The sequence below is a fragment of the Hypanus sabinus genome, chromosome 6 (genome assembly GCF_030144855.1).
Source record: "Hypanus sabinus isolate sHypSab1 chromosome 6, sHypSab1.hap1, whole genome shotgun sequence".
Classification (NCBI taxonomy): Eukaryota; Metazoa; Chordata; class Chondrichthyes; order Myliobatiformes; family Dasyatidae; genus Hypanus; species Hypanus sabinus.
The window spans coordinates 49,848,547-50,052,812 of NC_082711.1; the positions used below are offsets into that span (position 1 = coordinate 49,848,547).

A 204,266-nucleotide genomic window follows, 5' to 3' on the forward strand; every position below is an offset into this window, starting at 1 on the left:
CATTTAAAACGTGTTTTTGTGAGTTAGTCACATTTTAGCTTTTAATTTGAGCAAACACACTGCAATTCTGTAACATAGCCGTCAACTAACTTTTTCAAGCATTTTAATGGGGATTTCTTTGCATATTGGGATATTTTAAAAACACGTGTGTTGAACTGTGTGTTTTAGAGAAAACTTGGGACACTGGTAATAAGGTAACAGAATGACGACCAGAACTGACTGCCCGTAAACTAACAAAACTGCAATAATAGGCAGTTTTCCCAGTAGAATTTCTGGGTATCCAAACCTTTCCACGAAGCACCAGCTATCTCTTCTTTCTTTCAGTTCACTATTTTTTAAAGTAAACATTTCCATTTGATGTATTTAACAAAGTTACTTGTTTGTTTATAATTAAAAAGAGCCAATTGTAGGTGTAATCAGTAAGTGAAAGAGAAACTGTCATTTTCAAAGATCAAATTTAAAAGCACTTGGTAAGGCAAGACATGAGAGTGACAAGATAGAGACTTTGGTGTTTTACATGTGGAGACCTAGTCTTCCGCTTGATCTACACAATACTAAAGGATGCGCTGGGGCATTGTGTTCACACAAACAGAGGAAAGCAAATGAAAAGGTGTTTCCTAAACAAGTGATGTAAAGCTTTATAAATGCATTATCACAGAGCAAAATCAGTTTCAAGTGTGCACTGTCTGCAAAATGTAGAAATCGAATTACTACTTTCAAATGTTTAATTGAGTTGACATGGGTTTGAGAATATTTGTTAATGCAGGAATACAATGAAACCAGATTCATTGAATATAATTAGTTAACCCTTTTAGTTGTTTTATTTTACTGTTGATAACATTAAAATTATATTAGTTACATATTTAATGTAATTAAGATTATAAAAGGTTTTGATATTTATACTTTTATTATTTATTGCAAAAGATTTATTAAATGGGAAATCTGAAGTAAACAGACATAGTAAAGTGATATATCAAGGTTAACTACCTAAGCTGTTTTAAAGGTCAAAGTAGCAATTTGTTCAAACTGCTGTTCGAATATGTTTAATATGTAAGAATAACTATATGTTTGGCTATAGTGGTGGTTCCCATCCGCTTTTGCAAACTGTTTCCCAGATCTGTTGGGATCATTGCATTGGCAATGTGCATGTGCAGGTCGAAGCAGGGCATCTGCCTGGGCTCCTGCTATCACTTTAACCCCTGAGCTGCTGCCGCTCTGACGTCAGAGCCGCAGTAGAAGCTGGGACACAGGCTGAGTGCCGCGGGAAATTTTCCTTCTGAAACACCTGCAGAGTACAGCACCAAGCAAGATTGCAAGTAAATGGGAACGAGGTTTTGTCATGGTTCTCTTAGGACTTTATTCGTCTTCTAATAAAGCAAAATGACAAACTGGTCCTACAGCGTAGTGTAATAATGACACAAAAAGTCGCCATGCTCTCTTCATTACACAAGGGGATGAATCCGATTGTAAAGTGTATACAAAAGGATTTATTGGCATTTAAACCTGCAGAATTTATTGTCATTCAAACCATTAGAAAATGTACTCTGAAAAACAAAAATGAAAACTGGCGCGTGAATTATGTAATCGTACTGAACCAATATGTTTTTTTAATAATTTTGCTCCCTGGGTTTCATAATCTGGAGGTTTTAAGCATAATTCATCTTAAGTATTACATGTGGCAAACTAATTAAACAACTTCATGCACCATTTTATTTTCATTTTGCTGTTTTTTTTAGAATAATAATTCTGGTATCTTGATAGCCTAATTTAAGAACTGTTTTAGCTCTTATGACATCAAGAGTGTATTCCAAATTAGGTATGCTTAATGAAATCGTCTATAATTGTGGTAATGTAATTCTATATTTGTAGAATAGAGTTATAGTTCAGATGCTCATGAAACATATACTCTTAGTATTTAAAATAATAGATATGTAAATAGGAACAGATTGCAATGTCTCAGGAATGATTAGTTATAGTGCAGCAACTTAGCAATCTTATGAACTGGTTCTATTTATAAGGATAGATATGTAGAAAAGGAATAGAGTGCTATTTCTCAGAATTGATAGAAAAAGGACATTGAGATATGTTAAACTATGATATTCTTTTGTGACTAGTTAATTGTTGATCTGTGCCTGGATCACAAACAATCTATTAATTGCAACGAGCAGTTCATATAATTATAGTGTACTGAGACTGTAATAATACTTGAGTTTATTCAGCACTTGTTAGCAGGCTATATAAATATAGTACTTCAGATTATAATTTGGAATCATATCAAGTGGCAGAGGTATTTTACAGTTACGACACTAACGTCAATGTGACTTGAGCACGTTTCCAAACCACCTGATACCAAGAAACGTTTTTCGTATTTTATCTGAGGATTTATTTTGCACCATAAAGAAGTAGAAGATATATATTACAATAAATTAACTGTCATGTGTAGAAAATATTTAATAGAAAATCCCAGACAATTATGTACCATTAAACATTATTGAAAATGTAAACATTAGGAAGTTAATTCGCATTTGATTTGATAAATTAGCCATTCCGCAGTGTATTTTGTGCAGAAATATTTCAAATAATAAATATATAAATTAATGTTTCGTTGGCTTAAATATTAAAATAATCTTGATCTAATATCAACAATTGCTTGTAATAATATATTAATTTTCATTAAATATACATGATTGATCATCAAACTCCCTGCAGCGAATTGCAAATTTTTTGCACTTTATGAGGCAATGTCAAAAGGTGGTTCATTTTCAATGTTATTTACAAAACATTTGCTATTTGATTTTCTGGGATCTTCCGGAGTCCAGACTTTAGCAGTCCTGATGATATTTTGTTCCTTAAGCTGCTTCTCATCAGTCCACGACAAAGAGTGCCCTGCCAGAGGAGGCAAGCCGTAGTCTGGATCATTTGGAGATGGCGATCCTGGAGGAATAAGCAAAATAATCATAAACAACACTTTACAAAATACCTAAACATTTAAGGATGTAGTCCAGCAATATATTTGAGAAGCATTTTAGCCAAAGGAATCATGTGACAACCGCATTTATAGAATTGAACTTGCTTTGGAAGATCTGATGATATGTCAGCAAATACAGAAACCTGCTACAAAATTAAACTGTCACTTTACTTACTTGCACCCCTATGACAGATAATGACTTTTTTAGGTTGGATTGCAGGGTCGTTGTTTGGGTTTCTCAAAGGCATGTCGGATTGAACAAGTTCGGTTAAGAAGTTGATGTAACCGATTGCCAGTCGGAGAGTATCAACTTTTGAAAGTCGTTTTTCATAAGGTAGTGTTGGTATGTGAGTCCGGAGACCCTCAAATGCGTCGTTAATGGACTGCATGCGTCTGCGCTCCCGGACGTTTGCAGCTTGCCGAAGGTGCTGCATTTCAATTTCCGAACGGATCCTTCTGCGTCTCTTTACTGCGCCCTCGATTCCTTTAAGCTGCGGGGACACCTCTGAAGTGCTGTCGGGGCAATCGAAAGAAAAGGGGGATGAGGACGACGTAAAAGACAGGATGCCCGAGTCACAGTGCTCAACATCCTGCGCCAGCCTGCTCTCCTTGTAATACTCGCTCATCTGGCTGCTCAGGAAATCCACATCATGCTCCAGAAACTCGTCTGCGTCCAGGTGATCCCTGGGCGACTGATCTGTGAACAAGTCGTCATTGTCGAAGTAGGCGGCGGCAGAAAAGGTGTCGAGCCCGGCGAGCTGCTCGAGCACAGTATCCATGGTGTTGCCCGGTAACGGGAGCTGGGACCCGAGGAGGCGCAATGCTCGTGAGTGACCCGCCAGGACGGCACGCGAGGGCTCTTATAGTACACAGAGCGGCGCGTGCCGCCAGCCAGCGGCCACAGCCAATCAGCGCGCGAGCGCTCGCGCACCGCGTGCGGGGAGAGAGGGGCAGGGAGGAGGGAGGTAAGGGGCAGGGAAGGTGGGGAGGTGAGAAGAGAGGGGAGGTGAGGAAAGAGGATAAGGACTGAGAGGCGATAAGAGAGATGTAAGGGAGGAAGGGATGAGTAAGGGAGAGAAATGAAGAAGAGAAAAAGTGAGAGAGGGTGAGGAAGTAAGAGGGGAGATGGAAAGACCCATCAAGTCTACTGTACTATTTGATTATGGCTTATTTATTTTCCTTCTCTACTCCATTCTCCTGCCTTCTCCTACTTAACCTTAGAAACTCTTACTAACCTATCAACCTCCGAGTTAAATATACCCTCCGCAGCTGTCTGTGGTAATGCAATCCCCACAGTAACCCCCCTCTGGCTAAATGAATTCCACCTCATCTCTGTTCTGAAGAGTCATCCTTCTTATCTGATGTTGTGACTCTCCCACTACTGGAAATCTTCTCTCCACATCTACCCTTTCCAAGCCGTTCAATATTCGCAAGTTTCAATGACATCGCCCTCACTCTTGGCAACAAGTGGTAACACTTGTGGGCTACCCTGCGCACATCCTTAGGTTGTGTTCGTTTAGTACCGCAACGATGTATTTCCTTGTATGTTTCTATGTACGTGCGATGAATAAATCTGAATCTGCGAGAAAATGAGTAAAGGAGCAGGCGAAGAAGAATAGTAGGAAACGAAGGGAGTGTGGATAAAGGAAAAAGAGAACATAGGAAGGTTGGAAGAAGGGTGAGACAAGTAAAAGAGGAGGCGTGACTGCTAGGATGAGGAAATAAAATGAAGAATGAAAAGAGAAGAAATGAGAGAGAAATGGACGCAGACGAGTTGCCTTACAAGCCTGATTGATTTTTTTTGAGGATGTGACTGAACACATTGATGAAGGTAGAGCCGTACATGTGGTGTATATGGATTTTAGCAAGGCATTTGATATGGTACCCCATGCAAGGCTTATTGAGAAAGTAAGGAGGCATGGGATCCAAGTGGACATTGCTTTGTGGATCCAGAACTGGCTTGCCCACAGAAGGCAAAAAGTGGTTGTAGATGGGTCATATTCTGCATGGAGGTCAGTCACCAGTGGTGTGCCTCAGGAATCTGTCTGGGATCCCTATTCTTTGTGATTTTTATAAATGACCTGGATGAGGAGGTGGAGGGATGGGTTAGTAAATTTGCTGATGACACAAAGGTTGGGAGTGTTGTGGATAGTGTGGAGGGCTGTCAGAGACCTAACAATGGGACATTGATAGGATGCAAAACTGGGCTGAGAAGTGGCAGATGGAGTTCAACCCAGATAAGTGTAAAGTGGTTCATTTTGGTAGGTCAAATAAGATGGCAGAATATAGCATTAATAGTAAGACTGTTGGCATTGTGGAGGATCAGAGAGATCTTGGGGTCAGAGTCCATAGGACACTCAAAGCTGCTGTGCAGGTTGACTCTGTGGTTAAGAAGGCATACAGTGCATTGGTCTTCATCAACTGTGGGATTGAGTTTAAGAGCCAAGAGATAATGTTGCAGCTACATAGGACCCTGGTCAGAGCCCACTTGGAGTCCTGTGCTCAGTTCTGGTTGCCTCACCACAGAAAGGACGTGCAAGCCATAGAAAGGGTGCAGAGGAGATTTACAAGGAAGTTGCCTGGATTGGGGAGCATGCCTTATGAAAATAGGTTGAGTGAACTTGGCCTCTTCTCCTTGCAGTGATGGAGGATGAGAGGTGACCTGATAGTGGTGTACAAGATAATGGGAGGCATTAATCATGTGGATAGTCAGAGGCTTTTTCCCAGAGCTGAAATGGCTAGCATGAGAGGGCATAGTTTTAAGGTGCTTGGAAGTAGGTACAGAGGAGATGTCAAGGGTAAGATTTTTTATGCAGAGAACGGTGAGTTTGTGAAATGGGCTGCTGGTGGCTGTGGTGCAGGCGGAAATGATAGGGTCTTTACCGCTCAGAAAAATAGAGGGCTATGGGTAACCCTAGGTAGTTCTAAAATAAGGACATGTTCTGCACAACTTTGTGGGACAAAGGGCCTGTACTGTGCTGTAGGTTTTCTATGTTCTAAATAAGGAAGAGATAAGATTTTTGAATGGACAGAAGGAAGGAAAGAGAAAGGGAGCTTAAAAAGTGTGGGGGTGGTAGTGAGAAAAAGAAGTTTAAGGAAAAAAGGAAGGAGTGAGGGAAGAAAAGAAGATCAATGCTGAGCATTGGGGAATTGGGCACAGTAAGGTAGATGAAAGAAGGGCAAGGGTGAAATAAGTGTAGTTTGGTCGGCAAGAGAAAGAAATGCATGTGAGAGGGACAGTTATAGAGGATTATGGGATGAAAGGTGGGCAGATGATAGAAGAGAATGTGGGAGAGTGGAATGAGGGATAAAAAGAGATGATATGGGGACTGAGAAGAGCAGGAACGGGGAGGGAAGATTGGGAAGAGAGGACTAAGGGTGACTAAGGGTGGAGCTGGTGGAGGGTGTAGGAAATGGAGGTAATAACAGCAGATATGAAGGTGCAGAGGACTGTGAGAGGGAAGGAGATTAATGGGGAGAAATGTGAGGGAGGGAAGAAGGAAGAGAAGCGAGAGGAATGAATTAAATAAATTAACAGGAGGACTGAATAGATTCACAGTCAAGGGAAAGGCAATGAAGATTGAGGAGGAGAGAGAACTGTTGGAAGGGAAGTAGTGAGAGAAGATTGGGAGTAAATAGAGATAGATTGAAGGAAGAGCAAGGCCAAAGAAAAGAGAAGGTAAAAGAAGAAAAATGCCAGTAAGTGTGAAATGAGAAAAACTGGGAGAAAGAATGTGGAGAGGGGAAAAAAAGAGTGTGAGAAGGTAGGAAGAGAGATATGAGGGAGAGTAACAAAGCAGGAAGCTAAGTGAGGGAACTGTAAAAGATGTAAGGAGGGAGATTAAGGGAGGAAAGAGGTATAGAAATTGTAATGGAGGAAAGGTGAATAATGGATGTTAAAGAGGAAAGAATGGAGAAGGAGTCAGAGAAAAGATTAGGGGAATTTGAGGGAGGAAGGAGGGAAGGGAAGGAAGATGAAATGATAAAGAAACAAGTGAGGCAATTGGGAGGGATAGTGGTGTGAATAAATGACAAAGAATGAGGTGCTGGTGGGAGGAGTGAGGAAAAGCTGGGTGGAAGGATGAGTATAAGAGAAAAGTAATACATTGGGATTGAATGATAGAAGTAGAGTTGGGAGAAGATAATTTGAAAAGTGGAAAAGATGTGACTGAGTGAAGAAATAAAGTTTTTTGGTTGCCTCACCACAGGAAGGATGTGCAAACCATAGAAAGGGTTCAGAGGAGATTTACAAGGAAGTTGCCTGGATTGGGGAGCATGCCTTATGAGAATAGGTTGAGTGAACTTGGCCTAAAGTGAAGTGAAATAAAGTAAAAAAATAAAGTGAAGAAATAAATTTCCCAATGCTTTCTTCTTTTGGTAGAAGAAATAAATGAGCAAAGTATTATTTAAATGGGGAGGAGAGAATTCAAAGTTCTGAGATGCAACAGGACTTGGGAGTCCTTGTGCAGGATACCCTTAAGGTTAATCTCCAGGTTGAGTCGGTGGTGAAGAAGGCAAATGCAATGTTGGCATTCACTTCTAGAGGAATAGAGTATAGGAGCAGGGATGTGATATTGAGGCTCTGTAAGGCACTGGTAAGACCTCACTTGGAATACTGTCTGCAGTTTTGGGCTCCTTATTTAAGAAAGGATCTGCTGACATTGGAGAGGGTTCAGAGAAGATTCACTAGAATGATTCTGGGAATGAGAGGGTTAACATATGAGGAATGTTTGACCGCCCTTGGACTGTACTCCTTGGAGTTTAGAAGAATGAGGGGGGACCTCATGGAAACATTTCGAATGTTGAAAGGCATGGACAGAGTGGATGTGGCAAAGTTGTTTCTCATGGTGGGGGAGTCTAGTACGAAAGTATATGATTTGAGGATTGCAGGGCGCCCATTCAGAACAGAGATGCAAAAAAAAATTTTTAGCCAGAGGGTGGTGAATCTATGGAATTTGTTGCCACGGGCGGCAGTGGAGGCCAAGTCATTGGGTGTATTTAAGGCAGAGATTGATAGGTATCTGAGTAGTCGGCATGGATATGGTGAGAAGGCGGGGGAATGGGACTAAAGGGGAAATTGGATCAGCTCATGATGAAATGGCAGAGCAGACTCGATGGGCCGAATGACCGACTTCTGCTCCTTTATCTTATGGTCTTATGGTTTAATGGAGTGAAAGAACAAGGAAGGATGGAGAAGGGAAAGAGAAGGAGAGGATGTAAAAAGGAAAGAAGAGGATGAGAAGAAATCAGTTGGGTGGTGTGGGAAAACAATAAAAGGAGGAAGAAATAAGACAAGGAAAGAGGAATGAGGAGAGCAGGAAATGAGTATGTGAAGGACTTGTGAAGCAAGGTGGAATTAGGAGAAGGGTAAAGGAGAATGTTATGTAGAAGGAGGAATGGATAGATAGGAAAGTAGAACAGGGTAAGGAGGAATGAGCAGTTGCTGGAGGGGAAGACAAGTAAGATGGGAAGGTTATAGAGTAAGAATTGAGATGAAAAGATGGATTTGAAAAGAATTCAGAGCTGGGGAAGATATAACACTAGGAGAGAGGTTAGAGAAAGGAAAAATACTGGGACAAAATTGAAATAGGGTGTGTTACACATGGAAAGGGAGAGAGATAAAGAGAGAGGCTGGAAAATAGTAGAGAAAAGAGCAGTACTTAGAAAGAAGGAGAGAGATAATGACAAAGCATAAAGAGAGAGAAGGAGCGAGGGAATGAGATGAATAGAGAGCAATTGGAAGTGTGATGGAGATGGTATAAGAAGAAAACAACAGCATGAAAGAACAGAGTGAGAACATAAGAGGCAAGGACAAAGAGAGAATGTATATCAGAGATATAACAGATGTCAGAAAAGGAAGTTACTAGTGATAAAGAAAGAAAATGACCAAGGGTGAACAGCAATAAGAAGAAAATGATGAAAAGGTGAGGGGACAGGGAATAAGACAATGGGATGATAATGGAAGATGTTATTTGTGGGTTAATTGAGAAGAAAATATACAGTAATTTTTTTTATTCATTCAAGGAATGTGGGCCATCCATAATTGCTGTTGAGAAGATGGTGGTGAACTGCCTTCTTAGTATTGCTGATAAAAGGAGACAAAGGTAAAATGGGAATGCAAAGAAAGATACAAAACAGTGGATGAATAAAAAATAAGTTGGATAGAACTCTTCAACTGTCCTATTGTCATAGGACAATAAGAATTGGAAAAGGATCTAGTGCTTTCCCAGTGTATATGATGAATAAACTCTTCTCAGGCTTCACAATGACCATAGGATTGACCTCGATGGCACAAAACTACTGTGCCAAACCAATGGCTTTTGGGATGGCCTGGTGAAGGAAGCCATTAAAATAAACCTAGAGGAAAAGAATTTGAACAAAGATGAAGGTCTCGCTCTAAGTACGAATTGGAATTTGATTGTAAACAAGGTGGGAGAGTGGAACCTGATGGGATGAGGACTAACCACTCAGGAGGGACCAACTACAGGGGTATAAATACCACTGGACTAGACATGCTGAGGCATCATTCCTGATGAAGGTGGCCAAGTTTGTCAATGAAACATCAGTTATAATCAATACTAGTACCCGGCTGGAAGCCCAAGAAGAGTTTATTCAGAATAAGAATTGTTGCAACACAGGAGCAGCCCATTTTCGCTTTATGTCCATGCCAATTCTTTGTAGAGATAGAGAGGGATGGTGACAGAGAAAGACAGAATAACATAGATGATGAAGACAGTGACTGAAGGCACTCTTATAATTTCTTTTTTATTTTCTGACTACCTCAGTGTCTTCTAAGTCTGGATGAACTGCAGCACCATAAAAATTTAGAATAGTACAGTGCAGGAAAGGGGCTTTGGGCCACTGTGTCTGTGCCAAATTAAGCTAATTCAATCTGCCTGCAGAAGGTCTATATATATATCTTCTTTCCTGTCCTTTCATATGCCTGTCTATAGGCCCTTAAATATTGTAATTGTTTCTGCTTCCATCACCTCACTTGGCAATGTGTTCCAGGCATTTTACATTCTCCATGTAAAGTAGAGCCTCATAAATCTCCTTTACACTTTCCTTCTCTCACCTTAAAGCTATGTCCTTTAGTATTTGGCATTTCCATCCTGGGAAACAGATTGATTATCTAACTTATCTATACTTCTCATTAGTTTATATAGCTCTATCAGGCCAACCCTCAGCCTCTAAAACTTCAGAGAAAAGAATCCAAATTTGCCCAACCTTTCCTGATAGGTAACATCCTGATGAACTTTCTCTGACCATCTCCAATGCATCCACACCCTTCATGTAATATATGGCCAAAACTGGCCACAGTTAGGGTATATACACATAGTCTTTTACCATTGACACATACTATTGGGAAAATAAGTATCAGCTCATCCTCATTGGCATATCCTCATATAAAGTAGTGCCAGGTCTTATAATGAAGTGAGGATTAAGGAAGTAAGGAGGAAAAGACAATCTTGAAAATTTAGAACCACAGATGCTGCAGCATTTCTATACACCAGGCACCTGTACCAAAGGAATTTTAGAGCTCAGATTGGTCTAATCAGCATCTCTTTTCACAACATAATATTCTACCTGCTATGGTCTTCTCAAGAATGAATGACAAACAAATGCAGCAACTCAATGCCCCAATCAATGAAGGCAAACATACAATTTGTTATCTTTCCACCCTATTCATGCATTTCCATTTTCAGGGTGCTACTAAGGACCTTGTCATCTACTCTGTACTTTCCTCTTACATTTGATCTTCCAAATCAGGATTAAACTCCATCTGCCGTTTCTCCACTGATATTTCCTTCTACTTAAACAAAGAAAATCAAATCCATTGTTTTATACCAAGTACAAAGTCTGTTCACTCGCAACCAATTCCATTACTCAGCCACTACAGTTCCTCCCTTGAAATGGACCCTTAGTCAATCCCATTCCCCATCAACAACCATCATCTTAAAAACTGATAGAGTCACATAACATAGAAATAGGCCCCTCAGCCTACTTCTTCATGCTCATCTACCCTAATACCATTTACTGTGGTAAATTCTACTGTGGATCACATTTCTTCACCATTCTGATGTTTGATCTGAACAACAGTTGATCATGTCTGCATGTGTTTATGCATTGAGTTGCTGCCAGGTGATTGGCTGATTAGATATTTGCATTAATGAGCAGGTGTACTGGTGTACCTACTAAAATGGCCTCTGAGTGTATTACTCCGAAGTATGCCAACCAGAAATGCACACAATGTTCAAGGTGAGATCTTTTGCAATATTATGTCCCAACTCTTATATTCTATTACAAGTAATCATGACATATACATTCTCCACCACCCAATCAACCCATGTTTCTACTTTCAGAGAACTACAGTAAGAATGGCCCTGGACCCCATGGTCTTTCTGTTCATCAACATTCCTTAGTATCCTTGCTAGTTGCTCTGTATGTCTGACTCCTATTTGACATCCCAAAATGCATCATCTCACACTTCTCAGGACTAGATTCCATCTACCAATGCTTCACCCCTTTTCATCTGAGGTTTTCCTGCAGTAGTCTTAGACAACTTTCAAGTTCAATTTAACGTCATTCAACCATATATGAATACCCATGAATACAGCCAAATGAAACAACATTTCTCTAGGGTCTTGCTATCTGTAACACCAATATATAGCACAGATGTGCTATAAGTCATTCACAGACTTACTAATCATTCTTCCTACATTGATATCCAAATCATTAATATATATCATAAACAGGAAAGGCCCTAGCACTGATCCCTGCAGTACACCATTAGTTATTGACTTACATAGATCCCCTATGCATTAGCCTTCTAAACAGCCTACCATTGCAGGACCTTATTAAATGCCTTACTAAAGGTTCACATAGACTGTATGAACTACACTATATTGACTGCACTACCTCCTTGCAATAAAAACACCCTCAGTATCCCCAATCAGCTTTTGCCATTCCAATCTTCCCTGTCATTGGCATAAGGCCCATCTTGTGTGCTTTAAGACTTCATCAGGTGATGCCAGTTCAGGGTCACTCAGACTGTTCCTTCCAGGCTAGCTTCTAATATTCCAATTGCCAGTATTCCATCTTTCACACTGCAAACATGGAAGCTTATCCAAATCTGTGCTGGCCATGCCCTCTATATATACCTTCTCTTCCAATATATGCCTTTCTTTCTTTTGTTATTCACTGCTTTCATTTTCATCCCATTTATCTGTCCGTACTTGCTCAGATTATTTGCTCCAAGACAAGCAAAACTCTGATATGAAAATTTGAATTCTTCAAATTCTACAATGATCTTGACAATCCCTACCTTTCCAAACTACAGCTCTGGGAAATTTGCATTCCTCCAACTTTAGCTTTTCACTTTCTCCATTGTTGCTGTGCCTTCAGCCATTTAGACTTCCTTATTAGAAATTTCTTCCTAAATCACTCCTCCTTGCTAGTCTTTCATCCTTTATGATTTTCTTTAAAACCAACTTCTATGGTCAAGTTTTAATTCATAATGCCATTTACAAACAATCAGCTGAATAAACTCTAGGTCAAGCAGCATCTATGGAGAAAAAGAACTGTTGATACTTTGAGTCAAAACTCTGCATCAGAACATGTAACTCTAATATGACTTTGCTTGTGTCGAGTTCAATATGTGTATGATCCCTTGATGCAATATGGGACATTTTATTACACTTACTATATTATTTCAAATTGTCAATTTAGTACAAATTGAAGTATTCTAATTTCTATTGTTAAAGTCCTCACTTGTATAATGCCCAGACTTGGTTCCTTTGTCAGTGAGCTGGAAAAAAGCTATAAAATTGATTTCTACCCTAATATACCCGTCTAGAAAAAATGACTGTTTAAGCATGTTAGAAGAGTTTATTTGTGATGGGTTAATGAATACTTTGAGGGAGTTCTGTAAGGCATCAGGTACTACTCAAAAGACTTACTCATCCATAGGCCTTTAATTGGCACTCTCCTTTGTCAAACTGAAGAAGTTTGCGGTAGAGTTGGAATGGAAGGATTGCATAAGGACCAGAGAGCAGTCTATGGTCATCTGTGGATAGAGGAATCAGGGTCAAATCAGTAGATAGAGAGTTAGAGATTAAATTATTTGATAGAAGGATATGGCAAAATAGTCAGCCAGAAATGTTGGCAGCAACAGTATCGTAGTTTTGAGAATAGGTTTAGTAGGAGATTGCAGTCAGGGATGGTGTAGCGAGGTTTGACATCAGGGAGAAGAATAATCACCTGATTGAAGATCAAATGATTTGTGTGAGGCTTACAAACGGAGGAGATGATGCTGAGTGGAAGTTTAATGACCACATTACTTAGAGGGAACCAACCTGAAGTTCCCAAATGCTGAACTGCCTGGACCAGGGGACACTTAGGCAGGACTCTAAAGATTTCTCATAAGTAGTAAGAAGATCTGATTCTATGGGATTTGCAAATGGATAGTGGATAAACTGATAAAGAGAGAAGGTGTCCATTATGCTGCTGGCATTTAGGGCAGCAATAAAGGTCCTCTGTTTGTTTTTGGCCATCAAAAACCAATTTTGATCTCGATCTTGGCAGTGTTCAGAGCATCCTTCATCATACCAGTAGCTTCTACTAGGTTTTCACTACTGTCAGTCATGCCAGGATCAGAAATATTGTTGCACACAGATCTAGACAGATTCTTCATTGTTTTTTCTGTAACAATTTTGTTTTACCAGTCAGGGCACCCTCTCTCTTTACCGGTGAGGATTGTTAGTCCTGAACTGAACCCCCAAATCTGGAGGACTGATGGACCACTCTTAGCCTGACCTCTAACCTTTGACCTGTTTGCATGGGTGAGCTTAGCAAGAGTCAAAGCACAAAGCCCTTACTCCAGCCAATAGAGCTCTCTGGGTCATTGAGGCACACAAGCCTCCAAACCCCAACAGAAGGTTGTGATCTCCTTGGAGGAGACTGGTAAAAAAGGTTGAACAGAAATGTTGTCAAAGGGCTATAAAAGAGGTTGCTAGGGGATTGCAGTCAAGGATGTGGTAACCATCTTTGATAGCAGGAAAGAGAAGGGTGTATAAAAATCCTGGTGGTAACATCTAAGTGAGCATGTCCTAGCTTCTCTGTGTATTAACATAACTGAAGCACAGATAACTCCAAATAATGTGTTCCACTTCAGGGAATTTCCTGATTTTCCATTTAAATTTTATTTTTCAAACAAAATACAGTATGTTGCTATGTTATCTAGTTTCTACACAGATGGAAGAAAGGTTGTGTCTGCTCATTCTAGACAATCTAGTTACAGAGGCAATGTTGGAACAGGCTCTTCCTTGTTGATACCATTGGGCATCGATCGATGCTTTTTCCATTTATCAGCATTTGGGCAATCATCTTCTATACCTTGGTGATCTAAGTGTTTGTCTAGGTACTTCTTAAGTGTTGGAAGAGTACTTGCCTCCACCACCTACTCAGACAGTGCTTTCTAGGTTCCAACCACCTCTGGCTGAAAAAGTTCTTTCTCAGATCCCCTCTAAATTACTTGCACCTTCTCCTAAATCTAGTGTTAGATACTTTTCCTATGGGGAGAAGTGCCTACCTACCTTATCTATGTCCCTCAATATTGCAAGCCTCTATCAGTTTCCCACTTCAGTCATTTCCACTCTACAGAAAAGAAACCCAGCCTATCCACTCTCTCCACCTAAGAAATTCTTTATCACAGGCAACATCATGATGAATCTCCTCTATACCATCTCAAATGCAATCGTATCTTCCCTTTTAAGTGGTGACTAGAGCTTCAGTTTTAAATAGTAAATAACAGACCAATTTAATCCAAAGTGTTTACAAAATAGCATTATAACTAAACCATATTTACAGGGATTGCATAGTTAACACGTAATGCAATGGTAGAACATATCAGATGTTGGAATTATGAACCTGTACAAAAGGTGTCAGTTCAACTGGAGAACACTGATTCATCCTTCTCTCAAAATATCATCAAACTGAAATATTAACTTTTTTCTGTTCCCAAAAGTGCAGCCTGATCTGTAGAGAATTTACAATAGGTTCAGTTTTTTGTTCAGATTTCAGTCAGTGTTACTTTGTTTTTGGACTGATTCTCTGTATCCCTTTTGGACTTGTTTCCAGCGCATTTAAAAACAGTTCCAGCAGAGATGCTTTTTTTTTGTATATAGCTGCCCCAGTCATTTCCACCTTGCTGGACCATTCACCATAACTCTGCTACTCTGTTGCACCTGTATCTCATTCTATCCTCGCAGAGCTTTCTCACCAATAGAGCTAGTCCTGGTTTAAACCTGGATCTGGACCTGAGTCTGGATTTGGGCCCAGAATTTTGAACTAGGACTAACTCAGTCCCCTGGTTTACTGTAATTCCTGACCAATATCCAATCAGGAAGCCCATTAAGGAAGGCCTCCAGGCCTGGTTTTGGGAAGGCCCTGAAGCTTGGCATCAGGTGCTCCTTGTGCACCTGGTCTTGCTTCAGGCACACTCCATAGATGGCTCCCTGGAACCTGACAGAACCTGGGAAATCATGTCCTACCTTGCATCTCCAGCCACAGAATCCTTCTGGTCTTCATAAGCCTCCCCGATGATATCACGGAATTCCTTTCAATGGGTCGGATCTGTTCTCTGGATTCCAGGGGATTGTTAATAATCTTACTGATGGTGAGATAGAACTGAGGTTGGGGTGTGAGGACAGTGATTACAGGCTAGATAGGTCCAGCCTTTGCAAATGGAAGTAACCTGAGAGTTGTGTGTTGTTTAGCAATGGTTTAAAGATCTTACTGCAGTCGTTTCTCCTTTTCCCTGAGAATTTGACTCACCTGAATTCAGATACCATTCTTCCCAGCAACTTTTATCTCTATATTAAGCTTTAAGTCTCCATTTCTGTGGCATGATCTGTCTTTCTTCTACCATCCAAGACCCTCAAATCTGTGGTAAATGTTGAGGGATTGCACTGTTGATAATAATCCAGCATCAGTGGGAGAAGAGAAACTGTCCATATTTCAAATCAAGACACCGCATCAGAACTGAAAATGGAAAGAGAAGATAGACAGTATAAAGAGGAGCAGGGAGGGCAACACAGCAGCCAGTAGAACATTGGTGAACCAAGGAGGCATGTGGAATGTCAAGCAAAAGGTCAGGGTGGAGGAGAGGTAAGAGTGGAGTTGAGACAGGGGCAAGTAGGTGATAAGCAGACACACAAAGGCTGCTTGTGCTAGAATCTGTTAAGTAAGGAAGATAATAATGGATACCAGGCAGATGGAACCAGATGGAGAAGATAATCTGGGGGGCAAAGTGTGCGGAGAGAGGAATTAAAAATGGTGATAGGTGAGAGTGATTTGGGAAAGGGAACAAGAATGGGAGAGCTAGAGGTGAACATGAAGGAGAGAGAAAGGAGGAAACATAAGAGATAAAGGTTACCTGAAACTAGAAAATTCAGTGTTTCTGCCAGTGCATTGTAGACTACTCAAACAGAATATGTGTTGTTCTTCCAGGTTAGTGAGGATATGCATCTTGGACATCAAGATTTTATTCTTAAGGATCCTAAGCAATGGCAGCTATTTCAGTATCCTTTGTTCCCCTCCAATTTTTGATGATACTGCTGATTATCACCTCCTACCATTTCTCATCCAATGAATCAGCACTTCTCAGTGCTGAAAACTCATCAGATCCTGCACCATAAATTTCTGGGCATTAGCATCAGAAAGAAAATTAGCCAGAACAGCTATTACCTTCTACAGGGCAATTAAGGAAGGCAATAAAATCTGGCAGCACTACTGGGAAGATAATCCTGTGAATCATTTAAAAATATTGTTCTGTGACACACCTGCTAATTTTTCTTCCACCTCACAAGTGACTTCATTCTGAATTGGTGTACCTATAAGAATTACACAGATTAATTAATCAGAAACTATAATGAAATAGTAACTGGAATCCTTTCAAAGTTATCAGTAAATATGCTGACAGGAACAGCTTATAGGTGTATAATTGTCCCACAACTGACGCTCATCCAGACATTATCTCTTCTTGATTTCCCACAATGTTGGGCCTAAATTTACAGAGCTTTCTGTGCCGCCGAGTGACCTGTTGTTTATGGTTCCACCTGCAGCAACATATAAATTGATTTTTGCACATAAATAATACAGAAGACCAGACCCACTACGAAGTTCCATTCTTTTGTGAGTTATGTGGTTTTCTTTACTCATTCCTCTAATACGGCATATAAATATAATCATAGAAGCAAGTACAGGCTATTCAGCCTCTCAAGGTCATTCTATCATTCATTAGACCCGAAGAGGGGTGTTGGCTTGAAACATCGATTGTTTATTCATTTCCATAGATGCTGCCTTATCTGCTGAATTCCTCCAGCATTTTGTGTGTGCTGCTATCACTCAGCAAGGTCTCATTTCAGTCCTCTCCCAACAACCCTTGCCTCCTTTAATTTCTGAAAATCATCTGATTTATTTTTCAAACACAATCAAAGACTGAGGTTCCACAGTCTCCCCAGGAAGAGGAATCTGAGGATTAACCACATCTGAATGAAGAAATGTCTTCTAATCACAGTCCTAAATGGCTTACTATGAGACTGTGACTCATACTTACGGTAACCAAAGAAAACATTTTTAACTCATCTAGCCTGTCCAGCCCTCCGAGAATGTTGCATGTTATTGTGAGTTTGTTTGGAATTCATCTAAATTCCAGGTGATAGCAGCTTAGCCAACACAATCTTCCACATTCATATGATAGGCCTAGCATCCCAGGATCCAGTCCGGTGACTCACCCTCTCACCAAGTGTCTTGTAAATGCAGAGAGACATATTCACTCTAGTAATCAAATTCTCTACTGAAAACCAAACTACTACAAACCTCAGAAATTCAAAGTAAGAAGCAAAAATGCCGGAAGCATTCATAAAGTCAGGCAGCATCACTAAAAATTAAAAGAAAGAGCTCGGGTTTTAGGTGAGAGGGACTTTGTCAGAACGGGAAAGAGAAAGAACAAATGTGGATTTCCCAATTTTTCTGTTGAAGTATATAACCTCAATATTACTTTTCTCCACACAGTTCAGTACAATTTATAATTTTATGTAATGTAATGTGAAACAAAGTGTATAGCTTCATATTGTTTCACATTACACTCCATTTGCCAAGTGATTATCAACTCATTTAACTTGTCTACATCTCATTGAAATCTCCTTGCATCCTCAACACTACCTACATTCTCCGTAACTTTACATTATCAGCAAACATGATCTTTGGTCCCCTCAGCCAAATCATCATTTTGCAGAATCACCGACCTACAGCACATTAGTGCACCATTTGGCCCATCAGGTCCATACTGGCTCAATGTAAGAATGAACCATTTCATCCCAATCTCATATTCTCTCTCTATGGCCCTGAAATTTATTCATTTTATACAAGTTTCTTCTGAATATTGGAACTGAATCTTTCTCCAGAACTAACCTTGGCAATTTATAACCTGTCATTGTATTTTAAAAATGTATATTAATTTTGATTCCTTTGCCATGATTTTCATTATATGCCCCTTTGTTCTTCAACCATCATAAATGAGAATGACTTCTATTTATCTATTCTGTCAATGTCCTTCACTAGTTTAATTGCCTCTACCAGATCATCTATCTCTTATTCTGAAGAAAACAAGCCCAATTTCTTCTGTGTGTACATATCATTCAAATTCATTCTCTTCAAATCATTTTACCAAATTTTTTCTGCTCCCTCATGGAAGTCTTTACAATTTTTCCTAAAATTTGGACCCCAGTACTGGACACAATGCTCAAATCATGACCAAGCAGTGTTTCATATAAGTCTATTATAATTTCTTTGCTGTGACACATTATGCCTCCGTTTATAAAACCCAGGATCCTGCATGTTTTTGAATTACTTTCCTATCTTGTCTCAGCTCTTTAAATAAACTCTGCATAAACACTCAATATTTATTTCCATTTGTACACCTTTTAAACAATTCCTTCTTATTCTTCTGACCAAGGTATAATTCTATTTCTCACCATTAGCTTCAATCCACAACCTATCTGTCCTGCTAGTCTATCCCTTTGCAGTCTATTACCATCCTCCTCATAGTTCATTACGGTTTGTAATTTTGTAATGTAGCATCCCAAGACACTACATGACAGCACCATCAAACAAAATTAGACATCAAATCTCCTAGGATAGTTTGGAAGAGCTTAAGAATTGAGCTTCTGTCTTGATGATGAACATAAGGAATAAAATAGTTCAAATCCCATGAAGGTATTTGGTGAACAAATTCAGGAAACAGGATATCAATTTATTTAATGAGACATGGGTAATTAGTCACATCGGAGTAAAAGATCCTCTGAAGTATAATGATAGTAATGCACAAAGTCTGAGAGTGGTATAGTTCAACTGCAAATTCAATCTTAAATAAAGCCAATCGTGTAAGAATGAAGGGTGCATTGGCAAAGGTGATTGCAGAGTTCAATTAAATAGCTTGACTGTTAACAGGTAATGACAAGGGTTTAGAGAAACGCTACTTCATTTCCTGTAAATGCTTCTGTTGGAGTCCAAGGCAGCAATTCCAATATCCATATGTTATGCTGGGATTTTCCCCATTGAATATGATGCAAATACTGTAGTCACATTAAAATTAATGGGATTATCTGCAGGGTGTGGAGTAGAGTTTACTAGATTTAATTAAGTTAATTTGAATGTTTCTTAATTATTTTATTTATTTTAGAAAATGATTAGTGCTTATAATTTTATTTTAACAGGTTATTTTATATCTTAGCACATACTAAGAGATTTTGAACATTTGTGACTGTCGAAGCCGTTCATGTTGTTGGTGGTGGAAAGGTAAAAGATGTTTGCAAACACCATCTGCAACTTGCAAGTCATGGGACATCTTGGTATGTGAGCAAAGTGAGTAAGGAGGAACAAGTACAAGTATATTGTCACCACCAACAATCTCTTTGTGGCATGTAAGTGCTGAGAAGTGAACGATATTAGGCCGGGTTGCATTTATCCTGGTGGTCACTGTTTACACCAGACCTTCAGAATATTTTTGAGCTCTATGATTCCCCATTCACTCTCGACATCACCACTAAGTCATACGTGGAGACGTGGTAATGGGACCTCAGGCACTGGGAACTATGGACTATCCAGGTGACTTGCTGACAGTTCATTATTTCAGAATGTCCCCCAAGAGAAGCTTATAAGTAAAAAATGTAAAGAAAATTACGTTATCAATTTATTTTAAAACAGACAAAGCTATTGCTAATTAATTAAATGTAAATATACATTGAGGAGAAAAGGAAATAAAAACAAAACTCATCTAAGCTTACATTTTAATTAAAAGTTTCAAATTATGTGGCCACACCTTAGGTTGCCATTAAACCAGAGTTCCATGCTAAACATGTATTAGGCCTGTGAGCACAGCAACTCATGGAAGGCCCAACCCTCCAGGGATCTGACACAGCTTACTAAACACCACCTGCTTGCAGTGCTTCATAATGGAATCAGAGGTCATTAAGGCATTTCTCCACTTTTGGTCTGACCTCACAAAACTGGTGCCTAGTCCCATACCTCCATCGCCTTGGCTTCCACCTAATGTTCAAATCTGTGAAGTAACATTACCAGTAGTTGCAGGCAATGACTTAATTCAGCACCAATTACATCCAGCCAGTGCAAACAGCTCCTGAGTCACATCAGGAGGGTACATGCCACAGCTCTAAACTGCAGAGTCGACACTGATTGAATGCTGCTCTCATAGTGATGCAGGGGAAACCTGAATTCCCAGTGGTGCTGCACCCGGTGAGGCTTAGTTAAGCAGCATAATTCCAAACACATTTTACAGTGCAGTCCAATTTCTCCCCTTTATGTCTTCATGTTGGGCAATCTGCTTGCAGTCATAGCAACTGATATGGGTTCTGAGATAGAAACAGCAAATACGAGGTCATTTAGTAAATCAAATAGCACTTATGAAGAGAGAAAGTTCTATTGTTTTTAGTTTATTCTGCAATGATGGTAATGTGATAACTTTTGGTGTTTTTCATCAATCATATACTGAAGTTGACTTTTTGCTTAATTACTCAGGACAGTAGCATGCAGGCTGTGATGGCTCTCTTTGGTTCCAGACCATTGAGTTCTGGACTCAACAGATTTTGTCACAGAGGGCATTGGCAGGGTGAGAGGATGAGTGGTTTAGTAGGTGGTGTACTCCTCCCACTAAAGGGCCCAATATTCTCATTGTCATTCCTGGGTCTTATTCTCCACTCTTTTCCCAAGAGCCAGTGGGGATATTGCAATTTATTTTTAAGGAGGTTTTGAGAACATCCTTGAATTCACGGTCCAATTAATAATTTCTTGCCTTGACAGGCCTGAGAATAGAGTGTTTGTTTCAGGCGAGTATGAGATAGGGCCTTCCACTGGAGCTGAATGAATGTAATATGGACCTCAGTACTGGGAATGTTGGCTCAGCTGAGGGCACTGCTATTGATTTGTTTATCCAATGGATTTTGATGCTTTTGTAGAAATAGCACTTTGGTATCACTCTAGTGCTTTGAGGTGCTCACTACAGGTAGTCCAAGCCTCAGAAGCACATTGAAAGGCAGGTATACGCTACTGCTTTGTGGTCAATGCATTTTGTACCAAGGTTGAGGTCTGGATCTATTTTCCTTAAATGTCTAAAGACCGTACAGTTGCACTAAAGGTGCAATCATTACATCAAGGTAGGTTTAATCATTGATAAATATCTTCACAAATATATAGCCTATAAGCTGTGGAACATGGTCCTCATTTTCCAGAATCATAATACACCAAGGAATTGAGCATGGGAACAAAAAAAAACCCTTTTGCCTAACTTGACCATAGCAAACAAGATGTTTTCCTGAGCTGTCTCTTTTTGGTCTTCCTGAACTAGTCCCATTTCCTTAACAAAAATATTCAACCTCAAACTTTAAATAAATAATTTGCCAATCATCAATTAATACTTGCCAACAACAACCCCAAATTCTTCTACCCTTTTGAGACTAATATTTCCTAATTTCATTCCTGAAAATACAGGCACTAGTCTGTTTCAGCCTAGTCCCAGTCTTGGAGTGAACCTTTATTATTGAAGGTTTATCAAAAAGCTCAGATTTAGGATGGGGAAAACAAATAAAACATTGCATTCAGTGCCTTAATTATAAACAAGGTGCCTTTGACCAGGACAACCAGCATAGTGCTGACTGGTAGAAACAATAATACGCATTCGTATAGTTCACTGATGATAAAAACTATAAACGTTTACCATTGCAACGTTATTGCTCACTCCCTCCTGCCAAGTACAGATTAGCAGCAGCCACTTCTTCACAGAGCTGTCAGTCAATTGAAGTTAAAATCGTTAATGGTACTTAGTACTTAGCCAGTATAGAACATCAGGCATGATTATATATTACTCACTTCACTGTGATTGATCTCCTCTCATTCCTACTTCGACATCGGAATTACTTTTTTGCATTCTTAGGGAGAAAACCACGTGAACAAAAAGTGAATGTAATAAATTAATTGGCAAATTATAAACACAAGAGGTTCTGCAGATGCTGGAAATCTAAAATAACACATACGAAATGATGGAGGAACTCGGCAGGTCAGGCAGCATCTACGGAAAGGTCCACGTTTCCGGCCGAGACCCTACGTCAGTCTTCCTTTCCATAGATGCTGCCTGACCTGCTGAATCCCCCAAAATTTTCCTGGTGGCAAATTAGACGTCTGTACGTTTCCAACATAAAATCATAAACTACAGGGAAGTTAATTTATCTTTATGAGTTTGTACATTTTTTATGGAAGGGTAATTCAGAGAGTGGGGTTCTAAAGCTCGTTCTATCTTCTCACGATATGCAGAACCAAATTAGGACCGACTATGTTTTGACTTGTATTTGTTCTTATAATGTAGGAAATTCACGACACTGGAAATAATCCTTTGTTTAGATGTAGTTGTGAATGTGTTTTTCCCCCAACGGATCAGTTGCATTTGCAGCTGACTTCTACAACGCGAGATCCGCTATCTGTATCTGAGAGCGTGTTAAGAAAGTCATGATTAATATTTGTGCCTTTGTTAGTCTCAAAACACGTCCAGTCGATATTCGACACCTATAACCCCTGTGCGCTAGATGGGCAATGTACCCGGACGAAGTCTGTGTTTGAAGGTGTTCTTTTCCTTTCAATAATTTCCTCCTTTGTGAATTTCAACCTTTTCCCTCGAATAATCATTTGTTCGCACATTCACGGTGATAGCAACGAGTACACCCAGACCTCTACAGTCCTCTTGCCAGCGTTTGCTTTCAACAAAACCAACCGCGATGCGCTTACTCTGGTGACCTGTGCCAACGGGAGGATATGACCTCGAATTAATTGCTGGTAGTTTCCACCTATTTAACGCTACCCAGGGTACATATATTTTACAACAAACATTTGTAACCTACTGACCCCAATGAACTGTAAAGTTTTCATAGAAGGGCACAGATAACAGAAGCAAGACAATCAATCACGGTGACCACGGCTCGGATCAATACTGTGGCGGTGATGGCAAACAGTCAATGAGACTTCACGCAGTAATGGGCATAGAATGGGTATGCATTGCATTGACAAAGAAGGGCGTTCTTCGTCTTTCAAACGGAACTAGTTTCCAACCCGAAACATCTTTTTACAAAATGAGATATCCTCCCTTTCCCATTAAAATGTTGATGTAACATATGTAGAGATTTAACAAGAGGCAAAGCCGAGAATCTGGACAGATGGTCAGAAATGAAAAGCCGAGTCAGATCCTACTAAAAAAGTGGAGCATTCTTTGGGATACTGGTTAACCCTTTATCGTTGTAACTGGGCACTCCGTGATCAGATTCGGTTAATCACTGTGTCCAGGTTCTCTTCACCAAACTAGTTTATTTACAGTTGAATACACACCTTGCACATGACGGACAAGTAATTTGCCAACTTCTTTATTGGTCTCTGGACGAAATAATCTATTTTACGTTGGAACTGTTTTAAAGTACACACGTTACAGTGAATTACAGGATTATTTGTAAATGTTTTTATAAATTATTGTATTGCAAACCAAGGTTAACAGTACGCCTGTATTTCGTCCGTGACGGACGCTCCTTTACGGGAACTTAAATTTGTTTCTAGGACAGAGCAACACAAAACAAATGAAGTCGTTTTCCGATGCAGTTTAAAAGTAATGCTTCAGGCTGGAACCTACCTGGCCTGACATTAAATAAATCTTGCAGAATAGTTAACAAACTTTCAAACAAAAATTACAGTGTGAAGTTTACTAATCACATAATGGGTTTACCCAGTGATTACTCAGCGGTTCGCAGATAGGTTTAACACACACAAAACGCTGGAGGAACCCAGCAAGTCAGCCAGCGCCTATGGGTGGTAGGTGGTGGGTGATGGGGGATGGGGGGATGGAGATAAGCAGTCGGCATTTCGGGCAAAGGCCCTTAATCGGGAAGTTAAGTAGTTGCCTTAATATTTAAAATAATTTCCCAGTTCTTCATTGCTGTTCTGTCTCATGCCGTATCTCCGAATCCCTTCTTTAGGAAAATTTTATATTTATGCTTTCCTTCAATTAGTAGTTAAGTTTTACATTGACCGGGTTTGCAGCGTACATTTATTCTAGCCTCTGCTGCCCAATTGCCTTCCTTCTCACGTTTCCTTCCCACAACCCCTCATCAACCTCAGCCTCCCGCTGCACTTCCCGATTTCCCATCTCTCAGCTCCACCATTGCAGCTCCCTCTCCTCACCCCTTCCAAGAAAGTTTTCCAACACAGGATTGCGACTACACACTCAGTTTTTAAAGTACCCATTTGAATTATGCACTAGGTGACGTTATATCGAACTGGATAGATGATGGCTGGCGTCTGACTGGTTTGGATAGTGTTAAGATAGCAACTATTATGAGAAGAATTTATCAGAGAAATGTTCGAAAGGCAGAGTATCCAAGAAGATTTAGCATTGGAAATTGTCAATATACACCAAAAAGGGGAATGAAGGGATTAGAATCCAACAAGTTTACAGAGAAGAATACTTTGGTAACTGATCCACTGGCCTAGAGTAATAGGGAAGAGTGAGCAATCTTATCTGGTGGAGGGTGTAAGGAAAAGGGTAGATAATTATAAGCTTTGGCAGCAAACATAGAGACTAGAGAGAGACAAGAAGGTGTGGAATGTGGAGAAGAAAAGAACCACCAGTCTATGGAAATCCAGAAGAAAATCTTACGATAGGATTGTTGAGGAAAGGCATAACCAGAAGTGAGAATGTAAAGAATGCATGAGAAAATACCTTTCTAATTCATAAGAGTACAGAAAGTTGGAGACTCAGCTGGGTATTGAAGTAATGATGCAAGTGGAGTGAGAAGTCAAAAGGATGGAGAAATAAGGGACAGTGTGAAGGGAAAGAAAGAAATTGCTCTTGGCCTGAAATATCAACTCTTTATTCCTCTACACAGATGCTGTCTGACCTGCTGAATTCATCTAGCATTTTGTGTGTGTTGCTCTGGATCTCCAGCATTTGCAGAATCACTTGTGTTTATGAAAATGGCATAAGGATGCTCTTGGAGCGCTGCGTACAGTTTTGATCACCTGGTTGCAGGAAAGACATGGCTAAACTGGAAAGAGTGCTGAAAAGACTTATGACAATGTTGCTAGGACGAGCGGGCCTGTGTTATAGGGAGAGGTTGACCAGGCTAGGCTTTTATTCCTTGGAAAGTACTAGGAGAATGAGGGGTGACCTTATTTAAAATTATGAGAGGTGTAGATAAGGTGGATGATAACAATCTATTCCCCAGGATACAAGGATCCAAAGCTTGTGGGCATAAATTTAGGATGAAAGGGGAAAGGAAGCTGAAGGGCAACTTGTTTCATGCTTGAGGTGGAGTATATGGAATGAACTGCCAAAAGTGATTCAGGGAGTTAAAATAGTATCATTAAAGAACATAAGAATATATGAAATAGGAGCAGGAGTAGGCCATCTGGCCCATCAAGCCTCCTTCGCCATTCAGCAAGATCATGGCTGATCTGGCCATGGATTTATCTCCACCTACCTGCCTTTTCTCCATAACCCTTAATTCCCCTACAATGCAAAACTCTAACCAACCTTGTCTTAACTATACTTACTGAGGTAGACTCCACTGCTTTATTAAATATATTTAAGACAACATGAATAAGTACAAAGAAACATGAATAAGTACATCAAGGGGAAGGGCTTCAATATATGACCAGGAAATTGGGAATAGCTGAGTGAGCACCATGGTCAGCATGAACTTGTGGAGCTGAAAGGCATGTATCTGTGATGTATTGCTCTGTCACTACTGTGTTAGAGGAATGAAAATTGACAATATTTATGAAGAAAGTAGAAACAGTGAAGAGGTCTACAAAATTAGACAGCGTGATGTTGGTGTTGTTGTATCTCAAGAGATTCTCACTTTACAGCAGGCTGTTCCTTATTTCTCTCACCTTCAGGCAGCACAAAAATGTGTGTTATCTAAATGACCATCACATGGGAACAAGGGACAGGTGTGGTGTACATCAACTAGGTATAGACATGTAATATCAGGAAGTACAGATCATGAAGAGGCTCTGCCATTGTCCAGGTGACTCATCTGCTGGGGTTGTCATTTCAGACTTCATAATGTATGTTACTTTGTATATCAAAAGAATCGTGTGGGACTAGAGTATCAGGTACCGAGGGAGTGAGATTATATGCATTTGTTAACAGCCGTGTAGCTTCCCCTAAATGCTGTTTTCCCTCTTCAGGATGAAGAACAGCCAATCCCTCTCCCTTCATAAATCTTACACAAAACTTCTCACAACCCTACACCAGGCTCTACTAGATATATCATGAAATATTCCTCCAGGTCAGACCAGAGCTATGAATTTTACCTTGTTTTTTTACAGTTTGTAGATCAATGGTCATTTGTCCAATGTATTGGGTTCCTCAGCTACTCTTTCAGTTCTCTCAGTGTTAGCATGCAGCTCCAGAAGTTCCAAGCACAAATGCATTGTGGCAGCTTCCAGCAGTTCTGTAGCTCTGGTTTGGGTAAAACAAATGAACAGAATTCTGAACATGCTACCATCTTCTGTTCTATTTTAGTGGCTAAGCATATAAAAATACAATGATCTGGATGATGGGGTGGTAAATTGAATTAGTAAGTATGCAGATGATACTAAGATCGGTGGTGTTGTGGATAATGAAGTAGGTTTTCAAAGCATGCAGTGAGATTTAGGCCAGTTAGAAGAGTGGGCTGAAAGATGGCAGATGGAGTTTAATGCTGTTAAGTGTGAGGTGCTACACTTTGGTAGGACTAATCAAAACAGGACATACATAGTAAATGGTAGGGCATTGAGGAATGCAGAGGAACAGAGAGATCTAGGAATAATGGTGCATAGTTCCCTGAAGGTGGAATCTCATGTGGATAGGATGGTGAAGAAAGCTTTTGGTATGCTGGCCTTTATAAATCAGAGCATTGAGTATAGGAGTTGCGATGTAATGTTAAAATTGTACAAGGCATTGGTGAGGCCAAATTTAGAGTATTGTGTACAGTTCTGGTCACCGAATTATAGGAAAGATGTCAACAAAATAGAGAGTACAGAGGAGATTTACTAGAATGTTACCTGGGTTTCAGCACCTAAGTTACAGAGAAGGGTTGAACAAGTTAGGTCTTTATTCTTTGGAGAGTAGAAGGTTGTGGGGGGGGGGGGGTTGATAGAGGTATTTAAAATTATGAGGGGGATAAATAGAGTTGACATGGATAGGCTTTTTCCATTGAGTAGGGGACATTCAAACAAGAGGACATGAGTTGAGAGTTAAAGGGCAGAAGTTTAGGGGTAACACGAGGGGGAACTTCTTTACTCAGGGAGTGGTAGCTGTGTGGAACGAGCTTCCAGTAGAAGTAGTAGAGGCAGGTTTGATGTAGTCATTTAAAAAAAATTGGTTAGATATATGGACAGGAAAGGAATGGAGGGTTATGGGCTGAGTGCAGGTCGTTGGACTAGGTGGGAGTAAGTGTTTGGCATGGACTAGAAGGGCCAAGGTGGCCTATTTCCATGCTGTAATTGTTATATAGTTATATACTATTATAAAATATCCTCATAAATGCTTAAGACAGAATTCCTGATATTTCTTCCTTTCTATCCCTAAGGATCAGCAAGTGAGATGTGTTTTTCTTACACTAGCATAGATTGGCAGCTATATTGAAATAACGTGAATAGCTGGAACTTGCTTCAGATCCTCTTTTATTTTCATTCTTGATCCAGTAAGTTACAACTTCTTTATAAAACTGAGGCATAACATTTAACAGTTATTGTATCATCAGCTGTTATGCTGTTACAATACTATATTTAGCAGGCCCATATTATCTCCTTTTAAAAGTTTCTATAAGCATTCATCTTTTTTTATTCCTCTTGTGATTTTCTATTCAAATACAGTATTTGTTTGCCCACTTGAAATTTCTTTCACTCCTGTACTGTACTTTTTGTTCATTCTGTTCAATTTCATACAATTTTCTTTCAAGGCATTTTTCTAAAATCATCCATAATGAATCCTACTCAATCGGCCTTTAATCAGATATACGTACAGTACACAGGCCTTTGTTAACAGAATAACCTCGCTGATGGAAAGTCATCATTGCTCCACTCTCAGACAAGAGAAAAGCTGCAGATGCTGAAAATTCAAGCAACACATACAAAATGCAGAAACCGGCATAAGCACTGGCTCAGGACAGACTTTAACTTTTAATACACAAAATGCTGGAGGAATTCAGCAGGCCAGGCAGCATCTACGGAAAAGAGTACAGTCAATGTTTCGGGCTAGGGCCCTTCAGCAGCATATTGTTCCACTCCCCCTGACTCTGGTGGTAGATTACTGCCTGAGCAATAAAAAGGGAAACTATCCTTTTCGCCAATTACAACACCAATTTGCATTTACATTGAAGCAGGAAAATTTGCCAAGAAACTTCATTGGAACATTGTTGGTCAAAACTAGACAAATCAATTAGGAGAGGTGACCAAAAACATGACCGAAGGTTTGGATTTAAGAAGTGAAGAGAAAAAAAGGTAGAGAGACAGAGTGCTTAGGAAGAGAATTCTTGAGTTTAGACATATTCAGCTGGAGATCTGATTTTTTTAAATGTTGAACTGAATAAAGTTGGTGACAATTTAGCGACCAGGTGTGGAAAGAGCAGAAATTTGACATTCTCATAATAGGAAGAAAGTGATAGAGAGGAAAATAGAGGAGCTGCTGGAGAGGCAATTAACACAGGTCAGTGAGTATAGGGGTGAAAAGGATGTTGGAAATATTCTGCATATTCTCTTGGCCATTGTGGTTGATAGGTGTGAGGGCAACCAGGAGAGCATTGGGTTAATTGAGACTGGAGCTATGTTGGTGGACTTGAGGAGGGAAGCCTGTAAATATAATGAGAATTTTTAGATTAGAAGCACCCAGAACTGGGAAGCATAGGTGAGTACAGACGTCATAATGCAAGTCTGGGTATGGGATATGAAACAAGCAGCTGAGTTTTAAATGGAGCAAAGGTTCTAGAAGATATAATATGGAAACTAGGTGTAAGTGTTGGAAGAGTCAGATCTGCAGATGACAATACAATGGAGTATCAGCAAGTGGTTGAAACAGGGATGGAAACAAGGACATTTCAGAGATGTAAGTAAGTAGTTTTGGAAATGGAGAGGATATGCAGATGCAGGTGCCCAGGGACAAATGGGACTGCAGTATAGCGAAAGTTTTAGGTCAGACTCAGTAGTGGCCACAGGGCAGGATTAGAGGGGAAATGGTGACTAAGAAACGATTTTGTAACCGTGTTGAAAACAGTGTGTTTTAATTTAACCGCTCTCTAAAACTGGATATCAAGAAAGTTGCTTAGGAAATCACAGTTAGTCACAGGTGTCAGATAATGCCAGCTTGGACGTGTGTTTTTCTGTAAGGTGCTGGGTTTTATTTACCGTGTTCTTTTATTGTATGCGCTCTGTGGAAGGCAAATTACTGCCACATTCCAACCGCAACATCCAAATGAGGTCCATGGCTTGGATAGTTTTGTAGAGCATACAAAAAACATCAATATAATAAATTGCTATAATTACCCATCACAATGCAAGTCTCGGCATTAAAGTGATTTGGTTTCTGGCACCGGGAATCGTCCAACAGGAGTACAGGTCAGAATCTAACCTGCACAATTCCTGCGCGCAAGACATTCCATTAAAAGTTAGCAGCCGCTATTCACCAACGCCGAATGATTTACACTGTCTCCTTCTAAGGTGCAAAGCCTAGGGCAAAAATACTACAATATTAAAACCGAAATATTGCTACAAATTTTCGTGGCAGGGATTGTACAGTACTGTGTGTAAGTCTTAGCCACGTAAGACTTTTGCATGTACCGTATATTGGTTAAAATAGAAAAGTGGTTGGGGAACAGAAATAAGAGTACATTGTGTTAGCTTCGTAGTAGTAAGTGTTATTTGGCAACTGCAAAAAAAAATCAGTACTGTGCAAAGGTCTTTAGGCACCTTAGCTATATATATGCGGTTCAGACTTTTACACAGAACCACCTTCTTCAAATCTTAGACTCAAACGACCTGTGCTCAACACTTAGACTAATCCCCATAAGTTAGACTTGCATGTCGTATCCACTTGGTTACTTTCAGTGAGGGAGTCAGGGTAACAGAGTTTTTGAGAGTTAAATTCGGCTTTGTGTGGTCCGAGCCGGCGGGGCCTACGGGCGACACCTGCCGGAGGCACTGACAGATTGTACAGTGCCGAAAGCTGGTACCCAGCTTCTTCTGCCGGTTCTCACAGCCAATGGCGTGCTTCTCCACTCCGATCTGTCCAGAATCATGAAGGTCACGTTGTTAAAAACATGAAAACCCCTTTCAACCCAGCACGGCAGTGCCTGGAGAGAGAAAGGGAAAAGGCGCTGGGAACCCCAACACATGCGCTCTTTCAAACCAGCAAGGGGGCTGGACGCTATTCACATACGGAAAACCGGGACCTTCATCTGAATATTATGAATTATGCAGTCATTTCATATCGCTTCAGAGAGCGCTCAGCAATTAAATTAAATGTAAGATGGCATGATTTCCACGCTGTGCAATCTTTAGAAGATAACATGTTTAAAACTGTGCACAATTAACTTCGATTTCTTGGCATCTTTCAGTTATTAGGTTTAAGCGTTGTCCAGGGAATTCCCCTTTTACACCGATTTTTTTTTTTGCAGCATTGCATTTGTCTAGCCTGGATATACATGATAACACTGAATCTCTGCTTTACGCAAGTGCTCAATGCGGGCTGGAACTATATCATATGATCGTTGTTTTCTTGTCCAAATAAAATTTAAGTATCACGTTTAACATAAAATAATAGAGAAATCTATTATTTATAAATCTATTATTTGAGGGTTCACAATTCTAGAAATATAAAATTACGCTATATATCCACCACTATATATTTTGTACTGCTGACCACAACAACACAGACAATACGCTTGCTGTTGCTTCATTAAAGTTACAATTTTAAAAAATACTGAAAATGCATACACTAACCTGTGACATCATACAATATCGTAATGCCGTCAATTTTGTGTTTGCTGCTAATGACTTAATTGTTTCACAACTTTTCACCCAGTTTCTTGCATCTATCGGTCTCGATTATTTAATAAGCTCTGCGGTGTTGATAGGACAGATTTACTGCAAGTCGATCCCAAAAAAAGATACACGGGAACAAAAGAGAGCAGGCCAGGTAGTATTGGTGAAGAGTGAGCAGAGTTAACTTTTCAGCTTGAAGATATTTAATCAGGGGGATAATTATTAGGAACAAGATAATGTTCATTGATAACTTGTGAAATTTATGATTAATTTACCTTCAGACACTTTTGAAAATTCTGTTTTGTAATTTTCTCTGAATCAAATTAATGCTATAATGTATTAAATGGAGCTTTGAATAATATTCTCAAAAGATCAACAGTTGCATTCAATTAAAGTGCTTATGGGCACCGATTTCGAACTAAGAAAAAAACATTCAGAACGTCATCACAGAATAACCCTGTTAAAGGTCACTATAGCTTAGGCGATCAAAACATCATTAAAAGTCCAATGAAAGCAAGAAGAGGAATATATATATATATCTATATGTATATGTGTGTATATTTGCTCCTAACAAAGCATTGTACAAGTGTCGATGAAGCTTAAAACAAGTATTTGTTGCGCATTTCACAGTGAGAGTCGCTTTAATTATTTGTATAATAGAAACCACTATAATGATGCTTTTAAATAAAGGCTACGTCGTGAAGCATACATATGTATTTTTCCTTTTCAGGATATTGGTGGCTGAAAGAAAGTTCAGCTGTGGCATGTGTCTCCCTCTAGCGAACTGCCCAGAGACATACAAAAAAAAACAAAGCCAGTGATTACTCTGCGCAAATCTCTTACTTACGTTGTAAACCCAAACAGTCATACATAAACATAAACACACTTAGAGGGACATTTTACCCAACCGCAGGTATTTGTGAATAAAATAGATGTATTGAAGAAAATATAGTATAAGAAAATATTTGTCAGTACTATTTAATAAAAACTATTGTGTTACTCAAACTTTTGAGTATACTTCACGCTCAAGGCATATTTAATTAACTAAAAAGGTCAATTCTTTATGCTGTTAGTGGGTGATGCAGAAATAATATATGCTGTAGAGAACTGACATAATTGGATTGGGACTGTAAATTCGAGAATCAAATAAATATTTTAATTTTGCTGCATATTGTCAGCTTTGCAGCAACTCCATTATACTGATAAAAAAGAATTGATAATTTCAACAGGATTTCCGCAAACAAATTCAAAGAACCATCTATCTAAGTGTGAAAAAGATTCACATTTATGTGGCATCTTCCATGTCATTAAAATGCCTTTATAGTAAAAGTAAATATATTCTAAAGGATGTAGACATTCTGGAAGGGGTGCAAAAAGCTTTAACAGGATTGTCCCAAGAATGTGAAATTACATCAATGAGAAAAATAATCTGGTGCTCTTTTCTCTTATAGAGAAGATTGAAAGGAGGACAAATAAAGTTATTTAAATCTTTGTTTTTTTATGAATAAGCAGAAAAGTGTTCCCATTTGTTTGAAGAGACAAACTAGAAGTCATCAATTTCTGATTAGCAACAATTATTCAGGCCATGCCCTCTTCTCCTTGCTACCATCAGGCAGGAGATGCAGAAGCTTCAGGGCCCACACCACCAGGTTGGGGAACTGTTATTACCCTACAACTATCAGGCTCCTGAACCAGCGTGGAAAACTTCATTCACCACAACTCTGAACTGTTTCTATGACCTAGACTCACTTTCAAGGACTCTTTACAATTTATGTTCTAGCATTATTTCTAATTGTAGTTTATCTTCTCATGCACATTGGTTACTTGTCAGTCTTTGTTTACGTATAGTTTTTCATAAATTCTATTGCATTTCTTTTTTCCTCTGAATGCCTGCAAGTAAATGAATCTTAAGAAAGTACGTGGTAACATACATATAATTTGAATTTCAAAATAATATCAATAATCTTAGTGTAATAAACTAAAATAATAGGAGTAACAAATAATAGGAAATAATGAGAAATAACTTTACCCAGAGAGCAGTGAGAATAAAAAGCCTAAGCCCATAGGAAATGGTGGGTCTAAATAGTGTAGGCCAGAGGTGAAACTATGGCATGTGTGCCCAAGATTTCACACACAAACATTCTGTTGTCACTCAACATGCAGTGTTCGCCTCAATTCTTTACATGCCACCCACAATATAAGGATACATAATGACTATTTTTAATGCCAAACGAATCAGTGAATGAAAATTTACAACCAGGAACAATGAGATGCTTTCATAAGAAACGTCTTAAACCAGCTTGATACCAGCTAGACGGTTGCAAGAATATGTGATGAAGTTTGGATAGTAAAAGGCTACAATAACAATACTATTTAGAAAATATGTTATTTTTCAATTTTGTTTAAAATGAATAATTTTGAAGGTTTTCTAAAATGCTTCATTTATTTTCATCTGCCTCTGTTTCAATCCCTCCTACTTGCAAAGGGTCCATATCCCTCCATTCTCTGCACATTCATGTGTCTATTTAATAGCCTCTTAAAAGCCTCTTTCACATCTGCCTCCTACTACCCTTGGTGGAGTGTTTCAGATACCTGCCACTCTGTGTAAAAAATCTTGCCCGCTCATCTCCTCTGAACTATATAATCGCAGATAAGCATATTATAATAAAGTTACATAACATAACATCGGAGCAAAACTTGATCAGCCTGCTTGGATACTTCACAATTTTTGGCGATGTGTTATTAATTAAGAGTTGGTGTATTTGATCTGCAGTTTTCGAATATTGCCAATTTGTTTCCAGTTCTGTTCTGATCATATCGGTGTGTGGCGGCCTCTGGTGGAATATAGGCAGCACTGCAGAATGAACAGAACCCTGCCTCAAACTGAAAATCCAAGCATCATACACAAAATGCTGGAGGAACTCAGCAGGCTAGGCAGCATCTATGGAAGAGTACAATCGACGTTTTGGGCTGAGATACTTCATCAGGACTCATCAATCCCGTCTCAGCATGAATATGTTACAGCATGAAAAAAATCACAAAAGATACATACACAACTGCAAATAATCGCCCCAATCATTTTCAGTGCAAACAATTGAAAAGTTCAATTTCAATTTAATTTATTGAATGTCATGTTTATATAATATGTTCCCTTTTCCAGAATCTAACTTAATCTTAGTTAATTATCCCAGGAAGAGTATTATCAAAGTAAAATTTTATATACTTGCTACACACCTTTGGCAAGCTGTAGCAAGATTATGGAACATTACATGCGGACATCGAAATTCATGTTAAAAATGGCTCATTGGCAGATCTTGGATCATCTTCCAATTCCAAGTCCTTCCAGCCCTTTCCAGTCCTTCCAGCAATTTCCAGCCCTTCACATTTATTACCATGTTGGCTAGTCATGCTCATGATGGAGCCACTAGTGTGTAGATTTCAGATTGTTCTGAAGATTCATTGTTAGAACAATATAAGGAATATGGATGATATATGGGCCTTTTGGCCTAACTTGCCTATACTAAGATCATACCTTCATTTGACACTTACACCTTACCCATACCTCCATACACCTTGATTTGACCCTTATCTCTCTCACCCTTTCCCATCCATGATCCTGTCCAGATGTCTTTTAAATGATACCGGTCTCCACTACTTGCTCTTCCAGCTTATTGCACATCTCCACTGCCCTCTGTGTGAAAATGTTGCCCCCTCCGATCCTCTTTAAATCTTTCTTTCTCATCTTAAACCTATGCCCCTAGTATTACACATCCATAAACTTTGCAAAAAGGCGGTGGCTATTGACCTTAGATATGCTATTCGTAATTATATATTAGTTGAGATCACCAACCACCAGGTTCATGGACAGCTTCTGTACCTTTTGCATGGTTGCCTACCAAAATAAGATGGACTCCTTACATCGTACCTCATTATGACCTTTCACTTTATTGTCTGCCTGCACTGCATTTCTTTGCAGCGTTTAAACGCTGTTCTGCATCTGTTTCAGTTTTCCCTTACACTTACACTGATGTATGAAATGATCCGTAGGCATGTCATGGAAAACGATGTATTTTTTCCACGTGCACGTGTGGGTGGCGGTGCGCAGATACGTCTCTATCAAAGGAGGTTTCTATCATACTCCCTCCGCCAGTCTGCAGGCCACCCGTGGGACAAGGTGTAGCGTCTGCTCAGCTCCCCCTTCCAGGCTAGAGAACCCAGCGACGAAGTAATTGGAGGTTGAGTATAAAACGCTGGCGAGAGTTTATTCACTGAAGAATTGACGAAGATACACAGATCACTCGAAACGGAAAGAGCCTAACTTAAATAGTATAAGGGCGCCCGAGAGTTAGAGATAATCAGCACGAAAAAAAAAGCTTCAGGGACCGATTAACAGGTGAAACAGCCCACAATTAGGTACATTAATGGTATTCAGGTGAAATAGAGCGCTGAGGGCTGAGACATCAGACCTGGGGAGGGGGGCACCCGCTGATCCAAATGGTTCATGACAGGACCTCGCCTCCCAGCTGCACAAGACGTTTAGAAAGGCGATTGTGAAAGTCCATTATCAGTACAGGGTCCTAAATGGCCCGAGAAAGAACCCAGCACCTCTCCTCAAGACCATATCCTTCCCAGACCACCAGATATTGCATCTTGCCTTGTACCACACGGGAGTCCAACTACCATCAGAAATGCGGGAAGGCGGAGAAAGCTTGGATACTGCAGTTAGGGGGCGAAAACATGCAGGTTTAAGACTGGGCGCGTGAATGCGCATGGTTCGTGGTAGCTTCAGGCGGAGAGCAACGTTGTTGATCGGGGGAATGGACTGATATAACCGCGAGCTAACTTCCGGGATTCGGCGCTGTTAAGGATCTTTTCCTGCACAGTGTACTATCTCATTTGTCCTACCTTGGGTTGATAGCCGCCCACGCTGTCCAGAATAAAACGATAGACCTTGCTGTTCCCGGCAGTTAGCACGGGGTCGTCGGCCTTCGACAATTCGCATCTTTGATCGGCTGACGGAACTCTCACCTCACGCTGCAGCTCCGGAAACTATGCTGGAGAGTATTGTGAGCGAACGCCGCTCTAAGGTGCAGGATTCCCCGAAACCAGACATTGAAAGGTTCTCTCCAAATCCTGGTTCACGCTCTCTGACCGTCCATTGGCCTGCGGGTGGAAGCTGGAGGTGAGCCACCCTGGCTGGCGCCGGTGGACCAATTGATGGGAGGGCTGTGGATGAGTGCAACCTCAGGGGAGTGGGTAGAGAAAACGGAACAGACTCCACATGCCGGCCGATAGCAAGCTTGAGAGGAGGTATGAAAACAAAACTGTCCTCTTTCATTCCTCCTCTCTGATAGTCGGTTATCAATCCGGATTTCCGGGTCTCTGAGACTCTCCAAATGTCCAGCTGGATGTCCGGAAGGTCGTTATTGAGACCCTGATCAAATAAGGCGCTCGGCGCCTTCACGTTGCAGCCGCTCTCCGCCGCGGAAGTGCAGAATTCCAGTGAAGAGATCTACACCCACATCGGGCAGGGTAGGGCGCTGGATGTTGTCTACATGGATCTTAGTAAGGCGTTTGACGAAGTTCCTCATGATCCTGACGCTTGGAGTCCTTGGCGAATTTGCTGTTTGGATTCAGAACTGGCCTGCGCATAGAAGGCAGAACAGTGGTTGAAGGAACTAATGGGAGCTGGAGGCCGGTAGTTGATGGTGTGCCGGGAACTCAGCTGTTTGTGATATATATAAATGACCTGGATGAAAATGTAGATGAGTGGGTTAGTAAATTTGCAGATGATACCGAGATTGGAGCAGTAGTCAGGCTGGCAGAGAGATAGAACAGCGGCAGTTACGCGCTGAGAAATAACAAATTCAAGGAGACAGTGCACTGTCACGGCCAAGATCCTGAAGAGTGTCGCTGAGCAGAGAGACCTTGTGACCTCAGTTCATTGCTCCGCAGGTCAGAGGTGGCTTTTTCAATGCTCGCTTTTATTATTTGAGGCACTGAATTCAAAAGTGAAGAAGTCGTGTTGCAACTTCATAAAACTGGTCAGGCCACATGTGGAGTGTTGCGTACAGTTCTGGTCGCCCTGCTATAGGAAGGATGTTGGTGCCTTGGAGAGAGTGTAGAAGAGGTTTACCAGGATGCTGCCTGGTTTAGAGGGCGTGGGCTGTCATGAGAGATTGGATAAACCTGGGTTGTTTTCTCTGAAGCGCCGGAGGCTGACAGACCAGGAGAGGAGTAGGCACACCGGGAGTATTTGTTTCCTGGGCATTAAAGCTGAGAGGGGGTATGCTCAAGGGGGTTGTGAGGGGTAATTTCTTTATTTAGAGTCGTGGACACCTGCAATACGCTGCCTCGTACGGTGGTTGAGACTGTTTAGAGATGTTTGGATAAGCACATGCGTGCAAGAGAAATGGAGGGATATGGACGTTGTGTGTGTGGGGGCGGTGAAATTAGTGTTTTGGTGTTTGTGATTTGGTTTTTTAGCAGGTTCGACACGGCATTGCGAGCCGAATGGCTTGTTCCCGTGCTGTACTGTTCTATGTTGTTCTGTGAAGCGGTGGGCGGATCCTCCCATTGTACCGTTGTCCGAAAGAGGACCCTCCCGAAAGGAGCGAGGTGGTGTATGCAACATTAATTCGATTTGAAAGTAATTTGGAAGGATGTACCTCAAACGCTAGGGAGCATTGTATCAGAAAGAAACAGCTCGGAGACCGGTAGGTTTAATGATCCTTCGCGGGACTTGTGGAAATCCGTGGCAGGACGCAGAGCGACTGCTCGGAACTAGAACCAATCTCAGAAGGACGTAAAACTCGCCCACCGGACTCGGAGAACCTCTGTAGTGAGGTTAGCATTTCTTCTTGACAGGCTTTTCACACACCGCTGGGTCCATGACGGCTCAGTCCAGCTGTCAGGTGAACCCCGGCTAGCGAACCGAGCGAGGCGCGTAGTAACTGGACACGCGTGTATAAAACTCCGGCGAGAGTTCATGCGCAGAATCAGTGAAGATGCACCAGTCATTTTGACTAGGCCAGTTCAAGACTGGGCGATGAGAGCTAGGCGCACGTAACTTAAATATTACAAGGTCGCGCGAGAAACCCTCCGTTATTAACAAACAGTATTGGGGGGGGGGTGGAATTCCAGGGAGCAATTAACAGGTAAAAACAAGACTCAAATGAGTAAATTAACGATATTCATGTGAAGCCGAGTGCCGTTTCGGGGGCGAAGCGACTCCCGCTGATCCAAAGGGGTCGCGACAGCGCCTGTTCAGTCTCGTAATATCTTCAAGGTCTCCAGTCTGAGCAACAATCTTGTGAATCTTCTCTGCATTCCTTCCAGCTCAACCACATACCTCGTAAAGCTTGACAACCAGAAGATCTTTTAAGTGGCCTAACGTTTGTACAAAATCTTGCATAAAAACTTTAAAAGTATATTGTTGGCAGACTTTCTAACTAGCCTGCTGCTAGCTTAATTGACGATTCGAACATCTTCACAGTGAAGGATAACCAACCAACACATAATTCCTTCTTTCCGTTTGCATTTTTTTTGTACAGGAATGTTACATTCATGACCTGGCAAATTTTGGCTGACTATGATCAACACGTCCACTGTTCTTCAAACACCCGGGATACAGTCCATCAGCACCAGGGGACGGTTTAGCCTTTATTTACATTGGTTTGCCTAGTTATTGGTTTTTCTCTTGTGAGAGTGGTTTTTTTTTTGGTTCACCCTTCACCTTCCCCCTGAATTTTGAACAATTTTTAATGCTACAATGCATTAAAGCAATTTTTAATGCTTGATGCAAAAGAATCAAGGAAAATGAAGTTTCACAATCGGCAGAGATGGAATACCAGAGGAATATTTAGAGTAGTGGTTCTCAGGCCCCCTCGCTCGATGGTATTGGTCCAGGGCATTAAAAGTTATGGAATTCCGGGCTTGGAGACAGAGATTCATGGAGTAAAACAGCAATAAAATGGGCGCCTCAGACCATCATGTTCATCTACAATAAATCCATTGTCCCACTGGGAGGCAACTACCACAAGCTGGTCTTGCCTGACTGAGCTATGTGTAAAAGAATGATTAGATTAGAAATGCTGTGTGTGTAGAATTGTAAATCTAACCTTTAAATGATGGGAGCCTCAGTGCTAGTAAAGGAAACTTTAGTTATAAAGGAAGCAAACTGGGGAGACAACACAAATGGAATGTGGGAAAATCAGGATGAATTAGAAAGAATAGAACTGGATCTTAAGTATACCGTAATTACAAAGTTCCTGGATTGAAACTAGTTCTCAAGATGAAAATCATTTAAGTTAATTTCCATTACTCCCAACACACGCCATGCAAGATTCATCAAAATGTCAGTATTTCAAATCTCTGGATTTCCTCACCTCCCCAACACCAGCTCAACCCACCCAGGCTCTCAAATCTTACCTTCATTCTTTTCACAATCCTTGGTCTTTTTAAAGCTAAACAGTGCAAACAATTTATCTTGGTTTTGTTTTAGGCCTTGCCAAAGGAAAAACATAATTAAAGCTGATTTTCTACATTTCCTTACATTTGAATTGTGGATATGGCTGCAGCACCTGAGGCATGCAGTAAAGTACAAAGGCGACAGAAGCTTTGTACCATCCAAAGTTGCCTCCAGTTCATGAGGGACTAGGCGAGCAGTTGTCTTCTGTAAAACAGTCAGCAACTGTTGGCTTTGCCTCAAATTGTCATACATCTCCCCAAGTCAGTAGACCTTTTGTTCAAGCCCAAACACAGCACCTCAATATGTGTGCTGAACCTCCAGTGCAGTACTGCAGGACAGCTGCTAAGTTGGAGAGGCCATCCTTGGTTTTAAAAAAAAGCAAATCTGTCATATCACATAGACCAAATTAAATCTCGTAGTGCAGTTTGGAGAGGAAGAGGCCAGCTCATGATCTGTCTGTTATCTTTTCTTCAATCAATAGCTGACCTTGGGATCTTGGTGTGCACAGAGTGGACGCTGCATTTCCATCTTTTACAACCGTGACCACATTCAAGCTTGCATTCAGTGGCCACTTTATTAGGTACAGGTGTGGAACTCAGTATTGTATCCTGCTGCTGAGCCTTTCCAATTGCAGGTTCGACCTGTTGTGCATTCAGAGATACTCTTCTGCATACCACTGTTGTAACACGTGGTTATTTGGGTTACTGTCATCTTCATATCAGCTTGAACCAATCTGGCCATTCTCACCTGACCTCTCTCATTAACAAGGTGCTTTAACCCACAGAAAGGCTGCTCACTGGATGCTTCTTGTTTTGTTTCTCACTCCATTCGTTGTAAACTCTGAAGGTCATGATGTGTGAAAATCATAGCAGATCAGCAGTTGCTGAGATACACAAACCACCCCATCTGGCACCATCATTCCACAGTCAAAGTCACTTTGATCACATTTCATCCTCATTCTGTTGTTTGGTAGAAACAACAACAGAACCTCTTGACCAAGTCTGCATGCTCTTATACATTGAGATGCTGTCACGTGATTGGCCAATTAGATGTTTGCATCAATGAGCAGATATACATGCATACCTAATAAAGTAGCTATGGCTACTGAATGTATTTCACTGGCTTTGAAGCTCTTTGATGCCCCTTAGTGTTTGACAATGATAGTTCAGTCTTACTTTCTGTTTTTGCTTTAGTTGAGTATCCATATTAAACTGTGGAGATTACAGAGTTAAGGAATGCTACAAAAATAGAAGATTGTGTGCAGTCAGTGTTGCTTGAAACAGAACGCTGCCAACAGGATAGTGAGTCCAAATTGATAGAAGATACCATGCTAAGACTGCTCTAAAATACAGGTAATTTGCAGAATATTTAGTTACCGGACAAAAGTTCAAACAGGTGAAGGATTCCTGCATTTTTGAGTTACTTCAGTCTGATGAAGAACCCTGAACCAGAATAGCTTTACAACAGGCACTTTGGAAGGGTATAACAGAGGCTGGATTGTTCCCAATGCAGCAGGCATGGGGATAGGGCAGGGAAGAGGGTTTCAATCTAAGCAGGTTTGTAGCATGATATTGACACGCTCTAACTCTGATAAATCAGCGTATAGGAGGGGAATTTGAAAACCTGGTTGAATGGCCTCAATGTTGGCCAAACCATGGGGCTGATTATCAACTACAGGCAGGAGAACTGGTTATATCACAGTCTAGAATGGAAACACTAATGCCCAGGAAATGAATCGGCTACAGACTGAGGTGGATACAAAATACTCTGCAGATGCTGGGGTCAAATCAACCCGCTGGAGGAACTCAGCAGGTCGGGCAGCATCCGTGGAAACGAGCAGTCAACGTTTCGGACTGAGACCCTTCGTCAGGACTGAAGAGGGAGGGGGCAGGGGCCCTATCAAGAAGGTAGGGGAGGGTGGGAAGGCAAAGGCTGGTAGGTGTCAGGTGAAGAAGGGGAAAGATCAAGAGGTGAGGAGGGGAACCAGGGAGGGGATAGGCAGGAAAGGTGAAGAAGGAATGTAAGGGAAAAGCACAAAGGGTAGTAGAAGAAGGCGGAACCATGAGGGAGGTGATAGGCAGCTGGAGGAGGAGGCAGAGTGAAACTGGGAGGGGGGAGGGAATTACTGGAAGTCGGAGACTGAGGCGGACAGCCCAGTCCTTCACAGGAAATTTCTCCCCACCACTAAGTACATTTACATGGAACGCTACCACTGAAATCACATCCATCGTCGAAGAAAACCTTCATCTAACCAGACCCCCTTCTCATTACTAACATCGGGCAGGAGGTACAGAAGCCTTGGGTCCCACACCACCAAGTTCAGGAACAGTTTTTATTACCCTGCAAGCTCCTGAACCAGCGTGGATAACTTCATTTACCACTGCTCTGAACCGATTCTACAGCTTATAGACTCACTTTCAAAGACTCCACAACTCACGGTCTCAGTATTTTGTTTACAGTTTTTACTTCTTTTGCACAGAGATTGTATGTCTGTCTTTGCCTGTTAATGTACCCCTCCCAACGTAAAACCATTGTATTTCTTTTATTTCCGTAAATGTCCGCAGGAAAATGAATCTCAAGATACACCTAGTTTGGTTATTAATTTACTTTTAACTTCGAACTTGCGGAAAATATCAGCGGACTGTTTCCTGGGACACAGATGTACAGGGAAAATTGACCAAACCTGGGCGCGTTATACGCCTCGGGGATTAGGTTTGTGCAGTGTGCCGTGTCGGGTACTTCAGCAGTGTCACCCATTTAAGCGTCTACGTTCACATTTTTGTCGATAGAGAATCGCCACAAAGGAGACATTTTACAATATAAATGAGACTCCAATCTGCTTCATTTCAGATCGGACGGTTTTGAGTCAGGAATTTTTGTTGTTGTCCATGCTGAACCATTAAATACGCTGAAAGGACCATCCGTGTTTCGGGTCGAAACGCCGCTTCAAGACTGCCGCAAAACCCGAAATATGGGGCAGTGTGCCCCCACAGATGCTGCTCGGCTCGCTGAGTTTTTCGGCTAATTGATTTTTATTTCCTAATGTGTCGGTTTACTAGCCTGTTCTATACCTGTTTCTAGAGCAACACCAACAAAACAGGTTTGTTCCCAATGCAGAATCGTTTCTAAGAAACCCAATTCCGCGCCTTTGTCAATCCCGTGTCGGAGATTGTTCCATGAAACAGATCGCCAGCTTCTCCCCAGGTCAGTCCTGTGTCGGAGACAAGGACGATGAAACTCCCAGGGCGCCTTGGCCGCTTCGCCCCCTCTCCCCCGGTCGAAGAGCAGCGGCGGAGGGAGAAGGCTTTCCTGCTGGACTGCGTGGCCGTGAGCTCCATCTCCAGGGAACACTGCCGCTCAGGAACCATTATCCCTCCGTACAACCCGCAAAGGGATCTGCACTCGGCCGCCTATTTTAGGACGAGACCTCTCCTCCCACTGCTGAAAAAGACCGGCCAGGTAAGTGGACCAGATTGTCCATTCTGCACTCGAACACACTCCGCCATTCAACAGCAAGCGAGCAAACCTGCAGATGCTGGAAATCTGAGCAACAAACACTTGGACTATTTACTCTTTTCCATAGATGCTGCCTGACCCGCTGAGCCTCCCCCAGCTCCGTCTGCGGGTGTTGCTCGTGGCTGATCCGATGTTTCTCCGGTCTGTTCTCCTCCCAGATTTCTTTGTTGGTTGGAAACCCATCTCAGCTTTGAATCTATCTGTTCCATTTTGATAATCGCCCTGATGTCTGCTCGTCCGGGGCTGCAACCGGCAGTTAGACTGCAGCAAATTATCACTCTGGAGTGTCAGGATTGAGTTCATTTCATCGCAGTTCCGATCGCGATCTCATTCAAATTCCAACATTTTCCCCGGACATTACGAAAAGACCATTGAAACAGATCACAAATGTTAATTACGGTCTACGGAAGCACGCTGTGTGATAGTTCTGTGGTTATATTTTGCTAGTGTTCCAGCAATAGATTAAGGAAGCGCCGGTGTAAATATTAATGAAGTATTTGATCTATCCCGAGGTGGCCGGTGGGACCCCGGTCCCCGGCGTGGTGGCCGATCGATCCCAGCTTTCTGGAGCTGCTGCCTGTTACCTGAGAGAAAGAAACAAAAACGGAGCAGGTAAAGAATGGAAGGGGGGGGGCATTTGGCGTTTCTTCGGTTCAGCAACACCCATTGGTTTGGGGGTGGGGGGACTCTATCAGTGGGGGAGGGCGTTTCCGCTTTGAGTCACACAGAATCTTCCAGCAAGGGCAAGGAATAGGGGGCCGAACATGTAACAGCCGATTCGGATTAAGGGCGATAGTGATCCAAAAAAAAATTCTGAAAATGGCGAGACAAAATCATACGATATCCGAAAAACTAAAATGTAGGAATAATGCTGGAGACGAGACGGCAAAATGGGAGAGAATGTTTATTGTGTAAGGGGCCGAATTCGCCCGCGTCGCGTAGAGATTAATTCTGCACCAGGATATGTGTACCGTGTGCACCCTCCCGAGCTCCTGGTAGCCAATGAATTATCTCCAAATAATCATTTCTTGAGCAGAACAGCTCTTCGTCTTCATCGGTAAAAAAAAATAAGTTTTTGACGTCCTTCAGAAAAAGTAATGCTTTGTTTTAAAAGAATCACGAGGAGTCTCTCTCGCACAGGTCACTCGGCAAGTCAAGTGAAAGGCCACTCTCTCTTTCTCACTGAAATTAAGCCAGTATTTGGATACAACGGGCTCTATGGGTACAGGAGGAACACACCGACGCTGCGAAGACTCCCGTCCTCTTTCGGTATCACCACCCGATCGCCCATTCACTGATCGTAACGCAGTCGCCGCTCCGTCAGTCTGCTCCAGCTCGGCTCTCATTAGTGCTTGGCTTGCTCTGGTTGATAGGTCTAAACCACGAATAGATGAAACTGCTAGCATCTCTCTCAATGTTCACACAAGCCGTTGCTAAATTGCATTTCTTTGTCATTTTGCCAAAATCTACCAAATATTTCTTTTAAAATGTAGTTGAGATTGAAACGAGTAAATGTTAAACTGCAATTGGAAATGTCTATAATTTTAACCGTCAATCTACAAAGGTTTTGTTTCGGTTGCACCGTGTACGACTTCAATTGTTGTATTCTGCATACGAATCCGGCGCCTGATCCTTGACCATGCCTGGCTTTGCCAGAAAACGTTATCATTACTAGAATTCTTTTGAAAATATACTTGCATTCGAACCTAAGGCCATCTAACTCCTTACTAACTGCGTAGCTTAACGTTTAGCATTTCTTTGACGTTCATGCAATAATGGTTGGAAAACAAAATTAAGAATGGATGATAGTATTTTTCTGTCTTCACGTTATCTGTGCTGGGAAGCAGTTAAAGCCGAGTCTAAGGAAACATGCCGCACAGCTTTTGTGAGGTTTAACAAGGTCCACAAGGTATATTTACAATTTTATCAATGCCGATTATAATTAATCAATGCATCCATTTCCTGTGTATGCACTCAGATTGGAAGTAGACGCTTCCAACAACATCCCTCTCTATTAGTGTGTGTGCGTGCGTTTGTGTTTTTTGAAAGATTAGAACCGTCATTAGAACTGTCAAGGACAGCTCCCGCTTTTTTAGAGTAGTAGTGTCACGGCTTTTTTAAATCAAGAAGATTGTACCTTCTGAACTAGATAATGTACAGTATGTATTAATAAAATCCCGACACGGGTGTCAGTCTGTACTGTTGTGCTTATAGTTGGACCTGAAGCCACAATCTTGAGTCCTAGTACATGAGCTACGACTGACATAGCAGATGGTAATGAAACCTCAGCAATGTATATCGTCTACTTATGGAAAAATTATATATAACGTCCACTATAACTTCTTTGCTGAAGAGGGAATGGTTTTATCTGACCCCATTCCTGCAGAAAGGAGGTGACTACACAGGAAGGCTGGAGAAGAGGATAGACTGGTCCACAGGAAACCTTCCCAGATAATCTCCAGTTGATAGGCAATGGGAATTCTAGCCAGAGTCAGTAGAATGGACAGTGTCAGACAACATAGATTTGAAAGTACTTTAATAGAAGTACTAAGACTGGAATAGGAGATGTTTTTTCTTCAGCTGGAGAATAATACAGCAGAACCCCTCATCACATTTAAGCAATTTTTGTAATGAACTTAAAAAGCTGTTAGCTGTAGGGCCACACAAATAATGCTGGAACTAGGGGATAGCTTCTTTTCAGTTCATGAATGTATACACTTGTAGAATCAGAGAAAATAATCTACTAAAACAAATATTAGTAATAAATATTATGTCTTGTTCTGGTTTTAGATTCCAGATTAAAAACACTCCAAATAAAGCAATGAAATTAATATACAGATCATTCACAGTTCAAGGTAACCACCTTGTATTAAATGATATTCCTGAATCATGGAAATATATATGTATAGTCAACCAAAACTGCTTTTTAAATTATACTTATTCTCATTACAAATTGTAAAATTATCTTTTAGCAATTGATTTGCAGCTCTCAAAATTGATGGTCCTCCAGAACCAGGACAAGACATGCAGATAAATGTGTTTGGATACACGAAATCTAACTAATGTTTGGCCTTTTGAATAGTGCAAGGAAATGTGGTTATATCAACAAATGTCAATGCATGAATAACACCTGCATTTACATGATTTATGAAAGTTGGGTCATTGCAGCTGAATAACTAGTGGTAAATCACAACAGAAAATAAAGGAAATATTTTTTTAAATCCAGGAACAAAAAGAAACTAGAACCACCCAAACAGAGAAAAGTTAGCATTCTACATGGGAATGGATTTCAAAAGATAGATTATTATGTGTGTGTGTTTAAAATCTGTGAACTTTAAATAATTTTGCAGAAACCAATCAATAATATTAACTTAACATTAATTTCTTACATAAAAATGGGTGGGTCTTTGCTTGAACTTTATAGAATAGACAATATATGGGTAAAAGCACTGTAGAATTTGCTCTTCAAATACAATGAAAATTTGAGTAAATACAGCAAACAGATGATTTGCAATGAAAACACTTCTGCATCCATTTATATATCATGGAACTAGAAACTCAACCCAAGTTAAACAAAGTATTATGTAACAACAGTAACTTATTGCTTTGGAAATCACTGTGTTTTCTCGGGCTTGAAATTTAATGCCACACTGTTGATGCAAAATCGATGTCCTGTGGGTTCCGGTCCGTCATCAAACACATGGCCCAAGTGTGCATCACACTACATAATAAAGACAAAACAGTTAATTGTACAGAAAGAATAATTTCATATTTAAATATTAAACTTCTGCTAGGTGCTTACCCAGTTTAAATGTACACAATCCTGTGGAGTGAGTTTACCAGCAAAATCCACGCCCTTATATATGCAGGGACATGAGCTGATGTAGCAAACATTCAGAATCACTCTCAAGTAAGCTGTCTGCTGTTATTCATACAGTTTTGGAACTTGCAGTATAGCATTTCAATATACTCCAATGAACATGCTGTCCTTTCAAAAGTTAATAATTGTGACCTTGACTACTTGATACTTTTATTCAGTAAACACTGAGGCAGTCTTTGAAACAAAAAAAATACTACAGCATACCTCCTTTTTAAAAACAGTTTCCTTCCTAGAATCAACTCAGAACAATTACCCATTATTTCGGTGGAGTGGAAACAAAACATAGTGCAGCACAGAAACAGGCTCTTCAGTCCAAGATGTCCGTGCTGGCCACGATGCCAATCCAAACCACTGCCTTCTGCTTGCACGTAGACTGCGTCTCTCCACTCCCTGCCTATAGATGTGCCTACCTAAATTCCTCTTAAATATTGCAATTGCATATGCTGCCACCACCTCCCTCAGCAGTGTGCTCCAGCCACCTTCCACTCACTGTGTAAAAAAAAACTTACCCCATAAATCTTTAACTTTCCCCCTCACCTTAATCCGACAACCTCTAGCATTTCACATTTACACTCTGGGGAAACAGACTATCTATGCCACACATAATGTCAGCACTCAGCCTGCAGAGCTCCAAAGAAAATAATCCAATTCTGTCCAATCTCTCTTCATAGTTGATATTCTCTAATCCTGGTGAACCTCTCCAGCACCCTCTCTAAAGCCTTTATATCCTTCCTATATTGTACCATCCAGAACTACACACACTACTCCAGAGTTGTCAAACCAAAGTCTTACACAACTGCAACAAGATTTCACAACTTTTATACTCAAAAAATGAGCTATTCAACTTTTCAAGTAATTCCATCATGGCTGATTTATTATCCCCCTCAACCCTATTTTCTGCCTTCTTCCCCATAACCTTTGATGCCCTAATTAAACAAGGCCATACTACCCTGAAAACACCCAGTTTTGGAGGCTAACCTATCATCCTCTGCTTTAAGTATACTCAATGGCTTGGCCTCCACAGCTTTCTTCTGAATTCCAAAGGTTCACCACACTCTGACTAAAGAGGTTCCTCCTCATCTCCATTCTGAATGGGATCCTTCCAGTCTGGGGCTGTGCCAGACATCCCCACTATAAGAAACATCATCTCCATGTCCACTCATTTATGCATACCTTTTTGCAAATAACTTCAGTTCCAGTTGATCCCATGGAGTTGTCTGGGCGACACAGTGCATTCGCATTGGATTCATCATCACCCACTGTGCTATGGATTTGCCAGAATGAAGGCCAACCGGTGCCAGAATTGTACTTGGTTTCAGAGCTATTGTTAACCATTTAAAGTACAACAAATTAATTAACACAATAAAGAACCTATTTTTTCCACCCAAACATATAAAGCTAAAGGAAAAACAAGTACCAAATGTGCTAGAAATTAATTCGAATTACAAGTAATTTTTGTATCAGGCCATGATATGCAAATCCAAATTATATTAAAAAATGGCAGATGCTGAAGATCTAAAATAAAAAACAGGAAATGCTGGAAATTACAAGTATTTCCAGCATTTCATGTTTTTAACTGTTACTGGACATACAATTATAAATCCTAGACTAAAAATCGGAAAGAATGAAAATCCAGCTTGCCCTGGTCGTTTGTGAATTTGAGCTCAGTTTAAGAAGTTTAGATGTAGAGGCTGCTGTTTGTGAGAATATCTATGAAACTGTTCAATTATTATTTAAACCCCACTCATTCAAGCTGTTTATATTTGTTTCCAACTCTATTCCAAGTTTGATGAAACTGACTTAACAAGCTACTCAGTTCTATTTTATAGTCCTACCATCATCCTCATCAACAATTCACTTACACTAATCCTACATTAATCTCATGTTTTATTCTCCCCCAATCTATCACTTATCTATATACCAGGGGGCAATTTACAATGGTCTATTAACTTACCAACCTGCATGTCTTTGGGATATGGAAGCATCCAGCGGGAACATGCAGTCACGGTAAAAACTGTGAAAATCCACAAAGACAGCACCCAAGGTCAAGTTTGAACCCTGGACTCTTGTGCTGTGAGGCAGCAGCTTCTTCTAGGAGAAAGAATTAATAATACAGCACCAGGGGCACTACATACATGTGTAATACTTCAAGATCTATTTTGGATATTTAATGCAATTTTATAGCAGAAAAGAAAATCAATCAAGCCCGTGTGCCTGCCAGGCGTCTTGGGGGGAGAAAAGTCCTTTTATCTGCAATTCCATTATCTTCCTTTATAATGGTGAATTATTTATATTTCAAATATTTATCCACTGCTGATCTAGATTAGTAACTTTGCTTACAAAATGGTTTACATTTAGACAGCCATTTATCAGCTAGTTGCACAAATACATTTCAGCCTCTTCTGGCATAGATCTTATAGTAACCCCTTTGTCACCTGGATCAGATGGACTACACCCCAGGGTTCTGAAAGAGGAAGATGAAGAAATTGTGGAGACATTAGTAATGATCTTTCAAGAATCACTAGATTATGGAATGGTTCTGTAGGACTGGAAAGTTGCAAATACAGTTGGCCCTCCTCATCCGTGGGTTCCACGTGCGTGGATTCAAATAACCGCGGATTGGGAAAATGCGGAAGTTCTCTCTCCAGCACTCATTGTTTGAGTATTGTTCGCCTTGTGTCCCATTCATTTGCTACTTGTATTGTGAGCGAGAGGAAGGAGTTTAAGGCTAGTAATGGATGGCTGGCTAGGTATGTAAAGCGCTACAGCCTCAAGAACTTAAAGATCATGGGAGAATCAGAATCGGCTGATGCTGAGGCAGCATCAGCATTCCCAGAAGAGCTATGATGGTCGTGTCTGTACTGAACATGTATGGACATTTTTTCTTGTCATTATTCCCTAAACAATACAACATAACAACTGTTTACCTAGTATTTACATTGTATTATTAATTATAATTAATCTAGAGATGATTTAAAGTATACGGGAGGTTGTACGTAAGTTATACGCAAATACTACGCCATTTTATATGAGGGACTTGAGCATCTGCGTTTTTTGGTATCCACGATGGGGGGGGAGGGGTCCCAGAACCAATCCCCCGTGGATAAGGAGAGCAGACTGTATCACTCCAGTCTTTTAAGGGAGGAAGGCAGGAGAAAGAAAATCGTAGGCTGGTTAGCCTGGCTTCAGTGTTTGGGAAATTGTTGGGAGTCCATTACTAAGACTGAGGTCTCAGGGTACTTGGAGGCACATGATAAAATAGGCTGAAGTCAGCATGGTTTCCTTAAGGGGGAACCTTGCCTGACAAATCTATTGGAATTCTTGAGGAAATAACAAGCAAATAGAAAAAGAAGAGATAGTGGTAGTTCACTTGGATTTTCTGAAGGCCTATGACAAGGTCCCATACATAAGGCTGCTTAACAAGATAAGAGACCATGGTATTCAAGGAGTTACTTTCATGGATAGTAGATTAGTTAGCTGATAGGAAGCATAGATTGGGAATAAAGGGGGCCTTTTTTTGATGGCTGCTGGTAACTAGTGATGGTTATGTGTTACTGTTGGGACCGCTTCTTTTCTCCCTTTATGTCAATTATATGGATGATGGAAAGATGGCTTTATGGCCAAGTCTGTACATGTAATGAGCCTAGGTGGAGGGCAGGTAGTGTTTAGGAAGCAGGGAGTCTGCATAAGGACTTAGATTAGGAGAACGAGCAAAGTGGTGACAGATGAAATATAGTGTAGAGAAGTGCACGGTCATGCACTTTGGTAGAAATAAAGGTCTAAACTATTTTCTAAACAGGGAGAAAATTCAAGAATCAGAGCTGCAAAGGGACCTGGGGAGTCCTCGTGCAGGATTCCCTAAAGTTTAACTTGCAGGAGGGCAAGGAAGACAAATGTACTGTTACAAACATTTTGAGAGAACTAGAATACAAAAGCAAGGATGCAAAGCTGAGGTTTTATAAGGCACTGGAAGGATTGCACATGGGAGCATTAAGAGCAGCTTTTGGCCCCTTATCTAAGGAAAGATATGATGGGTATGGAGAAGGTCCAGAGGAGATCCGTGAGAATTATTCTGGGAATGAAAGGGTTAATATACAAGTAACGTTGGATGGCTCTGGGCCTATACGCACTGGAGTTTAGAAGAATGATGAGGGGATCTCATTGGAACCTATCAAATATTGAAAGGACTGCACAGAGTGGCTGTAGAGAGAATGTTTCCTATAGACAGGGAGCCTAGGATCAGAGGATACAGCCTGAGAATACAGGGATGTCCATTTAAAGATGAGGAGGAATTTCTTTAGCCAGAGGGTAGTGAATCTATGGAATTCATTGCCACAACAGCAGTGGAGGCCAAGTAATTGGGTACATTTAAAGTGAAGGTTGATAGGTTCTTGCTTAATCAGTCAAAGGAGAAGGAAGGAGAATGAGGTCAGCCATTTTGGAATGGGGTGGTACAGACTTAACGGACTGAATGTCATAATTCTGGTTCCATGTCTTATGGCTACTAACTCAGCAACTGTTTGGTTTAGAGATTTTTTTTTTACTGCAGTCCGAGAGAATCATATTCAGTACAGTTGGAAAGCAGTCTGAGTTTCAAAGTGTTGTTACTCCCTTCCAGGGGAACTTTAAGTAAACTTTTTTTTTAAAAAAAAGATAGATCAGCACATAGTTTTTAAAATAAGAGTACCAGAGGGTACATTTCCTCATGAGTGATTCAAATACATCATGACACAGGGCTGCAATAATGTACTACTGATCAATTAACAAAAAAAAATCCAAACCATTTCCATAAAGATAACAGGACCACAACACGTGAAGAACTCGCGGAAATGAAAATGACAGTTTCATCAGTTGGAGGAGTGGTACTGATGAGGAGGGCGAGTTTTTAAAATGATGGCCTTGAGGAAATCTGGTGGAAAGATACTGCAGCAAATTCCAGAGTGAATTGGTCAGGCAGCTAAAGCCATGGCAAGACATAAACAGCAGCTGCATTTTTCTGCGTCTTATTTTTAAATTCGGGTCAGTAACACTTGACAGTTCATAAAATATCTCACCAAGGAATGTGAAGTAAGATTCATTTGTGAAATTTGCTCTTCTTTATTCATATGGAAATGTGTGCAGACCATGAATCTACCTATGACGATGTCCAGGTAATTAATGACCATGGACCGCCAAAGCTCGCATCTTTATACAGCTTTGACTTCCCCAAAGATTCCCAATTCTTCTTCATCCCCCATTTCCTCTCACCCACATCTCACCATTTATCAACTACTAGCTTTTACGATGTCCAATTTGTATTTGTATTCATTTTCTCTATATCAGCTTAGAATTAGCAGCAAGTCAATGGAAAGCTCCAAGAACAGGAGACATCCAAGAAAATTCTCAACTATACCTAAATAATAAATTAATGGTAATAATAATTAATGACATTTCCTTTATAAGAAGTTCAAAAAAAGTTGTTTATCTTTGGATATTGCAGAAGGTTTGAATTGGGGAGAATATATATAGTAGTTTATAAATAAAAAGAGTCAAATTGGAGAATGTAAAGACTGGACATTACAACATAAAAGGAAGTTTGGAGACTGTAGATTACAATCCAGTGTGAGTATAACCACCTGATTGATCAGGGTCCTGCTGATTTTCAAGTTGACTTATTTTAGTTTGAAACAACTTTAAACAAATAATACAATTAAATGAAGCAAGCCACTGAAAGGAAATTAGATGAACTGGACTTATTTTTTTTTAAATGTATGCATCCATGAATACGATTTCCTTTCATGCCAAGCACTGATTCTGAAAATGGAGAGAAACTGTCAGAAAACACAGGCTGCCAAATATTACTGCCAAAAATAAAATAAAGTATTTGCAACAGTACTGCAAATTGGTAACCCTGAATTGTGAGCCTTTATTAATTTTTGTCTTTTGAGATTCTATTCATTCCACCATGGAGTAATAGACTTGATCATTTATTACAGTCAGAGTGACATGGGAAACTGGGCAACATAACTCAATCTTATGTACTTATATATCATATTCACTGGCTTATCTTGTTCATATTTCATCGACCTAGAGCTTTAGACAGGGCTCTTCTCATCATTATTGCCTCATTAAATACTACCTCCAAGTGCTATTAATATTTATAGACCGAAATACATCCATGCCAGCTGGAACACAGATTTTAACATTATATGTGACCCATGAGACACTAATATGAGACACTTAAATTGCTTGCAAGGACAAAAATCTGACTTACTATTCCCAGTTTTCAAAGACTCACTTCAATAAAAATACACAAACAAACCAGTCACTTTGAAAGGTCTGAGATGCTGTAGAGAAGGTATAAGAATTCGCTTTGTTCTGGAGTCTAACCTGAAAAGCACAGCATCACAGCATACGCAATGGTACATGCCTTGTTCGGTATTATTCAGATAGATTCCACTGAAAGGCTGCAAAGCAATTCAAAACAAAAAGACATTTAATAATTAAAAAAAATACAAACCACAGGTGAAAAATAAATTTAAGATTGCATTTTCAGTCAGCCAGTTGTCAGGTATGTGTGGCTTATAGACTGCAAAGCTCAGTGGAGTATATATTGGTTGCTAATTATTCAGCTGATTTAAAGAATGCATGTGCTCTCCATTAAAACTCACTCCACATGTCCAAATTCAAATTGGCACAGCTGCAGGCTGGCAAATTGAAGGGTGCGACATGTCAGTGCTGGAAGATAACCAACGCAAATGCAGAATTTCAAACTGTGAGTAATCTAGGTTATCGAAACCTCAACATCAAAGAGCAGCTACATTTCTCAAGCTTCCTGTAAATCAGTCTGGCTTTCATCACAAAGAGTATTCTGGAAACCAGCCCACCTGCTTAGCTCAGCCATCAGATTAGAATCTGACACAGGACATAAAGAAACTTTTGTTTATTCCCCTCTTTACCCATGAATAGAGTTCCTGGCTGATGGTTGGTGAAAAATATAACAAACGTGAATATCAATCCAAGTCTCAGGTGGGTAAGAGTAACAGCACATAACACATACACTTTGGTGCACAATGATGCACCGATCTTTTAACCTACCCAAAGATCAATCTAACCCTTCCATCCCACATTGCTCTCCATTTTTCCTTAATTCACGTGCCTTTCTAAGAGTTTCTGAAATGCCTCTGCCAGCATCCTTGGCAGCGTATTCCACACACCACCCTCTGTCAAAACCTTACCTCTGACATTCCCCCCTATACTTCCCTCCAATCATCCTAAAATTATGCTCCCTCATATTTAGCCGTTTCCACTCTGGGTGAAAGTCTCAGGTGATCCATTTGAACAATGCCTCTCATCATCCTGTATAACCCTACAGACTCACCACTCATCCTCTTCACTCCAAAGAGAAACATCCTAGCTCACTCAACTTATCCCCAGAAGGCATGCTCTCCAATCCAGGGAGCATTCTGGTAAATTTCCTCTGCACCTTCTCTAAAGCTTCCATATCTGTCCTATAATGAGACAACCAGAAATGAGCACAACGTTCCAGGTGTGGTCTAACCAGAAGTTTATAGATCTGCAACATTACCTCACAACTCTTGAGCTCAGTCTCCCGACTAATGAAATGAAAGACTAATGAAAATGACTAATGTATACCTTCTTAACAACTCATCAATTTGCGCGACAACTTTAAGGATCCATGGAAGTGACCCCAAGATCCTACACACTGCTGAAAATCCTGTCGTTAACCTGTATTCTGCCTTCTGGTTCGATCTTCACACTTCGCTGGATTGAACTCCATCTGCCGTTTCTCCGCCCAGCTTATTCTTATCAATGATCTGTTGTAACGCTCAACAATCCTCTGCACAATCTATATCACCAATCTTCGTATCATCTGCAAACTTACTCACCCACTCTTCCACTTCCGCATCCAAGTCAATTATAAATATCACAAAGAGCAGGAGTCTCAGAACAGCTCCCTGTCGCTGGTCACCAACCTCCACCTTCTGTAGTCAAGCCACTTGGTAGTCCACACAGCCAACTTTTAATGAATTCTTTGCCATAGAAAGCTGTGGAGGCCAAGTCTTTGTGTATATTTAAGGCAGAGGTTGATGGATTCTTGACTGGTCAGGGTATGAAGGGATATGGGGAGAAGGCAGGAGATTGGGGCTGAGAGGGAAATTATGTCAGCCATGAAGTGGCAGAGCAGGCTCAATGGGCCAAATGGCCCAATTCTACTCCTATATCTTATGGTCTTAGGCCTCCTGACTTTCTGAATGAGCCTAGCATGTGGAACCTTTTCAAACACCTTACTAAACTCTATTTATACCACATCCACAGCTCTACCTTCACCAATTTGTTTTGTCACTTCCTTAAAGAATTCAATCAGCCTCCTGAAGCATGACCTGCCATCCACTGCGGGCTATCCCTATACTTAACCAAGCACTCATAAATCCTGTCCCCAAGAACCCTCTCTAATAATTTTGCCCATCATCAATGCAGGACTCACTAGTCAATAATGGGACCACGAAGTTGCTGAAATCCAATCTAGTCGAAAATAGGGTCAGACTCAGCTGTGATACCTTAAGGTCAAGTAACTTGCTGATGTATACTGCCTAGATCAATACACGAAGTGCTTGGGTTCAGTACCAGGATGCTCCAGAATGAGGTGCTTTTAGCAAACTGAAAATACACCAGTCACTGACGTGTGACAGCAGCTGAAGAACCTCAAATTAGGGGTAGTCAAAGAGGAACTGATCAGAGTATTAGAGCTGCCTGAGTAACAGAGATAAACCATACCCATCAGAACAAGATTCTATGAATGTTGACATTTGATAGTAGTTCCAGGGTAATGACAGATTCAAAATGACTGAGGGGAAACAAAGTGAAACTCTGTGCATAAAGTACTAACACTGAATGAATCCTCATCACTTATCTAAACATGAAATCTAAGATTGTTTGGCAGCTTGAAGGAAAACACCAATTAAAACTGGAGGTATCTGTATAAATCCAATTGCAAGTTGCTGCCAATTATAAGCTTACAACACTGGTATGTTAAATGATAAATAACGAAAAGGCATTTTCACTGTGGAATTCACACACAGTGCCTGCTTTATACAAGCGTCAATGCAAATTTTAACCAAGGTAACTGGCACTGTCAGGATAACAAGAAACTCAGATGAATCCCACCAAAAGTACTCATCCAGTTTTCCTGATGTTCTTTACTTCCAACATTCTTGGTTCCAAATTCAGTTTTCCCTAACCTGCAACGAGTAACTGTTATGGACTGAGAAATCTAAATCGACAATGCTATGCTGTGAAAATTCTGTTGCATTTCAATCTTTACGTTGAACAACAATTTGCATTAATGTAGCAGATTTAATGTGGAACAAGCATAGCACAGTTCAGAGGCAGAATTTGAAATTGATCAAACTTTCAGTGAATGAAGGAGGATAAAAGTGAAAGCATTATTTGCAGAATGCTAAACTCAGAAGTTTATAAGAAAGATGCCATATAATCCCCAGTAGTTAAAAAACATAAAAACAAAATAAATAAGAATAGTGCAAGAGGGGGAGTATTTCAGCATAAGACATTAGTACTGAGTCACACTGAGTTGCAAAATTCTCTGCAGGCAGCAGAGCATGAAACTTATTTCTGATTATTATCAAAATTATTGGGAAGCCAGTCCAGAAGTAGCTCAGTGTATTTAGAAACAAAAAGCAGAAAATACTGAAAGCATTCAGCAGGCCAGACAGCAGACAGGAAGGCTGTATGACAGATAGTCAAAACTGCCCAAAGCACCTCCGACATTAGGCTATCTGCCATCAAGGACAGGAAAGGTGCCGGGAAAGGGCCAGTAACATCCTGAAAGATGCCACCCACCTTCATGGACTGTTTGTCCCACGCCCATCAGGAAGGAGGCTACGTAGCGTACACACCAGGACACCACATTCAAAGACAGTTACTCTCCCCAAGCAGCAAGGATGATCAACACCTCCCTCCACTAACTCCACCACTACTTTATTATTTCCCGTCAGCCAAGCATCACTTTATGGACATACAATCAATCTATGCATATAAGCTATCCAATATATTTATATTTATTTTGTTATTATTATTATTATTGTGTTCTTTATCTTTTATGGCTTTTTTCTGCTACACCAGATCTGGAGTACCAATTATTTCATTCTCCTTTACACTTGTGTGCAAGAAATTACATTAAACAATCTTGAATCTGCAGAAAGCAAAACAGAAACCACTTTATCAGAACTGGGTATGAGAGATGAGCTCATATTTGGTAGCAGGATTGAGTAGAGAAAAAGAGAATTCTCCAGTGGGGTGAGACCAAATGAGTCAATGAAGCAGTTAGAGAGACAGTCAGCAGAACTTTTTGCTTCTTTGTCTGGGCAATTTAATAGCTAAACCATGTGACATTACCACCAGGCCAAACTACTTGGGCAAAAAAAAAGACATTAAGTCAAAATGATGAGAAGCAGGTAAGACCAATTCTGACTGAGACAGAAAGGAAGAGTGAACTACCTAAAGCTGGAGAATTCAATACTGAGCCTCTAAGGCAGCAAAGTGCCCAAACAGAAGTTGAGGAACAGTTTCTCAAGTTTGTTTTGGGTGTCATTGCAACGCTGCAGGAGTCCTCAAACTGATACATTAGAGTGGGAGTGCAATAGGAAAGAGGTTGCAAAACAGAAGCTCAATGTTCACTCCTGCAGAAAGAACACAGATGTTCTGCAAAATGAATACACCAATCAGTATTCTGATATAGATAAACTGTAAACACTGAATTCAGAACTCCAGTGCAAGTGAATCACTAACTTACTCAAAGACTGTTTGGGCTCCTGGATGGTGGAAAGGCAAGGGAAAGGAAGAGTTAAAACAGATAGATGTTGCATCTCCTGTGATTGCAACACGGTGAGGAATGGTTGCTGGGGGACCAGAGGGTCACAAAGGGAACATTCCCTGCAAAAGGTTAAAAGGGAGGGAAAGGGAGATGTGTGTCTGGTGCTGGTTTTGTTGGAGCTGACACTGAAATTGTGAGAGATGACCCGTTGAATGCGAAAACTGATGGGATGGGGAACTCTGTTCTTGCTCTGTCGAGGTGAGGGGTGGAGTGCAGAGGTGCAGGAAATAGATGAGATTTAAGATGACCCAGTTTAGATTCACACAAATCGCCAGTTTGGATCAAGGAAGGAGACATTGTACTTGCAGAAGGGTACTGACACATGGGAAAAGTTCAAAGTGTGGATTGTCACAAGGTGGCTCTTCACTGCATTTAGCTTAACAAGTTTTATTTGAGAGAAAATTAAGATGCACGTATGACCATGACTTTAATTTATCTGTTAAAATTATTATATTATTTCACTCAGATAAAGGAGAGGTGGTGTTTAATTAGATGGGGAAGATGATATAATAAGAGCTCGTAGAAGATGAAGTTACTTGGCTGCTCATGCTTGTTCTGCCTTTCAATATAATTATGTCTGATTTGCCTCTCACTGTCAGAATCCTGTATTAACCCCATATACCTAGATTCCCTCAGCATCTAAAAAAACCTAGTCAATTACTTTGAGAGATTGATTTGCAGTGTGGGATAAGTAGCGGTGATTTCCCAATTTTTTTTTACCCCAAAAGAAAACCCTTTTTAAAGTTTGCCTGTAAAAGTTGGCAAAACATCTGAAAAAATTATGTAGGAAAATCAAACTCACTCAGTGGCAGGTAATTTTACAAATTTAAAAACATAGATGTTGAGTCATTTTCATTCTAGTCAGTCTCTAATAGTTGCCATGCATGCACATAATTTAGGGCCTTGTGGAGAGGTGATTAATATTTAAATATGGCTGCTGCTAACTACGAATATAAGGAAGCAAGAATTTATTTCTTCTGAATATCTCATGTGACTTAAACGATTTTGTTGAATACACACATGGAATTCAGGTCTGTCAGTGAGGTTCAACACAGCACAATGTGGTCGACAGTCCTGACATTGCAGATTGAAGAATGATTGGACAAGGCATTAGGACAACTGTAGTCTTTTAATTATTGCCATGAGTATTGTATCAGAAAGCCAGACTGGAAAATTACAGAACACAACTGGCAATGGACTAAAGTAGTTTGAAGAAAGACCGGATAATCTCAGAATCTCAGAAGTGTGGAAGTTAAGAAGAAATATAATTGAGGGCATAAAATAGAAGAAACTTGGATAGGTTGACAATGAAGGTCCTTTTACACACAATGTTATTCCATCATATCACCAACAATTGGAAATTAGGCAGAAAAAAAAACGGTGAAATTATAATAAAAGGACCATCACTTAGGGAGTAACAGGTTGAGTGATGGAATGGGAGGACCAATCAGGGTAGGTTTTACATGGCGAGCAGCAGGACTCTGAGGAGTGTTGTTCAACAGAAGGATTGGCACCACAGGTAGATAGGATCACAAAGAAAGTACATTGACACACTGGCCTTCATATATCAATGTATTGAATACAGGAGTTGGGATGTTAAGTTGAAATTGTATAAGACATTGGTGAGGTCTAATTTGGAGTATTGTGTCCAGTTTTGGTCATCTACCTACAGAAAACATGTAAATAAGATTGAAAAAGTACAGTGAAAATTTAAAAGGATGTTATCGGGACTTGAGGATTGGAGTTACAGGGAGAGATTAAATAGGTGAGGACTTTGTTTCCTTGAACATCGAGGATTGAAGGGGGATTTGATAGAGGTATACAAATTTAAGAGGGGTATAGAGAGGGTAAATGCAAGCATACCTTTTCCACTGAGGTTGGGGGAGACTACAACTAGAGGACACGAGTCACTGGTGAAAGGTGAAATGTTTAAGGGGAACTCCTTCACTCAGAGTGTGGTGAGAGCGTGGAACGAGCTGCCAGCATAAGTGGTGGATGTGGGGTCGATTTCAATATTGAAGAGAAATTTGTATAGGTACATGGATGGGAGAAGTATGATATGGGTACAGCTCAATGGGGCGAGGCAGATTACTAGATCAGCACATACTAGGTAGGCTGATATTTCCATTTCTGTGCTGTAGTATTCTATAACTCTATGACACTAAACTTAGAATTTAAATTTTTTGTTCCATAAAGAATTAGGTAGAATATTCTTACCAATTTGAAAGGCATTATTATTACTACAAAGAAACTGAATGAAAGTAAATGTTGAAACAGCACACTTAATCTTCACCTCCTGATATCTGAACACCCGAATCTGAGGTGATATTCCTAGCTGCATAGCTGGAAGTGTCATTTTGCATTAAACATTAAAACAGATATCCCACCAGCTCAACACTATTTAAATGTTGGCCAGTGGAGTTTTCCAGTCTCCTCAATATTTATCACTGAATGATCAGCAATGTAAACTTAAATCACTTGCTTAGTATTACATTGATTTCTGTGGGATATGACTCCCTGCAAACTGTCTGATATAGTTCTTGCATTAGAACATTAATTACACTTCAAAAGTACTTAACTCACTGCACAACATGCTGTGCTGAAAGGAATGAAAGAATTGTAAGTCTTTTTGTAACTTTAGAATATTTTTGGTTCTTAACTGAAGTTCTGTTTAAAAATACAGCAGTTTATTTGATAATATAAATCTCTCAATGACACGATCAATAATATGCATTTGACTATGGGACAAGAACACTAAAATGTTTAATCTAGACTTTTATTACTCTTACAAATGTAGAATTACATGAGGAACCTTTTTTGTTGCAGTAGCCAATAAACTTTCAGCTTTATTTTTTTCTGTTTTTATATGGCAGTACCTTGCTTAGAGCTCAGGATACATTCCAAGAAATGAGCATGCTAATAGAATCAGCACTAAAGTGGTCATTATAGCATCATACGCACAGTATATAGAGATCTCCTAGCAACAGCCTTGCTGTGCTGGGAACCTGGTGTGAATCTTGCAACAAATTGCTCCATGCTTGGCATGAAAAGGTTGCCTGTGAAGGCAGGTATTGGGTGGGCTGGGGTGAGCGGTGTAACTATTCAGGCGTGGGTTTCAGGACAGCACCCTTGCTGGCAAGGTGAAGTGTGGACTGTTGCAGGACACTGGCACCACTGGCTCCATATGTTGGCAGATCGTTCAGATGCTCTTGACTCCCTCATCATTTTCTGTCTGACGTATTAGAAGCTGCTGTCTCTTTGTTTGGCTGCACAACCTTCCCCAGTTTGGTGAATTCCCTGCAGTAACACACTTTAAGACAATCAGTCCACACAGGCAGTCTCTTCACACCAAGCTACAAGGCGATTAATTGCTGGGTCAATAACAACAGGTGCCAGGGATTCACACCAAGTTGCTGACACATGGCCTGAGCAACTGTTTTTTTTAAAAAAAACAGTTGGGGGTATGTACCTGTGAATATATGAACTGGAGAACCAAGACAGTTATAACAAATCAGCATTCTGCAAGATAGAGTGATGTGAGAAATCAGTGACCAAACAAAAACTTCAGACCTCCACCAACTCGAAACTGTCAGTGTTTAATGGTTTTAGCAGCATTTCTTTTTTAGAAAAACAGAGTTAAAGCTGGTCTAGTGCTTAAGAAACACACTCACCAGTTCTGTTCCCTTTTCTCGAGTGACGAAGTATTGCTCTGGGGTGAGCTTCTTTTGCCAATCAACATTTACAGTTGTTTCATCGTATCGGGTCAGTGACCTCAAACCTACATAAAAATGAACAATGAATAAATGCTATTCTCTGTACTTGATAAAAAGCAAAGCAGCAACAATGCTTGTAACGTGATTTAACCTTCAGAATCAGGTTTATTATCACCGCCATGTTACGTGAAATTTGTTAACTTAGTTCAATGCCATACATAATCTAGCAAAGTGAGGAAAAAAATAACATAATAAACAAAAAAATCAATTATGTGTATTGAATATATTTTTTTAAAATATGCAAAAAACAGAAATACTGTATGTTAAAAAGAAAGTGAGGTAGTATCCAAAGCTTCAAAGTCGGATGGTAGAGGGGAAGAAGCTGTTCCTGAATCACTGAGTGTGTGCCTTCAGGCTTCTGTACCTCCTACCTGATGGTAACAGTGAGAAAAGGGCATGACCTGGGTGCTGGAGGTCCTTAATAATGGATACTGCCTTTCTGAGACACCACTCCCTAAAGATATCCTGGGTACTTTGTAGGCTAGTGCCCAAGATGCAGCCGACTAGATTTACAACCTTCTGCAGCTTCTTTCGGTCCTGTGCAATAGCCCCTCCATACCAGACAGTGATGCAGCCTGTCAGAATGCTCTCCATGGTACAACTACAGAAGTTTTTGAGTGTATTTGTTGACATGATAAATCTCTTCAAACTCCTAATGAAGAATAGTTCTTGTCTTGCCTTCTTTATGACCACATCAATATGCTGGGACCAGGTTAGATCCTCAGAGATCTTGACACCCAGGAACTTGAAGCTGCTCACTCTCTCCACTTCTGATCCCTCTCTGAGGATTGGTATGTGTTCCTTTATCTTACCCTTCCTGAAGTCCATAATCATCTCTTTCATCTTACTGACATTGAGTGCCAGGTTGTTGCTGTAACACCATTCCACTAGTTGACATACCTGTACACCCTCTCGTCACCACCTCAAATTCTACCAATGGCTGTACTGTCAGCAAATTTGTAGATGGTATTTGAGCTATGCCTAGCCACACAATCATATGTATACAGAGAGCAGAGCAGTGGGCTAAGCACACACCTACTCGTCAGCAAGGAGGATATGTTATCACCAATCTGCACAGACTGTGGTCTTCCAATCAGGAAGTTGAGGATCCAATTGCAGAGGGAGGTACAGAGGCCCAGGTTCTGCAACTTCTCAATCAGGACTGTGGGAATGATGTTATTAAATGCTGAGCTATAGCCAATGAACAGCACCCTTATGTAGGTGTTTGTGTTGTCTAGGTGGTCTAAAGCCATGTGGAGAGCCATTGAGATTGCGTATGCTGTTAACCTATTGTAGCAATAGGCAAATTGCAATGGGCCCAGGTCCTTGCTGAGGCAGGAGTTCAGTCTCGTCATAACCAATCTCTCAAAGCATTTCATCACTGTCGATGTGAGTGCTACCGGGTGATAGTCATTAAGGCAGCCCACATTATTATTCTTAGGCACTGGTATAATTGTTGCCTTTTTGAAGCAAGGGGGAACTTCTGCCCATAGCAGTGAGAGATAGAAAGTGTCCTTGTGTACTCCCACAAATTGGTTGGCACAGGTTTTCAGAGCCTTACCAGGTACTCCATTGGGACCTTCTGCCTTGCAAGGGTTCACTCTTTTTAAAGACAGTCTTAACATACAGATTATTCAAATTTCAAATCTATGTCCCATTGCTGACAGTAGCAAAAGGGACTGAATAAAATAGAAGTTAACATTGCTGGCAAATACAAGAAAATTGTTTTATAGATCTCAGTGATTACACATCTTATTCATTGCCATTGAAATGTGCAGATTCTTCTGCGCTGTCAATGCCATACTGTGTATTCCCAAACATGCAAGACAATGGAGCAGCACCGATGGAGGTGAATCAAGGTTGGAGAGGCAGTTCTGTCATGCGAAGAAGCAAGGAAGACTTCCACAACTATCATATTTCAAGGGCTCTTTTGACTCCTTCAAACAGCCAACTATACTTTTCAGCAATGACAACCAGAGAGCATACCAACAATATTGTTTAAATAAAAGGTCTAAAAAAGGATTAAGTGATTGGGCAAACCTCTTTCAAGTGGATACCAATACAATTATATGCAAGGTCACTCATGTTTGACCTCAAATAGATTGGTGAGAGTACTTTCTGAAAGACAAAAGTAGAATGTTGAAACTCGGGGATCCAGGCACAGGAATCACCAGCTGCAAGTATTAACTAGAATGGTTAATGGAACATTAGCATTTATAACCAGAGGTTCAGAGTACAAGAGGCTGGAACTCATGCAACAACATACACAGCTCTAACTTTAGCATAACTGAACTATCATGCCCAATTCCAGGCACCTTCTGCTGGAAGAATTCTGCCCTTGGAAGGAGGTCAATATATACAGTATTTGTTAGAACGATACCTCACTTGTAAGGATAAAACTATGAAAAGCATAACATTCATAAAAAGATTAAAATGTGAATTGATTACTTTTTTTCTAAATTGGTCAGGGAGGTAAATGAAGAGAATCTCAGGAATGTACGACTAAAGGAAATAGCTCAATAATTACAGCCAGAGTTTTTGGAAGTGTAGTCAGGAACCTACACAGAAAAGCTAGTAGAAAAATCTGCAGATGCTGAAATTCCAAGCAACACACACAAAATGCTGGAGGAACTCAGCAGGCCAGGCAGCATCTACGGAAAAAAGTACAGTCAACGTTTCGAGCTGAGACCCTTTGGCGGGACTGGAGAAAAAAAGATGAGGAGTAGATTTAAAAGTTGGGAGAGGGGACAGAAAAACACAAGGTGATAGGTGAAACCAGGAAGGGGAGAGATGAAGAAAAGAGCCAGGAAAGAGATACAGGTCTGGAGAAGAGGGAGTCTGATAGGTGAGGATAGAAGGCCATTAAGGAAAGACAAGGGGTAAGAACACCAGAGGGAGTCATTCTGATAAAGATCCACACTTCTATGTTGATATTCCACAGAGCAGGAAACACTTGGCTGTCTTCTTTATTAAGTACATCAATTACTTAGTGTACATGTTGGTGGATGGCAAGCATTTAGAGGTACAGATAGATACTGTACAAAGTTCAAAGTAAAATTATCATCAAAGTAGATATGTCACCATATACAAACCTGAGATTCATTTATTGTGGGCATACTCAATAAATCCAATAATCCTAACAGAATCAATGAAAGACTGCACTAACAGTGTGTAAAAGACAAACATTACAAATACAGAAAGAAAAAATGATAATAAATATTGAGAACATGAAATGATGTAGTGAATTGTAACCTGATTTGGGCAGTTGCGGCTCCGTGGTTGGTAGCTGATTTAGAAGGAAAGCTCTGATTTTAAACCTCCCATTGCCTTGCACTATACCCAGACATGGGAAAGGATTTGGGAGTAAATCCGGAGGAAAAGTCTGGAGCTGGGGTCCCTAAGGCAGTCCTACATTGAATTCAATGCTGACCGCCAACTCCTGTGACTCCGCTGGTGCCAAACTGTATCGGTCTCTGCCGTTCCTTTGGATTCATCAGCTGTGTGGCGAGAGCAGTTTGCTGCATGGGCCACCGCTTGCTCTCCGAATTGTACTGCCCTGACTTGTACACTGGTTTGCATATCACATAGAAAGCTGGGATGCAACATCCACGGTTGTCAGCAACCAACAGAGGGTCTCAGCCTGATCACCTGGGTATCCATCCTGATACAAATAAAATGTACATATGAGGAACTCTGTGCTTATGCTTTCAACCTATGTGGAAAAAACTGCTCACACTGTGTCAGTTTTTTTAAAAAAGCTTAATCCATGAAAACGTCTTGCTTAAAAGTAATTGCAGATTAATAACACAACGGGTTTGTCAGATACTGGAAATCTTGAGCAATCCACACAAAATGCTGGAGGAACAGTCCAGCAGCATCTATGAGACCCTGCATCAAAACTGGAAAGGGGCAGAAGCTAGAATGAGAAGGTGGGTGGGGGGGGGGAAGAGTAATACAAGCTGGCATGTGATAGGTGAGTTGAGGTGAGGGGGGAGATGGGTGGGCAGGGTGAGGGGACGAGGTAAAGGGCCGAAGAAGAAATATCATCATAGAGCATGCTGAAACATGGAGGAAGGAAGAGATGAACCTGAGGCAGATGACAGGCAAGTGAGCAGACAATTAAGCCAATAGGATGCCCACACTTCCTTCATACTTACCACAATGTTACACTCCTGTTTTCAGTAAGGTTCTTTTGCACCAAGATCATTCTGGATAAGTTGCTGTAATTGAAACTTCACCTCAACTTCCACAGAACTTTAACTTACCATCACGTGCAAATCTGTTTAAAATCTTAGAGAATTTAGAACTCCTACTCCCAGTTAAATGAATCTGCATGCATCTCACTGTGCGCTCCCAATTTTAATGACACCAACCTTTTCCAGAGTAGGGACATGTCAATGAAACCAAACAGCATAAACTGAGTCTGTTTGGCACAAAAGGTGGTCCCAGGTCTTACCTTTTTGATGGTGTTGCCTTTTTCAGTCAATGAATTGCAGGCAAAGTGAGGTTGTATGGAAAGGTGGCAGCTAACGAGCACAAGACAAATCGTTTGAACTCAATTAAATGGCACACTTGAGAGAGGAGTTCAGTTTGTATTTATAGTGTGTCTATAATGCGTTAGAATGTCGCAAGGTTCAGAACAGACGCGGCCAGTATGATGTTTCACAGCACCTGCGATGTGCTACCATTGACCAGGAACTTAAATTTCCACCATGCTAATTAAACGTCAAACAATAATCCACACTTACAATTAAAGCACATGATGGCTGTAAGTACCTTCTGTGTTTGTTGTTCCCGTATTTCTGACCGTAGTGACGGTTTCTACGCAACAACAGAAGTATCACGTTGAACGAGAAACGGTACTCTGACCTTTCTGGATCAATGTCTGTGCTTCATACGTCAAATGCAGATTCTTGCTTTCTTCGCAAAGAACTCCGGTAATTCAAATTGGACTCCTGTCACTGGCAGCGTAAATTTTCCGTTCGGGGGCAACAAAATCCCAAATCCTCCCCGAAGGTGGTGCCGTGGCATCCCAGCCTGCCACTTTGGGCGGCAGAACAAGCAGGTGCACGATCACGTTACGGACCTTGAAATGATACATTGCACCGATCTCTGGTTTCTATTTGGGCATTTAAACTTTATGTATGACCAGTAACATCTCAAAAAGACGGAACACCGCGATACTAGAGCAACCACATTCTCAATCTCGGGATCATCATTATCTATACCGAGCTTTCATGGCAACATGCTGCCCTGACGTTTTTTTCACTTACCCCCTGGAGCAAATCGCCCGGAAACACTAGATGCGCATACTGAGCACCGTGGAAATTTCCACTCAGACCAACCATGCAGCTCCGAGACACCGATGGTCATCACCGTGAAACTCAAGCACTGTTTCACTTACCCGCCTTCACATGGACACGTCGTGACCACTGAAAACTCTGCGGCGCAATGACGCCCTTGGCAAAGTTTTCCCTGAAGAAGACTTTGGAGAAACGAGCGACAAACCGAGCCATGGTTTACTCCCTTGATCGATACTGCGGCGCAGCCGGGAGACCTCCCTCTCAACGCTTCCTTCTGGCTGCCTGACGTCGGCGGCTTATTAGCATATTTTACCATATTTGGCAGCGTGACAAAACAGGAAAACAGAAAAATACTAACACCGGATTAAAACGACATTGATACCTTACAAATATGTTACAGTTTTGTAGTATTTAAAGCAATGTGTTTTAAGCCTTGTTCTGTCACCATTTCAATGAGTTTATACAGAGAAAAAGTTGGAAATACTAAGTGTTCGATAGCATCTGTGGAAAGGTTAATGACCTTTAATCTGATTGACTTCCAATCAACATTCACCGATGCCACGTGAGTAGCTGAATGTGTGGAAATGTATAGAATGTAATGGTAATACTGTATCTGTAAAGGATTCCCAGACATTAAATGTAAATAATTTTATTATCAATAAAGTATATTTTGTTTTTTTTTAAAAATCAACATTCATCGACCAAAATGTTTGGAGAACAGTGACAGGAGAAAAATCTCAGACGCAGAAACAGAACAAAAAGAAAAGTCTACAGTTCGAAAGTGACATGTTTCAAAAGTCCATATATTTCTCCATATTCCAGCAGGAATGGTGGAATATTCATATACATTATTTTTGACAGTCATAATTGTCTAGAAATCTGTCCATTATTGTTGATGCAGCATAGGATGGGTGCTAGCTAGTAATTACTCTGCCCAAGATTGCACTAAATTACAGAGAGTTAAGGACACAGCTTAGTACACCATGGTCTCTGACTATGTTTGTCACTACATCCGTAACCATCTAATGTCATTCTTCTAGTATCTTGGGTAACATTGCCAGTATTATATTCTGGCAAATACAACAATTAATTTTAAGAAAGCACCTGAATATACAAAGCATCCCTAGATACTACACCAGAGCATTTCCAAACAAAATTCAAGATTTTGAGATATTAGATGTCCAAGAGGTTGATAAGGAGAGGGGTAAAGTGCATCCCTCTCTGAATTACAAGGAAAGGAAAGAGAGGAGATGGCAAGATAGAGGAGATGGAGAGATATTGGAGCTTAGGGGGCTGGCTGCTGAAGGCAGGCCAACAGTGATGGAGCAATTCCATTTTGTGATAATAAAGAGGTTAGATTCTGCAGGAACACAGTTTAATTTTAATAAAATATAATTCTATGATAACAATATTACTATTTGGTGTAACATTATAAAACAGAATGCAATTCATTCACAACTTTTTGGAGCACTAAAAGAATATTTCTCTTTATGGAATCCAGCAGCATCAAGGCATGTCAGTTACATTCAAGTATTCTTATTCAGAAATAAGTCAGGAACACAAAGAACTAATATAAAAAATAAGTAAAAGAACCAAATAAATCTGAATGGTAAATTTATTACTTTTTCAAATATGTTTTTAAGATAGTTCAGCAACAATTTTAATGTGAATTATTTTTAAGGACAGTAAATTTAAATATATAACTACTCATTTTGTTTGCTCAAGGTGTTCACATTGACAAGACATTTGTTTGCAACATTTACAGTGCCTATGGCTACAACCTGTGCAAACTTTATAGTGTGCTGCTTCAGCACCGTCAGTCTTCATTAACTGGCCGACTTGGTGCATGAGATCCACAATGTATGCCTTTGGAGGAATGAGAAGTCCAACAGTATCTAGAGGAGGGTGATCAATTAGCATGACTTCATTCCAGGCTCGGTTATACTCTCCCCGAACAAGACTACAATTGATTCCTATTCTATCAGCTAAAGCCTGAAGAAAGATGGGATATCAACCATGTTATAACAGATATTTAAATGTTCACTTTGGAAACTTTATAATTACTTATAAATAGCACTAACTGTTACCTTGAATAGAAGTGCTCTGTGATAGTAGATTCCTTTCCGAATTTTACCAATAGGAATAATGTTAGATCTTAATTCATGTTTCAGTTCAGCAATGTGAAGTTCCCAAGTGAACTCATGAAACATTTCCTTGTCTACAGGTCCACCCATTTTATCAGAAACAAAGCTAGAAATGAAAATTGAACAAAGTTTAAAAAGATGGTTGCAGACAATAAGAGCAAAGCATAGCACAAACACCGAAAAGGAAATGCAATGGGGAATTTTGAGAACTTCGAATTAAAGGCAGGAGGGGAAGCATTCATATTATTGCAAAACAAGTCTGGATAAATTTACTGATAAAGACTTAAAGCACAATTCAAATAATGATTTTTCTAGTTATGATTTTGTAATAATTACTTGATCTCAACATCACTTTTAACATTTATTGTACAATTCTTAAAAGAACAACAACAAAAATATAATTTGTTCAAGTGCAAAAAATGGAAAATATATAACTGCTTGTGAAACTGATAAAAAAAAATTGGTGAAATGTTCCCAGGGACTTTTAAATATAACTAAAGACATCTAAAAACTGGATGACCAAGACAACTGCAGCTTCTCAAGCTTCAGACATCTGGAGGAGATGAGAATAAAAAAAACCATAGTACTGCTAAAGCATTTAGAGCTTCGGGCATTGGAAGAGGGTGGTTGCAGGAAGGGGAATGTACCTGTAACTAAATTGTTAGAGCCTAAAAAAGCTATTTGCAATAAGTTAACTTTGCCTGTCTAATTTCTACCGAGCAGACACTTTCCCAATTTGCCTCACCATTCACCAGCAAAAGGTCATCTGGAATTAAACTCAGGGCACTTATCTCTTAGTGGGTTTTCTCTTAAAGCTAGTGAACATCTATCTGAAGGAGATCCTTGCCTTTTAAATTCAGAGCAATGAACATATGGTAAACCTTTATAAAATACAAGATGGGCCTCGATGTTAAATTTTAGACACCTTAATTTAAAGGCATTGTCAAGGCCTTTTAGAGATTGCACAACCAGTGTACTTGAAGAAAACCTAGGAAATGGAGCAACCTTAGTTGTCCTTAAAGTAGAGAAGGTGAATAAAATAACTTTGTATAGGTGTTCAAAGTAATAAGTTTTAATTGGAAAGGAAAAACTTTTATTTGGTAGAATAGTCAACAGTCATCCAACATAGATAAGAAGTTACTGTCAAAAGCAAGAACAAGTGACACTATTTTACAAATGCTGCTATAGTTTTGAACGTACTGCTTGAAGAAGTTCAGGAAATATTCAATAATGGCATTCAAAAGAGAACTGGATAACTATACCAAAAGGAAAAAAAAACTGGATTATAGGATAAGTGGACAGGACAGTCACACTGTTCCCTCTAAGTTGTGTGCAAGGCCGTGCAGTAACTGAAATGTTCCCACACACTTCGCTTTTGTTGCCATGCAACTTGAATTTTCTTATATATAATGTTAACATTAGCATTTAAAGAACTGTGCAGGTGTCAGGCTGTGTAAAAATTTCCCTGCTCAGAGCAATGGTTGGTCCACACAGCTGTAAAAAAAATAGTTGGAACATTGGACATGCAGCATACTGGTCTAGCGGTTAGCACAAGATCGATTCTTGATTCCACCGTCATCTGTAAAGGGTTTGTATGCTCGTACTGGAGTTCCCTCTGGGTGTTCCAGTCTCCTCACACATTCCAAAGACATACAGTTAGATTTAGTAAGTTGTGGGTATGCTATGCTGGTGCTAGAAGTGTGGCGACACTTGCGGACTGCCTGGCACAATCCTTGCTGATTTGATTTGATGCAAATGATGCATTTCACTATATGTTTCAATGTACATGTGACAAATAAAGCTTAAGTATTTTGAAAGTGCAAAGTATAGGATTAATTGATAATACACAGTCAATTGTCATTTTTATCAAAATAGTGGCAGCAAAGTTTTACATGATTTCATGCTAATGGAGAAGGATGGAGGCCAGCTGGGGGACCACAAAAAGGAAAAAAAATATATATAGGGGAGGCTGTCAGCAACAGATAAACTAAGATTAAAAAAAGGGAATTGGAGTTAGGTGATGTGAAAATAGTGGAAGTTCACTGTCATGATGATGATGATGATATAGATGGGTAGTCCAAAACTTAATCCAGAATTACCTTATGATACTTCCAATCTGCAAGCTTTATCAGCAAAGGAGCAGTCTCATAGGAACATGTTCACCCGAAGGATTCCCATCCAAGAGTCAAACAGATGAAGGATAAACAATAAACACTGGTCTTTCTAGCAATGCCCACAACCCAAAAAAATGAGTAAATGGAAAAGATAAATGATTGTAGTGATTCAAACAAGAAGTCACTGGTTAGAAAAGTATGAATTTGGGAGGCTAGATCTTCAGCAAGAACTTTGGTGAAGGAAAAAAGACTGGAACTAGGGCAGTAGTAGGCAAAGCTGGATCAGATGAGAGTATTTCTTTTCAGGGCAGGAGTGACATCAGATTTGATAGATAAGGAAACAGTAGAGAGGACAATCTGTAAACATTATTGCCAACATAGTAGGAAAGAATGGTGGTTATCAGATGACAAGAGAGTAGGAGGAAGTGGTTCTCGTGTTCAAGATTATTTCAGAGATCAAAAAGGGAAATAGTGAGAGATAGAGCTGAGGCTGGGAAGTAAAATTAGTTGGACTGATGAGGGTTAAACTGCAACAGGTCTACAATAGATCTAATCTTACTAGCTCCCTACTCTGCTTTGGAACATCCAGACAACAGCAACATGAGGCTACTGTTTATCTATTATGGCTCACTATTTAATACCTTCATTCCCTCAGTATTAATCACCAAGTTTTTAAACTTGGGTCTCTGTACCTTCCTCTGCATCTGGATTCCTGACTTACTCATCAGGAGATGACAGCTAGTATGGAACAGCTGCTTCCCCTCTGTTATCAAATTTCTGAACAGCCTATGAACCCATCAGCTCTACCTCATTATTCCTTTTTTGCACTATTTATTTACTTTGTAATTTATAGTAATTTTGTCTTTACATTGTACTGCTGTCAGAAAGCAACAGATTTCTTGATAGTGATAATGAACCTAATTCTGATTATGAAAAGGACACAGCAGAATCAATGGACCTTAGTGTAGTAAAATACTTACAGTGCAAGGGATACCACTTGATCTCTCAGATTGGGGAGTGGTAAAATACTACTTGTAACTTCACTGATAAAAGAATCAAAAAGCACATCATAAGGTGGTTCCCATTGTTTGTTTTTCTCTTTCTCCTCAGCCTTGGTTTGCAGAGTTTCTCCTTCTTTAAATTTTTCTTCTTCTTTTTTTCCTCTGCCTTTTCCTTTGCTGTATGTTATGAAATAAAATCGAGCTAATTAAGATGAGGACAAAGATAGAGTCAGAGTTATAGAGCTAAGCAGCATGGAATCAAATTCTTCTCCTTAATTCATCTATGCCAACCAAGATTTCTAACTGAGCAAATCCCATTTACTTTTCCTATCCAACTGTCCAATGCCAATGGATCTACAGTAAACAATCTCTTAAGAAGGCTGGAGTCAAAACAAAGCTCTGTCATTACCACAACACTTCTCTCAATTTTCCTCTAACAAACTTCCAGAAGGAGTGGAGCTAATCTTCAGAAGTAATGGGAAATATTGATATCTCTGATGACAGCCCAATGGTTAATCCTGATCTAAGGTATTTGTTGTCTTGAGAAATGTTTTGAGTCCTATCTTTACAGTTCAAAATTCATTTAAAATTTAAAATTCAAAGTTGTCTTTCATTGATATGATACAGAAGTTTGTTTTATTTATTAATTTCTCAGGTTCCGTGCATCACTGGCAAGAGTTGGAATTCATTACCAACTCTCTATTGCCTCTTAACCAAGTGAGTGGCTTGCTAGGCTATTTCAGATGACTTTAATAGTCAAATATATTGCTGTGAGTCCAGAGTCACATACTGATCAGGCTGTATAAGAATGGCAGATTTTCTCCCCTGAGGAATGTCTGTTTTTTGCTTAGACCATTGTAATGTACATGGATTCCTGTGTTTGTCATCTAATCTCTAACTGAGCGGCCCATGAAAATTCTGTAGGTGAACTTAATAGGATTAACTACAAATATCACTGCTAATTCAAATTAAAAGTCAATTTATTGTCAAAGTACATATATACATCACCCCATAAAACTCTGAGATTCATTTCCTTGTGGACAATCACAGTAAATACAAGAAATACAATAGAATCAATGAAAGGCCTTACCAGCAGGACTGTCAAACAATCAATGTGCAAAGGACAACAAGCTATGCAAATACAAGAGAGAGATAAATAAATAAATAGATAGATAGATAGATAGATAGATAAATAAGCAATAAACATTGAGAACATGATATGAACCGTCTTTGAAAGTGAGCCTGTAGGTTGTGGGATCAGTTCATTGATGGGGCAAGTGATGTTGTTTCCTCTGGTTCAATAGCCTGGTGGTTGAGGAGTAATGACTGTTCCTGAACCTGGTGGTCTGGGTTCTGAGGCTCCTGTACCTTCTTCCTGAAGGCAGTAGTGAGAAGAGAGCATGGACTGGGTGGCGGAATCCTTGATAGTGGATGCTGCTTTCCTCAACAGTGCTCCATGTCAATGTACTAAATGGTGGAGAGGACTTTACCTGAGATGGACTGGACCATATCCACCACTTCTGTAGGCTTTTCCTTTCAAGGGCATTGGTGTTTCCATATTAGGCAATCAGTCAATATCATTCCTACCACACATCTGTAGAAGTTGAAATGAACTTGCTCTCATTAGATGAATAATCACTTTGCAATGAAACATTTGGCCATTAAAAAGTCAGGACAAGGAATTATCTAAATTATTCCTGTGGAACTGAATAGCACTATTGCATTTCACTATATGTTTATAATTGCTATTGATGAAGCTAGTATTTTTGTAAGGCAGGCATTTATTTTCTCTCCATTGTTGCCCTGACAAAATGGTGATCTCTTTTCTAAAATGCTGTGGTTTTGAGTTGTAAAGGTCCTGTCATAACATGACTAAATGGGCGTTACAAGATTATAATACCAAAATGACAAAAGATTGATCAGATTATGACTTAACATTTATACCAAGGCCTTCTAACTGACTGAAGGCAGAAGCTTGGTGGGAGTGAGGGAGTGATTATTACAGATTCTTCATTAGGTTGCTGATACACAACACATAGATGGTAAACACAGCAGCTACGATAGGCTGGTGGTGAATGGTAGTACATTCAGGAAATGGATGAATGATGTTGAGATTCTAGAATGTTTTTGAATGATTTTGAGGTTCTAGAATGTGTTTGCAACTTCACCCACCTAAGCATACACAAGGTAGTTCATCACACTTAGGAAAGATAGAAAAGGCATGTAAAAAGGGCAATGTTACGATAGTCATGGGGAGTTTCAATATGCAGGTAGATTGAGAAAAAAGGTTGGTTCTACATCCCAGCACAGGGAATTTGTAGAATGCCTATGAGATAGCTTTTTAGTGCAGTCCACGAGAGAAAAAAAACAATCGTGGATGGGGTTTTGTGTAATGAATCAGATTTGATTTGGGAGTCTAAGATAAAGGAACACATAGGAGACGGTGACCATAATGTAATAGAATTCACCCTGCAGTTTAAGGAGGAGAAGATAAAATCAGATGTATCAGTATTATAGTGGAGTAAAGAGAATTACAGAGGCATAAGGGAGGAACTAGCCAAAGTTGATTGGAAGGGACCACTACCAAGGATGATAATGAAACAGAATGGCTGGAGTTTTTTGGAGAAATTTGGAAGCTACAGGATAGATACATCCCTAAGAGGAATTATTCTAAGGGATGCAACCGTGTCTGACACGGGAAGGCATATAATAAAGTTTAAATTAGTGGGAAATTTGAGGATTGGGAAGCCTTTAAAAACCAACAGAAGGCAACTAAAAGAGTCATAAGGAGAGAAAAGATTTAATATGGTAGGCTAGCTAATAATATAAAAGATATGCCAAAAGTCTTTTCAGATATATAAAGAGCAAAAGAGAGGCAAAAGTAGATATTGGACCACTAAAAAATGATACTGGAGAGGTAGTAATGGAGGAGGGAGGGGATAAAGAAGTAGTGGGTGAAATTAATAAGTACTTTGCATCAGTCTTCATTGTGGAAGGCACTAGTAGTATGCCAGAAATATGAGAAATATGTCGGGGGGGGGGGGCGCAGAAGTGAGTATAGTTGCTATTACTAAGAAGAAGGTGCTTGTGAAGCTGAAAGGTTTGAGGTAGATAAATCACCTAGACCAGATGAACTGCACCTCGGGATACTGAAAGACATGGTGAAGAGATTGTGGAGGCATGAGCAATAACCTTACAAGAATCACTATATTCAGGAACAGTTCTGGAGGACTGGAAAATTGCAAATGTCACTCCACTCTTCCAAAAGGGAGGGAGGAAGAAGAAAGGAAATTATTGACAGTTAGCCTAACTTCAGTGGTTGGGAAGATGTTGGAGTCCATTATTAGGATGAGGTTTTGGTGTACTTGGAGGCACATGTTAAACTAGGCCAAACTCAGCACAGTTTCCTTCAGGGGAAGGTTTGCCTGACAAATCTGTTGGAACTCTTTGATGAAGTACAAACATAATAGGTAGGATAGACACAGGACAGTCGGTGGATGTTACTTATTTGGATTTCCAGAAGGCCTTTGACAAGGGTCCGTGCATGAGGCTGCTTAACAAGGTAAGCGCACCAGGCATTACAGTAAAGATACTAGCATGGGCAGAAGATTGGCTGACTGGCAGGAGGCAAAGAGTGGGAATAAACGGGCCTTTTCTAGTTGGCTGCTGGTGACTAATGGTGTTCAGTAGGGGAGAGTAATGGGACAGCTTCTTTTCCCATTATATGTCAACAATTTGAATGAAGGAATTGATGGGTTTGTGGCCAAGTTTGTAGACGATATGAAGGTAGGTGGAGGGGCAGATTGTGTTGAGGAAGCAGAGTCTGCAGAATGACTTTGACAGATTGGCAAAAAAGTGACAGATGGAATATAGTGTACGGAAGTTTATGGTCATGCATTTCAGTAGAAGGAATAAAGGCAATGACCATCTTCGAAATAGAGAAAAAATTCAAAACTCAGGGGTGCAAAGGGACTTATGAGTCCTTTGCAAGATTCCCTAAAGGTTAACTTGCAGGTTGAGTCAGTGGTAAGTAAGGAAAATGCAATGTTATCACTTATTTCAGGGAAGTATAAAAGCAAAGATGTTTTGCTGAGACTTTGTAAGACATTAGTGAGACATAACTTGGGAGTCTTGGGAGCTGTTTGGGACCTCTTGTCCAAGAAAAGATGTGCAGGCATTGAAGAGGGTCCAGAAGAGGTTCACAAGAACAATGCTAGGAATGAAAGGGTTAATGTTTGAGGTCCATTTGAAGGCTCTGGGCCTATACTTGCTGTAGTTTAAGAGTGGTTGGGGGGGGGAATTTGATTGAAACCTATCAAATATTGAAAGGCCTCGGTAGAATGGATTTGGAGAGGATGTTTCCAATAGTGGAGGAGTCTAGGAACAAAGGGCACCAGCTTCAGAACAGAGGAACATCCATTTAGAATGGAGATGAGGAACTATTTTTTTAGCCAGTGGTGGTGAATCTGTAGAATTCATTGCCACAGATAGCTGTGGAGGCCTTGTCACTGAGTAAATTTAAAGTGGTGGTTGATCATTTCCTGATTAGTCAGGGTGTCAAAGGTTATGGGGAAAAGACAGAAGAATGGGGTTGAGAGGGAAATTAAATCAGCCATGATAGAATGGCATAATCCTGCTCCTATATCTTATGGCCTTATAGGTGATACTAAGATTTTGGGGAGTTGTGAGGTAACCCACTCCCAGAGGAAACCCAGGTCTCTAAAAGCCACAGAGTACTATCTTATGAGACTGGTGCAGTAGAGCTTAAGGGCAGAGGTAATGATCCAGAATACTGAAGACGGAAGAAGGGTTTAGTAATGCCAAAGCTTTTAGGCTGATTGATAACTCTTCATGTTAGGGGCAAACATTACTTGTGACAACCACCTCAAGCCTGGATGTTACCTAATAGCAGTGGGCTGGCTGCTTCATTATCAGAGGAAAGCCAGTGTTGTACAATATCTTGAATAGAAGGTATCTTCTTGTTCAGGTAGGTACTAAAGTCTTTCTGCTAGTTGAAAAAGAGTATGGAACTCTCAACATAACTTGCCATTTTCTCCTCCTCAGCCAATTATTATCAGCATGTATATAACCAAACCAATGTACATCTGGAAGGATAAAATAAAATACTGGAAATAATCAGAAGCTCAGGTAAACTGCTGAGAACAAGAGTCAGTGTTTCTGGTCAATGCCTGATGTGCTTACTATTCCCAGCATTTTCAAGTTTTGTATCAGTAGGAAGGATTTGTTTGCTGTTTTGAAATATTTTACTATGGAAAGATTTTGCTCATATCTGTTTTAATAAAAAGTGAACTTTAAAACAACAATACAACTCACAAAGTCTTTCAAGCAACATCTTTTAGTGTAAATTGCAGTCTACTGATACTAAAACAAGCACACTTTCTGTTTCATGGCCGAAGGTATGGTAGTTTCCAGAAAGATAGTGATTCATTCGATTGTAGTGGCTTCCACAGGGTCAAGAGAAGATATTATTGATGTAATTTTTACGATTGTAAGGCCCTGCTGGTCATTAACAACTTAAAGTACTGCAGGACTATGCCATCAGTGAGTTGCTCGTTGGTCAAGAAACTGAGGAGCTGGACCTGGTTTGGATTGTGCTGCTGCCTGCATCAGAGAGGCATCATAGGGGTCAGTGTGCAGTCTTACAATGGGTGATCATTTTACTCACTTTTACTGTGATTGCAACATCCTGCTGGACAACGCTGCAAGTTCCATTTACTGATTTATTGGGAAATGGCAGGAGGGCTGCGTGGCCTCGGTTGTAGCAAGGACTAGGCCTCTAACCCTGGTGTGGCCTGGTTACATGCAACCAGGAGAGAGGCATCAGAGTCTGAGTGCTCCACCAGAGGCAGTGCGGCATGGCACCCAAGTGGAGTTGGTGCTGATTTCCAGCATTTGCTCAGCAGAAGACAAGTCCTATTGTGTTCAATGGCAAATTACTGCAACATTCACAGACTATATATATATATATATATATATATATATATATATATATTGTGCGACTGTATTTTACTGATATCTTATATGTGCTACATGTGCCTTGTGCCTTGTATGACTGTTGGTATTGTGTTTTGCATCTTGGCCCTGGAGTAACATTGTTTCATTTGGCTGTGTTCAGTAATATTCATGTATATGGTTGAATGACAATTAAACTTGAACTTGAACTACATAACCTTACATCCACAATCTCTATACTTCAACTGCTCCACCAACCCCATTATCTTTAGCAACAACCCTCTGCATCTCACATCACCAATCTTCAGAAAAGAGGAAGAGTTGGGAATAGACTAATAGTATTATTTTAAAAATTAATGTTAATTTTTTTATAGCAAAGATTTTTTTTTATAGTCTGACCCAGAAATTATATTCACATCGCACTAGATCTGCAAATGGTACCAGCTTAGAATGGTATCTTGCTTTGTAGCTAATGGGACCAACTTAGATGAGCGCCTTGGTGAATACGAGGTGCAGCAGCTTAGGAGGATTGATGGTGCCTAATGGAGAGCCCTCACTTGCATCTTCAGAAACAGCTCTACTTCCATCTTTAATATCTCCATTTTTCCCTTTCGGGGTTCTTTTGAAGATGCTGACCTGGAATTGCATGCTGACTTCGGTTCTTTGCAGGAATGGGACTCACTCTTGGGGTTTCACGACTGGCCATTATTCGGCACACCAAGGGCTCACCTGAGAGCTCAGCTTGCCTTTGGAGGGCCAAGACTAATGGCTCTGGAGACAGGCAGATTGAATGTCAGTGTCCGAGCAGGAGATCAGTGAGTCGTGGGAGATGGAAGATCTGGGGCTATGTGCCCAAACACCTGAGATCTTCAGGCATAGAGGTTGAAAAAGAGGCGCAACGGACCTTTAAAATCGTAAACCAGCGAGTTGTTATGTCTCCCCTCTTGCTGTGAAACACAGACTCCCTTATTAGGGAGAGAAAGAGCCTTTGGTATGTCAAATACCGGGTGAACAAGTAGTCTTTGGAGTACTGTAAGTCTGTGCCTTTGCTGTTGCTATGCTTACACTTGAATGCTCGGTGGTGGGTGTCAATACTTTTCTTTTGCCATTGGGAGGAGGGGGGGGATCCTGCTTACGTGCGGGAAGGAGGGGAGAAGTAGGGGGGACTTTGGTGTTCTAACACTTAATTGTCATTCATTCTTTGGGGCAGTCCTCTGTTTTTGTGGATAGTTGCGAAGAAAATGTATTTCAGGCTGTATATTGTATACATTTCTCTGACATTAAATGTACCTTTGAAACCTTTGAACCAAATGGGCCAATGGTCCTGTTTCATTGCTGTGTTATTCTAAAACTCAATGACTCTAAATCTCATATTGTGAACAATTGTAAACCTATCAGGACCATTGAATTAGGAAATTATTTTATCTGACTAACAAAATGGATAAAATAAATGACATTCTTGTCAAACACACTTAATTAAGACAAACCCAACTTCTTTGGTATGTTTTGTTGGAAAATGACACCAAGATGAATCACTGCTGTTACAATTTATCTGTTGCTTATCTCGAAAGTCTATCACTTTCTTAAATTACTATGACTAAAAATCCTCCAATTGATTTCTGTTTCATATAATATATTTTACTTTTATAATGTATAACTTTATACAGTTTGTATAGAAATAAAGCTGACTGCTGAATAAGCCTAAAGCTGAGAACCATGAAACTGGCACGGTAACATAGTGGTTACAGTACCCGGGTTCAATTCCTGCTGCTGCCTGTGAGTTCATATGTTCTCCCTGTGACCACATGGGTTTCCTCCAGGTGTTCCAGTTTCCTCCCACAGGCCAAAGACATAGCGGTTTGTTGGTTATTTCATCATTGTAAATTGCCCCGTGATTAGGCGTGGGCTAAATTGAGGGACTGCTGGGCAGTGCAGCTCAAAGGGCTGGAAAGGCCTATTTCACGCTGTATCTCAATAAATAAATAGACAAAACATTGTAGATTAACTACTGTTGGAAATATATAATTACAGTATTATGTTTACATGGGGAACGTCTATTATAAATGTAGAATGTGGAATTTATAATGGACATGTAACACTATAACGATTTAAAAAAATCAACAAATAAAAGCAGTATTGTAGAAGATGTTTCCCGACTTAAAACATTTTGCACCGTAGTATCTGCCTATTTTGACCTTCATATCATCACTGTCTTTGCTGTAATGGAGGTCACTCATCTCCTCTTGAAACACTTGTCCAGTCCTTAACTATCAGTAGGCTCTAGTCCAATTTCTCATCTCACACCATCCAAAAGTTTGATACTATTAAAACTGCTGCTTGATCTCAATTAAGTGTTCATCCAACACCCTGCTGCTTTCCAGGCTTCAGTGGAATTCAATCCACCAGCAGATATATTTAAAAATTCAACACCTGTTCAAATGTGTTCATGGCTTCCCATGCTACCTCTGCAAATATACCCATCCCTATATCCTTTTGAGCATTTTACACTCCAATGCTGGCCTTTTCGAAACCACCCCGACCCCTGCTTCCGAGGACCCATAATTTGTAGATGTTTGATTGGTCTCAAACTCTGAAATTCTTTTATAAATGTTCTACCACTTTCCTTTAAGAAGATTTAAAATTTAGCTCTGACCAATATTTTAGTCTTTCAACTGATGCTTTGCAACAATATTCCCAGTAACAGAAAAAATAAGTATTATATACAGGGCAAGTAATGCTGAAGGGCCAAAAGTGTTCTTTTTGCCATATTTGAATGATTATATGCATCTAATTATTTTAAGGTAGATAGGAAACACTTAATTACTCTCAATATTTCCATTGAATATCAATCAAAACCTGAAAATACCACTGCATTATGTTGCGATCTCATTTTGCAAAGCTTTACAGAACTGCTACAGATGCATCTAAATCGAATGAGCTAGATAAAACAATGAGTAATGGAACATACTTTAGTCCGTTTTTAAATTTTGGTTACACATCAGTATCTCTTCAATTTAATCTAACTGGAGCATATTTTAGTTCATTTCTAATAAGCTGGCAGATCATTTTCTGATTATCCCTTCCTACTAGCCATTGCAGATTGACGTCGACAAGTACCTTGGCACTGATAGTGTTAAAGAGAAGATTTATGATTAGTACTATAATTAGTTGCATGCAAAAGCTAAAGCCTAACTAGTCAGTAATCTGCGAGGTTGAGGTACTGAGTTGGTACTGAAATTGAGGGGCTTGGATCTGGATACAGAGAAATGTTTGCAAGCGGGTTGGTAAATTCACACAGCTGGTGGAACTACTGTTTCTCAGCTCCAATGAGGTGGATTCAATCTTGACCTCCAGTGCTGACTGTCAAATTTGCATATTTCTTTGTGATCACATGAATTTCCTCAAGTGCTGCAGTTTCCTCCCAAGACCCAAAGATTTTAGTGTGTAAGTGAGAAATTGAATCTGGGGGAATTGGTAGAAATGTGGAAAGAATAAAATAGGCTTGCTGAAAGATTATTCTAATAGCCACCTGAGAGTTGGCACAAAGTCAGTGGGCAAATGGCATATTCCATGCTGTATGACTCTATGACAACTTGCTTTGAAAATCTTGAAAGGAGTGATATGACCACTGATTACTGTGCACACATTCAGCAGTACTGGACAAATGACTAAGAGAAAAAATTCTGGTTAATTAGATGAGTGAGATTTTGTCCCCAGTGTCAAACAGCGAAAACCAGGTGGAAGGGAAGATATGCTTCATGATAGGATGCCATTGTAGATGGTGTAAGTTATGGAGAATGATGTGCAGGATATGAAGGCCCAGAGTGGTAGATAGACACTATGACCAAGAAAACGCTCTAATGCCTTTCCCTCCACAGAACTCTAAGGAAATAGACTGTAGTTAGCATGGTTTCTTGCCTGACAAAACTCTTGGAATTCTTTTAAGAAATAACAAGCAGGCTTTTGACAAGGTCCCACACATGAGGCTGTTTAACAAGCTACAAGCCCATGGTATTACAAAAAAGATTCTAGCATGGATAAAACAGTAGCTGATTGGCAGGAGGCAAAGAGTGGGAATAAAGGGAGCCTTTTCTGGTTGGCTGCCAGTGACTAGTGGTGTTCCACACAGGTCTGTGTTGGGACCAATTCTTTTTACGTTATATGTCAATGATTTTGATGATGGAATTGATTGCTTTGTTGTAAAGTTTGAAGACAATATGAAGGTAGGTGGAGGAGCAGGTAGTACAAAGTACAAGGAAATGGGCTACAGAAGGACATAGACAGATTAGGCAAGTGGGCAAAGAGGTGGCAAATGGACTACAGTGTCAGGAATTGTATGATCATGCACTTTGGTAGAAGAAATGAAAAGGTTGGCTATTTCCTAAATGGGGAGAAAATACAAAAATCTGAGGTGCAAAGGGATTTAGAGCCCTTGTGCAAGATTCCCTAAAGGTAAATCTGCAGGGTGAGTCTGTGGTGAGGAATGCAAATGCCATATTAGCATTTATTTCAAGAGGACAATTGATCAGCTAATCCAGTTTGGTAGCTATGACTTTTTGATGCTAGGTACTAGAATTTTAGATTAACTTCCAATAAAGCTGAGAAGATTACAGTTTCACATTCATTCACTTAAAGGTAGTTTACTTCAAAATCTGCAGGAAAAAGAAATAGAATGAGGGAAGACAGACCTGGATGATTTATCTCTGACACCCATTCTGCTAGAAATATTGCGACCACTGCTTGCTGCTGGAACGTCGAGAAATTTGTCATCAGTTGATGTTGCTTCCACCTGGGGTCTACAAAGTAAGATACAAATTCAGTAATGTTTATATACATACCGAAAAGCAGCAAATATTATATTTGTTTTCAAAAATACTGAGAATTTTGAGGAAATCCATTTCAGAAGATTTCATATCTTTTGTAAAAATTTCACAAGTTTTCCAGCAATCAGAATGAATTTCATTTCTAATATTTAACATTAACTATCAAGGTATGTCTAACCAATCTTACTGAGCTTTTCAAGGAAATTACCAGGAAAGAAGATGAAGGGAAGGCAGTCTACATAGTCTTTAGTAAGGTATTTGACAAGGTCCCGCATGGGAAGCTGGTCAGGAAAGTTCAGTTGCTCAGCATTCAGGGCGAGGTAGTAAATTGGATTAGACATTGGCTTTGTGGGAGAAGCCAGTGAGAGGGAGTAGAAGGTTGCCTCACTGGAGGCCTGTGATTAGTGGTGTGCCACAGGGATCAGTGCTGGGTCTTTTTGTTGTTTATCATCTATATCAATGATCTGGATGATAATGTAGTTAACCAGATCAGGAAATTTACAGATGGCACCAAGATTGGGGGTGTAGTGGACAGCGAGGAAGGCTATCATGGCTTGCAGAGGGATCTGCATCAGCTGGAAAAATGGGGTGAAAAATGGCAGATGGAATTTAATGCAGACAAGGTTGAGATTTTGCACTTCAGTAGGATCAACCAGGGTAGGTCTTACACAGTGAAAGGTAAGACACTGAGGAATGCAGTAGAACAAAGGGATCTTGGAATAAAGGTACATAATTCATTGAAAGTGGTGTCACAGGTAGATAGGGTCAGAAAGAAAGCTTTTGGTACATTGGCCTTCATAAATCACTGTACTGAGTACAGAAGATGGGATATTATGTTGAAGTTGTGTAAGATGGTAGCTAAGTCTAAGCAACACACAAAAATTGTTGGAGGCACTCAGCAGGCCAGCTGTCATCTATGGAAAAAAGTATAGCCGATGTTTCGGGCCACAACTCTTCGGCAGGACTGGATTAAAATTGATAGAGAACTTGAATGGATAGCTGTCCTTACATTAATCAACTGGCTTAGAAGGAATCCAAATATTTACTGATTCAGGAGCTGTGGATAAGTACAGGAAAATTGCAGAAGTTAAACCCCAACGTACAAAAGTATATTAGGATAAACCAAATACCTTAAATACTCTCTGATACCAGCAAATAAAGACCCAAGCCCCAATTCAGACAAACAATGAACAAAGGCTGGCTGAAAACAGCACCAAGCATACCCAAGAACGATGAGCTGCAATTCAGAACTACTCGCATGCTAAAGAACAAAAGAAGCATGCAATAGAGAATGTAGAAAATCTGTTTACACCAAACAGGACAAATCCAACGTGGTTAATTACTACTCAGTCACCTCTCAATCATCAGCAAAATGATGGAAGCCGTCGTTGACACTTAGCTACAGACATTCAGACCCTGTCATTGATGTTTCCAGTCAGAGCTATGATTCGATATTTTAGTTGTGATGCAATTTAACTCTATTACATGCTTCTTCATTTGGGTTACAAGTAATCTTGTATTGCAGCTTCACTAAGCAGCACCTCATCTACTTAAGGATGTAGAAGTAACTGTGCCGACATCAAGGCAGCATTTAACAAAATATGCCATCAATGCATTCCGGTAAAACTGAAGTCGTGGGAAAATATTTCAGTGATTGGAATCTACCTCACACAGGAAAAGGATGGTTGTGATTGTTGGAGATGAATCATCCCAGCCCCAGAATGTTACTGCAGGGGTTTGGTCCTGGGGCAGAGTAAAATGTTACAGTTACAGAGAAAGTGCCATGCAGGTAGATGGTAAGATGCTGGTCACAGTGAGGTAGAAAGAGAAGTCAAGAGTCTATCTTATTGTACTGAATGGCAATATGATCAAATTTTGCTGCCACAGCAATTTGATTATTCTGTGGTGACTTCAAAAATCAAAGTCATAGCTGAAACTTCCCAATGAAAAAGCTCCTTTCCCACCCTCCCACACACCCAACAACAGACCCATACAGTTAAGGCTCCAACCCCAGGATAGGTCGACTTTGCACCCCTGACCACCAGTCCTTGGCCCTGGATTCTCAGACAATGAGCTTCCAACCTCCAGTTCCTGGCCTAGACTCACAGACCTCTAACTTACCGGTTTCATCAACCTCTAGGTATCAATCCCCGGACTCATCAATCACGGGACTTTGACCTTTGGGCCTTGACCTCCTGACCACACAGACCTTTGATCCCAGGACTCATTGACCTGGAGTTACTCACCAAACTGAAGACTCACCAGCCCTCATCCTTGAGCCAGCTGACCTCAGTCACTGACCACAAGGATCACTCGTCTTCACCCACATGCCTGCCAATCCAATGTCTGTGGGTGGAGTTTGTTGGCTTTCAACCATGGAGTACTCTGAATCCACAGCTCCTGCCCCTGAATCATCATTTACTGCCCTTGAGCTCTAACTCTTCATCATTCCTGACTCTAAACCTTATCGTATTCCCAAACTCCCTACACTACCCTCAAAACCATCCCTACAAAAAAGCAACTAAATCAGAACGACGACCTTGATGGACATCGCAGTTCTGCACCATCTTGACCAGAAGCTTGATATTTTAAATATTAAACAACAATTTAGCCTATGTAAAGTACTAGTAAATGTACGTAACTTACTCATTTGTTCTTTTTGCATTAATTAGAAGTATTGGCCGATGCTGGTTCAAGTCATGATTACTGAATTCTTCAAGAGTCAAGACTTTCTTGCCCAGTTTTACCTAAAAATAAGTGTTTCAGTTAGCTAAGTCTTGGTAAGAAAAAGATTTGCATACCAAACACAGTTTGTCCTTTTTATATTGGTTAGGGGAGACATCACCTTGTCCGAACTTGAGGATTTCTCCAAGATAGCAAATTAATGAAAGAAAAAGTGAAAAGTTTAGGTTTAATTACTAGTCACTTAATACAAATCATGAGATCCATATGAACTATTTCAACATTAAATGTTTATAACTATTTAACATGGAGAAGATATAAAAGGTTTGTTTACAATTCAATTCCATAGAACCCAGGTTCTGACATACAACTATAAAAGTGAAAAAGTTATTTTCTACAGGATCCACATATCATCGACCTCAAGTCATAGCAGAAAACAGGGCACTTGCTCACCCATTATACATTGACATAATTATTTATTAATCAAAGTGAGATCGATATACTAAATGAATAGACTTTTTTTTACCCGACCGGGATCATAGAAACCATCAGTGATGATGTCATTGGATGACAAATATCCAGTCAGTGTATATTTGAGAGATGTATTGTGGTCAAGTAGTCTGCTAACAGCTACTTCACTAAAATTGTTCCGACGACGTGAAGACATGTTTATTTCTTGTAGAATTTCCAATGCACTGTGGAATAAAAAGAAACAATTTTTTTATAGGCACTCCGATGAATTGATTATTAAAGCTTTTCATAACTGACTATACCTGCAGTCTCCCTAATTTAAAATATAAATGAAAGATTTATAGGATTAATATTAAGAATTGAGCCTAATGAACCTGGGAATATCAAACCATGTGAATAAACAATCCGAGTTATTTTGTTTTAAATTTCATCATCGTCCTCTGATGACTTCACCAAACAAGCTATTACAAATTCATTTTAGGTCCCTTTAATTAATTCAAGTAGTTCCAAGTGCCTGTTAATTCTTCTTTCTGATTATTGCTTCTAAAATGTTACCTACAACCAAAGTGATTGACCTGTAGTGATAGGATGTCCTTACACCATTTTCAGAACAAGTAAATGATACTTGAAATTTTCCACATCTTTGGCACCTTCTCCTTCTATGGGTAATATTGGAAGGTGATGTCCAGCTCTACCAACTTCCCTTAGCAACCCAGGATCAATGCCTCCTGAACTATACTTCACATACAGTAGCTAGTCTTTCTAATATGGCCTCTCTAACAGTATTTACCTGAGCCATTATTCCTAATATATACTGTACGATCTTACCGCCATTTTCTTAATAGGCACCAAAACAAAATATTCATTAACTATTCTCAAACTTCTCACCGCTTTAGCCATATATCACCTTCTTTCTTCCTAAAAGGCCCCACCTTGCCTCTTAATACCCACATACTATTTAAATCCTGGCAGAAAATTCTTGGCAAATCTAGAAGAACTCAACAGGTTAGGCAGCATCTATGGAAAAGAGTAAACAGTCAGTGCTCGGGCTGAGATGAGAAGATGAGAAGTCAGAGTAAAAAGACCAGTTCCGTTTATGTGAACTACCTGTCTATTCTATTATTAGTACTAACATACATGGTTAGGTATTAAATACCATTGTCACTTATTGGATATTAGGCAAAACAATAAAGTTAAGGGCTATAAGTGCACATTTTTTACTTCCATGTATATTAAAAGAAATAGGGATGGAAGTAATCTGATTTAATAGAGCCAACATGAGCTCAACAAAAAGAAAGTCATTTCCAAGAAAATCAGAGTTCTTTGAGGCAGTATCAACCATACAGGATAGAGGGGAAATAGTAGGTAATATATTTGGATGCTCAAAAGACATCAAACACAGTGTCACATTAAGTATAATATTGTTGTAAAAGCTGGAGCTCTGGTAAAGATTTCTGCATCTTCATTAGCCATAGATGAGTTACAAGGTCATAAGTATAACTAATGTTGTCCTCTTGTTCATAAAGGGCATTACAGATAAGCCTGCAAAATGCAGGCTGGTGAGCCTTATATTAGGGGTGGGAAGTTGTTGGAGAAGACTTTGACGGGCAGGATTTATATTCACTTTTAAAAATAAGAACTAATTAGGAGCGGTCTGCATGGTTTTGTGCCAGGGGAATTATGTCTCACAAATCTGATTGAGTTTTTGAGACTTCTCCCAACCATGATTCACCTCTCTCTGCTCCCTTCCCGTGATCAGTCCACAATAGAGACCCATATCAGAATCAGGTTTATCATCACTCTCATATGTCATGAAATATGCTTTTCTTCAGCAGCAGTAGTGCAATACATAAACTTACTACAGTTCTGTGCAAAGGTCTTAGGCACTCTAGCTATATATATATGTGCCTAAAACTTTTGTACAGTACTGTATGTGGTCTGATTAATAAGTTGGTTGATGACACAGAAATTAGTAAAGTTGCAGATAGCAAAGAAAATTGTTTAAGGATACAGCAAGACATGGATCAGCTGGAAAGTTAGACAAAGTGGTTAGGACATTATCTGGAATGGAGGGCTGCAGTTATTATGAAAGATTGGAAAGGATGGGCTTATTCTCATTGGAACAAAAGGTATTGAGAGGGGGCCTGATAGAGGTTTGTAAATTGATGAGGATCATAAATATAGTGGATTCCGTTTAACTGGACCATTGGTTAATCAGGGCAGCCACTTATTTGGGACAACTCTTAAACAACAAAATATAATCAAGAAAATAGCTGGAATTCTCCTTGTTTATTTTGGACTCTATGCCGCTTGGGACAGCAGACTGTTGCTGAACAGTTTCCAACTAGTGTCAGTTACATAAACTTGTGTAGCCTCTAAGACACTACACCGTGCTTAGAGTGAACAGTTTTTAAGTAGTGTCAATTGCATGTGTTTGTGTTCAAAGATATAGTTGGCGAGAAATAAGTAGTAATATAATTCAGAACTGTTTTGCTTGCTGCAGTTTCAAGCATTCAAACTTGGGAGATGCCAGAAATGGCCAGGAATGAAAATAAAACAATTTCACTACTTCAACAGGTCAGAGGCTATGGAAAATCTGAAGGTATTTGCAAACATCTTGAATGTTACAATTAAAATGAAGATTTGGAAGATGCAATCATGGACAGCATTGTTTGAAGACAGTCCACTATCTGCATTAAGTATCAGCACTGATTTTGTTAATTTACAGTCAAAAGAATGAAACACAGATGAATTCCTCCATCAATAAGCGTTAAGAACCAATACAGAATAGGTTGTGCTCTGATTTGTTCTGTTTCTTTTAAATACGTAATTTGTTACTCAGTTCAGTGGTATTTTGTCTTTTTTATACTTTTTTATAAAACTATTTCCTAAAACTGGCCAATTGGGGTAGCCACTTAATTGGGCTAATGTATTGGTCCAGATATGTTCTTATTAACCAGAATCCACTGTAGATAGAGTTGTTCTTTTCCCAAAGCAGGTGAGTACAGAACTAGAAAGTCAGGGCTTAAAGTAAGAGGGGAGAAATTTAAATGAAATCTGAGGGGTAAGCTTTTCATGGAGAGGGTGTTGGTTATCTGCTATAGGAGGTGGTTGAGACTGAAACAATTGCAACATTTAAAAGTAACTGGAGAGGCACATACTTACATGGATAAGGCTCGGAAGATAGAGAAGTTATGTAAGTGAGTGGGATTATTCTGGGGAGGCACAATAGTCAGCATAGATGAGAGGAGCCAAAAAGCTCTGCTTCTGTGCAGTGCTATGATTCTACTTCAAGGTTACTTAACAGGATAAGAACTTAAGTATAGTATTAGAGACAGATTTCATTATGACCTTCAAGAAGGAACTAGATAAATATATGGTGAGCAAAAACATGTGAGGCTTTGGAGAAGAAGTTGTGGGGAGAAAACAGTGAGTGGCTCACATAAGACCATAAGCATAGAAGCAGAATTATGCCAATTGGCCCACTGAGTCAGTTCCACCATTCAACCATGAATGGTTTATTATCCCTCTCAAACCCACTCTCTTTACTTCCCCCATAACCTTTGAAGCCCTTACTAATCAAAAACCTATCAACCTCTGCTTTTAAATATAGCCAATGACTTGGTCTTCAGAGTTATCTGTGGCACCTCTGATTTTTTAATTTTCTCCCTTTTTTAAAAATAGACTATCCCTTTATTCTTTCTACCAAAGTGAATAACCATACTCTTCCCTACGCTATTTTCCATTTGCCACATCTTTTCCCGTTCTCTTAATCTATCAGTCATTCTGCAGACTCCCTGCTTCCTCAATACTACCTGCTCCTCCACCTATCTTTGTAATCTAAGTACACAATATCCACTAACTCTCCTTCATCTATTCTACCTGTTATTTCCTCAAAGAATTCCAACAGATTTATCAGGCAAGTTTTCCCTTCAAGGAAACCATGCTGACTTCAGCCTATTTTAATCAAGTTTTTCCAAGTATCCCTAATAGAGGCACAACAGACATGATGTAATTTACAAAGATTTTATGCAGGAAATGAGTGTGCATATATGTCCATGAGTGTTCAATAAGCAATAGTGTTCACGTTTCAAAAATCAAACAAATACACCGAAAGCAATTGTATATGGCAGAGCAGATGAGACAATGCAGCTGTGTCACCCATTTTCTTCAATTTAGAAATTTCTGCAAAAACTTAAGCTTTTAATGTTATCTGTAAATAATGTGAACAATCCCAATGTTCTTAAGGCATATGATTACCCCACTTGTTGTTAGGGTGCAGGTGTCATGGGAAAGGGCAAGGTTTCTAAGAAATGCTAAAGGTTTAAAGACATTAGAGTTGAGCTTTATTTTTCCCACGTACATCGAATCATACAGTGAAATGCACTGTTTGTGTCAAATCAAATCAGTGAGGACTGTGCTGAGCAGCCCACAAGTATCACCATGCTTCTGGCACCAATATAGCATGCTCACAACTTGCTAACCCTAACCGTACCTCTTTGGAATGAGTGGTCATGGGGAGAACACAGAAACTCCTTACGGGCAGTGGTGGATGTTGAACCCTGATGAGTGATCACTGGTGCTGTAATAGTATTACACTATTGCACTAACTACTATGCTACCAAACATCTTCAAGGGGAAAAGACTTCCTTCCTCTTTGGAAGTATGGAAAATTAAAGAATCATAGAGTTCCAGTCTGGTTCTATGTTGTAGCATAACCAGAGGCTTGAGAGCTGATCGTGCATCCCAGATTTTGTTCTAGTGATATAGCTTATGGCTACCAAAAGGATAAGAAAACAAATGACAAAAGAGTAAAAACATTTTTGAAAAATTATGGTATCAGTTTTCATTCAGTACACATTTTATCTCAAGCATTGATTATGATGGACTGATGAGCATCTCTTAGTGAATGCTATAATAAATTTAATTTGATATTACAGTACAACTCATGTTGCATTAGTACAGACTGCTCTGTCAGAAATTATTATGAGCATTACCACCTGCATGTAGTGCCATTAAAATAAATGAAACTGATGCTGTTTTATAGCTCTTAGTACAGAATAACAGTGTGCATGCTTTGCAAAATAAAAACAAACATTCAGTCCACTCATAAAGAGATTCATTTAAATGTCTAACGGCTTAAATAAATTTATTTACTGGAAGGTATGAAGAACTATTTAAATACATTTTCCTGGGAAAGAAAACTTGCACTGAAATCAATAAAAGACACCCAAAAGGTATTTGTAATCTATGTTGTACATTATAATTTACTTCCTCTCATAGTATCATAGATAATCACTTCTATCTCATGTTTGTTAAGCTTCTTTTCTAAATAGCAGCTATCATTTGAAAGGTCACAAACAGGTGTAAGTAAACTTTCAACTATATTGCTTTGTTTAACTTCTGGTTGTAAATGGAAGTCAGTCTTTAGTTCTTAAAATGTAAATGGAATAGGACTTCCAGCCCTGCGAGCTATGCTGCCCAGCAATCCCCCGATTTAATCCCAGCCTAATCACAGGACAACTTACAATGACCAATTAACCTGCCAGCCAGTACCTCTTTGGATTGTGGGAGGAAACTAGAGCACCCAGAGGAAACCCACAGCTACCACCTTGAACTTCTTCCTCCACTACACCCATCTTCTTATTCTGACCTTTCCCCTTCCTGACACGCTGAGTTCCTCCAGCATTTTGTGTGTGTTATGTTCAATGACTAATGTGTTTATAGTTGAGAGGTTTGTGTACTCAGAAGTTAGCTTTACAGCATTAACGGTAGTTAGCTAAGAATCGTATCTCTGAAAATACCTTTAAACTGTTTGTGTTAAAAGGATATCTGAGGAAACGTCACACACTTGTGAAGTGACTGGAAATGGTGTCAATGTAGAGAGCAATTCAGGCTTATTGAGAATGGGGAAGGGCCATTAAGAAACATGGAAGAACTACTGTAGAACTTATCCCTCCATCGTCGGTTTTTGTGATGGACAACTTGCTTGTCTGCGTCTTTGGTACATCTTTTAGTATATAGGAATTGTACCTGTGTTTTGGAAATCCTTAATCCTTTATGTTCTAAAGGAAAGATGACATAACCACAGCTAAGAAAAGACAAAGCCAATATAGAAGCCAAAGAGAGGCCATATAATAGAGCAAAATAAGTGATAAGTTAGAGGATTGGGAATAGAGGGATGTCCTTTTAGAACGGAGATGAGAAGTAATTTCTTTAGCCAGGGAGTGATGAATCTGTGGAATTCTTTGCCACAGGCAACTGTGGAGGCCAAGTCTTTATGTATATTTAAGGCAGAGGTTGATACATTCTTGAATAGTCAGGGAATGAAAGGGTACGGGGAGAAGGCAGGAGACTGGGGCTGAGAAGAAAATTGTATCAGCTATGATGAAATGGGAGAGCAGTTGTGATGGGCCAAATCACCTAATTCTGTTCCTGTATCTTATGTTTAAGAAATGCTTTGTGCTGTGGAAATGTTTTGCAATTAGGAAATGATTAATATAGAAATTCTCTGAGATTTAAATGTGTTATAAGAGTGGATTTAAACGTGTATCGCTGTAAATAAATGAAATGTGTTTTAAAGTACTTTTGTTAACAGGAAGTATCTTCTCCTTGGTCAGGAGAGGGGATCCGACACTCAAATAGTGGGTATAATATGTGGAGAATATACAGGGAAGTAAACTAGTCTGAAGATTGGGTAGTTACAATATAACCTCCCTTTAGTGAGAGTACTCCTGGATATTTATATTTATATCTGATAGGGCTTAAAATCTTAGTTTGAGTTTAGAACTTCATGGTCAGCAAACTCAATACTAGTACAATATAAGACCTCAAGGATATTTGGATGTGTGTTGCAAATCTTTTTTTTTTGTTTCCTGATAACTTAAATTCAATTATAAGCTGTGTATTGATCTGCATACATACCCTAATTTACAAAGTTCATGTGTTGTGGGCTCATCTTTCCCACAGACAAGAACAGCCCAACAAGCATTGCGCCTCACTTCATCATTATCCGAATGTAACAGTTCAACAAGTGGTTCCAGTCCTCCAGCATTTCTCAGCTGTGGAAGTTAGAAATGTATCATTTCAATACAACACTCATTCATTGCCCATAAACATTAGTTTAAAATACCACATAGCTAGATGGTAACAAACACTAGTTAAATATCAGTGAATAAACAGAGCTCAAGTCACCTGACATTCAAAAGACATTGACCTCAACCTTCTGCAGTTCCAAATCCAAAATAAGACAATCTTGTAGTCAATTGATAAATAGCTTTATATGTTGATTTGACTCCTAAAACTCATATCTCAAGAACTACTTGTATAACATTAATAACCTAAATCACAGGCTTATACAGTAGAGTTAATTTGGTGATTTTTGCAAAATGAAACTCAGTTGGATCTTGGACCCAAATTATTTTCAAGTTTCATCCATTGAATAATGCTAATAAGCTACTAGCATGTATCTGGCCTTGCATGGTTAGATATTTACTTGTGGAACAGTAAGAATGAAGGTGGAAAGCCTGGAATAAACATACGGATGCTTTTTACATTTTTTCATTGTTTTAAATATAGGCTCAAAATAGATATTTTCAATAAAGAAAATGACTCGACAAAATCATATGTTATCTAAAATGAAGAGGCAGTGTATTAAAAATGATGGTATACTGCATTCCCTGTTTAATGAGGAACAAAGTAAATGTACCAGCACAAGGAGTTTTGTACTTTATTGAACTCTGAACCATGTGGACAGAAAACTGCATGAAAGAACACCTGTAAGATGGTGGAAGTCAAGATTGTGTTTTTTCTATGATTCTGTTTCAAGTACCTAGAAAATACAATGCTTATCTTTACAGAAATCTAAGTGAGAAATATATTTTTCTTTGCCAACTGAAACCGCATCACTTTCTGATGTACCTCAATTCACAATTCAGCCTTTAGCATTTGATAAAACCACGAACAGTAGCAGCCTCAATTGTGAAGAGAAAATGTTGACAGCCGGGATCTATTGTACTAAGTTAAGAAGTGTTAAGTTCAACTATGACTTTAATATAGTGCTTATAAAAAAGTATTTCCCCCGTCGGAAGTTTAAATGTTTTATAGTATTGAATCACAGTGGATTTAATGACTTCACAAAGTGATCAACGGAAAAATGTTGACTCCAATAAAGTACATATTCCTTGTGCTAGTACATTTACTTTGTTCCTCATTAAACAGGGAATGCACTATACCATCATTTCTAATACAAAGTACATTTACTTTGTTCCTCATTAAACAGGGAATGCACTATACCATCATTTCTAATACAAAGTGATCTAAATTAATTACATACATCAAATAAAATAATTGATTGTTTAAGTATTCACCCTTTTAATATGACACACCAAATCATCACTGGTGCAGCCAATTTGTTTTAGAAGTCACATAATTAGTTAAATGGAGATCACCTTTGTGCAGTCAAGATGTGTCATTTGATTGTAGTAAAAATACACCTGTATCTGGAAGGGCCATCTGCCAGTGACCCAATACCATGAAGACAAAAGAACACTCCAAGCAACGCCATGAAAAGCAGGTCAGGAGATGGATAAAAGAAAATTTACAAGTCACTGAATATCCCTTGAAGTGCAGTTAAACCAATCATCAAGGAATGGAAAGAATATGGCACAGCTGTGAATCTCCCTAGAGCAGGCCATACTCTAAAACTGAATGACCTTGCAAGAAGGGGACAAGTGAGGGAGGCCACCAAGAGATTTGTGACAACTCTGGAGGAGTTACAAGCTTCAGTGGCTGAGATGGGAGAGACTGTGCATACAACTACTGTTGTCCACGTGCTTCACCAGTTGTGGCTATATGGGAGAGTGACAAAGAAAAGGCCACTGTTGGCCACAATGTTCCAAAGAATAAAGCTAAAGCTACACAGGAATGGCTTAAAAACAACAAAGTTAATGTCCTAGAATGGCCAAGTCAGAGTCCAGGCCACAATCCAGTTGGGAATTTCTGGCTGGACTTGAAAAGGGCTGTTCACTCATCATCCCCATGGAATCTGACAGAGCTTGAGCAATCTTGTAAAGAATAATGGGACATTATCAGTTTTACACATCCGAACACAGCAGAGACCTATCCACACAGACTTAAGGCTGTAATTGGTGCCAAAGGTGCATCTATTAAATACTGACTTGAAATGGATGAGTAATTGTGAAATCAATTATTCTGTTTAATAACTGTAACACATTTAGACCAATTTGTAAAAATTTGTCTTCACTTTGACATGAAAGAGTCTTTTCTGTTGATCAGTGTCAAAAAAGCCAAATTAAATCCTCTGTGACTCCATGTTGTAAAACAATAAAACATAACTTTCGGGGGGGGGGGGTGAATACTTTTTATAGACACTGTGCGTATGCGCAGTAAATACAGAAATCCTAAAGATTAAAAATTTGTGCATTTGTGACAGATGCAAAATTAAATCTACTTTTTGAATTTCCATAAGCAATGCTGCTCCGTCTCTTCCTAATCCAGATCAATGGAACCTCCAAAAGAACTCTATATTCATTCACAAACAAGAGAAAATCTGCAGATGCTGGAAATCCAAGCAACATACACAAAATGCTGGAGGAACTCAGCAGACCAGGCAGCATCTATGAAAAAAGATTAAATAGTTGATGTTTCGGCCAGAGACCTTTCATTAGAACAATTCTGATGAAGGGTCTCAGCCCAAAACATCGACTGTTTACTCCTCTCCATTGTCGCTGCCTAGCCTGGTGAGTTCCTCCAGCATTTTTTTTTAATGTATCTCCCACTGGAGTTGCCTGTTGTGGCAAAAATGAAGCATTTTGTCAGTTGTGTTAAGTATCATATTATTCATGCTGATTACACTACATAGTTAACAATGCATTTATTTATAATTAATTTTAAACTCTCACTTCTCTCACCATTTAGTATATTATACTTCAACTTACTATTTACCTCAGTCCTTCCATTAACATCACAAGCCAATGAAGCCACAACAATTGCAGCCTTGCTCTGCACAAGGGTATTGCTTGACTTCAGTGGTTCCACAATCATTGTCATAGTCCCATAACTCTGAATACTGTTTCGAATAGGTTCCTGTAGAGCTAGGTTAGTAATTGTAGTAGCAGCACTGGCAACAATGGAATCTCTTGAATCAAGCAGTGATTTCACCAACGGCTCCACTCCTTCAGCATCAAAGACAGCACTGTTTCAAATGAAACACATATCAGAAACAAGTTTCTCTTTCTAAGCATGGTCTTTGGAAGAATTGTTTACCTTCATTTATGTTTACTTGGATACCTCACTATATGAAAATAATTATATCCAAAGTTTTATCTGGTCATTACAGTATATGCTCTCCATTTCTCTGTATTATATATGTTTAATTACCCAGTTAGAATTGTTTAAATATTCAAACACACAGGTTGTACTGTCATCACATCAAACCTTCCTCATTGTTATACTGCACGTCATCTTCAGCAAGCTTTCTGCTGTAGTGGAGCATGTCTGAAGAATGGAAGAATCCTAGATGTTTAGTTGATTAGCACATACAAACCTCAGGGGTCTTGACAGGGTGGATATGGAGAGGATTTTTCATCAGGCAGGAAAATCTATTGTTTTTATTGTCACGGGAATACATACCTAGGGCATAAATGCTACGAAAATTACTCCATGTCAGAGCAGCCATCTAGAATATATGTACCATGTGTAAATAAGAGGTCACTGCTTTAAAAGAGAGTTGACGTGATTTGTTTTCTCTCAGGGGATCGTAATCTCTCTTCTTCAAGAGTCAGTAAAAGCAGAGGATTTGAATATTTTTAAGGCAGGTGTGCAGGGATTTAAAAGTCGGTGAGCAGAAATTCAGAGTTGAGGTTACAATCAGATTAGCTGTGGTCTTTTTGAATGATGGTGCACACACAAGGGAAAAGTAGCCTACTCCTGCCCCTAATTTGTAAATTCATGTCTATTTCCATGAAGGCAAAAAGGCAGCTTTCACAGATCTACCAGCAGATGGCAAGTTAACACAAACACAGATAAAAATTGAGGCATCATTTTTCAAAAAGAGGAGGATCAAGTACCTGACGGAACTTCCAAAGAAGCTTTTAAAAACATTAGAAAAACCCAGGATTTTTCCTGAAGTTAGATGCACAAATGTTTTATTTTCTGATAGTAATTTGGGAGGATAGCATTCAGAAATTTACAAATACTAGAAGGTACTACAGAATGCAACCATTTTTTTCATAAATTGCTATTTTATACCTTTTTCTACTTCAGGAATCTCTGCATGTGAGCACAACTTATATGATGACAATAATTCATGATAAACTTCACCTTGAAATTGTGTGCCAATTTTAGCCAAATGTCATTTGCTAAAAATTTTTAAAAGTGTATCAAATGAATGTTTACTTCATTCCATAACACAGATATTCTTAATGAATAGGGAAAAGTATTCAAGATAGATGTGAGTATCAAATAGATACATCACTAATAATAAAAAGAACATACTTAGCATTGTTGGAGTTAGCCGTTGTCAGATTTGCTAGAGCTAGATTAACAGCCTCTCTCAGTTCCACATTGTTGCTCATCAGCAATGGAACCAGGCGAAAAATACCTTTGCAAACAATATTTTAGAAATCCAGTTAAACTGTGTACTCATTCAAATATCTATCAGAGTACTTACTACATAAAGAAAAGCAGTTTATTATTTCAATAATGTTATATCAATCATGATTACCTTCAGCTCTGAAAGTCTCTTTACTAGCTTCATCTTTACACATTACTGCTATGGCTTCAGAAGCAGCCTCTCTGATTTCATCATTATTGACTCCCAAAAGTAACACCAAAGCTTTTTCCACACCTTCTTGATGTAAAATATGCCTTGTTTCACCTTTATCATTAAGAGACAAATCAATGCAAAAGAGATTACAAAACAAAAATGCCTTCTAAGGGAAAACTCTTAAATTCATTAATAGATGAAAAAAAATCAAATGTTAATGAGGTATACGGAGAAGATAAATCTTTGAGAATTCATATTCTTAGTTTTATATATATATATTTATATATAAACATTTATATCATTAATTAACAGTAGTGTACACTGTACAAGCCTGCCAAAAGTAAATAAACTAAATGATTTTGAGAAACTGTAACAGGTAACATTCTCCCAGACACCTACTATATACTTGCGGCTAGCAAACTTCATGCTGATTTCTACTGCTCTTAAGTTTTTGCAGACTTCACTAATATGATTATATTGTCAACCAGTACAATTCTCTTATTGAATGATTCCAAAGAAATTAAAATGCACATCATACAAAACACAGTAAGAAAGATAATTGCTGGAATTACTCAGCAGGTGAGGTAGCATCTTTGCAGAGGGAAATAGAGTTAATGAGTCATGACAACGACTGTCCATCAGAACCAGAAAAAGATAAAAACAAGCATGTTTTATGTTGCAGAAAAGGTAGGAGTTGGAGCTTTTGGAGAGAACTGAAGTTCCAATTAGGTGGAGAGTAACAGAAACAGAATGACACAGATGCTGCTGTACTCCAAGAAAGGATGTTACTTGTAAGTGTTCTGCTTGGAGGTAATGAATATTTAAGATGAATGAAAACATTGGAGAAAAAGCACAACTTCTAAACTGCAAGATACAAAAAGCTGAAAGAAAACTGAAATTTAAATAGTGCTGGAAGTAACCTATAGGTTGAGCAACACCTATGAAAAGAGAAAGCTGAATTAACAATAGAGGTTGATGGTCTTATGTTAGAACTGGCTTGTTCTGACACACACAAGAAAGCTAGTTATTTGAAATCATAATCTAATATTGAATCTCGACGGCTTTAATAAGTCAGGATGCTGACCCTTGTGCCAATGTTGAGCTTTGCTAGACAGAACTTGAAGCCAAAAACAGAGAGGATAGAGTGGGAAAGGGGTGAAAGGCAGGCAACTGGATGCTCATAATTAAATTGGTTGCCTGACATAGATGTTCTGCAAAGTGTTATCCACTCCTCATTTAGCTTCTCCAAATTCTCCACAATGGTAGTATAAATGCAGTACATTGAATTAAGAGCTATGCATGTGGATCACTGATATCAATCACTGCTAGACCTTGATTCAATATAATCCAAAATTCTACTTCAGCCATGAATATATTCAATGACTCAGCCTCCACAGTCCCCCAGGTTCCAAAGATTTTCATTCATCGTAGAAAAGTTTTAACCCATCTCAGTCTTGTAGCCAACTTCTTATTCAAAACTATGTATCCTGGTTTTAGAAACCTGCATCCCAGTGAATATCTACACAATACCCATCCTAACTAATCCATTCAGAACCTTATTGTTTCAGTGATGTTCTTCAAAGCTTGAATGAATGTAGGGCAACTCTGTTCAATCATTCTTCAAATGACAATCCCTAGAAATTAATCTGAATACATCATTGATATATTGCCTCTGAAGCAGGTTATCCTCTCTTAAAAAGCCCAAAAATTATGGAAAATTATGGTCTCACCAAAAAACAGTATTCCTTACTCTTTGCACTCTTGCCCCTTTGCATTGAAGCCAATATTGTGCTTGCCTTCTTAATTACTTACATCTTCTGTATGGAAACATTGAATTTTGTGAATACCAGTTCTTAAATCTCATTAGTAATAATTATGGATTCTGTCCTTTCTATCAAAGCAGGTAAGCTGACAATTTTCCATATTATACTTCATCTGCTGGGTCACCTCGGGGAAGGTGTCTAATGATTAAAGACCCGAAACACACTTACTTATTTCTCTTGCGTCTTCTTTGCATCTCCTATTAATTTACTTCCTCGTTTATATTTATATTATTAGCAAATTTAGATATAATATACTTGGAATTTTCATCTAAGCTGTTGTAACCAACTGAAACATAGAAAACCATAGCACACACTTCAGCCTACAATGCTGCACTGAACATGTACTTACTTTAGAAATTATCTAGGGTTACTCATAGCCCTCCATTCTTCTAACCTATCCAAAAGTCTCTTAAAAGACTCTAGTGTATCAACCTTCACCACCATCGCCAGCAGCCCATTCCACACACTCACCAATCTCTGCGTAAAAATCTTACCCTTGGTATCTCCTCTGTACCCACTTCCAAGCACCTTAAAACTGTGCTTTCTCATGTTAGCCATTTCAGTCTTGGGGAAAAAGCCTCTGACTATCCACTTGATCAATGCCTTTCATCATCTTGTATGTCTCTATCAGGTCACCTCTCATTCTCCGTTACTCCAAGAAGAAAAGGCCAAGTTCACTCAATCTATTCTCATAAGGCATGCTTCCCAATCCAGGCAACATCCTTGTAAATCTCCTCTGCACCCTTTCCATGGCTTCCACATCCTTCCTGTAGTGAGGTGACCAGAACCAAACACAGTACTCCAAGTGGGGTCTGACCAGGGTCCTAAATAGCTGTAACATTACCTCTTGGCTCTTGAACTCAATTCCACGGTTGATGAAGGCCAATACACCATATGCCTTTTTAACCACACAGTCAACCTATGCAGCAGCTTTGAGTGTCCTATGGACTCTGACCCCAAGATACCTCTGATCCTCCACACTACCGAGAGTCTTACCATTAATACTATATTCTGCCATCATATTTGACCTTCCAAAATGAACCACTTCACACTTATCGGGTTGAACTCCATACGCCACTTCTCAGCCCAGTTTTGCATCCTATTGATGTCCCGCTGTAACCTCTGACAGCCCTCCACACTATCCACAACACACCCAACCTTTGTGTCATCAACAAATTTACTAACCCATCCGTCCACTTCCTCATCCAGGTCATTTATAAAAATCACGAAGAGAAGGAGCCCCAGAACAGATCCCTGAGGCACACCACTGTTCATCGACCACCATGCAGAATATAACCCATCTACAACCACTCTTTGCCTTCTGTGGGCAAGCCAGTTCTAGATCCACAAAGCAAGGTCCCCTTGGATCCCATGCTTCCTTACTTTCTCAATAAGCCTTCCATGGGGTACCTTACCAAATGCCTTGCTGAAATCCATATAACACTACATCTACTGCTCTTCCTTCATCAATGTGTTTAGTCACATCCTCAAAAAATGCAATCAGGCTCGTAAGGCACAATCTGCCTTTGACAAAGCCATGCTGACTATTCCCAATCATATTATGCCTCTCCAAATGTTTATAAATCCTGCTTCTCAGAATCTTCTCCATCAACTTACTAACCATTGAAGTAAGACTCACTGGCCTATAATTTTTAGGGCTATCTCTACTCTCTTTCTTGAAAAAAGAAACAACATCTACAACCCTCCAGAACTTCTCCCATCCCCATTGATGATGCAAAGATCATTGCCAGAGGCTCAGCAATCTCCTCCCTGACCTCCCACAGTAGCCTGGGGTATATCTCGTCCAGTCCCGGTGACTTATCCAACTTGATGCTTTCCAAAAGCTCCAGCACATCCCCTTTCTTAATGTCTATGTGCTCAAGCTTTACAGTCTGCTGTAAGTCATCCCTATGAATGCCAAGATCCTTTTCCATCGAGAATACTGAAACAAAGTATTCATTTTGTACCTTCGCTACCTCTACTGGTTCCATACATATGTTTCCACTGTCATACTTGATTGGTCCTATTCTCTCATATCTTATCCTCTTGCTCTTCACATACTTGTAGAATACTTTGGGGTTTTCCTTAATCCTGCTCACCAAAGCCTTCTCATGGCCCCTCCTGGATCTCCTAATTTCATTCTTCTGCTCCTTCCTGCTAGCATTATAATATTCTAGATCTCTATTATTACAGTACTTAGTTTTTTTTTACCTGCTGAAATCTCTGCACCAATTCCCAAAGTGCACAGCTAGTTTTGGGCTATTAAACTGAAAATGACCTGTTTTCTCCCTGCCTAATTTTACATCCATTCATCAATCCTATTCCCTTTTACCGAACACCTTTAACACCACACCTTAGATTGAAAGGGGAAATGTGCCAAATGCAGGGAAGTGAAACTAACGCAAGTAGACAAGATGGTCTGAAGAGCCTGGTTCCTTGCCCTGCAATTCTTTGACTCAAATATTTTTGGAAACTGAACTACATTCATTCACTCATTACCTAGAATTTTTGTTAATTCCTCAAAGAACTCTCAAAGTTGACAATAATAATTTCAAGTTAATTAATTTGATTCTGATTATTAATGCTATGCTTTTCTAAGTACTTTATTATGCCAGAACATTTTAAAGTATCATCAAATCAATAATAAATATACTTTGGTTCCTTGCAGAAGTTGAAGAAATTGATTTCAATCCTGCAGTCTCCTGGCTAATACAGTATACTGCATCTTTCCTAATGTATTATGTCCAAATGGTGACACATAATTCCATCTGTAATCAAATAAGAGCTCTGCACCACCTTTTTCATTTTGAACCTGAATTCACTGATATAAAGGCAAACATACTGTTGGAGATTTTGGATACTTTTTTTTTTACTTCTGTATTAACTGCATTGTTCCTTACAACTTGATTTAAGAAACACATTGTTCCTGGACTATTGCTGCACTTGCATTGCTAACATCTTCAATTGCTCCTGAGTAGGAATGGACAATGTCGTATATCACCACACAGAACTCCACCTTTGCCTATTTACTTGTACAACTATTCTCTATTGCAACTTTCTCTGTGTATCTGCACTGTTTACTCTGATCTTAAGATTTCAAAGTCGATAGGTTACTTCTCAGCAAGACTCAAACTATTATCCTCTTGGCAAAGATGTTCTAGTGCTTTTTGGGGATGGTTTAAATGAATTTTGCAAGATCATGAGATCCTGAAGAGGAACTTGGGTGAAGTAAAAAGCAGAAAATAAAAGATAGAAAAATAGCAAGTGAAGTGAATAAGCCAAGGAAAGGACAGTAGTAAACCAAGGTTTCTCAGCCACGGTTCCAAGCTTCTATTAGTTTCTGCCTAAGTTTTTATGTGTTTTTATACCTTGCCTTCATTGTATGCACAAAATCTGTTGAATTAGATAATGTTATAGCAGAGATGTACAAATAATTTTGAAATTTACTACACATTAAATACCTGTAAGAATTGTCTGTTTTTGCAAAATTATTTTAATATCTAATTTGTAAAATACAATTCTCTGACATACTGTTAAGAGCTGATTTTGCTATTGCTTTTGCTGCATGCTTCTGGGCTTCTGAATGAGTTGATGAGGTTACAAATAGTAAGAACTTTTCTAGGGCTCCTGATTCGCGGATATACATTACATTATCTGGCTCTTCCAGACAATTCGCCAGCACAAGCAAAGCCTCTGCATGAAGATCACTAAATTCCTAAAGAAATAAGAAAAAATGAATGCAATCACATACAATTAAATACGAAAATAAGCTGTGCAAAAGCAAAGCCTCTGCATGAAGATCACTAAATTCCTAAAGAAATAAGAAAAAATGAATGCAATCACATACAATTAAATAAGAAAATAAGCTGTGCAAAATTGTGAAATGTAAAAGTTGTTTATTTATAACTTTGCATTTTTTATTGGTTTCCAAATAATAAAACATTAAATTCCATTGAATTAGAATAAATTCCAGCAAAAAAAAATCTGTAAATGAAAATGAATTGGAATTGCATGACTAAGTAAATATTGTACTAATGTAAAAATGTAGCCAGTGAGCTGGCTACAGCAAATAAATAGACCCATGGGCTATTTGTAAATACTTCAAAGGCATGGTACGCACACCCAGGTGACAAAAATATTTCGTTTTATATAGATTGGCTAACTTCCAGAACCTAACGTATCCAGTGGATGTTTTCAAAATCAAGTGCCTCTCTTTAAAGGATGGAACCACTGAGATTTCAGTGTATTTATAGAAAAACACACAAGTGAAATGGTGTAAGCAAAATTAAAATGCTGTTCACAGAAAATATTCAAAGGTAACAGCATATACTAAACAATCTAAGTTTGTGATAGAATAAGTGAATGTCTACCCATGTCACAGAGTCAAATACCACAAAAGTAGTCATTTTGGCTCACTATGTCCATGCTGCTAGTAATATTCATCAATGGTAATCTCATGGTCTTGCATTTTCTGTAACCTTCTAATCTAGCAAAGCCTTGCTCTAATCGCACCTGTCCAGCCATTCTACCAGTCTGCATCTATCTCTTTGAAGACTACTGGTACACTCACTGTACCCCCAAGTTTGGTGTTACAGCTCTCTGTCATTACTGACTTTAGAGGACTTAACTTCTGGGAGTATTGCTTGAGGAAGGAACTTTTTTATGATATTTATCTGTATACTTATTTCAAGTCAAGTCAAGTCACTTTTATTGTTATTTCAACCATAACTGCTGGTAGAGTACATAGTAAAAATGAGATGTTTTTCAGGACCATGGTGTTACATGATACAGTACAAAAACTAGACTGAACTACATAAAAAAAAAAGAGAAAGCTACACTAGACTACAGACCTAAACAGGACTACATAAAGTGCACAAAAACTGTGCAGACATTACAATAAATAATAAACAGGACAATAGGGCAAGGTGTCAGTCCAGGCTTTGGGTATTGAGGAGTCTGATAGCTTGGGGGAAGAAACTGTTACATAGTCTGGTTGTGAGGGCCCGAATGCTTCGGAGCCTTTTCCCAGATGGCAGGAGGGAGAAGAGATTGTATAAGGGGTGCATGGGGTCCTTCAGAATGCTGTTTCCTTTGCAGATGCAGGGTGTAGTGTAAATGTCCATGATGGTGGGAAGAGAGGTCCCGATGATCTTCTCAGCTGACCTCACTATCCGCTGCAGGGTCTTGCAATCCGAGATGGTGCAATTTCCAAACCAGGCAGTGATGCAGCTGCTCAGGATGCTCTCAATACAACCTCTGTAGAATGTGATGAGAATGGGGGGTGGGAAATGGACTTTCCTTAGCCTTTGCAGAAAGTAAAGACGCTGCTGGGCTTTCTTTGCTATGGAGCTGGTGTTGAGGGACCAGGTGAGATTCTACGTCAGGTGAACACCAAGAACTCTGGTGCTCTTTACGATCTCTACCGAGGAGCCATCGATGTTCAGCAGGGAGTGGTCGCTCTGTGCCCTCCTGAAGTCAACAACCATCTCTTTTGTTTAGTTCACATTAAGAGACAGGTTGTTGGCTCTGCACCAGTCCATTAGCCACTGCACCTCCTCTCTGTAAGCTGACTCATCGTTCTTGCTGATGAGACCCACCACAGTCATGTCATCAGCGAACCCGATGATATGGTTCGAGCTGTGTGTTGCAGCACAGTCATGGATCAGCAGAGTGAACAGCAGTGGACTGAGCATGCAACCCTGGGGAGCCCCCGTGCTCAGTATAATGGTGTTGGAGATGCTGCTTCCGATCTGAACTGACTGAGGTCTCCCAGTCAGGAAGTCTAGGATCCAGTTGCAGAGGGAGGTGTTCAGGCCCAGTAGGCTCAGCTTTCCAATCAGTTTCTGAAGGATGATTGTGTTGAATGCTGAACTGAAGTCTATGAACCGCATCCGAACGTACGTGTCTTTTTTGTCCAGGTGGGTTAGGGCCGGTTGGAGGGTGGTGGCAAAAGCGTCATCTGTTGAGCAGTTGGGACTTATTGTACAAATTAAGTATATATATTTATAAACACCTACTCTTAAGCAGATACCAGTAAAATTTCCAGGATTGGATTAATTTATTTATTTTTGTCACATGTACTGAGATGCTTTTGTTTTGCATGCCATCCAGACAAATCACGTGATACAAAATGACATTGAGGGTTTAAAAAAATTGAAATTTAAAAGAAAATAACAATTATAATAAATGTGATGAATGGATCTGCTGAACCAGCTCACAAAGAGTTACTACACTCTAGCACTAAAGGGTTTATTGCTCTCTCTCAAACTGATTTTTATTTTAAATATAAAAATCAACTAAAATAAAAATCAAATCAAAACAATATTTTCAATGGAATTGAAACATATGTTTTACATGATTGTAAAAAGGATTACAATCTGGCAATCTTAACAAAGCTTCCCCTTACAGAAGGAAAAAAAAGTGTGCTGTGCAGTTGAATTTGGTGTAAAGGAAATAGCTTTGGAAAGAACTAAAAAAAAACAAACAGTACCTAAATATCATTGAACTAAATTAGTTTTCTGTTTTCTTGTGAAAACAGGTGGCATGAATAGGAGAACAAATTGAAATCAACGGAGAAGCCAGGAAATACTGATAATCCTTGTTTCTGGCTGATAGTTTGTTTGCTTGGCGAGAAAGACAGATCTTCAGAACTCCTCATATGTCACCACATGGTTACCAGCAGAATAAGTTTACAAAGGTTCAAAAGAATGCTCAGTCATAAATACTCATCTGATGGTTCCAATACAACTGATTTCCATTTGGGACAAAATCAAGTCCAGGAATATTCCAGAGGGCAGTGGATAATTTGGTGCTTCATGCTTCCAAAATGATATCACACTGTTTGGAAGTTCAGATGCAGAACATATCTGCTCTTGGATAATGGAATCTGCCTTTTGTCATAGAGTTATACATCATGGAAACAGGCCCTTAAGCCCAACTTGTCTGTACCAAACAAGTTGTCTAACTGAGCTAATCCTATTTGACTGCACCTGGCCCATATCTCTCTAATTTTTTCCTGTCTTTTAAATTTGCTAATTGTAGGCTAAATTCCTCAAAAGAAATAAAATCAAGCAAATGTGCACAGCTCTAGATATAGTCCAGCCTCCAATGGTTGAGTGGGAAGCAAGTTCTGAAGATGAAAGATAATCTGCAAAATATGATTAGAGAAAGAAACTGCTAGGTAGACCAAGTTTGTGAACAGGGAACTGTTGTTAACAATGTGAATTTTTGATAGTAATTTAAATAAAAGGGAAAAGATACAATAGGCATTAGAATACACTTGTGTAGAAACTAAACAGGACTAGCCGTGGAGTTACAAGAGCAGATCAGAGGCTAGGAATCCTCTGGCAAGTAAATCACCTCCTAAGTCCCCAAAGCTTTTCCACCATCAACAAATGTCAAGTCAGGAATGGAATGGAATGCTCTACACTTAACTGGATGAGTATGACTTCAACAATAATATAAAGGTTTGGTACCAACCAGGACATAGCAGCTGCCCGATAGGCATCCCATCAAGAACCAGTTATTCACTCCACTACCAATACACAGTAGCAGTAAAAGTTCATACAATCTACAGAATGCACTATGGCAGCTCATTGGACAATACATCCCAAACCAATAACCTCTGACTGCCAGAAGGACAACTGCAGTAAAAGCAAGGAAACATGACATCTGGAAGCCACACACCATCCTGACTTGTAAATATATTGCAGTTCCTTCACTGTCGCTGGGCCAGCTCACTAACACCTCTTCAAGGGCAATCAAGAATGGGCATTTAAATACTGGCTCAGCCTGTGAAGCTCATATCATTGAAATGAATAATAAATTAAAATAATGTGTTGTGATCTTATTATCAGGGCCCACTAGGAGATGAGCAGGAAAAATAAAAATGCCTTTTTACATAGCTGCGCGTGTAACTACTAAACCTTGAGTGTTATATTTAATTGATATTTAAGTATATTAACCAATAAATTATGATAGACAGACAGGAAATAGCTACTGTGTCTTTCCTTTACCCCTCTCTTCAACTTAAGCTCCTGAAGACATTGACTATACAATTATGACAGCAGCCCTGGGACAACAGAGAGATTGTTTAAATATGCTTTTAGGCCCATAAGGACAGTTGCCATTGCTGCACTCTCTAAGATGGACAAATGGTTTTGTTATCTGTAGGACACGTCACATTCTAATCAAAATTTCCTTTCCACCACAATGCAGTGGATGGGATGAAGGTGAAGGGAGAGCAACGTTTGGACAGCCAGCAATAAAGGAAGGTAATGCTAGGTTCTTCCCAAGGATCCCAAGATTCACTTGAGGCCACTTGCCTAGGGAATTAAATGGGACTAGCAACAGATAGCTGTTAATTGGATCTGGAACAAAAAACATCATGTTACCATCACGTCATTCTAATTTCTGACAACAAATATTTTTACCAACTGGAATTCTCACTGTTTCACCTTATCATTTAACACCAATTCATATTTCTCCCAGTTAGTGATACCTTGGGAATACTAAACAGTAAAATATCTGAACCAAGCAAGTAAATGTTGCAGCTACAAGAAAATATGAGGCAATCTTTTCTGAAGTGAGGGAACAAATTCCTTATTTCACAAACCCATTTGTTAAGAGTTTTGAGAAAGATGCTCTACAGCTGTAAAAAAAAAATATTTGACTCTACAAGTTTAGCTCCAATGGAATTGAAGACATCTCTCTCTCATTTAGAACACTTGTTCATTTTGGCAATAACCATCATGTGATACATTAATTTTTAAATCAAGAAATGAAACTACTTTCATGACATCATATTGTTAATAGTTGGATCAGATATTACATATTTAACTAAAAAAAAAGCTTACAAAAAGAATTACTGCAGCTTTATTTACCGGATTGTCAAGAACTCTGAGGAGGTTCTCATGACCTTCATTCTGAAACAGTCCTGTTCTGCTGTCTGCATCATTGGACATGGTTATTAGGGTCTGCAATGCCAAGTGCTGAATAACAGGATATTCAGAGTTCAAAAGGTTCAGAAGAGGAGTAATTTCAGTCATTTCAGCAAATGCAGAACGAGGTAAAACATCCTAAAATATATAATCAAATGTTAAATATTTATAAATGGATTTAAGCTTACAAAAAACACATTAGTCTTTTCCAGGTGTAAACATAACTCCTTAATAGTAATCATTAATCTTTATTATATTTAAGTGTTATTCAATGCCATATTACTTTATGGATTAATAAACCAAGAGCCTTGAATAATTATCAGGAAGTTGAATTTAGTTCCCCAGTCGTAATATGAATTTAAGTAAGCATGAACTGAAGATTAACACAAGAGTTTCTGTTGTATATCTAGAGTAACACACACATAGATGTTGTCTGACCCACTGAGTTCCTCCAGCAATTTTTATGTGTTTGTTACTATGGAATGAAGATAACAGCTTTATTCCACAATCATAAAATTAGTGGGCAAGTTTCTTGAGAGCTTGAAAACCTGAACAGAAGGTAGGCCTTTCACACAACAATATTGTGCCAATTTTTGAACATACTCCATGATCGATCTAATGCTTCCATTCCACATAGCCCTCCATTTTTCAATCATCCATGCATCTAAATGATTAATATATCTCCCTAATGTATCTACCTCTACCACCACTTCTAGCTGTGCTTTCCAGGCACTTACCACTCTGTGTAAAAAAAAACAACAAACAACTACCTCTGACATGCTCCCATAACTTCCAATCACCTTGAAATTATCATCTTGTATTAGCCATTTCCAGTCTGAGAAAAGGGCTGTTCATTCAATTGATGCTTCTTATCATACACAGCTCAATAAGGAAGGGAGTTGGGGGGAAAATTCAAGAAAATCTATGAATAAGCTAACTGATCAAAGTTTAAAATAAATATTATCAAAGTACATATACTATATGTCACTATATACCACCCTGAGATTCATTTTCTTGCGGGCAATCAGAGTAAATGCGAGAAATGCAACAGAATCAATGAAATATTGCACCCAAAACGACAGACAACAACCAAAGTCCAAAAAAAACCCTAAGAAACTGGGCAAATACAAAAAGGGAGAAAAAGAAAGAATAATAATAAATGAATAAGCAATATCAGAACAAGAGTCCTTGGAAATGAGTCCATAGGTTGTGGGAACAGTTTGGTGATGGAGTGAGTGAAATTATCCCTTCTGTTCAAGAGGCTGGTGGTTGAGGAATAATAGGTTCCTGAACTTGGTGCTGCAGTCCTGAGTCTCTTGTACATTCTTTCTTATAGCAGCAGTGAGAAGAGAGCTTGGCCTGGATGGTGGGGTTCCTTGATGATGGATACTGCTTTCCTGTGACAGCACTCTATATAGATGTGCTCAAATGTGGGGAGGACTTTAGAATGATGGACTGGGTCATACCACTACCCTTTCTAGGCTTATCTTTACAAGGTTTCCATACCAGGTTATGAAACAACCAGTCAATAAACTGTATCTTCTGCCAAATATCTACGAATCTTCACAAACTTCTAAGGAAGTAGAGGCACTGCTGTGCTTTCTTCATAATTTCACTTACAATCTGGGCTCCGGGCAGGTCCTCTGAAATGATAACACTGAAGAATTTAAAGTTGCTGACTTTTGATTCAGCATCTGATGAGGACTGGCCTGTGGACCTCCAGTTTCTTCCTCCTAAGGTCAATAATCAGCTCCTTGGTCTTGCTGACATTGAGTAAGAGGTTGTTGTTATAGCACCACTCAGCCTCATTTTCAACCTCCCTCCTATATGCTGACTTAACAGCACCTTAGATTCAGCCAACTGCAATGGTGTCATTGGCATTGTGCTTGTGTTGCAGGCTGCTTACAAACTGATCATCAATATATAATTTTTAAAAATCGTTCTTCACTACTGCATGTAACTCCAGGCCCCATAGCTATGTTGTTTTGATTCTTAACTGATCTTGAAATGGATTTGCTAAATTCTTAGTTATCCCAAACTACCATGAGAAAGAAGAATTTAAAAAGAAAATCAGACATACCCCAGCAACAGCTTGGGCACTGAATTCAGACACCATCAATGCACAATCACCCCAGCTAAAATTGTGAACATAATGGGTGAGCAATTCTGAGAAATTAACAACAAATCCCTGACTTTTACCATGGCCTTGGACAGGATTGTAGCAGACAGTATGCCCAAGTACTTAATTGGGGGAACGCAACTTATGATGCTATTAGGCAGGAACTTGGGAGCAACTTAGGAGCGCAATTTGGAAACAGATATAATCAGGGAAATGAACAACAGAACTGTGAGGTTATTTAGGGCATTCTTGCATGGGGTTCTGTATAGTTGTCCTATTGAGGCAGGGAAAGGATGGTAGGATGAAGGAACCATGATTCACAAGCTGTGGTACATCTGGTCAAGAGGAAGAAAGCAGCATATATAAGGTTTAGGAAGCAAGGATCAGACAGTTTTTGAGCATTATAAGGTAACCAGGAAGGAGCCTAAAAATAGGAGTGCTAGAAGAATTAAGGAATTAAGGAAAACTCCAAGGCATTCTACCTACTTGAACATAAAGAACAGGAGAATGACTAGAGTGAGGGTGGGACCTATCAGGCATAAAAGAGGAAACAATTGCTTGGAGTCAGAGGAGACAAGTAAAGGAGGTCCTTAGTGAACACTTTGCTTCAGTATTCGGTGGTGAGAAGGACTTGACGAACATGAGGACAGCGTAGAACAGGCTAATATGCTGGAACATGTCCTACAAGTTGATAAGGTAGTTATGAGACTTATGGTGTGTTGGCCTTCATTAGTTCAGGGATTGAGTTCAAGAACTGTGAGGTAACGTTGCAACTCCAAAATACTGGCTTGAACACAATTGGAAAACAGTATTGTGTTCAGTTCTGGTCACCTCATTATAGGAAGAATGTGGATGCTTTAGAGAGGGTGCACAGAATATTTACCAGGTTGTTGCTCAGAGTGGAGAGCATTTCTTATGAGGAAAGGCTGAGTGAGCTAGGGCTTTTCTCTTTGGAGTGAAGGAGGATAAGAGATGACATGATAGAGGTGTATAAAACAATGTGAGAAAGTGGACAACCAAAGTCTTTTTCCCTGGGGCAAAAATGACTACTTACAAGAGGAGATAATTTTAATGTGATTGGAGTAATATATAGGAGGGGATGTCAGAGATAGTTTTTTTTAAACCCAGATTATGGTGGGTTCATGGAACATGCTGCCAGGAGTGATGGTAGAAGCAGATGCATTAGTGACGTTTAAGAGACACTTTGATAGGCACATGAAAGGAAGAAAAATGAAGGCCATTGTGGGAGGGAAGTGTTAGATTGGTCCTGGATTAAGTTAAAAGGTTGGCACAACGTTGTGGACTGAAGGACCTGTACTGTGCTGTACTGTTCTACGTTCTATAATGGTAAATCAAAGAGTACAGGCAACCTACTGAGGAAGGAGTTTAAAAAGGGTATAGTAGACTGTGTTGGGATGTGTTAGATGATGCAAATTTAAGAGTAAATCAGCAGTTGAAGCAAGAGGTTACCAAAATAATAAAATGACAACACTAAATGCTCTATATCTGAATTCATGTCACATTCGATACAAAAGCTCTTTTATTTCATGATATATTTAACACAATGGAAAGGGCTGATTTAAGTTTATGGAACAGATAAATGAAGTCAAGTTATTTGTAGCTGTGTTATAGAAGCTCACTGAACAACAACCACTTGGTCAAATAGTATAAAGGAAGGAGCTTGACAAAAACTTGCAACAATAATCATGGTAGATTTTAATCTATGGAGACTGGGAAAAGCAGATTCAGCATAGTTTCGCAGAATGACATGTTCTGCAGCCAAGCAGACAGCAGGCTATACTGGACTTGGTAATGTGCACCCAGACTAGACTAATTAATTAATTACATCATTGTGAAATAGTCCTTGGGTGACACCAATCACACTATAATTGAATTTTGCATTCAGTTTGAAGGAAAAGAGACTCTAGACTAGCATTTTAATCTTTAAAAAGCGCAATGATGAGAATATGAAATCAAAACTAATTAAGGTGAACTGGCAAATTTGATTCACGTATTGGTCAATCAAAATGCATTATCCAACATTTATGGGGATGTTTCAGAATACACAGAATAGATATATTCCAAGAAGAAGAAAATTTCCAAATGAGGGACCAATCGTCTGTGGTTAATATGGTTAAAGAGAGCATTTAAAGAAAAAGTAAACAATTGCACAAAGAAGAGCAGCTGGTTGTAGTAATAAAAACAAAGAAAAAATGACTAAAGATTCATAATGAAGTAAAACAACTAAGTACAAGACAAAGCTAGAATGAAATGCCAAAAGGTATATACTTTCTCTAGATAGTTGAAAAACATTGGACCAATAGAAAGCAAATCAGGAGAATTAATAACGTACATTAAGAAGTCTGTAGATAAATGAAGCAATATAATTTGCATTGGTCTTCACCATACTAGCAGGAAGGAAAGAACACAAGAAAATTACAGTCACTGAGGTATTTACTGGAATTTAGGAAAGTGTTCAAGTTATGAGTTGACAAGTTCCCAAGTACCAAAGTTCAAGGGTTTTCAAATAAATTTCTACTGACTTACTTAATAAATCAGTTTCAATTTCTATTTCTCTTTCTACAGATACTGCTTGATCCACTGAATTTGCTCTGCATTTTCCTTGTACTGGTATTAAAAACACAGCAACACATACAGGCAAAAATCAATATTGTTCTGTAAATTCTGTCCAATTTATTTTCCAATTAAGTTCTTCACATGAGTAACATAAATACCTGTTATCCACATTTACTATGCAGAAGGACTTGGAAGCAAGGAAATTCTGGGAAGACAACACTGTTTTTGCTGGGGTCCAAGACAGAGACTTTTTAAAAAAAATCTTACCTAACTAAGCACAAGGTGCAGGAGACTGGATGGTGACTAATATTGTGCCTTTATTTAAGAAGGCCTGCAAGAACAAACTGGGAAACTACAAGCTGGTGACCCTAAAATCAGTGGTAGGTAAATTACTGGAGATTATTCTGAGGGAGAACTTCTATATGCATTTGGAAAGGTAAAGAGTGATTAGTGTGCCAGCATGGCTTTCTATGTAGGAAATCATATCTCACAAAATTGAATTATTTGAAGAGGTGATCAAGAAGATAGACGAGAACAGGGCATAGGTATTGTCACCATGGATTTTAGCAATGCTTTTGACAAGGCCCCACATGGTTGATTGGTTCACAAGGTGAAATTATATGGAATCCAGGGTAAGCCAACTAACTGGGTCCATATTTGGTTTGGTGGAAGGAAAGAGGGTGATAGGAAAGGATCAGGGCTTAGTTAAGTTTTTTCTCATTTACTGTATATTATTGATTTGGATGAAAATCTAAGTGACAGGATTATAAGGCTGCTGATGACACCAAAGTTGGTGGGGGGGGGGGGTGAACAATGAAGAAGGTTGTCTAAGAATAAACAGCAAGATCTAGTACAACTGGGGAAGTGGGCCAAGAAATACCAGATGGAAATCAACTCAGAAGTGTGAGGTGATGCACTTGAGAATTTAAACCAGGGTAGTTATCATGTAGTTAAAGGCAGATCCCTGGGGAGTGTTATGGAATAGCGGGATCTAGGTGACAGCAAGTACATAGTTTCCTGAAATCAACACAGGGTAGGCAAGGTAGTGAAAGCATGAGGCACGCTTGCAATTAATGGATGAGGCATTGATTAAAAGAGTTGGGACATCATGTTATAGCTGTGCAAAGCATTGGTAATACTGTATGCAGTTTTGGTCACTGTACTATACAAAGAATGTGATTAAGCTACAGTGGGTAAAAGAAAAAGATTTACATGGATGTTGCTGGAACAAGTGGTCATGACTTTTAAGGAGAGACTGGAAAAGGCTGGTACTGTTTATGTGGAGCAAAAAAGAGAAACCTTAGAGGTTTCTAAAATCATAAGGAGCATAGATCGGGTAGATGGTCATAGTTTATCCTCCCAGATTAGGACTCTAAAACCAGAAAGTATAGGTTTAAAGTGAAAGGGGGAAGATTTAAAAGGGACCCAAGAGGCAAGATTTTCACACAGGGGTGGGTACACTAAATGCAATGTGAGCGCATGTGGTAAAAACAGGTACAATTACAACAAGTAAAAAAAAGTTTAAAAAAAAATTCTTTTACAAGTTCAGGAAAGGTTTAGAGGGACATGGGCCCAATGCAGACAAATGGAACTCACTCAGGAAGGCACCATGATTGGCTTGTTTCCATGCTACATAAATTTTTGACTGTTATGCAGAGCTGGATTTAGTATACTTAAGATTTACTGAGACATTTAATAAATTGCCACATCATAAGTCATTGTAGAAAATAAGATCTCATGATTTAAGAAATAACATACTGATGTGGGATAAAAGGTTGGCTGGCTTGGGGAATATGCATAAATGAGATGCTTTCAGGTTGATCAGATACAACAAGTAGCATGACACTTGAGTAAAAAAATGGATGAAAGCACTAAAGGCATGCTTGTTAGTCCTGCTAATGATAAATCGATAGGTAAGAAGCAAACTGAAGATGACATTAGGAGGCTACAAAGAGGTATAGATACATTGAGTGGACAAAGCTCTTGTAAATGATGTATAATATAAAACATAAAATTGTTGATTTTAATCAGTAAAATTAAAATAGAGCTGAGTTGCAGAGAGATTTAGGTATCCTGGTCCATGACTTCATAAAATCTAATATGTAGATAGCACAAATAACTAGAAAAGGTAACAGAAATAATGTGTTTTATTGCAAGAGAGATTGAATGTAAAAGGATTTTGCCCTCTTATTTACAAAAGGATACAAATCCATTTAAAGTTCAGTGAATATATACTAGATCGGGTACTGCAATGGGAATGTTGTATTATAAGGTTGTAAGGTTGTATTATAAGGTTGAGGATGGTGAGTCTTTGGAACACAAAGGACAATGGAAGTAGACTAACTTGAGTATTTTTAACCGAGGGCTTGACATATATTCGGTGGGCAAGAGGACACAAGATTACACAGGGTAGGTGGGAAAGTGGAGCTGAGGTTTATTTTGTTTTTATTTATTTAAAGATACAGTGCAGAATGCGTCCTTTCAGCTCTTCAAGCCTCTGATTTTAACTTTAGCCTAATCACAGGACAATTTACAATGACCAATTAACCTACATCTTTAAACTGTGGCAGGAAACTCACATATTCCACGGGGAGGATGTAAAAATTTCTTACAGAGGACACCAGGATTGAACTCTGAACTTCACGTCCTGAGCTAACCACTACACCATCATGCTGTCCATCAGTTACGATCAGATCAGCCATAAATTTATTAAATAGCAGAGACTAAGTAGCCAACTTGTTCTCCTAATTCTTATCTTCATATGTTCACGTGGCATCTGCCAGAAGACCAGTAAACCAACTTTTAATGTAACCTCTTACCTTCTGCCCTATCTCTCCTAACTAGTGATTGTATTATCAGGTTCCCTGTCCCTGCCTTTTCCATTTTAAGCTCCTCCTATGATCCACTGTAACCTACATAGCAGTGTACTTTCATCTCCAAGGCACAGCAGTGAAAATATTAATTGATAGAAGCTCTCTAATTTCTTGGAAAAATGCAGTTCCAGTAACACTCAAAAATTCCAACATCCACAGCAAAGCAGTTATCAATTTATATAAACATTCATTTTAAACCTGCATTGGAGCAGCAAGGCCACACCATGTACCATCTACAAGATGAATTATTGCAAGTCACCAAGTGTTTTCAATCTGGCTCACAAACCCATAACATACATAACCTCGATCAAGAATAACAAGTATATGGGAAGATTAATACCTGCACATTACCTACCATCCTAACTTAGAATTACACTACCATCTTCTTTATAGGACAAGATTGTATATTTCTACAGTTGCAGACAAGACAGATGAGATATTAACAGAAAGTCCATGTTATCTCAGTGATGATATTATGTTTGAAATTTTGAGGCAGGAAATCAGAATAAAACTTAAATTTGTGGCTCGGTAGAATGCTTCAGTTCAGGTACCATCATACTCCAAGTGAAAGCAGGGTACAATATTAGAAATAAATAGTATGCCATACAATAGTGAATTTGAGACTATTAACTACCGTTTGTACAAACTAGGTTTCTTATGCATTATCTGCATAAAATGAATAAAATTGTTGCATTTTAAGCCTATATTTGAAAACTTAATAGAAACTGATAATTAATAAACCCATAATATTTCATAAATTAGTTGATTTCTGATTGCTTTTTTGAAACTACACTCAGCGTATGTTGCTCCTATAGCTCATCCACTTCACGGTTCAATATGTTGTGCATTCAGATTTACTCTTCTGTACATCACTAGTAACTCATGATTAATTGAGTTACTGTCACCTTTCTGTTACCTTGAACCACTCTGGCCATCCTCCTCTGACTTCTCTCATCAGCAAGGCAATTTCCCCCACACAACCACTGCTCAATAGAGGTTTTCTTGGGATTTTTTGCAGCATTTTCTGTAAACTCTAGAGACTATTGTGCATCAAAATCCCAGGGATCAGCAGATTCTGGGATACTCAAACCATCCCACCTTGCACCAACAATCATTCCAAGTTCAAGTTCAATTATCATTTAACCATATATGAATACAGCTTGATGAGACATTGTTCCTCTTACATAGCATACTTCACATAACACATATGGTTACAATTTCAGGAAAACATACAGTACGGTCCCCTGAATGACCTGACTGTAGATTTGATACAAGTTGTCCTGGTTCAGCTTGCTCTTCCTCCAAGCGAACAGCAGAGGGCAGCCACCCACCCGTGCAGATTGCAGTGTGCCCCTAAGAGGCTCTCCCACATCACCTGGGTGTCTCCCTTCTTGGACAACTGCCACAGGCAAGCCCAACACGTGGGCATAGTCCTTGCACAATTGAAGCGACGCAGCTCTCCTGCCATTGGACTTGCCAGTGAACAAGACTTGCAGTATTCTACATTACCAATATCCAACAGGGTCTTGTGATAACAATAAAAGCATCCAAGACAATCACTCACACTGCACAACACCCAATGGTACACTAGTCCAGGTGACAACATAACTATTGTATGGAACATGTCCAGCTCCTTCACTATCAAGCAACTTCCTGCTGGGACAGTCACGCAGGACTTGATGTTCTTAGTATCTGGCAGTGACTTGCAATATAAAAAAGACATACAAGATGAACAAATACACCTTTGATTGGACCTGGAGTGCCCACTGCATCCGAGCATGCTGCCTTCTTTCTGGAAAGCCATTTCCATGGTCAAGGTCATTTAGATAAAATTTTCTTCCCCATTCTGCTGTCTAAACAACAACTGAACCTCTCGACTATGTCTGCAAGCTTCTATGCACCAAGTTGCCTCCACATGAATGGAAGATTCGATATTTGCATTAGCAAACATGAGTACAGTTGTACCGAATAACTTGGCCATTGAACATATGTTTAGAACAAGAACCTTATTCAAAGTTGCATTTTCAAAATGATTTGATTTGTCAATTACACTTGATCAATTAAAAGGCTCAGTAATGCAGCATTAAGTCTCAGAATGTATGTCAATTACAAATAGAAAAACAGAGAAAGTACCTTAATTAAGTTTGAAATGCACTCAATGGAGTTCTTCTGAACATCAGGATCAGGACTTGAAAGAAGACTAATGAGTGGTTTCAACCCCCCTTTTTCATAAATTTCTACTTTACTCGTGAAATCGATAGACATGGAAGCTAGGCACAGTGTAGCAAGCTCGTGAACAACAACATCCTCTGTGATGAAGGGAAAAAAAACAAAATTCTCATAGTTTCTCTCTTCTCGTTTGTCTCCCATAATTCAAAGTGCTGCAATTAGTAAAAGATACAAAACATAAAAATTAGGGGAAAAAATAAGAACAGCAGTCATATGATGGTTTCTGCTAAAAGCAGTTAAAATTTCCTTCTGTTTGACTTCAAGATTTTAAACGCAGGTAAAATTGAAAATTGACTGCATTGGCTTTTAGGTCACCTTTCCACATAGCAATGCCTTTGGGTGAGGCAAAAAAAAATCTCACACCCATAATCCAAACTCAGGTTACCTGTGAATACTGGCAAGGGCATTGTCACAAGTTGAATTCTGGACTCAGAAAGAGTTATGTCAGGATTGGAGAAAGATAAATTTCCCATACAGAAACAAAGCAACAGCATCTAATATTTCAACCTCTAAAACTGATGTTAAATACAAGGGGCTTAATGTTGAGAAAAAAATTCTACTGGCAGTTTCCAAACAAGTTGAGGAGAAAACAGGCATAGATTTAAATACAAATGATCACCATGTTTGGGAGGGGGGTGGAATGAGGTTCACTGCAAAATGGTCCATATTCTGAAATTTGGCTAATAGAAACCATGTCATCTCTACGTGTACCAGGAAAAACAAGTTGAAAAAAAATCACATTTATTTATTCATTTACCCCTCCCCACCACACACACACACACACCCTCCCCCCCCCCCCGCTCCACATGAAGTACATGAGAATTTCTGGGTAATGATTTGTGAATTCTGTTAGGCAAATTTCAGTTACCTGAACACCCATAACACTGGAGTTACATGTACTGCTACAAGTTCTAAATTTAAGGATTTTGGGGATTTGAAGCTATTACAAGTTTTTTTTGGGGGGGGAGGAGAAATGTTGTTGCATGGCCAGAGTGGGCCGATGGATGGCCCATGTTACAGAATAGGGTATTAAGAGCATTACCATCAAATCTCAGGACCATAGTAATAAATTTATTTTATTGTTTATGAGCCTACTCCTGAAAAATCCAGATGTTGACTTTGTCACTGATTCCATCAGAAGAAATGTTTAATTTTATCTACCTGTCAAATCCTTTCAAATATGGAGAGGCCAAAATGGAATGAAGTACTCCCAACAACTGTCAGCTTGTTCTTATATTTATTATGTCTAAATTTTACAGTCTCATACTTGTTCATATTAATAGAGAATAGGGCACAAGTGAAAATTGAAACATTGAAAGTGAAAACAACTTTGGAGTAAGATTAGGTTTCCATGGCATCTGGTTGAACAAGACATTAAAGTTGCAAAATATCTGATTTAGACCTTAACAATGCACAATAATCAGTGGCAAGAGAGCAGAATTTTTGGCAGAGGCAAAAGATAATGAATAATGACCACCTAATAATTACCTGAAGAAATTAAGACTTAACTCATACAACAAAGAAACATAGTGAACCAAATTTCACACATTCTATACATCTGCTAGTCACATGAAAAACAGTAAGAAAATTATTGATTATCAGGTAATTAAATCCAATAAATACAGCAAATCCAGATATGAGATGAAAAAAAACTTTTTGTGAAAAGCTTTAGTAACAGAGCCCAAACTTCTCAACTCTTTCCCAGTATTTCAAATCTACTAAGTCATATTTCAAGTTACTCACATATTCATGACAAATATTTCTCGAAAATAGATGGATGGGAGGGGTATGAAGGGCAATGGCCCAGGTGCTGGGTGATGGGACTAGGCAGAATAATAGCTCAGCATGGACCTGATGGACCGAGAGGCCTCTTTCCCTGCTGTAGTTCTCACTCTCTATAAGAAATCTAACAAAAAAAAAGATTTACTAGAATAAATGCAAGAGATTCTGCAGATGCTGGAAATACAGACAAAAAGTGCTGGAGGAATTCAGCAGGTCAGGCAACTTCTATCGGAATGAATAAACAGTCAACGTTTCAGGTGAGACCCTTCATCAGGATATTGCCTGGATTAGAGGACATTAGTATGTGAAATAATGGACAGGCTGAGCTTGTTTTCCCAAAGGAAACTGAGAGGCACCTAGATAGAAATAAATAAAATTATGGAACCTCAGATACAATAGGCAAATTACTTTTCCAACTAAGAGTATTAAAATCTAGGAGAGAAAGGTTTAAGCTGAGAGGAAGGGGATCTGAGTAATAATGTTTGCTTTATTTTTGTTCTAATATGGGAAAATGGAATTTTTGTTGATAGGTTAAAAAGGTTAGCATGGACATGGTGGTTTGACGGGCCTGTTTCTGCACTGTGCTACTGCATGACTCTTGTACACGTCCTTCCACCAAAACACTAGAAAACCAGTTCCTTTGGTTACACTATTTGGCACAAGATGGAATATTTAATTCATTCCGTTTCTTTAGAAACCCACATACCAAGAAATCATTCTGGATGTAAATTCTGAGATCATGTAATTCATAATTGGTATTTTAGACTATTAACAAAGGGCAATTTACTTGCAAGGAAATCAACTCGGGTTGGTCAAACATGAGCATGTGGGGTGGGTGTACAAAATGGGCCACGTATGACAAAATTATCAGAATTCTTTGAGGATATAATGAGCAGTTGGATAAGGGGAAAGCAGTAAATGTAATGTCCCTGGATTTCATAAAGGCTTTCAACAGATGTCACATAACAGGTTATGTGTTTCCACAAAACAAGAGCTCAAGACATTTGAGCTTTAACATGGATAAGAAATGACTAAGAAAAAAAAGGGACATATGGCACACTCTTAGGCTAAAGAATATAGTGTCACAGAGATCAGTGAGTGTCAGGGATGTTAATAATACATATAAAAATAGCTTATTTTAAAAATAATTTAATATGTCTTAAAATCAGAATCAGGTTTATTATCACCGGCATGTAACGTGAAATTTGTTAACTTAGCAGCAGCAGTTCAACACAATACATAATCTAGCAGAGAGAGAGAAAAAAATAATAAATAAAACACAATAAACAAACAAGTAAAACAATTATGTATATTGAATAGGTTTAAATAAAAATGTGTAAAAACATAAATACTGTATATTGAAAAAAGTGAGGTAGTGTCCAAAGCTTCAATATCCATTTAGGAATCGAATGGCAGAGGGGAAGAAGCTGTTCCTGAATCGCTGAGTGTGTGCCTTCAGGCTTCTGTACCTCCTACCTGATGGTAACAGTGAGAAAAGGGCATGCCCTGGGTGCCGGAGGTCCTTAATAATGGACACTGCCAAAAGTCACTTATTTCATTAAAAGTGTATTAATTAATAACACCATCAGCCACAAATAGTTGTAGTAACTGTCAATGTGTTTTGTGTTAGCAAAGTAATAGGTGATTTAATAAAAGCAATCACTTGTATAGAACTCACTCTTCCATTAGAAAATGGTGGTAAGTGTCTACTTAGTTGTATAAGAGTAAGGGTGTATACAAATTCTTAGTATCAAAAACAGAATTTATTATTACCTTCAGGAGCTAGACATGTAATTATTGATGGTAGAAAATCCAACTGTCTCATTGATTTTCTAACTTCACCTGAAAAGCATCAACATTAAGAAAAACAACATGAAAATATGAAATAGAAATAGGAATTGGCCATTCCACCCCTTGGAAGTTGAGAGGGTATCATAAGACAGCCATGATCGAATGGCAGAGCAGATGCAATGGGTCAAATAACCTAATTCTGCTCCTATGTCTTATGTGTTAATTCAGTCAAGTCATTGAGTTGACCAGGACTGACAGAACTAGCATCAATCAAGTAAGGATAATGGCAAATCATACAAATTTCATTAAAAACTTTTTTGTATTCATAGCAAAGTTTTAAACTACTAGTAGGTAAGTATTTGCTCACTCATAAAGGGGAGTTATTTTCTACACCATGGAGATTTTGTGACTTAGGCTACATCCACACTAGACTGGATAATTTTGAAAACGCTGGTTTCGAGCGATAACGAAAAATAATAGGCATCCACACTATGCGTATTTGGAAATATTTCTATCCACACTGAAACAGAGATTTCGGTGAATCTCTTCCTCCTGCGCATGCATAGGACACATCTACTTACAACAAGTGACATGTTTGGTGTTGAATCTTGCCGTAAAAGTGCACGTTTGTGTAGTTACAGACTAGAAAAACTTAAAACGACAGACAGCAGTTGGCTATCATGCAGGAGAACTTAAAACTAAAAAAAACAAATACTGGAGCATACGGCGGCAGCAATCCGGGACAGATTGACCCGGCTGACGACGAACATTGAAAAACTGACCAACTCTGTTGCATTAATAAAGCACCTTGTTAAATGTATAAAACATGTCTGCATCAGTGTTATCTTGTATTTCCATAAAATGTTACATTAAGCTGTTACACATCTATTGTCAGAGCAGTACTTGCATAAATAGGTAAACCACCTTCATACCAGCAAGGACAGAAAACAGGGCAAAGTGAGTACAGTATATTTATTTATTCAGTAAGTTATGGGTCAAAGTATTTGTAGAGTACATTTCTAACTCTTCTGGTTTCAGTCTAGTTGCCATCTGTTCTGAAATTGTTAGGTTGCGTTCAGGAAAACAATGAAATAGCTCGCTGCCATCTGACAGCGTTTTCAGATTTCTCCGGTTACGCTGTCCACACTGATCTGCCCGAGCAGTGTTTTCAAAAATAATCCACCCTGGAAAGCATTTCTGAAAAGCTCCATTTTCGGGGGATGAAAACACCGTTTTAGTGTGGATGGAGGGTAAAAACGAAGAGAAAAAGCTTTGGTTATGGATTTATCTGGCATAGTGTGGAGGTAGCCTTAGGTCAGGATAGAAACAGTTTGCCTACAGCTACAGAAACATTAGCAAGAGAATGCTTGCAAAATGCAATCCTTTCTTAACAGTGTACAAAACTCAGCTTCACACATCTCTCCTAACACCATTGTTTCTAAAGGATGAGATTGTATCAATTTTTATGGGGACCTGCCATCCTCTGGGAGATCTATTTTGTACTGTAATGGTCAAGCATTAGCAGCGGCTATAAAAGTGACATTTATATTCAATGTTTTTGTTTCTGAGTACAACAGTGAAATAACTAACTTCCTAGTCAACTGCATAAAAGCAGCTGAGCTATTTGCTAATAGTGCCAATTATTTTACACTTCAATGTAATATGAGTATCTGGGTTTCAACTTTCACATGTTTTTCATAGATACAGAGTGTAAACAACTGAACACAAGGCTCTCTGCAACATAAAGGCAAAACACAGGACTATTTGTACAGAACATTCAGAAACATTGTTCTTTGGAGGTCTTGGGGCAAATGGAACCTTTGCATTTATATTATATGCAGAGTGCATTCTGTAAGTAATCTCCTAACACCCTGCATAGTGCTTGCAGGACATTTTGTCATTGGATTTCTGATCATTATTCTGCTCTTTTTCCGAACCTTACTTAGGAGACAACTATTCCTATTCTGATCTAAACCAATAAGTCCCTATTACGTTGTGCAAATCCTTTCCTAATTGCAGTTAAGATATCAAGAAGTACACTGAGTATGGATTGCCACTGTACATGCCTTTATTTCCATTAATCCCTAGTATGGAAAAGCCGACAATAAATAGTGGATACGGCCCAGACCGTCACCAGTAAAAACTCACCACACTGAGCGCATCTATAAAGTGCATTGTCACAGGAAAGCAGCTTCCATCATCAAGGATCCCCACCATCCAGGTCATGCTATCTTCTCGCTGCTGCCATCAGGATGGTGGTACGGGAGCCTCAGGACCCACACCACCAAGTTCAGGAGCAGTTACTACTCTTGAATAAGGCTGATAAGCCAGGGGGAATAACTTCAATTAATTTTACTTGCCCCATCTCTGAAGTGTTCCCACTGAACTCTATGCTCTCGATATTTATTGCTTATTTATGTATTATTAATATTATTGTTTATTTTTCCCCTTTTTGTATTTTCAGTTTGTTTTTTTTTTGGAAGTTGGTTGTTGTCTGCCCTGTTGGGTGTGGTCTTTCATTGATTGTATAATGTTTCTCATACTTACTGAGACTGCTTGCGAGAAAAGGAATCTCAGGAATGTATATGGTGACATATATATACTTCAATAATAAATTTACTTTGAACTTGGAAATCCAAAATTCTTTATCATATACTTCCCCAACCCCAAATTGCAATTCTAATTATCTACCCATTTAATCTATTACTGTGCTCCCTGTAGACTTCCAGTACGATAAGTTGCATTATCAAATTGCATTGCATAATTCAAAGTATTGGTACTTCTTTATCAATAATAATTTTTCGTGAAACTGCCTTCTCTTTTTGTCAACTCATGTTTTGGCTGCATTCATTTCTCTGACTTCAAACAAATCTCCAATATCTCCTCCTAGTGCGTCCAAGCATATCAATTTTCTTTTGATATCAAATTCTGCTCAATTTGAAGTGGATAAACTTCTGTTCATCAAGTAAGGCCCGCTGTTGATCACAAAGTTTGGAGTTATAAAAGTGACATTATACTTCTCTTTTACCCTTTTCAGTCTTGGGCTTTGACTCTTATTTTGCAAAAGATTACCACTCATTATATATACTTACTGTGAGTGGACATCACCCCAAATGCCATAGTAGCATACTTGTGGATTTGTTTATCTTCATGAGCTATTAATTTAGCCAATTTTGGAATTGCTCCAAGTCCAAGCAGGTTTAATTGGTTTTCATCTCCTATGACAAAAAATACACCAACTTCAGCCATAAATCTTTTCAGTAAGGCCTCAACTATGAAAGTTATGAACAACTCAATTTTACCAATTTAAAATGACCTCAAACTCTGGATGAGGCCCACAACTTCCATATGATGTCTGCAGTTCTCATTCCCATAAACTGACCTACCCAGCAACTGAATGAGTAATTTTGCTCACAGCAAATCCCCGAATGCCCACAATATATGGACAACATAATAGTATATTCTATGCCCAACTCACGAAAATCTATGGAACCTCTGAAAGATGATGAAGTGACATGCCAGTATGGCTGTCTGTTAAACCAGGTAAAGATTTTCTATGGCACGGATATTCTGAAACATTCAAAAACTATACAAAATTAAATAAAGTCAAAAGTTTGCTATTTATAAAATTAACAATAAACACACTTCAAAAATTTTAAATGAAACGTTCTCAATTAAGATACCCAAACTAGAGAAAGTACTTGAGTTTCATTCCATAAAAAACACTGCAAAAATAACATACTGTAGCGGTGTGCTACATGCAGCGCTAAAATTACGACACGGAGTCGGTAACTGCAGTCTAAGGAAAAACTTTATTCGAAATCCTCAGCCTCACTTTTAAGCCTCCCTCAACCTGCCCCCCGTGGCGCAGAGGCTCCAAAGCTCTGTGCTCGCAAACCCCCATAGGCTATCTCCCTTAGCCGGAAAGCTGGCTAATTGTGAACCGGTTCAGATGTGCCAGGAAATGGGTCGCCACATAACCCCCCACCCCCCCCCAGAACCGGCGATACACCCCCCAATGTCCACAGTCTGGGCCGGAACCTGCTTGGGAGGTCGGCCTCTGCGCCGAGGTGCCGGAAACTCGACTGGTTGTGCCAGGTACACATGGGCCGGTTTGAGTTGGTCCACCGTGAAAACCTCCTCTTTCCCCCCAACGTCCAGCACAAACGTGGACCCGTTGTTCCGGAGCACCATAAACGGCCCCTCGTATGGCCACTGCTGCGGTGGCCGATGCCCGCCCCTTCGTACAAACACAAACTTACAGTTCTGCAGGTCTTTGGGTACGCAGGTCGGGTTCCGCCCGTGCTGTGAAGTGGGTATGGGGGCCAGGTTACTGAGCTTCTCGCGTAGTCTGCCCAGGACTGCTGCGGGATCTTCCTCTTGCCCCCGTGGGGCTGGTAGGAACTCCCCGGGGACGACCAGGGGCGCGCCGTATACCAACTCGGCCAATGAGGCATGCAGGTCGTCCTTGGGTCCTGTGCGGATGCCGAGTAGGACCCAGGGAAGCTCGTCCGCCCAGTTGGCTCCTCGCAGGTGGGCCATGAGGGCCGACTTCAGGTGACGGTGGAAACGCTCCACTAGCCCTTTCGACTGTGGGTGGTAGGCAGTTGTGTGGTGCAGCTGAGTCCCCAAAAGGCTGGCCATAGCTGAGCACAGGCTGGAGGTGAACTGGGCGCCTCTGTCGGAGGTAATGTGGGCCGGTACATCAAAGCAAAATATCCAGGTGGTGATCAGGGCTCAGGCGCAAGATTCGGAGATGGTGGCAGTGAGCGGGACCGCCTCTGGCCATCTTGTGAACCGGTCCACGATAGTCAGGAGGTGCCGCGCTCCGCACGACACTGGCAGGGGGCCCACGATATCCACATGAATGTGGTCGAAACGCTGGTGGGCGGGATGGAACTGCTGCGGTGGGGCTTTGCTGTGCCGCTGCACCTTGGCCGTCTGGCAGTGCATGCACGTTTTGGCCCATTCACTGACCTGTTTGCGGAATCCGTGCCAAACGAACCTGCTGGAAACCATCCGGACAGTCGTCCGGATGGAGGGATGCGCCAAGTTATGAATGGAGTCGAAAACACGGTGCCGCCAGGCTGTCGGGACGACGGGACGGGGCTGGCCGGTGGCGACGTCACAGAGTAGGGTCCTCTCACCCAGGCCTACGGGGAGGTCCTGGAGCTGCAAACCGGAGACTGTGGTTCTGTAACTCGGAATCTCCTCATCTGCCTGCTGTGCCTCTGCCAGTGCCTCAAAGTCTACCCTTTGGGAAAAGGCATGAATGGTAGGGCGAGAGAGTGCATCCGCCACGACATTGTCCTTACCCGAGACGTGCCGGACATCCGTCGTGTATTCAGAGATGTAGGACAGGTGGCATTGCTGCCGGGACGACCAGGGGTCGGACGCTTTCGTAAACGCAAAGGTAAGCAGTTTGTGGTCCGTGAACACGGTGAAGGGCGGACCTTCTAGGAAGTACCTGAAATGCCGGATTGCCAGGTAGAGCGCCAACAGTTCCCGGTCGAAAGCACTGTACTTGAGCTCGGGTGGCCGCAGGTGTTTGCTGAAAAACGCCAGGGGTTGCCAGCGACCTGCGATGAGTTGCTCCAGCACCCCACCGACTGCTGTGTTAGATGCGTCCACTGTGAGGGCGGTAGGGGCGTCCATTCTGGGATGTACTAGCATTGCGGCGTTCGCCAAAGCTTCCTTCGTTTGAACGAAAGCGGTGGCGGACTCCTCGTCCCAGGTAATGTCCTCGCTCGGACCCGACATCAGGGCGAACAGGGGGCGCATGATCCGGGCAGCTGAAGGGAGGAAGCGGTGGTAGAAATTGACCATACCTACGAATTCCTGAAGGCCTTTGATCGTGGTGGGTCGAGGGAAGTGGCGGACCGCATCTACCTTAGCGGGCAGAGGGGTTGCCCCGTCTTTAGTAATCCTGTGGCCCAGGAAGTCAATGGTATCGAGTCCGAACTGGCATTTGGCAGGGTTGATTGTAAGACCATACTCACTCAGTCGGGCGTAGAGTTGACGGAGGTGGGACAGATGCTCCTGACGACTGCTGCTGGCTATGAGGATGTCATCCAAATAGATGAATGCGAAGTCCAGGTCCCGTCCCACCGCGTCTATTAACCGATGGAACGTCTGTGCGGCATTCTTCAGGCCGAACGGCATGCGGAGGAACTCGAAAAGGCCAAACGGGGTGATGAGAGCCGTTTTGGGGATGTCGTCAGGTTGCATCGGGATTTGATGGTACCCTCGGACGAGGTCTACCTTGGAGAAGATCCGTGCGCCGTGCAGGTTTGCTGCAAAGTCCTAAATGTGCAGCACAGGGTAGCAGTCCGGTGTGGTAGCCTCGTTCAGCCTTCGGTAGTCGCTGCACGGTCTCCACCCTCCCGTCGCTTTGGGCACCATGTGCAGGGGGGAGGCCCATGGGCTGTCAGACCGCCGGATGATCCCCAATTCCTCCATCCTCTAGAGCTCCTCCTTCGCCAGTTGGAGCTTGCCCGGGGGAAGCCGCCGAGTGCGGGCGTGGAGGGGTGGTCCCTGGGTCGGGATGTGGTGCTGTATGCCGTGTCGGGGCATGGCCGCTGTGAACTGCGGTGCCAGAACCGATGGGAAATCCGCCAGGACCCTGGTGAAGTCGTTGTCGGACAGCGTGATGGAGCCGAGGTGAGGGGCTGGCAACTGGGCTGCACCCAGGGAGAACGTCTGAAAGGTCTCGGCGTGTACCAGTCTCTTTCTGGGCAGGTCGACCAGTAGGCTGTGAGCCCGCAAAAAATCCGCACCCAGAAGCGGTTGGGCTACGACGGCCAGTGTAATGTCTCACGTGAACTGGCTGGAGCCAAACTGTAGCTGCGCCTGACGGGTGCCATAGGTCCTTACTGTGCTGCCGTTCACGGCCCTCAGGGGGGGCCCCGGTGCCCCGCTGCGGGTGTCGTAACTCGTCGGAGGTAAAACGCTGATCTTGGCACCAATGTCGACAAAAGCCAGCGTCCCGACCTTCTGTCCCACACATACAGGAGGCTATCCCGATGGCCAGCCGCCGTAGCCATCAGCGGCGGCTGGCCCTGGCCTTTCCCAGGAACTTGCAGGGCGGGCGACAACGGCGGGCTTCTGCGCCCCACCGCTGGTGGTAGAAGCACCAGTGTTCATTGGGCCGGGGGTTGGCAGGCTCTGCGGCCGGGCCTGGACTGGTTTGCTGCTGGGAGCGTGGCTGGGAGATCTGTGCGATGGACGCCCCGCTCACCTTTTTGGCGTTCCACAGCAAGTCCGCCCGGGCTGCCACCTTCCGGGGGTCACTGAAATCCGCGTCGGACAGCAGCAGGCGTATGTCCTCGGGCAGCTGCTCCAGGAATGCCTGCTCAAACATGAGGCAGGGTGTGTGTCCGTCGGCCAGAGACAACATCTCATTCATTAAAGCCGAAGGAGGTCTGTCGCCCAAGCCATCCAGGTGCAGTAAACAGGCAGCCCGCTCGCGCCGTGAGAGTCCGAAAGTCCTGAGGAGCTGGGCTTTGAATTCCGTGTACTTGCCATCTGCCGGGGGGTGACTGTATGAACTCCGCGACCTGGGCCGCTGTGTCCTGGTCGAGGGAGCTCACCATGTAGTAGTAGCGGGTGTCTTCTGAGGTGATCTGGCGAACGTGGAATTGGCTTCGGCTTGCTGGAACCATAGGTTCGGTCGGTGTGTCCAGAAACCCGGCAGTTTCAACGAAACTGCATGAACAGAGGCCGCGTCAGTCATTTCTGGTCCAAAAATTGTTTGGACCGTCGGGGTCACCAATTGTAGCGGTGTGCTACATGCAGCGCTAAAATTACGACGGAGTCGGTAACTGCAGTCTCAGGAAAAACTTTATTCGAAATCCTCAGCCTCACTTTTAAGCCTCCCTCAACCTGCCCCCCGTGGCGCAGAGGCTCCAAAGCTCTGTGCTCGCAAACCCCCGTAGGCTATCTCCCTTAGCCGGAAAGCTGGCTAATTGTGAGCCAGTTCGGATGTGCCAGGAAATGGGTCGCCACAATACCACGATAAACCAGGTATTCAAAATGGTAAGAAAACAAATGAGAGAAATATCAATTAAAATAAACTCACCTTTTTCTGCAAATTTGTATATAGCTTCACAGGCTTTAAGCAAGATTTCATCCTCTGGTGAATCCAGCATAAGTACCACTGTCTGTAGATTTTTGCTCTCAATAATAAGTGAATTAAAGTGCTGAAGAGAGAAAGTACATTTTTTGTATATTTTAATATTCAGCATTTAAAGCAAATATATATCTTGCTGGAACATTATCATCAATCAATATCATAATAATAATAAAACTGACATTCAAAGCATATGTTTGAAGAAAATGCTGGTTTAGCTGCTACATATGTTGAAATTATGGAAAGGTAACATTTAGAGACTGTATCCTGCGAATTTAACAAATAAATGTGTCTAAAGTAGAATTCTTGAGCAAATATTTAATCTAAAATCCATTGTTGCTCTGAGATAACACTGACTCCTTTAGAATTTTTATAACAATTTTCAAGACCTTTGAAGTTTTTAACTGAATCTTGGTCTTTCATTTTATATCAAACCAAAACAGAGAATGAAATATTTTGTTCTGTTTTCTGCACAGACATTGAAATATAGCTGCATTTGTACATTTAAAGTAAATTACTTTGCCAACAGGAAATATAAAATTAAATATTTGCAATTTAAAAATTTACTCAATTTAAACATATTTATGTTTTGATAATGTAAACAGCATTAAGGCCCATATTTGAAGAGAAAGCCAACTTAAAAATATGCAGCTTGCAACTAGGCATTTTGGAGTCTGTTCTTGGATTGAAGATATATTTAAAACAAGCATCCTTAGCTGGAAATCCTCAGAAAATGCAAACACTCAGTCATGATGATAAAACCTTTCGCACTCACTTTGAAAGGTATATCCTCTCGTATCTGACATTTCCACCCTTGGGAAAAGACACTGTTAATGCTTCTATAACAATCCAAACTGGTTCTACCTCTCCTAATAATCCCTAATCCAGGCAACATCCTGGTGCACCTCTTCTGAGCCCACTCTAAAACTTGTGTGCTCTCTCTGCGATATGATGACAAGAAATGGACACAATACACCAAATAAAAGCTAAAGACAGTTTTATGTAGCTGCAATGTAACACTCCAACCTCTATACACAGCACTGCAACAGAATGTTCTGTAGTCTTTCTTTATTACCTGATCTACTTGCATTGCTACTTTGGAGGAACAATGGACTTGCACCCCATAATCCCTCTATACTTCACTCTCCTAAATGTCCTGTCATGTGCTGTATACTTTTCTCTTACATTTGACCTACCAAAGTCCAACACCTCACACTTTCCCAGGTTAAACTCCATCTGCCATTTCTCTGCCCACATTTTCAATGGTCTACGTCCTCTGACAACCTTCCTCACTATCCAGAATTCTGCCAATTTTAATGTTGTCTGCAAACTTACTAATCAGCACACTTAAAAGTCCCAAATCAGAAGCTAGGAAATTGTAGCACAGTGAGTCTGACATCAGTTGTGGGAAAGTTATTGGGAGGTATTCTAATTATTTAGATAAACATGGGCTGATTAGGGAGAGTCAGCAGGGCTTTGTGTGTGGTAGGTCATGTCTAACCAATTTTGTACTATGTCAAGCCACACAGTCATGTGCACATAGAGACTAGAGCAGTGGGCTAAGCACACACCCGAGCTGTGCCAGTGTTGATCATCTGCGAGGAGGATATGTTATCACCAGTTCGCTCAGATTGTGGTCTTCTGGTTAGGAAGTTGAGACTACAATTGCAGAGAGAGGTACAGAGGCCCAGGTTCTGCAACTTCTCAATCAGGATTGTGGGAATGATGGTATTAAATGTTGAGCTTTAGTCGATGAACAGTATCCTGACATAGGTGTTCATGTTGCCCAGGTGGTCTAAAGCTATGTGGAGAGCCATTGAGATTGCATCTGCCATTGACCTATTATGGCGATAGGCAAAATGCAATGGGTCCAGGTCTTTGCTGAGGCAGGAGTTCAGTCTAGTCGTGACAAACCTCTCAAAGCATTTCAACACTGTCGATGTGAGTGCTACCAGGCGATAGTCATGAAGGCGGCTCACATTATTCTTTATCGGCACTGGTATAATTGTTGCCTTTTTGAAGCAAGTGGGAACTTCCACCCATAGCAGTGAGAGGTTGAAAATGTCCTTGAATACTCCTGCTAGTTGGTTGGCACAGGTTTTCAGAGCCTTACCAGGTACTCTATTGGGACTTTCCCCCTTGCAAGGATTCACTCACTTTAAAGACGGCCTAACTTTGGCCTCTGAGACAGAGATCCCAGGGTTATCAGGTGCAGTTGGGATCTTCACAGCTGTAGTTGTGTTCTCCCTTTCAAAATGGGCATAGAAGGCATTGAGTTTATCCGGTAGTGAAGTATCGCTGCCATTCATGCTATTGGGTTTCGCTTCGTCTTGCAAACTCTGCCAGAGTTGCTGAGCATCTGATGTTGCCTCCAACTTCATTCAAAATTGTCTCTTCGCCCTTGAAATAGCTCTCTGCAAATCATACCTAGTTTTCTGATACAGGCCTGGGTCACCAGACTTGAATGCCACAGACCTAGCCTTCAGCAGACGACATACCTCCTGGTTCATCCACGGCTTCTGGTTTGGGATTGTACCATAAGTCTTTGTAGGCATGCACTCATCCACACAGGTTTTAATGAAATCAGTAACAATTGCAGCATACTCATCCAAGTTTGAAGATGAATCCCTGAATACAGTCCAATCCACCAACTCAAAGCAGTCCTGTAGGCGCTACTGTGTTTCCCTTGTCCATACCTTCTTGGCCTCACTTCTGGTGCTGCAGTCTTCAGTCTCTGCTTACACTCAGGGAGCATAAGTACATATAAGGTAGAAGTACCAGCCAGGTGAATCTATCTGATTTGGCATCCTAGCTGAGATCATCAATTTTATTCACCAGAGACTGCATGCTTGCCAGCAAGATAGTCGGTATAGGGAATTTAAAATCCCGTTTCCTTAAACACACTTGCTTCCTCTCTACACCCGTGCTTCCTCCGAGGTATCCTACATGGGCACTTCCAACCACAATCAGTGTTGTTTCTGTCAGTTTTTAGCAACGATAGTTTGTTTAAATGCATTAAGACATCTTTGGTGACCGTACTGACCTTGGAAGCAGTTGTACTTTTTAGCTGTAACAAGCTGAAATGGGAATATTTAATTGTATCAATTGAGAGTACTGCTGCTACTCAAGTCACGCCTAGGTGCCCCTGAAACCTCCATTTATCTGCGAATACAGGTACATTATTTGATGCAGGTAAATAGGGTCATGAAGAAAGCTTTTGGCATATTAGCCTTCATAAATTAATGTATTGAGTGCAGAAGATGGGATGTTATGTTGAAGTTGTACAAGACATTAGTTAGGCCTAATTTGGAATATTGTGTGCAGTTTTGATCACCTACCTACAGGAAAGATGTAAACAAGGTTCAAAGAGTGCATTACAAATTTCCAAGGATGTTGCCTGGATTGGAGGGTGTACCTTATGAGAATAGGTTGAGTGTACTTGGCCTTTTCTCCTTGGAGCAACGAGGGATGAGAGGATGAGTCCTGATGAAGGGTCTCGGCCTGAAAAATTGACTGCTCATTTCAACGGATGCTGCCTGACCGGCTGAGTTCATCCAGCTTGTTTGTACGTGTTGAGGATGAGAGGTGGCCTCATAGAGGTGTATAAGATGATGAGGGGCATTTATTGTGTGGATAGCCAGAGGCTTTTCCCCAGGGCTGAAATGGTTGACACAAGGGAGCATAGTTTTAAGGAGCTTGGAAGTAGGTACAAGGGGGATGCCAAAAGGTAGGTTTTTCATTCAGAGAGTGGTGGTGTGTGGAATGCACTGCCCGTGATGGTGGTGGAGGCGGATAAAATAGGGTCTTTAAAGAAACTCTAAAATAGGTACATGGAGCTCATAAGAATAGAGGGCTATGTGCTAGGGAAATTCTAGACAATCTCTAGAGTAGGTTACGTGGTCGGCACAATATTGTGGGCCGAAGGGCCTGTAACGTGCTGTAGATTTCTATGTTCTATGATTCAGGGGAGATTTGATAGAGCTATACAAAATAACAAGGAGTATAGATAGAGTAAATGAAAGCAGGCTTTTTCCACTGAGGTTGGTGGAACTGTAACTAGAGGTCATGGGTTAAGGGTGAAAGGTGAGAAGTTTAAAGGGAACAAGGGGAAACTCTTTACTCAGAGGGTTGTAAAAGTGTGGAATGAGCTGCCAGCATAAGCAGTGCATGGAAGCTTGATTTCAACATTCAAGAGAAGGTTGGATAGGTACAAGGATAGTAGGGATTGGGTCCCGGTGCAGGTTGATGGGAGTAGGCAGATTAAATGGCTTGGCATGGACAAGATAGGCCAAAGGGCCTGTTTCTGTGCTACTCTTCTCTATAACTTACATTTTTGCAAAACTCATTTATATATTTTAAGAACTACAGGGGTCCCAATACTGCAGAACACCACTGGTCACAGTCCACCTGTCAAGAGTAACACCCATCTCCGACTACCCTTTATCTTCTATTGCCAAGCCAATTATGAATCTGATTTACTAAATCTCTATGAATTCCATCAATCTTAATCTTCCAAATCAAACCCCCATGAGGGACCTTATCAAAAGCTACCCTCATCAATCACCTTCTACGAAGAATCAAGTTGTAAGACACAATCTCCCCCATACAAAGGCATGTTGACTGGCCCAAACAGTATATGCTTTTTTTCTAACATGTGTAGCACTATCCATGTTGAGACTCTTCGGCAAGACCTCAGCCCAAAACGTCAACTGTACTTTATTTTCCATAGATGCTGCCTGACTTGCTGAGTTTCTCCAGCATTTTGTGTGTGTTGCATGGGCTGATGTTAGGGCAAAATTGCAGTCAACGGGATGAGTTGCAATGTAAAAGGCAGACTACATCGTAAATGGTGAATACAGGACTGAAGGTGTTATATTTGAATGCCCACAGTATATGGAATAAAGTAGATGAACTTGCACCACAGTTACAGATTAGCAGATATGATGTAGCATCACTGAATCATGGCTGAAATAAGTTTATAGCTGGGAGCTTAACGTCCAAGGATACACATTGTGTCGAAAGGACAGGCAGGAAGGCAAAGGGGGCAGTGTTGCTCTATTGGTAAAAAATGAAATCAAATCATTAGAAAGAGGTGATGTATGTGTTGAATCATTCTGGATTAAGCTAAGGAACTGCAAGTGTAAAAAGAGGCTGATGGGAGTTGGATACAGACCCACAAGCAGTAGAAAGGATGTGGCCTACAAATTATAATGGGAATGGATACAGCATGCCAAAAAGGCAATGTTATAATTGTCATGGGGAATTTCAATATGCAGGTAGATTGGGAAAATTAGTTTGGTGCTGGATTCCAGGAGGTGGAATTTCTAGAGTGGGTATGAGACATCTATGAGATTTCTAGCGTGCCTATGAGGGAGGGAGGCAAAAGAGGAGGCGGTGTGGCACTGTTGATCAGAGATAGTGTCATGGCTACAGAAAAGGAAGTCACGGAGGGAATGTCTACGGAGTCTCTGTGGGTGGAAGTTAGGAACAGGAAGGGGTCAATAACTCTACTGGGTGTTTTTTTTTAAATAGACCACCCAATAGTAACAGGGACATTAAGGAGCAGATAGGGAGACAGATTCAGGAAAGGTGTAATAATAACAGGGTTGTCATGGTGGGAAATTTTAATTTCCCAAATATCGATTGGCATCTCCCTAGAGCAAGGGGTTTAGATGGGGTAGAGTTTGTTAGGTGTATTCAGGAAGGTTTCTTGACACAATATGTAGATAAGCCTACAAGAGGAGAGACTGTAATTAATCTAGTATCGGGAAATGAACCTGGTCAGGTGTCAGATCTCTCTGTGGGAGAGCATTTTGGAGATAGTGATCACAGTTCTATCTCCTTTACCATAGCATTGGAAAGGGATAGGAACAGACAAGTTAGGAAAGCGTTTAATTGGAATAAGGGGAAATATGAGACTATCAGGCAGGAACGTGGAAGATTAAATTGGGTACAGATGTTCTCAGGGAAATGTATGGAAGAAATGGGCAAATGTTCAGGCGATATCTGCGTGAAGTTATGCATAGGTATGTTCCAATGAGACAGGGAAAGGATGGTAGGTTTCAGGAATCGTGGTGTACAAAGACTGTTGTAAATCTAGTCAAGAAGAAAAGAAAAACTTATGAAAGGTTAAAAAAAAACTAGGTAATGATAGAGATCTAGAAGATTATAAGGCTAGCAGGAAGGAGCTTAAGAATGAAATTAGGAGGGCCAGAAGGGGTCATGAGAAGGCCTTGGCGGACAGGATTAAGGAAAACCCCAAGGCATTCTACTAGTATGTGAAGGATAAGACCAATCAAGTGTGACAGTAAAAAGTGTGTATGGACCTGGAGAAGATAGCAGAGGTACTTAATGAGTACTTTGCTTCAGTATTTACTATGGAAATGATCTTGGCAATTGTAGGGATGACTTACAGCAGACAGAAAAGCTTAAGCATGTATATATTAAGAAAGAGGATGTGCTGGAGCTTTTGGAAAGCATCAAGTTCAATAAGTCATCAGGAGCAGACGAGATGTACCCTAGGCTAGAGTGGGAGGCGAGGGAGGAGATTGCTGAGCCTCTGGCAATGATCTTTGCATCCTCAATGGGGCCGGGAGAGGTTCTGGAGGATTAGAGGGTTGCAGACGTTATTGCCGTATTCAAGAAAGAGAACAGAGATAGCCCAGGAAATTATAGACCAGGAGTCTTACTTCAGTGGTTGGTAAGTTGATGGAGAAGATCCTGAGAGGCAGGATTTATGAAAACTTGGAGAAGCATATGATTAGGAATAGTCAGAATGACTTTGTCAAAGGCAGGTTGTGCCTTACAAGCCTGAATGAATTCTTTGAGGATGTGACTAAACACATTGATGAAGGTAGAGCAGTGGATCTAGTGTATATGGATTTCAGCAAGACATCTGACAAGGTACCCCATGCAAGACTTATTGAGAAAGAAAGGAGGCATGGGATCCAAGGGAACATTGATTTGTGGATCCAGAACTGGCTTGCCAACAGAAGGCAAAGAGTGGTTATAGATGGGTCATATTCTGCATGGAGGTCAGTGACCAGTGGTGTGCCTCAGGGATCTGCTCTGGGGACCCTATTCTTCATGATTTTTATAAATGACCTGGATGAGGAAGTGGAGCAATGGGTTAATGAATTGCCTGATGACACAAAGGTTGGGAGTGTTGTGGATAGTGTGGAGGGCTGTCAGAGGTTACAGTGGGACATTGATAGGATGCAAAACTGGGCTGAGAAGTGGCAGATGGAGTTCAACCCAGATAAGTGTGAAGTGGTTCATTTTGGTAGGTCAAATATGATGGCAGAATATAGTATTAATGGTAAGACACTTGGCAGTGTGGAAGATCAGAGGGATCTTGGGGTCAGAATCCATAAGACACTCAAAGATGCTGCGCAGATTGACTCTGTGGTTAAGAAGGCATACGGTGCATTGGCTTTCAATCCTAAACTCAATTCCAGGAGCCGAGAGGTAATGTTGCAGCTGTATAGGACTCTGGTCAGACCCAACTTGGAGTACTGTGTTCAGTCCTGGTTGTCTCACTGCAGGAAGGATGTGGAAACCATAGAAAGGGTGCAGATGAGATTTACAAGGATGTTGCCTGGATTGGGGGAGCATGCCTTATGAGAATAGGATGAGTGAACTCTGCCTTTTCTCCGTGTAGCAATGGAGGACAAGAGGTGACCTGACCTGATAGAGGTGTACAAGATGATGAAAGGTATTGATTGTGTGGACAGTCAGAGGCTTTTTCCAGGGCTGAAATGGCTAGCACAAGAGGACACAGTTTTAAAGTGCTTGGAAGTAGGTACAGAGGAGATGGCAGGGGCAAGTTGTTTTTTTTAAACACAGACACGTGGTGAGTGTGTGGAATGGGTTGCTGGCGACGGTGGTGGAGGTGGATACGATTGGGTCTTTTGAGAGACTCCTGGATAGGTACATGGAGCTTAGAAAAATAGAGGGCTATGGGTAAATCTGCGTAATTTCTAAGGTAAAGACATGTTTGGCACAGCTTTGTGGGCCGAAGAAACTGTACTGGGTTGTAGGGTTTCTATATATTACTTTTTGGAGCAGCTCATGGTTGAGCCCACTAGGAGACCAGCTATTCTGGATTGGGTGTTGTAGAATGAACCAGAATTTGTTGGAGACCTTGAGGTAAAAGAACCCTTAGAGGCAAGTGATCACACTACAATTAAATTCAACCTGCAATTTGAGAAGGACAACTCAAAGTCAGATCTATTATTTTTGCAGTGGAGTAAAGGGAATTACAGAGACATGAGGAAGGAGCTGGCTAGAATTGATTGGAAAAGAGCACAGGCAGGGATGATGGCAGAGCAGCAATGGCTGGAATTTATGGAAGCAATTGGGAAGACACAGGATATACAAGTCCCAAAGAGGAAGAAGTATTCTAAAGGAAAGATGACACAACCTTAGTTAACAAGATTTTATGTTAACAAAGCCAACATAAAAAACAAAAACAGGGGATATAATGGAGCAAAAATTAGTCAGATGTTAGTGGATTGGGAAGCTTTTAAAAGGCAACAAGAAGGTCTTTAAGAAGGTAAAGATGGAATACAAAACTAAGCTAGCCAATCATATTAAAGGGGATACCAAAAGTTTCTTCAGATATGGTACATAAAGTGTATGAGAGAGGTAATAATGGGGAACAAGGAAATGGTGGACAAACTGAATAAGTATTTTGCATCAGTCTTCACTTGGAAGACACTTGCAGTATGCCGGAGTGTTCCAGGTGTCGGGGACATGAAGTGTGTGAAGTTACCATAACTAGAGAGAAGGTTCTTGGGAAATTGAAAGGTCTGACAGTAGATAAGTCACCTGGGCCAGATGGTGTAGATTTCAGGGTTCTGAAAGAGGTGGCTGAAAAGATTATGGAGGCATTAGTAATGAGCTTTCAGGAATCTTGAGATTCTGGAATGGTTCTGAAAGACTGGAATATTGCAAATGTCACTCCAAGAAGAAAGAGAGGCAGAAGAATTGAAACTCTAGGCCAGTTAGTCTGACCTCAGTGGTTGGGAAGATGTTGGAGTCAATTATTAAGGGCGAAATCTCAGGGTACTTGGAGGCACATGATAAAATAGGCCAAAGTCAGCATGGTTTCCGCAAGAGAAAATCTTGCCAAACAAATCTGTAGGAATTCTTTGAAGACTTAACAAGCAGGATAGACAAAGGAGAATTAGTTGATGTTGTGTACCTGGATTTTCAAAAGACCTTTAATGAGGTGCCACACGAGTCTGCTTAATCAGCTACGAGTCCATGGTATTACACAAAAGATTCTTGCGGTTGATTGGCAGGAGGCAAAGAGTGGGAATAAAGTGAGCTTTTTCTGGTTGGCTGCCAGTGACTAGTGGTGTTCCACAGTGGTCTGTGTTGAGACCAACACATTTTATATTGTATGTAAATGATTTGGATGATGGAACTGTTGACTTTGTTGCTTTGGGTAGAGGGACAGGTAGTTTTAAGGAAGTAGAGAGGCTACAAAAGGGTTTTGGCCAATTAGGAGAATGAGCAAAGAAATGGCAAATGGAAAACAGTGTGGTGAAATGTACGTCATGAACTTTGGTAGAAGAAATGAAAGAGTTGACTATTTTCTAAATGGAGAGAAAATATAAAAGACTGAGGTTGAAAGGGACTTGAAAGTCCTTGGGTACAATTCCCTAAAGGGTAATTTGCAGGTTGAGTCACTGATAAGGAAGGGAAATGCAATGCTAGCTTTCCTTTCAAGAGGATTAGAATAAAAAAAACATTAATGTAATATTGAGACTTTATAAAGCACTGGTAAGGCCTCACTTGGAGTTTTAAGAGCAGTTTTGGGCCCCTCATTTTAGAAAGGATGTGTTGAAACTGGAGAAGGTTCAAAGGAGGCTCATGAAAATTATTCTAGGATTGAATGACTTGTCATTAAAAAGAACCTTTGAGGGCTTTGGGCCTATATCCACTAAATTCAGAAGAATAAGGGGTGACTCTTTGAAAACTATCGAATGGTGAAAGGCCTTGATAGAGTGGATGTAGAGAGGATGTTCCCTATGGTGAGAGAATCTGACTAGAGGACACAGCCTCAGAATAAAGGGCCGTCCTTTTAGAACAGAAATGAGGAGGAATTTCTTTAGTTAGAGATTGGTGATTCTGTGGAATTCTTTGCCACAGGCAGCTGTGAAGGCCAAGTTTTGATAGATTCTTAATTGGTCTGGGCATAAAGGATACAGGGAGAAAGCCTGAGATTGTGGCTGTGAGGAAAATTTTATTAGCGATGATGAAATGGTGGAGTAGGTATGATGGGCCAAATGGCCTAATTCTGCCCCTATATCCTATGGCCTTAAACAGGCAGAGACAGAGGACATTCATTGCTGCCCTAAACACCAGTGGCATAACAGGCAGTTAGTAAGTAAGTCTCCTTCCTTGGTGAATACCAAACTGGAGAATTGGTTTAGTACCTCACCCATTTCCTCTGCCTCAAGGCATAAACTTCCACCTTTACCACTGAATGGTCCTACAAGCTACCTCATGATTATTTTGTTTGTAACTTATGCAAAAAAAATGCCTTGGAATTTTCCTCCATCCTATTCGCCAAGGACTTTCCACAATCAGCTAACATAACAATTTCTCTATCTCTTACTGGCTATTCAGAGGCCTGTAGTATAACACCATCATAGTGAACACAGAACAATGAAGTATAGGAATATGCCCTTTGGCCCATTAGTAATTAAATGCCTAAATGAACTAATCCCTTCTACATACACAGTGTCCCTATCCCTCCATTCTCTCCACATTCATGTTTCCATGCAAGAGTCTCTTAAAGGTCTCCATCATATTTAAATCTACTATCACACTTTGACAGCAGTCCATTAAAAATAAACTGGCCCTGCAATACTCTTTTGAGTCTATCACTCTCATCTTAAATTTATACCCTCTGGCACTGGACCTTCGCCATCAATGCCTCTCATAAACTTATAAACTTCCATTAGGTCTCCTCAATCTCGGCTGCTCCAGTAAAAAACAACACAAGCCAAAATCCAAACTCTCCTCATAGCACATGGCCTCTAATCCAGAGAGCATCCTGGTAAATCTCTTCAGTGCCTTCCCCAAAAACTTCCACATCCTTCTATAATGGGATGACCAGAACTAAATACAATACTCCAAATGCAGGCTAACTAAACTTCCATATAGCTACAAAATAGCTTCCTGATTCTTCAACTCAATGTCTCAACTAATAAAGGCAATAACCTACCTCTTCTTTAATGCCCTATCAACCTGCATAGCCACTTCAAGAAGCTACCTTGATCTAGGAAGCTGCAATCAATGATTGAGCTTTTCTTAATTCTGACCCCTACTCATCTGGACAACACAAACACCTATGTCAGGATGCTGTTCATCAACTATAGCTCAGCATTCATATAACTCACCATTCCCACAATCCTGATTGCCAACTTGCAGAACTTGGGCCTCTGTACCTATCTCTGCAATTCGATCCTCGACTTCCTAACCAGAAGACCACAACCTGTGTGGATTGGTGATAACATATCCTCCTTGTTGACAATCAACACTGGCACACCTCAGAGGTGTGTGCCCACTGCTCTGTGCGCTATATACCCATGACCGTGTGGCTAGGCATAGCTCAAATACCATCTATAAATTTGGTGATGATAGTATTGTTGGTAGAATCTCAAGTGGTGACAAGAGGGCGTACAGGAGTGAGATATGCCAACTAGTGGAGTGGTGCCACAGTAACAACCTAACACTCAACGTCATTAAGACGAAAGTGCTGATTGTGGACTTCAGGAAGAGTAAGACAAACGAACACATACCAATCCTCATAGAGGGATCAGAAGTGGAGAGAGTGAGCAGCTTCAAGTTCCTGGGTGTCACGATCTCGGAGGATCTAACCTGGCCCCAACATTTTGATGTAGTTATAAAGAAGGCAAGACAGCGGCTATTCTTTATTAGGAGTTTGAAGAGATTTGGCCTGTCAACAAATACACTCCAAAACTACTATAGTTGTACCGTGGAGAGCATTCTGACAGGCTGCATCACTGTCTGGCATGGAAGGGCTATTGCACAGGACCGAAAGGAGCTGTAGAGGGTTGTAAATCTAGTCAGCTCCATCTTGGGTACTAACCTATGAAGTACCCAGGACATCTTCAGAGACCAGTGTCTCAGAAAGGCAGCGTCCATTATTAAGGACCTCCAACACCCAGGGCATGCCCTTTTCTCACTGTTACCATCAGGTAGGAGGTACAGAAGCCTGAAAGCACACACTCACTGATTCAGGAACAGTTTCTTCCCCTCTGCCATCCAATTCCTAAATAGACATTAAATCATAGAAACATAGAAAAAAGACTGCACAATACAGGTCCTTCGGCCCACAAAGCTGTGCCGAACATGTCCCTACCTTAGAACTACCTAGGCTTTACCCATAGCCCTCTATTTTTCTAAGCTCCATGTACCCATCCAGGAGTCTCTTAAAAGACCCTATCATTTCTGCCTCCACCACTGCTGCCGGCAGCCCATTCCATGCACTCACCACTCTCTGCGTAAAAAACTTACCCGACATATTCTCCGTACCTACTTCCAAGCACCTTAAAACTAGTACCTCTCGTGCTAGCCATTTCAACCCTGGGGAAAAGCCTCGACTATCCACACGATCAATGCCCCTCATTGTCTTGTCACTCCAAAGAGAAAAGGCCAAGTTCACTCAACCTATTCTCATAAGGCACGCTCTCCAAACCAGGCAACATCCTTGTAAATCTCCTCTTTACCCTTTCTATGATTTCTGCATCCTTCCTATAGTGAGGTGACCAGAACTGAGCACAGTACTCCAAGTGGGGTCTAACCAGGGTCCTATATAGTTGCAACATTACCTCTTGGCTCTTAAATTCAATCCCACGATTGATGAAGGCCAATACACTGCCTTCAATACCCATCCCTCCACTTCCTCATCCAGGTCATTTATAAAAATTACAAAGAGTAAGGGTCCCAGAACAGATCCCCAAGGCACACCACTGGTCACCAGCCTCCATGCAGAATATGGCCTGTCTACAACCACTCTTTGCCTTCTGTGGGGCAAGCCAGTTCTGGATCCACAAATCAATTTCCCTTGGATCTCATGCCTCCTTACTTTCTCAATAAGCCTTGCATGGGGTACCTTATCAAATGCCTTGCTGAAATCCATACACACTACATCTACGGCTCTACCTTCATCAATGTGTATAGTCACATCCTCAAAAAATTCAATCAGGCTCGTAAGGCAAAACCTGCCTTTGACAAAGCCATGCTGACTATTCCTAATCATATTATGCCTCTCCAAATGTTCATAAATCATGCCTCTCAGGATCTTCATCAACTTACCAACCACTGAAATAAGACTCATTGGCCTATAATTTCCTGGGCTATCCCTACCCCCTTTCTTGAAAAAGGGAGCAACATCCGCAACCCTCCAATCATCCAGCACCTCTCCCGTCCTCATTGATGATGAAAAGATCATTGCCAGAGGCTCAGCAATCTTCTCCCATGCTTCCCACAGTAGCCTGGGGTACTTCCTGTCTGGTCCCGGTGACTTATCCAACTTGATGCTTTCCAAAAGCTCCAGCACATCTTTGGACAGTACCAAACTTTTTAAAAAATATACAGTATTTCTATTTTGCACATTTTTAAAAAATCTATTCAATATACATAAACTGTAATTGATTTACTTGTTTATTATTATTTTTACTTTATTTTTTTTCTCTGCTAGATTATGTATTGCATTGAACTGCTGCTGCTAAGTTAACAAATTTCACCTCACATGCTGGTGATAATAAACCTGATTTTGCCTCATTCTCTTTCCCTAAAACCAGGTATGTGAGATCTCTGTGTATTATCTGTAAAATTATTCTACTGCCTTTCATTTCTCTATCCTAAAGTCATCATTTCTCTGATTGCAAATTCTTATGCTTTCCTATGATCTCTGCTCCATTTTTCCAACCAACAATTATTATCTCAATATTCAACCATCTTACTCTTTGGAATTCCAACATTAAATGTTTTATTCCTCTTTATACATCTCCTCACAGTTATCATTGTTCTCAGGAGGAAGAGGAGGATGCTCACAATGACCACTTACTATTCATCTTCATTGATCCAGAAAAAGTGTTGCTTAAATAAACGAACAGTATGTGGCATTAATGGTTTTATATAGGTATTGTATGGAGAATTCCAGGATTCTAATCCAAAATCAATGAAGCAACAGTGTGGAAGTTGTACAACTTAAAAGTTTGTAAGTGATGATTTGCCCTAACTGAGTTATTATTTCTCTTGGTGGTGGGTGCCACAGTGTTAACAAAATTTTGCAAAATTGATACATTCCACTCTGAAAAATATACATTGCATTTGTGCAGATGCAGAGAATATGGATATTGATTCTAATAGCAGCGCCCCTACCCAGACTTCTGGCTCTTCTATTGGTGGTAATCAAGATCTTCGACTGCAGGTGCAGCCAAGGTCATGGAAGCAAGTAATGAATTACTCTCCTGATGCTCTTTGTGGAAGAGTTCAGAAAGGATCACTTCCTAAACCCAGGGCACCAAAACTATACTCTGCTCTTGCTTGTTGATGTGCCTAGCCCAGTAAGACTTTTGTTAAACTTTGATCCCTCATTTGCCTTGGGTGAATATGGTGGAGAAAGCAGAGATGTTGGTACAAATGGAATTAGTGGAATTTTACTTATTTGATGCCATAATGTTATCTGCTATTTGAGTGTGTGTGATTGTGGATCACATTCAGTTTGATTCATATGCTGTCATTAGGTGTTGTAAATGGAATCAAATCCTGAAATCATAAGCAAAAATGCTATTACTTGAAGTAATATCTGAGGACACAGATAAAGCCAGCTGAATAGGATATTTTGCCAAGGAAATCATAAAATAATTTCTTGAGATTGTGATGATTGTGATGATTACATGTGATCATGTATGGAATCACTCTTTAAGTGCCTGCACTAACTGTTCTCTAGCAATGTATTTATGTCGGGGGGGGGGGGGGGGTACTATGGTAGCATAACAGTTAGCTCAATGCTATTACAGCTTGGAGTTTAGAGTTCAATCCCAGTGTCCTCTATAAGGACTTTGTACATCCTCTCTGTGGAATTCGTGGGTTTCCTCCAGGTGCTCCAGTTTCCTCCTACAGTCCAAAGATGTATCATCTAGTAGGTTAATTGGTCATTGTAAATTGTCCTGTGATTTGGCTAGAGTGAAATCAGGGGTTGCTGGTGGCATGGCTTGAAGGGCCTATTCCTCACTGTATCTTTAAATAAAAATTAAATAAATTAATCATAAGTTCTGGGACCAAAAATCCCAATTAAGATCTTAGCCTTTTCAATAGAATGGGTTAGAGAATTCAGACACCATTCTGTAAAGTGATTTGACATACTTTATGATAAAAGCATTAAAAACACCCAAGTTAGAGGAAGTACTGTTAATTAGTATTAAGCTGATGGATTCTTTCGTGAATTGATCGAGAATATAAACCTCATTAATAATTTGTAAGGATACTAATAGCGTAAATCTAAGAGACTCTTCTTGGCTATTAGGAAACTAGTTTAGAATAAAAAAGGCGTATTGCATGAATTATTTGAAACAATTACCAAGGAACAGAATTAAGGCAATTTTAAGACATTTAATAATATTCCACTTGAGGCTTTTTAAAAAGATAATAAACAATGCATGTAAAATTGGCTTGGCAATAGAAACAAAACTGAGAACAATTGAGAGAAATAGGATTTTCAGCTGGAAGATGAATCATGGATTCCTTAGCTAGTGAGTCTCCTGCTGCTATGATGCTGATGCTGTCTGGTATGGACAGTCTCCTGCTGCTATGATGCTGCACTTTTGCCCAATTCTCTAAATAATAACTGCAAACATATGCTTTCTGGTTTCCCCAGAAAGATTACCTTGTACTAGGTGGTAAATTAAAACAAAAATTCAAACATATTGCAAATTTGTGTTTATCATATCTCAATCTCAAGTAACAAACAGCCAATTTAGTGTTCACTGAGGAGAAAGGCATTGTGGCTGCAGATTTCAGGGAAGGGAGGGGGGACAAGATATTCTAGAGCATCTTGACACTGAAAAGGACGATGTTTTAGTGCAGATGATGGTGGCTAAATCCCCAAGGCCTGGGCTGCTATGGTAGACAATTGCTTAAGTCTTAATGGAGATGTTTAAAACTGACCATAGATGGAGGACCACAAGTTCTCGCGTCTTTATTCAAAGGCGACAGCAGAGATAAGATAATTAATTACAAGCTAGTGATTCTAACTTCATGGGTAAGGAAGATACTGCAAAAAGTTCTGAGGGATTAGTTGATTGGGGTAGTCAGCACAACTTTTTTGTTAAGATATGTTATCTGACTCATTTGACTCAGCTTTTCAAATTAAGTAACAAAATAAGGACAGTGTGGCTGATGTAGCCTCTATGGACCATTAAAACCTTGGTCAAGGACCCACACTGAAGGCAAGTCCAAAAAGTTAAAGCCCATAGAGCCAAGGCAAGTTAGCAAATTGGGTCCAAAGTTGGCTTGGTAAATAGAGGCAGATGATTATGGTGGAAGGTTATTGTTATGATTTTATAAGCCTTGAGCAGTGATGTACACAGGGGTCAGTGTTGGGACCCTTACTGTGGTTTACATACATTGCTGACTTGGATGTGAACTAGGAGATATGATTAATAAGTTTGCAGATGGCACAAAAATTGGTGGTGCTGTTCAGAATGAGAAGGGTAGGCTTAAGCTACAGAACAAGATTGATAAGCTGTTTAAGCAGAACAATGACAGATGGAATTTAATCCAGAGAACTGCAAGGCGATATATTCTGGGAGATACAAATAAAGATGTACGATGGTTGCTTTCAGTAACTAGAGCATAGAACATAAGGTAATCTAGATCATGGTGCCAAAGCTGGAATATTATGTGAAGTTCTAATGACCAAACTATATAAAGAATATGATTGATTTTGAAAAAATGCAGAAGAAATTAGAAATTGCCTGGGATAGAATGTTTCAAACATGAAGTGAAACTACATAGGCTGGGATTATTTTCCTTGTAGCAGAGGAGACTGAATAGGGGCTTAGTCAAGGTGTTCAAAATTGTGCAGGGCATTGATAGAGTAGATAGTAAGAAGCCTTTCCCCAAAAACAGGGATCTATAAAGTCAGGGGGCAAAGGTTTAGAGATGATGCAAGGAAATTTTTTTCCCTAATCAAGCAGGTAGTTGCAATCTGGGTTGCACTAGACAAGTACTCTCACAACATTTAAGTATCTGAATATGCAGTTAGATTTTTAAGGCAAAGCAAGCTACTGAACAAGTGCTGGAAAATGGGATTAGGACAGATGAGTATTAGATTCTGTCAACATGGAAATGGATATGGATATGGTGAGTTGAATTCTTCTTTCTGTGCTGTATGACTCTGATTCTAAGGTTTTAAACAAAATAGTCACCACATGAAAAATTTTACTCAGTAGTTTATGGTCATTTGCAGATTTTGTGTTTAAAACTGTAACTTACTGTATCTTTGGGAGATTGTTCCACTTCCTTCTTCTGCTTCTTACCCATCCTATGTATAATCAATAATAAAGATATATTTTATAAAAGAAATACACAAATAAGTTGATATGGATGCATTATGTTTTACAAAGTAAATGTTTAAACTATTTGATAAATTTCAAGTATCAGAAAGTCCCCAAAAGCTAATTGTAAAATCACAGTTTGGAAAGATTGGACAATGACTCAATCTAATGTTTGCTACCTTTGCTCTTATTACAGTCACAAAATCTAGGCTACCTTTTTTTCTCTTTTTTGTCTATTTGTAATGCTGTGCCTAGAAATGTAGCTTTCAACACACATGAATTTTGTGCACACAAAGTTAAGATGGTGCTAAATTGATAGATAGATAGATAGATACTTTATTCATCCCCAAGGGGAAATTCAACATTTTTCCAGTGTCCCATACACTTATTGTAGCAAAACTAATTACATACAGTATTTAGCTCAGTATAAATATGATATGCATCTAAAATCACCCTCCCAAAAAGCATTAATAAATAGCTTTTAAAAGTTCTTAAATAGTTTACTAAAGTGGTGACCCCTTTGCTTGCATCTTCAGAAACAGTTCAATTTCCATCTTTAATATCTGTATTTTTCCCTTTCAGGGTTCTTTTGAAGACCCTGACCTGGAGTTACACGCTGACTTCAGTTCCTTGTGGGAATGGGACCCGTTCTCGGGGTTTCAGTTCTGGCCTTGTTTGGCACACCAAAGGTTCAGCCTGAAAGTCCGGCTCAAATTCAGAAGCCTAAGATCTTGGGGCTCTGGAGATGGGCAGATCGAAGGTTGGTGTCATGGCAGGAGACCCGTGTGCTGCTGGGGGAATGGGGGTATCAACTGTGGGCCCAAAGTCCCGGAGTCTTTGCGATCTTCAGGCACCAAGTTTGAAAAAGCGATGCAATGGACCTTTAACATCAAAGCCAGCAAGTAGTTTGATATGTCTCCCCGCTTGCTGGGAAAATGGAGACAGCTTTTTCTCCCTTATTAGGAGAGAGAAAATCTGCGGTATGTCGAACGCCGGGTGTAACGTGAAGTCTTTGAAGTAACTGCAAGTCTGTGTCTTTGCCATTGCTTTGCTCATTTTGAGTGCTTGGTGACAGTGCTGGAGCTTGCTTTTTTTTGCCAGTCGGGGCAGGGGGGGATTGCTGCTCACTGCCACTTATGCACGGGAGGGAAGGGAGCTGGGGGGATACTCTGGGGTTCTTATGTTTATCTGTCGTTCATTCTTTGGGGCACCTCTCTGTTTTTGTGGTGGATGCTTGCAAAGAAAAAGCATTTCAGGATGTATATTGTATTCATTTCTCTGACATTAAATTGGACCTTTTTGTCTCCAATCAGAATGGAAGTAGGTGGGTGATTAGTCAAGATTATTAATTGTACTGTTGTTAAGTATCTGAGATTAGAGTTTCATGTATACAACATATGTAAGTATTTCAAACATGAGAAAATCTGCAAGTGGTGGAAATCCAAATCAACAAACACAAAATGCAGTTGAAACTCAGGTGGTCAGGTAGCATCTATGGAAAAGAATAAACTGTTTATGTTTTAGGCTAGAACCTTCTTTAGGACTGAGGAGGTCCTTCTTCAGTCTGAAGAAGGGTCTCAGCCCAAAACATTTACTGTTTACTCTTTCCTATGGACGCTACCTGACCTGCTGAATTCCTCCAGCATTTTGTGTATGTTGCTATAAATGTATTTTATTCTTTGAACAAATGACTCATCCTTATTGGGAGAAGCTGCTATAGTTTCTACTCCCCTACTCTTACTGAATACACACTTTTCTGAATATGTTTACAGCTTGTTGTTCAGAGGATTGTTTGCTGGGAGACCAATCAATGCAAGCATCCAAATCATTATCACAGATCTACAAGTTGACAAAACACAGCACACAAATTGACAAAAGAAAGAAGATGCCCTGATTTTGCAATTGTAATGACAGTGAACATATGGCCAATGCCAGCATTAAAATGCAAACTAACAGCAACCTCCTGAGTTAAGTTCAGAAATGCAGAACTTGCTGTAGTGCTATCCTGATCCTCTTTTGGAAGTCCTGACCTATGAAAATCTTTTTTGAAACTCATTATTCAATAAGAATTTCAACAAAGAAACATGTTCTTCTTGCTGAAAAACCTTTGAAGTGATTAAACTCCTTGAATAAACTGTCTCCTTATGTAATCCCTTGCGATCAAGGATGATTTCCTCCATTCTATTCCAGTTGTGTGGGTCCTGAGGTTACTAATGAGGCAAACATGGGAACTACAGTCTCTTTCAGTAGATGGAGCAGATAGTGATGGTTAGGCAGCTTACATTTCCAGTGAGTTTGGAGTATTTTTACAGATACAAGGAAGTGGTATTTTTCTCGTGCCTCGAGATGCTTGCTGCAGGTAATCAAGTCTCAGCAGCATTTCAGAGGGCAGGGATCACAGCTACTGAATACATAGGCAGCCATCGATCCCAGGGGATGATGGGTTTGCGGCTCTGGTGGACTGTGTCCTCTCCAGGGCATAAGCCTGGGCGGGAAGATTTGAAGAACTGGCTGTTGCCCGTGCAGAAGGATCCCCCTCTCCACGTCACTGATGTAGTCCAAGGGAAGGGCAAGCACCGATACAGCTTGGCACCAGTGTCACCCCAGTATATGCAGTCTGTGTTTATACCTCAATGCTGCAATCCTTGCAAGCAATAAAAGTTGTAAATCTTTTCTGCACCATCTCTAGCTTAAATCACATGATAATCAGAACTGCACCCAATACTCCATGTGTGGTCTCATCAATGTCTTCCCAAGCAGTAACATGTTGTCCCAACTTTTATACGCAACACCACAGCTGCTGAAGCTATGTGCCATTTTCTCTTTGAACCTCTTCCTTAAAAACAAAGAGTAAGTACCTTTACCATATTGACTGCAGTGAATCAAAATAGCAGATCACCACAAATTTAAAAGGGCATTTAGAAATAGGCCATAAGTGTAGCTTTATCTGTGCCATTCAGTTTCTCAAAAAAACATGAACAGAAAAATAAACTTTCACTTTCAGCGTTAAGGCCTGTGAAAAATCATATGGACTTGTGGTAAAATGGCATGTTCCGATGCAACAATCTCTCTGGGTCCAAACAAATATGTAATTGTTCATCCTTGATGTATTTTTCATGATTGCAAGACACTGCTGGATATTAACACCAGGTATTGCAGGTCTACTCCACTAGCCAGTTGCTGGATATGAGTGGAGCTAAACTTGTTCTGCACCATTTCAAGTCTGCTTCAGCCACCCAGGAAAGAAGGTGTTAGAGCTGTGCATGGAGTTGGTGCACAATCTAAATGCAGGTTATTCTTTCAGATGTTTTTGTTGAGATCACAAGACCCTGTTGGACATTGGCAATGTAGATTAATCTGATTCATTGGTGAAACTGATGGTAGAGGAGATGTGTTGCCTTGGTTGTTGCACAGACTAGGCCCTCGCACCTCAGGGTTGTCCTTTGAATTCTATTGGCTCACGTTTCATTGGCTCTTAGGGGTTCACAGATGGTGTGTATTTCAATATATTTGTTTACTGTTGGTATTGTATCTTGCACCTAGGCCCCAGAGGAACACAGTTTCATTTGGCTGTATTCATATTTATAGTCCATACATCAGCTCAGCATTAAATACCGTCATTCCCTCAAAACTAATAAGCCTCAACACCTTCGCCACAATACCTCCTTGTGCAATTGGATCCTCGATTTCCTCACTTGCAGACCCCAGTCAATTCAGATTGGCAAGAACATCTCCTCCATGATCTCTATCAGCACAAGTGCACCACAAGGCTATATGCTTAACCCCCTGATCTACAGCTCCAATGCCATACTCAAGTTTGCTGATGACAGCACTGCCACAGGCCAAATCAAGAGTGGTGATGAATCAGCATATCTGAGGGAGACTGGAAAATCTGGCTGAGTTGTGTTGTAACAACAGCCCTTTACTCAATGTCAGCAAGACCAAGGAGCTGATTATTGACTTCAGGAGAAGGAAACCAGAGGTCAATGAATCAGTCCTCGGCAGAGGTGGAGAGGTACAATTGTAAGCACGCAAGTACAATTATGAGGAAGGCAAGGCAGAGCCTCTACTTCCTTAGGAGTTTGGAAAAATTTGGCATGACATCTGAAACGCTGACAAATTTCTATAGATGTGTAGTGGAGAGCATATTGATTGGCTGCATCACAGCCTGGTAATGGAAATGCCAATGCTCTTGAATGGAAAATTCTACCAATGTAGGGAATATAGCCCAGTTCATCACTGGTAAAGCCCTCCCCAGCATTGAGCACATCTACATGAAACACTTTTGCAGGAAAGCAGCATCCATCATCAGAGACTCCCATCACCCAGGACATGCCCTCTTCCCAATGCCTGGGGACTTATACAATCAGGAACAGTCATTACCCTCAACCATCAGGCTCTTAAACTAAGAGGATAACTTCACTAGCCCCATCGTTGAAATGTTCCCTCAACCTATGGACTCACTTTCAAGGACTCTTCATCTTACATTCTTGATATTTGTTGCTTATTTATTATTATTACTTTCTTTTTGTATTTGCACAGTTTGTTGTCTTTTGCATACTGGTTGAATGCCCAAGTTATTGTGGTCTTTCATTGATTCTGTTATGGTTATTATTCTATAGATTTATTATTGAGTATGCCTGCAAGACAATGAACTTCAGGATTATGTATGGTGACATTCATGTACTTTGATAATAAATTTACTTTGAACAATTAAACTTTAACTTTGAACTTTGTTACTTGTTCATTCACTCTACTTTCATTCAACCATTATAAGCTACCATATTGACAGGCTTTTGAAAATCTAGATTAGCTACATCTAGTTTATTAGTTTGTTATCTCATCAAACATTTTAATAAAGTCCATAAACTGAAATATTTCCTCCAGAAATCCATGGGATTAAGTTCATTTCCACACGTTAGTTAAGCTAGTGAGGATATTACTCTTCTTCCTGCATTGCATCCTGGCCCACAAAGGTTACTCCATGCATTTATTTTCTTCTATTGTCACTTCACCTCAGCAAACGGAATGCCTTCGGGGACACTTAGGATGAAGGATTTTGCTACTTACTTTTTGTATAAAATCACCCCTTGTTCTCCTACACTCATATGAAAAATGCCCCAACCTGCTCAATCTCTCTCCATAACTTGTATCCAAGTCCCAGCAAGATTGTCATAAATTTCTTCTGCACTTTTCCAGTTTAATAGCATCATTTCTACAGCGGGGTGACCAAAATATTCCAAGTGCGGCATGACTTTCCAACTCTTAGATCCAATGCCCTGACTTATGAGGAATAGTATGCTGATAGACTTTTTCACCACTCGTCTACCTGTGCACTTTAATTGAAACAATATCATTGTCCGTTGAATTCTATTGGCTCAAGTTTCATTGGCTCTTAGGGGTTCACAGATGGTGTCTACTCTGCACATTAACTGAAACCATGTAGTTGCTACTCCAAATCCATGACTTTCACTGTGAAACTCCTACTTTATCTGTCTTCTCAAAATGCCACTCCTCAAACTTATCCAGTGACAATATGGTATATTGGGTCATGTCTCCCATCCAGCACTATTTTAGCACTTTAAGGATGACTTAACTACTAATCCATTGTTTTATGTTTGAAATTTCTCAGCAATTTCTGTGGAATAGGGATTACAGTATATTTTACTGGAATCTGAAATGGTAACTCACTGTAGTCTCTCTTTCTGTCTCCACGTATGCAATTTGATCCAAGCATTTCAAGGAATCGATTTGATTTCCATCGTATACAGTGTTTTGCTTGCCTCTATTTTATATTTCGCACCGTTAATTATTCCCCCTGGGTACAACTAGGCTAATCTCTATTGGTCTATATTAAAAGGAGATTTATTTGCATGGTTATAGCTTAATTTAGATTAATTTCAGTAAAAGAAATCGGTTACACATTAACACCAATAGTCCTTCATAATGTTCTATGCATCAATTTAATTGAACAAGATATAATCTTGGAGTAAACAAGTATTTGCATTGCTAATTGGCTCACCTTCGAATTATTGGCTATCTTTTGAGTAAAATCAAGGACTTTTTCCAGCGACAGTAAAATAAGTTTATGACGAGTCATGCACGACCTTGTTCATCCGCAGCTCCTCCGGCACCAGTCCGCAACTGTGCAGCACAATAGCCGAAGGCTTCACCGAAACACCAGGCCCAGGACTCGGGAACGTAACCAACGGTAAACTAAGTGCTGCAGAAACAAATCCCACATCAAATTAATCACTGACTGTATTGCGGAAACAGAACGGGCTCAGCAGGTCCGAATCAGTTCTTCAGACACCGACAGATTCCCCGAAGGAGCAGGTGGTTGCTAGGCGACAGGTAAACAGGGCCGATCGATCACGTGATCTACATTTCCCTGGCTCGCCGATGGGCGAACTGAAAAGCGAGACGTGCAACCAGATAGCATTGAAAAGCATTTGCAAAACCGACTGCTTGCTTGTCGCGTATTTATGGACTGTGAAGGGCAATTACGAAATGCAACATTACTACAACTTTGCAAGTCGTGTTCAGAGTTTGAGTCACATAATTTGTGTTTAAGCGAGCAAAAAATCTGTTTTCACCTGGCCCAGATGGAGTTGGTGATCATTTCCAGGTGAGATCACGCCAATTACAAAATTGCAGTTTGTGAGCGATCCGCATTAGCACGTCTAACTTTTGCCTGTCATTGGTTGAACATTTGATTTCGTACTTGCATCTCACCCATAGCTGGAACTATGATCACGGAATAGGTTCTACTCAGACTGGAGTACATCAAACTAGTTTATCGTTTTTATTTATTTCGGTACAGTAAGACACCAGCCGCCCTTTAAGGCTATAACAACTCTAAAAACAGTACTCGTATAATTTCTAATCCCGCTCTTTATTTCCCTGTAGCCTGCCAACTCACCCTTGATTGTTTTTGCCATGACCCTACAATGAGGGGTAATTTGACCTTCTAGCTGCTTTTGAGACGAGGCAGAAAACCAGAACATCAGGCAGAAACCCACGTCGTTGGACACCAAACATCAGCTGATATGAAACCGGTGCGCAGTTAGATCGGACTGGAGCAGAGGACCGAACCTGCTTTTCGAAGTTCTCTCTCAGGTGCGGGTCGAAGAGATGGCCGGAAGTGACGGAGGTAGCCAACGAGAGGTGGAATTGGGTGATTGGAGTTGTATGGAGGAAGGTGAATGGCAGGTTTCTGGGAAACGGGAAAAATAAACGGCTGATTGAGGACTAGTGGTTTATCATCCAGTGAAGAAGGCAATAGGCAGCATTTAAATGAAGGAAGGAAGAGTTTAAGGTTTGGCTGAGCTTTCAATATGGATCTTTTCTAAGGATTTTAAAAAAGTATTTGGAGATATTGTGGGTGCAAAACCTTTAAGAAGTGAGGCACTGTTAGTATTTTGTAAAGATAGTAAGCAATGTGAGAAAGTTTGGGGGTAAAAAGCTGTTGGGAGGAAGGAAAATTACACAAAGCAGTTATATTGAATGACAGTGGCTTTGGGGAGCAATTTCTGGAGTGCCCCGAGATGTATCCCTGGACCAAGTTAAAAATAATTTAATGGGGGGGGGCGGTAAGTTGTAGATGCCAAATGTTTAAATGGGTTTTATGGTGGAGTTAGAACAGGTAGTTTATTGGTGTTGATTAAATTTGATGGGAAAAATTTGCCAGTTAGGGTCAAGTTAGGTGATATGAGTGCAATGGTTTGAGTCTATGTGCTGCCCCCTCAGATGTGTTCACTGCCAGAAGTTTGGTCATGTAGTAGTTGTGTGTAAAGTAAAAGGTGGTGTGATAGATGTGGAGAATATCCCACCCTGCAAAAACTCATTTCAGGGAGGTAGCACCAACACCATTGCCCCCTGCAACCTCATATCCACCCCCCTCCAGTTGACCTCCAAGGGTGTATGAATACAGGATATTTGATTATGAAAGAACACGACAATTTATTTGATCATATATTGAAACTATTTACACACACACTCACACTCCTAGTTCAGTATTTTGTTGGCAGTTTCAATGCCAATAGCTAAATGCTAATGCAAATAGCTTTTCTATTTCTTTTGCAAACTTCGCTTGAACTGTGATGTGGCTTGCTTGGCAGATTTGAGCATTTTGCCAGAAGTCTCAACCTCACAGCAGTCTGTGTCAATGAATTTGTTAACTTTGCAAGACATCAGATTCACAAGTGTTTTGTGAGACAGGTGACTTCTGAATTCTGTCTTAATGTGATGCACCATGCTGAATGCCCTTTTTACATCACAATTAGAATTTGGTTTTGCTAATGAACAAATGACGTCTGTTAAACTCACCTCAATATGTCTTTTACAGTCATTTACCCACCATGGACAATAGAAAAGTCACTGTTGCAAACAGTGCAACGAGCAATACTGTCCTTATTTTTGACCCCTGTTAGGCAGGGGTACACTTTAGTGTAGTCTGGGGTGAAGTACATTTTAAATTTTCTTTTTTTGGAACACTCTGCTGTGGCGCAGCAGGACACTAAACTGAACTGATGGACAATGAAAGAGAGAGAGGTTGACTAAAGCCCACCCACAGGGAAAACTGATAGGTCTACTTAGCACAAAGAGAGACCAATCAGGATGCTCTCTCTTTCATTCTTTCGCTATGTCTGTCGCTCTCTCACTCTCTCTTACAATATCCTGGAAATCGATTTTTTTTGTATCCAACTTGCACACGTCAGGGAGTCGATATCAATCTGCGGCAGACTCCCAGAACTTCCGGGAGAGGTGGATGTCTGTTATGGTAATTGTGGAGAAGGTATAAGGCTAAAATGTAGCAACTGTGGTGGAGAACATAACTGTGCCCTTGCAGGCTGTTCTGTTTATAAGAAAGCTGTAGAAGTACAATGTGTTCAAGTGGAAATGGGCGTATCATATGCAGATGCCCTGAGGAAAGTACAGAAGTCAGGGTCAATATTAACATCCAGAATACAGATAGTTTGAAGGCGATGTGCAAAGTGCATGATTGTATGTCAAAGGATTCTCTAATTGTTGATAAACTAAAGTTTTGTCACTTCCGTGGCAAATGTGGTAAATTGTACAGCACAAACTAAAAGTAGGACAGAAAAATTAAAATTATGTTAAAAGATGCAGAAAACATTTGAAGATAAAAGACTTGCATCTAAAAGTTATTAATGGTGCCTTGCATGGAGGAGAAAATAATTAGACTTCAAAGGAGGGTTGTTAGTGTTTTTTTTCTAATCTTACACTGGAATGCTAAAAGCCTGTTAGCTCATGGTCAAGAATTTAAGACATTTATTGAAGATAAATAAACCTGATGTTGTATACATACAGAAAACCGGCTTGAAATCTCATCTAAGTTTTAAGATACCAGGTTATGTCGATGTAAGAGTGTTGGGGGGAAATGGGCAAGGGAGATGGGGCGACTACCTTTGTCAAAAATGGGAAAACACATCATTTTGGAGATTGGGGCTGTTTATGAGCCAATGGTTGAAATTTTGGAAAAATAGTAAAGTACATCTAATACATTTTTAGAACCCTTGTGAAAAGTGTAATACCTGATATATCAGAAAGTGTGGGTGGAAATGGGAAAAGTAAATTGATATGGTGTGGGAATTTTAATGTTCATAGTACTATGTGGTGTTGTGACATAAACGTGAGTGAGGTGGTGGAAGACTTTCCGGAAGAAAAATGTTTGGTGTGCTTCAGTGATGGTAGGAGTACAAGGATAAATCTGTTTAGCAACACTGTTTCTGCTATAGACCTTATGCTGGTATCTAAGGATATAGCAATTGTGTGCAACTGTCTCTTTATGCTGATGACTAATTACTCTTTCTCTCAAATCTGTCTACATCCTTACCTCCAATGTTTTCACTTCTTGACCAGTTTAGCCAGATCTCTGGCTATAAACTTAATTTACATAAGAGTGAACTTTTCCCAATTAATAAAGAAGCACAAGAATTAACATTTCTTGATCTCCCTTTTAAAGTAGTCCACAATCAATTTACTTATCTTGGAATTACAGTCATAAGGAAGTTTAAAGATCTCTTTCGTGAAAACTTTGCCAATCTTTCATATACTATAAAACAGACTCTGGTACAATGGTCACCTCTATCTATGTCTTTGGTAGGTCGTTTTAATGTTAAAATGTATGTTCTCCCCAAATTTTTATACTTATTTCAATCTATCCCAATTTTTATTCCTAAATCTTTTTTTGACTCCTTAGACTCTATTATTTTGTCATATCTGTGGAAGAATAAGCGCTCTAGAATTAGTAAAATCCATCTCCAAAAACCTAAAAAAGAGGGTGGCATGGTTTTACCTAAATTTCGTTTATATTATTGGGCAGCTAATATACATTGTGCTACCTTTTGGTCTTTTTTCCATGGCCAACCCGAGTGCCCTAATTGGGTGGCAATGGAGTTGAGCTCCACGAAAGAATTATCTATCTCTGCACTTCTTGGCTTTGCACTCCCTAGTAGTCTGTCCAGATTAACAGCTAATCCTCTTGTTAGACACACTTTGCGTATATGGGCTCAGTTTAGGAAATGCTATGGTTTCCATGGTTTTTCCGTTTCCAGCCCTGTCGTACATAATCACCTTTTTCTACCTACTACGTACGATTCAGCATTCCATGTTTGGTTTAGGAAGGGCATTAGGCATTTTGAAGATCTTTTCATTGATAATCACTTCGCTTCTTTTCAGCAGCTCAATCTGCCCAATGCTCATTTTTTTAGATATCTCCAAATTAGACACTTTATTGCTCCTTTAATGCCTAACTTTCCTGAAAAGCCTGCGAAAAATGCTCTGGACTTATTTCTTTCTATTAATCCACTAGGTAAAGGTTTAATATCAATTATTCGAGATAAGTTAGCAGCCTTACGACGGGCCCCTGTGGATAAAATTAAAATGGCATGGGAGCAGGATTTAAATACCTCCTTATCTGATGAGAGTTGGGACTCAATTCTCAAATCGGTTAACTCAACCTCTCTTTGTGCTCGCCACTGTCTTTTACAGTTTAAGATTGTTCATAGAGCCCATATGCCTAAATCTAAACTATCTCGATTCTACCCTAACATTAGTCCGCTCTGTGATAAATGCAAGAGGGGCGAGGCCTCTCTCATTCATATGTACTGGTTCTGTCCTAGCATGGAGAAATTTTGGAAAGATGTCTTCACTACGTTATCGTATATTCTGAATCAGCACCTCGAACCAAACCCCTTAATTGCTTTGTTCGGTTTCTGGGGCGAGACAGATTTACGTCTGAGTCTGACCAAATGCCGAATATTGTCCTTTGCCTCTCTCCTGGCTAGACGCTTGATCCTCCTTAGATGGAGAGATGTTGCCCCGCCCACTCATGCTCAATGGCTTAATGACATTATGGCCTGCTTGGACCTTGAAAAAATCTATTATTCAGTTCTTAATTCGGATTTAAAGTTCCACAAGGTCTGGGGACCTTTTATCAAGTACTTTCATAACCTTCCTCTTGACTAGGGTTTTTTTTTCTTTTTTTCGGTCCCTTGCTTTCAGCTCTCTTTTTTTTCTGGTAGTAGGCATTATTATCCTCTGTTGCTAAGTGTATTCACAGTCTGGGAGTTTGATTGTCCTGATTTATATTCTCTATACTGTGTTGTGGTTGGTCTGGAGTTTTTTTTATTGTGTTGTGGGGCTGGGGGAGGATACTAAGTTGTCTTCAATTTAGGTGCTTTTTTTAAATTCTCTTTCTTTGTATCATATTGTCATTGTATGCTTAATTTTGCACTGTATTAATGTTCCTCATTTTGATTTGGGGTTTCTTTAATTTGTAAAATGTATAAAAAAACTAATTTAAAAAAATTGTGTGCAACTGAGAAATGTATAATGATACAACAGAGGGGTGGGATCATTTCCCCATTATCTGTACAATGGGAATAGATGTGTATCAGAGGAAAGGTTCTCATCCCCAGCTGGAATTTTAAAAAGGCAAATTGGAATGCATTTGATAATTTATATAAAAGTAGATTTGCTGATCATTTAGTTTTGGAGGAAATCGAGTTAAGTAATAACAGCTTATGCTCTGTACTCAAGTCAATAGCTGAGGAATCAATTCCCAGATCATTAAGAGTAATAAAATGAAAGTTGTTCCTGGATTTGAAGGAGTGGAATAAAACTTATAGGAAAGTTGGGCAGTGTTACTCCTATTCATCTTTCATACAATATAAAAGAGCTCAAACTATGGTTAGAAAAGTAGTGAGAAGAGCACTTGGGGGCAGCATAGTAGCATAGTGGTTGGCACAACACTTTACAGTACCAGTGATCTGTGTCCAATTCCCGCAGCTGCCTGTAAGGAGTTTGTATGCTCTTCCCATCACTGTGTCGGTTTCCTCCCACAGTCCGAAAACATACCAATTGATAGGTTAATCGGTCATTGTAAATTGTTCCATGATTAGGCTAACATTAAATCAGGGGATTTGCTTGCAGCACAGCTCAAAGAGCCGCAGGGGCCTAATTTGCTCTGTATCTCAGTAAAGAAATAAAATATGTTGGAGAATGTACTGTGATAGCATTGGAAAGAGATTCAGGTTGGGAAGATTTGTGGTATGATACAGAAAATAGGGAGAGTTAGAAAACTTGATGCGTTACCAGTTTTGTTTGGTGGGGATAAGGTTGCAGTTACTGACTCTGAAAAAGCAGAATTATTAGCAAAAACATATGTCAGTGTGTGTAGTTCAGCCAATTTAACTAAAGAAGAGAGGTTTTGTAGAGAAACAGTTTTGGCAAGCAATCCTCATATTGCCAAGAAAAAAGAATGTTCCAGTTCCTGCTTGGATATCAAATTTACATTGTCTGAACTTAAAAGGGCTAATAATGGTGCTGGTCAGACATCACCTGGGAAAGATTATATTTGTTATAGTAAATTTACTAGGTTATTGGATTGGAAACTTACATTGGATTAGAAATTCTTTAATATGGGTTGAAGGGCAACTTTCTGCAAACTGAAAATTAGTGGCTGTTATCCCTATATTGAAACTTGGTAAGGATCAATCAGGTCCTTCCAGTTATAGACCTCTTTCGCTAACTTCACACGTATGTAAGATAATGGAATGAATGGTTAGAGCAAGGTTTTCTTGTTTTGTGTAAAGTACTGTACACTAATCTGGATTTTGTAAAGGAGGAATGACTGTTAACTTTTCCAAGGAGTATTATATAGACAATGGGACTCCACAGGGGAGTGTGTGTAGCCCATTCCTTTTTAGTACTATGATTAATCCTATTTTCTCAAATGTTGGCTCAGACATTTCCAAATTGTTGCATGGTGCTGATGGTATAGTGTGGATGAGAGGCAGGAATAAAGTGATATAGAAGTACAGCACAGAAACAGGCCCTCAGACCATCTAGTTCATGCCAAAACCATTTAAGCTACTACTCCCAACGACCTGCACATGGACCACAACCCTACATGTCCCTACTATCCATGTACCTATCCGAGCTTCTCTTAAACATTAAAGTAGAGCTCACATGGACCACTTCTACTGGCAGCTTCTTCCACACTCTCTGGACCCTCTGAGTGAAGAAGTTCCCCTTGAACTTCTCACCTATCGCCTTTAAGCCACGACCTCTGGTTGTCGTCCCACCCAAACTCTGGAAAAAGCCTGCTTGCATTTATCCTATCTATACCCCTCATAATTTTGTATACCTCGATTAAAATCTCTTTTCAATTTTCTACAATCTAAAGAATACAGTCCTGACCTGTTCAAAATTTCCTTGTAACTCAGGTCCTTCAGACCCGGCAAAATCCTTGTAAATTTTCTCTGTACTCTTTCAACCTTGTTTGCATCTTCCCTGTAGGTAGGTGACCAAAACTGCACACAATGCTCCAAATTAGGCCTCACCGATATCTTGTACAACTTCAAGATAGCATCCCATCTTCTATACTTAATGCATTGATTTATGAAGGCCAATGTGCCAAAAGCTTTCTTTACAACCCTATCTAAATGAGATGCCACTTTCAATGAATGTACTTGTATTCCCTGATCCCATTGTTCCAACCACACTCCTCAGTGCCCTACTATTCACTGTGTAAGACACAACCTGCTTGGTCCGAAGGAAGGGCAAAACCTTGTACTTGTCTGCATTAAATTCCATCTGCCATTTTCAGCCCATTTTGCCAGCAGATGCAGATCCCTCTGCAAGCCATCATAGCCTTCCTCTACACTACACCCCCCAATCTTGGTATCATCCACAAAGTTGCTGATCCACTTAATCATTGATTATAGATGACAAACAGCAAAGGACCCAGACTAATCCCTGTGGCACACTACTAGTCACAGGCCTCCAATCCAAGTGGCAACCCTCTACTACCACTCACTGGCTTCTCCCCACAATGCCAACGTCAAGTCCATTTCACTAAATCATCCTGAATGCTGAGCGACTAAACCTTCTTGACCAGCCTCCTGTGTGGGACCTCATCAAATACCTTATTAAAGCCCATATAGACCACATCCACTTGCTTGCCTTCATCCACTTTCCTGGTAATTTTCTCAAAAAACTCTACAAGATTGAGTAGACATGACCTACCACGCACAAAGCCATACTGACTATCCTTAATCGGTCCATGTCTATCCAAGTACTCATATGTCTGGTCCTTTGGAATACCTCCCGATAACTTTCGCACTACTGATGTCAGACTCATTGGCCTATAGTTTTCTGGTTTCTATTTAGAACATTTTTTAAACAGTGGAACAGCGCTGGCTGTCCTCCAGTCTTCTGGTACCTCTCCTGTTGCGAAGGTTTCGCAATTTCGGCACTTACTTTCATAAGGTCCAAGGGAACACCTGTCAGGCCCTGGGGATTTATCCACCTCAGTAGCAAACACCTCCTCCTCTATCATTTGCCAGAGTCCATGAGGTTGATGCTACTTTGTCTCACTTTTATAGACTCTGTATCCATCTCTTGAGTAAACACAGGTGCAAGGAATGCATTAAAGATTTTCCCCCATCTGTTTTGTCTCCACATGTGAATTACCATTCTGGTCTTTCAGAGGACGTTTTTGTCCTTAGCAATCCTTTCGCTCTTAACATATCTGTAGATTCCTCTAGGAATCTCCTTCAACTTGTCTGTGAGAGCAACTTCATGCCTTCTTTTAGTCTTTCTAATTACTTAGGTGTTCTCTTGCATTTCTTGTGCTCCATAAGCACCTCATTTGTTCCTAATTGCCTATACCTGTTATGCAAATCCATTTTTCTTTTAACCAGTGCCTTCCTATCTCTTGAAAACCAAGGTTACCTACAGGTTACCATTTCCCTTTATTCTGAACAGCATATACAAGCTTTGTTCTCTCAAAATGTAGTTTTCAAAGGCCTCCCACTTTCCAGGTACACCTTTGCCAGAAAACAGCCTGTTCCAATCCACACGCCAGTTCATTTCTGATACCTTCAAAACTGGCCTTTTTCCAATTTAGGATCTCAACCCGAGAACCAGATCTATCTCTTTATATATTTACATTGAAACTAATTTCATTGTGGTCACTGGATGCAAAGTGGTCCCCTACACAAACTTCTGTCACCTGCAACTCTGGTTTGAACCCCACTATGATATAGTTCGTATAGTTAGGAAGATGCAGGCAGCTACTAATAAAGTAGAGGAATGGGGACATTGGTGTGTGTTTATATTTTCTGTTGCAAGGACTCAACGTTATTTGTTTTTCTAAAAGGAGCATTGCATCCACTATTCAATTCAAGTTATATGATAAATCTCTTAAACAAGTGTCAGTGGTAAAGTTTCCAGGTATGTGGATGGACAACTGGCTAACATGGAAGGTGCATGGATAAAATTCTGGGGAAGAGTACAGAAAGTTTAAACATTCACGTGCTTAGTTGGGTATGATTTAGGTGTGAGTAGCTCACTTAAACAAATGTACATTGCTTTAATCAGATCTGGATGATCATGGATGTGTTGCTTATGGGCCAGCCTCACCAGTGGTCTTAAAGCCCCTAGATAAAGTTCAAGCTCAGGCATTGAGATTTAGGTTTTGGTGCTATTATATCATTCCCCATTTCAGCATTTCTGGTAGAAATAGGTGAAGTACCTTTGCATCTTTGTAAGTTACAGCTAACAGTGGTTTATTGAGTTAATGCAAGAGGCTATAAAGTTGATCATGCAATATTAGATTGTTGGGAGCATTGTATTCATAAGGTCTCCAGCTTTGGGTGGATGGGCAATGAATGGGCACAAAATCTTAATGAGAATTATGATCCATTGTACTCCCTTCTGTCACTCATCCATGGTTTTACCCTTTGAGTGTGGTTGATTTGGGCCTTCAAGAAAAGATCAAGACAAGAAGTGATTGTTCATCAGTGGCACAGGAACTTTAGCAATATACAGTATTATGGAATCTTACATATCTACACCAGATGGTTCGAACGATCCATTAATAGGTTGTTCAGTTGCTTCTGTTTATGTTCCAAACATTCAGGTGACTATTAAGAAAAGATGATCAGAAAATGTGTCAGTATTCACATCTGAGATGTTCTTTTCACTCCTTGTGACACATCGGGCAGTATTCGTTGCCGATTCCTTAGCCTTTGTCTGCTTTTTTGAGGCTGAGTTGCAAGCTTGACACTCAACCATAGAAACATAGAAAATAGGTGCAGGAGTAGGCCATTTGGCCCTTTGAGCCTGCGCCACCATTCAGTATGATCATGGCTGATCATCCAACTCAGAACCCTGTACCTGCTTTGTCTCCATACCCCCGATCCCTTTAGCCACAAGGGCCATATCTAACTTCCTCTTAAATATAACCAATGAACCGGCTTCAACTGTTTCCTGTGGCAGAGAATTCCACAGATTCACCACTCTCTGTGTGAAGAAGTTTTTCCTCATCTCGTTCCTAAAAGGCTTCCCCTTTATCCTTAAACTGTGACCCCTCATTCTCGACTTCCCCAACATCAGAAACAATCTTCCTGCATCTAGCCTGTCCAATCCCTTTAGAATTTTATACGTTTCAATAAGATCCCCCCTCAATCTTCTAAATTCCAGTGAGTATAAGCCTAGTCGATCCAGTCTTTCTTCATATGAAAGACCTGCCATCCCAGGAATCAATCTGGTGAACCTTCTCTGTACTCCCTCTATGGCAAGAATGTCTTTCCTCAGATTAGGGGATCAAAACTGCACACAATATTCTAGGTGCGGTCTCACCAAGGCCTTGTACAACTGCAGTAGAACCTCCCTGCTCCTGTACTCAAATCCTCTTGCTATGAATGCCAACATACCATTTGCCTTTTTCACCGCCTGCTGTACCTGCATGCCCACCTTCAATGACTGGTGTACAATGACACCCAGGTCTCGTTGCATCTCCCCTTTTCCTAATCAGCCACCGTTCAGATAATAATCTGTTTTCCTGTGTTTGCAACCAAAGTGGATAACCTCACATTTATCCACATTAAATTGCATCTGCCATGAATTTGCCCACTCACCTAACCTATCCAAGTCACCCTGCATCCTCTTAGCATCCTCCTCACAGCTAACACCGCCGCCCAGCTTCGTGTCATCCGCAAACTTGGAGATGCCGCATTTAATTCCCTTGTCTAAATCATTAATATATATTGTAAACAACTGGGGTCCCAGCACTGAGCCTTGTGGTACCCCACTAGTCACTGCCTGCCATTCTGAAAAGGTCCCGTTTACTCCCACTCTTTGCTTCCTGTCTGCCAACCAACTCTCTATCCACATCAATACCATACCCCCAATACCGTGTGCACAAATCTCCTGTGTGGGATCTTGTCAAAAGCCTTTTGAAAATCTAAATATACCACATCCACTGGCTCTCCCCAATCCACTCTACTAGTTACATTTTCAAAAAATTCTATAAGATTAGCCAGACATGATTTTCCTTTCACAATTCCATGCTGACTTTGTCCGATGATTTCACCTCTTTCCAAATGTGCTGTTATCACATCTTTGATAACCGACTCTAGCATTTTCCCCACCACCGATATCAGACTAACCTGTCTATAATTCCCCGGTTTCTCTCTCCCTCCTTTTTTAAAAAGTGGGGTTACATTAGCCACCCTCCAATCCTTAGGAACTAATCCAGAATCTAAGGAGTTTTGAAAAAATTTCACTAATGCATCCACTGTTTCTTGGGCTACTTCCTTAAGCTCTCTGGGATGCAGACCATCTGGCCCTGGGGATTTATCTGCCTTTAATCCCTTCAATTTACCTAACACCACTTCCCTACTAACATGTATTTCCCTCAGTTCCTCCATTAGACCCTCGGTCCCTTACTATTTCCAGAAGATTGTTTATGTCCTCCTTAGTGAAGACAGAACCAAAGTAGTTATTCAATTGGTCTGCCATGTCTTTGTTCCCTATGATCAATTCACCTGTTTCTGACTGTAAAGGACCTACATTTGTCTTGACCAATCTTTTTCTTTTCACATATCTATAAAAGCTTTTACAGTCAGTTTTTATGTTCCCTGCCAGCTTTCTCTCATAATCTTTTTTCCCTTTCCTAATTAAGCCCTTTGTCCTCCTCTGCTGGTCTCTGAATTTCTCCCAGTCCTCAGGTGTGCTGCTTTTTTTTTGCTAATTTATATGTTTCTTCTTTGGACTTGATAGTATCCCTAATTTCCCTTGTCAGTCACGGGTGCATTACCTTCCCTGGTTTATTCTTTTGCCAAACTGGGATGAACAATTGTTGTAGTTCATCCATGTGATCTTTAAATGCTTGCCATTGCACGTCCACTGTCAACCCTTTAAGTATCACTTGCCAGTCTATCTTAGCTAATTCACGTCTCATACCTTCAAAGTTACCCTTCTTTAAGTTCAGAACCTTCGTTTCTGAATTAACTATGTCACTCTCCATCTTAATGAAGAATTCCACCATATTATGGTCACTCTTACCCAAGGGGCCTCGCACGACAAAATTGCTAACCAACCCTTCCTTATTGCTCAATACCCAATTTAGAATGGCCTGCTCTCTAGTTGGTTCCTCAACATGTTGGTTCAGAAAACCATCCTGCATACATTCCAAGAAATCCTCTTCCTCAGCTCCCTTACCAATTTGGTTCACCCAATCTATATGTAGATTGAAGTCACCCATTATAACTACTGTTCCTTTATTGCACGCGTTTCTAATTTCCTGTTTAATGCCATCCCCAACCTCACTACTACTGTACACAACTCCCACCAGCGTTTTCTGCCCCTTATTGTTATGCAGCTCTACCCATATTGATTCCACATCCTCCAGGCTAATGTCCTTCTTTTCTATTGAGTTAATCTCCTCTCTAACCAGCAATGCTACCCCACCTCCTTTTCTTTCCTGTCTATCCCTACTGAATATTGAATATCTCTGGATGTTGAGCTCCCATCCTTGGTCACCCTGGAGCCATGTCTCTGTGATCCCAACTATATCATATTCATTAATAACTATCTGCACATTCAATTCATCCACCTTGTTACGAATGCTCCTCGCATTGACACACAAAGCCTTCAGGCTTGTTTTTACAACATTCTTAGCCCTTATACAATTATGTTGAAAAGTGGCCCTTTTTGCATTTTGCCCTGGATTTGCCTGCCTGCCACTTTTACTTTTCACCTTACTACTTTTTGCTTCTACCCTCATTTTACACCCCTCTGTCTCTCTGCACTTCTTCCCATCCCCCTGCCACATTAGTTTAAAGCCTCCTGAACAGCAGTAGCAAACGCTCCCCCTAGGACTTTGTTTCCAGTCCAGCCCAGGTGCAGTCCGTCCTGTTTCTACCAGTCCCACCTCCCCCAGAACTGGTTCCAATGCCCCAGAAACTTGAATCCCTCCCCCTTGCACCATTTTTCAAGCCATGTATTCATCTGAAACATCCTCCTATTTCTACTTTGACTAGTACGTGGCACTGGTAGTAATCCAGAGATTATTACCTTTGTGGTCCTACTTTTTAGTTTATCTCCTAACTCCCTAAATTCACCTTGTAGGACCTCATCCCGTTTTTTACCGATATCATTGGTACCTATGTACACCGCGACCACTGGCTGTTCACCCTCCCATTCCAAAATGTCCTGCAGCCGCTCAGAGACATCCTTGACCCTTGCACCAGGGAGGCAACATACCATCCTGGAGTCTCATTTGTGGCCGCAAAAACGCCTATCTATTCCCTTTACAATCGAATCCCCTTTCACTATAGCTCTCCCACTCCTTTTCCTTCCCTCCTGTGCCGCAGAGCCACCCATGGTGCAATGAACTCGGCTGCTGCTGCCTTCCCCTGATGAGACATCTCCCCCAACAGTATCCAAAACAGTTTATCTGTTTAGGAGGGAGATGACCTCAGGGGACTCCTGCAGTACCTGCCTACTGCTACGCTGTCTAGTGGCCACCCCTTCCCTGTCTGCCTGTGTAACCTTTACCTGCGGTGTGGCCAACTCACTGAACATGCTATTCACAACTTTCTCAGCATCGCGGATGCTCCAGTATGAATCCAATCGCAGCTCCAGACGCTCAATGCGGTCTGCCAGAAGCTGCAGTTGGACACACTTCCTGCACACATAGTCGTCAGGGACACTGGAAGTATCCCTGATTTCCCACATCCTGCAGGATGAACAAACTGCGGGGCCGATCTCAGCTGCCATGACCTACCCAATGCTTGCCTCAACTTTTGAAACTTTCTTCTTTGAAAGGAACTTACCAGGCCTTACCTCACTTGGAGTGAAGCTCGTCCTCAGCCTCTTCTCGTTGAAGCCTCTCGAGTCAAAGCCTCAAATCTCCACTCCTTCACTGGCCCACTCACTCACTGGCCACTTTCCAGAACAGAGGGAAGCCTACCAGCTAGATTCAAACCTGAGATCATTTGCCACAAAGTTTGCTGTTGTTACACCATGGCCCGGCTACACCTGAGAAGGCTGCTATCATTTTAGCCTTGCAATGGGTTGCAGAAGTATGCCCTGATTATGTACTTACGTGCTTTGATTTGTTCTTTGTCTTGACATTTTTTAGAATGGGCATTTCAAATTGTGGGCCAGACGTTCTTCTGGAGATTCGAAGGCTGCAGGCTTTAGGCTTGTGCTTTTCATGTGGGTACCTGCCCATGTTTGGGTTGCAGGAGATGAGGTGGCAGACATTCTTGCCAGGTGATCACTTAAAATTAAGAATATAAATATAGTGGTGCCTTTGCATAAGGGGGAAATGAAAGCCATAATTTAAAAGTTCATTCTATCCCTGTGGCAACAGTGTTGGGATCAGGAAAGGAAAAGACGGCATTTACATAAAATTCAGAGGAAGATGGGAACTCATCTGGAAGAAGGGTGTAAAAGGAGGGAAGATGTTATACTTGCATGTTTACATATTGGACATACTATTGGATATACTTGGAAATAATCTGTATGATACAGTTATTTGTAGATGAAGCACATGTCAAGAAATGATGCATCATGTATTGTTTGAATGTAGTTCCTAAGGTGCAAAGGAAATATCTAATTGCCAAATTGAGATCCTTGGGACAGTTACAATTTAACATGTAAAGTTTGATAAGATTTCACTGCTATTGTAATATATATATAACTGCGTATTTGACTTTCTGAATAGCATTAGGCTTTTTAATATTATTTGAGTTTTTTGGTGGGTGGTGGAATATAGTGGGTACACTTCCTGTATCTTTGCTCCACATTCCATTTCAGTAAGTGACGGTAGTGCACCTTATGTTGGTCTGCCAACTGCCATTAAACTTTACAAGAAGAAGAAGAAACCTCACTGTCAAAGGAGGAGCATGAAACTACCAACAGGCAGCAGCTGAGGGTAGGATCGAACATGGATGCTGAACCGGTGAAACATTATTGTTAACTGCTGAACCACCATGTTATCCATTCTCTCTGTACAAAGGGACACTACTGACTGGTAAAGATCTTATTAGGTTCAGGCTGGTAATCATCTTCTGATATCTATGTGTCTTTAGACTAAAAGGGTGTACATTTGGTTACTGTGAAACTCAATCCCGAGTCTTGGTGCAATTGGGGGACAGTTCGGAGTGTTATGATTTAAGGAATCAAACACCTCAGTTGGGTCCATTAAGGCAAGGACCACTCTTGATTTTGTTTTTGATACTTGTTGGATCTATCTGGCAGTAGAGACCATAGGTCTACTTGGTGTTGAGACAATTGAGCTTTGACCAGCGACCCATTCTGGACAGCAAATGTGTTGGAGGAGGGGATTTCACTCGGGTCTACTGCCGGAGTAGAAAAGCCAGCAGCAGATTGCTGAAATGCAATTGAGCTCTGACCAGTGACCAGTCCTCATTTGGGATTGATTAGCAAGAGCAAATGAAGGTGGGGGCAAGCGCAGTGGCTGTTGTCTGAGTGGACAGGGTCAGAGTGGTGACCTTCAGGCTTTTAGCTCTTCGAGGTTTCAGTGAATAGCGGCTTTAGTTTGAGAAAGCAAAGGAAAGAAAAGTTAAGTTGTTTTTCCCCCTTCTTTATATCTGCTGCGTTAGGACAGTAGGGATGCCAGGCAAGATAGTTGAATGCTGCTCTTGCAGGATGTGGGAAGGCAGGGAGAACTGCGAGAAGTGCATCCAGCTGCAGCTTCCAACAATTCACGTTAAGGAGTTGGAGCTGGAACTGGATGAACTCCAGGAGACTAAAGGGGTGAAAAGTGGGACCTAGAGAAAGGCAGTTACACTCAAGGTGGAGGACCCAGGAAACTGGGTGAAAAGTCTGGAAGGGGAAAGGGTTAAGGAGTGTGCTGAGTACCCCTGTGGCCATCCAAATCAACAACAGGTATATTGCTTTGGATACTGTTTGGGGGGGAGGGGGCATTGACCCAATAGAGGAGACTCACAGGGTCTCTGGCACGGAGTCTGGCTTTGTTAGTTAGAAGGAAAATGGGGAGAGGAGGCATACTGTACTGATAGGGGATTCATAACTTAGGGGGACGGACAGGAGGTTCTGTGGGTGAGAATGAGATTCCCAGATGGTATGTTGCCCACCAGGTGCCAGGGTCTGGAACATCTCAGATGGAGTCCTCAGCATTCTTAAGTGGTTGGGAGAACAGCCAGAGGTCGTGGTCCAGGTAGGTACCGATGACATGGGTAGGACGAGTGATGAGGTTAGGGAGTTCGGTGCTAAACTGAAGACCTCTGGGTTTGTGATCTCTGGGTTTTTCTCCATGCCACGTGCTAATGAGGCCAGAACTAGGAAGATTGTACAGTTTATTACGTGGCTAAGGAGTTGTTATAGGAGAGAAGCCATAAGATCTTTGTATCATTGGGCTCTCTTCCAGGGAAGGTAGGACCTATACAGAAGGAACCATTTGCACTTGAACTGGAGAGGGACTAATATCGTAGTGGGAAGGTTTGTTAATGCTGCATGGCGGGGTTTAAACTGGAGTTGCAGGGCAGTGGAAACCATAGTGCCAGAACAGTTAGAGGAGAGGTTGTAGAAGCAGAAGTTGGTGAGACTTCAGACAAAGTCAGGAATCAAAAGGTTGAGCATGGTGCGACTTGTGCACTGAACTGCGTGTGGAAGACGTATTGTAGGAAAGGCACATGAGCTCAGGGCATGGATCAACGCCTGGAATTATTACATTGCAGCCATTACTGAGATTTGGTTGCAGGAGGAGCAGGACTGGCAGTTCAGTATTCCGGGGGTTCCGTTGTTTTATATGTGACCGAGCAGGAGGGGTTGAAGGAGGAGGGGAGGCGTTGCTAGTCAGTGGGGGGGGGGGGGGAAATGAAGCTTAACTATTGAGGCATTATGGATGGAACTGAGAAATAAGAAAGGTTTGTAATATAGCCCAGTGGTCGCTGGTACCGGGCCGCAAAGCATGTGCTACCGGGCTGCGAGGAAACAATATGATTTGGCGATATGAAACGATACGAGTCAGCTGCACCTTTCCTCATTCTCTGCCACGCCCACTGTTGAATTTGAATACACACGAGGTCATTACTCACGCAAGGTCATCAGTCAGTCATCAACCTACAACTACTCGATGAGTAAAATAAATGTCGCTTGAGAGTTTCTTTGGAAGAGGTGGTAGGGGACATAATCCAAGCCCCCTGTGTGTGATATGTGGAGACAGGCTGTCTAATGAGGCAATGAAGCCCTCAAAACTGCTTCGGCACCTGGAGTCCAAGCACCCAGCACTTAAAGACAAACCTGTTGAGTTTTCTGAGTGGGAAAAGCGTGAGCAAGCGGGACAGAAGAAAGCGCTGAGAGCCACCACCTCCACAAATGCTGATGTTCTGACAACACGTACTTGGTGGCTAGCCGTACTGCTAAAGGCTAAGAAGCCTTTCACTGTTGGTGAAGAACTGATTCTGTCTGCTGCCAAGGACATGTGCTGTGCACTGTTGGGAGAAGCTGCAGCTAACAAGATGGCACAGGTTTCTCTTTCAGCTACCACAGTTTCAAGCAGAATCGAAGATGTAGCGGAGGACATCGAAGCACAGCTGTTGGAACGGCTCAGTGAGTCACCATGGTATGTTACCCAGGTCAACGAGTCTACCGATGTCGACAACATGGCAATACTGCTGGTTTATGTGCGATATATATCTTTCAAGACGATGTGCATGAGGATATGTTGTGCGCACTGCTGCTGCCAACTAACACAACTGGGCTAGAACTATTCAAGTCTTTGAATGACAACATATCAAGCAAACTGGACTGGTCATTCTGTGTTGGAATATGCACAGACGGGGCTGCAGCTTTGACTGGACGTCTGTCTGGTTTCACTACCCGAGTCAGAGGTTGCTCCTGAATGCCAGTCTACACACTGCGTCATACACAGGGAAATGCTGAATAGCCAAAACATGTCATCTGATCTTAACAGCACATTGAGTGACATTGTTGAAGGTATCAACCACATCAAAGCAAAAACCCTTTACTCATGTCTGTTTGAGCAGCTTTGTGAGGAAATGGATGCAGAGCACAAACACCTTCTCTTACACATTGAGGTCAGGTGGCTATCAAGGGGGAGAGCCCTGGCCAGGGATTTTGAGTTAAGAGAGCCACTACAGAGATTTCTTTCAGGAAAAAAGTCACCACTGGCAGCATACTTCAGTGACGAGGAGTGGATAGCAAAACACGCTTATCTGTGTGACATCTTCAACCTGCTCAATGAACTCAATTTGTCACTTCAGGGGAGAATGTCAACTGTCTTCAAGTTGGCAGATCAAGTGTCTGCTTTCAAACCCAAACTGGAACTGAGGGGACGGCGAGTGGACAGGGGCATATATGACATGTTCCCGACATTAGCTGGGATTTTGGGAGAGACTGAGACTGCACCGTCCTTCTCACAGCTGGTGCGCGATCACCCATCTTCGCTGTCGACAGAATTCGAGCGTTACTTCCCAACCGCAAATGACCCAAGATGTGCAAAGGAATGGGTCTGTGACCCATTTGTGAATGTCCCCGGTGAATCATCTGTGTCTTGCAAATGACAGTGGGCTGAAAAGTATGTTTGACATAACATCTCTGCCACATTCTGGATCAAAGTCAAGGCTGAATATAGATAGCCACTAAAGCACTGAAAACATTATAGCCCCATGATAATGGGGATATATTACAATCCAGCCAATAGACATAGGGATTTGGAGGAACAAATTTCCAAGGAGATAGTAGACTGTTGCAAGAAGCATAAGATCGTTATAATAGTTGATTTTAACTTTCCACATATTGACTGGGAATCCCATACTGTAAAAGGACTAGATTGTGTGTGTTGCTTGGATTTACAGCATCTGCAGATTTTCTCTTGTTTGTAGATGGGATAGAGTTTGACAAATGTTTTCAGGAAAGTTTCCTTCAAGTATATAGAAGTCCCAGAGAGAGTATGCAAGCTGGATCTGTTTTGGGGAATGAGACAGGGCAGGTGATATAAGCTTGTGTAGGGGAACATTTTGCATCCAGTGACCACAATGCCATTAGTTTCAAAGTAAATATGCAAAAAGATAGGTCTGATCCATAGATTGAGATTTTAAATTGAAGAAAGGTCAGCATTGATGGTATCAGAAATGATCTGGCAAGTCTAGATTGGAACAGGCTGCTTTCTGGCAAAGGTGTACTTGGAAAGTGGGAGGCCTTCAAAAAAACTAAACTTTGCGAGTACAAAGCTTGTATGTGCCTGTTGGAATACGAGGTAAAGGTAACAAGTGAGGGAAACCTTGGTTTTTAAGAGATATTGAGGTTCTGGTTAGGAGGTAAAAGGAAGTGCATAGCAGGTAAAGGCAAGTAGGAATAAATGAGATGCTTGTGGAGTACAAGAAATGCAAGAGAACGCTTGAGAAAGAAATCAGGAAGACTAAAAGAAGGCATGAAGTTGTTCTAGCAGACAAGGGGAAGGAGAATCCTATATGATTCTACTGGTATGTTAAAGAGCAAAAGGATTGCAAGGGACAAAATTGGTCCCTGGAAGACCAGAATGGTAATTTGTGCGTGGAGCCAAAACAGATGGGGGAGATCTTAAATGTATTCCTTGCATCTGTATTTATTTGGGAGGCGGTTACTTAATTAATAATAATAATAATTAATTGAAATGGCAACACTGGTAGATGGGATCGTAAAAAAACCTTTTGGCATATTGGCCTTCAAAAATCAGGTATTGAGTACAGAAGGTGGGATATTATGTTGAAGTTGTATAAGACCTAATTTGGAGTATTGTGTGCAGATTTGGTCACCTACCTATAGGAAAGATGTAAACAAGGTTGAAAGAGTACAGATAAAATTTACAAGGATATTACAAGGTTTAGAGGACCTGAGATATAAAGAAAGATTGAATACATTAGGACTGTATTCTTTAGAATGTAAAGGATTGAGAGGAGACTTTATAGAGTTCTGCAGAATTATGAGGGCAATAGATAGGGTCAACACAAGCAGGCTTTTTCTGTTGAGCTTGGGTGGGACTATATCCAGAGGTCATGACATAAGGGTGAAAGGTGAGAAGTTTAAGGGGAACATGAGGGGAAACTTATACACTCAGAGGGTCCTGGAATGAGCTGCCAGCACAAGTGACACGTGAGCTTGATTTCAACATTTAAAATATGTTTGGATAGGTAAATAGTTAGTCGGGATATGGAGGGCTGTGGTCCAGGTGCTGGTTAATGGCTGTTGGCAGTTTGTTTCTGGCATGGACTAGATGGGCCAAAGGGCCTGTTTTTGTGCTGTACTTCTTGGTGAGTCTCTGGCTCTATGGTGACAGTCTGATTTTTCCTTTCCAGAAGAAAGTGCATCTTCTGCTGACCTCCTTCCCTTGTCCCTCCCTGGCAAGACAAGTTTTGCTGAAGGCAGCAATGTCAATCGTAGATTCCGAGACCATAATCACGGTTATTTGTGTTGTCAATGAGGTTTCTAACAATCCAGGTTCCAGAGTTTAGTTTTTTTCATGTTTTAAATGTAGTGATAATGATCCTTTCCAGTGTAATCTTCTTTCACCTTTGCAGCCATTAGAAACACCTTCTCTGCCATTGAGGTCTTTTTGAATCTTTCTTTGTCTGGAGCTTCTTTCTTCTACTTGAAAGTCTCACCAGGATTATATGCTTCACATGGTGTTGCTCTTCAAGTCATTATGACATGCAATGCTCGCCATCTCATCGAGATGTTAATCCTTGGAGAGGAGACATGTCATTGGACCTTGCTGATGTATTCATGCAGTTAGGTTTTCGAAAGCTCTCCCAATTTAGAAACATTATATTCTGTGCAGTAACTTTGGTCGTGCATTTGAGCCTCAACTGTATACACAAGTTTATAATGACCCTCAGTGTCATTGAAGACCTACATAACCAATTTGCTGCGAGTTCCTGCAGGGATTTTCAAATAAATTACTTTATCCACTTCGATTTCAGAAAAGTACCGATATTGGGAATTCTCAGCATTATTATCAAAGGTCCAAAAAGTTTTGGACCTTTAAGTGTTTTGCATTTTTTGTACACCATCTTTTGGGAAAAGCAATGAGAAACAAGGGTACTACATAAAGAAGGCAGCTGACTCAATTACCTGTATATTGTTCATTAGTTGTTTATAACTTATTTGCTGTTTCTACTTTAATGAAATAAGGTCTTGAATCAAGTTTTATCCTATAACGCAAGGTTTTAATTTCTTGATCCATTTTGTGGTTTCTAAGCAAGGATTTTATTTTAACAGTTGATGCTAATTGGGATTACTCATCTTATCTTAAGCAGTTTCCATATCAAACATTCAAAATCACCTTCATGGCCTCCACATATCCCATTTAAACAGTGTGTAGCTGTCAAAAACTTTCTTCCATATCTTCACAGTCTGACTTCCTTAGTGTATCCTCTCTGTCCATATTACTTCATCCCTGTGCCTTTAGCAATTTCAGTTCTATATGCCAGAATTTACTTAGAAGCTCCTTGCAGCCTTGAAACTTACTTATATATTTATGTTGCCACTGCTCAGTCCGTCCTTCTCTCCAATTAAAGATGCATGTGCAAGTTAATTTCATTAAATAGTTAAGTAATGAAAATCTTCTTACTTGTACCTTTTTGTTTGATTCCACATTTCTTGTGTTACAGCAATGAATACACTTCAGAATCAGAATCAGGTTTATTATCACTGGCATGTGTCATGAAATTTGTTAGCTTAGCAGCAGCAGTTCAATGCAATACAGGCAGTCCCCGGGCTACGTACGAGTTCCGTTCCTGAGTCCGTCTTTAAGTTGGATTTGTACGTAAGTTGGAACAGGTACATCCGGTATTATTTAACGTCAGTTAATCAAACGTTTGTCTTAGTATATAGTATATATTTTATCTTTCTATGCATATAAAACACTTAAGAAACGTATGTATTTCAATAATTAAACCACTGAGTTGCTTAGTAATTATTTTTGCTTTCATCAGTGCAGGGCCTTTCACATGCTCCATTATTCTCACTTTATCCGTTATCCTTTAAAATTGTTCCGATCGTTGACCAACTGTAGCCTAACGCGTTTCTAATGGCCGATGGCATTTCACCTCTTTCCAAATGCTTTATTATTTCCACTTTATTTTCAATCACGATCGCTTCCCATCAATGGAACAGAAACACTGCAGGTGGTGGGTCCTGACCTGCACCGGCTCCTGAGGTCCGCTGGGTCCTAAGACAGCGCTAAATTCCCCGGGTCCTAAACTGCACCGCACTGTGACAGGTTAAACGGGACAAGTGGGAGCTGTGCTGGGTTTGGGTATTTGATCCTCCACAATATTCCACGTGGGAATTTAAACTGGAGGTGGCAGTGTTTTTTTTTCCCAGAAGGTTGAGTTACGAGCTCAACATCAAACCGGCATGGATGGTGTGGGAGTCACTGGATCAACATCAACCTGGCACAGGAGTGCTCTGTCATTAAATCGAACTCGGGAACCTCCTTTCTTTAGCCTGGTGCTGATCTGACTGCACCACCAGCCGACTGGAACCGGGGAGCGGGATCAGGGTGAATCTTACTAAGAAAAATTTAAGCCAAATACAAAGTTAAACACTCAACACAGTGTCAACAGCAACGACTTAAAATGGCGGATGGCATCATAATCATAAGTACAAGTTGTCCGTAAGTCGGACGTTTGTGACTCGGGGACTACCTGTGCGTAATATAGAAGAAAGAAAAAAAAGAATGATAAGTCAATCAATTACAGTATACATATATTGAATAGATTAAAAAATCACGCAAAAAACAGAAATAATAGATATTAAAAAAGTGAGTTAGTGTTCAAGAATTCAATGTTCATTTAGGAATCGGACAGCAGAGGGGAAGAAGTTGTTCCTGAATTGTTGAGTATGTGCTTCAGGCTTCTGTACTTCCTACCTGATGGTAACAGTGAGAAAAGGGCATGACCTGGGTGCTGGAGGTCCTTAATAATGGACGCTGCATTTCTGAGACACCACTTTTTGAAGATTTTTGGGTACTTTGTAGGCTAGTACCCAAGCTGGAGCTGACTAAATTTTCAACCCTCTGCAAATTCTGTTCCTGTGCAGTAGCGCCCCCCCCCCCCCCCCATAATAGACAGTGACACAGCCTGTCAGAATGTTCTCCACGGTACATCTATCGGAGTTTTTGAGTGTATTTGATGACATACAAAATCTGTTCAAACTCCTAATAAAGTCTAGCGCTGTCTTGCCTTCTTTATAACTATATCGATATGTTGGGACTAGGCTAGATCCTCAGAGATCTTGACACCCAGGAACTTGAGGCTGCTCACTCTCTCCACTTCTGATCCCTCTATGAGGATTGGTATGTGTTCCTACATCTTGCCCTTCCTGAAGTCCATAATTGTCTCTTTCATCTTACTAACATTTGAGTGCCAGCTAGTTGCTGAGACACCACTCCACTGGTTAGCATAACTCGCTCCTGTACGCCCTCTCATCACCATCTGAGATTCTACCAACAATGGCTGTTTCATCAGCAAATTTCTAGATGGTATTTGAGCTATGCCTAGCCACACAGTCATGGTACAGAGTAGAGCAGTGGGCTAACCTCACACCACTGAGGTGCACCTGTGTTGATTGTCAGCGAGGAGATGTTATTACCAATCTGCACAGATTGCGGTATTGTGGTTAGAAAGTAGAGGATCCAATTGCAGAGGGAGGTACAGAGGCCCAGGCTCTGTAACTTCTGAATTCAGGATAGTGGGAATGATGGCATTAAATGCTGAGCTGTAGTCAATGAACAGCATCCTGACGTAGGAGTTTGTGTTGTTCAGGTGGTCTAAAGCAGTGTGGAGAGTCACTGAGATTGCACTGCTGTTGCTCTATTGTGGTGATAGGCAAATTGCTATAGGTCTAGGTCCTTGCTGAGGCAGGAGTCATGACCAACTTCTCAAAGCATTTCATCACTGTAGACTTAATCGTATCCATTGAGAGTACTGCTGCTACTCGAGTCGCACTTAGGTGCCCCAGAAGACGAAAGAGCTGATTGTGGACTTCAGGAAGGGTAAGATGAAGGAACTCTTGCCAATCCTCATAGAGGGATCAGAAGTGCAGAGAGTGAGCAGCTTCAAGTTCCTGGGTGTCAAGATCTCTGAGGATCTAACCTGGTTTCAACATATTGATGTAATCATAAAGAAGGCAAGACAGCGGCTATATTTTATCAGGAGTTTGAAGAGATTATGAATGTCATCAAATACACTCAAAAACTTCTATAGTTGCACTGTGGAGAGCATTCTGACAGGCTGCATCGCTGTCTGATATGGAGGGGCTACTGCACAGGACGGAAAGAAGCTGCAGAGGGTTGTAAATCTAGTCAGCTGCATCTTGCGCACTAGCCTACAAAGTACCCAGGACATCTTCAGGGAGAGGTGTTTCAGACAGGCAGCATCCATTATTAAAGAACTCCAGCACCCAGGGCATGCCCTTTTCTCACTGTTACCATCAGGTAGGAGATACAGAAGCCTGAAGGCACACACTCAGTGATTCAGGAACAGCTTCATCTCTGTCATCTGATTCCTAAATGGACATTGAGGGTTTGGACACTACCTCACTTCTTCTAATATATAGTATTTCTGTTTTTGCATATTTCAAACATCTATTCAATATATATAATTGATTTGTTTATTTATTATTATGTTTTATTTTAATTAGTATTTTTTTTCTCTCTCTCTGCTAGATTATGTATTGCAATGAACTGCTGCTGCTGCTAAGTTAACAAATTTCTCCTTGTATGCCGGTGATAATAAACCTGATTCTGATAGATGTGAGTGCTACCGGGTGATAATCATTAAGGCAGCTCTCATTATTCTTCTTGGGCACTGGTATAATTGTTGCCTTTTTGAAGCAAATGGGAACTTCTGCCTGTAGCAGTGAGAGGTTGAAAATGTCCTTGAATACTCCCACCAGTTGGTTGGCCCAGATTTTCAAAGCCTTACCAAATACTCCATTGGCACCTTCCACCTTGAGAGGGTTCACCCTCTTTAAAGACAGCCTAACCTCGACTCTGAGACAGAGATCACAGGGTCATCAGGTGCAGCAGGGATCTTCACAGCTGTGGTTATATTCGGCATTGAAGGTGTTGAGTTCATCTGGTAGTGAAGCATTGCTGCCATTCATGCATGGGTTTTGCTTTGTAGGAAGTAATATCTTGCAAACTCTGCCAGAGTTGACGTGCATCCGATGTCACCTCCAACCTCGTTCGAAATTGTCTCTTTGCCCTTGAAATCGAAGTCAACGTCCTGTCCTGAGCCTTTGTGGCTCATCAGGCCAGTGCTTATGCCAGTTTCTGTAGCATGAAGCGACTGAGAGTACGAGACTCCTCCCCCTGATAGGATACCAGTCTATTGCGAGGTTGACTCCCAGCATTTTTTGCCAGTACCCATTTTTCAGGTGGGTGGACTGGAGCATTGTGTAGTTAAATGCCTTGCTCAAGGACACTCATGCTGCCTAGGATGGGCTCGAACCACTTGGCCATGCACCACATGTCTTGGAATTGCTCTCTGCAAATCATACCTGGTTTTCTGGAACAGGCCTGGGTTGAATGCCACAAATCTAGCCTTCAGCAGATGACGTACCTCCTGGTTCATCCACAGCTTTTGGTTTGAGAATGTACAGTAAGTCTCTGTAGGCACACACTCATCCACACAGGTTTTAATGAAGTTGGTAACAACTGCAGCATACTCAACCAGGTTCGAAGATGAATCCCTGAATACAGTCCAGTCCACCGATTCAAAGCAGTCCTGTAGGTGCTCCTGTGCTTCCCTTGTCCATACCTTGGTCCTCACTGCAGGTGCTGCAGTCTTCAGTCTCTGCCTATACTCAGGGAGCAGAAGTACAGCCAGGTACAGATCAGACTTCCCGAAATGAGGGCGTGGAATAGCACTTCAGGTATTCTTGATGGTGGAGGAACAATGGTCCAGTGTGTTTGTTTTCTCTGGTATTGGAAGTGATCTGTTGATGGTAATTGCTTAGTGATTTTTTTTTCAGACTGGCCTGGTTAAAATCCCCCAAAATGATGGTGAAGGTATTAGGGTGTGCTGTTCAAAGTCCTGTGAACTGCTTAAGGACATCCCAAGATCATGCTGAATTTCTTTTTTTAATATTTTAATTCCAACAAAGATAAATGTCAAATTTATCATTTAATAAAATCAATTTAAATTGGCTCAGAAAGGCAAAACAACTGGAAATGTGGGTGGGAGATGAGGTAGAGAAGGAGGGAGGCTACATTGGATAGCTTCTGTAAATATGCACAGAATGCACAGCTGTTCGTGTTACAGGTAACTTGCCAACTTTGTGCTGCCTGTATATTTACATAACTGCTACATTCAGCCAGCATTGACCAGCAGGTGACTAGATTTCCAAAGAGGTCAGCATCAACTAAAGCTCGTCTGCATTGATCAGTAATAGCTTGCAGATTGGCATTCTGGATTCAGAAAGTTCCAGCAAAAGTGTTGATGGAAAATATGCAAATTAGGACATACAAGCTGTGGTATTTGTAAAAAGGAATTGGGTGTGTTGGAGCTTTAGTCATTCACGGAGATTCTGAATAAAAGGTTTCTAGTTTGTCTCTTCCCTGTTCAAGTTATCATTCAGCCATCCATGAACACAGTCAAACAAATTGGCATTCCTCCGGGGCCAAGGTGTATAACACAGTAACAACCATCATACACAGCACAAGGCACGTACACAGTTACACAAAAAAATTATGATACAGCCCAAGTCCCTGACTGACACAAAGTGCAGTTTGATAGTGAATGGCAATTGCTGGCAAGAATAGCACACAATCCACTTTGTCTTCTACCGAGCAAACACTGGCTGCCCCAACCCATCGTAGACGGCCGCGGCACAAGACCTACTCCATACTACAGCCGAGGCCATGCAACTCCCCTGACTTTGATCTCAACAAAAGCCTGTGAACTGGAGTTGCAGTTTTCTACATTACCAATGATCATTTCTTTAATAAATATGCTTGGTGAGTCATTATGAATTTTCAAGGATTGTAAAGTTTAGAAGAAACAAGACACAACTTCATGGCTGTGTAGCCAACTTTTAATTCTACTTAAGTTTGTCATATCCTCTTTCTTTCCACTTCCTGTATCTGCTCTGGAACCAATCTTTCTTTTTGGCCGAGTCCTCGTGTTGGGGAAGGTATGCAGTCCAAAGAGCCCTGCAGTAGTCGAGAGCACAGAACTTGTAGTGTTTAGTGCAGCAGGATATCATTGTTTCAGTTTGTGTGAATGGTCTTGTCTATCACATTTTAGATGGCAATTTGATATTCATTAAAAGCATGTTGCCCACGTGTCTGTGGATTGTAAACTGATCGAAAGCCATGTCACATTGTAGCTGCTATCTCTTGTGAAGGCTCTGATGTAGGTGCAATAAGATACTGTGTAATCAGATAAACGTCCTAATGTTTTCTGTTTGTTTTCTCCGGCTATTACTTCGTCTAATTTCAACTGTAACCCTGTTTTGTGCATCTCTGTTACATTTGTCCTTCGCCTCTCCTTTCCAAAGAAAAGGGGGAATTTTAAAGGGGATGTACAAGGTGTGTTTTTTTTCTTTACACACAATGCTTGAAACATACTTACCAGGAGAGGTGATGGAAGCTGATACAATGCCAGGGTTTAAGCGGCACTTAGGCTGGTGCAGGGCTAACCCTGACATTGTGGGCTGAATGGCCTGTTCCTCTGATATATTCAAACCCCAGGCAGCCAGTCTTTTGAATATAGAAATATTTAAGGTAATCGAGCAAAATCAGCATGATTTTGTGAAAGAAAAGTCATGTTTGACAAATATATTAGAGTAACAAAGAGAATTAGATAAATGAGTGAGCAAAGTTCTGGTAAATGGAGCAGAAGATGGAAAAATTTGGGGTTCCGGTGACATCATTGTTCAGAATGGCAAACTAAAATAATAGCTGCTCCGGAAAAGCACTTATTTCGCCCTGTTAATCTGTCAAGTACGAGATCTCTCGAAAATATCTGAACTGGTTAAGAGGGGCAAGAATAGGGAAAAAGAATAGAGATTAAAAAAGGCATCACTGCGGAGCTTTTGGACGAGGGGTTGCAGCAAGTGGCCTTCCTACATGAGCATGTGGCAGCGAGGCTGATGCTGGGCCTCGTTCAGGCGAAGAGGCAAATTTAGTAAAAATTCTGGAAGGGATACAGGAATTCCAAAAAGACATAAAATGCTATCAAGTCAGAGCTCACCAACGCTAATCAAAAAATAGTGGTGGCGGAGACACGAATTGAAAAGGTGGAAGATCGCGTTCAAAATGTGGAACAGACGCTAAGTGAGATGATAAAAATGTTAAATCAACAAGAAAATAAATTACTCGACCAAGAAGGAAAGTCACGACGAAAGAACATCAGGATATATAATGCTCCCGAAGGAGCAGTGGAGTTGTCAATGGCGGAGTTTGTAGAAAACTTGCTACAGGACACACTGGAGCTTCCCCCGACCATGACATTGAGAGAGCACACCGCGCGCTCATCCTGAGGCCTTCTGGAGACAGGGAAAATAAGCCACGGTCAATAGTAATCAGGTTCCTTTGGTACAAAACCAAAGCAGAGATTCTGCGCAAGGCCTGGGGAAAGAAGGTGGTATTTTTGAATGGGAAATTGATATATTTTGAACAAAATTGCTCCCCACTGATCCTGCAGAAACTTAAGGAATATTCTGAAGTGAAGCGAGTATTAAAGCAAAGAGATTAGCTTCCAGACTCCATACCCTGCTAAACTGCGAGTGTTTTATGAAGACGGGAGGCAAATGTATCAGACAGTGGAAGAGGCGACTGCAGACATGAAGGCCAAAGGGTTGCCTGGCAGCATGATCAGACAGAGGGAAAGCCTGGCTGAGCAGCTATCCTGCTCTCTTGGGAAATAGTGAGAGAATCGAGAAAGCAGGGGACGGGAGGAGGGCGAGAGAAGAATATCAGGAAGAGACTGAGTTTTCAGAAGTCTGCCCTCACCCCTCCAGAGGAGCCATAAGGTCTGACTAATTTCAAAAGTGTTGATGAGCAAAACAGAAGCAAAAATAGACGGTGCTATACTTCTTTCAAGAAATACATATTATAATGTGGACTTTATATTACTCAATTATTCTATTTTTTATTCATTCATTCAGTCCTTTTTCCCCACCTAAATGAGAATATATACATGGGAGGAATACACAGGGAAGTCTTTTCTGTGTAATGGACATAGATTTTTTCACTTACTTTTATGGGAACTGCAGTGGGGGCCTTCAACTCACAGGTAGGAGAGGCTGTCCCCCACAGCTAGACGTTTCCTCTAGCTTAACCCAGGGTCATCTACTAGAGACCTCAGCCTTGGAATCACACCTTCGGTACCTTTTTCATTCGCGTCTCTTGGTTCTTATTTGTTCAGGGAATAGATCGATTAAGTTCTATTTTTCTAATTTTAATAATATACAGACAGATAAGTACACATGGCTAAGGACAAAGTAAAATTCATTTCTTTTAATGTCAATGGGCTGTTAAATTCAATAAAACACGGTAAAATTCTATCAAAAATGAAGAAAAAACAAGCCCATGTAGTATATTTACAGGAAACTCACTTAAGTGATTATGAGCATGGAAAACTAAAGAGAATGGGCTTCATTAATTTGTTTTTCTCCTTATATAAATCAGAACATAGGAGAGGAGTTGCTACTCTCATCTCAATCAAGCTAAATTTTGAAAAAGTATTCGAAATGGGAGATAAAGAGGGCAGATATATTCTGGTAAGGGGAATATAGACGGCAATTCAGACTGAATATATACGCACGCCCAGGAAGTGATATTAATTTCTTCCAGAAAATTACTGATATTATGGTAATAGAAACAGAAGTTCTCTTGCTATGTGGGGGAGACTTAAATTTACAATTACAACCAAGGTTAGACTCTCCCAACAGAAAAACCTATGAAACAAAATCCTTACATAAGGAAGTTAATACACTTTTTGAGGATGTGGGTCTAATTGATATATGGAGGGCCTTTTTCCCCGACAGAACAGATTACACTCATTATTCTGCCCCCCCCCCCCAGTTCTGTATATACAAGAATAGACTATTTCATAACATTTGGAAAAGATAAAGACAAAATAAACACCTGTGGAATTGGGCCAATAGATGTAAGTGACCATGCACCTATATATTTATCTGTTGATTTTGACCTACAACCAAACAATACTATTTGGAAACTAAATTCCAGTCTACTCAATGATCCCTATTTTAAGGAACTAATTAAAAAAAAAGTTGGTCTTTCCTTAGAATTCAATGATAATGGAGAGGTTTCACCTCCCATTCTATGGAATAGTCTGAAGGCTGTCTTAAGAGGGAAAATTATAGCGATATCTTCATCTAAGAAAAGAAGGGAATAAAACATTAGAGGAATTACAAAGTAAGTTGAAGGAACTGGGAAAAAAACACATTGAGTTTGGCACAGGATACATTAGAGGAAATTTTTAAAAAATAATGAATTAAGTTAATAGTTTGGCTACACAAGAAATCAGGAAAAATCTAATGTTTCTGAAACCGACACTATGAAAGTGGATGTAAATCTATGAAAATACTGGTGTGGAAACTAATAAAAGATAGCAGAAAATACAATTCATAGAATTTGAGATCCAAGAACAGAAGTGATTTAAAAAAATAAGCTAAGTGAAATTAAAAAAGCTTTTGAAGTGTTTTATAAAACTATATATTCCAAAGTTCCAGGGGGAAGCATAACCATATAACAATTACAGCATGGAAACTGGCCATCTCGGCCATTCTAGTCCATGCCGAACACTTACTCTCACCTAGTTCCACTGGCCCGGACTCAGCCCATAACCCTCCATTCCTTTCCTGTCCATATACCTATCCAATTTTACTTTAAATAACAATTCCGAACCTGCCTTGACCACTTCTACTAGAAACTCGTTCCATACAGCTACCACTCCCTGAGTAAAGAAATTCCCCCTTGTATTACCCTTAAACTTTTGCCCCCTAACTCTAAACTCATGTCCTCCTGGCGTTTGAATCTCCCTACTCTCAATGGAAAAAGCCTATCCACGTCAACTCTATCTATCCCCCTCATAATTTTAAATACCTCTATCAAATCCCCCCTCAACCTTCTACGCTCCAAAGAATAAAGACCTAACTTGTTCAACCTTTCCCTCTAACTTAGGTGCTGAAACCCAGGCAACATTCTAGTAAATCTCCTCTGTACTCTCTCTATTTTGTTGACATCTTTCCTATAATTCAGTGACCAGAACTGTACACAATACTCCAAATTTGGCCTTACCAATGCCTTGTAGAATTTTAACATTACATCCCAATCCTATACTCAATGCTCTGATTTATAAAGGCCAGCATACCAAAAGCTGTCTTCACCACCCTATCCACATGAGATTCCACCTTCAGGGAACTATGCACCATTATTCCTAGATCGCTCTGTTCTACTACATTCTTCAATGCCCTACCATTTACCATGTATGTCCTATTTTGATTATTCGCAACAAAATGTAGCACCTCACACTTATCAGCATTAAACTCCATCTGCCATCCTTCAGCCCACTCTTCTAACTGGCCTAAATCTCTCTGCAAGCTTTGAAAACCTACTTCATTATCCACAACGCCACCTATCTTAGTATCATCTGCATACTTACTAATCCAATTTACCACCCCATCATCCAGAACATTAATGTATATGACAAACAACACTGGACCCAGTACAGACCCTTGAGGCACACCACTAGTCACCGGCCTCCAACCTGACAAACAGTTATCCACCACAACTCTCTGGCATCTCCTTTGCTCTCCTGACAGTCACCCAACTACCTGTCTCATGACTCCTAGGGGTGACTATCTCCCTGAAACTCCTGTCTATTTCTGCCTCCCGAATGATCCAAAGTTCATCCAGCTCCAGCTCCAGTTCCCTAACACAGTTTGTCAGGAGGAGCTGCAGCTGGACGCACCTTTCGCAGGTGGTATCATCAGGGACAACAGTGCTCACCCTGACTTCCCACATACTGCAAACGGAGCACTCGACTGCCCTAACCTACCTCCATTACCTACTCCTAAGCTAATTAGAATAATTAAAGGAGCTTACCCAGCCTTACCTCACCTGGAGTGAAGCTCGTACTCAGCCTCTGCTCGCTTTTTAAATTCCCCCGCTGATCTCTGAGGCTGACTTTCACGTGCTTCCACTTTGTGTCCCGTTCAACCTCGCCTCTGCCTGTTCTCGCTGAAGCTTGATTGAGCCAAAGCCATCCCACTCTGCCTCAGTCCACTCCGGCGATGGCCGCTATATATGGCGGTCTTTCTTTTAAACCTTCAGCGCGCTACATCACGCGCCTGTGCAGTCTAGCCTCATTGCCCCGATCAGTTTTTAAAAAAACAGTTTCTCTCCGAGCTTCTTTTACCTCTTCCCTCTCCGCCTCTTGCTTTGATTTAAAATTTTATCCCAATTTTAAAGTTTTAACTTTAAAGTTAAAAGATTTTAAAGTTTTAACCCAAACTGCCACCTTCCTGAATTCCCTAGAGTTATGCGAAGAACAAAATAGAACGATTACTACTGACATAACTGAAATTGAACTAAAAACTGTAATTAGTAGGCTTAAATTAAGCAAGTTACCAGGATCAGATGGATATACCGCAGAGTGGTATAAGCAATATAAGATGAGTTAATTCCTGTTTTACTCCCCACACTGAACTGGGCTCTAAAAAAGGCGCAAATGCCACCCAGCTGGAAGGAGGCGATAATCTCAGCTATAACGAAAGAAGGCAAGGATAAAATGGAATGTGGGTCATTTAGACCAATATCTGTTCTTAATGTAGATGATAGATTATTTATCTCTATCATGGCCAAAGGATTAGTAGAGTTTCTACCCACACTGATACATAATGATCAGACAGGTCACATTATGGACCATATGCAAAAAAATAAAATTGAAGCAATAGTGATAAACGTGGATGCTGAAAAGGCATTTGATTCGGTTAATCAGAATTTTCTTTACAGAGTTTTACCTGGAGTGCCTGGAATGACTTGCCAGGGATGGTGGTGGAGGCTAAAACATTAGGGGTATTTAAGAACCTCTTGGATAGGCATATGTATGAAGAAAAATAGAGGGATATGGGGTAGTCTGTGTTTAGTAATTTTTTTAAGGATTATATGGGTCGGCACAACATGGAGGGCTGAAGGGCCTGTACTGTGCTGTAGTGTTCTTTGGCTCTATGGTAGATTTGGTTTACATGACACAATTATTAAAACTATACCATCACTATATGACAATCCTACTGCTAGGATTAAAATTAATGAATATTTATCAAATAGTTTTACCCTAGAAAGGGGCACAAGACCACTAGCTCAATACATCAGACAAAATGAACTATAACCCACCAAGATAAATTTAAAGTAGATATCCCTGGGCATGGCAAACAGTCTTTCAAATATCTGGATATCATTGTGCCAAAAGATTTGGCAAAATTATCAGAATTCTTTTTATATGTAGGCGGATAATTGCATTAAGGAAATAACAAGATGGAACCTAATTCCTTTTTTTAGTCTCAGTTCAAGGATTGAATCTATTAAAATGAATATATTGCCCTGACTATTATATCTCTTTTAGACCCTACCAATAGAGATTAACCAAAATCAATTCAATGAATGGAACAAGATGTTATCAAGATATATATGACAAGGTAAAAGGCCTAGAGTTTGTCTCAAAACTTTGCAATTAGCCAGGGAAAAAGGGGGAAGGGGCCTACCTTCTCTTAGAGATTATTATTTTGCAGCACAGTTGAGAGCTGTGATATGCTGGTGTAACCCATCATATGATGCTCAATGGAAAAACATTGAGGAGAGGATACTTTCCACCCCCATACAGGCAATTTTGGCTGATAACAACCTACATAGTTACATAAATACTATTGCTAACCCATGGGTGAAATGGACTCTTAAAATATGAAAATATATAAAATATGAAATATAAAAGAATATAAACTAGAGGGAGATATTGCAGTTCTTAAATGGTGTGCATATGACTTGGATTTTACGTTGAATAAGCTGGATGCTAGATTTAAGGACTGGAAAACTAAAGGAATAACAGTTCTTTGCAATATAATGAAAGAAGGAACACTGTTCAGTTTTGGAATGCTTAAAGAGAAACACTTATTAGAAAAATGACTTTTATCGGTATTTGCAGATGTGACAGTATGTTAATAGGAGGGTTAAAAATGTAACCAAGGCAAGCACATGCTTGATAGAGCTAATTAGAAAAGCATATAATTCAGATAATGGTAGTAGGATCATTTCAAGTGTGCATAAGGGTTTGTCAAATCTTAAAACACATTCGACTTCATACATTAAAACGAAATGGGAGAAGGAAGGAGGGATAATCATATCTGAGGAAGAATGAACAATAATATAGAGGTATCAATGGAAGTGTACCAGTTCACAGAAATGGAGGGAGTTCAGATGGAAAAACTTGATAAGATATTTTATTACACCCTCTCAGAAATCCCAATATTGATACTGTGGTAAACTATGTATACCTATCTGGACATGCCCCTCTGCTGACTGCTCCTGTGGCTCCTCCCACAGACCCCTGTATAAAGGCGATTGGAGGCACTGTTCCCCCCTCAGTGTCTGAGGTGCTGTGCTCCATTTTGCTGCTAATAAAAGCCTATCGTTCACCTCCCGTCTCCGAGAGTTATTGATGGTGCATCAGATACTAACCTCCCTGTTTGCTGGAGAAATTGTGCAAATCAAAATGCAAACAATTACCATATTTTCTGGGAATGCCCTGTTATCAAAGACTATTGGAGTGGAATACACAATGCCCTATAAGACATTTTCAAATGTGAAATATCCTTAAAGAGTAAGACCATATATTTTGGATATATACCTCAAGAATGGTTGAAAAGAGACAAATATTTAATGAATATACTGCTGATGGCTGGTAAAAAGACTCTTACCAGGAAATGGTTATCACAGGAGAGCCCAACCTTAAATGCATGGGTGGAAATTACAATGGACATTTACAAAAAGGAGAAGATAACAACATCTGTTAATCATAAGTTGGCACAATTTGATTCATTCTGGGAAAAATGGTTGAACTACATAACACCTCGTAGACCTGATTTTATTCTCACAAATCAATGAATATGTTGTAAAAAAAAGATTACTCCCTACTTGTACATAGTTTTCTCCTTTTGCTTGTTCTTTCTTTCTTCTTTTCTATAAGTGTATACCTCAGATAAATATTATGTGAAGATTTGTGGCAAATATGAATATATGATATACAAACATTTGTATATGTATAGTACAGTATCTGAAATACATCTTGCGGAAATGTTTAGTGATGTACTTCAATAAAAAATAAATTACAAAAAAAGGGAATATTTAGAATTGTCCACTTTGCCAGGAAAAATTAAAGCAAGAATCACTAAATGGTGAAAGATTACAGAGCTTTGAGATGCAGCAGGGACTAGATTTTCCAGTAGATGATTTACAAAAGGCTGGTATGCAGTTTCAATGAGTCATTAAGAAACCAACAGAATGAATAAATACTAAAGTAGGAAGGTTATGCTTCAGGGCATTGGTGCTACTCCTGTACACACTGATTTCTTTATTTAAGAAAGGACGTGAAAGCATTGTACAGTACTAATGAGATTTACTGGAACAGAGAGTTTAGAACAGAAACTATTTCAGGACAGTGATATGCTAATTGTTTGACATATGAGATACTTGGAGATCTCTGGAAAGGAATTTTCCTTCTGTGGAAAAAGAGGCACTGTTTTAAAAATAAGAGACCACCTGGTCAAATTAGTCAAATGTTTTTGTCTGAGGGTGGTCTTTGAAACCTTCGAAGAGCAATAGAAGCAAAATTTGAATACTTGTAGACAGGGGTAGAAGCTGTACATTAGAACAAAGGGTGAATAAAGCACTTCTTGCAGATGGTGATATGCAAGCAGATCAGCCATGAATTTATGAATTGGCAGAGCAGGTTTGAGGGCCTGAGGCTACATCCACACTACACTGGATAAATCCTTAACCGAAGCTTTTTCTCTCCGTTTTTATCCTCTGTCCACACTAAAACAGCGTTTTCATCCCCTGAAACCAGAACTTCTCAGAAATGCTCTCCAAAGTGTGTATTTTTGAAAACGCCAGATTGGCCAGAGCAGTGTGGACGGGGTAACCAGAGACTTCTGAAAATGCTGTCAGATGGCAGCTCGCCATTTCATTGTTTTCTTGAACGCAACCTAACAATTTCAGAACAGATGGCAATGAAACTGATGCCAGAAGAGTTAGAAATGTACTCACCAAATACTTTGACCCATAACTTAATGAATAAATGAGTATACTCACTTTGCCCTGTTTTCTGTCCTTGCTTGTATGAAGGTGGTTTACCTATTTATGCAAGTACTTCTCTGACAATAGATGTGTAACAGCCTAATGTAACATTGTATGGAAATATAAGATAATACTGATGCAGACATGTTTTATACATTTAACAAGGGGCTTTATTAATGCAAATATAATAATCTTGATGACGAACAGCCGGGTCATACAGTCTATGAACTCCCTGTCGGTTGCCTCCGTACGCTCCAGTGTTTGTATTTTTTTTACTTTTAAGTTCTCCTGCACGAGAGCCAACAGCTGCCTGTCATTTTAAGTTTTTTTTTCTAGTCTGTAGCTGCACAAATGCGCACTTTCACAGTGAGATTCAACACCAAACATGTTGCTTGTTTTCGGTAGATGTGTCCTGCGCGTGCACAGTAGGAGGAGATTGGCCGAAATCTTTGTTTCAATGTGGTGAGAGATATTTTTTAAAACACATAGTGTGGACACCTACCGTTTTTACGCGAAACCGGCTTTTTCAAAATTATCCGGTTTAGGGTGAATGTAGCCTGAGTGGCCTGCTCCTACTCATTATTTGCATGTTTGCATGATATTTGATTGGCTTAATCTCCCAGCCCGAATTCCATCAAATGTCACACTGTACTTCATAATCATATGGAATCCACACACTAAACTGAATTGAGTATGAATCACCAACTACTTTGACTCCACCCATGCTCTTCTTAAATCCACACTAATCCTGTATGTGTATGTGAATCTGACTTTCCTGGGCTATAAGGAGTCAGACCACAAAGGATACTGCGACCTCAGTTGCATCTTTTTTTTAAATTGCCAGTGAACTACCTCTAGTCCCTGTCCCTAGAATGTCATGACAGCCTTTGACTGGAGGCACGACTGGGCGGAGGGCCGAGGCCTGTCTGCCTGAGAGACCTTGTATGAGCATTTCTAACATGCAGATACATTTGAAACAGGAATCCCTTTAAACAGTAACTTTCTTTTTAAAATTTATATGCATTAAACCTCATTAAAGGAGGGAGGGATAAACTGAATAATTGTGCTAAATGATTATTTTAAAAGCATCATAATTTAGAACCAAGGTAGTTTCTAGCAGTAATGTAAAGCTGAGGCCAGGATCAGATTTGCCATTGAATAATGAAAACAGACTTGAGGAGTTTTGGGACCAATGCTGACTCCTGTTTTATATGTAATCGTACTTTTGTTGATTTTATCAGTTTTGACTTCTAAACAGCAGAGAAGATTAGTATTCTTTGTGCAGTTCTAGGGTACTAGACTGATTTTTTGATAATTCTGTGGCTTCCTGAAATGGTTTAATGTAACAGACGTGTGAAGTTTTATACTAAGTTGCATCAAACTAACAAGCAAGTATAGGTTCTTGGCAGCTGTAATAATTTAAAAGTTTGGTATCATATGGTAATAACTTCATCATAAAGGTACTACACTGCCTCCTAGAATGATGTGATCCTTGCATTTTTTTGGTCACTTTTTAGAGAAATTTTCCATAATGCCCCATAGAATAGGAGTGCTCCAAAATGTGAATGAATGTTACTTGATGAAATCAATAATCTAAGTAAACATAAAAGAAATCAAATGTATTTGCACTTTAAGATGGAATGCTAATTTCCTCTAATTTCACTATTTGACAGTGGATAAAAGTTACATGGATTGGATCAGTGCCTTTGTGTCAGGAGACTGAAGATTTTCTCATAGACAAATTAGTATAAGTTGTATCATACTTCTGAAGATACAAGGTTTCTTATAAATTAGCAATAGGTGTTTCTTGAATTACAACAGTAACAATTAGTTAAGTACTCCATTTGCTGTAAAGTATTTTCAGGTGTCTTAACATCAGGGAAAATTATGCATACATTAATATAATTTTATTCTTAAATGCCAATGTAAGCTCTGTGTTCTCATTAAATGTTGGAGATAAATCTTCTTGCTTATCATCTGTTCTTCTTATGAAGCACCATGTGTTGCAAAAATCTAGTTGCAATATGATTTGGGTCCAATCAACATATTGCAGACAATTTTACAGTTAGTAACAAACAAATTACTCTGTTAAAGTGAATGTTACTCTCATACCCCCTTTTCTGGTGGACTGGCACAGCAAATTTAAGTCTATAATAAAGTTCAACGAAGTACATATATGTCACCATACTCAACCCTGAGATTTGTTTTCTTGCAGGCATACTCAGTAAATCCAGTAACCATGACAGAACCAGTGAAAGACCGCACCCAACAGGACAGATGACCACTGTGCAGAAGACAACAAACTTTGCAAATACAAAAGAAAAAAAATATCAAGAACATGAGATGAAGTGTCCTTGAAAGTGAGTCCATAGTTTGTGGGAACAATTCAGTGACAAGCAAGTGAAGTTATCCCCACTAGTTCAAGAGCCTGATGGTTGATGGGGTAATGACTGTTCCTGAACCTAGTGATGAGACCACCTTCCTGATGACAGCAATGAGGCAAGAGTATAACCTGGTAAGGAGGGGTGGGGCAGTGGTGATCCCTTAATATGGATGCTGTTTTCCTGTGACAGTGTTCCATGAAGATGTGCTCATTGGTGTGGCTGCCTTTACCAATAATGAACTGCTCTGCATCCTCTACTTTTTGTAGGATTTTCCATTCTATTGTTTTGATTCCATACCAGGCTATGGCCATACCAGTTAATATACACTCTACAGAAGTTGTCAAAGTTTTAGATGTCATGCCCAATCTTCCCAAATTTCTAAGGAAGTAGAGCTGTTGTTGTGCTTTATTTGTCAATGCACTTGCATGTTGGGCCCAGGAGTGGTCCTCTGAAATGATGGAAGAAATTTGAAGTTGCTAGCCCTCTCCACACCTGATCCTCCAATGGGGACTGGCTCACGGACCTCCACTTGCCACAATGATTGAAAAGGGGAGTCCTCTAAAGTAATTTAAGAAACAGAGGTAATTAAGCAAAACTTCTCAGATTTCTTCTGCTGATCTGGGGCCCTTGCCAACAATGAATTAAAGAGGATCTTGTTTGTTTATTGTCATTGACACTAAATATAACCCCAGTCTAAAGGAGAATTGTAGTTGAAATGTCCCTTCTTTAATACACATGATAAACAACAATGTCATGATAAATCACTTTAGCAGCCAGTTTTAATCAAGCCCTTTACCATATTTTTGACCTCTGACTTTTTATCAATGGTTTTCACAATGTTAGTTGAACATTTCATAAATTATAGTCAGATTCAATGCAGGGTTAAAATTCCCAACCTTTTGAATAGGAAATCTTGATCTACAAATTGTTATTTATTTTTCTTTCTTTAATGTTTCTATTTTGCAGTCATAGAAAATATGATACAAAAGATTATTAAGCCCACTCTTGTACGGGTTGGAATGCTGGTGTGTGACAGAAAATGACCTTGCCAAGCTGTCATCTTCCCACACCACGATCCTCCGGAAAATCCTCCATATTTTTTTGGCCAAGGGAGATCTCTAACCACGTCTTCCTCCTCCAGTGTCACCAAGAGGACATGGCCACCATCATTATGAGTAAATGTTGAAGATGAATTAGGCACATGATGAGAAGAGAGGCCAACTCTATCATCAAGACAGCACTTCATTGGATCCCTGAAGGACAGAGAGAGATCAAAGGGAGCTTAGTGCTGAACAGGAAGGCAGAAATGAGGATATATGAATCATATCTCAGACACAATAGAGAAGATGGCCAAGGACAGACAAAGATGGAGGACCTCCACTGCTGCCCTAAATGCTAGCAGTGAAGCAGGCAAGGACAACCTCTGGCCAAACCCCATCATTGTGAGAAGAGAAAGATCTATCTCACCTTCTGGCATTTTGTCTACTATCCCACAGATTACAGAAAGTACCCTTTCAAGAACCTTTGGAATGTGAGGGCGTTTGCCTCGACCATCCATTCAGTTCTGATTCAGATGTATCTATCTCATTTACATCAGAACATACAGTGAAATACATCATTTGTGTTAACAACCAACGTTCCCAGGGATGTGCTGGGGAAGCCCGCACTGTCATCACACATTCCACACCAGCATAGTATGCCTACAATTTTCAGCAGAACAACACTCAAGCAGCGGCAACAACAACAAACAAAACAAGGAAACAGCAGAAAAACGCGTCTCTTCCCCATCCACTGAATCACAGTCACAGACAGCCCTCCAATCCCAGGATAGGCCACTGCCAGGCCTCTGGTCCTTGGCCCCAGATTCTTTGGCTCTCAGTCATTGGGTCTCCAACCTTGGGCTGTCTACCCCCAGACTCGTCAATGTTGGTGTTTGAGCTTTGGGCTTCTACCTCTGGATTTGCTGAGCTCTGGACTTCATCCTTTGACTTTGCCGACATTTGGCTGTTGCCCCCAGGATTTGCCAGTCATGAGTTTGACCTTTTGAGCCCAGACCTGAGGACTCACCAATCACAGGTTTGACCTTCAGGCCTCAAATTCCAGACTTGCGTGGACCTCTGACGATGTTGACCTGAGGGAGGGAACTTGGGTCCTCGTGACTCCCACCCACATGGGCTTGCCAACCTGAGGATCACTGGTCTCATCAGCACTGGCTGACCCACCCCCAGGATTGTTAACCTTTGACCTAGACTCCAAACACCAGCTCCTCGCCCTGACTCTTCATTTTCTGCCCCTGACACCTATCTGTCCCACATCCTTGTCTTTAAATCCCAACCTGACCCCTATCTCTTCTGTGCTGTCTCCAAAGCTATCCCTCTGAACCTAAAAAAAAACTAAGCCTGACCCAGGACATCGCAGCTCAACATCATCTTGACTGGATCAGTTAGTAAGTTCCAGATAACCAGCCGCGGGGACACATCAAACACTACAGTCACTCCAGGGTGGAGTCTCCTATTGCAAAGAACACCATAAACAGGCATGGCTTAAAAACTTGTGAAAATAAACCCAAACAATGGTCAGCAGCTGTGAATGTACAACAGCTGCAATGCATCATTCAAGGATTTACAGCAACATTTCTGTTTCTGCTGAGTCTCGAGTCCATATCTCCCCTCTTATCCTGTAGACTACAGATTAAATGCATGCACTCCTGTTTGTTGAGTCCTCTGCTAGAACAAATGCATCCTTTTTATTAACCCCCATATATATATCTAGGTAAGCCCCTCACATTTGATATATCTCAATTAAATCTCTCTTTAACATGGAAGCTTGTATGATGTATAGCTCTGGGATTGTGCTCCCAATGCTCTTTTTCCAGTTAGTAGGGTTTTTTCCCCTCCTTTTTCTTTCAAAAAATATTCTTAACACTTTATTTTCTCATTATTATTGATATATTGCTTAGCTTTGTTAATCAGTTATTTGCTAATTTAATTCTTTATTGTACACAATGACATTGACTTAACGTATCTTTCTTTGTTAATCTTCAATAATAATTAATAAAAATATTTTTAAATGAAATAAATCTCCCTTTAACTTCCTCTGTTCCAGATCTAAAACAGCTGTTCACTGAGTGGTTCTAAAATGTATTATTCTAAAAGAGCAATACGTTCTGTGATCCTGTTTTCATGGCCACCTTTGCCAATTTCATTTACCGTATAAAGTCACCCATTAACTTTGCAGTACTCGCATATCTCTTTGATAGACTGTATCCTTTGTGCTAGGGCCCATAGACTACTCCTATTAGTGACTTCATTGTACTTTTTTTATCTACTGTATTTCTGTATCAATTTTCTGTACATTTAGATAAATCATCCACATTAATTTTTCACAAAGAGATGTTAAAGCTTTTGGGAATTTGAAATGCTCAGCACATCAGGAAGGGGGAAATGCCTCCGGAAATACTGAATCCAGATAATTCTCCCCCTTGCTGAAGTATCTTTAAAATGGGGATTGTTCAGGAACAGGACAATAGAACAGACAGTTAGAGGCCACATCCTTGTCCAACTGGCATGTGGTTCTCACTCCCTGTGGGGATAAGAGTGGGTGCTGCAGGGAAGATGTTTAACCTGTTCTTGCCACAATGGCACAGGGAGCTGTTCTGTGGGGAGATAATAGTCTAGTGGATATCAGAGCAAGGGGAACAAACACTGTTCTCTGCTCCACTCTTCTGAGCTGGAGAAAAACTTGGAGTGAGAGGGGAAGAAACCAATTGTGTTCCACATTGACACTAATGACCAGGAGACTGTTTGGAGGGATTATGAGGAGTTAGAGGAAAACGAAAGCAGAACCATATGCTGATGATTTCCAGGGTATTAGCTGAGTCATATGCAAATTGGTATAAGGTAAAAGGAGTAGAGAAGTAAATGCATTGCACAAAGCATGGTCAAGAAGTGGGTTCCTGTCACTGGAAGACTGACACCAGTACAGGGGAAGCAGTCAGCAGTTCTGTTGGGATTAAGTGGCCTGCTTCTTCTGCTAATTCATATGAGTAGCTGACTAATAAACTTCCTTCATTTTTGATAGTTTTTGAGTTGTTTTGAATGCCAGGGTGATTAAGAAACATCTAAAAATGCATGACAGTTCTAACAGCAGGAGCCATTCAGAGGAAAACCTGTTCGATCACATTATTGGATATTGATCAATTACAGAAAAAGGAGGAGAAATTACAGATGGAGTATGATCCAAACAAGAGGCAAATGTAAGGGAGAATATACAGTTAATGGCAGGACAGTTCTCTCTGTAAGTGGTTAAAAAGGCTTGCCCTCATTGGCTGGGATCATGAGTGCAGTATAAGAGAAAGTAATTCATTCAGGGGTTAATTCCTTTTTCCGCGTTCTTAGAGGCCCTGCTTTTGCTCACGGGTCCACAAATAAGAAATTAAACTTATTATATAAGTAAGTCATTAAACATAAAAGGATGCTTGTGTACAGGTATCAATCCATTGATTGAAGGTGACAAAAAATCGATGCTGTATGTCAGGGTAACCACGAGAGTTTTGGGAGCATATTGTACAAAGAAGCAAGTTGAACATGTTTCATTCAATTGTAGAGATTTGGATTCAATCCTGACTTTCAGTGCTGTCAAAGATTTTACATTATCTTTGTGACTGTGTGGGTTTTCTCCAGGTGCTCTGGTTTCCTCCCGAGGGCCAAAGCCATGCTGGTTCAGTTAGCCACTGTAACTTGTAGCTGGGGCGGGGCAGGGAATAGAAGAAGTATATGGACTAGTACGGGTGGGTGCTTGATGGTTGGTGGGCTTTTAGGGCCTACTTCCACGCTGTACAACTCTAGGGTCTATTTATAGTGATCTTACCAGAATTTTTAGTCCATCCAGTAAACGTAAGTAATGTAGCAGCAAAACTAATCCAAAATAAAACAGAACAATTGCTGCTTTCCTGTGACTGTACTTGCATGACACACCTACAGCTCCAATGATTGCTCCAAAAGTCGAACTATTCGATCCCTTATTAGCCATTAGCAAACATACAATTAAGCTTTATTGAGCAGTATCTCAGTGGTCAGCAAAAGATGTGACCTCCACCGGTCCCAAGCTACAAACTGCCACAAAATAAGCAAGAATATGTAACTTACTCCCTTCACTGTTACCACGCCCCCACTAATGTGACTCGTTACCATAGTAAGCATGCAACACAATACAAAGCAGATAATGAACAGATACGTCTCCTACATTCCAGTCGTCTAATAATTACACCTGCATACTACCAAAACACAGGAGTTGTGACATCTCACCATATGCACAAATGTCCTCTATAGGTAAGCAGTCTATCCTGGATTGTCATCTGCTGCTGCCAAACCAAGTTGTCCCTTTGATTGCATTCAGGAAAATCTGTCTTCAATCGCTGCTGCCAAAACTCAGCCAAACACAAAACTGAAGTTCTCCCTGTGACTATGTGGGTTTCCTCCAGGTGCTCTGGTTTCCTTCCGCAATCCAAAGATGTAGTGGTTGGTAGGTTAATTGGTCGTTGTAAATTGTCCCATGATTTGGCGAGGATTAAATCAGAGGTTGCTGGGTGGCATGTCTCAAAGGGTCAGAAGGGCCTGTTCCACGTGCATCTCAACAAATTAATTAATGCACTGCCAGCTCTGGCCCAGCATAGTCTCTTTCGCAATTTCCTTTCAATGGTCCATCAACAGTTCAACCCAGCGTTGTTCTGATGGCATAGGGTCCAACATTAACACTGTGAACCACTTGCAACGGCTCCAATGTGTTAGGCATTAGCAGTTCAATTTCTGACAAATAAACATGCTTCAAGTGAGACCATTCTCTCTGAGGAGGAATGTTTCCTTTATGGACAGACATATGTTCCTGTGTTTTACTGTTAGGCAGTTCACTATAGTTTTCACTATCTAACCCAGTTCAAATCCTCAATCTGCCTTGCTACTCACAATGTTCTCTTGACCCACGGTGCATAAGGGAATGTGTGTTCTTTTTCCTGTCAGGTTGAGCTTGTTCATGAGACTCTTTGTGCAGAACACTTCCTTCTGCTTTCCTAGATTAAGTAACCACTTTCTTGTTCCTCTTCCTAGACTTCAACTGAACTGGAATTAGAGGAACTTTACAATCATGATCACCAGCCCCTGTAAGACTATTAGGTTCCAGAGTGGTACTCTCTGCTATGTTTGCTTCATTCATGGCTTATTTCAAATCTGCATCCTTTTCATCAGTTCCGGGCTCAGTTCCAGCTTCACTTTCTGCAGTAGCAACGGTGGTGGCAAAGTTGCTTCTTTTAGCTTGAGAATGAATTTGTGATCCAGTTTTGTTCACACCTTTGCTTACTGCCAGTAAGCATTGTATTTCTTTACAAACACTGAGTGTGTAGCAATCTTTACTTGTCTTTCAATAAAATTAACAAGTCTGTGAAAGTAACCTTACGGTTGTGCCTCCCTTGCAGTTCATACACTGCCGACCTCCATTCCTTCCAAAGTTCATTGAGCAATTTATTTACGACAATCCGCATGTTAGCAGGCATGTTCAACTCACCAATGTCCTGAATGTCTTCCGTGGCATTGCAACAAACTCTAAGAAAAAGACTGTAATCTTGATGAGCTTTTACATCTTCTGATTTGATATGTGGCCAAGAAAGAGCCTTTTCCATGTAGGCCACAGCAATTTTGTGCTCATCACCAAAATGTTCCTGTAGTATAGCATGGGCTTCTAGATATCATTGTTCCAGTCCATCCTGCTGGTAAGTTTCAACATGCTCTCTAAGATAATCTTCAGTAAACTGTTCAAGAAAATAGAGACTGTCACCATAATTATCAGTCTTGCCTTCAATGCTGTTGTTGAAAGCCCTCATAAATGAATGAAACTGCAATGGATCACCATCGAGAGATTTGAATCTCTCTTTTAGGCAGAGATGCAACATGTTGTTGCATCACTATGCTTGTCATTTCCTTTCATGTTCTTATGGTCTCCAGGACGCCATTTAGACCTTTATCATCTGAAACATGAATGTCTGCATACTGTAAATCGAAGTCATTAGAAGCACCTTATGCTATTGAATATGGCACAAGTTCAGAGGACCTCCTTGGTACAGGCTGAAAGTGAAAACCCTGAACTACCCCTTGGGGTTCAAACTCATGACTCAGAGACATTTGTTCCTTAAATGTATCAATGTTGACATCGAGTAAGCTGGATTTTCTCTATCCCATGTCAACATAGGAACTCTTATCGTAGAACTACTCAGCTCTCACAGTACTTGAAGCCTTAACAGTTTAACTCTGGCCATTTTGGCTGCAATTTCTTCCTGCAACATAAGCTCTTCCATCTTCTTCCTAAACTTCTCTTTGAGGCTGTTCCAGTTTTTTTCTTCCAAAGGGTGTTTATCCCACAACACCTGTTGTTTTGTGTATAACTTAGCTAAATCAGGCTCCATACTAATGCGTGCTGATGTGGTATCATTGGCACAGGATGTTTTGCTCGTGGGTGGAGAATGTGCTGCATGCACCTTCGACATGCTGTCTTCAACTTTACATGTAGTCACAGTCTCCTCTTCGTCTTTGTAAATATTTTCATACTGACTTTCAACATTGCATGTTTGTTTAATTTTTGTCTTAGTCTTGTCTTCAAGTTCACTGCTTCCAGCTGAACTCATTTTGTCTTCCAAGTGTGCAAACCCAGACCAAAAAAAAAATGGCAGTTTCATTCAGCTTTTCAACAGTGGAAGCAATATTTCAAATCATCAGCTTTTCAACAGAATCAAGGGCTGAACACTTGAGGCAAACACCACCATACAGCTTTCCAGTCCTATCCAGATGGACACAGCAGTGATGACCATTTAGACAGTGTTTCAAATCAAAAATACACAGCATGAATTAATATAAGGTTGTTACTTGCCACAAGTTGCTCCAAGCTGTGGTTCTTCTAAATTCTGACAAATCTGAGGTGCTGATGTTCATTTGGTATTACTGTTGAAAACTTTTGCTCACAAGAATGTAGTGCAAAACCAATCCAAAATCAAAACAAGAAAGTTGCCATTTGCCTGTGACCGTACGAACAGTTTCACATGTGTGATGCACCCACGGCTCCAATAATTGCTTCTATAGTCGAACCCTTTATTTGATCATTTATTAGCAATTGGCAAATACAATTAAGTATTATTGTGTGTTATTTCAGCGGTCTGCAAAACATGTGACCTCTGCTACAAACCGCCATGAAATAAGCAAGCGTACGCAACACATTCCCTTCGCTCTTACCATGCCCCTACTAATGTGACTAGTTACCATAATAAATGTGCTACAGAATGCAAAGCAGATAGAAAACAGATACATGGTTCCTACTAATAATTTAAGGTCAAAAGAAATAGAAGCAGGAATAAACCATTTGTCCTGTTATTCATGCTGTGCCATTTAAGAAAATATGATTGATCATTTATTTCCATGTCAGTTTCCCGAAAAATCCCAAATTCTTTGTTTCTCTTACTATGCAAAGATTTATCAAACTCAGCCTTGAATATACTCAAGTCTTCTTCGGTGAAGATCTTGGCAGATCCAATCTAGTTCTTAACACTGCTTTTGATCTTTCTCCTGATATACAAATATCTGTTAATCTTCACATTGAATACATTCAGTGACTTCACCTCCAGAACTCTCTGACTTAAAGAATTCCATAATAGTCTGAGAGAAGATATTCCTCTCATCTGCTGTTTAACATGCATCCTTGAATAAGAAGACAAATATTTACACAGTATGACTTTAGAAAGGCCTTTGACAAGGTCCCACATTGCAAACTGATTTGGAAAATTAAATTGCTTGGGATTCAGGGGAACGAGGCTGATAGATGAAGGTCGATTCTATGACTGGACACCTCCTGTGACTTTTAGGGTTCCCCAGAGGTCAGTGTTGGGACTTGTGTTATTCTTTAAGTACGTAAATGATTTGAGTGTAAATGTACATGGTGTGATTAGCAGGTTGGCTGATGATACTGAATTGGAGGATCTGAATAGGGAAGCAGGTTACAATGAATTACAAAAGTGATATTGATCATTTAAGGAGATGGGCTGAGAAATGACAAATGGATTTCAACTTGGGTAAGGCAATGCATTTCGGACATTCAAACCATAGAATGACCTATACTGTGAATGGCAGGATAATTGTGAGTGTTGTGGAACAGAGAGACCTGGGAGTATGAGGGCACAGATTGCTGAAAGAGGCTGCACAAGTAGGGTGATGAAGACGTTCAGTGTGCTGGTCTCATCAATCAGGGCATCAAGTTTAAGAACAGTCCCCATCCTTCTTTCCCTTTCACCTCTTCTCCTTTCTTTAGTTATTCATTTACGGGATGCAGGCATTGCCAGCTAGAAGCCAGCATTAATTGCCCATCCGTAGGTGCCCTTGAGAAGGTGGTGATGATAAGCTGCCTTCTTGACCTCTGCATTCACTGAGGTATAGGTACACCCACAGTGCTGTCAGGGAGGGATTTCCATGATTTTGACCCAGTAATAATGAAGGAACAGTGATATGTTTCCAAGTCAGGATGGTGACTGACTTGGAGGGGGATTTCCAAGTGGTGGTGTTCCCAGGTATCTGCTGTTCTCGTCCTTCTAGATGGTGGTGGTTGTGGGTCTGGAAGGTGCTGACTTAGGAACTTTGGTGTGTTGTTGCAGTGCATCTTGTAGATAGTACACACTGCTGCAATTGTTCGTTGATGATGAAGGGATTGGATGCAGCTGGAAGGGGTACCAATCAAGTGGGCTGCCTTGTACCAGATGGTGTCAAGCTTCTTGAGTGTTGATGGAGCGGCACTCATCCAGGCAAGTGGCGAGTATTCTATTACACTCCTGACCTGAGACCAGTTCAGTTTCCTGTCAATGATGACACCCCCCCGCCCCCCATGATGTTGATAGTAGGGAATTCAGTGATGGTGATGCCACTGAATGTCAAGGGACGATGATTAGAGCCTCTCTTGTTGGAGATGGTCATTGCCTGGCACTTGTGTGGCTTGAATGTTACTTGTCACTTGTCAGCCCAAGCCTGGATATTGTCCACGTCTTGCTGCGTTTGGGTATAAATTGCTTCTCTACCTGAGGAGTCACAAATGGTGCAGAACATATTGCAGTCATCTGCAAACAACCCCACTTCTGACCTTATGACAGAAGGAAGATCATTGATGAAGCAGCTGAAGATGATTGGTCCTAGGACTCGTTTCTGAGGAAGTCCTGCAGTGATGTCCTTACCTGTCCATCACCTCCCTCTGATGCTCCCCCACCTTTTGTCTCTTCCATGGCCTTCTGTTTCATCCTATCAGACTCCCCCTTCTCCAGCTCAGTATTTCTTTTGCCAATCAACTTCCCCGCTCTTTAC

General features: G+C 40.4%; 4 protein-coding genes and 1 long non-coding RNA gene across 16 annotated transcripts; 2 read left to right on the top strand and 3 right to left on the bottom strand.

Annotated features, from left to right (window-relative positions):
• Nucleotides 1–2,731: 2,731 nt before the first annotated feature.
• On the bottom strand, nucleotides 2,732–3,747 carry ptf1a (pancreas associated transcription factor 1a). The gene is made up of 2 exons (XM_059971336.1): nucleotides 3,144–3,747; nucleotides 2,732–2,934 (listed from the first exon to the last, which is right to left on the bottom strand). The coding sequence occupies exons 1-2, from the start codon at nucleotides 3,745–3,747 to the stop codon at nucleotides 2,732–2,734; spliced, it is 807 nt and encodes a 268-aa protein (XP_059827319.1).
• A 38,881-nt stretch (nucleotides 3,748–42,628) lies between these two features.
• LOC132395453 (uncharacterized protein C17orf98-like) lies at nucleotides 42,629–45,961 on the top strand. The gene is made up of 3 exons (XM_059972098.1): nucleotides 42,629–43,532; nucleotides 44,102–44,201; nucleotides 44,730–45,961. Exons 1-3 carry the CDS (start codon nucleotides 43,305–43,307, stop codon nucleotides 44,885–44,887), a joined length of 486 nt encoding a protein of 161 aa, XP_059828081.1. The 5' UTR covers nucleotides 42,629–43,304; the 3' UTR covers nucleotides 44,888–45,961.
• A 147-nt stretch (nucleotides 45,962–46,108) lies between these two features.
• Nucleotides 46,109–67,811, bottom strand: msrb2 (methionine sulfoxide reductase B2). 6 transcript variants are annotated; one of them, XM_059972091.1, is made up of 5 exons: nucleotides 67,541–67,811; nucleotides 62,035–62,141; nucleotides 49,424–49,560; nucleotides 48,643–48,790; nucleotides 46,109–47,310 (listed from the first exon to the last, which is right to left on the bottom strand). In XM_059972091.1, the coding sequence occupies exons 1-5, from the start codon at nucleotides 67,650–67,652 to the stop codon at nucleotides 47,203–47,205; spliced, it is 612 nt and encodes a 203-aa protein (XP_059828074.1). In that variant the 5' UTR covers nucleotides 67,653–67,811; the 3' UTR covers nucleotides 46,109–47,202. The 6 variants fall into 6 exon arrangements, with proteins under 6 accessions (XP_059828074.1, XP_059828075.1, XP_059828076.1 ...); XM_059972092.1 differs by having other exon boundaries at nucleotides 49,428–49,560; nucleotides 67,541–67,805; XM_059972093.1 differs by lacking the exon at nucleotides 49,424–49,560 and adding an exon at nucleotides 53,839–53,915 and having other exon boundaries at nucleotides 67,541–67,775.
• A 261-nt stretch (nucleotides 67,812–68,072) lies between these two features.
• Nucleotides 68,073–154,619, bottom strand: armc3 (armadillo repeat containing 3). Of its 4 annotated transcripts, none has more exons than XM_059972087.1 (18): nucleotides 154,325–154,619; nucleotides 148,241–148,289; nucleotides 130,646–130,766; nucleotides 125,661–125,786; nucleotides 122,551–122,619; nucleotides 118,900–119,075; nucleotides 109,141–109,335; nucleotides 103,790–103,973; nucleotides 98,394–98,546; nucleotides 98,165–98,270; nucleotides 96,614–96,863; nucleotides 93,572–93,708; nucleotides 86,703–86,871; nucleotides 86,141–86,241; nucleotides 83,360–83,467; nucleotides 72,678–72,875; nucleotides 69,527–69,689; nucleotides 68,073–69,431 (listed from the first exon to the last, which is right to left on the bottom strand). In XM_059972087.1, the coding sequence occupies exons 2-18, from the start codon at nucleotides 148,286–148,288 to the stop codon at nucleotides 69,147–69,149; spliced, it is 2,589 nt and encodes an 862-aa protein (XP_059828070.1). In that variant the 5' UTR covers nucleotide 148,289; nucleotides 154,325–154,619; the 3' UTR covers nucleotides 68,073–69,146. The 4 variants fall into 4 exon arrangements, with proteins under 4 accessions (XP_059828070.1, XP_059828071.1, XP_059828072.1 ...); XM_059972088.1 differs by having other exon boundaries at nucleotides 109,141–109,248; nucleotides 154,325–154,464; XM_059972089.1 differs by lacking the exon at nucleotides 125,661–125,786 and having other exon boundaries at nucleotides 154,325–154,464.
• Nucleotides 154,620–154,710: 91 nt separating this feature from the next.
• On the top strand, nucleotides 154,711–196,882 carry LOC132395454 (uncharacterized). Of its 4 annotated transcripts, XR_009512611.1 has the most exons (6): nucleotides 154,711–154,930; nucleotides 155,212–155,455; nucleotides 184,824–184,908; nucleotides 188,778–188,850; nucleotides 193,719–194,018; nucleotides 194,854–196,882. It is a non-coding gene; the product is annotated as an uncharacterized LOC132395454 (long non-coding RNA). The 4 variants fall into 4 exon arrangements; XR_009512614.1 differs by lacking the exons at nucleotides 184,824–184,908; nucleotides 188,778–188,850 and having other exon boundaries at nucleotides 154,721–154,930; nucleotides 155,212–155,421; XR_009512613.1 differs by lacking the exons at nucleotides 155,212–155,455; nucleotides 184,824–184,908; nucleotides 188,778–188,850 and having other exon boundaries at nucleotides 154,713–154,930.
• The last annotated feature ends 7,384 nt before the right edge of the window (nucleotides 196,883–204,266 follow it).

What these genes read in the sequence shown, in the direction of transcription:
- ptf1a (XM_059971336.1), bottom strand. Translation starts at nt 3,747, where the DNA reads ATGGATACTGTGCTCGAGCAGCTCGCCGGGCTCGACACCTTTTCTGCC. An exon ending in TATCTGTCATAGGGGTGCAA is followed by an intron (nt 2,935 to 3,143) that starts GTAAGTAAAGTG and finishes TTATTCCTCCAG; the next exon opens with GATCGCCATCTCCAAATGAT.
- armc3 (XM_059972087.1), bottom strand. Translation starts at nt 148,288, where the DNA reads ATGGGTAAGAAGCAGAAGAAGGAAGTGGAACAATCTCCCAAAGATACA. An exon ending in TACATGTCTAGCTCCTGAAG is followed by an intron (nt 119,076 to 122,550) that starts GTAATAATAAAT and finishes CCTTCATCACAG; the next exon opens with AGGATGTTGTTGTTCACGAG. An exon ending in GTTTCTATGATCCCGGTCGG is followed by an intron (nt 86,242 to 86,702) that starts GTAAAAAAAAGT and finishes ACTTATTTTTAG; the next exon opens with GTAAAACTGGGCAAGAAAGT.
- msrb2 (XM_059972091.1), bottom strand. Translation starts at nt 67,652, where the DNA reads ATGGCTCGGTTTGTCGCTCGTTTCTCCAAAGTCTTCTTCAGGGAAAAC. An exon ending in ACGTGTCCATGTGAAGGCGG is followed by an intron (nt 62,142 to 67,540) that starts GTAAGTGAAACA and finishes ATTTTTATGTAG; the next exon opens with GTTTGAGGTCACTGACCCGA. An exon ending in CTGAAGTTATTTGCAAAAAG is followed by an intron (nt 47,311 to 48,642) that starts GTATGCATAAAT and finishes TTTATTATGTAG; the next exon opens with TGTGATGCACACTTGGGCCA.
- LOC132395453 (XM_059972098.1), top strand. Translation starts at nt 43,305, where the DNA reads ATGAAACTCCCAGGGCGCCTTGGCCGCTTCGCCCCCTCTCCCCCGGTC. An exon ending in TGCTGAAAAAGACCGGCCAG is followed by an intron (nt 43,533 to 44,101) that starts GTAAGTGGACCA and finishes ATCTATCCCGAG; the next exon opens with GTGGCCGGTGGGACCCCGGT. An exon ending in AAGAAACAAAAACGGAGCAG is followed by an intron (nt 44,202 to 44,729) that starts GTAAAGAATGGA and finishes TCTCTCGCACAG; the next exon opens with GTCACTCGGCAAGTCAAGTG.